This window comes from Ovis canadensis, chromosome 18, assembly GCF_042477335.2.
Source record: "Ovis canadensis isolate MfBH-ARS-UI-01 breed Bighorn chromosome 18, ARS-UI_OviCan_v2, whole genome shotgun sequence".
In the NCBI taxonomy this organism is placed as follows: Eukaryota; Metazoa; Chordata; class Mammalia; order Artiodactyla; family Bovidae; genus Ovis; species Ovis canadensis.
In genome coordinates, this window is record NC_091262.1 from 71,436,762 (window position 1) to 71,712,805 (window position 276,044).

General features: G+C 40.7%; 6 protein-coding genes and 1 pseudogene across 11 annotated transcripts; 4 read left to right on the forward strand and 3 right to left on the reverse strand.

The window, feature by feature from the left end:
- Window positions 1-12,111: 12,111 nt before the first annotated feature.
- MOAP1 (modulator of apoptosis 1) lies at window positions 12,112-13,293 on the reverse strand (the record flags this gene model as incomplete). Its single annotated transcript, XM_069559307.1, is given in 7 exon segments — window positions 12,112-12,356; window positions 12,359-12,417; window positions 12,419-12,466; window positions 12,468-12,677; window positions 12,679-12,787; window positions 12,790-13,059; window positions 13,062-13,293. Coding segments are annotated over 7 exon segments (1,083 nt in total), but the record flags the coding sequence as incomplete, so codon positions are not given.
- A 535-nt stretch (window positions 13,294-13,828) lies between these two features.
- Window positions 13,829-15,623, forward strand: LYSET (lysosomal enzyme trafficking factor). Of its 2 annotated transcripts, none has more exons than XM_069559519.1 (2): window positions 13,829-13,915; window positions 14,806-15,623. In XM_069559519.1, exon 2 carries the CDS (start codon window positions 14,822-14,824, stop codon window positions 15,215-15,217), a length of 396 nt encoding a protein of 131 aa, XP_069415620.1. In that variant the 5' UTR covers window positions 13,829-13,915; window positions 14,806-14,821; the 3' UTR covers window positions 15,218-15,623. The 2 variants fall into 2 exon arrangements, with proteins under 2 accessions (XP_069415620.1, XP_069415619.1); XM_069559518.1 differs by lacking the exon at window positions 13,829-13,915 and adding an exon at window positions 14,217-14,384.
- An 8,393-nt stretch (window positions 15,624-24,016) lies between these two features.
- GON7 (GON7 subunit of KEOPS complex) lies at window positions 24,017-32,550 on the reverse strand. The gene is made up of 2 exons (XM_069559520.1): window positions 32,280-32,550; window positions 24,017-25,959 (listed from the first exon to the last, which is right to left on the reverse strand). The coding sequence occupies exons 1-2, from the start codon at window positions 32,485-32,487 to the stop codon at window positions 25,868-25,870; spliced, it is 300 nt and encodes a 99-aa protein (XP_069415621.1). The 5' UTR covers window positions 32,488-32,550; the 3' UTR covers window positions 24,017-25,867.
- UBR7 (ubiquitin protein ligase E3 component n-recognin 7) lies at window positions 32,162-50,181 on the forward strand. Its single transcript, XM_069559517.1, has 11 exons — window positions 32,162-32,891; window positions 34,782-34,915; window positions 35,509-35,569; window positions 36,648-36,743; window positions 37,919-37,972; window positions 38,346-38,451; window positions 40,592-40,800; window positions 40,971-41,120; window positions 41,636-41,798; window positions 43,375-43,436; window positions 47,936-50,181. The coding sequence occupies exons 1-11, from the start codon at window positions 32,742-32,744 to the stop codon at window positions 48,026-48,028; spliced, it is 1,278 nt and encodes a 425-aa protein (XP_069415618.1). The 5' UTR covers window positions 32,162-32,741; the 3' UTR covers window positions 48,029-50,181.
- A 9,472-nt stretch (window positions 50,182-59,653) lies between these two features.
- Window positions 59,654-143,144, reverse strand: BTBD7 (BTB domain containing 7). 5 transcript variants are annotated; one of them, XM_069559951.1, is made up of 12 exons: window positions 142,841-143,144; window positions 120,541-120,616; window positions 113,135-113,322; window positions 111,568-112,647; window positions 85,493-85,701; window positions 80,669-80,744; window positions 77,501-77,661; window positions 73,361-73,504; window positions 71,412-71,601; window positions 68,460-68,638; window positions 66,388-66,828; window positions 59,654-64,948 (listed from the first exon to the last, which is right to left on the reverse strand). In XM_069559951.1, exons 3-12 carry the CDS (start codon window positions 113,214-113,216, stop codon window positions 64,136-64,138), a joined length of 3,375 nt encoding a protein of 1,124 aa, XP_069416052.1. In that variant the 5' UTR covers window positions 113,217-113,322; window positions 120,541-120,616; window positions 142,841-143,144; the 3' UTR covers window positions 59,654-64,135. The 5 variants fall into 5 exon arrangements, with proteins under 5 accessions (XP_069416052.1, XP_069416053.1, XP_069416048.1 ...); XM_069559952.1 differs by having other exon boundaries at window positions 113,135-113,377; window positions 142,841-143,065; XM_069559947.1 differs by lacking the exon at window positions 120,541-120,616.
- Window positions 143,145-152,907: 9,763 nt separating this feature from the next.
- LOC138424026 (small nucleolar RNA SNORA42/SNORA80 family) lies at window positions 152,908-153,049 on the forward strand (annotated as a pseudogene).
- Window positions 153,050-168,083: 15,034 nt separating this feature from the next.
- COX8C (cytochrome c oxidase subunit 8C) lies at window positions 168,084-168,997 on the forward strand. The gene is made up of 2 exons (XM_069559308.1): window positions 168,084-168,203; window positions 168,816-168,997. The coding sequence occupies exons 1-2, from the start codon at window positions 168,084-168,086 to the stop codon at window positions 168,906-168,908; spliced, it is 213 nt and encodes a 70-aa protein (XP_069415409.1). The 3' UTR covers window positions 168,909-168,997.
- The last annotated feature ends 107,047 nt before the right edge of the window (window positions 168,998-276,044 follow it).

Genomic DNA, 276,044 nt, shown 5'->3' on the forward strand with positions numbered 1-276,044 from the left:
GTTTCAAGCCACTAAATTTTGACGTGATTAATTAGGCAGGAATAGATCATGGTAGTAAAAGTAATACAGCCATGGAATAAGAACAGAAAATGAATAAAAGTGGAAAAATCACAAAATACGGGTGAGTGAGAAGAAAGTAATGCAATATAACTGAATTTAAAATTCAACAGGCACAGCATTGTAAATTGACTGTCTGTTGTTGTTTTACTTGCTCAGTGTCCGATTCTTCTGTAACCGCATGGACTGCAGCCCGCCAGGCTCCTCTGTCCATTGGATTTCCTAGGCAAGAATGCTGGAGTGGGTAGCCATTCATTCCCTTCTCCAGGGGATCTTCCCAACCCAGGGTTTGAACTTGCATTGGCAAGTGAGTTCTTGGCCACTGAGCCGACGGCTGTGTGCTGTGCTTAGTTACTCAGTCGCGTCTTTGCGCCCCCATGGACTGTAGTCCACCAGGTTCCTCTGTCCATGGCGATTTTCCAGGCGTGCCATGCCTTCCTCCAGGGGATCTGCCCAACCCAGGAATCAAACTGGGATCTCCTGCATTGGAGGCGGATTCTTTACCAACTGAGCTACCAGGGAAGACCCGCCACCAACTATATGTCAATTTAATATTTTAATTTTTAAAATAAAGAAAAATTCAACAGAAAGGCCGGCAGAGGGCGCCGAGGAGCTGGAGTTCATCTTTCCGCTGCTTCTCTCGGGTCACGTGCTCACCTTGCAAGAATGTGACTCGCTGGTTAGCTCAAGTCTGGGTCACGCATCCACCCCTAGGCTATGGCTAAGCTGTGGCGGAGAGAATCCCCAAGCAAAACCCGGGCTATGGCTGGAAGAAGAGAGAGCAAACGCGGTACAGAAGTCCTGGGGGACATGCACACTTCTGTCTCTCTGCTTTCCCCAACTGGGAGCAGTCACTTAGAGAAGAAGCCTGTCCTTGGAGCATCCGAGGCTCGGCCATCCCTGCACGGGAACACTCGGCTCCTGCCGACTGGGCCTGGCACATCCGCTCTTTGCGGAAAAGCTGTTTAGCTTCTGCTGTGCTTAATGCATTACCCATTACTATGAAAAATAAGAATGTAGGGTTTGGCCTCTTGGAGTTTAGCATCTTATGCTTTTTTGAGGTTCTAGTTTACTCATTTACAAATCTGTAAACATTACACCAGTAGGAAGTACTGATTGGAAAAAAGCAGAAACTTCATTTTTGGAACAAGGATAATTAATTCTGCCACCCAAAGACAACTACTGTTAACATTTTGATGTGTGCTTTACCGGATTTTTTCTTTACAAATATATTTGTGTGTGTTTGTCAACACAAAAATGAGATCGTTCCATAAATACTGTGGTACTCAACTTTTTTTCACTCAGTAGGCTGTAAATCTATTTGTATATCAAAAAATATTCTTCTATTTGGCTAAACCATATGAATTACCAAAATTTAACCAGTTTTGAACTACAAAAACAACTGCATATGGCTTCACCCAGTATAATTGTGTTTTAATCACTGCAGATTCTATAGCCCTTGGCATATGGCTTAATGTACTCAACTTGGTGCAAACAGTAAAGAACCCACCTGCCAATGCAGGAGACATAAGAGGCATGGGTTCGATCCCTGGGTCTGGAAGATCCCCTGGAGGAGGGCATGGCAACCCACTCCGGTATTCTTGCCTGGAGAATCCCCGTGGACAGAGGAGCCTGGCAGGCTACAGTCCATGGGGTTGCAAGGAATCAGACACGACTGAAGCATCTGAGCTCACACACATGCACATCACTTTTTATTGATGCATTTGTTTTCCAATTTTATTCACAATGATTAAAAATTATTGCAATGGGGGCTTCCCTGGTGGTCCAGGGGCTAAGGACTCTGAGCTCCCAATGCAGGGGGCCCTGGTTTGATCCCTGGTCAGGGAACTAGATCCCGCATGCTGCAACTAAGACCTACTGCAGTAAAAAAAAAAAAAAAATTATTGCAATGGAAAACCATTCTTTGTGGCCATTCTTAGTATCTTAGGATACATTTCTATAAACAGAATACATTAGATTAAAGGAATGCACATTTTACTATTTTTTTAATTAGCGTTTATTGGAGCAAAGTTGATTTACAACATTGTGTTAGTTTCAGGTGTCCAAAAAAGTGAATCAGTGATACATATGCACAGATCCCCTCTTTTTTATTTTATTTTTTATAAAATAGTATTACTTCTCTCTCTCTCTCTCTCTTTTTTTTTTTTGGCCACAACCCTGGGCATGTTACTTGATCTTAGTTCCCTGACCAGGGATCAACCTGTGCCTCCTCCAACGTAAGCGTGGAGTCTTAACCACTGGGCGGCCAAGAAAGTCCTCCACTCCTTTTTAGATTCTTATCCCATAATCATCATCACACAGTACTGAGTATAGTTCCCTGTGCTATACAGTAGGTTGTTATTAGTTATCTATTTTATATATGGTAGTGTGTATATGTCAATCCCAACCTACCAATTTATCCCTAACCACAAAAGAATGCACATTTTAAAAGCTTTTTTTAGACTTTCCTGGTGGTCCAGTGGTTAAGACTCTGAGCTTCCGTTGCAAAGGGGTGTGGGTTACATCCCTGGTTGAGGAACCAAGATCCCACCTGTTGCTTGTGACAAAAAAGAAAAGTGCTTTCGCTGCATACTGAAAGAATAGTTTCTGGGAAGCCAGAGCTGGCGGGGCAAAGTCTCCTCTCCACTCCCAGGAGGATGGGAGTGTTAGGGGCCCTGGAGGATATTGCTTCTCCCTAAAGGGAAGAAGGTGAGAACAGAAGGAAATCAGAGACAGGGAAGCAGCTGGGTATTTACTGCTTGGAGTAGAAAGAGACTGAGGAGGCAATTATGCTTGTAGCTCTAAAATGCTGAACATACGCTGGTTGTAAAACCTAAGAGGACCCATGGCAGCGTTTAGAAGGGACAAAGAACAAATCTGTTTATTACTCTGATACATGAAAGAGTTAAATTGGAGACAAGCACTGTCATGGAGGATCTTTTTTTTTTGAAACCTGGATCTAATAGAGGAATTGTATCATTTAAAGGGAAAGTACAAAGGAGAAGTAACAAAAGTGTAGACTCTTTAAAACAAGCACAAAAACCAACCAGGAGCTGTCATCGCCTCCGCAATGGCCCCCAGTGGTCTCACCTCTTAGAAGTCACACCTTTGTGCCATCTCGTCTCCTTGAAAATAGGCTAGAGTTACTACCTTGCTTCTAATGAGTAGAATTTGACAGAAGTGATAGGGTGCCACTTTGGAGATAAAAAAAGACTATGGCTTCCGTCTTGGGTGCTGTCTCTTTTGAATCGCCTGCTTCTGTGGAAATGGTGGACGTCAGCTGCTGTGTCACAGGCAGCTATGTGATAAGGCCCGCAGGGGTGAGCCTGGAAGATTTCCCAGGCTACGACCGCAGCCCTGACCAACACCTCTGCCAGGCAGCCCGAGCCTCCCAGTTGCTCCCAGATTCTTCATCCACCGATCAACTGTTTTCAGCCTCTAAATCTGGGGGCAATTAGTTGTGCAACAAAGGAGAACAAATACAATAGCTGCTTGCTGAGCCCTTACTATGCATTAGGTACAGTTCCCTGCACGGAACATTATGAGTCTTGACGCTGACTCAGTGAGTGCCATAATTATTCCCATTTTCAGTCGAAGAACCTGAAGTCCAGGAAAGCGTTAGTAAACTTGCCCAAACCCATCGAGTTAGAAAATGGTGAAGCTGGAATCTGAATTGAAGTACTCAGGGGCCAGAGTCACACTTACATAAATGAAGATTTAAAAACTGCAGCTCAAATTTCTCTGGATAGAATTGCATTACTTGCCCATGCCTAAAAAGAGCAGTTTGGTAAAGAGGACTGAATCATCTTAAACTAAATCAAGGGTTACCACCTCCGCTGCCTGCAGGGGCTAGGGAAAAGCTAGGTTTCCCCTGAAGTTCACAGTTCTGTAAAGTGGGAGAACAAATTTGGATTTAGGTACAGAGGAGGAAGGGCTAATGGTTGCTGGCTGGTAGCTAACTATTGTCTCTGCTGCAGCCTAAGCTGGGTTGCGTTATTACCACTTATTTTAGAGGGAGGGAGCAGGGAGTGGTGATGGATAGGGCCTCAGGGTATGTGGTCAGAACCTGCTTTACCAGTAATTATATTCATGTTCTCATATCCACTCTTGAAGTAGTGCTAGTTCCATTCAGAGCCAAGATGCTCTGAGGCCCTCTGGCACAGGGGTTAAGATCCTGGCTCTAGAACAGACAGATCTTGGTAGCTTCCAGTTGTCTGACTCCAGGCAAGTCATTTTTCCTATCCAAAGGTCTGCTTCCTTCTTTGAAATTAAGCATAGAAATATACCAATAACGGTTGTGGTCAGAATTAAATGAGGTAACAAATGTCAAGCATTTAGCACAAAGCCTGACACACTGATGTTACTCTTGCTGTTAGTTGCTAAGTCACGTCTGACTCTGCGACCCCATGCAATGTAGCCCGCCAGGCTCCTCTGTCCGTGGGATTTCCCAGACAAGAATTCTGGAGTGGGTTGCCATTTCCTTTTCCAGGAGATCTCCCTGACCCAGGGATTGAACCGGCGTCTCCTGCATTGGCCATCGGATTCTTTACTACTGAGCCCCCAAGGAAGCCCTGTGACTGGTACATAGGAAGAGTTTAACAAATGATATTATATATGCCATCATATTAATTATTATACAGCATTATATATATCATTATATATATTACAATTTATCATTATGTATTATTACATCAGAGCACTATGATTAATTAAGAAATTAATTATAACCTTCAAAGTATGAAACACCATGTTGGGCCTATATGAGACTACAATGCACCTTGATATCAGGGAAAACATAGAATCTAGTTAGCGAGTTAGCACACTCATCAAGATACCCTGATAATATTTGAGAACATATGTTAAGTGACAAATATTAGGCATTTCAAGTCTAAATTAAGTCTAAATTAAGACTTTAGAGTTACTTTTTACATTAAGGATATTCAAAGAAAGATAATTAGAATGTCTTTTGAGTCACACAGTTTTTTAGAGTTATAAGGGATCATATAACTGGAGAAGGAAATGGCAACCCACTCCAGTATTCTTGCCAGGGAAAGCCCATGGATAGAGGACCCTGGTGGGCTTTGGTCCATGGGGTTGGAAGAGTCAGATACCATTTAGCAACTAAACCAAGGGATCACAGCTTCTGTAGGAAAGTAAACTGAAGTTCAGGAGGAATTAAGTGCTTTTACTGCAGGCCATAGAACAAACGAGAAGTAGGTGCAGATTTGGGCTCAGGTTTGGGCTCTGACACCAACTAGTGTGTGTTCTTGAGCAAACCAGTCACCTTCTCTGAGCTGCCCTTGCCTCACTGGCAATATTCTATTTTAGACCCCAGCCTTCCAACTCCCAAACCACCTCTCTGGGCAGTGACTAAGAGCCTGACTACCCTATTTTACACTGAATTATTTAACATACTAGGCTTCCCCAGTGGCTCAGAGGTAAAGAATCTGCCTGTAACGCAGGCGACATGGGTTCGATCCCTGAGTCAGGAAGGTATCCTGGAGGAGGGCAAGCGACCCAATCCAGTCTTCTTGCCTGGAGAATTCCCACGGACAGAGGAGGCTGGCAGGCCACAGTCCATGGGGTTGCAAAGAGTCAGACACAACTGAGCAACTAACACATACCATGAACATAAGACAACCAAGACCTCTGAGAGCAGGGTGCGGCTTGCAGGTAGCAGAGGCAGGGAAGTGTGTGGGGAGCCTATGACAGCTAAACATTAGTACTGCTGGCCTAAGTGTCATTCTCTAAGAGACTTTCAGAAGTTGATCTCTGAAACCAGCTACTTTCCAATCTGTGAAATGCTCTGACTGGGAATGAAGAGGAATCGTTAAGAATGTTTTTCTTTTTTTAATATTTATTTATTTGTCTTGTGCCAGCTCTTAGTTGCAGCATGCAGGATTTTTTATTTTCCTTGTAGCATGCTGTATCTTTAGTTGTAGCTTGTGGGATCTAGTTCCCTGACCTGGGCTCCCTGCATTGGGAGTTCAGAGTCATAGCCACTGCCCCACCAGGAAGTCCCACTGAAGATGTTTTTCACTTGTGCAGATGGATCGTTCCATTTGTCATGGCCGGGCCTCTTTGCCTACGTAGGAGATTCTATAAACAACAAGGTCTTACTGTATGGCACAGGGAACTGTATTCAGTGAGCTGTGACAGAGAATTCCCTGGCGGTCCAGTGGTCAGGAGACTTGGCCCTTTCACCAAGGTGGCCCTGGCCAGGTTCAGTTCCTGGTCAGTTTAGCCACTTAGTCATGTCTGACTCTTTGTGACCCCATGGACTGTAGCACACCAGGCTTCCCTGTGTGCTTCACTACCTCCTGAAGCTTGCTCAAACTCACGTCCATCAAGTCAGTATTGCCATCCAACCATCTAATCCTCTGTTATCCCCTTCTCCTCCTGCCCAGCATCAGGGTCTTTTCCAAGGAGTCTGTTCTTTGCATCAGGTGGCCAAAGGATTGGAGTTTCAGCTTCAACATCAGTCCTTCCAATGAATATTCAGGACTGATTTCCTTTAGGACTAAGTGGTTGGATCTCCTTGCAGTCCAAGGGACTCTCACGAGTCTTCTCCAACACCACAGTTCAAAAGCAGCAATTCTTCGACGCTCAGCTTTCTTCATAGTACAACTCTCACATCCATACATGACTACTGGAAGAAACATAGATTTGATTGGACGGACCTTTGTCAGCAAAGCAATGTCTCTGCTTTTTAATATGCTAAGTTGATCATAGCTTTTCTTCCAAAGAGTGATTCCACAAGCCGAATGATGTGGCCAAAAGGAAAAGAATTCTGTGATAACCATATGGAAAAGAATATACAAAAAGAATGTATATAAGTATAGATCACTGGATCATTGTGCTGTACAGCAGAAATTAACATTGTAAGTCAACTATGCTGTTGTTGCTTGGTTGCTAAGTCCTGTCCATCTCTTTCTGCAACTGCATGGACTGGAGCCCATTAGGCTCCTCTGACCATGGAATTCTCCAGGCAAGAGCACTGGAGTGGGTTGCCATTTCCTTCTCCAGGGGATCTTCCCAACCCAGGAATAGAACTCGCCTCTCCTGCATTGCAGGCAGATTCTTTGCTGCTGAGCCACCAGGGAAGCCCCAGTATTATACTTCAATTTTTAAAAAAATATTTCTAGAAGGGTCATGGACCTAGAGAGGAAGTCACAGTTCCAGATTGAGCATTTGCATATTTTTCCACATAAAGCCTTGAGAAATTTTCCAGTCTTTGAAGGAGGCAGGCATGATGCCACTTACCTAAGAAATAATCCCATTCCCTCCTTTGGTCTGGCCAAGGCCTAACCTAAGTCCTTACCGCCACCTGGTGGTTTGTAGATGAACAACCATTTTGGGGAAGGACCCGCACTCTAGTTACTCACTCCCTAGTGACTTAATTCCCAGGTCATCTGTTATCTATTTGAGTATATATGTAAGTACCTATGTATATATTTCAACAAATAACTTATTTCAAAATAGTTTGATACTTTCAGAAAAGTTACAAAGATAGTAAAGAGAATTTTTGTTTCTTATTTAGACATTCATCATTTTTATTTACGTTTCTTTGATTTCTAGAGCAGCCGAACAGCAGCTGATGTCTTTTAGATATAGATATTTTTTTTCCTCTTGTGTTATTCAGTAGGTTCTTGTTGGCTATTCATTTTATATATAGCAGTGTGTTTATGTCAAAGCCAAACTCCCGAACTATCCCTCCCCGCCACCCTACCCCTCTGGTAACCATAATATTCGTTCTCTAAGTCTGGAGTCTGTTTCTGTTTTGTAAATAAGTTCACTTGTATCTTTTTAAGATTCTGCATATAAGCAATATCAGAATATTTGTCCTTCTCCGTTCAGAGACTCTGTATACGCACGTAGTTTCTCCTTTTAACGGCTTTCATTACCCTGGTAATTTGTCACCTCCAAGAAACCAACCTTGATATGTTACTAGTCACTACACTCTAGAGCATATTCAGATTTCACTCTTCCACTGAGATCCTCTGTCTGTTCCAAACGCCTGTCGAGAATACCACACTACCTTTAGTTGCCAGGCCTCCTTACTCTCCTCTGGTCTTTGACAGTTTTCCAGTCTTTTCTTGTTTTTCCTGATGTTGATAGTTCTGAGGAGTGTTGGTCAGGTCTTTTGTAGAACATCCCTCAGTGTGAATTAACCTAGTGTTTTGCTCAGACTAGACTGGATTATGGGTTCTGAGGACGTGAAGCCCCCTTGTCGTTACATCGTATCAGAGACACACGCCATCAACGTGACTGATCCCTGATACTAACATTGACCGAGCAAGATAGTCCTGGTGGGCTGCAGTCCATGGGGTCGCTAAGAGTCGGACACAACTGAGCGACTTCGCTTTCACTTTTCACTTTCATGCCTTGGAGAAGGAAATGGCAACCCACTCCAGTGTTCTTGCCTGGAGAATCCCAGGGACGGGGGAGCCTGGTGGGCTGCCGTCTATGGGGTCGCACAGAGTCGGACACGACTGAAGCGACTTAGCAGCAGCAGCAGCAGCAATGTTTATGTCAGAACGCCTTAAGGAAAGCTCTCTGGAGTCAGACTTTGTACCTCCCCCATCCTCTGGTCACTGAATCTTTGAGTCTCAATCCTCTCATCCAGAAAAGAGAGGAAGTGATGAAATGTTTTTCACAAAACTTAACAAAGCAGCACACAGTTGATTAAGATCAAGGACTTGAAATAGTATAAATCCTGACACTGCCACTTATTAGTTAGGAAACCCTGGGCAAGTTACTTGACTTCTCTTTGCCTCTCCTTCATCTGTAAATTGGGAAAACAAAAGGCTTTGCTTTCAGTATTGCTGGAGGACCAAATGCATTCAGTGGTGTTTAGTTCTTAGTCCACACAAGTGTTCAAAGTCAGTTATTATTATTGACTGGGTAGATCTCCGCGGCTGGGCTTATAACCTCAATTTAATTATACGATCACTCCCCTCCATCTCAATGCCTCACATACAGGAGGGGTGCAACATTTATTAACACCTATGTGTGCACACATTCACAATGTCTGTCAGCAAAACACAGCTAATACCACTTCCTAAGGTGGCGAACAAACGACTATACGCATATAAACAAGATCAGGGTTACATCTCTGATTTTATCCAGAGTCTATGTGTCATCTCCTGTTTAGCTTCTTTCTCCTCACTTTTGGGCTTCCTTGGTGGCTCGGATAGTAAAGAATCGGGTTGGATACCTGGACTGGGAAGATATTTTGAAGAAGGGAATGGCTACCCTCTTCAGTGTTTTTGACTGGAGAATTCCATGGACAAAGGAGTCTGGCTGGCTACAGTCCATGGGGTCAACTAAGTGACAAACACACTTGTATTTGACACGTTAAAATTACATACATTTAAGGAAGTACAACAAGATGGTTTGATATGTGTTTAACCTTCTGTAGGGGGAACACATGTGAATTTATGAAGAATGAACACATGATATTTATTCATAACAGAAACATGGCTTTGTATCTAAACCCAAAAGTATATATCCCCAAACTGGTTCTTTGGGGGTATTTTTATTAAAGACTTTCAGTATGATCTTTCAGCAATTTTCAACTTTCATTCTTCCTTATTTTGAGACCAAATCACTAGCCCATGTCCACCCTCCCCGCTGCCCACTGTTTTCCAGGTTCTTACTCCTCATTACAGCATCCAGTTGGCAGTAGTGTTTAAGAAAGATGTTGTCTAGGGACTTTCCTGGTGGTCAACGGTTTGGACTCTGTGCTCTCGCTGCTGAGGGCCTGGGTTCAACGCCTAGTCAGGGAACTAGATCCCACATGCCACAACTAAAAACAAGATCCTGAGTGCCACAACCAGAGATTTTGCATGCTGCCTGCATGCTGAACTAAGACCAGTCACAGCCAAATAAATATGTTTGTTCAGTTTGTTTGTTTTAAAAAAAGAAAGATGTAGTCCATCAGTTCAGTTCAGTTCAGTTCAGTCACTCAGTCGTGTCCGACTGTTTGCGACCCCATGAATCGCAGCACACCAGGCCTCCCTGTCCATCACCAACTCCCGGAGTTCACTCAGACTCACATCCATGAGTCAGTGATGCCATCCAGCCATCTCATCCTCGGTCGTCCCCTTCTCCTCCTGCCCCCAATCCCTCCCAGCATCAGAGTCTTTTCCACTGAGTCAACTCTTCGCATGAGGTGGCCAAAGTACTGGAGTTTCAGCTTTAGCATCATTCCTTCCAAAGAAATCCCAGGGCTGATCTTCAGAATGGACTGGTTGGATCTCCTTGCAGTCCAAGGGACTCTCAAGAGTCTTCTCCAACACCACAGTTCAAAAGCATCAATTCTTCGGCGCTCAGCTTTCTTCACAGTCCAACTCTCACATCCATACATGACCACAGGAAAAACCATAGCCTTGACTAGATGGACCTTAGTCGGCAAAGTAATGTCTCTGCTTTTGAATATGCTATCTAGGTAGGTCATAACTTTTCTTCCAAGGAGTAAGCGTCTTTTAATTTCACGGCTACAATCACCATCTGCAGTGATTTTGGAGCCCCCCAAAATAAAGTCTGACACTGTTTCCACTGTTTCCCCATCTATTTCCCATGAAGTGATGGGACCGGATGCCATGATCATCGTTTTCTGAATGTTGAGCTTTAAGCCAACTTTTTCGCTCTCCTCTTTCACTTTCATCAAGAGGCTTTTTAGTTCCTCTTCACTTTCTGCCATAGAGGTGGTGTCATCTGCACATACTAATTATTAAATGTTGTTAACAATCTGCCCAACTTCCCTTGTAAGGCTGGGTCCAGACACCCTTAGGACTGCTTCTCTTTCTTGGCAGTGGGAACAATGCAGGTCTTGCAGTAAGGCAGATGACAGAATTCTGAAACTAGTTGTTTCCCCATTTTGCAGGATTTTTACAAGGATTAAGTGAAGAAGTACATGGACCATTTAGTCTAGTCTGCCACCCAGAGGTATGCAACGATCCTGTTTTCCCTTCACCCTCCAGATTCAACACATAGATACCTTGGGACCTGCTACTTGCACTCATTTGTGCAGTCTCATTTCATTCCATTGTGCCTCAGGAGAAGGTCCCACCAGCATTCTCAGTTCGAAAACTACTCCCTACCCCTGGGCACCAGGAGGAAAGTGTCCAAGGGACTAAGTGTCCAAAGGACTGTGCAAATTGAGTGGCTTTCAGATTCATGCTTTTGAAACACTTTGTTCAAGTGAAATTGCTCTTGGAAACTCGGTATAAACAAAATAGGTTAAAAGGTCATTTTATTCACATTTCTTTATTTTCTAAATTCATATCTATAATTGAATTCAACTATAATTGAATGCAACCTATTAATATGACATTCACAACTGGATGCTTTGATGACACACATGAGAAATCTGGGGTTAGAGATGGCAGCTGCGAACTTACCAACCGCAGCGTTGAATTCTCCCTCTTGTTTTGATGGCATAGAATCAATAAAATTCCTATTCACACAGAAAATAAAAACCACCGCTCATGATCTTCATGATTAATATAGGGCCAGACATACCTAACTGGACCTCGTTGGTGGCTCAGATCGTAAAGAATCTGCCTGCAACTCTGGAAACCCGGGTTCGATCCCTAGATCGGAAAGAAGGGAATGTTCTTGCCTGGAGAATTCCATGGACAGAGGAGCCTGGTGGGCTACAGTCCATGGGGTTGCAAGCAGTCAGATGTGACTGAGCGACTGACAGACACACGCACACCTAGAAACTACCTATGACGCGTCGTCACGTGGGACAGCTACACTGGCCCCTGTTATCACATAAGCCGGCATCTGAACGAGGTCTGATCAGCGTGTGCACCTGAGCCATGACCGGACGTCCTCTCAGAGTATCACACGTGCATAGTGATGAAACTTCTGTACACTGTGAGTGATTAAAAAACAAATTCATGGGTGAATATAAATAGATAAATACCAGTGCTGAACTACATCCTTCTAGTCAATGACTAGAGAGACATTTAGGAGACATTACATGGGCACAGAAATGACAAAGGATTGTACTAAGAACTGCACAAACATGAGTAACTTGGCAGGACAAGATAGGTTAATGTCTATCACTGAGCATACACTGTTCTGCCTCCAGGTTCTGCTCGTTGCAGATAGCCCTTTCTGATTTCCCAAGATTCAGGTGAAATGTCCCTCAAGTCCTGCCTGGAGGAGGGCACCCTCCTCCTCCTCTTCAGCTGCCTCTTCATCCTTTATTAGGGTCAGTAACTCTAAGAAGCCTGCCTGCGCTGGTGTTCTGTGGACTGCTTCAGCAAGGGCCTGCTCCGGGCTCACTCCAAGTCTCCTCTCTCTACAAGTTTCTGTAGTAAACGCTCCAGCCTTAGTACCTAAGCAATTTTCTCCCTCCTTCTGGTAAGTGGTCAGGTATTTGACCTGCAACTCCCAGAGCCTGCAGGCATATAGGAGTTGTGATAAAAGGATTGTTTATCTGCAAGAGTCAAATGATACCGGCTGCTGGGTCTCTGAAGCTCTCTAGCAATCGCCTTGTTTTTTCGACATCTTACATCTTTCATATCCTCATCATTTGAGTAGTATGAAGCAGCCAGGATTCAAACACTTCTGGCTCTGGAGGATCACTACCTGAGAAAACTTTGTTTTTTCTATTTCAGGTGTTGCAGAGCAGGCTGAAGAGCCTTATGGACTGCCTGTGCCAACAAAGGGGCCCGTAGTCCTAGAATCACATCCTAATCTAGATCAAACGGTCGTTTCCATACGCAAGAGCTCTGGTAAACTTACCCAATGTCACGCCCTCCCCCTCTAAGAGTTCATTTGCTTTGCTTAAAAATTCACTATCTGGGTCAGGGGACTTAATGAGCACTCTACAGGCACCTCTACCTCCGGGTATCTCCTTAGGGACCAGAGCATGACTTGTCTCCTCAGTAAGTCCTATTAAGGCTACATTCCTGATCTCGTCCCTCCGGGACATCCTCCCGAGGAGTCGGTACTCCCCTAAGGGGGCTACACCAGCTCGCAGATTGCTGCCACATCACAGGTCTGGGCGATGCCGGCAACCAACGGCGCTTTCCGCGAGTTCACATCCATCCCCCTACACCAGTCTCCTAAGAGCCTCAGCGCCAGGGTGCCCCAAACAAGATTTAAATTCCAATTTTTCCCACACCATTGACACCACCGCAATTCACAGTATTCCTCCGCGGTACTAGAGTTAAGTCTGGTTAATGTCCGAGTTTCCGACGGGCTGCGAGGTCGAGGCAGTCAGGTCAGTTTGAAATGTCAATGAATGACCCGAGACTCGAGCCCGGAGAAGGCCCGCGCACCCGCGCCTGCGGCCAGCCCCACTGCGGCAAGCAGTCACCGGAGCCTCTCGGGGCCTCGGATCTAGCTGTCTGTGTGAGTCCATCGCCGGCAGCCGAGGCACCAGGGCCTGCTCGCGACGCTTCCCGGACCGCCAGGCCCGAGGAACGGGAGGGGCGGCCTCTTCTCCACTCGATGCACACCCAAGGGGGATACCAGAGGCGCGCCGGGGGAACAGCTGACTGCCCGACGCTGCGGGGCTTTCCGCAGGGCGGAACAGCTGGGGACCAGAGCCACGAGAGAAGCACCAGGGCGAAGCTTCGAGGAGGGCTGAAGCGGCCAGGCTCGGACGGCAGCCCACCAGAAGAGGGTCTTTGCCACCACCCGCACCTCCTCAACTTAAGCCAGCCAGACAGCTGGAGCCGATTGGAGAGCGCTGGAGGAGGCGGCGCCGCGGCCTGACGTCAGGGGGAGGGCCGGGTCTTTCGGGGGCGGGGCATGCGCGCTTCCGGCCCGAGCCGGAAGCCCCGAGTGTGGCAGCATCCGGGACGGCGGGCAGGCGGGCCAGCCCGGACAGGAGGTGAGACCCGGGACCTGCCCAGCTCTGCAGCCTCGCCCGGTAGCCGCTGCCCGGCACTGGGCTCTCGGTGCTGCAAGGCGGAGAGGCCCGGGTCTGGCGCCGCCTGCGCAGCCCTGGTCGCGTCGCGGCCGGCGGTGCCTGCTGCGCGACAGGGGGCGGGGCCGGCTGCAGGGAAGGCCCAGGTGTCGGGGGAAGCCTCCCGGCTGGGCCGACCGCCACAGCCACAGGCTGGGGCTCGGGCAGCAACAACGGGGGCCAGCCCGCCGCGTGACCGGCTGCAGTCACGCTGTGCTTAATCACACTTAGTCTTTGCTCCAGGCTGGCCGTGCTCACCATTCTCCCAGCCGGTGACCCCGGGGGATTTCTTTTATGGTGGCTTTTTCTCTGAAATGCCAAAGCCACCCGATTATTCAGAACTGAGTGACTCTTTAACGCTTGCCGTGGGAACAGGAAGATTTTCGGGACCACTGTAAGTGTTAAGAGTTACTGTCTTAACTTGGGGGCTCCGACATAGGTTAAACTTGAAGAACCAAGCGTTCATGTCTGCAGCAATACTGTTAAATCAGGAAGTATTTGAACTGTTAACAGTGAAATGTTCCGTAGGAAATGAATTTAATTATAGTTTAAGGGGGGTTGTACTGGACCTGTTTAAGTCAGATATAGTGATTTATATGTGGGCTTCAATAAAAAGCCTGCTCAATATATAATTAAACTTTATCATATCTATTACATAAAACGACCTGTAAGTTGTTTACATTTCTTAATAGATGTAAATTTAGTTATTTAAAACCTCAAATGGGGTATTTTAGAGCTCATTGGGGGAAAAAAAGTACATTTGGAATACTTACCATGACAGCGTTACTAGACCCTAACTTGTTTCTAACTGGCAGGCACAGAGCATGGAGAATGATGAATTTCCGTCAGCGGATGGGATGGATCGGAGTGGGACTCTATCTATTAGCAAGTGCAGCAGCATTTTACTACGTTTTTGAAATCAATGAGACTTACAACAGGCTGGCCTTGGAACACATTCAACAGCACCCAGAGGAGCCCCTTGAAGGAACCTCGTGGACACACTCCTTGAAAACTCGGTTGCTCTCCCTGCCTTTTTGGTTCTGGACAATTGTTTTTCTCATACCTTACTTACAGATGTTTTTATTCCTTTACTCTTGTACAAGAGCTGACCCCAAAACGGTGGGCTACTGTATTATCCCCATATGCTTGGCAGTTCTATGCAATCGCCACCAAGCATTTGTCAAGGCTTCTAATCAGATCAGCAGACTACAACTGATTGACACATAAAATCTGACATCATTTTTTCCTTACAAGTACAAAACTGCCAGTATGATATGGAACCTGATCACAAGACTGCAGTTTCTTCACAGATCTCAGGAAGTTGTGGTGGGGCAGAAGCTTTTTAAAGAATGTGGCTAGGGGGCTAACTTTATCTGAATAATGACTTTTTAGGTAAAGACTGAGAATCAGTACAAAATCATGTGGATGACTTCAGATTTTGGAAGTAAAATTTTATCTGTTATTTGCATTCCTTAGAAACTTGAATAAGTACCTGGACTCATACTTTTATTTTACTGTGCAACATAGTGATAAGTCAGGAAATTTTCCTTTGGGGAAAAATGAATATGAACATTTCCATTGTGCTTAATGTAAGAAGGTCCAAACATGGTCATAAAATTTAAATTTTATACAATTATTTGGCTTGCTTTAAAATTCTTCAAACTACAACACCAGTTCATCCCATTGTAGCTAAGGCACTATGCTCGTTTGCTATCAGCTTGTGAGAAATTGGTATGAAGTTATTGAGGCGATGGGTGTCTTGAGAAGCAAAATGTCTTCCTTTTGGTAATGCTGCGGGCGCTATTAGCTAGAATTATTAATGCAATTGAAAAAAAAACTACTTGGGAAAAGACTAAATGTTTGAAAGCTGAGCAATCTAACACACAGAAAATGGAAACAAGGTGTTCAATGAAAACATTCCAATCCCTGTCAGATGTGTGCTAAGCGATGCTCTCAAGTCACCATCCCTCTGATTTTCTTTTCTGCCTAAAGTCTAGTCTTCAGGCAATAGGTTAACTGCATGAAGATGTGACCCCTGTACTGCCTCTTTTGCGTCTGTACTCACTACCTCATGTCTGGCAACAATACAAATAACTGAAAAATGGAAAACTAGATTTTAGGATTTTTTTTTCTTTTTTTTCTGGGTGCGATCAAGATATATTTTTATAGTTACATCATCAATACCAGAGAAATGTTTTACACTGATTTTTAATAAGAATCATAACATTTTTTGGTGCTTCTCTTGGGCTCTATTTTAAGAGCTTTAATGTGAGTCAACTCATGTAGTCCTCCAACAGCCCTATAAGATAAGTTATTATCATCCAGATTTTACAGATAAGGACAGTGAGCTGAAGTTCTGTAACTTGCTGAAGGTCACATAGCCAAGAAGCAAAGCCAGCGCCTAACCCGGCATCTGATGCCTTTATTCCTAATCCCTGAGCTGTAGGGCTTCTCACAGATGACATGTTTCAGCACTGGGTACTGTCTGCCTAACCATGCTAATAAATGGAAAAGAACTGAAGAAAGGTTTTTCTCAATTTGTATGAGCTACTGAAAATCAAAGTCTTCAAGCAGCTTTAAGTAAAGTGTGACCAGAATGGAAGGCTGGGCATTCCATAGGAAGCTTTTACTTGAAAGATAAAGCAGGTGTCCTTGTAACTCAGGAGAGGCACAATCAGAGTCTTCTCCAGTAATCTCATTTCTCTCCTTTACTACTTCCAAAGGTCTAGTTACTGAAATGTTTTTTGCTACAAGACACTGAAACACTGAGTCTTCAAATTAAGTAACAGTTTGAAATACCTGTTTTTGCAAGGGACAGGTAACCAAATCACTTGCATCTTTTGAGTACTTACTGAAAGTATGCATGGCTGCAGGCAGATTCCGGAGATATACGATTCATGCTGCATGAGAGTTCTATGATGCAAGTATGTGTTGGTACTAATACCACTTTACAGAAGAGGAAAACGAGGATGCCTGAGGCACACAGAATTAATAACTTGCTGTTGGTCATACCACTAGTGGAAGAGCCAGGATTTGAACCCAGGATATCTGGCTTCAGATCTCCAGCTATATCATTCTACTATGCTGCTTTATAAAGGACATAATTTAAGAAAAGTCATTGCACAGTTTCTTGCTTTATTTGATTTGTCCTGAGGCAGTGCGAGTTTGGAAATCGTTTAAGAACATTATTTCCATCACTTTTTGTCTTACAAATGATGTAATGAAAGGTTTGTGAGTTTGCTATTGTCTTGTAAAGTAGTAATTCCTTATTTTATGGAGGGAGACTTTCTTAGACTTCAAATTCTAGTAAACTCTCCCACATACTGCAACTAGAGAGTAGCCCGTTTGCCGCAACTAGAGAAAAGCCCATGCAGCAACTGAAGACCCTGCACAGCCAAAAATAAATACAGTCATTAAAAACAAAACAAAACACTAGTTTTAAAGGGAAAAATGTGATTCCCTTAGAATTTGATTCTACTTCAAACAAAGCTTTCATAATTAAAAAGCTTTTCTTTGGGGAAGTGGAATCATCAGATAAAGTGCTCTGAAGTGACAGCACCCAGAAAATAATCAAACCTGTATGTTTGTTCACCATGTTAAACAGGTGTGGCGAGGCCCAGCGCCAGGCAGGAGGACACAGGAAGCAGGAGGTGAGCCCAGTGGCAACATCCCCAGTCCTGAGCTGCTCCTGTAGTAGTTTAGAATGGATCTGGGCACTAAGCACTGGGAGCAGCAGGCCGGGCATGTCAGGTCCCTCAGTGGCAGGGATGTCAGTGTAGACAGGGCCACGCCAGGTAGACTGCAGACAGCTGCCAGCCCAAGCTCACGGTGGGGAACGAGATGTCTGTATTTTCTGACTCCTATTGTCCAGTCTATCCTGAATGTACTTCTGTCAGGCTTCTGTCTCTGACTATCAAAGTCGCTCTCTTGTCAACAGCGTGCCCGTCATTCACATGTAACTAAACCCAGCGATCAAGTCTCAGTCTTCACATTTTTTTGGCCTTGCCACTCCTTGGGGGAATCTTGGTTCCCTAACCAGAGACTGAACCTACACCCTTGGCACTGAAAGCATGGAATCCTAACCACTGGACCACCAGGGAACTCCCCCTCAAATTACTTTTGGACACACCCCCTTGTCCTTGAAGTATTTTCTTCTGTTGGCTTCTGGAACGGTACTGCTCAATAGAATTTTAGTGATCATGGAAACGTCCTCTATCTGTCCTGTCCCTGTCAACAGCCAGAAGCCACGTGAAACGAGCCCTTGAGATGCGGCCAGGGTGACTGAGGAACTGAATTTTACATTTTAACTCAGCAGCCGCATGTGGCTAAATAGCCCAATTCTAGATACTTTCCTATTAGTTTTTTGCCTCACCTGCTTTTCCTATGCCTTTTGCTGGTTCCTTTTTAGGGCATCTACTCAATTTCTAAGAGATGGCGCCACGTTCTTTTCTGCTCCCTTGTCATCTCATCCAGGCTCATGGCTTTAAAACCCAAATTTCTTTCCTGAGCTCCAGTCTTGAATAGCTAACCACCTACCTGATACCTACTAAGGTATCTTACCAGGCACCTGCAATTTAACCTATTGAAAGATAAGCTGCTGATCTCTCCAACCACCAAAATCTGCTCAAGTCCCCTAGAAGTCTACTATTAAACACGTGGTGAGGGATCATTTAAAAATGTTACTCTTCTCAAAAATCCTTCTATAGTTTCCCTTCTCAGAATAAAAGTCAAAGTCCTTAACATGGCACACAAAGTTCTAAGTAGCCCCCGACTTCATCTCCTACTACCCCTCCATCCCTTGCTCCACGCCACCCATACTGGTCTTCTTGATTCTAGAACAAGCCAGAAATACATGTTTCAGGGCCTCTGGGCTCAGTGTACTTTCTGCTTGAATGCTCAGCTCTGACCAGCTCCAGCATGTTCTTTAGACCTCTGTTCAACTGTCAGCTTAGTGAGGCTGCCTCTGACCACTCTGTTTAAAATCAACCATCCGCCTCCCCCGCTTTTCTCCAGAGCACTTCCCATCATATGACATGTTACACATTTTGTCAGAATCTAAATTCCATAAGGGCAGGCACTTGTCTGTTCATGTCATGTAGCCTATGCCCAGAACAGTGCCCGGCACATAGTAGGTGCTTAGTAATTACTACATGGATGATTTTTACTGCCACTCGACAACTCTCTCACTAGGCTACAAAACAATCTACTTCACTCTCCGGAGAGAAAAAAGATTAAGGTTATTGAGTGCATGGGTTTCCCTGGTGGCTCAGATGGTAAAGAACCTGCCTGCAATGCAGGAGACCGGGGTTCGATCCCTGGCTCGGGAAGATCCCCTGGAGAAAGGAATGGCTTCCCATGCCAGTATTCTTGCTTGGAGAATTCCATGGACAGAGGAGCCTGGCAGGCTACAGTCTACGGTGTCGCAAAGAGTTGGACACTACTGAGGGACTACCACTTTCCAAACCAAAACAAAGTGCAGAGCATAATGTGTCACATGTTCTAGGTAAGTGTGGTTATTAAGCTCTTTCAGGTTTCAGCACATGGGGATAATTTCTTTTCAAGGCCAAAATTTAAACTCTGGTATCAGGGGGCAATATCTTGGCCCTAAATTAAAGCACTCACTTAAACTAGTAATGGTGCCTCGAGAAGTTACTTCTATTCCCAGCAGAATTTTGGCATGAAAGTAAATTTCTATTTAAAACTGTACCTAATAGCCTTGTGCTGCTCCAATGTGAGCTGCTACTTTTTAAAAGATATAAATAGAGGCTTACTGTCTAGCATTCACTGTTTCCTGGGCCATGTCTTTAAATAGAGCAATTCTGATCCCAAAGGTCACCTGAGAACTGGAATAGTTACAGTAACGCTGGGAAATTCTTTTTATACTTTGAGAATAATGCACTCGCTAGAGGGTTACAGCTTTTTATATAGTTGTAATGGACTGTATAAATGCACCAATGCAATGGACATGAACTCTGGCAAACTCCAGGAGATGGTGAGGGACAGGGAGGCCTGGAGTGCTACAGTCCATGGGGTTGCAAAGAGTCAGACATGACTGAACAATAGAGGGTTACAGCTAGGCCCATCAGTTTTAGAAATACTTCCTCTTTTATTAAAGTTACCCTATCTCATATTTAGCCCAGCTCTGCTAACCTCTTTAGAAACTGCATTCTACTCCCCTTCTGACATAACAGTAGTCAGATGGGAAATGTGGACATTCTTAAGCTTGGATTGCTTAATTTCTGGCCTGAATTATTTACACGACAATGTTTTAACTGTTAACATGGCTGAACTGCCCTTATTTTAAAAGCACGGGGTCATACGACCCAGCAATCCCACTGTCTGGCATACACACCAAGGAAACCAGAATTGAAAGAGACACATGTACCCCAATGTTCATCACAGCACTGTTTACATGGAAGCAACCTAGATGTCCATCGGCAGATGAAATGAATAAGTAAGCTGTGATACATAAACACAATGGAATATTACTCAGCTATTAAAAAGAATGCATTCGAATCAGTTCTAATGAAACTGGAGTTTATTATACAGAGTGAAGTCAGAAAGAAAAATACCAATACAGTATATTAACACATATATATGGATTTTAGGAAGATGGTAACAATGACCCTATATTCGAGACAGCAAGAGACACAGATGTAAAGAACAGACTTTTGGACTCTGTGGGAGAAGGTGAGGGTGGGATGATTTGAGAGAATAGCGTTGAAACATGTATATTACCATACGTGAAACAGATCTCCAGTCTAGGTTCGATGCCTGAGACAGGGCACTCAGGGCTGGTGTATTGGGATGACCCTGAGGGATGGAATGGGAAGGGAAGTGGGAGGGGGGTTCAGGATGGGGGACATATGTACACCCATGGCTGATTCATGTCAATGTATGGCAAAAATCATTACACTGTTGTAAAGTAATTAGCCTCCAATTAAAGAAAAAAACACGGAGGGCTTCGCTGGTGGCTCAGTGGTAAAGAATCTGTCTGCCGATGCAGGAGACACAGGTTTGATTCCTGATCTGGGAAGAGCCCACATGCTGTGAAGCAACAAAGACTGGGAGCCACAACTGCTGAACCCCGCCTAGCCTAGAGCCCACGCTCTGCAACGAGAGAAACCACCACAATGAGAAGCCTGTGTGCCACCACTAGACAGTACTCCCTCCCCCATCACTGCAACTACAGAAACCCCACGCGGCAGTGAAGATCCAGCACAGCCAAAAAAATTATAATAAAAAAACTGGATTTTTTTAAAAGCGTGATTTTTCCCCTGCTTTTGTAGAAAAATATGTAGCACATGCTTTCTTTCTGTAAAATATCTGGCTGCACTGGGTCTTCACTGCTGCACAGGCTTTTCTCTGGTTGCCGCAAGCAGGGGCTCCTCTTTGGTTTCGGTGCTCAGGCTTCTTACTGCAGTGGCTTCTCTTTTGCAAAGCAGGGGCTCTAGGGTGCATGGGCGTCAGTAGTTGCGGTTCTCGGGCTCTAGAGCACAGGTTCGATACTTGTGGCACATGGGATTAATTGCTCCGAGGTATGGGGGATCCTCCCGGACCAGGGATCGAACTCATGTCTCCTGCACTGGCAGGCACATTCTTTAGCACTGAGCCATCCAGGAAGCCCAGCACATGCTTTTAAAAAAATGCAAAGAGAACAAGAGGATACAATGAAAAATCTCCCTCTCACTCACAACCCCAACTCTCTCTTCCCAGATGCAGTCTGACTCTCCTTTCAGAGATACTGTATGTATATCTAGCCAGAAGCATTCTACACACTGTCTGTTATCTTGCTAGTTTTCATTTAGCATCATATTCTGGAGATGGATCCTTAACACCACATGGTCTTTTTTTAATGGCTGCACAGAATTATTGTACTGAAATGCTTCTAGTTTAACTAGGGTCTTCTGCTGATAAACATTTAGATTGTTTATAATCTGCTGTTCTGGAGAAGAAAATGGCAACCCACTCCAGTATTCTTGTCTGGGAAAATCCCATGGACAGAGGAGCCTGGCGGGTTACAGTCCATGACATTGCGAGAGATGGACATGACTTACTGACTAAACCACCACCACCAATCCTGTTACCAAGAATAATGCTGCAATCAATAATCTTGTAAATATACCTGTGTATATGTATGCTACTACCCACAGGATAAATTCTATCAGTGAAATTGCTGATAGGGCCCAAGAGCATGCATCTTTACATTCTGACAGAGTCAACTTGACTTATAAGGAGCTTATACCAATTAACACTCTCACCACCAGCATCTTATAGATTTCACACCATTTTCAGCTCAATATTGCATCAAAACTTTTGACCTTTCGGTCTGAAAAGCAAAAAAATGATACTGCGTTGTGGTTTTAATTTTCATTTATTTGAAGTGAAATTTCTATGTCTTTCTGACTGGTACATGTGAGAGCTATAAAAGGCATATTAGTTCTTGGTCATTTCTGTTGAAAACACTAAATACTTTACCCTACCTTTGTCTTTTAACCTCATTTACAGACTGTTCAGAAATGTTTATTACCATATAAATATATTTATTAATCTTTTCTATCACAGTGTTTGGATTTCTTAAAGTCTTGCTTAGGTATCCTTACTCATTCTGATACTATTAAAAAAAAACTCAGTCCATTTTCTTTTAGTACTTTTGTGAGTTTGTTTTTTTTTAAATATTATTTTATACACTAAAAATCTTGAATCTACTTGAAATTATGTTCAAAGTAGTGAGAAAATAACCCAACTCTATCACAAAAACTAACCAACTTGTTTCTCATTTGTTATTTTACAAATATCCTCCAATTTCTATAATAATTTTACATGCTTATCTTACTATATACTTAAGTATGTAAGATGAAATCACAAAATGATCATAATTTCCCCAAACATGTTAATTTATTTGTAACTACCATAGTTACATAATTGCAAACTCTAGTACAGTTTTAACTTGGTGGTGCTCCATTGCCCACCAGGGTAAGTTCAAACTGGAATTTCTTGTAATCATTTTATCATAACATAGTGGTTGAAAGTGAGTTAAAAAGCCTATGTTTTCAGGATGTTTTGTGTATGTGCCTTACTGCAGTATGTTATCATATCTTATACATTATTATATCACTTACTGCAGTATGTTAGTGCATCATAAAAAATGATACACTATGTTTGTAAAATGAATTAATTATATTGAGGAATAGGTGTAACTTTAATAGGCTAAATAGGATCTAGATAAAAGTACTACAAAATAAACTGAGAGCTGCAGATGTCTCCAACCGATTGTCCCATTTGGAAGAAAACATAAATTCTATTTTCTTAAAAATACAAGTCTTCTCAATAAAAGTTTTTAAAAAATTGAGCAGCTTGAAGAAATAATTCTAATAAAGTACACTTCATGACATGAGGGAGTCAATACAGGGGGCTAGGCTCCACAGAAACACATAGTATGAGGCCTAACATCCCAGAAGCCAAGAAAGTTCTGCTGGAGGAAATGTTTGTTCAAACTTCCTAACTAATATTGTAGCCAAGCAACAGCAACCTATTATAAAAGAGTAAAAGTTCTTGTCCTTGGTCACAGAACTTTATTGAAGTATTTCTTAATGTGACACAAAAGCACTGACTTTTAGAACACACATCTATTTGTATATGCCCATGTATTTCACATTTAGAACCCCATGTTTCATATTTTAAAAGATTATCTCAGCCTAGCATCAAGCTTATTTTTAGGTAGGATTGTGGGGTTGACTTTCTTTTATGAAAATAAAGTTGTTTACTTTTACTAAAGCTGTTTCAGACATTAACTGTGTCCTGTATGTCTGTGGCTATTGTTATTACCTTTTAAAGGCAGCAGATTAGAAAATCAGCAAGGCATTTCTCTTATACTGGTTCTTCAAACTAGTCCCTCACACCTTCAAAACCTTTTTTGTCATACATGTGGCTCATTTATGAAGACAGTATTAGAATCAGAAAAAGATCCATCAGACTTATAACCCAGACCTCCAAACGACAGACCACAAGCATGAATATCTTGGTTATTTCTTCTTTATAAACATATTTACTAAACAAAGGAGATAAAATGTTCAGAAGCAAAGTTCAGGTATTACTTTAAAACTATGAACTATTGTAATTTCACAGGTTAAGGTTTTTTTTCTTTTTTAGTTTGGCTGCGCCGGGTCTTAGTTGCAGCACTCGGGATATTTAGTTGCAGCGTGTGCGATCTAGTTCCCTGACCAGGGATTGAAACCAGGCCCCATGCATTGGGAGCTTGGAGTCTTAACCACTGGATCACCAGGGAAGTCCCAAGTTTTTCTAAGGAATGTATAAAGATAAAAGATTATTGTAAATCAGTAACTGACCTGAAGTTCCAATAGCAGAGACATATCACAAACTAAACAAACAAGGTAATTTCTGACCATTTATAACTTCTTCTAGTTGGTATTGTTTTAATTACATAAGAGTACTTGGTAGAAGCCTGATATTTCAACTAAAACAATACTATAAACATATAAAAAGGTGTGTAAATTCAATTTCCTTAATACCATGTACTTTGTAAGCTACAGATTTCAGAATGTGTAGTTGTGAAAGTACTATGGTAATCTTTTAAAGGCTGTGTGTATAACCCAGCTCTGCCAGTAAGTTGTTAACTCAAGGAAAATATCTAAGATTCAATTCATCTCTGAGTAAATCATATAATCTATAAGATTACTTCCAACTCTAAAATTCTGTGACTGTTTGTGTTTCAATAGCTACCTGTTACTTGATTTGATTCCCTGTAGTTTAGCCATCAAAATGAATCAGGAAACATTTATATGTATAGTAAATGAAAAATATCTTAGTGCCTCTGACAAGCAGAAAAGGAATACATACACATACACATTTTAGGAATATATACATATATGTATTTAAAGGATCTGATAGTTCCTTGTTAAGCAAAATCAAAGTCTGACTACAGAATGACATGAAATATCTTAAGTTACAGTCAACACAGGTTGCTTACCTAAAGACTTATACCTGTGTTAACATAAACAGCGTATCACCAGCATAAAAGCACACCCCAATTTGACTCTCTTAAGGTACAAGTTAAACATCTATCTGTTGAGTGGTATCATCTCCAGAAGTCTGTATATTGAGTTCAGGTGTGGATTCAAGATTTTCTTGGGTCTCTCTCAAGGGCTCTCCTTCCCTTCAATATTTCTCACTATTCCCATTTTCCTTCTACGTACATGGAATTGCCGTTCTTAAATTTAAATTAACTAATAAATTTATTTGGCCGCACCAGGTCTTAGTTGTGGCATGTGCAGAATCTTCAGTCTTCATTTCGTCATGCTGGGTCTTTAGTTGTGGCATGCAAACTCTAGCTGCAGCGTGCAGGATCTAGTTCCCCGACCAGGGAAGGAACCTAGGCCCCCTGCTTTGGGAATGCAGAGTCTTAGCCACTTGACTACCAAGGAAGCACCTGCCATTTTTAAATTTAACACCTCATTTTCATCACTTGCTCATGTCAGTTCCTTGAAATGTTATTGTCCATAAACCTTGACATGTATTTTCATAACAGAAGCAGAAGCTAAAACATGTGGACACCACACAATTTAACCCAATGGGTATTTAAAAAGTATAAAGTAAGAATTCAGTTGCCAACTTACTGGATATCACATTATTAAATGTCTAATTTCCATGATCTGAAACTGACTTCTCACCCAAGAAAAGGGATTCATTTCTATGCATTTATGTCTTTCTTTGATGAACACAGAAAAGCTTCCTCTTTGACAAAACTGTCCCAGGGCAAAAAACAAACGCTTTCCAAATTAGAGCACAAGTTCCTTAAATGTCAGTGTGTGGTACAATAAAATATAGTAGCAGTCTTTTAAATTTCATAAAAGCTAGTTAAGATGGTTTTTGCCGTTTTGCAGATGGTCCATCTGAATTAGTTCTGTTATCAGTGTTATTTTCATCTTCTGAATCATCTTCATCATCACCTTTTAAAACAAATATTTGTTGTATGACAATATGTTCAGTCGTTGAAAGAAATATAGATAGCTAAAATGGTTGATAATTAGACCATTTCACTTCAGGGATTAATAAAACAATGCACATATCAAATCAGCAATATGTACAGTTAAAAAGACTGCAGGAATTATGATGCTTAAAACCTTTCCCATCTATCATTTTTCTTGGGAGATATAATTCATACACCATAAAATTCATTTTCAAAGTGTACAGATTATTGATTTAGATAGTCACTAGGTTATAAAACCATCACCACTAACTCTAAAATACATTTTATCTTCCAAGAAAGAAATCTCATACCAATTAGCAGTCACTTCCCCTTCCTGGGTCGGGAAGATCTGCTGAAGAAGGGTTAGGCTACCCACTCCAGTATTCCTGGGATTTCCTTGTGGCTCTGTTGGTAAAGAATCCACGTGCATTGCGGGAGACCTGGGTTCGATCCCTGGGTTGGGAAGATCCCCTGGAGAAGGGAAAGGGTACCCACTCCAGTATTCTGGCTTGGAGAATCCCATGGACTGTATAGTCCATGTGGTCCCAAAGAGTCAGACACAACTGAGTGACTTTCACTTTCACTTCCCATTCCCCTTAGCCCGTGGCGACCACTAATCTACTTTCCTCATTTAACTTATATGCAGAGTGTATCATGGGAAATGCTGGGCTGGATGAAGCATAAACTGGAATCAAGACTGCCGGGAGAAATATCAATGACCTCAGATATGCAGATGACACCACCCTTATAGCAGAAAGAGAAGAGGAACTAAAGAGCCTCTTGATGAAAGTGAAATAAGAGAGTGAAAAAGCTGGCTTAAAACTCAACATTCAAAAAATGAAGATCATGGCATCCAGTCCCATCACTCCATGACAAATAGATGAGGAAACAATGGAAAGTGAGACTTTAATTTCTTGGGCTCCAAAATCACTGCAGATGGTGACTTCAGCCATGAAATTAAAAGATGCTTGTTCCTTGGAAGGAAAGCTATGACAAACCTAGACAGCATATTAAAAAGCAGAGACATCACTTTGACAACAAAAGTCTATATAGTCAAAGCGATGGTTTTTTCAGTAGTCATGTATGGATATAAGAGTTATAAAGAAGCCTGAGTGTCAAAGAATTGATGCTTTTCAACTGTGGTGTTGGAGAAGACTCTTGAGAGTCCCTTGGCTTGCAAGGATATGAAACCAGTCAATCCTAAAGGAAATCAACCCTGAATATTCACTGGAAGGACTGATGCTAGGCTCCAATACTCTGGCCACCTGATGTGAAGAGCTGACTCACTGGAAAAGACCCTGATGCTGGGAAAGATTGAGTGGAGGAGGAGAAGGGGACAACAGAGGATGAGATGGTTGGATGGCATCATTGACTCAATGGACATGAATTTGACAAAACTCCAGGAGTTGGTGATGGACAGGGAGGCCTGGTGTGCTTTGGTCCAAGGAGTCGCAAAGAGTTGGACATGACTGAGCAACTGAACAACAACAAAAGTCTATTTTCTTACCCCTCAGTTTTGTCTGTTCTGGACATCTCATATAAATGAATCAAAATATATGGCCTTTTGTGTCTGCCTTCCTTCACTTATGCTTTCAAAGTTCATTTACATTGTATAGCATTTATCAGTACTTCATTCCCTTTTGTTGCTGAGGAATATTCTACCATATGGATACACATTTTGCATATCCACTCATAAGATGATGGATATTTGTGTTATTTCTACTTTTTAGCTATTATCAATAATGTGGCTATGAACACATGTGCATTTGTTTTTATGGAAACATGTTTCCAGCTGTCTTGGGAGAACTTGGAGTAGAACTTTAGGACTAGAACTGTTGGGTCGAATGATAATTTTACATTTAACTTTTCTGAGAACTACTGAAGTGTTTTCCAAAGAAGGCACCCCATTTTACGTTTCCAGCAGCAACGTATAAGGGCTCCAATTTCTTCACATCCTAGTCAAAACACATGTTACTGTTCTTTACAATTATAGCCTTCTTGGTGGGTATGACACGCTATGTCATTGTGGCTTTGATTTGCCTTTCTCTAAAAGCCAGTGATGTTCAGCATCTTTTCATGTGCTTACTGGCCATTTGTGTATCTTATTTGGTCAAGTTTTCCACACGCCTGGCAATTGGATTGTCTTTTTTGGTCATTATGATGATTTTTTTTTCAACTGAAGTATAACAGACCAACAACACTGTTAGTACCAGGTTTATAACACCATGACTCAGTATTCCTATACAGAAAAAATGATCACCATTTGTCATTTTAGTATTGCATTCTATCACTTTTGTAATATTTACATTTAAAAATTTTTTTACTTGTTAATTGAGATATGATTCATATAAGATGAAATTCATCATTTTAATTGCTATCATTTTTTTTTTCTGGGCTGCACCACAGGGCACGAGGGATCTTAGTTCCCCAATCAGGGATCAAACCCGTGCTTCCCGCAGTGGAAGCATATAGTCTTATCAGTGGAGCGCCAGGTAAGTCCCTCTACCATTTTCAACAAAGGAAATTCAAACTGAAACTCCTTGGGGACTTGATTAAACATACAAAAGCATGTCCTTATATATGAAGCTATTAATGACCCATTATTAGCAGAAAAAGTAGAAGTTATTTTTCCAGCAAGCCATTTTTTAAATGGCTCCATCTGTACCTGTCCTTATTCCAATGACAGTATTTTCAACGGTTTAGAGAGGATCTTTTGTAGCCAAGAACCAGGACTTCATGCTGATGGAAAACAATCTACTGTCTGAAATTCACATAATATTCTGAGTTGGTTCTATCATATTATCTGGCACTATCAAGATGTAAACAAGATGGAAAGAAAAGGAAAGTACAGTACAGTTTAAGCTCCTCTACAGAGGAGTTACACCTTCATGATCACAGCCTTGTCATGGTGAAGGGGCTTGTGTTATTCAATGAAGCTGCAAGCCATGCTGCGCAGTGCCACCCAAGATGGATGCGTCATAGTGAAGAATTCTGATAAAACATGGTCCACTGGAGAAGGAAATGCCAATCCACTCCAGTATTCCTGCCTAGAGAACCCCATGGACAATATGAAAAGGCAAAAAGATGACGCTAGAAGATGAGCCCCCAGGTTGGAAGGTGTCCAATATGCTACTGGGGAAGAGCAGAGGGCAATTACTAATAACCCCAGAAAAATTAAGCAGCTGGGGTAAAGCGGGAATGATGCTCAGTCATGGATGTGTCTGGTGGTGAAAGTAAAGTCTGATGTTGTAAAGAACAATATTGCATAGAAACCAAGAATGTTTGGAAGGTAAACTGGACACAGTCAAGAAGGAAATGATAGGAGTGAACATCAACATCTTAGGAATCGGTGAACTAAGATGGACAGGAATGGGCGAATTTAATTCAGATAACCATTTTATCTACTACAGTGGTCAAGAATCCTTTGGAAAGAAATGAAGTAGCCCTCATGGTCAACAAAAGAGTCTGAAATACAGTACTTGGGTGCAATCTCAAAAACGAAAGAATGATCTCGGTTCGTTTCCAAGGCAAACCAGTCAACATCACAGTAATCCAAGTCGATGTCTCAACCACTGATGCTGAAGAAACTAAAGTTAACTGGTTGTATGAAGACCTACAACTTCTAGAACTAATACCAAAAATGATGTCCTTTTCATCATAGGGGACTGGAATGCAAAAGCAGGAAGTCAAGAGATACCTGGAGAAACAGGTAAGTTTGGCCTTGGAGTACAAAATGAAGCAGGGCAAAGGTTAAGAGTATTGTCAAGAGAACACGCTGGTCGTAGCAAACACCTTTTTCCAATGACCCAAGAGACGCCTCTACACATGGACATCACTATCTGGTCAATACTGAAATCAGACTGATTATGTTCTTTGCAACTTAAGATGGAGAAGTTCCACATAGTCATGATCTGGAGCTGACTGTGGCTCATATCATGAACTCCTTATTATAAAATTCATGTTTAAATGGAAGAAAGTAGGGGAAAATCACTAGGCCATTCAAGTATGACCTAAATAAAATCCCTTATGATTATACAGTGGAGGTGACAAATAGATTCAGGGAATTAGATTTGCAGACAGAGTGCCTGAAGAACTATGGATGGAGGTTTGTAACACTGTGCAGTAGGCAGTGACCAAAACCAATCCAAAGTAAAAGAAATGCAAGAAGGTAAATTGGTTGTCCAAGGAGGCTTTACAAAGAGCTGAGGAAAGAAGAGAGGTGAAAAGCAAGGGAAAAAGAGAAAGATATACCCTTCTGAATGCAGAGTTCCAAAGAATATTAAGGAGAGATAAGAAGGCCTTCTTAATGAACAATGCAAAGAAACAGAAAATAATAGAATGGGAAAGACAGATCTCTTCAAGAAAATTGGAGACACCAAGGGAACATTTCATGCAAAGACAGGCATGATAAAAGGACAGAAATGGTAAGGACCTAACAGAAGCAGAAGAAATTAAGAGGTGGCAAGACTACACAGAAGAACTATACAAGAAGTCTTAATGACACGGATAACCACAATGGTGTGGTCACTCACCCAGAGCTGGATATCCTGGAGTCTGAAGTCAAGTGGACCTTAGGACTATGAACAAACCTAATGGAGGTGATAGAACTCCAGCTGAGCTATTTAGAATCTTAAAAGATGATGCTGTTTGATATGTCAGCAAATTTGGAAAACTCAGCAGCGGCCAGAGGACTGGAAAAGGTCAGTTTTTATTCCAATCCCCAAACCGTATGCAGGTCAAGAAACAACAGTTAGAACTAGGCAGGAAACAACAAACTTGTTCAAAATTGGGAAAGGAGTACATCAAAGCTGTATATTGTCACTCTGCTTATTCCAAGCTGGATGAAGCACAAGCTGAAATCAAGAGTGCCAGGAGAAGTATCAATAACATCAGATACACAGATAATACCACCTTAATGGCAGAAAGTGAAGAGCAACTAAAGAACCTCTTGATGAAGCGGAAAGAGGAGAGTGAAGAAGCTGGCTTAAAACTCAACATTCAAAGACAAAGAAGATGGCACCCGGTCCCATCACTTCATGACAAATAGAAGGGGAAAAAGTGGAAGCAGTGACAGATTTTATTTTCTTGGGCTCCAAAATCACTGCAGACAGTGACTGTAGCCACGAAATTAAAAGACACTTGATCCTTGGAAGGAAAGCTATGACAAACCTAGACAGTGTATTAAAAGCAGAGACATCACTCTGACGACAAAGGTCTGTATAGTCAAAGCTATGGTTTTTTCAGTAGTCATGTACAGATGTGAGAGTTGGTCCATAAAGAAGGCTGAGTGCTGAAGAATTGATGCTTTTGGACTGTGGTACTGGAGAAGACTCTTGAGGGTCCCTTGGAAGGCAAGGAGATGAAATGTTAATCCTAAAGGAAATCAACCCTGAATATTCATTGGATGGACTGATGCTGAAGCTGAAGCTCCAATAATTTGGCCACCTGAGGCAAAGAGCTGACTCACTGAAAAAGACTGATGCTAGGAAAGATTGAGGGCAGATGGAGAAAGGGGAGACAAAGGATGAGATGGCTGAATGGCACTGCAGTTTAAATGTACCTGAATTTGAGCAAGCTCTGGGAGACAGAGAAGGACAGAGGAGCCTGGTATGCTACAGTCCATGGAGTTGCAGAGTTGGACACAACTGAGCGACTGAACCTCAACAACAACAATAGGGGAAGTAAGCCCTGATTCCAATATTTAGTTCTTAGGTTCTTCAGCTCAGGGTATTCAAGACAAGACTTAAGAATACAGTTAAAATTTCCATTTCTGCTTTCAAACTGCACCTACCACACTGGGAAATGAAAGGAGTCCCTGACAGTGAAGCCTCGTTCATCTGAAATCTATTCCAATCTTCAGAACCTGTTCCTATTCTTTAATAGATGGCGGTCTTCCAAACATATTTGTAAGTTCACGCCTGGGAAAATTCCTTGCCATCCTTCTAAGCCCAGCTTAGAAGTCATGCTCTTTCTGAAGCCTTCTTGGGTTCTCTAGGTTTGCAATAGTTACAGAGAAGCCTAGGGTCATTCCTTCTACTCTTTAATAAGAATGTTTGTCTGTCTAACCTCCCACAGAGTTCCACAAGAACAGGAACTGAGTCGCATTCACGTCATTCTTTCTCCAGAGTTCAGCCCAGTGACTGGCACAGGGCCGTAGGCGTTCAGTACGTTTTTTGTGTGACATAAATGAAAAGAGAATCGTCAAAAGCAGTCCTGCTAAATGAGTCCAGGTACAGCCCAAATTTCTCCGGGCGCCCCTGCCCGCCCTCCTGTCGCTCGCTGAACCGTCTCAAAGCTCACCGTCCAAGGCCTCGTCGGGAGCCGCCGTCCCCCGGTCCTGTGCTTCCGGCTGTACCTGAGAGCCGAAGAGCTCAGTCACCAGCTCCCTCATCTGAGCCACACCGGACAACAAGCTCTGGAAAGGGTCGGTGACGCCCGGCGCCTCACAAGGCACCCGCAGCTGCTGTCGCTGCCCTTCCAGTCCGACGTACTCGCCCAACAGCTCCATAGCGACCGCTACGCTTCAGGAGCGCGCCACAGTGAGTCGCCACCGGAAACGGAAACCAGCCCGCCGCGGGCGCAGGCGCGGAGAAGGGAGAGGCCTGACTTCCGTTTGTCGGAAGTCGCTCCTCCCCCTTCCTTCGCTCCCTGTCTTTGGGATTGGTGTCTGGCACCGAGGCCCCGCCTCCTCCGGCCCCGCCCCTCGCGGACGCTTTTCCCGCCTCCGCCGGGGCCGGTCGGCGGTCCTGGTGACAGTTGAGGATGGCCGGAGCTGAGGAGCCAGCTGGGCGACAGTCGGAGTTGGAGCCCGTGGTATCGTTGGTCGATGTACTTGAGGAGGACGAGGAGCTGGAGAATGAGGCTTGCGCCGTCCTGGGCGGCAGTGACTCGGAGAAGTGCTCCTACTCGCAGGTGGGCGCGCGGCTCGGCCCTCGCCTCCGCTGAACCTCCCTTTCCCCACCGCCTTACCCTCTCTCTTCCCGCCGGCCGCGGCCGGCCCCCTGTGGTGGTCCAGCGCAGCTGTTGGTCGTAGGCTTCCCCATCCCAGGCCCAGGTGCCCTTTTACACTTAGTCTTCTGGGCCCCTTCTAACCTGTGGCCAGCAGGACGCCCCTCCTTTCTCGATTTTCCTCTGTCAGGCCCCCGACGTTTCTACGGTTTTGGCCCCAGAGCAGCTGCTCTTTCCTTCCTTCCTCGCCTCTTCTCTGTGCCCCGGCCGCTTTTCACCAAACCAACCCCGTGACCTTTCACATCCTGAGTATCTTTGTCCATACTTTTCCCATCCTCAGAGTATTTGCTGGGTACTAAACGGAAGAGTCAAATAATTAAAGGAGAGAGCTCTGGGTTTGAAAATCTCTCCGCGTAGGCTGGACTCCTGGACAGCTGGTTCCTCTGCAGTTTAGTTTGACAGGTGCTAGCTGGTTTTTTTTTTTTTTGGCGAGAGGAAGCAAGTACCACGTCTCTCTGCAGTCGGCCCTCCAGGGGCATAGACCGGAACCCGAACAGCTGGTGGCACTGGCAAAGGAAAGGAGGGGAGGAGAGATGGCATTCGGAAGATGGTGGGAACAAGGACTGGAGGGGGTGTGACGTAGTGTTTGGTGACTCATTCTATGTTTCTAGGTTCAAAAATGGAGAAAGGTGGGTAGAAGAAAACTAATGAGAGATGGTACTTGATAGGAAGAAGGTTATCTTCCAGGCAGGTGGAGTGGAACATTGCAGGATGGGGAGAGAGACATGGGGTCTTTACGTGGTGTGGCTTGAGATCACAATACCAGTTGTTATCAATGACCAGTTGAGTTTACACTGCAAAGTGGTTAGATTTTTTTTTTTTTAATACACCTGGCTTCAGAGGTATTTAATGTTGGCTGATATTTTAAAACCTTTGGTCGCCACTGGAACAACTTTTTCTCTGTTTGCCTTTTTTTAAAAAGCCTGTAAGTTATTTTTGAAACGTAGTTAGATTTTTAAAACAGACTTCCTTAAAAAATTTTTTTGTATTGTTGTAAAATATGTGGAAAAGTGCAGAAACCATGTATAAGTCTTGGGAAAGCAAAACTGAAAACACCTGCAGGTACATACCACACAGATCAAGAAATAGAACATTACCAGCATCACAGAAGCTTTCCTGGGACTCCCTTCTTCTCAGAAGATGGCAGCCATTATCAGGATTTGCTTTTCTCTCGACTTTTTATTTTGAAATGTTTAAAGTCTACAGTTAAAATGAAAAAATAATATTATGAACACCTGTGTACCTTCACATATATTCACTTTTTAATATTTTACCACATTTGTTTTATCTTTTACTTCTTCACTGTAATATACTTTGTTTTTGTTTCCTGAACCAGTTGAAAATAAATTTCAGACCATGACACTTCAACTCTAAATATGTCAGCATACATCTTAAAATCAAAGGGATTCATTTAATGCACTGGTTTTCTCTTTGGTGGAATCACAAGCATTTTCCAAAATTAAAGTATGATTATTCCTTACATAAGCTTACACACATTCTCCTGTATTTTCATGTGTTAAAATAGTTAAGCAGACCGGTTTATTCACAGCTGACTAAAAATGTTAACTTCTATCACTTTGAGAAAAAGTTATATGAAACGTGTATGAAACCTGCAACAGTGTTTTGGTATTCTATTGTATATGCTTTTTTATTAGTCTCAGTGGCTTTTACAGGAAGATCTTGACCCCAGATCATCTGATTTCAGTTATTTCTCAGATCATAGTGTGGGCATTAGGTTGCTCTGCCAGTGTTTCATCAGTTTCCGGTCTTTTTCCATTTTGGGGCTGTCTTTAGGGTTCAGTAAAGAGACAAGCACTGTATGCCTGCAGTACCTGCACTCCAGAGGGAGAAGAACCGGCAGGAATTTGCCTGGCTTGCAGTTACGAATGTCATGGAAGTCATAAACTATTTGAGCTGTACACGAAAAGGTAAACTGGTCAGAGATTGATGCTGGATGCTTTTCAAATGTTTAGATTCTTTTCCAGTTGCACTTTTTTTCTTAATCATGTTTTTGCATTCAAAGTAGTTGTGCCCTGGTAAAATTTAATGCAACTGTTTTATATAATGTGATCGGAAAGAACAGTTTTTCCAGGGGACCTTTTAAAATATAATTATGAGGCAAACTCAGACTACTCCTGCTATCCTTCCACTGTTTTATGTGTGTGTGTGAGATACAGATATTTGTCTTTATGCATGTTAATTTCTTGGAGAAGGAAATGGCAATCCACTCCAGTATTCTTATCTGGAGAATTCCATGGACAGGGGAGCCTGGTGGGCTACGGTCCGTGGGATCACAAAGAGTCAGACATGACTGGGCACACAGCACACACATGTTAATTTATAGAATTATTAAATCTTTTATTGTAATATGCTTGGGAAAATTGCGGATTGGATACATGAACAACAACCAAGTCCAATTTTTAGATCCTAGAAGCTAATTGAAAGGGAAGAGGCTATGATATGAATGTAGTCTTTAGACTTAGAAGAAAAATTAAAATTGGCTCTTCCTCCTTTCTTTCAGAAATTTTTGTTGTGATTGTGGAAACAGCAAGTTTAAAAATTTGGAATGCAAATTGTTTCCTGTAAGTAACCACAGTAAACGATAAATGCATAGAAAGTAGCTAAGATTTGTATTTGTCCTAGGGGATAAAACCAAGAATTTTCAAAAAGGAAGTTCTATGCTTCTTTGCCAATGGGCAAATCAATGTTAGACTGTACCCCAGTTTTTTATTTGTTGGAAAGCTAAGTAACCTGTTCAGAGCCTACCTATAGATTGTAATTAATATGAAAGGTTTTGGGGGTAGTGTTCTAAAGTGATTCAGGTTCAGTTGTGTTGATTGTGCTCATGCTCTAAGGCTTTTTAAAGAAAAGGGTATGACTTTTAAAACAATAAATAAAACTGGGCAATAATGAGCATGGGCTTTTGCAAAAGTTTTTCACTGCTTTTTGGATAATAAAGACTATCTTCTACAATAACTTAAGTGAAATACCAAAAATGAAACAGAAAATAAGGGACTTTACAGTGTGTGAAGTCGCTCAGTCGTATCCGACTCTTTGTGACCCCATGGACTATAGGCTTCTCCGTCCATGGGATTTTCCAGGCAAGAATACTGGAGTGGGATGCCATTTCCTTCTCCAGAGGATCTTACCCACACAGGGATTGAACCTGGGTCTCCCGCATTGTAAGCAGATGCTTTACCGTCTGAGCCACCAGGGAGGTCACTTTACAGTATTCAGTCCTAATTGCTAAAGTTGTCATGCTCTTTCCCTCCTTCAAAGATTATTTTTAGATAACTTCTTTGCCTACTTTTCAGCTCCTAGTAATTTGGGGGCTTTGACTATCATAGCTGGGCATTAAGAAATATTTTGAAATTCTAGACCAGTGTCAGCTTCCATAGGTTGATAGTTAATATTTATGATTCATTCTCCCCCGATTGGTACAAAGAAGGTATAGAAAATAAATTTTATTTTTCCCTTGTATCCTGGAGAAAGTATTACTTATAAAGTAATAAATTTTTTCCTTTGTACTTTGAAGACTAGCTTCCAGGGGAGGGAGGGGGTACAGATATTTAGTGCACAAATTTATTGAATGCATAAATTCCATGATGCATGAAATTATAAAGTTAGGCCATGTTTTATATTGAAATTAATATCTTTCAGGACAAAGCAAAAATAAATTCTGGCAATAAGTACAATGACAACTTTTTTGGATTGTACTGCATTTGCAAGAGACCTTACCCTGATCCTGAAGATGAGGTAAGAGATTTGGAGGTCAGCACCAGGACTGTGTCATCTCCAGCCTTCACTTCCCAGCCTCTTGTCATATTTGGCCCTTTAGCTGTTCAGCAGGGATTTGGGGATTGTGAAAGTATTCTAGATTTATCCCTTCTTATGACTCTGACCTGAAGCTACAAGTAGTACAGAGCCCAACTATTTTTCTCTTTCTTACATCATGAGAAATTCTGGACAGGACTTTATCAAGGCCAGAACTTTTTTCCTTCTCCCCTCTCTTTGCCTGTTTGCTCCTTTTCTCTGAATAATTTCCAGAAAATGACCTTCAACTTCTCGCATTCCTGCAGGGAAAGAAAATAGGGTGCACAAACTGGATTCTCTTGAAAACTTCAATTAGAGGTGTATGCAAAATTTTAAAAGAATTGTTGTTCTTCCTCATTCCTGTACCTTCTTACCTCCCAGACATAACCACTGTTAACACTTTTGGTGTATATATTTTTAGACCTTTTTCTGTGCACATATAAGTGAGTGAATGTGTGCTTTAATTTCTAGTTTCCTTTTCTTTTGACAAAGGCAAAATTCTGTAATTCACTGTGCAACTTGCTATGATTCATATTACCTCCCTGGGCCTGGGTTTATGTGTGAAATGAAAATATACTACTTATTCATAAAGTTTTGTGGGAATCAGATAGTAAGTAACTGATATGAAAGTTTTGATAATTACTCACAAAGTGCTTATCTCAGTGTAATCCTTTTATAACCCCAGTTCATGGGGAAAGAACTTCTTTGACCCTTTGAATTGCTGTTTCTCCCTGTCTCCTTGACTTTTTGCATGTGGTTAGTGACCCACTCCAGTGTTCTTGCCTGGAGAATCCCAGGGATGGTGGAGCCTGGTGGGCTGCTGTCTGTGGGGTCGCACAGAGTTGGACACGACTGAAGTGACTTAGCAGCAACAGCAGTGGCCTTACAGAATTGGTAGAGAATTATTTAATATCTGATTCTAATGTGTGCCAGATTTACTTTGAAATTCCAGAGTTCATTGTCAGTCAGTTCAGTCGCTAAGTCATGTCTGACTCTTTGCAACCCCATGGACTTCAGTACAGCGGGCTTCCCTGGAGAAGGGAATGGCTGTGTTCTCGTCTTGAGAACCCCATGAATTCACTGTAACCATTAACAAACAAATTGCTTTTCTATGTTAGATTCCAGATGAGATGATCCAGTGTATAGTCTGTGAAGATTGGTTCCATGGAAGGGTAAGGAGAGCTTTGACCTTTTAAACCCATTGTCTTTACAAAAAAGAAAAGATCTTGTCTTTTTTTTTTTTTTTTTTTTTTATTTATTTGGCTGAGTCTGATCTTAGTTGTGGCATATGGAATCTAGTTTCCTAATCAGGGACTGAACTGAAGCCCTTGGCATTGGAAACACAGAGTCTTAGCCACTGGGTCACCAGGGAAGTCCCAAAAAGATCTTGTCTTTTGGAATTAAATTATATTTCACATTATCACTGCTCTTCTAAAAAATACTACAGATATGATCAATGTACTGTTGCAATATTTTATAAAATAATGAACTTTTTGGACAACTTGGTGATCACAAGGAAAATAACTTGGTTTTCTGTGTTCATAGCATCTTGGCGCCATTCCTCCTGAGAGTGGGGATTTCCAAGAGATGGTGTGCCAGGCTTGTATGAAGCGCTGTTCTTTCTTGTGGGCTTATGCTGCACAGCTGGCAGGTAAGAGTCTCTGTGGAGTTGGCATGCCTCCAACCTGGGCCACAATACAAATCAGTACAATTTGTTCAGTATCTAAGTTTTAGCTACTATGTTTTTCACTGTGTACTTTTACTTTATTTTATGGGGGGAATGGCTAACAAACAATGCTGTGATAGTTTCAGGTAAACAGCAAAGGGACTCAGCCATGCATATACATGTGTCCATTCTTCCCCAAACTCTCCTCCCATCCAGGCTGCCACATAACGTTGGACAGAGTTCCATTTTTAAGAGACTCTGTGGTGTAGAAAAAAGTACAAGATCTGTTCCTTCTCCACAAGGTGCTTATAGATAGATTGGGAGACTGCCAAGAACCAATTTGTACTTAAATGGCATGATGCAGACTATGGATGAGACCAGAACTGGAGAAAATGGAGAAAGCAGTTTTTAAGGGGATTTTGGAAGATAACAGAACCCAAACAAGTTGTTCTTAAATATAAAACATGCTATTGGTCGAGGAGGAGGTGGTGACAGTTTGTCATCTAATGCTTTTACTATACTTAAGAAATTGACCCCAAACCACTAATTAGTAATGAATGTTCTTAAGTATGAAATATTTTCAGTTCAGTTCAGTCGCTCAGTCGTGTCCGACTCTTTGCGACCCCATGAATTGCAGCACGCCAGGCCTCCCTGTCCATCACCAACTCCCGGAGTTCACCCAGACTCAGGTCCATCGAGTCGTGATGCCATCCAGCCATCTCATCCTCGGTTGTCCCCTTCTCCTCCTGCCCCCAATCCCTGCCAGCATCAGAGTCTTTTCCAGTGAGTCAACTCTTCACATGAGGTGGCCAAAGTACTGAAATACTTTATTTTACTCTTAATGTTATATGTGTTCATTTTTTAAATGGTAGTAATTCATAGTATCTGTTCTGGCCTCATAATTTCTTGCCCTTCTCACCTTTAGCGAACACTTCACCATACAAACCTCGAGCAGCATCCTATGTTTTTGTTTTGTCTCCAAGTTCTTATGCTTGGTGTGTCCTCTTTCTGTTCATATGCTTTGTATGTGTGTTTTTTAAAAAAATATATTTATTTTTAATTGAAGGATAATTACTTTATAATTACTGTGTTGGTTTCTACCATACATCAGCACAAATCAACCTGTTCATATCCTTTTTAATTACGTCTCACTTTCGGCTGGACCTGAATCTTTTTCTCATTCACTGGATTTTCTTAACCCTTCCCCTCTGCCCCTTCTTCATTTCCTTCCCTGTCAGCAGATGGCCTCATTTCCTAATAAACTGAAAAGCCATCCTCCAGTGTGAGTTCCCTTGTCATTTCTCTGCTCTCTGTCATTTCTGTCTCTGCAAGCGTCCTTTCTAATTTCCTCCTTGCATAAAGAAACCTGTTGTTTTTGCAAAACTACCCTTCTCCTGTGTTTGCAGCTAAATCTCTTCCTATTGCCTCTTGCTTCTTTGGTGTCCCTGGGTCTTTAACATCTATAGTATTTTCCTTTCTCATTTACATATAAAATGTTTAAGGTAGTGATTGATATATTTTTTTTAGCTCTTTTTTCCAGATGGTTTTTTTTTTTCTGTTCTTGGTTCACATTTTGTTTTTTACTAGAGTGTAATTACTTGACAATGTTGTGTTAATTTCTGCTGTACAGTGAAGTGAATCAGCTCTGAGAGGCTCTACAATGTCTTGCACATGCATGCGTACTCAGTTGCCCAGACATGTCCAACTCTTCGTGACCCCACAGACTATAGCCTGCCAGGCTTTGTTCATGGGCTTTTCCAGGCAAGAATATTGGAGTGGGTTGCCAGTTCCTCCTCCAGGGCATCTTCCTGACCCAGGGATTGAATCTGCATCTCCTGCATCTCGTGCATTGGCAGATTCTCCACCACTGAGCCACATATATCCCTTCCCTCTTGAACCCACCCTTCCCACCAGTGATGGATATTTTTAAATTTTCTGTTATTTGACACTTTAGAATAGGCAGGCACAACCTAAAAAAGTGTTATTTCCTTTCTCATTATTCCAGAGATTAAGGTTAACTCTCTCCTTTTCCAGATTCTGAAGTATTTTTTAATCAAACTAAGTGATTTCATTGTCTCACTGGTGTGGATATGTGTGTGTATGTGTGTTTTCATTGAACCTACAGTAACCAAAGTAACTACTGAAGATGATGGGTTGGTGCTGAATGTTGATGGAGTAGGTGATCAAGAAGTTATCAAAACTGAAAATGGAGCTCATCAAGATAATGCCCTTGAAGAGGATGTTCCAGAACATGGAAAGGCTGTTGTGAAGGAAGTTAAAGCAGAGCAGACAAACGAACCGTGTACCAGTTCTAGTTCTGAATCTGATCTCCAGGTAACAAAATGAAATCTGAGCTGTAAAATAAAACTTAAGCAAAATTAATTCTGTAAGCTATGTAGCTTTGGATTTCAGTTGTACCTTTTGCCTAAAAGAAATCCTTTTACAAAATCTAAACTTTGAAAACGATGATAGTTTAAAATACACACTTCAAAACTTAATTTCAGAAAGCATTTCAGAATCAGCGTCTCAACACAGAATCACAGTCTGGCTGCAAACTTCAGGAGCTTAAAGTTAAGCAGTTTATAAAGAAAGACACTGCCACCTATTGGCCCCTGAACTGGCGTAGCAAGTTGTGTACCTGCAAAGATTGTATGGTAAGTACCAGATCATGTTCAACATTAAGTGTTTTGTGGACAGATGCCTAAAATAAGAACACCTGGAAAGTTTATTTATGAAATTGATATTAGAGTATAGGGAACGTAAGTTTTTTTTTTTTAATGTTAATCAAATTTATGAATTAGTGTTTGCAGTCTGAATGTTTATGGAAGCAATTAAGAACGATGCAATACTTCTTATTTACTTATCTTCATTTCAGTGGAAAATAGCTTTTCTATATCATAGAATTACTTGGAAACACAAATTTCTTGAAAGTTACAGTAAGTTGGTTTTTAAATAAAAATCTCTTAGATTATGCAGTATCCACTGGAAGTTGGGAGATTTCTAAGAGAAATTTGGGCAGAAAGAATAAATCCTTCAAGCAACTCTGCTGAAAGGCTGGGGTTTTTCTGAATATTAGAAAACTTAAACAAATTTTTGGTGATTCTCATGAGATCGACTTTCTGAGAATGACATACAGTTCTAATGGGGAAACTGGTTTTATTTTTTAAAGAAAATGTATGGCGATCTAGATGTCCTGTTCCTGACAGATGAGTATGACACAGTTCTGGCTTATGAAAACAAAGGCAAGGTTGACCAGGCAACTGACAGGAGAGACCCTCTAATGGACACCCTTAATAGCATGAACAGAGTCCAGCAAGTGGAACTTATTTGTGGTAAATATTGTTTGTGAAAATTCATAAAGTTCATGAAGTTTCCTTCACCATTAAAAAATTATATAGAAGGAGAACAACTAAAAATGGTTTAAATTTGGAATTGTATAGTCACCCTCACTTAATACTTGCTTGATTGTAACATTGCTGAGTATTTAGCTACCATTTCCATTGAGTCAGGGTTAAATGCTAGAATAATTGCATGCTTGAGAAACCATAACATGCTGTTTTGATTAAGGGTAGATGTGTAAGTATAGAATAAGAAGAAATCAATTTCTTTTTCCATTCATTGAAACAATTTTCATTGAACATTACATGCCATCTTTTTGACAGTTGTTGAGATGCTTCAGTGGTTCACAGGAAACCCACTAGAGGGGAAAATATTCCCAAACCCTTAATTGTAGGCTTTTACATTTTTTCCCCCAGCATGCCCAACTTATTTTTGTGATTTCTGTCCTGGACAGTTTCTACTCGGATGCCACCACTTTTGTACCCCTTTTTTGACAATGGTTATTTCTGTCTTGCGCATGTAACTATTTGATTAATTTCCTTTTGCTGTTATTAGACTAAAAGCTTTTTGGGGATAGAGTATATAACTTGAGGGATATAACCCTCAAGTTTCCATGTATATAATACAAATTGTTAAGTGAGATGAATTTTAAAACTTAATGTTTGACAAGTCCAAGATACTTTAGCACTAGAATTACAGATGGGAAACCTTTTAAAAAATTCTCAGCTGTAGCAACAGATTTTATTTTCTTGGGCTCCAGAATCACTGCAGACAGTGTCTGTGGCCACAGAATTAAAAGGCGCTTGCTCCTTGGCAGAAAAGCTATGACAGATCTAGACAGCATATTTCAAAGTGGAGGCTTTACTTTGCTGACAAAGGCCCATATAGTCAAAGCTATGGTTTTTCCAGTAGTCATGTATGAATGTGAGAGTTAGACCATAAAGCAGGCTGAGTGCTAAAGAATTGATGCTTTCGAATCATCGTGCTGGAGAAGACTTGAGAATCCCTTGGACTGTGAGGAGATCAACTAGTCAATCCTAAAGGAAATCAACCCTGAATATTCATTGGGAGGACTGATGCTGAAGCTGAAGCTCCAGTACTTTGGCCAGCTGATGCAAAGAGCCAACTCATTGGAAAAGACCCTGATGCTGGGAAAGATTGAGGGCAAGAGGAGAGGGGGCAACAGAGGATGAGATGGTTGAATGGCATCACTGACTCAATGGACATGAGTTTGATCAAGCTTCAGAAGATAGTGAAGGACAGGGAAGCCTGCCATGCTGTAGTTCATGGGGTTGCAAAGGGTTGGATAAGCCATAGTGACTAAACAACAGTCTTTTTGGGAGTGGGAGTATCTGTTCCTCGCGGGTTTATTTAATGAAAAAGGGTTCCCAGATGTCAAAGTGAGGGAATTGGGGAGAAATTGAGAACAAATTTCTATGCAAATTTCACTTGAAAAAAAATAGATAAACTATTAAAATACTCAAATATTAATGGTCAGGGAATCTTTTGTTCCTAAATGCAAATGGATTGTCTGAAGTCTGTGTCCTTTGCTTTGTTGTTTTGATTTAGAATACAATGACTTGAAGACTGAACTTAAAGACTATCTCAAGAGATTTGCTGATGAAGGCACAGTAAGTAGAGTTAACGAATTTTAATCATAGCCCTGTATGTTTTGAATAAAGTTTCTTTTTTTTTTTTGAAGTGCAGTTGATTTACAGTTTTATGTTACTTTCAAGTGTACAGCATAATAATTCAATATTTTTATAGGTTATACTCCTTTTAAAATCATTATAAAATATTAGCTATATTCCCTTGGTGTGTGTGTTTGTGTGTATATACATACAGTATCTTTTTTAGCCGTTCATCTCTTGATGGACACTTAAGTTGCTTCCATATCTTGGTTATTATAAGGAATGCTGCTCTGAACATTGGGGTGCATGTATCTTTTTGAATTAGTGTTTTTGTTTTCTTTGTATATATACCTGTGTGCTGTGCTGTGCTGAGTTGCTCAGTCGTGTCCAACTCTTTGAGACCCCATGGACTGTAGCTGGCCAGGCTCCTCTGTCCCTGGGGATTCTCCAGGCAAGAATACCGGAGAGGGTTGCCATGCCCTCCTCCAGGGCATCTTCCCAACCCAGGTATTAAACCCAGGTCTTCCGCATTGCAGGCAGATTCTTTACTGTCCTGGATATATACCTAGAAGTAATTAACTGGATCATATGGTGGTTCTGTTTCTGTTTTTGAGGGGCCTTCATACTATTTTCCATATTTCATTTTCTCTGATGAAAAAGTTGACTGAGAGTGTAGTACAGGTAGAGGGAAGGGAGATGAATAGTAGCGAAACACCACCAGACTAGCCACGTTAGGAGTCCTGCCCAAGCCTCCAGATGAGGGATGGAATAGTCACCCAGGATCTTGAGAGAGCAGTGGTAGCTTAGGAGGGGCCATTGGATTGGCCATACTGATTCTCCCAGTCCTGATCATCCAGCAGGATTTCTTGGAGGAGGAAGCAAAAATGACCAGTCAGGAAAAAAATTTAAGCCAGACCTCTTTTCTGTGATTTGGGGTTCTATAGTTTAGAATAAAACAACTTGATAATTGGGGGCTAAAATATTTGTCTTGCTGGTTAGGACAGCCTAACAACTTTGAAGAGTGACACTAACTCTATAATGTGTAATCTTTTTTTTTTTAAATTCATTTATTTATTGATTTGGTTCTGTCAGTCTGAGTTGTACTTTTGTCTAGTTTCAGCACATGGGTTTAGATGCCCACCTGGGCATGTGGATCTAGTTCCTTGACCAGGGATCAAACCCACATACCCTGCATTGGAAGGTGAATTCTTAACCACTGGACCAGTAGGGGAGTCCCTACAGTGTCTAATCTTGTAAAATAGTTCTCCAGATGAATTTTCAAATACTTCCTAGCTCTTTACTACTCATATGTGTTTATGATGGAATTTTTTTCTAAAATACTTTTCTGTCTTCAAAAGGGAGATACAAAATAAAACTTAACTTTTCTCTTCATGGCCTATAGCTGTCCTTCTGGACAGTAAATGTTCTGCTCTGCTACCGCCAGACAGACTAACGAAGTCAGACCTGGATCTGGCAGACACTTAGGACATGCCCTGAGACTTGCTTTCTTGGGAGAAGTCTTTGCAGGCCGAGCGCTTTCTCATCACTGTGGGAAGGACTTGTAGCTGCCTGGATAGCTGGCACTGCTGCCTTGTGGCAGAATGAATTGTGGAGTCTGAGGGTAAAGAACCTTCTGAAATGGTTTGCTCATTTTTAGAGAATGTTCCTCGTTGTCACTGTTTATGTCCTTTTGTTTCCCAGCAGCTCTTAACTGTCAGTTATTCTCATTTCTGTTGCAGAGGCTGTCCTCTGCTTAATGCGGCCTCCGCCTTCTCTCATCGGCACTGCAAGCGTCCACGGGTGTAACTGTTTTAAGCTCTGCACTGTTAGTGGCCGTTCCAGGTCTCCCAGCTGTGTCAGTCAGCAGTGTCAGAGCGTGCACTTGTGCTTCTCCTTCTGTGTAGTGTGTGGTTGCTGTGCTCATTATTGATTTTGTTTCACACACACTTAAAATTACACACAAGAAAAAAGTAGGTGTGGTGTCTTTTGCTTTTCACATTTGAAACAACTTTATCCAGAGTATTCACACGTGTCTTCAACATACGGATCTTTGTTATCACTGGAGCCATTCTTAATGAGTCTGAGGTAATTTTTAAATCCTATGTGATGATTTGAAAGACAGAAAAATTCTTTATTGTTTGTTTTCAATATTACTAACTAGATCTTTACAAACACCTTAAGTTGTCATAAAGCTTGTCTGCTTTGGTTGTGTTTGTCCATAATATGGTATATTTTTTGTTTGTTTCCTCTTTTTTCTTTTTCATAATAAGGTCTAGATATTGTCAAATAATGGCCTGCCCTTTATTTAATGTTTGTGTCTGACTTAAAAAAGAAATTTAGAAACTACACATTTTCTGAGACAAACCAATAAAATGATTTTATTATTGGACCCAAGTATTTTTAGGGCTTCGCCAGTGGCTCAGCAGTAAAGAACTGGCCTGCCAATATAGGAGATGTAGGTTCTATCCTTGGGTCAGGAAGATCCTCTGGAGAAGGAAATGGCAACCCACTCTGGTATTCTTGCCTGGAGAATCCCATGGACAGAGGAGCCTGGCAGTACACAGTCCATGGTGTCGCAGAAGAGTTGGACACAACTTAGTGACTTAATTAACATATTCTTTAACATTTCTACTGTTTCTGTTGGCTGTGACCATTTGAGGAGGTCTGGAAACTAAAAATGACACAGTCTATAGTTTGTGGGCTCTTAAGTCTCCTCCTACTGTATGCTTGCCAGAGAAATGGTTTCCTTGCCTTGCCTTTCAGTGTTTAATATCTGTGATCCAAGCGAGGGACAGAGGCTTCACGTTGGAACTCCCTAGCATCCTACCTGTTAGCGTTTGTAAGTGGACATTGCCAAGCCCAGCAGCTCAGCACTCTGAGCCGCGGTGACCTCAGTGTGTGTTGGCCATCTCCATCCTGAGTCTGTGAGGGCTTCTCATTCCCGCTGGTTGACCTCCAGCTTATTCTCAGTGCCTGTGAGGCCGGCGTCAGCTACCAGTCTGGGAGAATACTGACAAAATGTGAACTTCTTTCAAGGATTAGTCAGTATCTTACCCCAGTGAGTTATTCAGGTTGGCTTTGCCTCTTGGGGATGTTTGTACTCTCACTCCTGGGGAGAGGAGAAGGAAGTTTTCACTTTACACACAAGTATTTGTCTTCTCTTTTCCTTCTCTTTCTCCTCCTTGGTCCCTGCATTCCAGTGCTTGCTTTTTCTCTTTCCCTCTCCATACTCCACCTTTATTTCCTCATGATAATAAGAATGTTACAAAATTAAAAATCATGTTGGTAACAGTGTGCTGCCTTTGTAATTACACATCTCATCAGGGCTTCCCTGGCGTCCAGCGGTCTGAAAGCAGGAGACACGGGTCCATCCCTGGTCCATCCCTGGTCAGTCGAGGAACTAGGATCCTGGTCAATAAATAAGTAATAAAAAGCAAGACCCACAGCAACAAACCTGTCAATTGTGGCACAGACTCCCTCTTGGAGTAAGCAGGAACTCCTTCCGGGTCATCCTGGTTTACTTTTTAAATCCATATTCCCCCTTATTTCCTTAGTTTTAATGTTCTATTTTGCTGATAATCATAAACACTTTTGTGTGATGTTCTAATCCTTTTTCCAGTAAAATTCAAGATAAATTTCTCATTGTATAACATGGATATTCCATTGACTTGAAAGTACTGCTTCCATAGTTTTTGCCAATTATTTTTCTGTTTATATAGCAAATGTCTTTAATTTTGGACTCCTCCTTTTTTTTTTTTTTCTTTAGTATAGAGGAGAGAGCACAAGTGTCAAAAAAGCCATCTTTGTTTGCTGGGGTGCTTGTGCAGAACTGAGGGACATTCCCAGGACAGCCGTGTCTCGAGGGAGCACAGTGTCCTCAGGAGACCTCGGGGCCTCAGTGTTCATGCTGGTTCTGTCACTTCTCTTTTCAGCTGACAGTGTTCATAGAGAGCCTACTCTGCCAGGCAGGGCTTTCACAGGCATTACATCTCATCTGCTCTTCAAATGGTCCTGTTAGATGGGTACTGCTTTCATCTCTCCCTTTAAAAAAAAAATTTATGTATTTGGCTGCATTGGATCTCAGTTGCATTATGCAGGATCTTTCCTTGCTGTGCACAAGCTCTCTAGCTGTGGTGTTCGGGCCTAGTGCTGGGCAGTATGTGGAGTCTTAGTTCCTCGGCCAGGGATTGAACCCACTCCCCTGCACTGCAAGACAGATCCCTAACCTACTGGACCACATGGAAGTCCCCCTTTTGTCTCATTTCAATGAGGAACCCAAAGGTGGTGGTGGACCGCACACTCGGCACCAGTGTGCTGTGTGCCTACTATGAGACCCTGACCCAGCCAGTCTGAGCCTGGGTGAGCGCGTCTGTGCAGCAGAGCTAGGATAACTAGGCACTGAAATAACCCTCGTCACCGATGTTGCTGGACTTGGCTGTGACTGTTACAGCCGTTCTGTGATGTGGCTGCCTTTCCTGATCTTTGCTTTCTACCCACAGGTGGTTAAGAGAGAGGACATCCAGCAGTTCTTTGAAGAATTTCAGTCAAAAAAGAGAAGAAGAGTGGACGGGATGCAGTATTATTGCAGCTAGAGAGGAGTGCGGCGCCTTCTATCCAGGCGGGCGAAGACCCACTTCCTGTTCCAGGAATAAAAGAGGCCGCCTCCTCCAGCCTTGAGCTTCCTTCACTCTTTTTAACGACAGTAGCCACAATGTTTATGCTGATTTCACAACCAGCATTCTTCTTTCTGACTCAGCTAAATGCAACTCATTCCACAGACTTGAGCTCCCCTACCCCACCCCAGTCTAGCCAGGGTTATTTGTTCAGAACTTTCAAGAAGTTTGATTTGGTTTTGAAAAAGTAAACTTGTCTTTTTTTACCCCCCCTAATGATTTGTTCTTTTAACTCCCAAGTGTGTCTACTCTGCCACAGCCTCTGTCTTCCAGGACTTGCTTTGAGGAGCATTGCAGAAGCCCTCCTGTCAGCTCCACAGGCCCCCTCACCCCTCGGATCGTGGTGCCTTGGGTCAAAGCTTCCTCAAGCCTGGTCTGCTCCCCTCCCTTGTCCCTGTTTCCTGAGGTTTGGTCATGGCCTAGAAGGGACCTCAGAGCTTGCTTCATCTAGGCTGACCCTCCGGAGTTAGCCAGGACTGCAGCTTTTTGGTCTAGATGTGTGTCACAGACAAGAAGGTTGGCTGATGGCAGGATTGAGGAAGCCTACCTTTGTTACAAATTTTACTAATAAATTTAAAGTGGAAATGTCATTCACAAATCTACTGACACTAGAATATTAGAATTTCAGTACTGTAGTGCTCACAGGGCTTCCTGGAGAAAATCTGCCATTATATCAAGACTAGTCCCTCTCTGCTGCCTAGAAAATAGACCGGGTACTACCCTGTGAAATCTTGGTGGTTTACAAAGTCCTCCGAGTTTCTTTATATTATCAGGGATATTCATAAGCATATATTAAGAATAGACCTATTTTGATATTGTTCTGTTAAGAAAATGTTACTAGAAGCCCAGTAAATTATTTCCCCCTTAAATCTGTGCTGAAGAAAAAACATACTGGCTTAGCCTACTTGTAAGGAGCTGGGCCAGTGAGTGCCCTGTTTTGGGAGAGGCAGACTGGAGGAGATCCCAGACAAGGCCCCAGGCCGCGCAGATAATGAGCTTTAAGTAAAGAATAGTCCCTAATGTCAGTCCGCAGCTGAGTCCCTAATAAGTGTGAGGTCTTTTGAAGAACCTCATGGGGTATTGTACAAAAGCCCATATTTGAGGGGATGTCCTTTCAGTTGGTTTGAAGTGTCTTTAAAGCCCCTCAGTCTGTGTGGAAAACACCTTTCAAAAAACAAGAGCCCTCAGCTGCTCTCTCCCTCTGGAGGAGCATGGTCTTTCCTGATGGTAGACAACACACTTCGAGGTGTGTGACTATAAGCATTTGAGGCTTTGGGGCCACAAGTGTATATTAATATTTTTCGTGTGTCCAGCAGTCATAAGTACCCACCGATCCCTCAGTATGGTGAACTCGGCCTACAGAAGGCAAAGGCCTTCAAGAAATAGTACAGTTCATGTTTTTCTGCCTCAGACCTCCTTATTCCAGATCCCCAGGAAGAGTGATGTGTGGAGCGGGAAGATCTTGCGGCCACAGGAGAGGCGTGTGTGCTCTGAGCTGGCCTTGTGGAAGGCTGAAGTGGCCAGGGCCAGAGCTCCGGGCATCTCCAAGAGGGCCGCCACCCCCAGCTTGGGAGCTCTCTGTTCCAAGCCTGAGGATTTTTGAACCCCTCTCTGCAAGGTGATACTAGTTGTATACCATTATGGCCTGAAAGGCTCTATCATCTCAGGCATATGATTTAACCACCAGAAAGTTCCTTCCTTCTTATGACTGGTCAGGACCAAGTCTCAGCATCCCTGTGCAGCACAAGCAAACCCCCAGTGCTGAAGGGCTTGTTTTAGGAAAGGTACTGTTCCTCTCACGTTAACCAGAAAACCTCTTTTTTTTTTAAACTTGTTGTTCACAACTAGTTTTCTTATTGACTGTATTGGACCGTCTCTTCTTGTAGAGACTGATTTTGGCCAACATGTGGCAGTTGATATTAATGCATGTTTTATGCAAAATGAGAATACGATATTACTTTCAAGGAGTTCTGGCATTGTATGTGCGTTTTTGTAGAATTGTTACTGGACTTATAATTACATACTTAACTCTAATCAGGTTTCTGTAAAAATTTAAATAAATCAATTCAAAATAGTGGCTTTTCAGATGGTTTCTCGTCACATTTAAATGTATACGGCCTCCATTTGCAGATGCAGGAACCATGTGAGTCCACTGCGGCAGCTCCATCCGCCCTGGGGCCTGCTCCAGCAGAGGGGCTGGCTCCAGTCTCCCCAGTACGATGTGGCCTGATCCCAGGACACCCCCCCCCCCCCCCCCAGATCTCAGGTCTTGCCAGCAGAGCTCCTTCACACACGGGTGCACACGCATATACACACCCTGCTTTACAACACCTCTGAGGAGTGTGCACACACATGCACAGCTTTGCAACACCTCCGAGGAACACACACACACAAACTTGGCTTTACAACACCTCTGAGGAACACACATACACACACCCCACTTTATAACACCTCCGAGGAGAGAGGGTCCATAATTTCCTAGGTGAACAGAGAACAAAGAGATGGGTGAGGGTTGTGAATCGCAGTGTGCTCAGGTCTTGCCCTATACAGGGGAGAGAGCCAGGAGCCCACAGGCCGGGGGAGAGGTGTGGTCCACCTCCATGGTAGCCATTACTTCAAAAGTAAATGTGAGGACAAACCGAGAAGCCCGTGAAGAGGCCCGTCTGTGGCCTTCCCCCAGCTCTTGCTTCCTTGGAAATGATTCACAGTTGCAGTCATCACCTGTGATAAGCGCAGGTGAATAAAGTGCTCTCCATAGCGTTGGAACTGCTCTCATCGGTGAACACTCAGGGTTATAGAACCATCCATGCCAGGAAAACAGCCCATCTCCCAGCTCCCTGAAAGGACCCTAGTGCAGTAGAAGAAAATTGAAAGAGCAACAATCCAAGTGATAACCGGACCTTGGCAGGGAGCTAGTTCAGCTCCCATAGAAGGCGAGTGTGTGCTGCGAACGTGGGAAGCACTGGGAACATGGAAATCAACCCAGCAGAGCCCCCAGGAGCCAGTGAGGCTACCTCCAAGTCTGTCCACCTTGAAGCAGCTACCAGACGCAAGCCTTGGCCTAAGCGGGCATCCAGGATACAGCCAGACTGGTGTCTCACTTGTGTCTTGGACCACTGGGCACTAGGTGAGTGCTCCTAGGCGAGTGATCCATACTTAGGGTCACAGGACCCTTCAGATGAAGGGACCCGAGAAGCCACCCAGCCTCACGTCTTGGGACAGGGTCCCGTCTCACAGGTGATCCTCACAGAGTCCCGTACTGGTCTCAGCCCCCGGGCCTCCGGGCCTCCAAGCTCTTGGGGCAGCGCCAGGTGACATGAGGGCACTCAGCCCTTCTTCTCTCTTGGCCGCCGGCATAAATCCTATGAGCACCGGGGGGCCAGACTCAGGAGGAAGCCAATACCCTGGAAGGCAGAGGAGACAGAATCCAGGCCTTTGGTGTGATTCAGGCACTTCAGCCACTGTCTGAAGCTTGCAGTGTGCAGCTTATGGGCTCCGCTGCAGCAAAGAACACCTCTGCGGTTCTCTAGCATCTTCTCCTGAGCACTGCCCATGACAAAGCGCTCCCTACCACACATGGCACCTGTCCCTTACTCTCCGAGGGCTGGTGCCTTTTCCTGTGGAAAAAGTCTGGACACTTCTGGAATTTTCCATCAGCCTCCCATCCAACGTTTTGTTCTGGTCTTCTCCCAGGGATTCCTAGGTTGTTCCTGGTGGTCTCCAGCCCCTGCTCAGCTTTGTCTCAACTCCCCCCACCTGGAGACTCCCACCTGGGTTTCTCTTCAGCCATTCTTCCTCCTGTGTGGGGCCGATGCCTTATGCTACTTGCTTTTTCTCACTCACATCCCCACCTTCTGGCTTCCCTCTCTTGCCTCTCTGCCTCAGGCTTCTGGATGTGGCTGAGCTGTAACGGCCAAAGTGAAACGTTCTACAACTATTGAGTTTCCCCTGGTGGTTCAGCTGCTAATGAATCCACCTGCAGTGCGAGAGACCTGGGTTCGATCCCTGGCTTGGGAAGTTCCCCTGGAGAAGGGAATGGCAGCCCATTCCAGTATTCTGGCCTGGAGAATTCCGTGGACAGAGGAGTCTGGTGGGCTACAGTCCATGGGGCGTCAGAGAGACAGGACTGAGTGCCTAACACACACACCAACACAACTGTATTAGGTTTTCCAGAGAAACAGAACCAACAGGAGATATTCACACCTACCTCTGTCTATCTCGGTCTATAAAATAAGGAATTGACTCATGTGATTGTGATCTGCAAGCTGCGTCTGTAAGCTGGAGACCCAGGAAAAGCCAGTGGGGGTGGTTCCAGTCCAAGCCTGAAGGTCTGAGAAGCTGGGGAGCTGATGATGTAAGTGTCCCAGTCCTGGAGGAGGCCAGTGTCTGACTTCAAACAGGCAGAGAGTAAATCCTCTCTCCACATTTTTGTTCTATTCAGGCCTTCAACGGATTGAATGATGCCACCACTCTGGGAGGGGCATCCACATCAGGGGCATCAGTCTACAGGTACAGATGCTAAATGCTCCCCTGGATGCACCAGAATAATGTTTAGCCAGACATCTGGGCACCCCACAGCCCAGTCAAGCTGACACAGAAAATCAGCAGTCACAACAACTGACCCGCCTCTTTGTCTCCTTCCACCCCGAGCAGCGCTTGTGGAGTAAGGAAGGCGGCTGGGGTCTGGAGGGATGAGCCTGTGTGCCGGCTGTCCTTACATCCTCGGGGTTGCAGGTGCCACTCAGGCTGTTCCAGGGGCAAGAGGCCTGCGGAGGAGCACACAGCCGGGGGTGACCACGTTGGGATCTCAGCACCCCACTCGCAGGGGAATGGGGCGCTCCACCCCATCAGGAAAGCCCACCCCAGCTGGCAGGCCTGGAGCTGTGAATAAAACGGGGTGGCAGCTGAGGACAGAGACCCTGATGAGAATGACAGACGCACCTTCCCCACCAGTTTCTTCGCAAAGCTGCAGAGTCAGCCACGGATTTCATCCCCTGGGTTCTGTTCTTGGTACATCAGCAGGTCACCTAGCTGCCATGACGGAGGCCCCAGGCTCTCTCTTTCCTGCCCGGCCTTCCCTCCCTTCTGTGACCTCTTTATTATAAATGGAGAGACCCCGCAGTGTGGCTAATATTCACATCGTTGTTTAATTTGTAACAGCACGCACCCCAGTCAGTAATGATATATTTGTGGGTTTATTTGCTTGGTATCTGTTCTCCCCACTAAACGGTAAATTTTTCGAGGTCAGGGTCTGTCCTTCTGACTTATGGTTAAAGGGCTGGAACGTGGGGCCGCCTGCTCCGCTGTTGGGGCACAGCCGCCGGCTGCATGCGCTTGTGCACGTGATCTCCTTCTCCTACCCGCAGTGGCCCACAGAGTAGGATTGCCTGTCCCCATATTACAGATGTGGAAACTGAGGCGATGAGAAGATGGGGATCCGCATCTCATCAGTGGCGACTCCCGGCTCATTTCACTCCACGGTCCAGCCTCCTTCACTTGGGGGCACTGGAAACAGTTAAGAATCTCGGGGCAGAAATGGTGGAAGATGCTGACAGCTTTTACCTAAATCGTGGTATATTGTGGTTGGCCCTGGGGTAGGAAGGACCCTGACTCTTCTTCTGGGTTTTCTTTTGGTAAATTCACTACACGACAGGACTGGATTGTCCTCCAGTGTCTAAACCACTCCAGAGAGGGGTTCCTACGCCTTCCAAGAAACACAACCCCAGTGCAGCATGCCCAAGCAAGAGGCTAGGGACGGATGGTGACCCTAGAGGGAGAAAGAGGTGCCTCCGTTCACTGGAAGTGTCACAGAGGAGAGAGAATGAGGGACCTGGGGGCAGCCTATTTTGCCCCTGAGGTTGAGCAGCAAGCCGGAGGGCAGCCCCCGTGAGAGGAGGCAAGGGTGGAAAGTGGCTGGGAGCCTGGGGACAGTGAGGACCGTGGCTGTAAGACTGTCTTCTGCTGTCCCCCAGAGCTGGCTCCAGATCCAGGAGATGGACATGTCTATTTAAGGGTTGAATCTGGCCAGAAAATTGGTGGCAAGGTGAGCAGGTCGAGGAGGCCGACGCCTAGGGAGGCTGGGCTGTTCAGGGGAGAGGGGAGTAAAGAGGTCAGAGGTCCAGAGGAAGCGGGAGGTGGGGGGGCGGGCATCTGGGACGCGGTGGCATGAGAGCAGGAAGTGAGTTAGGGTTTCGAAGGTGGAGCCTTTTTGGGGACAAGGGCAGCGTGGTGGAGCAGGCGGCTGGGGCTAGTCCTGGCTGCTCCCCAGGCTGATGGCCCAGCCTGCGTGGAGAGGCCAACAGTGAGGCTGAGCTGAGGCCCCACGGTGTGGCAGGAGGGGTGGGGTGACAGTCACAAGGCTGAGGGTGGGACAGGCAGACAGGGGAGCTGCAGGGAAGCCAGGGTGCCCTATAGGAGGGCGGCCACACGCCGCTCACCCTGACCCTTAGGTGTGGGAAGTGTTCCCAGGAGAGGCCCGCAGGGCTGGTGGGAGGAGGGCTGGGCCTCAGCTGAGGAAAAGGCCGGTGAGGAGGAGATGGCAGGAGTGAGGAGGCCGTTGCAGAGGAAGGGCAGGGGACGAGGTTAGGGGATGGCCTTGGGAATCCAGGGGTGGATCATGGGAGGAGTCCAGGGGTCTGGGCAAGTGACTCGGAAGAGGGGAAACAGCAGGTCCAGGGGGACAGCTGACCCCAGCGCTACAAAGAGCACAGTACTGACAAACCCCTGGGCAGTGGGGGGAAGTCAGGGCACTTGGGCCTCTCGGGGTGCCCCACACCTGGACTGACCAGAAGGTGGGTGGGACCTGTCCAGATGTGGAGAAATAAGAACAAATGGTTGCAGTTCAGTCACAGAGGGTGGCGAGGTATTTGGTTCATCTGATGGAAGGTTCCAGAAATGGAGGATGTTTAAGGTGAGGGATATCAGCAGGAGAGTGCAAAAGGCAAGAGCTGCCCACAGACCCTCAGAGCAGGCCTGCCAGGGGTATTGAGGAGCTTCTTCACCCCAGAACAGGAAGACAATGCAGCGTGACTCAAGGATTAAGAGGCAAAATGTGAGAAGCCCACACAGAGCTCAGACAGTGAACTACTGTCGCCCCATTTAAGGATGAGGACACAGGCCTGCAGGGCGGTGGTGGATGGGGTTCAAGCCCTGGTCAGGGAACTAATCCCACAGGGATTAGTAGCAAAAAAACCCAAACAAACAAACAAAAAAAAACCTCACAGGCTGAGGTGGATGAGGTGGCACCCTGGTGATGGTCCCCACCAGACAACCCCCCCTCTGGAACACGAGCCCTTCCTCCCTCGGGATTTCTGGCCTTGGCTTCCTCACTCTCCCACCAGCCAGCGGTGGTCACAAGCATGCTTGGATTAGCACACTTTGTGGCTGCAGATGTCCACCCAAGGTTACAGACAAGTGATGCCCCCAAATCCGAGGCTCTGCAAGACGTGAGGCTCACCCCGGGGCAGACCTCAGAGGAGGATGTCTTCACCCTGCTGCCGACACAAAGCCTCAGGGCCGCCTCTGGGCTGTTCAGCATGGTGAGCTCCAGGGGTTTTAGAGGCCAAATAAAAAGGGGCCAGAGTGGTGCAGATGAGGGACACATCAATGAGTCATCGAGGCGAAGACCGAGGTGAGGCCCATGACGCCAGTGTTGTTCTCCCTGTCAAGTGTAAGCTGCATTTGGAGCTGGGACATTTCATGCAGGCTTAGTGGGGGATGGAGAGCAGACCCACAAAGTCACTGCCATCCTTTCTTTGCAGGGAGCATCCCTCAAACCCGGACAGGTGAGCAAACGTGGAGACAAGGGTCTGGGAGGGTCTAGGGAGCAGGACGGTGCCTTCTGGGGAATTCTCATGTTCCTGGTATTAGGAAAGATGACCAATACTTGTTGTTCAGTCGTTAAGTCGTGTCTGACGCTTTGCAACCCCATTGACTACAGCACGCTAGGCCTCCCTGTCCCTCACTATCTCCCGGAGTTTGCCCAAGTTCATGTCCAGTGAGTTGGTGAAGCTATCCAACCATCTCATCCTCTGCCGCCCTCTTCTCTTGACCTCAATCTTTCCCAGCATTACGGTCTTTTCCAATGAGCTGGCTGTTCGAATCAGGTAGCCAAAGTATTGGAGCTTAAGCTTCAGCATCAGTACTAGACCAGTACTAGAAATAACCAAAGGTCTCAACTCATCTGCTTTGGTCCTGTTACGTGGGGGATGGCAGGTTCTGGTAACTAAGGACAGGGACTTTCACAGGGTTCTCTAGGGGATCCGAAAATGAACTTTTGCTACTTCTGAATGATTGCTGATACTTGGAGAAGGCAGCTTTGATTAGAAACTAAGAGGTCTTTTTTTTTGGCTATGCAGCTTGTGGGATTAGTTCCCTGACCAGAGCTTGAACCCCAGCCTTTGGCAGTGAGACTGCAGAATCCTAACCACTGGACCACCAGGAAAGTCCCAGAACTAAGAGTCTTTTAAGAACACACACGATGCTGAGCTGGCCTCCTCCTCTTCCATGAGGGATAGACCCTCGTTGGGCTGCATCTGAGTGTGACTGCCTCTCATGACGGACACGTGTGGGTTGGCTGTGGCCCCTGACACCTCACCACTGCCACAGCCTCTGTCCTCTCTGCACCCATCTCTGCCTCAGCTCCTCCCCAAGGCCATCTCCACGTATCCCACGTGGACTCCCACCCACCCCACCTGGCTTCTCTATCCTGCCACCAAACTGTTCTTGCCAAGTTCACTCACCTTCTCCACGGTGCTGACCCCAATCATCTTTTGAGCCTGATTTTCCAAACATCTCTGAGCAGCAGCCACTGAGTTAACTTTGGGAGAGGGGTGGAATTGATCCTTTATCTCTTAACTTTTAACTTGAAAAAACACAGGCAGGCAATTTAAAAATTCAACCAGTACAGAAAGTATACAATTAAGTTCCCCCCACTTATTACAGTGCATCTCTCCAGAGGCTAGCTCTTGCAAATGTTCTCATAGGTTTTTGCAGACGTTTCTATGAATATAAAATTTATCATGTAGCTCCTTTTTCTCATCTTCTCCACAACTAGGGGTGTCCATATGCCCTGTTTTGTATTTGGCTTTTCACTTCATTCATTCCGAAGATCATGTTTCACCCGTTGTGAACAGTCCCTCATGCCCTTCTGAGAACCACACTGGTTTTTTCTCTACCTGATAGGCAGCCCTTGGTCAGCAACTTCCTCAAGCTGACCTGTAAAGGTGGGAGTTCTTCAAAGTTCATTCTTGGTCTTCTTCTCATTTAAGCCGTCTCCCTACATCACCCCATCTACTCCCGAGGCTTTCACTGCCACCCAATATGTGACTATGGTCTATAGGGTCACAGAGACTGAAGCGACTTGGCACACGTGCATACGTGCATGTATGTGGACAGCTCCCACTGGCACCTCCAGCTTGGCCCTTGCTTCTGAGTTCCTGGCTCACATGGAATCACCAAGTGAACACGATCAACATTAAACTCATGGTTTTCCCCCTCAACCTGACTCCTCCCACTCTCTCCCCATGCCTAAGCAACTCCCAAGTCCTGGAGATACTACTCCCTAACCAAACTCTTCTCTGCTCTGTTGGCTATCCAAGTTCTCCCCTGGAGGCCGTGCCAGCCTCCTGCCTCGTTTCCTGATCCACACCTGCTCCTCAGTCCTGTGATGTGCTGTGTAAATCCACTTACATTTATGTCCCTGTTGAAAACTCTGCAGCACTTTCTGTTGCTTTGAGGATCAATTTCAAAATCCTCAGCCTGTCCTGGAAGGGCTGGCAAGATGGGCCAACCCATCTCTCTGCCAACCCTAGCTTCCCCAGTGCTCAGCCCTGGAAACTGCTGGAAACCGGCTCCTCCTCGCCCCAGGACTCTTCCTTCACCTGCACTTTGATTCCACCTGGAAGGCTTCCCAGTCCTGGCACCAGTCAGAACTCCAGCCTTACCTCTGTAATCCTGCGTCTTTTTTCCCCTTGAGACCCTAGCATTCTCATGGCTGGGACTGGGGCTGTCCTCAGGGCCTAGCAGAGCCTGGCAGGTAGAAGATGCTCACTGGGTGAATGTTTGAAGACACAAATGCCACGCACTGCCTATCTCCACCTACTGCACACTGTGGCCCTTTTACCTGGGCACCATGCTTTCTGGTATGCAGTACACCGCAGTGGTTGAGAACTTGGGCTCTGGAGCCAGAATGCCTGGGGTTTGAACTCAGGCTCTGTCAACTAACTAGCTGTGTGACCTGGGATAAACCATTCAGTATCTCTGTGCTTTGGTTTTCTCATTTGTGTTGTTCAGTCGCCAAGTCGTGTCCGCCTCTCTGCGACCCCATGGACTGCAGCACACCAGGCTTCCCTGTCCTTCACTACCTCCTAGAGTTTGCTCATATTCATGTCCATTGAGTCGGTGATGCTATTCAACCATCTCATCCTCTCTTGCCCTCTTCTCCTAGGCACTAACAATAGTATGTGATTCACAGAGGATTAAATAAATCATAATCAATACCTAAATCATTGATTACAGGAAAAAAATAGTCAAGTGCTTTGCACTGAATCCAGTGTTTCTCCTCCCTTTCATTCCTGGCCTGTGGTAAGCCAGCTTTCCCCTCAGTCACTATGTACTGCTCTGGCTGTCTCTCTAGCTACTTGAAGGCTTCTGAGATTAGGTATCCTGTCTGCTGTCCGCTGCTCCACAGTCCCCCGGGAAAAGTGGACTCAACACTTACTGCACTGAACAGAGGTTAAGGCTAAAAGTGGCTAGGGAAGCTGGCCTGGACTCACTTTTCCAGGGGAATCACAAGAACAGAAGTGAAAGCTGACTTATTTCCTGTTTTAGAATTTGAAGCAGCTCACCTCCAGAAACTTTAGGCTTTATCTTGATACCCCACAGTTAAACCTAAGATGGTAATAAAACATTGTGAGAATTGCCATAGTGAGGAACAAAGGGTGAAATGCTAGGATGGAACTTATTAGTGAGATGAATTAAAGTTTTAAGTAGTGATTTAAGAAAATGCAAATTGGAAAGCTATTTTACATGTTTTTTTTTTTTTCTCCAGAAAACTAGGCTCTAGATCATGACATCATTTCCCTTTCAAACTGAAAAATACTAATTAATGCTCAGAGTTTGAATCTAAGCCAGGTGTCTGACACTTGGAGGGCCTGTGAATCTTGGGGTATATCTGTGTCTCTCACCACAGCCTTTCCAGGTGCTGACTCATTCCAGGTGTTGGGTTCATGTGTTTTGAATGCTGAAATTCCTCTGGAGGCCCCTGTGCAAGTTACTTTTGTTCAAAATGTAAAATGAAATCTCTCAGGAATGCTCCCAATGACATCACAGGAAGTTTTGAACTTGAGTCAAATGAGAAGGTGGTTATTTCCAAGAAATCCGTTAATACTTAACAAGTCTCTGAATACCTGAAGGCCAAGAGACAGAGAAGAAGTCCGTCTAGAAAACCTCCCACTTTCTACCCCTAGTGGTGGGGACAAAATCACTTCTGTAACTGAGGACTGTGTGCTACCTGCTAAAACAGACTGTATCCAACTCAGCGGGTTCTATCCAAGCCATTTATTTGAAACGCCAACTATATGTAGGATAAAGTCAGTGTTACATGCTTGTCAGTAACAGTAGAAAAATAGAACCAGTGAAAACCCCTGTACAACCGCAACGGTACTCAAAAGGGAAATGGGTCGATCGTTTTACAATGCTTCCCACAGACGAGTTCAAGTTCGGAGGTACCTAAATAAAAATACTATGTATTTCTTTAAAAAACACTATGTACAGTCGAAGCGTAAACAAGTTTTACAAAGTACTGGTTATGCAGGTTGTAGAAAACACTTGCATAGGACATGAAATCAGTTTTAAGAAAAATTTCTGAGCCTTTAGCATTGAAGGCACTTGACTTTATACCAGTAACAGCACAACCACAAGAAACGCAGTGTTGTAGAAGACACCACCTCTCTCAAGTGCAGACGTGGTGCAGAAACAGCAAGCGGAGTTCCGGACTCTCTCGGCCGCCCCACCTAAGAGCAAGGTTCCGTCCCACCTGCCCGTGGGACCCACCCACACAGTCACGTGCAGGTACACCATGAAGCTCCCAGAGCTCCTCTCAGCTCTTAAGACAGAACCCACGTAAACACGCAAACACAAGAGGTTATTTTCAAGATACACACTTGCGAGTCATCTTTCTACAGAAATGGCCACAGCATTATAATATTCAGAATATGGAAGATTGATTCATGGTCTGAGGGTTTTCTAGAGGAAAAAAAAATCAAAAGACTTGCCAATACAATTACATAATAGCTATTGCAATCAATAGGACAAAAAGACAACTTAACATTTCATAGAACATTGTTTATACAATAGTGTTAATGGAAAAATAGCACGATACCCTTTAGTGTGTGACGGTCACTCTTTTAGTAAGGTTATCTGTAATGAGGTTTGAAAGTAAACTCCTTAGTAGACAAAGTAAACCATTGCAGAACGGGGAGTAGCACCCATCATTGCTGCTTTAATAGTAACTTTCAACAGTAAGTTAAAGGTCAACCAAGTAATTAAAAATAAAAAGTCAAACATTTCCCTTTGAGTTCAGTCCTAAGATAAAAACATAAATGCTTTAGAATTGCAAACAAGTATCTTACAAGTGTGTCATGAAACTTATTTTCCCTAAAAGGCAAGATTTAAACATGAAAATACATATTTTGCCAAGTCGTTACTGAGACTTCTAGAGACCGACACACAGGGAGGGGTCAGCTCTGTGGCCCCTGCGGAGGTTGCATGGGCTGTTTTCCCTCCATCAATGGACAAGCACTGTCCACTGCGACTCAAGTTTGAAGAACAAATCCAAAGAAAACCCAGTGAAGAACAGATTTTTTTTTTTAAGGAAGCATAAACAAGAATTAGGTTAAGTTTCACAGAGAGTTCAACAATAACAAAAAAAAAAACTCAAATAAAAAGAAGTCATTTAAAATCCTTAAAATCTACCTGGTTACCGAAATGTCAGGAGAGCTTAGGTCTAGGGATTTGCCTAGAAAAAGCTACAGGGGCACTGAGAAAGGTTATGCATGGTATGTGGACAATTCAAATGATTGTTTTTTCAGGAGTAAGTTTTGCCTTTCTTGCTATCTTTTCCCCTTAGGAGTCATACCTATGACTTGGAACTGAAATCATTAATCAAGATCACAGAATTAAAACAAAAATATAAGAACAAGACCAACAGCATCTTGAAGTAACGTGGATCCTCTGCTTCCGCTCCAGGATCTAACCAGCATTCGCCAACCTCAACATGGCGGGCACCAAAAGTGGCGATTGTCTAACGGCCTGATTGTCCACGGCCTCAAGAGGAGATCTGGTGTGTTGAGATTTGGTTCTCAGGAAGTTTCTACACTGAGTAAAACACTAGGTCGTACAGCCTAAGTTTCATATTATACACGTTAATTTCTCAGAGCAATCTTACTCAGACTTCACATTTATCTTAGTACAGCACTGAAAGGTTTTAATGCTTACGAAGCATTAAAAAAGATTGAAGAGATGGGGTTAAAAGCCAGAGGCACATAGCTATTCAACCTACCCTACTGACCACACTTCACGAGACACATTAAAAGTCCATTAACCCTACCCTCACACAAAACCCACGTCTGTTCACCTTCCGCAAGTCACAGCAGTCCACAGTCCCACAGCACGTTTCTCTCTATACACAGTTCAGCCAGGTATGCTGCCAAATTATTAAAGACAAACTTCATAAGTTAAACAAAACTACAGACAGTGGGTCACTTCTTTTATATTTTGGGGACATGAAAGAATACTTAGTAAATTTTCAGAAATATGCCATGTGGGGCATCAATAGCTCTTATGTCTTAAAAAACAAACAAAATAAAACCCACAAAAAAACAGGTCAGAGATCAGAAAGACTTCCCCACCAACTATATCTATTCACTCTTAATTGCAGTACCAGCACAGCACAGTCTGAATTCAAAGAGAAATTTAAAACTGTATCAAAAGAATTCATGTCAACACATGTACACAAATACACCTTAAGGAATGTGATGGAATGAATATTTTTTGTTTCTGAGGAGAGACAGACCGAGATTAGTTTCAAAAGACACTGTCATCTTATTACAAAAGGTGAAACTTCCTAAAAATGAGAACAGAGTCCTTAAGTTTTTCATCTTAAAAAAAAAAAAAAAGGAGCCTTAGAGGCGATGATATGCAGCCAACCTCGTAGGAGCCTGGTGCTGACTCTGGGAGACCCAGGGCTTGGTGTGCAGCGTGGCCGACATCAACGGATGCATGGGCAGCAGCTAACTAGCCAGGCAGCAGAGCGAGCGGCAGCGGTTTGCCGGTGTAGACAGATCAACTGACATGTTCCCATCTTTGAGACTATTTGCTGTTAGGATTTTTTAAAATGTCAGATTATTCCTGAGTGTATATCCACAGGGTAAAGTAGGAAGAGATTGTAAGAGAAACTACAGTTTCGGGAAAAATCAGAGCTGTTGACATCCAATAGAAACCTATTTACTTAAAAGTGCATGTAATTCATTTATATGGTAGCTTGTAAAGGCTCCCTAGCCCTGCATAGTTTTAGAGTGAGTGTGAGTGATTCAGAGTTGTATATATGTATATATACATACACAGAGAGGAGGCTCCCAAACATCCTTCAAGTGAGGGAGTGCTCAGAAAGTCTCTTTTAATCTAAGTGCTACGGCTGTGTGTATGTTATGTGTAAAAATATAAAGTGAATGCTCAAATAATGTTGAAGTGATTTAAAATGCTAATATATTTACATTGGAGAGTAAGAAAAAAAAACAGTCCTTAGCTCACACATTGCCCTTCTAAGGGAAAGGATCTTAAAAGATCCCATGTGCTCAGTGGTTCAGTAAAATCCCAAACCAGCGTCCCCAGTGGAGTTCAAGTAGGACATGTAGTGTTTCACTGGAAAAAAAAAAAGGTTTTTCTTTTTTGGTGACAAAGCATTATGCATTATACAATAACTTTTTAAAGGACACCAAAATTCTGACACACTTTGAAAAACACTTAAAACAACTACTTACAAACACCAAATGACATCTGTAAGACTGAAGCCCTTTTGTTTTTTTTTCCCCCCACAAGAGAGCAGGACAACTGAAGGCAGCAAGCAGTCACTCCCCCCTCAGCTGCTGAGTCAATGCTCAGAAGCAGCGATCCCGTAGTGCAAGCTGAAGTTCCTAATTCCACTGCTTTAGGATTCCAAGAAAGCTGATCTCTTTCAAACCTCATCTAGTGAAACTCTAATCCACATGACCAGAACCTGCAGTGATTCTAACAGAGTCTGCCCTGTGGATAAAACAACAAGCTTTTGCCTGGACGCAGAAGGCTTTTCTCCTTCTTGTTCTTTCCTGAACCAGGAAAACTTCAGGATTCCTGACTGGACTCCTGCTGGAGGAATGAAGACCAGCTCCCAGGACTTATTTAAACAGGATGACGTAAGATTTATGAAGACTGAGCAGGAAGGTTTCTGAACTGAAACAACTACGGAAAAGAGAGGAGCATTTTGATGTGCTGTTCTTTGGAATTTCTATAATTAAAAAATAAACACAGAACTATTTCATAAGAAAATACATCTTAGTGTGCAATCCAATGCACGTGGAAATAGGTAGATGAAAGGTAAAATGCAAAAAAGTATGAAAATACAGTCCTTTAAATGTGGCAATAAAGTTTAACATACTGATATAAAACCAATACAGATAAAACAAAGGTACAAGTGCAAAAAAATTCCATTGTTTGTAAAGAGGGGGGAAAAAAAAAAGTGCCAGCTTGTTTGTTCTTAAAAATGCTTCCCCACACAACTGTTCAAACACAAAACAGACAGCAGATGCAGCATTCAAAATAACCCTCTTAGCATGCCATGTCTAATAAACGTGTATATACAAAAACTAGAATAAAATAACGTGAAACTGAGTTATCAGCTGGCATCAATAAACTGGTCTCTAAGTTGTTGGGTTACATCATAAAATGGGATGTTTCACATCTCAGGCACGGACGACTTGGAGGTTACTCTCAAAGGGCAGACTTTTTGTAGAGGAAGTCTGGCTTGCTCGGGGACCTCCTTCCTCTGCTGACTGAATCTTCCCTTTCCAAATCTGTATTTCGCTGAGCTCCATGGCCCAGGGACTCATCTGCCAGTCTTCTGCCGGATCTCTCTTCTGGAGCTTCAGAGCTACATGCAGAATGTGAAGGTCTGTTAGGAGTCAGCCCAAAAGTCAAGTCAGTTTCCCCTGCTGCTCGCCCCCTGACATGGGCTGAACCACTGCCGGCATTTTCTGGGGCTGCCAAGGGAAAATCTGGCCGCTGGGGGGGCTGCTCAACAACGTCGAGGTGTATTGGCTCACTCTTCTGTCTGTGCGGATGCCCATCGGGGGGAAGTGGATACTCTTTCCTGGTTTCTTCCTGCTTTTTAGGCGAGGTCTGGCCTGGTAGGTAGGCTGACTTTAAGCCACTTGGTGATGCCTTATTGTGGCTATACAAATCGGGACCAAAATATCCACCTTGTGAAGGGGAGGGGGTACGTCTGCCCGGGGCAGGAGTGGATGGTCTGCAAGCAGCATTTGAGAAGTCATAGAAATCCGGATATTCCTGCTGATTTTCTCGAGCATCTGTTTTTTGCTCTAGTGTGTGTTTCTTTCGAGATGTATGTGTATGCCTCTGTGGAATACACGATAGATGTTGGGGAGGCCCTGGTCCTACTTCAGAAACTGCCTGGCTTAATTCTGTGTCCACAGCAAGTTCTGGAAGCCTCCTGTCCTTGAGTGACAGCGTGGATACACCCATGGCAATATCTGGCATTAGATCGTTTAGCACAGGTTGTGTGCACTGCAAACAGAAATGAAACACAGGGAAGGTTAAAAAGAAAAAGGCCTGTGACTCCCTCTTTTTCAAATGATGTTCACTGATTTTGTTTCCGCATTATAAAAATATATGCTTAATTTTAAGAATAATAAAAGTATAGAAAACAATAAGGCAAAACCCCCCCACAAAACCCCAAACCTTCCCTACTGAGATAACCACTGTTATTAACATTGTGAAGCAGTTCTCTCACCTTTTTTCTTTTGCACATATATTAATTTTCATAAAATTTAGTGCATATATAATACTGTCACTAAATTTTGAGATTTCTATTTAAATTACTGGACACTATTCCACTGTATTGATGAGGCATGACTGCTTAGCTATTCTTCCACTGTGAGACCTTAAGGCAGTTTCCAATTTTTTATTATTATAATCAGGCCTGCAAGGAACATACAGATAAATTACCTTCAAAGGGAGTTTTATTTAATTATAAAGTAGAACTTTCGTAACTGTGGCACTGAGGGCCAGGCCGATAAGATGGAAATTGGGTTTATCCCACACTATTAACCTTTGTTATTTCTTGTTTTTTGAGGGGTTGGAGTGGATAGCAGGGAGAACAGGCAGAAGGATAAAAGGTGAGGAAGGACCATAACTTGACTCAAGCTGTACACTAGTCCAGTCATCTTTCAATGGAGACTCCCTGAACTAATACATGTATCTTTTGTTTATCTCTTATGTTGAATGCTACTGACAATGTGTGACTAAGCAGGAAGACTTAAAATCAATATTGTTTTTCAACTGTATTATATACAACAGAAATTCAACCTTCAATGCAATGCAAGATCAAGCAAGGACGTCTTGCTTAATCTTCTAGTGGCTAGCGCTGGCAACTGTGATTTCCGATTAAATGAATGCTCTGATCAAACAGCTCGCTAGAGGCAGACATACTCATGAGGGTTAATTTTCTGCCCATTTTATGAATGGGGAGTCTCCTGCCACACTGTCCCTGATGGCATGCTCGGCTACAAGCAGCTTCCCCTTCCGGCCCCACCCAAGCCTTTGGGAGAACAGCAGACTCTACAGAATAGAGGCCAAGAACAGACTCTAGACATGTGCTTGAAGAGTACTCTATGAAACCAGTAACATCACCACTATGAAACCAGGAACAACATTACCTGTGTTGCCCAGTAACTCCACCCCATCCAGACACCTGCACATGAATATAAGGGAAGGCTCTCGCTTCTTCCCACCATACACATCTTGTCTCTTTTCTCTGGACTTTCTCATCCACCTACACTCTCTTTTTCTCTCCAATTTCCACACTCCTTAAGTCTATGCTTCCAGCTTGTCGCTTACACTCTGTGCACTGCTGAGTCCCAGGTAGGGCTCCTGGGGCCTGGGAAATTGCTTTTAACATTTCAGAAACTTTGAACTTTAGCTAAGTCACTGAAGTGCGAACTTACCACTTGTTTCTCAGATGCTGTTGTTGCTGAGGCGGCGGCGGCGGCAGCCACCGTCTGTCTCCCCAGCCCTGTGGTGTTGGTACAATCAGGGGCCGCTGCTTTCACACCTGGCAAGTAGACTGGAGGGGGGCCAGCTTTAGGGGCTGTTCTGGAGTGAAACAGTGAGTGATTACAGGGATAAGAAAACGAACGTGAAGGATGCTGATTGGGAGGTCTTTGCTTCCAGCCTGCTTTGAGCTGGTTGTGGATTGGAGTCGCTGGTGGGTGGTAGGGAGGCGGTGGAGGGGGTAAGGGTGGATGGAAGGCCACGAAAGATTCCAGATCTGTAAACATGGTTTCTGCAGTGGGGGTGCTGTTAACTCGACATCTCCCAGACTGTCTCATTGTCAAGAGTGGACTTTCATCTCCAAAACGTTCATCAGGAAAGAATTTGTGAGGATTCTAAGAAAGAATGGAGGGGGAAAAAGTTAAGATATTTGTTAGCAGATTTCCTGGACAGAAATTTACAGGCTGAGAGAGTTAAGTGAGTATCTAAGAAAACCACATTCAGTAAAAGGCACAACGTATTTTTCTAGGCTTGAAGCTCAAGGAAAAATTACCTTAAAAACAGTGTAAAACAGTAGAGTGCAGCCTCCATAGCTTAAAGTACAGCTATCAAGGAGAGCTGCTTAACTGAATGCCCCAGAAAGCAGGCCAGTAATCTCTTGCAAGATTATGTAATGATAAAAAACAGGAAATAAAACCTAATTCAAATAGGTCTTTCCTATGAAAATAAGATTACCATTAAAAACCAAAGGAAGAAAAGGCATACAAGTGAAGATCCTCCTAGAACTTTCTGATAAAACATCTGTACGCATTCAGTCTGAAATAAAAACTACAAAATACTATTATATAAGAATAAGTTTGATTAATATTTTGAAAAACATATGGGGATACTTAAATTATACAACTTACACATTTAAGAGACCAAATTAAGATACAATTTAGAATGGCACAGAGAACAGAAATGAACAGAAAACAAGACTATTTTAGGGATGGAAACTACAATAAAAATTGAAAATCAAGAACCTACAAATGGTCTGCTCCTTGCCTAGGGCTACCATACCATGTTCCCCTTTGAAAACTCAGGCTAAAGTGGTTTGCAGTCAGTGGCATGAAAACAATGCAATCACTTGACCAGATGAAATTAAATTTTATTTTAGTCTCTGCTTTAGTTGCTGTGAAGGTTACACATTTTATACAAAAATACTACTGTTTTTTTGTACTAAATAATTACTAGAAATGGGTTTCTTCCTGCTAGTAAAAAAAAAAAAAGGCACTCTACTCATTCCTTGATTCTCATGCTTATATGGTTTGAACTATTATGCGAAATTGTAAAAGGGAGGAGAGAGGAGGAAAGGAGGGCATCTGGAAGATCTGTTAAGGATGTAGTAGGTCACACCTGAAATCTAGTGACCAAACCAGGGAGAGAAAAGCAGCAGAGGGTCAGAATGTTCTGCTTTCTCTTCCACCTCTGTTGGGTGTACACACCATGAGCTTTTAGGGGTCACCATTTATGTGCTTATTATGTGCAAGAGACACAGCTGCTTTACATACAGCCACTCTTATCTTCACAATTCATTTTACAGGTAAAGAAACTGATGCTCAGAGAGGTTATATAACTTGCTCTAAGTTAACTAACTGGTAAGCAGCACTGCAGGATATAAAACCAGTTCTCACTCCAGAGCCTGTGCCCCATCCACTCTACCACACTGCCTCTCACGGGGGGCTTTTAGGTCATCCAAGACACCAGGGACAGTTGAAAAAGCACATACAAAAGAAAAGGACATGCTATGAGGGCTTCTTGGGATGCCTGAGAATACTGTCTGAGTTACAGTCAAGGCTTCTTTTTTTTTTTTTTTCAGGTACAAAGCTGCTATCTAGACTTAGAAATCACAAATTGCAAATTTCAAAATATGACAACACAAACATCACGAAATCCAAAAGAATACCACAACATTTTCATTATTAATAACAGCTGACACTCTTAACACAAGGTTCCCTGTTCTAAGTAGTGGAGGACTGCTTCCCACCTGCAAGAGTTCTGCTGCAGCATCGGCAAGCCCGAACTCTCTCAACACGCGAATCTGAATTTCATAGCTGACTGTGGCGCCTTCCCCACAGTTGAGCGCGTAGGCCCTCTGCACCTGCTCAGTGTGCCGTAGCTCCTGCAGACGTCTGACCATGTCCTTCATAATGAGGAGACAAGGAACTGGAAGAAGAGAAACAGTCTGTAGGCACAATGCCTGAGCTACACAAAAGAGCACCTGCTGTGCGCAAGGGAAAAAAAAAAAAGCATGTGTTTTGCATCAGTATCATCTCAAATTTTTGATAGTATTTTAATTCCCAGGGAAGATAGTAATTTATATGCATCTAATTATTTTTTAGGGTTTTAAAATTTCACAGTGCCCCAAAGGCTGTTAGTCATACCAAAGAGCCCCTGAACTGCATTATGAGTTCACAGCCTAAATAAAATTTTACTTGCATGTATTCTCTGCTGAATCTCTGGATATTTCAAAAGTCTTTTAAATATATTCACTCTTTTATTCACATCATTTTTTGAGTCCTGACTATGCACCAGGGCTTCCACTCAGGTATTAGGGTGCACAGAACAAAAGACGTGATCCCTGTCCTTACAGAGCTCTGGTTTTAATGAAGTAAACAAAGTAAACCAGCACAGCAGAGCGCCGTCAATGATCGTAGAGAAAGATGTGCAAAGGACACTGAAGGAATTGGAGGAAGGGGCCCCCAATCCAGACTGGAAGCACGCAGCGAAGGCTTCCCGGACAAGGTGAGCTCTGAATGGAGTCTTGAAGAATGAGAGAAAACCAGGCTGGCAAATAAAGTGGAGCCAAGGTTTTCTGGTCCTCTTCTGCAGAAGGACCAGGCATGTGTAAAACCTGCAAGTGAGAGACAGCAAGGTACAATCGGATGGCACAGCCAGTAGACGGTACAAGCAGGAAGGTAACAGGAGAGAAGGCTAGAAAGGAGGGTGGGGGCAGACCGTAAATGACCCTGTATGTCATGATAAGGAATTTAATTTGTATCTGGGGAACAATAGGCAGTTGCTTGGGTGGGGGGAATGAGAGGATCTGAGTTGTGACGTGTAAGTGCATTCTGAGAGAAGTGGAAAGCAGGGGTTGGCAAACTATCGCCTGTAGGCTAAAACCACTCTGCCACCTGTTTTTGTAAATACAGTTTTATTGGCTCACGGCCACACTCATCTGTTTAGGTATTGCGTATGGCTGCCTTTGGCCTATGACTGCAGAGCTGAGCATAGTGCAATAGAGACTGCATATCCCACAAAGCCCAAAATATTGACTACCTAGCCCTTCACAGAAGATGTCTGCCATGCTCTGGTATAAAGGCCAGAGTGGGAGTAAGGTTAGAGACAGGTTCACAGGTTAGGAACCTGGACGAAGGATCCAGCAGAGGGCTGGGGAAGAGGGGACCATCTGTAAGTATCTATGAGACAAACTGACTTGAGTGGTCACTGATTATTAATTCTGGGAAAAGGGAGCTACTGTTTATTGAGTGCTTGCTTTGTGCCATGCAAACTCCATATTACTCACAGAGCTTCCTTAAATCTTCACAAGAACCCTAGAAAGGAGATATCCTCATTTCACAGATGAGGAAATTAATGCTCAGGGAAGTAAATGTCTTGTCCAAAGTCACACAAAGTGGCAGAGCCAGAACATGTGCCCAGGAGTCTTCTCCAAAAGCTAGATACCTTACATTAGCATGGTAAACGAGGGAGGGAGAATTTTGATGGTACAAGCATAGGGCCGTGTCTCATTAAACAACAGAAAGACAAGTCCTATTTTTCTGAGCATACTTAATTGTAGATCTCTTTGGGCTTTTGAGAGTGAGTTCTAAAGTTAAATTATACTGCTACTTAATCGTATTAACTGAAGTTGATAAAGTCCATGATAATTACCAAAAGCTGCACAAACCAGCTACAGAAATACTTCTCTTCATACTGTTTATCCAATGCACGCTTTATTAAATAAATACACAGTGGTCAAATCTGATAAGGCAACAGCCGATCAGAGATTAGTTCTGGAATAAAACAAATGTGTTCAATTAAAAGTTCCATCGTTGTGTCTTTTATTTTTCCTTAATTGAAACGGAGACGTCTCAGCAAAAAATGCATAGTATCATTTCCAGTAATGCTATAGTTTGCTGATTTTTTGGACTCTTGCAACGGTAACTGGCAAGAGCTATCCATTTCTGACCCGCTATCTATTTTCTTGTTTTAGAAACTGACATGACAGCCTTTTGGTTAACATCAGCACTGACTGATGCTCAGATGTTTTTGGACATGACAATTATACCTCGATCAATAGACAATAAGATGGAAGCCTGAATTACAATGCATATAACATTCACAAAGCAGATCTTGGGAAACTGGATCTCCCAGAAACCAATGGCAATCACATTTTGAGAGGACATATATAGACTCGAAGATCTAAGTTGACAGTACTCTCCCCAAAGAGTCTTATAATGTGAGAAACACCCTATGGCGATGAAAAATCTGAATTCCTCTAAGCCAGTGGTTCTCAACAGGTGGTTATATTGCCCCACAGGCACACGTGGCCATGTGCAGAAACATAAAAATGCTTTCATGAGGCTGTCACAAGGTGTGTGTGTGGGTGCACGCACATGTAAACACACGTGCAACTGGCATGCAGTGAGTACAGGCCAGGGGTGCTGCTGAGCACCCTACAATGCAAGGACAGCCTCCACAGCAGACAACTATCCGACCCCGACGGGCAAGAGGGCCAAGGCTGAGAAACCCTGAGCTAAACTGAAAAACTGCATACAATTGTTACTGTAAAATAAAATACAAAACAAAAAACTTAGCTTGTAAGAATTTCTTCTTTAATGAGAACAATGCATAAAGGGTGTTGGAAAGTGGAAAGAATCAGCATGTATAGAGGGGTCACAAAATACGATCAGACTATTCACAAGGTTAGCCGCCTTACCTGGGATTTCGTTTGCTACCACCGAAGGAGGGCTTGACTGGCTGCTGCTGATCTGCTGGTGGCTGATCATGTGGCAGCACTGAGGCACGGCGTTGCTGACCATGTACAGTGTGTCTGGCACGTTGGACATTCTGACCATTCGCAGACGCACAAGGTCTGTTTGTTCCACCATCATCTCATCTAGCACAGACTGAAGACAATTCCGTATTAACAGAATCAGTCAACCTTACACCTTTGTTAAATCACATTTAGAGAAAGATTACTGCCATCATCACGTAAAAAGGGAATTATTTACTGCTTCCAGTGTATAAAGCCTAAAATTAGTGGTAAAAGGAGATAGTACTCGAACCTCTTCAATTTTTTTCCTACCTCTTCAATGTTTAAAGGAGCTTTCTGGAGCATCTTTGAAAAGAAATAATCATTTTCTGAAAAGTCTGCTTTTAACAGAAGTATTTGAAATTTGAAGAAGGGATATAAAATTAATCAGAAGTAAAATTATACATAAAGTCATTATAAAGAAAACAATGTATGTATGGACTAAATATCCTAGCTAATAAGAAATGCTCAAAATATAAAATATTAAAGGCTGATATTAAATTCAACAGACCTATACATTAAAAATTGTTAAATAAGCTTCAGATGAATCCACTTCAGCAAACTGCAGAATGGTCAAAATGGCATAAAGTAAAACCATTCTCCACATTTACTGTGGACATGTATCTGCGTATGCACGGGTACAGGAGGGCTGTCTGATCAGCTTGCGGCTGCTCTACTTTGAGACAGCAGAAAGGAAGGTAGGTCTAGTTTATTATGGACCTTTCAGCACTAGACTCAACCTTCCACAGAGGCCTCAGCTGCTTGAGTGACTTTAGGCACTGGACTTACTTCAGAAAGACCTGACCCAACCATTCTGCCTCCCCTGCCCACCTCACCGTTTTACAACTATTTAAAGTGTCAACTGCTTCCCAGGTGGTAAAGAATCTGCCTGCAATGCAGGAGACCCCGGCTGATTCCTGGGTCAGGAAGATCCTCATCACCCACTCCAGTATTCCTGTCTGGAGAATTTCATGGACAGAGAAGTCAGGCAGGCTACCGTTCATGGGGTCGCAAAGAGTGGGACACGAATGAACAACTTTCACTTTCAAAGTGTCAATTACTCAATAAGGGGTAGATTATCAACCTCATCAATAAATCTCTCATAAATCCTTTCATATATGTATTTTAAACTAGGGATCCTCCAACAAATAAAAGGGAGAAAAATTTTAAGGTAACTATGTTTCTTTATCAAAACACATTATTTTGCCTGTTAATTCATTTCATTAAGCAAGACTGTCAGTTCCTCAGAAGGTCACCCCGAAGCGCCTCAGCTGAGCACAGCTAATAAAACTGCAGTATTTCAATCTGCAGTATTTATCATATTTCTCGGAGAGTTATGTTATAACATAAACGGCAATACAATATAATGCCAACTTTTTATTTAACAGGCCTGAAATTTTCTTTTAGTTTGTACACTTTTTTGAGCGCTAAATACAATTTCCAAGTCAGCTACTACAGAAATATGTTATAGGAAGTCATGGCATTTCTTTAGTTTACAAAAGGAAGAAAATATGTTTGCAGTCTTCTTTCAAACATTTCTCCCACCCTGAAGATAACAACACACTGATGACCATTTCAGTAAAATGAGTAAGTTTTTTCCAAGCTAACAGTTTGCAAGAAAAACTAAGATGAGAAAAATGTACAACTTAATATGATTTAAGTTATAAATATAAAAACATGCTTGATAATTAAACATTAAACATAATTAAACTACTCTGGTGAGAAGTCAAAGCAAAATTTACTTTCACTTTTCTTATTAGGCTATTTCCAAACATTTAAGTGATACTACAATAGGTATCTTTGTGTTTATAGTTCGTAATAAAGTAGTTTAATATCTCAAAGTGGTTTATTACCTTCGCTTCTTCTACGTAGGGAGAGAACAGCCGAGGACGAACATAGATTCCAGCATTTTTTTGCCGTAACCAGGCATTTGACTTTCCACCTTCTGTTGTAGGAAGCATATCTGATGGAGGAGTACTAATCAAGCCTCTTTTCATCTTGAAAAATAAATTATTTTTTAGAGAAACAGACATTTGTGTAGCACAATATTACTAAGATAAAAATAATTATACCTATAAGTCAGCATGTTCAAACTTTACTATTAAACATGAACTTAGGAATGCACATGAAACTTAAACACACTTTGAATGTTTAAAAGTATTTAAAGGATTCAGAAAGCCATAAAAAGGTACAACTTTCCATTTTTCTTTAAATAGAGGAATGATATTTTAAAAACAAGAGTTATATTAATTAAAAATACGAGTCAGACTAACTTTCAGAACTCTAAAACAGAACTGATTCTTTTCCTTACTCATCTAGGAATTGATTCCTCCCCCAATCTATACTCCACAAGACAAAACAAGCACATTCTTGGGCCTGTATCTACAGTACGAAGATAGCCAGTCTGCATAGTGATAGGGGCAGGGGCTCTAAGAGAAGGACTTGGCTCAAACCTTAACTCTCCATTGGACAGCCATGTGGCCATGGACATCTCCTCTTACCTGGGCCTCACCTTAAGGACCCTGAATTAGCCCTGGAAATGGGACACTGCAGGACTAACTAAATGTGGTAGTCTTGTTGTTTCCACATCTATGCCAGGAGAATATGAATCAAGTACTTTAGCCCATGAGGTGGCTGTGAGGGGGAAATGAAGGTAAGGAAGATAAAAGGCACTTGGCACAGTACTTAACACACTATACGAGCACTATGACTAATGATCAATATTAGTAAACTTTTACTGGGGACTTATTATGCGTTGGGATTCCCTGATAACTCAGTTGGTAAAGAATCTGCCAGCAATGCAGGAGACCCCAGTTTGATTCCTGGATTGGGAAGATCCCCTGGATAAGGGATAGGTTACCCACACCAGTATTCTTGGGCTTCCCTTTGGCTCAGCTGGTAAAGAATCTGCCTGCAATGTGGGAGACCTGGCTTCAATTCCTGAGTTGGGAAGATCCCCTGGAGAAGGGAAAGGCTACCCACTCCAGTATTCTTGCCTGGAGAATTTCATGGACTGTACAGTCCATGGGGTTGCAAAGAGTTGGACATGACTGAGCAACTTTCACTTTACTTATTATGTGTTAAGCATGGGATATTAACAACAGAGCTATATATTTTCTAAATCTATTAAACAAAAGTTCTAAAGTATTTTTCTAAACCAAATTGAACCTGGTTTTAGTCCCAGATTTTAAATGAAACCAAATATTGTTTCTAATATTATTCTTGTTAAATATAATAAACATCTCATTGCTGCATTAAAATTATGTTTAACTAATAAAATATAGCATTAGACAGTTTGAAAATAGGCAAAAAAATCCTATAACTCTAATCTGTTATAAGTGTAGTACTGTTGATATATTTCCTTCCAATCTTTTTTAGATAAATTTTTACCTAACTAAATTTTAGAATATATAAAAGTACATTATTTTTTTAGGACAGCAAAATACTCTGTCAAGTGGTTATGCTATAACTTACTTCCTCTGTTATTAGACATTTAGGTTATTTCCAAATATACTTAATGATGATGCTACCAATGTACCAGCTACACTTCCCTATCAGACAGTAATATTATTTCAAAAATTAGTGACCTAATAGGTAAAGAAGTGATAACTTAATGTCTTATTTTGCTTTCTTTACTGTATGTGTGCTTACTAGCAAGACTGAACATCCTTTTAATCAGAGGTTCCATAAACATTTGTTTCCTTCTAGTTTTTCCATATTTCGACTTAACATTTAATTCTTTGATCTAATAGGGATTAATTTTGTGTGCAAGTGAAATGAGGATTTAACTTAAAGTACATTTCTTCCCTCCCCGACTGATGGGTTACTGTAGCAAGGTTTGTGATAGCTTGCTTATTATATGTTTAATTCTTATATTAATTAGGATCTTCTTCTGGGCTGTTTTGTCTTCTCTATTATGCTAGCATCACAGACTGACTCTTAAGAGTTTTAAAATATATTTTGTATTATGGAAGAGTTGTTGTTTGGTTACCCAATCATGTCTGACGTTTTTGTGACCCCCATGGACTGCAGCACGCCAGGCTTCCCTGTTCCTCACCATCTCCTGAAGTTTGCCCAAGTTCATTTTCGTTGCATTGGTGATGCTATCCAGCCATCTCATCCTCTGACACCCTCTTCTTCTTCTCCCCACAATCTTTCCCAGCATCAGGGACTTTTCCAATGAGTCAGCTGTTCACATCAGACGACCAAAATACTGGAGCTTCAGCTTCAGCATCAGTCCTTCGCATGAGTCTTCAGGGTTGATTTCCCTTAAGATTGATTGGTTTGATTTGCTTGCTACCCAAGGGACTCTCAGGAGTCTTCTCCAGCACCACAGTTCAAAGGCATCAATTCTTTGGCGCTCAGCCTTCTTTACTGTCCAGCTTTCACAAGTGTCTGTGACCACTGGGAAGATCATAGCCTTGACTATACAGACCTTTCTCAGCACAATAACGTCTCTGCTTTTCAACACACTGTCTAGTTTTTCATAGTTTTACTGCCAAGAACCAACTATCTTCTGATTTCATGGCTGCAGTCACCATATGCAGTGATTTTGGAGCCCAAGAAGAGGAAATCTGTCACTACTTCCACCTTTTCCCCTTCTATTTGCCATGAAGTAATGGGGGTGGACGCCACGATCTTAGTTTTTTTAATATTTAGTTTTAAGCTCTAGTTTTATCCCTTTTTTTTCTTTTAGAACTTAAAAAATTCTTATCAGTTTTTTTCCAGATGACTTTTTACAATGTTTCTGTGCAGTTGGAAAAAACTATTACATTTACAGTATTTTATTAAAATTATAAACCAATCTGTGAAGAGTATTTTTGCCAACCATATTAGTAGTAAGTCGCGCAGTCGTGTTTGACTCTTCGAGACCCCATGGACTGTAGCCCACCAGGCTTCACCATCCATGGAATTCTCCAAGCAAGAATACTGGAGTGGTCTGCCATTTCCTCCTCCAGGCTGTCAACCATTCAGTTCAGTTCAGTGTAGTTCAGTCACTGAGTTGTGTCCGACTCTTTGTGACCCAATGAATTGCAGCACATCAGGCCTCCCTGTCCATCACCAACTCCTGGAGTTCACTTAAACTCATGTCCATCGAGTCGGTGATGCCATCCAGCCATCTCATCCTCTGTCGTCCCCTTCTCCTCCTGTCCCCAATTCCTCCCAACCTCAGGGTCTTTTCCAATGAGTCAACTCTTCGCATGAGGTGGCCAAAGTACTGGAGTTTCAGCTTTAGCATCATTCCTTCCAAAGAACACCCAGGGCTGATCTCCTTTAGGATGGACTGGTTGGATCTCCTGGCAGTCCAAGGGACTCTCAATAGTTTTCTCCAACACCACAGTTCAAAAGCATCAATTCTTCGGCTCTCAGCTTTCTTCAGAGTCCAACTCTCACATCCATACATGACCACTGGAAAAACCATAGCCTTGACTAGATGGACCTTTGTTGGCCAAGTAATGTCTCTGCTTTTCAATATGCTATCTAGGTTGGTCAACCATTAATTGGAGCAATTCTTATAGTCTAAAAAAATTCACATAAAAATTGTGAATGTAACATGATCAGTCAGCTCCATTAATTTTTACCTGAAACACAATTACAGGATTCATTTACCCCTTTTACACTGAGCCAATCTCTTCCTCTCTTGCTCTCTGATTTACTGCTATTCTTAAGAGAGTCTCCAAAGGTAACTTCTACTCTTTCCATTTAAAATGAGGACTACTTGATCTATACAGATAAACTGCTGGATTAACTCCACTTAGAGACTATGTTTCTGCAAAAGTAAGACTGATACATCCCACTCAAGTCTCATCCACCAAACATGTATTTGTGCCATGTGCCAGGTACTGAGGACATAACACAGTACCAAACAGACATCCGTCTCTGTCTTCGTGGAGTTTAGTCTCACGATACTCCACTAGGAGAAGTTATTTACAATGATTAAAAAAAAAGACATATTATTTTCATGAAAGGGATAAATGAAGAAAGATACTTACTGCATCACTTAGGACTTCACTGTTTATAGGCAAGATGTGTTCAATTCGTACAAAAGGTAAGAGAGAGGAAAGGATCTCTCTAAGCTCTTCGATGTCCAGGTCCCGTCTTTTCACACCTCTCTTGTTCACACTATGAGCAGTGCCACTCAGTAAGTTTGGCTCTATGACAGAAATGGAAAGTGAGAAGTCTCCACCCAAATTCAAATTTCCAGAGAAAGGCTCTCTTTCTTCTCTAAGTATACTTTCAGTAATCCTCTATATTAAATGTACCTGCTTTAAAAAGTGCTATAAATAAATTACTTTTATGGCTTAAGAAGTTTCCTTAATAGAGATATTCTTGGACAAAGAAAAAGCATGGTGTCAATAGTACGGTAACATTCTTTATAATTTTCTGCATTAAAGAAGACAGAATTCTTTTCTGCAATACTAACTCATAGGAGAAAAAACAACAATCTATTAAAATCTAGTTTAATCAAGGGCTTTTTCTTGATGTTCCTCACTTTTGGGGCCAGTTTTTTTTTTTTTTTAATACAACTTATAATAAGGGTAATACAGGACAAACGTTATTTCTGGTAACTGTAAGTTATGAGTATGCTCATTAGGCTATTACACAGATTTAATAGGAATTTAATGAGTATCTAAAATTATATTACCTGATACCTTAAAGGAGCAAAACCTAATGTACACTCTATTTAAGAATTTTATGAGTCTCCTAAATTTCCACAGAAATGTTAATGCATAAAAGTTCATGTGTAATATATTCCACTGTCCAGAGCAGAGAATAAATGTTTTTTTCATGGGGTGTTAGTGAAATAGGAAGATCTGAAGTATATATATGGTTTTTGATAGTGAGGTGGGAAGGAAAACAACATATTTGAGGAATTTTTAATCATATCTTTAAACTCGGAGCTATATTATTATTATTATTATTTTTTGCTTAAAAATAAGATCTTTATCATTCACGATATAAAGGCTGGATTTTTTTCCACAAACACTACAGGTAAACTGATATTTTCCTTTAAACACTGTGATAAAGAGATATTGGTTTTTGAGAGGCTTATTAAAACTGTTGCCAGTGTGTGGAAAAGGGTTTTTGTTCTTGCCTTGTTATGCTTTGGATTCAATATGTATATAAGGCACTGCTTTTCAAAAGAAATTTTTTCTCAAAGTAGTGGTGTTCTGTTTTCAAACGAAATATTCCATGAAATCCCCAGATATGCACCAGGTAAGGGCAGAACCTTATACGTGAAAGTGACTGAGGCAAAGGTGCAGTCTGGTTCGTGCAGCGTCCTTCTCCTCTCTGGAAGAGCCTCCCATTCTAACCCAGCCAGAAAACCATTAAACAATGGAAATTTTATCAAGGATGTTCATTATCTGCCCAAAATAAATATGACATACCATTACCAGCTTTACATCAATAAATAAGCCTTTGATGATTATGGAGCACTATATATAATCGGTTCTTGTTACTTGGGGTGTACTGTTCTATAAAGCCACCACAACAATTAGTGAATACTGAACCATTGCTCCTAAGGGAAACACACAGTTAGGTTCCTTTGAGCCTCTGGTCACAATATTTTTGTCAGCCCATGAAGACAAAGCCTTGTTTTATGTATGTTTCTGTTTAAGGACACCTTGTTAGTATATATTGTTGATTCATTAACAATGAGCTCACAGCCAAGAGCACTGTAACTCATGCACCTGAAGAATGTTTATTTAACACGTATTTTCTCCATAAGGCACATCATAGCCCTCTTGGACTTAGGAACACTAGACAGTATTGATAGTGTTACACTTGGAGGCTATCTTAGACAGTGGGCTTACCAGAAAATCCTACTAAGATGTAAAAAACCCAGCACTAAAAAGACTATGAAAAGGACACTTGTTTGAGAATTGAAGTTAAGACGGCAGAGTATCACTTTGCTCTACCATAGGCTGGAAACGTATGTCATTCAAATCTTCTGTTATTCCGTGCATTTCTGCAAATGACTAAAAGTGTCATGAGTACTCATTTGGGGATCACAAATAAATTTTAGCAAGTAGGTGAATTTGCAAATTTAGAATCTTTAAAGCAGCAGCATAGACTGTATACTGGCATTTCAAAAAAGTCCCAAATTAACAGCAGTGGTTTTTATATTTGAAAAATTTCAAATCTGAAACTGCGAAAGGCTTCTGCAGGCCACAGATTAAATTAGGAGAATTAAGATAGGAGGACTGCTTTTGTTTCCTAGAGCTTGGTAGCAGTATATTAAAGGAACACTATAAAATGATTTGAAGGCAGGTTCAGCTTTACTTTTTAAAAATATTTTAAAATGTGAGAACAATAACTCTAAGTATACTAAAAAACACTGACTTGAACACTTCAAACATAAACTTTATGGTATGTAAATTTATCTGTATAAAGCTGTCAAAAGTGAAAGGAAAGGGAAACCTGCATTTAATTTTTCAAATTAAAATATTTTTATTTGGGTTCACTATATAGACAAACACAACATTATAGGAAGGAAGTCACATAGGTGGGTGGGCTCATCCTAGATATAGATGTAACACTGCTACATAAGCACAAGCTCCCACAGTTAAGATCATGAGCGACAGGTGGTGCTTGCGTCTCCTCTGCAGTGTCCCCTGGTTGGAGGCCATGCAAAAGTATTATTTCTCCTTTATCTTTCACAAAAACTTCAGATAAACAACAAACATGCTTCCCTTTGGTAGCCATATATATATTTTTTTCCTCGAGCAACATTCACATAATGTAAAACTTACCATTTTAACCATTTGAGAGTGTACAATGTCGTGGCTTCAGTACATTTAGAATGCTATGCACGTATCACTACCATCTAATTCTAAAATATTTTCATCAACAACATGCCTTTGTAACAATTTAGTCATTAACTGAAAAATTACACTCTAATACTTTTATAAATCATTCAACATACATTATTAAACACACAGAAAGAGAATATTAGGAGTTACAGTTTAAAGTGCAAAAGTAAACTTTCTGATGTTTATTTCTAACCAAGCATACCCTTTCCACTAAAGGATTTTACTGACTGTAAATATTTCTATTTTCACCAGGCAACAGCGGTAACTGTCAAGACTAATGTGCAGCACACACTTTAGTAACTTTTGGGAAAAACTTACAGTTGTAAGGTAGTTTTCTGAGCTTACCTCTGTCTGCTATTCTCTTCATTAACTGATGCTCACCCCATTTAATCAGATATTTAAGGATATCTTGTTCACTTGCCTATAATAAAAAAAGTTTATATTTATTTTAGTGCAAACAGATAGACATTAATCTCATTAAAGACTCTTCTTATGTCATAAAGTACATACAATGGGCAACATGCCACGTTTCACTCATTACACTGGCAGTTTCAAATGTCTGACCTAAACCTGTGGTATACCAGGAAGCAAATACACAGACCCAATTATATACATTTGGTCCAGTAACCTCGCTCGGCTCAAATTAAATTTTTACTCTTATTTCCATCTTTGTTTTTTAAACGGTTTTTTTTCCCCTGTTTTAAATTTATCTTACTATATGGTTTCTATACAGCTGCCTTAAATTCTTTTGGGGACAAGATGGAGATAAATACATGAAAGTAAAAGTGTAAAGATACTGTGTGACTGCTGTCTCCTTCAGGAGCAGGAAAAAGCAAGTATGGCAACTTGTCTTGGCAGAAGACACTATGATCTCCATGAAGTATGCTACTGATTGGTGAAGGACCCTTCAGGCACAGTCTGTGAAATGGCAATGTGCTTCTCATTTCTTTGAACTGCATTTAAAATCTTAGGGCATAATCCAGGTTGCTCTCCAAGTTTTTTACATTCCAAGAAGAAATGCAAAGATTCTAAACAATCATCAAGTTCAGTTCAGTCCCTCAGTCGTGTCCGACTCTTTGTGACCCCATGGGCCATCTCATCCTTTGTTGTCCCCTTCTCCCACCTTCAATATTTCCCAGCTTCAGCATCAGTCCTTCCAACAAATATTCAGGACTGATTTCCTTTAGGATGGACTGGCTGGATCTCCTTGCAGTCCAAAGGACTCTCAAGAGTCTACTCCCCACCACCACAGTTGAAAAGCATCAATTCTTTGGCACTAAGCTTTCTTCATAGTCCAACTCTCACATCCATACATGACTACTGGAAAAACCACAGCTTTGACTAGATGGACCTTTGTTGGCAAAGTAATGTCTCTGCTTATTAATATGCTGTCTAGGTTGGTCATAACGTCTCTTCCAAGGAGCAAGCGTCTTTTAATTTCATGGCTGCAGTCACCATCTGCAGTGATTTGGGAGCCCCCTTCCCCCCAAAAAATAAAGTCTCTCACTGTTTCCCGATCTATTTGCCATAAAGTGATGGGCCTGGATGCCATGATCTTAGTTTTCTGAATGTTGAGTTTTAAGCCAGCTTTTTCATTCTTGTCTTTCAGCTTAATCAAAAAGCTCTTTAGTTTTTCTTTGCTTTCTGCCATAAGGGTGGTGTTATCTGCATATCTGAGATTATTGATATTTCTCCCGGCAGTCTTGATTCCAGTTTGTGCTTCATCCAGCCCGGCATTTCTCATGATGTACTCTGCATACAAGTTAAATAAGCAGAATGACAACATACAGCCTTGACGTACTCCTTACCCAATTTGGGATCAGTCCGTTGTTCCATGTCCAGTTGTAACTGTTGCTTCTTGATCTGCATACAGATTTCTCAGGGGAGGCAGGTAAGGTGGTCTGGTATCCCCATCTCTTGAAGAATTTTCCAGTTTGTTGTGATCCACATAGTCAAAAGCTTTGGCATAGTCAATAAAGCAGAAATAGATCTTTTCTGGAACTCTCTTGCTTTTCTGATGATCCAGCAGATGTTGGCAATTTGATCCCTGGTTCCTCTGCCTTTTCTAAATCCAGCTTGAACATCTGGAAGTTCACAATTCACATACTGTTGAAGCCTGGCTTGGAGAATTTTGAGCATTACTTGCTAGCGTGTGAGATCAGTGCAATTGTGTGGTAGTTTGAGCATTCTTTGGCATTGCATTTCTTTGGGATTGGAATAAAACAGACCTTTTCCAGTCCTGTGGCCACTGCTGACTTTTCCAAATTTGCTGGCATATTGAGTGAAGCACTTTCACAGCATCATCTTTTAGGATTTGAAATAGCTCAACTGGAATTCCATCACCTCCACTAGCTTTGTTCATAGTGATGCTTCCTAAGGTCCCCTTGACTTTGCATTCCAGGATGTCTGGCTCAAGGTGAGTGATTACACCATCATGGTTATCTGGGTCATGAAGATCTTTTTTGTGTAGTTCTTCTGTGTATTCTTGCCACCTCTTCTTAGTATCCTCTGCCTCTGTTAGGTCCATACCTTTTCTGTCCTTTATCGAGCCCATCTTTGCATGAAATATTCCCTTGGTATTTCTAATTTTTTTGAAGAGATCTCTGGTCTTTCCCCTCTGTTAGGTCCATACCTTTTCTGTCCTTTATCGAGCCCATCTTTGCATGAAATATTCCCTTGGTATTTCTAATTTTTTTGAAGAGATCTCTGGTCTTTCCCATTCTATTGTTTTCCTCTATTTCTTCGCACTGATCACTGAAGAAGGCTTTCTTGTCTCTCCTTGCTATTCTTTGGAACTCTGCATTCAGATGCTTATATCTCTCCTTTTCTCCTTTGCCTTTTGCATCTTTTTTTTTCTCAGCTATTTGTAAGGCCTCCTCAGACAACCACTTTGCCTTTTTGCATTTCTTGGGGACGGTCTTGATCACTGCCTCCTTGTACAACGTCACAAACCTCCGTCCATACTTCTTCAGGCACTCTATCAGGTCTAATCCCTCGAATCTATTTGTTACTTCCACCATATAATTGTAAGGGATTTGATTTAGGTCATACTGAATTGTCTAGTGGTTTTCCCTACTGTCTTCAATTTAAGTCTGAATTTGGCAATAAGGAGTTCATGATCTGAGCCATAGTCAGCTCCTGGTCTTGTTTTTGCTGACTGTATAGAGCTTCTCCATCTTTGGCTGCAAAGAATATAATCAATCTGATTTTGGTGTTGACCATCTGGTGATGTCCATGTGTACAGTCTTTTCTTGTGTTGCCGGAAGAGGGTGTTTTCTATGACCAGTGTGTTCTCTCAGCAAAACTGTTAGCCTTTGACCTGCTTCGTTTTGTACTCCAAGGCCAAATTTGCCTGTTATTCCAGGTGTTTTTTGACTTCCTGAAAAGGACATCTTTTTTGGGTGTTAGTTCTAGAAGGTCTTGTAGGTCTTCATAGACCCATTCAACTTCAGCTTCTTCAGCATTACTGGTTGGGGCATAGACTTGGATTACTATGATATTGAATGGTTTGCCTTGAAAACGAACAAAGATCATTCTGTCATTTTTGAGACTGCATTGAAACACTGCATTTCAGACTCTTCTGTTGACTATGATGGCTACTCCATTTCTTCTAAGGGATTCTTGCCCACAGTAGTAGATACAATGGTATTCTGAGTTAAGTTCACCCATTCCAGTCCATCTTAGTTCGCTGATTTCTAAAATGTTGATGTTCACTCTTGCCATCTCCTGTTTGACCACTTCCAATTTGCCTTGATTGATGGACGTAACATTCCAGGTTCATATGCAATATTGCTCTTTACAGCATTGGACTTTACTTCTATCGCCTGTCATATCCACAACTGGATGTTGTTTTCTCTTTGGTTCCATCTCTTCATTCTCTCTGGTGTTATTTCTCCACTGATCTCTAGTAGCATATTGGGTACCTACCAAGCAGGAGAGTTCATCTTTCAGTATCCTATCTTTGCCTTTTCATACTGTTCATGGGGTTCTCACGGCAAGAATACTGAAGTGGTTTGCCATTCCCTTCTCTAGGGGGCCATGTTTTGTCAGAACTCTCCACCATGACCTGTCCATCTTGGGTGGCCTTACACGGCATGGATCATAGTTTCACTGAGTTAGACAAGCCTGTGGTCCATGTGATCAGATTGGTTAGTTTTCTGTGACTGTGGTTTTCATTCTGTCTGCCCTCTGATGGATAAGGATAAGAGGCTTATGGAAGCTTCGTGATGGCAGAGGCAGACTGAGGGGGAAACTGAACTGACAAATCCTAACTCCTATAATGTCTGCATCAGGACAGTGAAACAATAAGGTTAATGAAAACAGATCCTAAACAGATCGAAACAGATTATGACAACATATGTACTGCAATCAAAGCAGTGTATGGAGGAAAAATACAGATGCTAAGTGGATTATTTAACTTCACTGCACTGCTGACTGAGATGAAAGCATTTCATAATTTTTCTAGTACAAATATGAAGAAATAGGATATGGCTTAATGAGTTTATAACTTTATAACATTAAAACTGCTGTACAGTTACCAGCATAAAAGTCATACAGCGAATGCAAAAAAGAAAAAAAAAAAACAAAAACCTTGACTAAACTCTACCTCAAAGTATTTTTTTAACTTTTAAAAAAATATACTGTTAGTTTAAATTATTTAATTATAAATGATATATAAGAATACAAGAATTTGTTTAAATGTACTTCTGACTAAAAATAAGTAGTTGAAAACATTATTATACTTCAGCAGGACTCATACACTGAGTTTTAAGAAATGTCCGAATAGGTCTGAAATTGAATGTTATTTTTACTTTGTGCTGCTTAAGTCTAAGTATCTTCTGATACTTTACCAAAAATAAAAGAAGCTGTTATAGTGAATCTACTCTTAACAGAAGCCAAGAGAATCACCACTGGGATATGCTTCCAACCTTGCCTACTGCCAGAACCCCTTTGGGGAATCGCTGGTTAGGACCTGGGCTGCTTCACACTGCTCAGTGATGGTGGCAGTGAGCACAAAGGGCCAGAGACCTAGAAACCTTCGGCTGCACTAACATGAAGAGGGCATTCCTGGGTGGGCTGATCTCCCGGGTGGGAGAATAACCGAGTACAGATGGGCTTCCTGGTGCACAGATGAATGACAATGAATTTGAGAAGTGTATAAATGATTACCTGTAGGTAGTCAGACTGGACAGCAGTAAGGAGATGGTCTTTGCTGAGTTCATAAAAAACATCCGAAGTCATGACCTGGGAAAATTCCTCACAGAGGAAATGTAAAGCTTGTCGGTGCACCCACTTAGAGCCATATGGATGAGAGCTCCACTTGAGGATGGCAATTAAGGTATCTAATGAGATGCTTTCAGCAATGATATCCTCACAGCCTAAAAGAGAAGGCAAACACTTCTTGAGATTAATCATAAATATCATTGAACATCAGTGTGTTAGACACCAATCGTAAAAGTAGCAATAGGAAAAAAGAACACAGAGATAATAATATCTCATGGAAGTCACCAAGACTTGATGGGATGGGGTAGCAACTGGTAACCATAATAGATTTTGACAACTACAGGGAATCTGCTGTTCCACAAAGATCTACAGAAAAAGGCGGGAATTCTCATAATTGTTTAAGAAAATAAACATCTACGTGCAACTCAAAATCTGTACAAGACAGGGCAGAGAGCACTAGACCAACGGGGAAAGAAGGAAGAACAGGTAGGCATGACACAGCTGTGGGAACTGGCAAGTTGAGGTTTCGATGACACCTGACGGATAAGTGAACCCAAACTGAGGGATATGGGTGGGCTATCTTCTAGGAACTACGAGGATATCTGTTTTTGGTATTATTCTAGTAAAAAACCAACACTTTCCATTGTTGATAGTTTCATCCCTTAGAGTACTGCAGTTTTTTTGTTCATTGGTTGAACTAAAAAAAATACAAGGTTTAAGTGAAAAGGACCAGGATCCTGGAGAAAGTGACTATGACACTTTAAGTGCTTTAAGAAGAGAAGAAAAACATCTGAGGATAGTCAGCTATTTTCCTTAGGAAAAATAATTTCAAAATACAAAGATAAAACACAAACAGAATTGGAGTGACAAAGACTGTGTAAGGGAAAATGGCTAAAGTTGGACAGACATTCTTCACAACTAAGTTTACCATAAAATACAAAAAGAATCCCAATAATGGGGGGTTAGATGCCACTGCCACCGCCACAAATGTAGCTAAACAGGCTGCTCTCTAATGAGCTTGGAGGTTTAAAAGATACAATAAAAGATAGAAAGGTCAGGAATAAACTCTGGAGACTTTCCAAGCTCAAAGTTCTTGTGAACCCATGAAAAGAGAATGATAACGATTCCCATTTTCAGGTGATATATGATCATTAGGAGCCAATATAGAGTTTGTAAAAAGTAATACATTCTCCCCTTTTGATATGACAACAGAGAAACCGAGTATCACAGAGAACTGTGTAACCTAATTTCTGTAAAGCATTTAACAGAACACTTCATGATGTCTCTAGATTGTTAGCTGAGAAGATGGGGACCGCTGTCTTCACTGTATCACTGTATCTTCTTCCACATGGTAGGCACTGAATAAAAATTTGCTGAATGTACAAATGAGATCTTTGAAGGTAAGACAAAAAGATGTGGAGGGGTGACAGAACACTGGCTAACAGAATCATGTGTAAGAAGCACTGGTCAACTCCTCAGATGGAGTGGAGAGTCTCTACTTTTCTGATGTTCATCAAGTTGGAAAGTAGGCGTCAAAGTCTTGAGATAACCTCAAGCTGGGAAGCACAGTTAAAAATACACTGGATAAAATGGTCAAAATTAGCTAAAAAGATGGATCAAAATGAAGGTGAAATCTAACTTAAAAAATCTTAAGTTCTGTATTTAAAGAGAGTCAACTGCAGAGTAGATGACAAGAAGAGCTAGCTTAACTACAACCATTATGTAAAGATAGTATCTGGATATAGTAACTGAATGAATGCCAAATGTGAAATGATTATTATAAAGCTAAAACAATCACAGGCTTTTAAGACACAAGCATAGAGTCATAATCAAAGGAATAATGTTGCATTGCTGTCCTATTGGATGCTGTGTTCTGTTCTAAGCCCTGTGGTTTTGGACCAGCAACGACAAAACCCTAGAATTCTCACAGGAGGGCAAAAGTACAGTGAAGAGTTTGAGGCCTGTTAATGAAAAAAGCTCTGAACAAACAATATTATTATTGATTTATGTAAGAGAAACCCAAGGAGAGACGTAAGAGCTATCTTTCAATGTCTGATGGAACCTCATGAGTCAGAAAGAAAAAAAAAGACCAATTATCTATGGTTCCAAGGGCAAGTCCTGGGAAACAAATGGATGGTAAAAGAGATTCTGACTCATTATTAAAAAGAAATTTCTAACAATCAGAGGAGAAGGCAATGGCGACCCACTCCAGTACTCTTGCCTAGAAAATCCCGTGGACAGAGGAGCCTGGTAGGCTGTAGTCCATGGGATCTTAAAGAGGCGGACACGACTGAGCGACTTCACTTTCACTTTTCACTTTTCTGCTTTGGAGAAGGAAATGGCAACCCACTCCAGTGTTCTTGCCTGGAGAATCCCAGGGATTGGGGAGCCTGGTGGGCTGCCGTCTATGGGGTTGCACAGAGTCGGACACGACTGAAGTGACGTAGTAGTAGTAGCTAACAATCAGGACTGTTCTCCTTACCTCTCCTCAAAAAAAAGGATCCCTCTAGAAGAAAGATCCCTCCAGAAAAACGTAGGAGCAGAGCTTAGCTCCTCACATTATGGGTAGAGTACCAAGAACCCTTGGACTTCCCTGGTGGCTCAGCAGTAAAGACTCCACCTGCCAATGCAGGAGACACGGGTTTGATCCCTGGGTCAGGAAGATCCCCTGGAGAAGGAAATGGCAACCTATTCCAGTGTTCTTGCCTGGGAAATCTTATGGACAGAGGAGCCTGGTGGGCAACAGTTCATGGGGTCACAAAAGAGTCAGACATGACTTAGCAGCTAAACAACAGCAATAACCAAGAACCGTTATGCTGGGTATGGAACTAAAGGAGGATGACATCCAAGCTCTTTTGGTCATAATGATAAAATCATTTTTAGAAATAACAGAGTAAGTATGTGTGTGCTCGCATGAGCACTCAGTTGTAAGAGAGTAATTAAGTCTAAAGACTGAAGATTAATTTATTTAATCTAAACCTTAAAATGGCATCCTTATAAAGTGATATCCGCATGTAAATGACACCAGAGGCATGAATATGTGCTCATGAAAAGTGGGAAATATGGAAGTCCTGGACAGTCCTCATGATTTTACAGTAAGTCTTGAATGCCAAGCTGAGGAGGACAGGCCTCGCCCAGCAGCCAGTGGAGGACTTCTGTCGTTTTAAAGCAGGCAGCGGAGTAGAGTTGAGCAGTATGAATCACCATGACGGCGAAGGCAATCTGGTAGATGTGCTTGGGGGCAAAACAAGGCAAATTAAAAGAAAAAAAGTGGTTATTTAACAGAATGTGTCACAGTCCTACTAAAACCAGGATATTGGCAGAGGAAAGAAAGAGAAAGATAACATCATGTGTTTAAACTTTTCAGGTTTACAAAGAAGTAAGACATGATATGAAAAACGGACTTTGAAATCAGATTGGTTTGAAACCCCAACTTGGGCATTAAGCAGAAAAGTCACTTTGGGCAAACCACTCAACCACCCTGAGTCTCTTAATTTTTCCTTCATAACTCCTCCACATTCTTTTAGAGCCAGCTGAGATATTGCCTCTTTCAAAAGCCTACCTTGAGCCCATTCCCCAAAGCCTAAGTCAAAAGTTAGGTGTTCCTCCTACCTAAAATCTTCCACAATGTCCTGTGTTTCTCTCTGTAATAGCATTAAATTCTCATACTAGTTTAGTTTACATTTCTGACATATTTGTCTGACTCCTCTGTCAGACTGAGCGCTCTTCTGGGGTAGTGACCCCCCTTTATCTCTGATGCTATAGCACCTGACACCTGGTAGATAATTAAAAACAAAACATAACGCTAACATTTCCATGCTTAATTTTGATAATATTCTTGAAGAAGGTAATATTATAATTCCCATTTTACAGATGAGAAAACTAAGACTCACAAAGACGAATTAACTTGCCCAAGGTCATACAGCCAGGAAGAAAGTCATACTTAATGAAACATCCTTTCCTTCCATCCTAAAAATCTCTTTCCTTGTCATGCTTCTTAACTTGGGTCTTCTAATAATCAATGCTCAACATAACTTCTTCACTTAGAACTGCCTCTCTCATGAACAGAAAAGCACCTTATAAATTCACCAAACATGGTGATATTAACTCAGAAATGTAAAAGAAAACTGGGCTAAAATTTAAAAAAAGGTGGAAGGGACATTTTAAAGAGATTTATCTAGTATTGTCAAAATTAGTATTTTCATGTTATAGTAAACAATTTCAGTTAGTGGTAACTTACCTTTCACCAAGTTTGTCAATAATGGAATGAAAATGTAAATACTACAGCAGCAAGGTCAAATGGATGCTGGCAGGGAAAGGCTAGGAAATGAGATACAAAGAGGCTTCATACAAAGAAATTTCCTTGGAAAAATCCGGACCAGTCTTGTAAAACACTACTGCACACTCAAAGATGGTCAGATTCTTGGTGATGAAGTGTTGATAACCCAAATCCCAAAGACTAATGGATAAATCAGAAGGTCCATTTATGTGCAGTGGAAGTATTCATTTCTAGTCAGTGGAAAGTCTATCTGAGCTCTTCTCAAACTATCTTGCATCAAGGAACAGATTTTTAAGTTTGGTTCTTTTTAAGTTTCCAATCTAACATGAACCAATATGTTAGTAAAATTCAGTAGAAACACTGCTTGAATACTGCGGCAATGTCAAATTGCTATAAAAGTTTTAAAATGCATACTCTCACCAATCTGCTCTCATTGTAGATCCACTTTGAATCAGTTCAGTTGCTTAGTTGTGTCTGACTCTTTGCAACCCCATGGACTGCAGCACGCCAGGTTTGCCTGTCCATCGTCAACTCCAGGAGCTTGCTCAAACTCAAGTCCATAGAGTCGGTGATGCCATCCAAACATCTCATCCTCTGCCATCCCCTTCTCCTCCCGCGTTCAATCTTTCCCAGCATTGGGGTCTTTTCCAATGAGTCAGTTCTTCACATTAGGTGGCCAAAGTATTGGAGTTTCAGCTTTAGCATCTGTTCTTCCAATGAATATTCAGGACTGATTTCCTTCAGGATAGACTGGTTGGATCTCCTTGCAGAACAAGGGACACTCAAGACTATTCTCCAGCACCACAGTTTAAAAGCATCAATTTTTCGACGCTCAGCTTTCTTTACAGTCCAACTCTCACATCCATACATGATTACTGGAAAAACCACAGCTTTGACTGCTGCTGCTGCTAAGTCACTTCAGTCGTGTCCGACTCTGTGTGACCCCACAGACGGCAGCCCACCAGGCTCCTCTGTCCCTGGGATTCTCCAGGCAAGAACACTGGAGTGGGTTGCCATTTCCTTCTCCAATGAATGAAAGTGAAAAGTGAAAGTGAAGTTCCTCAGTCATGTCTGACTCTTCACAACCCCATGAACTGTAGCCTGCCAGGCTCCTCTGTCCATGGGATTTTCCAGGCAAGAGTACTGGAGTGGGGTGCCATTGCCTTCTCCGAGCTTTGACTAGATGGACCTTTGTTGGCAAAGCAGTGTCTCTGCTTTTCAATATGCTGTCTAGGTTGGTCATAGTTTTTCTTCCAAGGAGGAAGCGTCTTTGAACTGCAGTCACCATCTGCAGTGATTCTGGAGCCCCCTTTCCCCCACCAAAAAAAGTCTCTCACTGTTTCCCCATCTATTTCCCATGAAGTGATGGGATTGAATGCCATGATCTTAGTTTTCTGAATATTGAGTTTTAAGCCAGCTTTTTCACTCTCCTCTTTCACCTTCATCAAGAGGCTCTTTAGTTCTTGGTGTCATCTTCATATCTGAGGTTACTGATACTTCTCCCAGCAATCCTGATTCCAGCTTGTGCTTCATACAGTCTGGCATTTCATATGATGTATTCTTTATATAAGTTAAATAACTTATACAGCCTTGACATGCTCCTTTCCCAATTTGGAACCAGTCCATGGTTCCATGTCCGGTTCTAACTGTTGCTTCTTGACCTGCATACAGATTTCTCAGGAGGCAGGTCAGGTAGTCTAGTATTCCCATCTCTTTAAGAATTTTCCAGTTTGTTGTGAGCCACACACCACTTAGAACAGTGCTGAACAGTGAGTAGCACCATTCTATCTAAAATCCTTTCCCCTCTGTCAGTTTCAGGATATATGGAAGTCAGACTGTTTCTTCCCATTTGGTCCTAATTAACTTCCAGAGGGCATGCTCGCTCTTCTTCCCTATAGAACTCACCGACTACATTTCCTCACTACAGACAAAATATTACATATATTTCTTTAAATAAAACTAAATAACACAGAATGACTACTTCATGTTTTTAAACTAGAAGTTTAGAGCTTATGAGACTATTGTCCACATATGCTAGACTACTGTTTAGACATAGTCCCCACTACTAGCCTTCTGATCCCCACCACCCCTCAATGGGCAGTGTTACTTCCCTGCAACAAGACTTTGGAATTGGCTGTGAGATCCGCTTTGACCAATTAAATATTTAGAATTCTCCAGGCCAGAATACTGGGGTGGGTAGCCTTTCATTTCTCCAGGGAAATCTTCCCAACCCAGGGATCAAACCCTGGTCTCCCACATTGCAGGCGGATTCTTTACCAGTTGAGCCACAAGGGAAGCCCAAGAATACTGGAGTACTCCAGTATAGCCTATCCCTTCCCCAGCGGATCTTTCTGACCCAGGAATTGAACCAGGGTCTCCTGCGTTGCAGGCAGATTCTTTACCAACTGAGCTATCATGGAAGCCCAATTAAATGTTAGTGAATGTGATATAACCACAGGCTTTGAAAGTACTTCTGGGAACTGGGCTTGCCCACTTGCCTCTGCCACTGCCATGGTAAGAACACACAGAGCTAGTCTGTTGGTCCCAGGAGGAAAGTGAGCAGCAGCGGGAACAGAACTGCCAGTCCTACTCAACCACGGGGGCCGTCAGAGTGGCCCCAGCTGCTGCAAACCTAAAGCTCGGGTTTAAGCTCACCTGGAAATTTGTGAGAAACATGTTTTTTGTTAAATGCCACTGAAATTCTCTGGTGGTTGTTATATAGCAATGGCTGACTAATAAACCAGAGAACTTTTTGGATGAATCAAAAGCTTTCAACAATTTCCTCATAACGGAAAAACTCATCTGGAGCCTAGACATTTAACATCTCAACGATGCCCATGTATTCTGCTCAGGTAGGAGATGGTCAATGATGTTGTTGTGAGGTTGGCAGAGTATGAAGTAAACACTTTACAGTTCTTTCGTGCTTCTGTGATAACTCCATTTTACAGATCCATCTCCTACTTTTTAAATCCTTTTCTTCTACTCTCTTTCACCAGAATATTTTCTTTCTAATCCTTAATGATGACAGAAATGCTTCTTTTCAAAAATTTGAGCTACATAACATGAATGATCAAGGCAGAAATACAAAGAAGTAAAACAAATTAGACATTTAGTGATACCAATGAGTGTTACTCTGAACATTAAATAGGGCCATTTTCTGTTTTTATCATGAAAATTTTTGTTTTTCTCCTCTCCATGTACCTCTGATAACCAAAATATACTTCGACGTTGACAGATTTTCGGAATACGCTGTCAGGATCTGTCTCTACTGCTGCTCTCATACTCTTCATTACTCCCAGGTACATCGTCATTTATGCTTCTCCAGTATCAGTGGGAAGCCTTTTCATTGGCTTATAGCCATCAGAAAATATACAAGTGGCTTCCAGATTTAGAATTTCATATTGGATTTGAGCTGGAAAGAGGAAGAAAGAAATAGACAAGGGGGAAGAAAGAAGAGGAATTATGGAGGAGATTATGGCTTGCCCCACAGCATAAAGCAATATGGTAAGGTTAGAGGAAGGCTGGCCTTAGAGCAGGCACTTCAGTGGTGACTCTTCAGTGGCAGCTGAGTTAGAATTAAGACTTCAAGAGCAAATAGGCTCAAGAAAAAAGCTGCTTCAATTCTTTCCTGCTAAACTGTATGGGACTGATTCCAAATCCTAAGGGAAGGAATTATGAAACAAGTGGGAAGTGACAGAAGCATGAAGTAGTAGATAGAGCACTGAAGGTTCTGAATTCAAGTAGTTATATCACTAACTCCTGGCTCTCACTTATCATCCAGTGATAAGTCCTGGATCAAAGCACCCCACGCTCTGTTAGTCTCACTTCCTTACACCCAGGATGAAATAATGCCATCAGAGTTCTGAGGATCACGTTAAAAGTACTCAGGAGCCCATTTGTTCATGTGGCTTCCCTGTGGCTCAGTCAATAAAGAATCTGCCTGCAATGCAGGAGACCTGGGTTCAATCCTTGGGTTGGGAAGATCCCCTGGAGTAGGAAATGGCAACCCACTCCAGCATTCTTTCCTGGAGAATTTCATGGACAGAGAAGCCTAGTGGGCTACAGTCTGTGGGGTTGCAAACAGCCTGGCATGACTCTGAGCAACCAACACTTTCACTTTCAACCTGTCCATGAGCACTCTGCTTCTCCTAGGCAAGAAATCTTCAATCCGCTGGGCCAATTCACCCTCCTTTCTCTCTCTCCCTCATATACACACATGAAACGAACTAGTTAACGTTTCTGATTCTTCCTTCAAAAACACAACTTGATTCGTTTTGTTTTCTATCGACACCACCTTGGTTCAAATACTCTGTACTTCACACCTTAATTATAGAAAAGCTTCCGACTGTCTCCATGCCTTCAGTATTCTAATCCACAATGATCACACCGTGGAAAGGTTTGCTTTCTAAGACACCACTATCAACACATCATCCCTGTACATCTGTTTTAAAAAGGCAACCAGAATTCCAGATCCAAGGCAGAAATGAGCATCAGACATGTGGGTGAGAAGACAAGTCGATCTATGCCTTAGTGCTTGTCACTGCTAGTCCCAGGACTCTGCAACACCTGACAGCTGGTTAGATAAATGCTCCTCTATGCCATCTTTCAGGAGGACCATTCTAAAGAAGACTGTACAAAATTCCTCAAGGCTCCTGGCAGGCTTGAAGCCCCATAACCTCCACTGGCCCCTCTTCTGCTGCTTTTCCTCCTCCCTGGTTTCATTCCCCCCAGTTCTCCCCTGTTCACGGGATTCCTTACCAAATTAACTTCCTGCAAGCAAGCCTTTGTTTTAGGCCGTTTCAGCACAGGCTATGGGGGAATGGGAGGGGACACCCACATTATGATAGTAAGACAAGTGGCTCCAGGAAATAAGATTCTTGAGAACGATTCTGGAAGTAGATCATTCCCTGGTAAGATGGCACAGAGGACCCCACTCCTAATGGCAAGTGGGATGGTGGCAACCCCTGCCTGTTGCAGTGTGACAATACTAAGATTTTTCACTAAGGGAAGTATTAGTTTAGTAGTAGTGGTTGTGGCTGCACCTGAATGGAAACATGAGTGATTCTAAGGACCTGGTGCTGGCTGGCTGGCTTAGAAGTCATGAAAAAAGAAAATGACAGTCACTCTTTAAGCCTAAGAATTCTGTCAAAACAAGGGAACTTCTAGATTGGTGTTCAAAGATACCCTTATTTTCTAGAGCTGCAGAAAAGACTGCTAAAACTTAGGCTCAAGATTTAATTGGATCAGATCTATGAAGAAGATCTGAACAAAATCCTGACAAATCTATGACAAAATGTGGATCCTGAGAGGAAGAGCTGGACACAGAAACCTTGAAAGGGGCTATTTGGTGGATGAGGAATGCTAAGCCCCAAGATTCACTTGAACTTTCCAGGCTGGGAGAAGCAGCACCCTGCTCCCAACTCCCTGCTAGAGGACAGCACCCTTCTCTTGCCAGAAGACCCTGAAGGTGCCTGAAAAGACAATGCTGCCCTCTTCAGTATCTGCCCTGGCCTCCTCTCACTAGCTCCAAACCAATAATCAGGATCTGTTCGCACATAATCACAGTTTGAGGGAGAAAGTACAGTCCCTGTTCTGGGAAGAAAGAGCATATACAGCCAAAGAACTGCATGACCTGGATGTAAATACTGTGGGAGTGGTTACTGAGAGTCCTGGGCCAGGGTGCGAGGTGTGGGACAGGACAACAGGAGCAGGAAGGTGCTCTTCCAGAATCCAAGGGACTCAACTGCAGCACCTTTTGGTGCTTCTCTGCTCAGTGATAACGGAACCTGGGCAATTGCAGATACTTCTGGGATGAAGGTCTGGGTCCTCTCACCTGGTAGGCTATCTAGACCTGCTGAAATGCTGGCAAAGCAGGAAGAAAATCTAGGTGCAGTGATGAAAGACGGAGACTGTGCTGATCTGTACTGTTTAAACTTCTCTAAGCTAAAACTCTTTTCCACAATCATCCCCAAAGTTGGCCAAAACAGAAATGCATGATGTGAAAGGAAGCAGCAGCAGCCATCACTCTCTAAAAATCCCTGAAGCTAGATGTGGTGAAGGGCAGACCTGGAGACGGCCCTGGATCCTAGCTGTTCCCTGCTCTCTGCACTCCGCATCCAGCTCTCCCTCCCAGCTGCAGCAGCTCTGGTGACACCACTGGCCCCAGGCCCCCACCAGATGCTTGGCTGCACCCACAGACAGGCCACTCTCCCCTGTGCAGCCCCACCCAACTGCCTCGACATCCTTGGCTTCCCAGGTTGACTGGTTGTTAACTCCTTTGGGTTCAACCCCCTCCACCACAGCAGACCTTCACTTCCCCAGCTTCTCCCACAACTGTATCAGGACCAATTCCTAAAATGATTCTCTTACCCCGAAAGTCAGTGTTGCTCAGCTTCCCTGGCTGAAACCCAAGTGATACAGTTATGATGAGAATTATCAATTAAAGCCTCCACCCAACTGCAGCAGCTGGGGTTGTGGCTAATTGTATCATCTTTCCTGAACTGAGTCTTTTATAGAAGTGCTGCTGGTTAGCACCTTGAAGACTCTGTGGTAAATTGGATTTAAATTACTGCTCTCCTCTAATTAAGTTAAATCACATGAAATTGTTGATATTAAACCATTCTACCCTATGAAAGTCAGAAGATTAAATAATGTATTTGTTTTCTGTTGCTATACAACAAATGATCACAAACATAGTGGGTTAAGTCAAATCTCATATTTTCTGTGGGTCAGGAGTCTGGGCTCAGGTCACCTGGGTCCTCAGGGTTTCCTAAGGCTGCAGTCAAGGTGTCAACTAGGTTCACATTCTCAATTAGGGAAGAATTTGCTTCCAAGTTCATTCAGGTTGCTGGCAAAAATCATTTCCTTGCCGCTGTATAACTAAAGGCCCAGCTTCTTGCTGGCTATTAGTTGAGGGTTCACAATCTCCTCCAAGAGGCTGCCTGCAGTTCTTTCCATGCAGTCCTCTCAACAGGCCATCATATAACACAAAAGCTGACTTCTTCAAAGCTGGCAGGGTAAAAAGTCTCTAGTCTCTGGGGAACAGAAAGTTGAGAGGGCAGGAGACCTTCTGATGAGTCCCCTTTTGAATTCTGCTCCATTTGAATGTATTATCTATTCAAAAAAAAACAAAAAACAAAAAAAACACCAGGCTAGGGAAGGTGCCAGGAGTTCCTTCCCTCAGTGCTCAACATAAGATCAATCACTGTCCACAAAATGCAAGCAGATAGTGGGAGGGAAATCAGAAGGTTCTCTGCTCTGAGAACATGACTCCCTTTTGATATCGAAGACACAAATCACTGAGATTCACGTTGCTTATGTGTGAAAATATACAAATAGTGCTGGTACTCTTCACTCTTACAGCTCTGCCAAGCCATGCGAGAGGGAAAAACAGACAAAGATGTGAAAGAAGCTGAAAATATCTACACAACAACTTTGGTAACTAGAGGAGGAGGCTAAAGCACACAGACAACAAGTGATAAAAGACTGAAGGGTTCTCTTTTTACCAAGAAAGGAAACAAACAAAATCTCTAAGATATGTAGTTAAATACAGATTGGTATTTCTCTAATGTTTATACTATTAATTCTAATATGACATTTTAAATTATTTATTCTTTAGTATTTTAGGGGGTGAAAATAGCATATTGAAAGGGAAAAGCAGTCATGGGGATGTCCATTCTCTGGACACAGATACTTTATATAAGCCTCTGCTAAATTAAAATGCAAGGAGATCTAATTCTGGGATCTACAGGATGCCTGAATTCCTCGAAATTGACACATGTTCTTTTGTTCAGGCATCTATCTGGAAGAGAGATGTCAAGATACACCACTAGAGTCAGACTGATCCGAGACCCAACACCATGATCTGAGACCCAATCCCAACTCCCTAGAGCTGTGTGATGTGTGAAATTCTGCCTGTTCCCTCATCTGAAAAAATGTTTCCTAATCCTACCTCATCGGGTTATTTTGAGGATTAAATAATATACACAGAGCACTTAGCGCATTAACTTATGATAAACATTAAATAAGTAGCAGCTATTACTATAACTGGTGTGTTGCAGTCCATGGTTTGCAAAGAGTTGGACACGACTTAACGACTGACCAACAGTTACTGTAATTAGGTTTTCTTGAAGAGGGCATTCACTGTACTGGGGTATTCTAATTCAAAAGCAAGTACAGAGATCTGCAGGGGTAGGGGTGAGAGAGGGTAGGAAATGAGCACAATCTTAAGAGAGCAGAGCAAAGATCATAAAGGGAACAGAAATGGCCAGTGACAACCTAAATGTATTGGGGTCCCTTACAGATCACTTGTTAAAATCATAGTATGTGAAAAACTCGGAGGTTCATGCCTTTTTATCTAAAAACAAAAATTACCCCTTTATACCTATACCTTGTTTATTACCCATCATTTAACAGCAAATGGATGAGGAAACGATGGAAATAGCGGTCTCCAAAATCACTGCAGATGGTGGCTGCAGCCATGAAATTAAAAGATGCTTACTCCTTGGGAGAAAAGCTATGACCAACATAGACAGCATATTAAAAAGCAGAGACATTATCTTGCCAACAAAGGTCCATCTAGCCAAAGCTACGGTTTTTCCAGTAGTTATGTACGGATGTGAGAGTTGGGACTATGAAGAAAGCTGAGCACTGAAGAACTAGTATTGGAGAAGACTCTTGAGAGTCCCTTGGACTGCAAGGAGATCCAGCCAGTCCATCCTAAAGGAAATCAGTCCTGAATATTCATTGGAAGGACTCATGCCGAAGCTGAAACTCCCATACTTTAGCCACTTGATGCGAAGAACTGACTCCTTGGAAAAGATCCTGATGCAGGGAAAGACTGAAGGCAGGAGAAGGGGACGACAGAGGATGAGATGTTTGGATGGCATCACCGACTCGATGGATATGAGTTTGAGTAAGGTCTGGGAGTTGGTAATGAACAGGGAAGCCTGGCGTGCTGCAGTCCATGGGGTTGCAAAGAATCGGACAGGGCTGAGGGAATGAACTGAACTTGTTTATTATTCTTAGACCATTTTCCCACTAGTAACAAAATATTAAGTTAGTATCCTTACTTCCATCATCATAGTAAGGGAAAAATCCAAAGCATTTGAGGGAGAGCCATGTAATAAACAATTTTCAGAAAAGTTTTTGATATCTACTGGTTTAGTTACCTCCTCAGTATAATCGTATGCTCCATTTGCAACAATGCACCTCACAGATGACTTCCACTTACAGAAATCTTATTCCCTTTCCCCTTCAAATAGAAAAGAGTAGATCTAGAGTTGAAAACCCAGGAAATCAAACCTTGGCCTTAACACTTTCTAGTTGTAACCTCCAGTGACAGTATTTTCAAGCCTCAGTTTATCTGTAAAATAGAGATAATACCTACCACAGAGGACATCGTGAACTGAAAGCATACACAATACCTGGCAAAAAAAATAGGTGTTCAAAAAAATTCTGCTGAATAAACACATAAATACAGTACGGAACTTTTAAAAAGAATAGTAATTTTTGATGTGTAATTTACACAGATTTTATCTGCTTAAAGAAAGTATACATTTAAAATAAAAACACTATTTCTGGAACAGTTCTTATGGTCTCCACCTGCATGCTGCAACCGAAGACATCTTTCAGAAAATGTAAATTTAATCAGGTCACATGCTCAGGATAAAACCAAACGCCTTAGCGTGGTATACCAAGTTCTTTATTACCTAGCTGTGCTGGTTGCTACAGCCTCATTTCTTGCTACATCATACCTCTCTCTCATCTCTGCAACCCCTACAAACTCCCCCACAAAACCAGAAGTGCCCTGCTCTCACTTATCTCTAGACCTTGCCACCTGAAGTTCCTTCTGCCTGATATGGGCTTCTTTATTTACTTAACTCCTATTCATTCTCCAGGTCACAGCTTCTCTGTAAAGTTCTTCTAGATACCGTCCCTCCTTCCCTAACTCCATATATTGAAGTTAGGGCTTCTCTCTTCCTATGTGCTCCCTACTGTTCAGGGCTTTACTCTGTTAGGGCATTTACACACTGGAACTGCCTACTGGCACCCCCCACTAGACTATCTAATTCATTACTTTTACTCTCAGAGTCTGGCACACAGTAAGAGCTCAGTGTTTGCTAAATGGATAAGTCTAGGAATCACAGTGCTAATTCTATAGGAAGATCCACTGGAATCTAAAGGTTATATTCCTCTCTCCCTCCACAATGTTCCATTTTTACCTCTGAAAACTCAGGCTGCTATTATTCTCTCAGGTTTACAGACCTATTGTAATGACCAGGTTTACAACATTCTATCTACTTCTGTTTCACTTAGCACTTCTAAAAATTTGATAATTAAAACGTAGGTTAGGAGGGGGTTCTCACCACTGAAGACTTCAGATATTTAATACTTTTACTTACACTTACAAACAAAAACTATCAATCCAGAATTTGAGATGAGGCATAAAAAAAAGCAATTAATCATACATTTCTGAACCTTTTACAATTAGATACAAGCTCATTATATATAAGCTCAGAAAGATATCAAGGTTTAGAAAACCAGTATGAGGCCCACATATTTTCTACAATAGTTCAGTGAATCAGGTTCCAAAATTCAGTACCATCTTTTTTTGGGGGCTGAGCCATGTGGCATGTGGGATCTTGATCAGGGAAAGAACCAGCTCCGCCATGCAGTGGAATCACAGAGTCTTAACCACTGGACTGCCGTGGAAGTACCAGCATTGTTCTTCAATGGAAACTTTAATAGGACGTAACTCTGACAGTGAAAACAGTATTAAAATAAACCCACTTCAGGGGCCTATTATGGTTGAAGAGGAACTTGGTTAAAAACAAAGACATGTAAGTGTGCAAACAGTGTTTTCAGTTTTCTGGCACAACTTTCAGATGTGTGGATGTTTCACCTTCAAGTGCCTTGACATGTAAAAACATTTACTGGAAGTCTTATGGACATGTCCACGCTAAGCATGGAACAAAAATGTTTTAGTGATGAGAACAAAAACAGAGCTCAAAGCCTTGTAATATATCAAAGCTACCCCCTTCGTGGAGACATATTTAGTGAGGCCAGCTCATGTTAACTTATAATAGAAATTGATACTCCTTTTCATCTAAATATGAGAAAAAATAGTTTTGAGGCAAGAACTTTCTAGTCAGTTTATATTCACTGAATATTTTAGCAGGTCCATAAATTAACACTCTAAGATTCAGTCTTCATGAGATATTTATAAAAAGGTACTATTCGTCAACAGTGTTTTTCACTGGGGAGTGAGACTAAAGAGTTTTTAAAACAACTTTTTTATTATTTGAATTATCTGAATATCCAATCAGGGCATCCTTTTTATTTTTAGAAACAAAAATACAGTTATTAAAATAAAGTGTTAGTCACTCAATCGTGTCCAACTCTTTGCGACCCCATAGACGACAGCCCACCAGGCTCCTCTCTCCATGCAAGAGTACTGGAGTGGATTGCCATTCCCTTCTCCAAGGCATCTTCCCAACTCAGGGATTGAACCTGGGTCTCCCACACTGCAGGCAGATTCTTTACCCCCTAAGCCACTAGGGAAGCCCAGGTAGCTATTCTTTACTGACATCATTTTCCCAAAGTTTATTAAGTATGTAAAAAGTAAGACACAGGATAACGTGTATTCAGTTCAGTTCAGTCGCTCAGTCGTGTCTGACTCTGCGACCCCATGAACTGCAGCACGCCAGGCCTCCCTGTCCATCACCAACTCCTGGAGTTCACTCAGACTCACGTCCATTGAGTTGGTGATGCCATCCAGCCATCTCACCCTCTGTCATCCCCCTTTCCTCCTGTCCCCAATCCCTCCCAGCATCAGGGTCTTTTGCAATGAGTCAACTCTTCACATGAGGTGGCCAAAGTACTGGAGTTTCAGCTTTAGCATCATTCCTTCCAAAGAAATCCCAGGATTGATCTCCTTCAGAATGGACTGGTTGCAACAGAACAAGAGATGCACTGAAATATACACACACATTCAAACATCAGAGGTTTGTAAGAACACTCAAAACTGTTCAAAGTCTGTCATCAATACGCATTTGGGGAAAGGAGTGGTAGTAGATGAAAATACAGTTTATCGATGAGTTATTGAACACACTGTCTAAAGTTTCTAAAAGTGTAAAGTAAAGGGACTTCCCCAGCGCTCCAGTGGTTAGGACTCTGTCTTTCCACTGCAGGCAGCACAGATCTGATCCCTGGTTGTGGAACTAAGATCCCGTCCTCCACGCCCCCCACCAAAAAATATATATATATAATAGAAGCTTCACTACTTCACACAGAGTTGGTGCTCAGTAAATGTTTGTTTTGCAGTCCATTTTTTGATCAGTAGACGTGGCCTTCGAGAAGTAGCAAGTTACTTTCCTCATCTCTAAAACAAGCAGGATGATAGCAGTTACCACACAAGCTACTGTAAAGCTTAAGGGAGGTCTTACACATAACAAGTTTAGCCCAATGTTTTGCACAAAGTAACAGCTAAATATGCTAATCTATCTGAATTTCTAGAACAGTTTTCTCCAGCCACTTCCAAAACCAGAACTGGGCAGAATGGTTGTATCTGGTCAGAGTTCTTCTACTTGGGATTTTTTAGGAGTTAAGTGCAATATTTGGTTTTAAGGCAGAAATGGCAACTCTGTATTTCAAAACTGAGTTTGAAAAGGCAGGAGACTTGTTCAATACAGAGGTTTTTCCTTCTGTCATTTTCCTTCCTCACTCACTAATACCCTCTCCAAATCCTGTTTTCCATGTATCAGTCTAAGATGCATCTTAGACTGCATTAGTTTCTGCACTTCTTGGCAACAGAAGGCATAAGAGGAGTAGTCAAAATCTGACAATGGCAGAGTTAGAAAAATAAAAATAACTTGGGGCTTTAGGAAATGGCCCATTCAGGCCATTTTCTCAGTGTTTCTAAGAGAAAAAGGGACTATGACTGAATCAGAGCAAAATGGGAGTTTACGCCAAAAAGCCCACCACCACAGGGAACACCGTATGTACCATTTTTTTTAATGGCTCTGTTTTGCCATCTAACATTGGATATTTCTTGCAACTGTATCACTGTTTTTTTAAAAGTCTTAATTAATCTGGTAAACTTTTTAGACTTTGGAAACTTGAAACTGTGCTGTCAAATGATGTGTGAGGAAAATAACTCAATGCTTATCTTCAGAAATTGTCTACTAAGAGTTAATGTAAATAAATTTAAAAACCGTATGTTAAAGCCCAACTGTGAGCCAGGCATAGTGTTTGGTGCCTGCACTTCTATTAAGAGGAATAAACGAGCTCAGGCTGAGGAACCTAGACAGAATTTATATGGTTAGTATGTGGCAGAGGCAGTATGAGAACACAGATCTAACTCCAGACTTCATATTTATAAAATATTAATAACATTAAATTTGGGCATTGTTATGCATCTCTGAATCTCTCCGGGCAAATGGAAGACCCATTCTGCAAGCTTCATGGGGCTGCTGTAAAAATGACATTAAACAGCATATGCTTGCAGTTCAAGATGGTGGAGCTCAAGGACCTATGCTTATCTCCTCTTGCAAGAGCACCAAAATTGCAACTAGCTGTTGGACAACCATCCACAGGAGGACGCTGGAACCCACTAATAAAGATACCCCACATCCAAAGACAAAGAAGGAGCTGCAGTGAGATGGTAGGAGGGGGGCAATCATGATAAAATCAAATCCCATACCCACCAGGTGGGTGACCTACAGACTAGAGAACAATAATACCAAGGAAGTTGTCACACTATTGCTGAAGGTTACATTCTGAACCCCAAGTTAGGATTCCCACCCTGAGGATCCAACAAAGGGATTGGGAATCCCAAAGGAATCTGGCCTTCAGAGCCAGAGGGATTTGATTAAAGGCTTTCCAGGGACTGACTGAACTGAATGTGAAATAAGTACAGTTGTGTGGTAGTTCTAATGTTCTTCGGCATTGACCTTTGGGATTGCTCTTCAGTCCCTGGAAAGCTCGCACAGGGTCGGACACGACTGCTGCGACTTAGCAGCAGCAGCAGCAGCAGCATGGACCATGAAAGTAAAGAGCTGATGAGACAATTTTATTAGAAATTTAACTTAAAATTGAGTTTAACAGTATAGAATTATACATCACTTAGACCACATCTAAATTTATTTTTATAATAATACTTCATATTTATCCCCTTGATTTAGGCTCACTGTTCTCTTTTTTTTTTTACAACTAGGGGTAAACATTGATTACACTCTCCCCTTTTTTAAAAGAAAAAGTTATGCAGTCTGCATGGGTACTAAAGATAATTCAAAATATATAACTGAGAGTCTATCAAAAGCAAAGGCCTGTGTTAGGTTCTTTGGGTGATTCAAAAATGACTCAGATTTGGAACTTGTCTTTAGAGAATATAGTTGATACAAGTTGGTAGAGCAAAGTTACACAGGTTAATTTCAAAACAAGTCAGAAGATGTAAAAACCTAAAAGAATGATAAAAGATGTGTTTTTGAAGTTTGCAAGAAGCAGGAACACTTAATTTGAAATGCCTAAGACAAAACACGGGAAGTCGCATATGAGTTTGGTCTTAAAGGCAAGGGTAGAATTTGGACATTTAGTGAACAAAGTCAAAGATACTACAAAACCAAAGAACAGTGTGCGCAGAGGGTCAGAGGTAAAGAGTTTACAGTCTATATGAAAAAGTTTAAGTTATAAAATAAAATGTGGAATTAAATATTTTAAATATTACACACTGGAATCTTATTCACAATTTTGAGTTAAGTGCTAAATTTCATTATGATGAAAGATGTATAACTTGAGTCATTTGAACTGCCATTCCTGAAACAGATTAATTCTTCAACCATCAGTTCAGTTCAGTTCAGTTGCTCAGTGGTGTCCAACTCTTCAACCATACCCCATGTTTAACTGAAACCTGTATTTACTACTTTGATTTACTGATGATGGTATTTAACTTAGCTCCACTGTTCTCTAGCAAGTATATCCAGACTAAGCTGCCGAAGAGCAAACAATTAGAGGGAGAAGCAAAATGAACTATCAGAGCAACCAAACGGAGACAGAAGGGAGCGTGTTAACATGGGGACAATGGAGAGGATGGGAAGAGGGAGGAATGGATTAGAGTGGGGGCAGTTTTTGTTATTCTGTATTTGTTTCGAGTCACATACTCCTGGAATCTGACCAAGTTGCTAAGAGAAAAAATTAGGTCATTGCTTTCAGTTGTTTCTCTGTTAAGAGTTTTAATTCAATAAAGTATAATCACATGCATTACAACTAAAAACAGGGGCAATGTATTTCAGAAGCTATTTTGGAACTAAAGCTATAAATAAATTTCATATTCCAAAGATTGAAAAATACATTTTTGATCAATATGAAAAAAACAAATCTGTATTTTAGAGCACACAACTGTAAGATGTCCCTGACTGGAATATGCATGCAGATGCTGGTGCTAACTCAACAGTATTTATGAAAAGGAAACAGAAGTTCTATCGGCCTGTGGGTTGTTAAAAGTTCATAAGAAAATCTATAGTTCCTCTGAAGAGTCGGTATTTACTAAAAGAATTACAAATCAATAAATAATATATTCTCACTGTTCTCACGTTTTCAGAGCTGTTTATGCAGTGTATTCTAAGGTCATTGTATAAAGTCAGTGATTAAACACCTGGTCCTTCATCTGAAGCTCTTCCAATCTAGTCATTTATTTTGGAATTTTATACACTGGTCTTTCAATATAGTTACTGTTATGAACTAGGCTTCTAAGCTGCAACCACAGAAAACAACTTCAGTTGGCTTAAACAGAAAAGGAATTTATCTGAAAGGAGACTGTGAGCCCAGAGTTGCTGGGAAAGTTGGAGAGCAGGCTCAGAGCACAATCAACAAAGGAAGACTGCGAGTTGAGTACTGCAGCACAGAGCAGCCCAGTGAGGACCTAGTGTGGCCTCGGGACCCGGGCCAAAGCTGCTCCCGGACAGTGAATGCCATCACTGGCACCACTGACACTGATTTCTCTGCTTTTCCACTAGGTGTTGCTGTTCCCACCGTGCTTCCAGAAGGAATTCTCCACAGTCCCCAAATTTCGGTGCCATCAACGCTCTAGATTCAGAAAGTCTAGGTCACGTGGGGGAGCCCTGACCACAGAGAAGACTGAGAAAACACTGGGAGGTGGGCTCGGTCTTCTATCAAGACCTACGTGGCAAGAATTGCCCAACGCAAAGGAGGAGTTCCTCACTCAGGGCTGCTGAAAAAGTCAAATAACTGACCTGGGAATACTCGTCTATCCAGGAAAGAATGGCCTGCTCAGCACAAAGCCCTCTGTTCTCTGGCTAAGTGCTCGGAAGCTGAGTGGTGACCTACCCAGCTAGCCCACAATGCCCCACGTACGTGCTTACCCCACCCCCAAGCGGTTCAGTCCCAACATGCTCACAGCTGAGATGGCTCTGAGTTGTTCCTACACCAGTTTGGTTGGCTCCTACAACTAGGCCACAGTGGCCTCTCACCATCATTAGAAATTGTTTTTCACACTGCTCCCCTGTCTCACCATGCCCAGATTCCTGGGCTTCAGGTTGGAAGAGCTGGTGTGACTCACAGCTTCATCACTTACAAGACTGGGAAAATGCTAGTTATTAATTTCTGAGCCATACCATACTCATAGGTTGTCAAGATAACCAAATGAGAGGAAAGTAAAGGCTCCATGTAGACCAAAATTGTAAGCATGATCTCATTAGTTAACAGCCCTGATAGGTATGATAAATTCCCTAGTTCTTTAGGACCATGGCCAATCCAGATCTTGCTGGTTCTTCTGGGTACTGATGTCACATCTCTATTATAAAAAATTAAATTTGTAATCAAAGCAATATAGGCTCATAATTTAGAAAGTCTTACACTTAGTAGCAATAAAAAGTGTACCCTAAAAGCAAAACCTTCTGCCCTTATCTCTCCTTCACTCAGTCTTGCTTCCCAGAGGCAACTATGCTCTTTAGTATCTATCTTCTGATATTCTCTCTTTATAATTTTATAAATTTTATTAAACCAACACTCAGTGTTCAAATCATAGTGACTACTTAAATACTATTTACTGCTGAACCAAGCTGTGTACTAGAATTATATTTTCTTCCATACTTAACTTTAAATTTTTCTTGGAAATTATTAATTTCCTCTTTTCTCACTTGCTTCACTTTTAATAAATTAGCAACTGCTAATTTTTCACAAGTGTACCAAAAGATCTGTAATACTTCTTTCAATGTCACTTGTCACTTAATTTTCAAACATTCAGGCAATTGGTCTCTTCCAAGATATCTACTTCTTGGAGACTCTCCTCCTCCTCAACCAGTCTAGACTAGATACCCACTACATCTAATGCACAGCTAGTATCTAGGATTTCCTTTTCTTCTTTCTGGTGTTAGACCCCGTTTTTTGGATCCCATACTTTCTGGTTCTTCGTTTACTTCATCATTTACTGGAATACATCCTTAGTAGCTTCCTGAGTAGGGTTAAAATTTTTTGAGGCATGACTGGAAAATGCATTTATTTAGCCTGACATTTGATTGACTGTTTGGCTTTGTGTTTAAAACAATTTTCCATCATCTTTTTAAAGGTACATTCAGTTGCTGCTACTGGAAAGTTCACTATCATTGTTTCCTATTTCTTGTATGGAACTCACCCTTTCACCTCCCAGTGAGTTTAGAATCTTCTCTTTTTCTCTGGTATCTTGTAGTGACAGGGATGAAATTTTTGAAATATAGAAACCCCTTTAGCTTTGGCAATATTTATTACATTACTCCTTAGATACTGTCTTCTCTTCCCTTTTCCCTAGTATATATTCTACAGCCGTTATTTATGATGCTACAGTTTCTGGATGAACACTCGTTTCTTACTATTGTCCAGCTCTTTGCTAATCTGTTCTACTTTCCAGATTCCTTAAACTTTCCCTTCCAATCCTCCTATAATTTTCATTTCTAAAAGCTCCTCTTTTCACTTTTATAGCATCTTACGTATGTCTCGTTATTCAATAATCTATTATTTTATGTAAGGATATTTTGATTCTATTGACATGTTCTTCTCTCCCTTCATTGTGTGTTTCCTCTAGCATGTGTCCTTGTTTCTGTCTCAATCTGCAAGCTTTTCTCAAACATCCAGTACACCCTGGATGGGTTTTTATATGGAAGACTAAAGGCAGTTTAACAGCTATTTGGAAGGTCTGTTGCACAAGCAGGCTTGCTGACTGTCTTCCCTGTAGGACATCTGGAAGGCAAACCGGCTTTTTCATTGTATAACTACTGAGCATCATTTCATCGTGAAACCCCAAAGCAGGTCTATATGCTCTTCATATAGATCACTTCTGGAGCACCAGTTTATTGTCTGGTATCTGTCCAGTTTGGAGCAGAGCAGGGAAAGGTAGAGTGTGTAGGCTTTCACATAATTCCAGATCTCAATCCTGTGTCTTATCCCCACCCTTCTTTATAGCTATTTCCAGATGCAAAATCTATTTTCCTTTCTTTGAAAATAAACCTCAGGACTCTTGTGTTTAGAAGGGAATTGAGGAGGCAGGTCAGGATTTGCCACCTAACTGCAAACGACGTCAATGCAAGAACAGACAGGTGGATCACTGAAGCAGAATGAAAAAGTGCTAAACCATGTATTCGTGGGAGCTTAATAAAGGGTAGCACACATGAGTAAGCTGAAGCCTCATTACCTGTTAATTCACCTCCCTAACAGTGATTGCCTACTTCTCTGAATAAAACACATTCTCAATGTAAGCCAAGAATCCTCCCTTTTATCCACTTGCCAAATTACTCTGGCTGGCTGCCTATACTGCCTCTTTTTATGATGTTCTTAAAACTATTAAATCACCTCTCCACCTTGAAGAGCATATGTTGTCTTGAGGTCCTAGCTTCCCTTGATAGAATTTGCCTCCTTTTAAAACTGGGCTTTAATTTTTAAAGTCAAACCTAATTTGGAATAAGAAGGTTAACAGTCATTAGTTCATAAACATTTACTCAGTGCCTATTACGCCCCAGGCACTGGGGATACAAGGATGAGAACAATATGATCCTATACTCAAGCTGCCAGGCTAGTCTCACAGGCTTTCTTAACCAGGAGTCTTCAAATGAATCATAGAAGACAGAAAATTATTTTGGGGACTATTTTCTTAATTCTTTCTCCACAATGGTATGTAACTAGTACCACATTAAATGCAGTGGAGAGATGCTAATTCCCTATACATAACAGATGCCTCAGAGCATTATAGGTTCAGCATGCTTGCAGAACTCTAGCTGAAACCTGAGTGACAAATGGCCAGATACAACAGTCTGATAAATGGTATGCACCAGTTTGCTAGGGATAAAATTACAGTCAAGTCTTAAAAACAATGATTACTTTAAAAAATTTTGCAAACTAGTCTCAATACGGGGTTTAGTCAATATAATTTAAAAAGTTATTTTTTAAAACTTAAAAAGTTAGTTTTAGAAGAGACTGTGGTAGTGAATAATACATGCTGTGATGATTTTCATTTAGCGGTTAACATTTATTGAATGCTTACTGTGTCCTGAGCACTGTTCAGATTGCCTGATATGTATTACTTCCTTTAATCCTCATAATCCTACCTCATAGTGTTACTATTCTTATTTCACAAATGGGAAAACAGGGGCTTAGAGATGACTTACTTTAAGGTTAAACAAGTTAAAACATGATAGTAAAGAATTCAAATCCAGTTTGTCTGGTTTCAGAGCCTGAGATCTTAAGCTTTATGGTATAAAATCCCTCTTCAAGTGACTAAATAGTCTCCTTCCCATGGGAATGGGGTAAAACTGTGCTGGTTATGACTGGCTATATATAAATCCTAGTACGAACAGTCTAATGAGTATGGGAGAAAGGTAATGCCTACACAGTGTGCAAAAAACCAAAACATCAAGCAACTCAAACTCTGTAGTTTGAATAATGAAAAATCTGAATTTGAATAATAGGGAGTCATGTATACTCAAATTTAAGGGAATATTTGCTTGCTTGTTTTAAGTAACCAAAATTAAAGTTCTGCAAGGAGTGGTTTTATAGCTCTAAATGTGCTCCAAAAAATAAAATTTCTAGCTACTGATAAATTATACATATAAAAATTTAACTCAACATAAAAAAGAAAAAACCACTCTAGATCAAATATTATCCAAGATCCCAAGAGCCAGTTCACCATTTTATTTTCTGTTAAAAACTTAACAACAAAACAAAAAAACTATACCAAGGGATGCTTTCCCAGTTTTAAAGACAGTATACACAATACACTTTGGTTTCTTATTATTTCAATGTTTCAAAAAGAAAACCATTTTGAGAAAAGAGAGATTACTACACCTTTATGGTAGTGCTGCAAACTGTTTTTCTGTAGAGGCATTTTCTGACAAATTTGGTTTTACAGAATGAAAGAATGGTAGGGCAAGCTGCTAGGTTATTTTTGATAACATATTTTCCTATAGTCTGATATCTAATGGTCTACTGTTACTCACAGCAAGAAAATATTTTAATGACATTCTGATTTGGCAATAAAACAAAATCAGTACTACTACTACACAGGAAATGGTAAAATAAGATTTTTTAAAAGATTCTTTATGTAATAGAAATCTCAACTTTTTTCACTTGTGCTTATCAATGTCTTTCAATAATCTCTCCCATTTTATTACTGACACTGTTACTTAACTGGGGCTTTTATTTTTTTCAAAGTTCTACTGACTTGTTGATTTAGCCACACAATACAGATTTTTTTCCAAACTAAAAAATGTGCTTAGTTTTCCTTATTTAAATATTTATCTTTTACCCAAATCATTAACATTCTCTGCTAATTTGCAACTTCTAGTGTTTTTTCAGCAAACATGCATCAGCTACATTTCTGAAGTACCTTCATGTCATATAGCTTGTTTACTTTTAACATATAATCAAAGAAAGCTAAGAGTACATTCTGTCAAGACAGCAAATTCCCTTTCTCTCCCACGGAAGGTCTCTTTCCAGCTCTGAAATGTTATGATTCTAATGTTTACCACAGATATACACTAAAAGATGTATTCTTCTAGTGTAGCTGTAGTGCAATTATTTGCCTATAACACAAAAAATGTGTCATTCCAACTTAAGTAAATTTACTTTAAATTAAATGAAGAAGGCACATGAGTTTAAGAACAAACTGCTTTATACTCCACAAGCTGTTGCTTGATGCATAGCTGAACTTGAAAAGATAGAGAATATTTAAAAAATATAAGTCAGAAACCTTGCCCAACTTTTTGATTCAAATACATCTGTATCTAAATGAGACTATCTTCATTTTTGTAATGAACTTTCATTCTTATTCTAAATATTTAAGTATCAATAAGGCACTGAGTATATATACGAGAATCTAAATTACCCAAGGAGTCTCAGACCAAGAATAACCTTGAAATCTGGGAAACAGGACTAGCTCAAAGCTCAAGAGCAGACAGGGCAGTAGCTGGGTAATTACATATTTTCACACCTATCATCTTACATTAGGGAAGAAAGAGCCTCAAGTCTCATCTATTCTTAATCAATAGTTTTGAATGCTTGGTTTTAATACCAAATGAAGAGCCACATTAACACTAACCCTCACTCTGTCTCAGATGTCATAACTATAGATTTGAAAAAACTGACTCTGTCACATCCCAAACACTGAAATCATGGAACATGATAGCTGTGCTTTCAATCTGGCAGACAAATGTGCAATTCCAGAGATCAAGATTAAAACTAAAAATCAGAATTTCGTTACCTTGTGCAAGCATGTTAAATTCCAAGAACAGTGCTATGTGGTAAAGCTCCATGGCTTCTTCCGCCCTGGTCATGTTTGGCTTCCCTGCGACGAGAGCCTGAACTTCACTGAGACTCCCCACAGAGGGGCTGCAGTGCAAAACGGCCAGGTCCACCATGTCAGTATACATACAGTGTAATATCACTTTTGCATATTTTTTTGGTATAATGGACTCATCTAATATAATTCTTGTGGGAGTCCTCAAAGTTCGGTCTGTGATTTCTTCACCAGTCCGTATCCTTCTTTGTAACAAATTTCGAAAAAATGGGGACCGTGCTGAAATAATAGCCTTGTGAGCTTTGAGCTCTTCATCTAAACAGTTCTGATTTCCACCAAAAGCTTCAACCAGTTCAGAGTCTGAAGAAAAACTAAGGACGACATCATAATAGCACATGTAATCAAAGAGTCCACGCATATCTACATCAAGGGAATTTGGTGTTCCAAATTCTTCCCTAAGCTGAACGAGGATATCAACATTTTGAAACCTTGAGTCCTCCATTCCAAACTCTCCCGTGTAAAGGTAGTGGAGCAAAGCAGAAAACATGGGCATATCTATACCAGCTGTATTGATGTCCATGATGATCTCTGCCCCATACTCAGGTGAGGAAGAAAGTAGTGTTTTAAAAAATGGACATCTTGCCGCCAAAATGGCACGATGAACAGGAAAGCAAGTTTCTTGAAATATTAAGTCTACATCAGTACAATACTTGTACTCATAAAGATCGGCCATATCTTTCTGCAATGTCCGGGCTTCTGGTCGAGCCACACTGGCTTGTAAAGAAAGCTCCTTTAAGGCTGAAGTTCCCTCATATTCCTCCACTAACGCATTGACATCTCGAACATCCCAACCAGAGAGGAGTTCTCGCATCTGCTTGGCGTGATCAGCAGACCGATTAGATTTCCGACGCTTGATGAACTTCTTTTTGAGGGTGGCAAGGCCAGAGGTTCTCTTTTTTTTATCTTGTGGTTTCTCATGGCCATGGTCAAGACTATATAATTTTGATTCACAACCATAGCCTTGCTGAGAATAGGATGATGTCCCTAAGAAGGAAATTAAACAAGTGAAAATTTAGTTCTTTTTTCTTAACAGTCATTTTCAACATTCAGTTTAACATATTGTGCTAAAATTTTTACAGACATTTCTGAACCATTCAAGTAAAGCTGATTTTTGTTTTTATAAAGGAACATTAAAAAGTTCAAATAACTCATTTTTATATTAAATAAGGAATAGGGAAAAACAGAGCAGATTATTCATTATAAAAAAATGCTAAATTTCTATGGGCACAACAAATGAAACAAGACACAAGAAACAATCAAAGATCAACTGTGCTACAGCAGCTTGGTTAGGATAAGAATCATATAAGCCAGATTTACACCTGGTAGGAAAAAAACATGGATGCTGCAGAATTATTATATATATTAACTTTTTCCACAGCTCAACCCTCTTTTCATCCAAAAAGACCACTGAAAACACAATCCTATTTATATCCACAAAAGAAAATGAGGTTAGAAAAACTGAAATGGTTACCTATAAAAGTCTGCTGGGCTTGAGAATTTCCCCCTACCCTCGGGGAACATGAATGAGGATAGCTAGATGCATTAGCACCCATTTTCTTCAGTCACTCAGGCATTCCATCTGCTGGTTCTTCAGAGTATGATCCCAGAGGCCTTTACGAACTTTCAACCCTGGATCCAGTAGCCTCTTTTCATCCATTTCTTGATATGAAACAAAAATAATTTTATTGTTTCAAATGTATCTCAAATTGCACAGCTAAAAAAGAAAAAGTTATTGAAAATGACTTTTATTTGCAAGTAATAACATACTGTCAAATTCACATGCAAAAATTTCAGAAAATGTAATTAAACAGCTAAATTCGACTTATGAATCCTTGCTACCTGCAATTTTGCGCCAGAAAATGTACCAATTATATACATTCTAAGAAAGCAAAAAGTACCATATCAGATTTATTCAGGCATTTTGCTGAAAGAGGGGGAAGGAAAGATAGTTCAAACTAAATTATCTTTAGGCTACTTGTTCTGTAACAATTTTGAGGAAATTATAATACATACAGTGAGGAGACACAAGGAAAAACAAAAACTTTCATCTTTCCTCCCCATAAAGTCCTGAAATAAAAACACTACTTTCTTTTACCTGATATTATGGCTTAGGAAGGACAGGGCAGTACCAGTAAGAGATAATTTTAACAGTTATGGAATGAATTCCACATTACAGAACCTTAACTCTCAGAGCTGCAAGCTGAAGATACAAGCACAAAGAGAAGAAATTCTGAGAGAAGAGTGTTAATAGGATACTTCTAAATCTTTATACCATCCAGATATATAAAATTTATTTGACCAAAAGCAATAATGGTTTAAGAGAAAACACAATTTAAAATCTATTATTGGAACTGTTAGGAAACCAGTCAGTAGGCAGTTAATATGGCCTCATAATGAAGGATGAAATTTTTTAACAGTTAAGAGTTAAAACACACACATCACAAAAACCCTGCTGGAAAACAGAATTATGTCAAGATTCTCGGCATTTATTTTCATTTCTGCTACACAGTGTAGGGGCTTCCCTGGTGGCTCAGACGGTAAAGCGTCTGCCAGCAATGCGGGAGACCCGGGTTTGATCCCTAGGTCGGGAAGATCTCCTGAAGGCAATGGCAATCCACTCGAGCACTCTTGCCTGGAAAATCCCACGGACGGAGAAGCCTGATAGGCTACAGTTCATGGGGTCACAAAGAGTCGGACACGACTGAGTGACTTCACTCACTCACTCACTCACTCACTCACATAGTGTAACCTTATGAAATCAAATTTAAGAAAATCACTTAACATCTGTGCTTTCCTTCAATCTTTTCCCACTATGATCATATGGAAGTTTGTTTATCTAGTAAGCATAGAATTACCTGCCTACAGTGTTCAAGAGGAGATTGGGAAACTCTGCTAACTAGATACTATGCAAAGTAGCAGTAACTTCAATCAAATCATATGCTCATAAGTAAATTTAATTTCCTATTTGAAATTTACCTACCACAGAACACAGCACATTAGACTTTTTGTATATATACATTTTATATATATATGAAATATATGTATATATGTAATATATATATCATATATATGAAATATATATATCATATATATGAAATATATATGTATATATGAAATATATATTACATATATACTGTAGAAAAGGCAATTTTTTGTGATTCATTTTGAATGCTGTCAATTATTATAAAATAGAAACTAAATCTGCTTGTGTTAATTTCAGTTCAAACTTCAAAAAACAGTAAGTTTAAATAACGGGCTTCCCTCGTGGCTCAGTCAGTAAAGAATCCATCTGCAATGCAGGAGATCACCTGTAATGCAGAAGACCGGGCTTCAACTGCTGGGTCAGGAACATCCCTTGGGGAAGGAAATGGCAAGTCACTCCAGTATTTCTGCCTGGGAAATACCATGGAGAAAGGAGCCCTGTGGGCTACAGTCCATGTGGTCGCAAGAGTCAGAAACGACTTAGCAACTAAACTACCACCACTACCAAAGCCTAATTAATAAATCTTAGTTTTTGAATTCCTTAAAAGCTTCAAGATTCTATTGCATTTTTACTGGTTCTTTAAGAGAAAACAGGCTTTCTTAAAAAAAATACAAATCAACTTATTTACAAAACAAAGATTCACAGACATAGAAAACAAATTATGGTTATCAAAGGGGAAGGGGAGGGATAAAGGATTAACAGATACACACTACTATATACAAAATAGATAAACAACAAGGATTTATTCTATAGCGCAGGGAACTATATTCAGTATCTTGTAGTAACCTATAATGGAAAGGAATCTGAAGGTGTACACCTGGAACTAGCACAATGCTGTCAATCAACTATAAATATTACAACAAAAAAGAAAGAAAAAACAGATTCTGGAAGCCAAGTTTGTGGTCTTATTTTCAAGTCAAGTCCTATTCTCAGTCACTAAAAATTTGTATTTAAAACATAGAAACAGCATAAGCAATCCTATGCGAACAAAGAAGTCTGAAATATACTAAGAAAAAAGTCCAGAGTAAAAATATGCAAAATAAAAGCCTTTATCAAAATGAGAAAAAAAAGATTAAAAAGACGAGCTCTGAACATGGACGTAATGGTGGACAATGGAAAGTGCTGGTAGAGTGTCACTCCTATGGTAGCCTTCTTCTCACTTCCTTCTTTACTCATTCTTGAAGTTTCATGTTGCTTCATTCTGTAGTTTTGCTTTTTGATTTCTAATGACTGCAGAGTAAGTTCACTAACACAGCACAAAGTATGCTGAGGAAGCAAACCGAGAACGGAGACTTGCGTCCAGACGAAGAAAAGCCAGAGTGTCTACAGAAATGGACAAAGTTAACCTGTTCTCATTCCATCACATAAATAAGATGAAGTTAGCTATCCTCTCATCTGTGCGTGCATGTGCACGCGCACACGTGTGCACACACACGAGAACTGTCTTCATCAGAGAATTCTGCAAAGTCTGCAGGGACAGAAAACATTTTTACACTGGTCTGTTTAAGATTTAAACCAGGCCAAAAATGATTTTTAAAAAAAAGCTCAATTTTATGATTAGCACAATTAGATACTCTATAAGGTATCCACAGAAAGGTTAGAAAACCTCACCAGCCCCAATGAAGACACAAGAACACCCAGCAAACACTAGAGAAGTCACAGCTGAGATACTGATGCTTGGCCATTTGCCACTATAATTAGCACCACAAGGACAGCTGGGGTCTCTGATGAAGTGATTTGAGACAAAAAAGTCTAAAGGACTTAGGGACAGTGTCTCTTCCTGGCAGCTCCTAGTCAATGGAAATCCCCTTGAAGATGAACTGCTTTGGGTGACATTCATATCTCCTATTAGAGCTCTGAAACTAAAGTACATAGGCCTTGGAAAGACTTGATGGGAGAGACTTTCTGGATCAGATATAATCCTTAAATCCCTCCTGCGTCCCCAATCCCAAATCCTAGGAGTCACTAAAGTTACTAAAGCCGTATTTCTTGAAATTCTCAGGAAACAATTTATTTCTTAGGTAACCAAAAACTCATGCCAAACGGAACACAGAATCTTGTTATTTATTTCTTAATTGAATCTGCTGCCTTTAGACACTAGAAGTGAGAGTTAATCACAGTCTTAAAACTCTTCAGGGATATTTTCATTCTGGGCCAGCTTTGACTGTCTCCTACATAAAACAGGATGAAATGTAACCTTTGGATGATAGACAGGAAAGGGAAAGGGAGGGCCTCAGGGACTGGGAGAGGCCCACAGGATGCAAATGGTCCTAGAAAGCTGATAAATCATTTTTCCAGAATCACCTTTCTGGGAGAGCTCCTGCTAATAGTTGACATGACCAATCTCAATCAGAGGATCCAACTGGCTTAAAATAAGCTTCAGTGATTGTAGCATATCCAACTATGGGAGAAAAAAGTCATGCTGAATGCAACAGAGAAAATTTACAACCCAATGAAAAAGAATTGAGAACGAAAATCAACCTCTCCCCTAAACGCCACCACCCCCCCAACCCCCGCCAAAATCCCTGGAGAGGGCCAGCATTTCCAAAAAGTTTTCCCAATGTTTTAGAAAATGCAGAATTAAACAAAGCTATACTTTTCCTTACTTCAGAACTTTTTTTAGCACCTTTCGTGCTAAGGTGGACTGTGAACCTCCAAAAGGAAGTATTCAGTTTAATCTAAAGGAGCCCTTTTGCCCCCACAGAGCAGTAAAACAGACTTGCATAACACACCTGGAAAACTCTGACCTTTGCCATAAAAATATGTTTTTACCTTTTAGGCTGCAGACAGAACAATGAGTGTCAGGTACAGTAAGTCAGTCCCATGCATGAAAGCCTTCAAGTTTGTGAACTTTCAAAGATGCGAATGTGTGTTCCATCACCACTAGGCATGAGTGAAACTGCGCGTGCCTTCCATTTCCTATTGCCATCTATCCTTCAGCTCTACCATCTCCCGCCTCCTGTCCCTCCACCAGTCAGGACTCTTCTCGCCTGTTCACTTGATGCCAGCCTCTGTATGCCAGCTGTTGTACTGTACCATTGTGCTTTTCAAGGTACTGTACTTTAAGATTTAAAATGCTTTATTTTTGTGTTTGTTTTCTGTGTAGTATCTGTGTGAAAAGTATTATAAACCTATTCCATATTCCAGTACAGTACTATATAGCTGACTGTGTTAGTTGGGTACCTAGGTTAACTTTGTTGGACTTAACGAACAAACTGGACTTACAAACGCGCTTTTACTGCATCTGAGATAGTTCTTTCTCATAACTAATTTTATCACTCACACGGGATAAGTACATTTAACTTCTATGAATCTCAGTTTTTATAAACCAAAGTTGAGATGTATGGGCCACATGTATAAAATAAGTCAAAACAGGGTTCCTAAAATTCACTGAAGTGTAAGACTTATTGATTTGTAAAATGAGGATGGGGAAGGGAGTTATTTCTATAATAAATGTTATTGTTTCAATGAAAAAAATGGGCAACTGAATTTTGAATTTTAAGTATGTTTTCCACTTAGTCCGATTATTAGGTATAATTATAGAAGAACAGGAACGTGGGACACATGTGACTATGAAAAACAATTCATAATTAAAAAGAAATGCAAAACTATAGTAATATTTCACCTCTGTCAAATCTAAGAGGACTACATCATTCAAATCAGGATACGTGAGAGTGAAAAAGGGTACCACCCAGGCCTAATGAGGCAAAGCAGGATGAATGATAGCTTCTATAGTCAAATCTCACATTTGTAGAGCTAGAAAAAAAGTTTTAAAAGATAAAAACAAACCTAAAAGTTAAAACAATATGATTCCCTATGTCCATTTTCATTCCCAAGCATGTTTTACCCAAAATAATAGCTATCATTTATATACCAAACTCTGCTTAGGGCCTTTATATGTGTTAAACCCACTTGATTCTCCAAATACCTCTCAGATAGAACCTTCAGTTCTATCCTCGGACACATAAGAACAACAAAGCAAAAAGACTGTGAATAGTAAGTCAGAAGCAGTCAGCAAGACCTTTGCCTTTTGAAGGCATCTTTAAATAGATAAGATCAAAGTGGAAGGGGGTTTAGACCCTTGTCTGGGTCTCTAGCAGAGGTTAAGTGACACCCAGTGGGGCAAGCTGGATCAGAGCAGCTTGGCTCAGCTATCCCCAGCACCAAAGCTTCTGTTGTCTTCTTAGCAATAAACTGTACTCCCCCTAACTAAGGCAGCTCTAGAAGCAGCAGGATAAATTTTCTCTAGCAGGTAGTACTAAGGGCGTACAAACAGAGGGTGGAAAATGATTATGAAGCCTTCCAAGCTCAATCAACTTTTATGGTGAATGGTGCTGTTTGGAACTTTTGTGTTCACAGTAGGAAGACTAGTTTTGAGCCAGGCACACATTATTTGAGTGAATAAATGAAATCACTTTTCTAACTGGGGACAACCGTTTTCACTGCTGGTTTAGTGGGCTTTCCTGGTGGCTCAGATGGTAAAGAATCTGCCTGCAAGGCAGGAGATCTGAGTTTGATCCCTGGATTGGGAAGATCCCCTGGAGAAGGAAATGGCAACCCACTCCAGTATTCTTGCCTGGAGAAACCCATGGACAGAGGAGCCTGGTGGCTCCAGTCCATGGGGTCGCACGAATCGGACACGACTGAGCAACTAACACTTAGTGCTGTATAGAAAAGCAGCTCTGGATGATATGGAGAAGGCAATGACAAATCTGAGTCTAGATAGGAACCTACAGAGGATCAGTAGAGAGAACTATAGCTGAAATCAGAAAACATGTTCAAAGCAACTGAATTTGAAGGAAAAACATGGAATTTCTCATAAACTTAACTCAAAGACAAAGTTTAGATTTTCTGACACCAACTCAGTGAATGTTAAAAAACAAAATACAAGGGCATATTTCTTGTTGATGAGTTTCTGTGGGCTCCCCTAGAAAACCTGGAGAAGAAAGGAAACGTCCTGGTGAAGCTGACAGTGAGCCTGACACTACGGCTGCAGACGGAGAAGGAAAGAACAAGAGCAAAACAGAAACAGGAACGCAGCCTTCAAAGGCCCCTCATCCGGGGCAGTCTCCATAAGGACAACCGTAACTTCTGATCATCAGGAGAATCAGCATGTGAATGGTCCTAGGAATTATTCAAGTTCTCATAAATAGGAAGATAATAATGGTTTAGGGGCTGGAGTTAACTTTGTACTAAAATTTTATTTTTCCTCCCATCGCCCAGAGTAAGAGAGTCTGAACAGATATGAGGGAAAACCCACTAGTTTATATTTTCAGCCAAGCATAAGACATACAATATGGCCCTCACCTTAATAATGGTCACTCATTTCATTCTGACAGGCTTCTGCCCATCAGAATACCTCTGATACTCACAGACTCTTTGTTAGGATATCAAATGAAGAGATATTTCTCTTCCTAAAAGTCTCCTGAAGTTCACAGTTAGAAAGAATCTTGCAGACATAAGTCCTAGTAAAGAAGTAGGAACTTCTCACACTGTAGGTCTGAGAATGAACAAATTTTAAGAAACCTCCACTATGAAAGACCCCTCTTACAGAGACAACACCACCTCTTAGGTAAAGTGAGAAGCACAAAGTCAGACAAAACTCTTCCCCTCCTAAGGATTTTATGAGGCCTTTCTTGGATAATGATAAAATATTTTCTCCTTTCTTTCCTCAACCCCACTGCTTATCCTGTGCCACTTACTCGTAGCTGAAATGCTGGACGAGAATATTACAGTCCAAACAAATCAGACCAGAACACAAATTCTAGGTCCTGTTTATGTAATACAAGTCTACATCTTAAAACACTATTTTGCATTTGTTTAGGGCATCTATAACAAAACACTAAGATGACCCAGATGAAGTCTTTATCACAGAACACATAGTAAACGCTTACCTAATTGGTGAGGGAGGCGGTGGAAAGGAAGAAGTGGGAAGATGATAAAGTCGACTTTGCAATGTGGTTGGCAATGCTGTGAACCAAGAAAAAACACAGGACAAGCAATTTGTGGGTGAAGTGGGAGTAATAAGGATAATGGGCTTGAGGTCCCAGAAAGACACACCAAGGAAGACATAATGCAAACAGAGAATACATTAAAGGAGAAATCTACAAACAAGAGTTTCCTAACATAGTTGACCTTCTGTATCCACAGTTTCTGCATCTGCAGACTGACCCAACTGTAGACACAAACTGTTCAGAAAAAAATTCCAAAAAGTTCCAAAACGCAAAACTTGAATTGTACACGTTCTCAACTATTTACATGGCATTTATACTGTATTAGTTATTATAAGTAATCCAGAGATGATCTCAAGTATATGGGGGATATGTGCATGTTATATCCAAGTCCTATGCTACTTTACGTACGGGACTTGAGCATCCACAGATTTTTATATGTGTGAGGATCCTGTAATCCACCCCCCTTGGATACTGAGGGATGACTATATTTTCACTGCTCTAGAGGCTTAACACTTGAACATATAATACAGCATTATCTCAATATGGTAATTCATCTACTTCTGATGGAAGGTATCATTTATGAATGTCCTGTCAATGTTTGCAACAGATAACAAAGAGTCTCAGAATGACAGAAGGACTAATATTATGTGATGCTACTTATATGAGGCACGTAGAGTAGTTAAAGTCACAGAGACAGAAAGAATAATGGGGGTTGCCAGGGGCTGGGGTGCCACTGGCGAAAACGAAAAGGTCTGGAGATGGATGGTGGCGGTGGCTACACAGCAGTGTGAATGTACACTCATAACTGGTTCAATCGGTAAATGCCATGTTACCTGTATCTTTAATCATAATTTTTGAAAAGTAAATGGAAAAAAGACCCACTAAGACAGGAAAGCAATGACATGAGTTCCCCCTTTTTACATTCTTCTAATGACTGTAGCAGAAGTATCTTCTAATAGGGATAAATAGTTTACAAAACACTTTTCCACACATGAAGTCATTTTATTCTCATATCAAGTCTTCAATGTAGAGAGGACAGGTTTCATCCTCTCATCTCTGAATGAGGCAGTTAAGGTAGAAACACAAAGTGACTTATCTAAAGTAAAATATTGGGTTGGCCCCAAAATTTTATCCATATAGTAAAATGGCAAGGCCAAAACTAGATACCAGTCATTCTGATCCCTAATCTAGTGTCTTTCCCCTCAACAAGGAAGCATCTCAAAAGTCCTCAGTCCTGTATCAACCTTTCTGATGGGAATAGCCATGTCTTCCTTATGCTTCTTTACATCTAACTGCACTGTTGATTTTGATACGGTTCTTAAACTGTTTAACTTCCTACTTTATCACCAAACTACGGTTAAAGGACAGATCTTAAATTAATCTCTAGTGCTTCGCATTGTGGGTGAACAATAAAAAAGTTTCCTGATTGTAGATTCCACTCCATAAATATCAAACCCCTTACCATGCAAACACCAAAGACCATTACAACTATGGCTTTCTATTTTCACTTCTTCCTATCACTTGTTTTTTCCTCCTGCGCAGCAGTTACTTTTGTAGTTTCTGTAATAAAGGAAAGAAAAACATAACAAAAGTAGAGGGACTAGGAAGACAAAGCTCAACAATTACCAATTTGTAGCAGTCTTGGAGAAGGCAATGGCAACCTACTCCAGTACTCTTGCGAAATCAGGTTATCTGGTTGTTTCCCAGTCTGAATTTGCCAAATGTATCACTATGGTGTACCTTAACATGTTTTTCTGATCCTTGTAATTACAGTAATTGACAGATCTAGTGACTTAATCAGATTTAGGGTCATTTTGGTACTTTTAAAGTTTGTCAAGATTGCTTCACAGGTGGTGATGTATATTTCCAACACAGGTATTAAATGTCTAGTTCTCATTCTCAGTAATCACCAACTAGAACTATTAATTCACTAGGGGTTGCAACATGGTAATATTCTATCATTCCTTCTTTATTCTTTGGCTAAAACACTTTTGTAAGAGAAACTCATCTATCAACAATTCCGTTGTTTGCACAGAAAGGTCAGAATAAATGATTCTTTACCTTTATTTATTAATTTTCTTTAGCCTCAAAATCACTACAGACAGTGACTGCAACCATGAAATAAAAAGACTCTTGCTTCTTTCAAGGAAAAGCTATGACAAACCTAAACAGCAAATTAAAAAGCAAAGATACCACTTTTCCAACAAAGGTCTGGATAGTCAAAGTTATAGTTTTTCCAATGAAAGTGAAGTCGCTCAGTCGTGTCCGACTCTTTGCGACCCCATGGACTATAGCCTAGCAGGATCCTCTGTCCATGGGATTTTCCAGGCAACAGTATTCGAGTGGATTGCCATTTTCGTCTCCAGAGGATCTTCCCAACCCAGGGATTGAACCCGGGTTTCCCAATCGCAGACAGACGCTTTACCATCTGAGCCACCAGGGAAGTCTTGTAGTCATGTACAGATGTAAGAGTCAGACCATAAAGAAGGTTGAGCGCTAAAGAATTGATGCTTTTGAAATGTGGTGCTGGAGAAGACTCTGCAGAGTCCCTTGGACAGCAAGGAGATCAAACCAGTCAATCCTAAAGGAAATCAACCCTGAATATTCATTGGAAGGACCATTGTTGAAGCATACCTCGGCCACCTGACACGAAGTGTCAACTCACTGGAAAAGATCTTGATGCTGGGGAAGACTGAAGGCAAAAGAAAAAGAGGGCAGCAGAGGTGGTTAGACAGCATCACCAACTCGACAGACATGAATTTGAGCAAACTCTGGGAGATAGTGAAGGAGATGGGAGCCTAGGAGTGCTGCAGTCCATGGGGTGGCAAAGTATCAGACATGACTTAGCAACTGAACAACTAATTTTCAAAACAATTAACATCCCAGCATTTCTCTAAAGATGATCAGCAAGTTAAAAACAATTGTGTTCACAGATTTAGACATATTTGATGGGTTTCAATTATTTGTAGTTATCCCTACTGACACTCAAATTGTACCATATTTGGACAGTGGAAGCTTATTCAAATTAGCTCCCAAGACTTTGTAACCATTGCTAGTTGTCTCAGAGAGCTTCTTTGCTTTCTAGGGTTATACCTCAGTCTAGGCATATCTTATCTTTTTCTTGTCTTAGACCTGTAATCAGCCATCTATTTAAAGGAGCCCTAATTCCTTTCCTTTCAGTGGGAAATGGTATTTAGAAACCACAATCTGGGTGCTAAGGGGTGCTGACTGCCTTTTTAGTACACAGAGCTAGAAAATGTCACATACATGTGTATATACATACACACACATACATGAGTATATACTGATAATTCTAATCCAAACTCAGGTTTAGAGAGTTTTAACTTACATCTCATTAGTTGTACATCTGTTTCTCCTTTCTCGCATGCCAAAACCCTATTTTCAAAGCTGCCTTCATAACTGTTCTTTTATTTTATCTCACAATATATACACAATAGCCAAGATTTAAAATGTCAACACTATCATCAACAATATAATAAACAAAAATCTTTCTGAGGGGCAATTCTATTTTACCCTCAGAATTACCCAAGTCAAGATACCTATACATCACGGTGTACGTAAGTCACTTGGAACAGTCTGCTTTGGGTGATTACATCACTAACTGGAAGTACACTTTTATTTCACTTTTGACTTTTAGGCACTATATTTTTAATTAATGTTGTTATATATGTCTGCAAAATGTTTAGATGAATCTAAAGCAAAACCATAAAAAAAGATATACTCAAAGATATACTCTTCCTGTCTACTTTAACCTAGTTTCTCCTTATCCCACAGGTAACTTTAATACTATTTTTATATAATACCCTAAATTCCCTCTTTTTTGGCTACTATCCACTGGCTCCCTACTATAAGCAATACTGAAATTGCTAGTATCTTCTTCCTCCTATCTCAATCCTCCAGTATCTAATTTAAGTAACATATTTATTTATAGTTGGTATCTACAAAGTAATCAGTGAGCTCTTCTACTTTTCACATAGTCTTCCCACATATTTGGTAATTAAGCTCTATCTATAGAATTTAACAATAAAGTACTACATACTATATTGTCTCTCAATTTTAGTTTTACCAATAAAATTTTAATGTTCACCACCAATTCAAAATACTAGTTTAAGAGTGTTATTCAGAACACAAGTCCATAATCCTTTATCAGACAGAAACCTTTGGAGCTAAATATATTCTAAAATTCAGACTCCTTTCCTTCTCTTTCTCTCTCTTTTAAAATAAAATAATATGGTATATGAAATATTTACTGTATACTATGGAAACACCCCAGAGAGGTTTGTCATATTATCCCATATTTTGCAAAATTATCATCCCCTATTTTGCAATAACACACATTAAATATTTAGACTAACCTATGTTACTTCAGGTTAGGTTTTGTTGTCAAATCAATTCAGGTCATATTATTAGTGTCTGCCATTAAATGAGTCACCCTTAAAAAAAAAAAAAGTCTTTCAGTACTTTTAGAATTTCAAATTATAAATAAGACATTGTGGACCTGTAGTTAGTAGCTTAAGATCATGTCTAAAAATAGTACTTTCCTTACCTACCTACCACCAATAAAAGGACAAGTCAGAAAACATTTTTACTCATTTTAAGTAAAGATATCTGTTAAATTGCATTTTATTATAAAATTAAATCGTGTTACTAAAAATAGAGATTATTTGTTCGAGTTTGGCTTAGGAGCATCTTACTAAGCCCATGCGGCCTTTTTCTAATATAACCTATTATAATTTAAAACAGATAACCTATTATAATTTAAAACAGCTTGTTAATCTCCTGCTGCTACTTTTTTTTCTATTAAAAATGAATTCTTAAAAAGGATATTTTAAAAAGTACATCCCATTCCACCAGTCTATGCAACATTCTTTTAAGGATAACAATTAGAATTTTTAAAACTAGAAAATGAGGTGAAAAATGCTGATAAACGAGGTGAGCCTGGTTCTTAGACCTCTCACTATAGTGCAGATTCATACTATATATTCTTGGTATTCTTAATATTTCTCATTATAAATAATTTCTTGAATAAAATGTCTGCTTTTTAATGCATATTCAGCATTGTCTGAAATATGTCAAGCCTTAGTTTTTCAAATAATTTTAAAAAGAAAATCTTCGAGGAATCATGAACATAGGAGTAATCACAAGGGAAACTACTGATCCTCATTTTAAATAGGTTAAGAAAACCAAAACCAGTGAAAGAATGATGAAATGAGATACTAAATTATTAGAAATAATGTTAAATGTAGCAATTTTCTCATTTATGAAAATTAAATGTACATTTAATCTCCAAAATTATTATGCATTCAGATGTGCATTAAAATGTAAAATTAATATCAATATTTAAGTAGGTTAGACAAGAATAGAAATGGCATTTGGTGAAAATAGTCAATAAAAAACAAAAAGCTGAAGTGAACCATCTTACAAATATTTTACCCCTAGACATCAAGCATGTGAATTATTCTGAATTTAAGCACAATATTTTAGGGGGCTCTTTCCAAATTTGACAATTAGCTACAGGACTTCCATATTATTAACGTAATTATTTTTCTCTATACCCACACATTTCCTTTGCATAAAGAAAATTAGTTTTGTTGAATTTTAAATCCCTAAATATTTATTCAGTGCTTATGTTTAACTGTTGCAGGAAGGGGGATCCATTCCAGGGCTTGCAGTCTTGGGGTTTTATGGTGATGGGATTAATTCCAGGTTGTCTTTGGCTAATCATTCTGACTTAAGAGTCCTTCCTGCTGACCAACCTGGACAGCATATTAAAAAGCAGAGACATTACTTTGTCGACAAAGGTCCGTCTAGTCAAAGCTATGGTTTTTCCAGTAGTCATGTATGGATGTGAGAGTTGGACTATAAAGAAAGCTGAGCGCTGAAGAATTGATGTTTCTGAACTGTGGTGTTGGAGAAGACTCTTGAAAGTCCCTCGGACTGCAAGGAGATCAGCCCTGAATATTCACTGGAAGGACTGATGCTGAAGCTCCAATACTTTGGCCACCTATTGCGAAGATCTGAGTCATTTGAAAAGATCCTGATGCTGGGAAAGACTGAAGGCAGAACGGGATGCAGAGGACGAGATGGTTGGATGGCATCACCAACTCACTGGATATGAGTTTGAGCAAGCTGCGGGAGATGGTGAAGGACAGGGAATCCTGGCGTGCTGCAGCCCACGGGGCTGCAAAGAGTCGGTCATAACTGAGCAACTAAACAACAATCTAATCTGAATAGAAAACTAATCATGCTATTTGGTGGCAGCACATATGCACTGCCATCAAACAGTGTACACCCACTGCCCTCTTCAGTTCAGTTCAGTCACTCAGCTGTGTCTGACTCTTTGTGACCCCATGAATCACAGCACGCCAGGCCTCCCTGTTCATCACCAACTCCCGGAGTTCACTCAGACTCACATCCACTGAGTCCATGATGCCATCTAGCCATCTCATCCTCGGTCGTCCCTTTCTCCTCCTGCCCCCAATCCCTCCCAGCATCAGAGTCTTTTCCAATGAGTCAACTCTTCGCATGAGGTGGCCAAAGTACTGGAGTTTTAGCTTTAGCATCATTCCTTCCAAAGGAATCCCAGAGTTGATCTCCTTGCAGTCCAAGGGACTCTCAAGAGTCTTCTCCAACACCACAGTTCAAAAGCATCAATTCTTCAGCACTCAGCTTTCTTCACAGTCCAACTCTCTCATCCATACATGACCACTGGAAAAACCACAGTCTTGACTAGACGGACCTTTGTTGGCCCAAAAGTAATGTCTCTGCTTATCAATATGCTATCTAGGTTGGTCATTACTTTCCTTTCAAGGAGTAAGCGTCTTTTAATTTCATGGCTGCAATCACCATCTGCAGTGATTTTGGAGGCCCCCAAAATAAGTCTGACACCATTTCCACTGTTTTCCCATCTATTTCCGATGAAGTGATGGGACCAGATGCCATGATCTTCGTTTTCTGAATGTTGAGCTTTAAGCCAACTTTTTCACTCTCCTCTTTCACTTTCATCAAGAGGCTTTTTAGTTCCTCTTCACTTTCTACCATGATGTGGAGATTGGTCAGAAAAGTTGCAAATTTACATTCCTACCAACTCTGCATGAGAACATCAAAACTCTGGTCATCATTAATGTTTGTCAATCTGATGGGGGAAAATGATCTCATTATTTTAATCTTCATATTAAAAATTATAAGAGAAACTGAATCTCAATATATTTACTAGCCTCTTTACAATCTTTGGCTATTTTATAATCTTTGGCTATTATTCTATGTAGCTGTTCTTTTTATTAATTTGTGATACTTTTTAATGTTAAAATATCAAGGCAGAATATTTATATTAGTCTTTTAAAACTATGTGGCTTTTGTCATAAGTGTTTAAATTTTTTATATAGTCACTTTTTTCAAACTTTTCTTTTTGTAACACCTGGGTTTCACATTCCCTGCTGTAAACGTTTTTACATCAGATACAAAAAGTTCTAATTTTTGTCTTCTCCAAATTAGATTATGTAGGTAAACACACTCAACCACAGCAGAAAGCTGACATCAGATACAGAGTTTTACAGCACAGCTATTATTAAGTAATTCAGTCTGCTAATTTTAAGAAATTTATTAATTCCTAATATGAAGATAATTAAATTAACTGGCGTTGCCTGGAAACAAAATGGATATTTTTTCAGATTATCAGAAGGATGCTTTTGGGGAGAAGAAACCCAATTAGTCCTATCTATTCATATGTTGTTTGCTGAAGACATCTGGACATCCAGTGTCAAAACTGTAGGCATCTTTCCCTCATCTTTCTCCACTGTAACAAAGTGGTTCACCAATCCCACTGCAAACCACTTAGACTAAGTTACAATTTATTATCTTCCTTGAACTGTCACAAATCAATCTTGGTCTCTCCTTCCAGTCTCATTAATCCAGCACACCAACACTGAATTAATCTAACAGAGGTTCAATCAAACATATACAATAAGTACAAACTCCTGGCCACAAAACTATGTATTTTACACTTAAAAGTGCCAACTATGCGCCCTGTGCTAAGTGTTGATGGTTATAGTTATGAACAAAGTATCTTGGTTCTCATATTGCTTACAATCAAGTGAGAAATATGGACATTTAAACAATCTGTTGTTGCTGTTTAGTCAATAAGCGATGTCCAACTCTTGGCCACCCCATGGACTGTAGCATGTTAGGCTTCCCTGTTCTTTCACTATCTCCCACAGTTTGCTCAAACTCATGTTTACTGAGTTGGTGATGCCATCCACCCCTCTCATTCTCTGGAGGCCCCCTTCTCCTCCTATCCTCAATCTTTCCCAGCATCAGGGTCTTTTCAAATGAGTAGACTCTTTGCACCAGGTAGCCAAAGTATTGAAGCTTCAGCATCAGTACTTCCAATGAACATTCAGGGCTGATTTTCTTTAGGATTGACTGGTTTAATCTCCTTGCAGTCCAAGGGACTCTCAAGAGTCTTCTCCAGCGCAATCTGAAAGCATCTTTTCTTCAGCACTCAGCCTTCTTTATGGTCCAACTCTCACATCCGTACATGACTACTGGAAAAGCCATACCTTTGGCTATACAGACCTTTGTTAGCAAAATGATGTCTCTGCTTTTTAATATGCTGTCTAGGTCTGTCGTAACTTTCCTTCCAAGGAGCAAACGTCTTTTAATTTCATGGCTGTAGTAACTATTGGCTGTGATTTTTGAGCCCAATAAAATAAAATCTGTCACTGTTGCCACTTTTTCCCCTTCTATTTGCCATGAAGTGATGGGACTGGATGACATGATCTTAGATTTTTGAATGCTGAGTTTTAAGCCAGTTTTTTACTTTCCTCTTACAGTGTCATGAAGAGGCTCTTTTTTTCTGCCATTAGGGTGACAGCATCTGTATATCTGAGGTTGTTGATATTCCTTTTTTTTTTCTTATTTAAAAAAATTAATTTATTTAATTGGAGGCTAATTGCTTTACAATATTGTAGTGGTTTTTGCCAAACATCAACATGAATCAGCCACGGGTGCACGTGTGTTCCCCATCCAGAACCCGTCTCCCACTTCCTTCCCCATCCCATCCCCCAGGGTCATCCCAGTGCACCAGCCCTGAGTGCCCTGTCTCATGCATCGAATCTGGACGGGCGATCTGCTTCACATATGATAATATACACGTTTCAATGCTACCCTCTGAAATCATCCCACCCCTGCCTTCTCCCACAGAGTCCGAAAGACTGCTCTTTACACCTGTGTCTCTTTTGCTGTCTCGCATATAGGGTCATTGTTACCATATTTCTAAATGGTTGTTGATATTTCTCCCAGCAACCCTGACTCCAGCTTGTGCTTCATCCAGCCAAGCACGTTGCATAATGTACTCTGCATGTAAGTTAAATAAGCAGAATGACAATATACAGCCTTGTCATACTCCTTTCCCAATTTTGAACTAGCCTGTTCCATGTAAGGTCCTAACTGTTGCTTCTTGACCTGCATACAGTTTCTCAGGAGATAAGGTCATCCGGTATTCCCACCTCTTTAAGAATTTTCCAGTTTGTTGTGTTCCACATAGTCAAAAGCTTTAGCAAAGTCAATGAAACGGAAGTAGGTGTTTTTCTGAAATTCCCTTGCTTTCCCTATGATCCAACAAATGTTGGCAATTTGATCTCTGGTTCCTCTGCCTTTTCTAAATCCAGTCTGTACATCTGGATGTTCTTGGTTCACATACTGCCGGAGCCCAGCTTGAAGAATTTTCAGCATTACCTTGCTAGTACGAGTGAAAGTCACTCAGTTGTGTCTGACTCTTTGCAACCCCATGCTGGAATACTGGAGTGGGTAGCCTTTCCCTTCTCCAGGGGATATTCCTAACCCAGGGATCGAAACCAGGTCTCCCACATTGCAGGCAGATTCTTTACCAGCCTAGCCACAAGGGAAGCCCTGCTGGCATGTGAAGTGAGCTCAACTGTGTGGTAGTTTGAATATTCTTTGGCATTGCCCTTCTTTGGGGCTGGAATGAAAACTGACCTTTTCCAGTCCTGTGGCCACTGCTGAGTTTTCCAAGTTTGGAAATAATTACAAAAATAAAATTATACCCTGGGATAAATGCCATGAAAGGCATGGCTGCTATGAGAAAGAATAAGTTGATTTATTGATATGAATAAGCCCATAAGACATAAAAAGAACACATACAGCATACAGAAGAGAGATCTTAAACACATCAATATAAATAATATAGAAACACAAATAACACTCGACATTATTTATTGAAAGAGGCAGTAGTGATGTGATGCTGGATAGGTAAGGCAGAGTCAACAGTTTAGCAAATTCCAGGAAGAGCAAGAAGGTCAAGGTAGCTGATGCAGGGGAAGTGGGGAAGCACGATACGGGAAGACGGGTAGGAGGAGGCCAGGCCACACCCATCACTCGAAAAGGCCGAGCGCCCTGTGGAAGTTATCTGTTTAACTGCTTGATTCAGTCTTCCTGAACCTTAATCAATCATGAAAACCTTTCTAAGAAAAACCAGTACCAGGCCATGCACAGTGTTCCACGGAACATACTTTCAATCATACGACAGCAGGGGAGTATGAAGTAAAGGCTTGCGCTCTGCTAGTGCAGGTACATCTTAAGAGAAAATGATACAATATGAAAACTCAGTTTTTATTTATTTAAATTTTGAATTAAAAAGTATCAGGCAGAAAAAAGCACAACAGGCTTAAAAACTGCTTGAAAGGCTGGCCCTGGCTGGTCTTCAAGACCTTGGACTTCGTGTTTCTACCATTCCTTAACAGATAAGGGCAGCTGTGTGTACTTATACTGTGTGCACAAACAGTATGGTTTATGCTCAATATCTGCTTTCCTTCTGGGAGCCTCGAATTTTGATACCCGTTAGACAGTGGATGCCTTCCTGACCAGCCGTCAATAAAAACCCTAGGCACTCCACTGAGACTCTAATGAGCTTCCCTAGTAGACAGTATTTCACTTCTGCTGTCATAAGCCGATCCTGGAAGTACTAAGTGTGACCTCTGTCACTCCAGCACAAGAGGGCTCCTGGAAACTTGGGCCTGCTACCGTCTGGACTTCGCCTCATGGGCCTTTTTTCTTTGCTGACTTTGTTTTGTACCCTGTGCTGCCATAAATGATGTCCATGAGTATCACTATACACTCAGCCTTCCTAGTGAACCCAGGGATGTTCTTAGGGATTTCAATGCAAGAACAAAATGGAATACAGCGAGATGCCTCCCTCCACCACTGTCTTCCAGTCTTTCAAAATGAAACTATATTGTTTTGGAAAAAATATATAGTTAGTATTCAGGTACAGAGAATCTTTTCCTTTTTTTTTTTTAAATAGAAGCCATTACCATAAAAAGCAGAATGGCAGCTAACTTTAAAGTGATTATGATTGAGACAAGGCATCGAGTGAGGCTTTGCTCGTGTTTGCTGTGCTTAGGTGATCAGTTGTGTCTACTCTTTGCGAACACATGGACTGTAACCCGCCAGGCTCCTCTGTCCATGAGGATTCTCCAGGCAAGAGTACTGGAGTGCGTTGCCATGCGCTCCTCCAGGGTATCTTTCCAACCCAGGTCTCCTGCACTACAGATGGATTCTTTACCAGTTGAGCCACAGGGGAAGCCCAAGAATACTTGGAGTGGGTAGCCATTCCCTTCTCCAGGGGATCTTCCCCACCCTGGGTAGAGCCCAGGTCTGCCACACTGCAGGCGATTCTTCACCAGGTGCGCCGCCAAGGGAAGCTTGCTCACGCTTACACTGTTCTATTTCATGACTATGGCGGGGTCAGATTTAGAATAATTTAATAAAAAGGTAAGTTAAAATTGTTTATACACTTGTCTATTATTTCACAACAGAAAATGTTCTGTTGTAGCTGGTATGGATTTGGAAGTTGTCAGCTGAAGTCTTGAAGCCATCAATATATTCATTTCCTGAAGAAAAGGATATAAAAGAATGAACGGAAGGCTAAGTACTGAGGCACAGGAAATGCCTATGATTGGGGAGCTGGGAAAGAACACAGTTAAGAAAACCACGGAAAACACTAATCAGCTGGGCAGTGACCAGAATAGGCTGCGTGTTAAGAAGTGGTCTATGAATGAGGTTTACTTTGAAATGAGAAGTCGCCCCTTTCCTCTGTGTGACCGGAAAGTTTTGGATACACTTCAGTTTCAGTACTTACCACTCTGTAGGGGCAAATAATTGCTAAGATTTCTACATCCTCAAAGAGATTAAGTTCCTACAGTACTGACACTGTGTCCTTTTCAAATAACTGTATTCCAATTACCTTGAAGACAGCCTGGCTCATAACAGGTCCTTAATAAATCAGGTGCTTAGAATGGAGAATGAAATCAGGCCCATATCACAGAAACCATGAAAGGAGAGAATGATGATCAGTTTTAAATTTTCTTCATTTTTCTTCTTTTTCTCCTACTTTTGGCCACCTTTCAGGTCATTACCGTTTTTTTACTAAATCCTTTCCACTCTACTGCTACCTCCTCAGTGTTGCTTTAACAACTGTCTGAGCACCGACTATGTGCAAGGCACTCAGCCAGGTCAGAGATACCTGTCAGAGACAGGTCAGAGATACAAAAATGAGCTTACTGTCGAGTGCAGGACACATTCCAGTACATGAATAACACAAAGCTGTAAGTGGAATACAGAGAGAAAGAATAGGATCATGGCGTGGAAGTTAGAGGAGGGTGATTAGAAACAGCTTTCATGGGAAGATGACATCTGCTTTGGTTCTTGAAGAATGTTAGAATTTAAACAGAAAGAAGAACAGGTAAGGGTGTTTCAACAGAGGGAACAGCTTAAGAATTAACAGGTTTATGAGAGACAACATACAAAGAGACGAAGCAAGAAAGGCAAGAGTAGGCTAGATCAGAAAAAGTAAGAAAGAAGCAAAAAGTATGTCATTGCCCAAGTGAGTAGAGCTGATAAAGGAGACCAAAATGGAGCTGCCAGAGATGTGAAGGAAAACCAGAAAAATGTGGCTGCATACAACTGAAGAGACGAAACTGAAGCGGAAGCAAAAACCTGGAGTGAGCAGATGTTTTACAACTCTTTTCAAAGAAAGACTGTAAAAAGGTGCCAAGAAGTGAGGTAGTGGTAGAGAGGATGTGTAAGTCTGGAAAGGTGTGTGTATGAAAAAGAGGGAGATATCATAACAAATGAGGAGGGAAGATGCAGTAAAGCATCCGTTTTCAACTGGGTGACTTTGCTCCCCCAGAGACATCTGGCATGCCTGGAGACGTTTTCGGTTGTCACAGCTAGGGATGAGAAGGGGCACTACTGCAACCTAGTGGGTAGAGGCTGAGGATGCTGCTAAACATTTTGCAACACACACGACCGTGCCCCACAATAAAGAATTATCTGATGCAACATGTCAGTAGTGCCAAAGTTGAGAAACCTTGTACTAAACCATAGCGGATACAAAAGAGAGAATGATTAACCAAAGAAGCAAAGTCTTCCGTACAGTGAGAACATTCAGGGAGAAAGAAAACTTTTCTGGTTCTCCATTTTAATGACCCTGATTACAGCATGAAGCTGGACAGCTTCAAGACATTACTTATTTGAAAAAGTATACTGAAATACAACATTCCAATTTTTCCCCATATACATGAATGACAATGTGCATGCCTTAAATCATTATTTACCCCGTGAACAGATAAACCATTTATCTTTTGGGCTACCACCAAGGTTTAAAATGTGGGTACTTCTATTTTTTCCTAAGTTTCAAATATGTACAGCAATCACACCCATTAAAAGGTTAATAGATATAAATGATTAGAGTCCATGTACTAGTTATAAAATTTATAATTTATAAAAAAATCTCCTATGTACCATTTAGAAAGCAGGTATAAATAATCTATATTTTAATAGTTCATTGGAATACCATGTGAAATGGAGGCCTACAAAAGAGAGCACCAGTTTAAGAAGTCAAGTAACACTGCTATAAAAGGACGGGAGGAATTAACAGTGACTGTAAAAAGGGAGCTTGAACTACCTTTGGCACAAAGTGCAAAATATTTCAAAAACACAACGAACTTGATCATATACTTTTCACTTTGTATCATAAGCATGAAAAGACTATTTACTGACATGCATTACGTGAAAAGTACTAAGAGAAATTTAATAAAAAATTCTGCTCTCAAGAGAATTTTCATTCACTTATATGTTTCCCAAGCATGAACTATGTGCTAATAATAGGCTTACAAGGATATAACAATGAAAAAGATAGATGTAATTTCTGCTTCAAAATTCTTTAGGGATAGGACTTCCCTGGTGGCCCAGTGGCAAAGACCCCACACTCCCAATACAGGGGGCCCAGTTTGATCACTGGTCAGGGAACTAGATCCCGCAGGCTGCAACTAAGACTGGGTGCAGTCCAATTTTTTTTTTAATTATATAGAGACAAGCTGGTAAATGACCCCAGGTGGCGCTAGTGGTAAAGAATCTGCCTGCCAAAGTAGGAGATGATGTTAAGAGATGCTGGTTTGATCCCTGGGTTGGGAAGATCCCCTGGAGAAGGAAATGGCAACCCTCTCGTCTTCCTGCCTGGAGAAACCCATGGACAGAGGAGCCTGGCAGGCTACAGTCCATGGGGTCGCACAAAGTCAGACATCACTGAAGCAACTTAGCACATACACACACAAGCTGGTAAATAGGTAATTACAATGTAGAGGAAGTACAAATTAGTGAGGATGAACTCTAGAGCTGAACTATCTAGGTTTGGATCCAGATCCATTTATAAAGTTTGTGATTTTGGGCAAACTGTTTATCTTCTCTGTGTCTAATGATGAAGTATTCACTTTATGGGGTTGTTGAGAAAGTAACATCTGAGATAAGACCTAAGACTGTAAGTGTGAACTTTTTTCTTGGTGAAGGTAATGAGGAAAGGGGTTGGGATACCAAAATAAAGCTCTAAACAGCAAAGGAAATTGACTATGTGAAGGCCCAAGGAAAGAACAAAACTTGGTTCACTAAGGAACTTAGAGCAATTCTACACGCAGAGTGCGAATGGGAAGGGGTTTGGCAGTAGGAAAGATATGAGCCCAGAGAGGTGGCAGAGGCTGGATAACAAAAAGCCATTTGACCCATGAAAGGGAGTTTGAACTTTATTTTAGAGAGTTTTGCTAAACATATACACAAATGGAGAATGAAATCAGGCCCACATTCAAGAGTTAACGAGCCCACACGATAGAAAGAATGCCCACATAAAGAAGAGAGTTCTTGGCTGCAGTTCTCAAAAGCTGAGATCCAAACAGCATTAAAAACATTCACTTAATGTGGAAAAGTTGATAGAGAAAAAACGAGATGCCTGAACATCTCTGTTCAGAACACTATATTGTGTTTTCATATAGGCTGTTTTAATTAATCAAAAAAGAACTCTAAGGAAGGTGATACTATTCACTTTACAGATGCAGAAACTAAGGTACAGAGGGAACAAGCAACTAGACACCAAAACATGAAGGCTGCTCACAAACCTGCCTACCCCAACGCATGACACTACAATTTCTAATGTATACTGGATTCTCCTTTACCTCATTTCAAAAGCAACTACAAACCACCAAGTCAAAGTTTTATCTGACTGGAGCCAACAGATGGAGAAATATACCAAGTTGGGAATTTTAACTCTGCTTCCCCATCCTTCCTCCTTTCTCAGACTTTACTGTTGAAGCAGGTGACAGAGCTATGACTCTGTAATCAAGGCTATAATGAGATCTCTCTGCAATAAGCTATCACTAACATTCACTACCAACTCACCTAGTTCTGCCACAAAGCTTTTTTGCTAACCAGAAAATTCTCATGTCTTGTCTCAAGCAAGCAAGAAATAGTTTGGGAAAAGTCTGAAGACAAGAATAATTAAGTCTTAAGAAGAATATTATAGAATTTTTCTCTAAAGTAAACTCCAGATAAAACACAAAGTAACTATAATTTCAGAATGGGCTTCTCTGGTGGCTCAGAGGTAAAGAATCCGCCTGCAATGCAGGAGGCTTGGGTTCGATCCCTGGGTTGGGAAGATCCGCTGGAAAAGGGCATGGCAACCCACTCTAGTGTTCTTGCCTGGAGAATCCCATGGACAGAGGAGCCTGGCAGGCTACAATCCATGGGATGGCGAAGAGTCGGACACGACTGCAAAGACTTAGCACACAGCACAATTTCAGAATTCATGGGGAAAATACACTGTACTTGAGGTTGTTTTGGCATTCAGTCTCCCCCTAAAGAAGAAAGGAAATTACACACTAACAACACAATTCATTATTGCTCATTCCATGATTTCTGCTTTAGTAGGTAAGATTTTCATAAAATTTAAGGAATTGTAGCCAGAGGAGATCGTCAAACTTTTAACCTTCGTCAATATTTTTAGAAAACAAGGGCAAGCAAAGAACACCTTGCATGCCTGGCCTAATTGATTTTTCCATCTCACTTTAGTTTTAAATACAATAATATGCCTCAAATTTACTAAAAGATTGTTTACAAAGCACTTTCTTATGCTATTATTTCATCCCAACAACTCACTCTCTACAATTTACCAGACACTATGCCACATCCTGTAGGCTTTTGCTCCAAGTACAGAGAGTTATGTGGAGGAGTCAAACGTACAAGCAACTGGTGATAATACAGTACAATAAGAACCGGAAGAAAGGTCCAAAGTACTAAGGGATTGAGTATATGATTACTGGTAAAATAACTTTTGAACTGGGTCTTAAAGAATAAAGATGGCTCTAAGAATCAGGAGACTTTTAATTGCAAATAACCCCAAATTGGCTTACACAACAGGGATTTATTAATGAACAGAAATCTCACCATAGGGAAAGTCCCAGGCCCAGCACAATAGGCATCTAAAATGATATTATCGTGGACCTACATTCATTCTACCTCTCTGTTCTGCCATCCTCTGGGCTTGCTTCATCATTCCCTGTGGTCACAAAACAGCTGCCAGTGGCCACTGGGGAAAAAAAACCTTCTTCCCCAAAAATAGACTCTCTCTTTCCTTGTCCAGTTTAACTTGGACAAATAATAATTTACAGGGGAATGCCTTGAGCTGATTGGCTTGGTGTAATCAAAATCTACCGCTGAAATGGGTGATGAGTCATCTTCTCAGAGTCTCCTGGATGGCAATGAAAAAGAACTTCAAACACTGGGATAAACACACTAAAACAGTACAAGGAACAAGAGAAACAGTTTAGCAAGGCTGGAGTGACGGGAAATCTAAGGTTGGACACAGTTTATGAAACTTCTATGAGTTGGGACTTTATCCAGTAGACAATGGGAACTCAACACAAGTTTTTTAGGTGGAAAAGAAACATCCTTCAATTGGGTTGTTGTTTTTTTTAAAGTGTGGTAGCAATATAGAGAATTGCAGAGAAGGAGAGGGAACGTGGGAGAACAAACAGCAGCGATTCAGCTGGTAGGCCATTCGATGAACAGTCCAGAGTCGTAAAGAAGTGGTAATAGGGAGGGAAAGAATGGAATAAAGAATACAAGGCGGCAAAGCTGCTGTGTAAACACTGCGTGTGTCTGTACTGCTTTCTCCTTACAGATGAGGAAATTAGGCCTCAGACAGGTAAAATGGATGACTTATGACTGCAAAACTTTCACCAGGCAGAAACTCAGCGCCTGAAACTGAATTTTCTTTTCTTAAAACATACCTGTGAACACACTCAACAAACCAGGAATATAAGGAAACTAACTCAACATAAGAAAAGTTATACATGAAAAACCCACAGCTAACATCATACTTAATGGTCAAAGATGAAAGCTTTCTCGCTAAGATGAGGAACAAGACAAAGATATTCATTTTCATCATTTCTACTCAGTATAATACTAGAACTCCTAGCCAGAGCAATTAGGCAAGAAAAGCAAAGAAAACGTATTCAAATTGGAAAGAAGTAGAATTATCATTGTTTTATGATAACATCATCTTATATATTAAAAACTCTAAAGATCTCTCTCTCACACACACACACACACAACCTGTTAGGATAAATGAATTCAGAAAGGTTGCAGGATACAAAATCAACACATAAAAATGAGTTGTGTTCTGTAACAATGAACAATCCAAAAAAGAAATCACATTTACAATCACCAAAAAGAATATTTAGGAGCAAACCTAACCAAAGAGATGAAAGACTTTTATACTGAAAACTACGAAATGTTGTGGGAAGAAATTAAACACAAATAAATGAAAGACATCTGTTGTTCACAGATTGGAAGACAAGAAAAGATGTCAACACTATTCCAAAGAACCTATAGATGCACTCCAATCCCCATCAAAAAAATCCCAATGACATTTTTTCTTGCAGAAACAGAAAAATCTATCTTAAAATTTATATGGAACAATCTTAAGGGACCCTAAATAGCCAAAACAATTTCAAAAAAGAATAATGTTGGTGGCCTCATACTTCTGATTTCAAACCTTACTATAAAGCTAGAGTAATCAAAAGAGCTTGGTACCACCATAAAGACAGACTTACAGACAAATGGAATAGAAGATTTCAAAAATAAAGCCCTGAATGTATGATCAAGGGATTTTTGACAAAGATGCCAAGACTATTCACTGGAGAAAAGATAGTCTTTTCAGCAAATGGTATTGGAAAAACTGGATATTCACATGTAAAGACCTAACTATAAGAGTTTTTTTGAGGGCAAAACTATTAGAAGGGTTTTAAAAGGGGAAAGCTTCATGTCACTGGACTTGGCAGTAATTTCTCAGATGTAACACCAAAAGTATAAACAAAATAAAAGAAAAAACTAGATCAGCTGGACTTCATTAAAATTAAAACATTTTGTGCATCAAAATACACACCACAGAGTGAAAAGGTAATGCATGGAATGGCAAAAATATTTGAAAATCATATATCTGATAAGGGACTGGCATCCAGAATATACAAAGAGCTCCTACAACTCAACAGAAAAACAACTTAATTTAAAAAATAGGCTGTTGCTGCTGCTGCTAAGTCACTTCAGTCGTGTCTGACTCTGTGTGACCCCATAGATGGCAGCCCACCAGGCTCCCCCGTCCCTGAGATTCTCCAGGCAAGAACACTGGAGTGGGTTGCCATTTCCTTTTCCAATGCATGAAAGTGAAAAGTGAAAGTGAAGTCACTGAGTCGGAACTTAAAATAGATTATTTCTCCAATTCAAAAGGCTGATAAGTACAAGAGATACAAATACCATAGAGAAACTCAAGTGAAAACCACAATGAGATATCACTTCATACCCATTAGGATGGATGTTATCAAAATAATGAAATGAACAAGTACTGGTGAGGATGTGAAGAAACTGAACTCTGACACATGCTGGTGGAAATGTAAAGTTTTCTGGATATATACCCAAATGAAATGAAAGCAAGGACTCAGATACCTGTACATCTATGTACATGGTAACAATTAGTCCAATAGCCAAAAAGTGGACGCATACAAAGTATCAACTAACAGATTATATACAATGGAATATTATTCAGCCTTAAATAGGAAGGAAATTTTAACAAATGCTACAACTTGGATGAACATTATGGTAACTAAGTGAAATAAGCCAGGAAAAATATTGTATGAGTCTACTTACATTAAATACATACAGTAATCATAGAGAAGGAAAGCAGAAAAGTGGCTGTCATGGGCTGGGCATAAAAGGAAGTGGGAGTTAGTGTTTACTGGGAACAGAGTTTCAGTTGAGAAAGATGAATAGAGCTCTGGAAATGGGTGGTGGTAGTGGTTGCAATACAAAGTGGATGTACTTAATGCCACAGAACTGTACAATTAAAACTGGTAAAGATGGCAAACTTTATGTTATGTGTATTTTACCATGATAAAAACAACAACAAAATTATACTTGCTGTGCATCTTTTCTAGGGACTCCTATCTTAGTGTTAGGATCTAATCTCTTCCTACCCAAGTACTGCAGCAGCTATTTTCCCTGGTTCATTCCACTCAACCTTATTCTAACTCAATCAACGGATCACTGACAGGTGCATCTTGGCAGTTTTATCAAACTAATGTTTGGCCTCCGAAGTTTCAAAGACTTCCCATACCTTGCACAAGAGGATAAAAATCCAAATCTCCTCAATCTGGCACTCAAACCCTTTTACAAACAGATACCCTTTCAATAGTCTAATGTCTTCCCAAGGAAGTTCAGTGGTCATCTAAGTTTTCCTCTTTTCCCCTCCCTTAAAACTAATCTCCACCTTATACTCTTGCTTTTCCCTCACAACGTAACTGCTCCAATCTCTCTGTAAATCTAAACCCTCACAGAAGCTAGCTCAAGTCTCAAGTGTTCCAGGAAGTTATTTAGACTCCTGAGGCCTTACTCATCTCCCTTTAACCAGAAAACGTACAGCATTATTTGTCCTGAGAGAACTTTAACTAGATTGTTTTCTAGGCTCAGAGGGGTACAGCTTATATTTTCTGAGGGCAAAGTCTATATACTACACTTGCTTCTTTCTTCTGCAGCACCTAATACTGCAAAATACAAAACAGATCTTCAATAATCACCTGTGTAACTGAACACAAGTCACAACTTTGGTGTGTGAGTTTCAATGACTAGAATATGAAATCAGAATCATGTGACATGACTATCTCTGAAGGTTAATCTGTGACACACAACACAGAAATTGCTGCGATTATGAGGAAACCAGGTGGTATAACACAGGTATTTTAAAGGCTAAAATGAGAGTCTGATACAAAGAACCTGTTTAAAACCTGGTATTGCTGAATCGAACAAGATAGTAGTTAGGTTTTGCGGGACATAATATGAACCTATGGTTTTACAGAATGCATGCAAACACGAGCAATGCTATAATTGGACAGAAATACAGTCACAGGCCTATGAAAACTCTAAATGAAATGTCAGTTGGTTTTTATTAAATTCAGGTCAGGAAAAAAATCTTCATCAGTTACTTGGGGTAACTGACAGCAACTGTCAAGAATCAGCATGAGGCGCACTCTCTGACTTCTCCTTTCAACTCTATTGCACAAAGACCCAGGGAGGATGGTGGTGAAGAATGCAATCAGTGAAGAACAGGGGGTTCAGCAGTGAGTGAAAAATGCTCTCTAAATGGGGAGGAGAGAGGCCTAGATCCCCGTTTTGGTCCAATCCCTGGCCAGCTGCAGGACCCACAGCGAGTAGCTCATTTCCCTGAGCCTAGTTTCCCGGCTCTAAAACAAGTCACACCAGATCGCTCAAGGTTTTTCTGACTTCAAAATTCTAGGACAAGTTTCGTCACAGCTGCCATTAAAGCGTATGATTCTTGCAATTTCAAATCTTTCTTCCACGTCTCCGGGAAGAAAGTAATAGATTTCAGCAATCTAAAAGAAATGGATGCCACTGAGAGACAAAAGATTGTAAAAATGTCTCTTTCTTTATCACGGTAAGATATTTTAGCAGAGGGAACAGATTTCTGGTAAAAACCAAGACTGCTTCTGCAAATTAGGCCTAATCCAGAGTACTTATTATCTGTGCTGGTATATGAAGAGGTGCTATTGTATTTCAAAAGAGGAGCAGCACTGCTCAGAGCTTTCCCCCCCAACCCCCGCAAACTGTGAGAGAAAGTTCTCATCTTCGGGGCAAGGCTAGTAAATAAACATCTGTGCAAATGACGAGATGCTGAATGCACGCTTTTAGCCTTTCAAGTACTCCAAGCACAGACTTCTTTATCAAACACTCTGTATTGTCTCGTCTCTCTCTCAACCTACCAAAGAGCCAGTTCCAGTTCGATCCCGAAACAGTAACTTACCCGGACAATCCAACTTCTCCCCGGGAGCAGCGGTCCCCAGGCCTGCTCTCCCCGACCCCCGAAGCCGGCCGGCCGCTCTCACGCCCACCCTCGGGCGGTCGCAGCCCGGCAGCCCGGGTAAACGCGCGCCCGGGTCTCGGGAGCGGTTTCCCGGCGTCCGGGGAGCGGCGGGTCCCGCCCCTCGGAGCCCTGAGTCGGGAGCCGGCCCGGCCGCTATCCCAGCTCGGGAGCGCCACACCTCGCGGCTCCAGCCCCGGGGACGACGGCGCACAGCCCAGCCCGCCCCTCGGAGCGCACCAGGACCGGTCAGTCTGCCGCCGCCGCCGCCGCCTTAGCCCCAGACGGACCGCTGCCTCCCTCCGGCCCGCGGCCCCGCGCGGCGGCCCGGCCCCAGCCCTGCGCCCCCGCCGCTCACGCACCAGCCCCTTCCCCGCCGGGACGCCCAGCGCCGCGCCGGGCACAGCCTCGCCTCACAGCCTCGTAGACATCGAGGGGGACACTCACCCCGGAGGCTCCTCCCGCCGCTGCTGCTGCTGCTGTCGCCGCTGGGACCGCGGCCGTCGCCCCCGCCGCCGCCACCACCAGCACCGCCGTCCGCACCGGCGCCAGCGCCCCGGGCCATCCTCCTCCTGCCGTTGCCGCCGCCGCCCCCCTCTCCGCTCCTGTCAGTGGCTCAGGCTCCGAGGCTTCTCCAGGTTCCCCTCGCCGCCATTTTGACGCCTGGAGCGGGCAGGAGGGGCTCGGCTCAGCGCGGACCTGGCGCGCCTGCGCGGCGCTGCGGAGCCGGCCCGAGTCCCCGCCCGTCCTCGCCGTCGCCGCGCCCGGGGTCACGTGGACCACCGGCAGCGCGCGCGCCGGGGCTGGCCCGGGAGGCGCGCTCACGGGACCCGGGAGCGGTCCGAGCCGAGTGCGCGCGCATTATTCCGGCTCTCTGCTCGGAGTTGGATGCTCGTATCCTGCTTATTGCAGGGAACTGTGGCAAATCGTTTAAATCTGTCAGAATGGAACTATAATAACAACGTTACCGGACGACCGATTTTACCAATTTTTGTTTGCATTCGGCAGCCGGCATCCTGATCTAGAACTCACAGTGCATCTTTCTCAAAACGAAGGCTACGTCCGCGGAAATATCTTTTTTTTTTTTTTTTTTTAGTCTTGGCGTTTGGGTGACTTCTTGACAGTTTATCTTAAGCCCTGTCTGTATGATACTTTTACAAACACCATCTTGCTCATTGTATAGAGGATTTAAGTCAGACACTGAAAAGTTTTCCTTAGCGAGATACTCCCATAAACCTGGGATAAGAACTGGTGAAAGCTCACAGTCGCCACGTGGGAGAGCCAAATCACTCTCCCCAGATACCCCTCGTCTGGGAGTTTCAGCGATGCATTAACAAAAACACATATTTATGGAACACCTTACAGTTTGCAAAAACACTGTTAAATGCATGGCTTCCTTTGAACACCAAAACCCCACCCTTTGAGGTAGTGGGGACAAGTATTACAAGTATCCTTTACAACCTTACTTTTACAAGAAAAAGGACAAGTATCCTTTTACAACTAAGGAAATAGACTCGAAAATACTAAGTCGTTTGCCCCCCGGGCGTACATTCTGCATTAGTAAGTGGACAAGCCAAGACTAGAACCCAGACAGTCTCACCCTGGTCATCAGACAAATCACCCCTCACAGTTCTCTGACAGGCTTTTCAATACGTCGTGTATTTGTCCTCTGGGAATTTATTTAAATCCCTCTTGAAAGTACTTGCTTTGTCAATCTCTACCCATCCTTTGAGAAACAAGTTTTCTAAGTCATGCCTCCAAGTCTTGTTCTCAAACCATCTCTAAGCTTAAAAGACTAAGAGGACTTTCAAATTTTGTGATGTGTTTTTAACCGTTTCTTGGTCCTGTATTATTTTATACACTTCACGTTTGGTTGGAAGATTTAGGTTTCTTTTTCTTTTTTTCTTTTTTATCAGGAAAGGACTTTATGAATGTGATCATTGGTTTTCTCTGGACTTTCTTCAGATTAGATGTATCTTTCTTGTGCTCACTCATCACCTCCTTACTTCCTTGCAAAGATATTTCTTTCCAATTGATATTATTTCATTTCCCCGCCCCTAACCTTTCAACCCATGCATCTTTCCTCAACCCCAGTCCTCAAAGGTTTAGAGATTGTAGCATTCCATTGTCAGGAAAAAAATATCGCTCCTAACTGGTAGGGGTTTCTTCAACTGAGCATGTGTATGTGTGTATGTGTGTGTTTGAGGTAGGGGTGTGTGTGTGTGTGTGTGTGTGTGTGTGCGTGTGGTGACAGGAGATAAATACATGGAAAAGTGAGAAAATACAAGGGAAATAGGCCCATCTAGTTGGAGAAAAGGTTTGGCTCTGGGTGCCCACATCCTGTTCCCCTGTACTGTTATCAGTTCAGTTCTGTCACTCAGTCGTGTCCGACTCTTTGCAACCCCATGAACCGCAGCACACCAGGCCTCCCTGTCCATCATTGACTCCTGAAGTCCACCCAAACCCTTGTCCATTGAGTCGGTGATGCCATCCAACCATCTGATCTTCTATTGTCCCCTTCTCCTCCCGCCCTCAATCTTTCCCAGCATCAGGGTCTACTTCCCGTAAATGCCTTAATGAATCTTGTCTAAGTTCAAGACACCTACCATTATTTTCTATTATTTGACCTTTGTCTTTAGCTAAATATTACACAAACTGAAAGACCTATTATATGCAAACTAAAAATTTCCTTGTCCTAACCACCTTTTGATAATTTACAAAACATTACATAAGATTGGTCCCCACTATTACACTTTCGGGCTTCCCAGGTGGCTCTAGTGTTAAAGAATCCACCTGCCAGTGCAGGAGATGTAAGAGTTCAGTCCCTGGGTGTGAAAGATCCCCCGGAGGAGGCCATGACAACCCACTCTAGTATACTTGCCTGGAAAATTCCATGAACAGAGGAGCCTGGCAGGCTGCAGTCCGTAGGGTTGCACGGAGTTGGACATGACTGAAGCACCTAGCGTGCACATACTTACAGTTTCTCATTTATTCCAAATCTTCATTGCTTGACTTAGATTCTGCTTTCTAGGCACACTTTAACAAACAAAAGTAAAATAATACCAACAATAGCAGAGACATTACTTCGCCAACAAAGGTCTGTATAGTCAAAGCTATGGTTTTTCCAATAGTCACGTATGGATGTGAGAGTTGGACCATAAAGAAGGCTCAGCACTGAAGAAGTGTTGCTTTTGAACTGTGGTGCTGGAGAAGACTCCTGAGAGTCCTTTGGACTGCAAGGAGATCAGTCAATCCTATAGAAAATCAGCCCTGAATATTCATTGGAAGGACTGATGCTGAAACTGAAGCTCCAATACTTTGGCAACTCATTAGAAAAGAGCCAACTTATTAGAAAAGATCCCGATGCTGGGAAAGATTGAAGGCAGGGGAGAATGGGACGATAGAGGATGAGATGGTTAGATGGCATCATCAACTCAGTGAAAATGAGTTTGAGCAAACTCCAGGAGATGGTGAAGGACAAGGAAGCCTGGTATGCTGCAGTCCATGGGATGGCAAAGAGTTGGACATGACTGAGCAACTGAACAACAACAGCATTCTAAAATCTGAGGGTGGCACCATTTTTCTAAAAGCCTTTGTCGTGGAAATGTATCAAAAGGCTTTTTGAAAAGCCAAATAAGGTCTGCTGGTTTCACTTTGTCCTTTTCTCTATCTGCATATTTGAAGAACTCTAGTAGACTAGCGTTCTTCTAGTTGGAGAAGGCAATGGCACCCCACTCCAGTACTCTTGCCTGGAAAATCCCATAGGCAGAGGAGCCTGGTAGGCTGCAGTCTATGGGGTCGCGAAGAGTTGGACACGACTGAGCGACTTCACTTTCACTTCTCCCTTTCATGCACTGGAGAAGGAAATGGCAACCCACTCCAGTGTTCTTGCCTAGAGAATCCCAGGGACGGGGGAGCCTGGTGGGCTGCTGTCTATGGGGTCACACAGAGTTGGACATGACTGAAGCGACTTAGCAGCAGCAGCAGCAGTAGACTAATTGGGTGTGATTTACCTTTATAGAAACCATGTGTAAGTGGTCCATGATTTTTTTCCACCCTTTAATTCATCTATCTTGTGTTTTCTTATTATACTATTTAGTTGCACTTACAAGATACTGAATATACTTGCTTTACACATCATCTGTTAGAGTTTAGATTTATCTATTTCAGTTCACTCTTACACATATTTTTCTTTTTTAAAATGCGTCCAATGCCATATGCCAAGCACAGCAATAGATGCACCAGGTAAAAAATAAATGATTCTTTGTCTTTGAGGAGCTTAGACTCTAATAAGAAGGCAGACTAAAAAAAAATATGTATATATATATATATACATATTTTTTTTAAGTGCTAAGATAGTATTCAGTGGTGGTGAAGAGTATGCACTCTAGAGTCAAACAGACCTAGTGGGCCTGTGACACAAGTCAGCGAATCAGCATCTATTCTGGACATTTCTATGAAGTTATCCTAGGAGATTTTTTAAAAAATCTATTTCTCTGGAATTTTGACCTTAAAGGACAACGTAAATTATCTTCCTTAGCTACGAGGAGAAAGACATGAGCAATAGGAGAGAATGGAGACCGCAAGCAGAAACAAGCAGAGAAACTGAGAAAGGGAAGTCCTGACATCATTTGAACTCCTGGGCATAGCTTGCCCTAAACCAATCCATTCCTAGTCTTTCAGTTTTTATGAGTTGCTAAGTTGCACTAACTCTCCTTTTTTCATCTTAAACTGATTGGAGGTGGATTAAAACAGTACATTTCTGTCTCTTGCAATTGAATGTTCTGTTCTTCCTCTCCGTGCTCCCTCCATCAATGTGTCACCCCATCCACCTGGTCACCTATGGCTAAAACCCAGATCCTTCCTTTTCTAACTGTGTATACCATATTCTGTTACTCCGATCTGAAACTTCATTTTTCCACCAAATGTAAGCATCCACCACAGCCCCTCCCTTGGCTCATCTTTCTAGAAATAGAATATAGAAGGTGAGTTTTATAATCGTGAAGAAAAGGAAAATTCTGTTTCCTCCTATGTTTTGCAATAATGATACTGTTCCCCGTTTCCAAGCATTGTTCTGAATCTTCTGGAGTCTGAAAAATGAAGAGGAATGAAACATATGTGTCAAAGTGCCCCTGACAGTGATCTTGAACGATGTGAAAGATATCTTGCCTATACCAGGAGGAAAAAAATATTCTCATCACCAGAGACAGTAATCAAGAATGAGGGAAATTTATACAAGCATATCTTGCTAACCTTTATCTTCCTATTCATTCTCCACTGTTAACTGCTCTGGGCCAAGCCCTTTTGTCTTGTCAGTTTCAACAATTTATTACTCTTTGTACAACACAGAGCTTAGTGTATAAATATTCAGCTCTAACTGCTTCTTTGGGTCTTAGCTTTCCTGTAGATCAGTCACCTAGAGCCAGACATCCTGGAATGTGAAGTCAAGTGGGCCTTAGGAAGCATCACTATGAACAAAGCTAGTGGAGGTGATGGAATTCCAGTTGAGCTATTTCAAATCCTGAAAGATGATGTTGTGAAAGTGCTGCACTCAATATACCAGCAAATTTGGAAAACTCTGCAGTGGCCACAGGACTGGAAAAGGTCAGTTTTCATTCCAATCCCAAAGAAAGGCAATGCCAAAGAATGCTCAAGTGAAGTGAAATCACTCAGTCGTGTCCGACTTTTTGTGACCCCATGGACTGTAGACTACCAGGCTTCTCTGTCCATGGAATTTTCCAGGCAGGAATACAGGAGTGGGTTGCCATTGCCTTCTCCAAAGAATGCTCAAACTACCACACAATTGCACTCATCTCACCCGCTAGTAAAGTAATGCTCAAAATTCTTCAAGCCAGACTTCAAAGGTATGTGAACCATAAACTTCCAGATGTTCAATCTGGTTTTAGAAAAGGCAGAGGAACCAGAAATCAAATTGCCAACATCCACTGGATCATGGAAAAAGCAAGAGAGTTCCAGAAAAACATCTATTTCTGCTTTATTGACTATGCCAAAGCCTTTGACTGTGTGGATCACAATAAACTGTGGAAAATTCTGAAAGAGATGGGAATACCAGACCACCCGACCTGCCTCTTGAGAAATTTGTATGCAGGTCAGGAAGCAACAGTTAGACCTGGACATGGAACAACAGACTGGTTCCAAATAGGAAAAGGAGTATGTCAAGGCTGTATATTGTCACCCTGCTTATTTAACTTATTATATGCAGAGTACATCATGAGAAACACTGGGCTGGATGAAGCACAAGCTGGAATCAAGATTGCTGCGAGAAATATCAATAACCTCAGATGTGCGGACGACACCACCCTTATGGCAGAAAGCAAAGAAGAACTAAGGAGCCTCTTGGCAAAAGTGAAAGAGAAGAATGAAAAAGTTGGCTTAAAACTCAACATTCAGACAACTAAGATCATGGCATCTGGTCCCATCACTTCATGGTAAATAGATGGGGAAACAGTGGAAACAGTGTCAGACTTAATTTTTTTGGGCTGCAAAATCACTGCAGATGGTGACTGCAGCAATGAAATTAAAAGATGCTTATTCCTTGGAAATTCCCTGGAAAGTTATGACCAACCTAGACAGCATATTCAAAAGCAGAGACATTACTTTGCCAAGAAAGGTCCGTCTAGTCAAGCCTATGGTTTTTCCAGTGGTCATGTATGGATGTGAAGGTTGGACTATAAAGAAAGCTGAGCACTGAAGAATTGATGCTTTTGAACTGTGGTGTTGGAGAAGACTCTTGAGAGTTCCTTGGACTGCAAAGAGATCCAACCAGTCCATCCTCAAGGAAATCAGTCCTGAATATTCATTGGAAGGACTGATGTTGAAGCTGAAACACCAATACTTTGGCCACCTGATGCAAAGAGCTGACTCATTTGAAAAGACCCTGATGCTGGGAAAGATTGAAGGCTGGAGGAGAAGGGGACAACAGAGGATGAGATGGTTGGATGGCATCACCGACTCAATGGGCATGAGTTTGAGTAAACTCCGGGAGTTGGTAATGGACAGGGAGGCCTGGCGTGCTGCAGTCCATGGGGTCGCAAAGAGTCAGACACGACTGAGTGACTAAACTGAACTGAACTGAGAGGATCCCATGCACATGTAAGAATCTGTATGCCTTTCCTTGTTAATCTGTGTGTGTCAACTTACTTCTCAGTCCCTGTCAGAGACCTTAAGAGGGTAGAAGTAAAGTTTTGCCTCCCCTACACATAGATTCAGCTACATTTAAAACAGGAGCTTCAGTTAATCAGAACACACAGTAAGGAGAGTGAAAAGACAAATAACACATTGGTAAAAAATAATTGTGAAGTAATTTTCAAAAAACCTAAACATGAAGAAATCAAAATAAAACAAATGAAAAGGTGCTTAACTGGGTTAATATAATGGAAGTACAAATTATAGAGCTGCAATAAGATAATAATACTGGCTCATCACATTGGTTAAAAATTTTTTAAAAAAGGGACAAGTCCAAGTGTTGATGAAGATGTGGGTGATTAGGAATTCACTATACTACTGGTGGTGCTTCCCTGGTGACTCAGTGGCATATACCTGTCTGCCAATGCAGGAGACACAGATTTCATCCCTGGTTGGGAAGATTCCCCTGAAGAAGGAAATTTGGCAACCCACTCCAGTATTCTTGCCTGGGAAATTCTATGGACAGAAGGAGCCTGGTGACAGTCCATGGAGTCACAAGTTGACTCAGAAACTAAAGAACAACAACACATACTATTGGTGAGAGTAGAAATAGGAAGAACCATTTGGGAAAGCAGTTTGATATTACCTAGGAAAGAAGAAAATTGGCTTGTCCTGCATCCAGCAAAAATCCACTATTGGTTATATAGAGAAACTTATGCCCATGTGCGCCAGGAGATAGGAACAAAAAGGTTCATAGCAGCATTGTTTATATCAGCCAACTGATAACAACCCAAATATCAATAATATAATGGATAAAAGCTGTGGTATATTCATGCTTTCACTGAATTTGAGCTATGAAAAACATTGATCTTAAAAACACAAAAGTAACATACAAGATAATTCCATGTATTGTATTTTTTCCTTTCTAAGACACAGATTTTTTTTTTTTTTACATTTTTAAAGGAATGCTGAAATTTGTTGTGTTACAGTTGGTGACCTCTTAATACTGGGTCATGATTTATAGATTTTTTTTTCTTTCTTAGTGAGACATCAAATAATAACATCTTAAATTCTATAAAATACAAAAACATGCAAAGCTAAACCATTTGCTTTACAGATATATGAACCCTAAACTATATAGAAAAGTAAGTATAAAATATCATTTAAAGTGTTTAAGATACTAAGGATGGTGATATCATCTTAAGTATTTAAGATGCTATGGAATGTTCTAGAGGTCTAATTGGCAAGGGTACCAGCCAATCCTTGATCTTTTGGAAGGGTCTGTTTTCTCCGCAAATCCTAGAGATGGAATTCAACCCAATTTACTCAGCATCCTTCTTCAAAACACATTCTTACACACTGTCATGGTTCCTCAACCATTTTGCTCCTTTCTTTTTTTCTCATAATATCTCACTTTCCCAATCAAGGAGTTTGGGTGGGATTGATCCAACATTTTACACCTGGTTGCCTGATTTGATTAAGATTTTCAGCAGATTCCCCCATGCCACTCCCTTGACTTAAGAGATCCATTCAGGGGAAAATATGTAACCCCTCAAGAGCCAGGATGTGACTAAGACTTCTGGAAAAGAAAATATCTCTTGCAGAAGATGCTGGAAGACTCTCCTCTTCTATTAAACACGATTGAACCTGGATGTAGCCCCAGAAGCTCTTGGCAACCATCCTGCTACCAGAGGGGAGCCTGACTTAAGGTACAGCTAACTTGTGCCCTAAGGAAAAACGAGTCCCTGGTGACACCATTAGAGATGTTTAAATAAGCTTCCTCTGAAATCAACTACTTCTGGCCTTTCCACTTATGTGACCCAATCAATTTGATTTATTATTATGTTTTCTATAACACTGAATGAGGAACATTTATCCAGGTGGTTCAGTGGTAAAGAATCCAACTGCCAATGCAGGAGATGTAGGTTCTATCTCTGGGTCGGGAAGACCCCCTGGAGAAGAAAATGCCATCCTACTCTAGTATTTTTGCCTGGGAAGTCCCATGAACAGAGGAGCTTGGTGGGCTACAGTCCAGGGGGTCACAAAAGAGTAGGACATGACTTAGCTCCTAAACAACAATCTTAACCTGTATGTGTGTGTATATATATATATATATATATATATATATATACACACACATATATACATACAGGTTAATACATATGTATATATATATACACACATATATACATACAGGTTAATACATATATACACACTACCTCATTTAAGCTCTACATCAGCATTCTAAGAGAAGTATTATTATACTTATTATTATACTCACTTTATTTGAATAAAGCTCCACAGCTAGTAAAGGATAGTACTGAGGTCTGATCTTTGATCTATTGGCTCCAACTGCCCATCTCTCTTCACTCCAGTATAAAAGAAATCCACTGAAGAATATCTGGATACAGATATATCTGCAAATATCTTGCAGTTTAGGAGAGGGAAAGGAATTTCAGATTTAAAAATGAAAAAGTGATATAAGAAAACTAAAACTGTTTTCATCACCTACAATTTTTTTGAAGAAACACTCTATTAAAAAAAAAAAGTACAAATCTGAAAGAGTAAACTTGGACCATCAAGATTATCTTGTGAACTGCAGAAGGGCAATTCTTTCTCAGGATGCTTTGTAATAATGGATGGCTGCTTTTACTGGATCTCATATTAGCAATGTGTGTTCAATTCAGGAGTGTGATACTGATGGTACCAGTTGCATAACTCTGAATGTTTTCTCAACCTTTGCAACTCTCTGCTGTTGCTGCCTTCTTGAATTTCTTTCTTTGAGGTCCTGCAACTGTAAAGATAGACATAAATAGACCCAGAGAGAGTCACTGCATTCCTCAAAGAACTTTGGTCCTTGAACAGAAATTAAAAGTGTTTTCTAGAGAGGAGAGAATTGAAGATGTTTGAGCCTGAGGTTCCACAGTCTTAATACATTATACAATTTTCTAGAACTCTAATACCAGTTTATTTAGAGCACGAACACTTTTAAAAATCACATTAAAAAGAAGCAAGTGGGTGAGTGTGCCTTTCATTTTCATTGTATATACAGAGCTCAAAAAACCTGAACTCTAGGCTATAGCTCTAATTATGCCCTTTATATAACTGTAGCAGGAAGGTTCTGCATTATAGGTCACTGAGAATATATTGAATCTGGGGCCCATTAAGCCCTTTATTGAAAATTGGAGAGGTTTGAGTTAACAGTGCTAGTCTTCTGTAACTTGGAAATATTAAAGGAGCTACTGCTATTTGTACCTGCAATTTGAGAAGCTGAAAGTGCCACCTGCAGGGGTACAGGTGGGCGGCAGGAGCTTAATTGTGTTGTGGCTGAATTTAGAGTCAGATTTACTGACACTGTCAAAAGTAATTTATGGGTTTTTATCACAGAGAAAGACCTAAAATGCGTCCCCCTGGGCCTCTCATAGTGTCCCATGCCAGAGCAAACCCGGCCCCGAACCATTGCCTGGCCTCTGCCAGTAGGCTGCAGGCACTGAAGTGGGTTGCACAGTGGAAAAAAAAAAAAGAAAAAAAAAAAAAAAAAAAGAAAGACCTAAAATGCTTGATTCTCACATCAGTGGCACACCAGTCTAAACTTCTCATGATCTGGATTAGTTCAACCAAGCTTGTCTCTCACAGAGCTCTTAGTTTACTTCAGCATTTTTTATATCTTTTTTAAATTTAAGGGCAGGGAAAACTTGAGGGAAAAAAGACTTGACTAACAGAGTCTTTGTTAAGACCCTTTGGGTTGCAAGCGATAGAAATCCAGTTTTGACTCATTGAAGTCAAAAGCAGGATCTGTCATTAAGAAAATAAAAAGTGGCCCAGAATTCAAGGACAGAAAGTACCAGAGCTTCAGAACAGTGAGAAGCAGGGATCTGAACGTGGTCAGGATGTTCCTTCCATCGCTTATCTCTGCTTCGTTCAACAGCTTGGCTTCATTATTGACTCACCATGGAAGGGCTTTCTCTGTGGGTAGAAAAAAACATGGCTGCCAAGTTAGACCACTCATGTATAAAAGAAACAGAGTTTCAGACTGCTGATCCCAAGTGTAACATCCCTGGAGTGGGATGATTTGGCCCGTTTAGTTTAGCTCAGTTCAGTCGCTCAGTTATGTCCAACTCTTTGCTACCCCATGGACTGTAGCATGCCAGGCTTCCCTGTCCATCACCAACTCCTGGAGCTTGCTCAAACTCATGTCCATCGAGGCGGTGATGCCATCCAACCATCTCATCCTCTGTCGTCCCCTTCTCCTCCTGCCCCCAATCTATCCCAGCATCAGGGTCTTTTCCAAAGTGCCAGTTCTTCGATCAGGTGGCCAAAGTATGGGAGTTTCAGCTTCCGCATCAGTCCTGTCAATGAATATTCAGGACTGATTTCCTTTAGGATTGTCTGATTGGATCTTCTTGCTGTCCTAGGGACTCTCAAGAGTCTTCTCCAGCACCACAGTCCAAAAGCATCAATTCTTCAGAACTCAGCTTTCTTTATGGTCCAACTCTCACATCCATACATGACTGCTGGAAAAACCATAGTCTTGACTAGACGGACCTTTGTCAGCAAAGTAACATCTCTGATTTTTAACATGCTGTCTAGGTTGGTCATAGCTTTTCTTCCAAGGAGTAAGTGTCTTTTAATTTCATGGCTGTAGTCACCATCTGCAGTGATTTTGGAGCCCCCCAAAATAAAGTCTGTCACTATTTCCATTGTTTCCCCATCTGTTTGCCATGAAGTGATGGGTCCAGATGCCATGATCTTAGTTTTCTGAATGTTGAGTTTTAAGCCCACTTTTTCACTCTCCTCTTTCAGTTTCATCAAGAGGTTCTTTGGTTCCTCTTCACTTTCTTCCATAAGGGTGGTGTTGTCTGTATATCTGAGGTTATTTAATATTTTTCCTGGCAATCTTGATTCTAGTTTGTATTTCATCCAGCCAAGCATCGCACAAGATGTATTCTACATGTAAGTTAAATAAGCAGGGTGACAATATACAGCCTTGACATACTCCTTTCCCAATTAGGAACCAGTTCATTGTTCTATGTCCAGTTCTAACTGTTGCTTCTTGACCTGCATACAGATTTCTCAGTAGGCAGGTCAGGTGGTCTGGTATTCCCATCTCTTGAAGAATTTTCCACAGTTTGTTGTGATCCATATAATCAAACGCTTCAGTCTAGTCAATGAAGCAGAAGTAAATGTTTTTCTGGAATTCTCTTGCTTTTTCTATAATCCAGTGGATGTTGGCAATTTGATCTTTGGTTACTCTGCCTTTTCTCAATCCAACTTGAACATATGGAAGTTCTTGGTTCATGTACCATTGAAGACTAGCTTGGAGGATTTTGAGTATGACCTTGCTAGCATGTGAAATGAGTGAATTCTGCAGTAGTTTGAACATTGTTTGGCATTACCCTTCTTTGGGATTGGAATGAAAACCGACCTTTTCCAGTGCTTTGGCCACTGCTGAGTTTTCCAGATTTGCTGGTATATTGAGTGCAGCACTTTCAAAGCATCCTCTTTTAGGATTTGAAATAGCTCAACTGGAATTCCATCTCCTCTAGTAGCTTTGTTCATAGTGATGCTTCCTAAGGTCCACTTGACTTTGCACTCCAGGATGTCTGGCTCTAGGTGAGTGATCACACCATCATGGTTATCCAGGTCATTAAGATCTTTTTTGTGTAGTTCTTCTGTGTATTCTTGTCCCCTCTTCTTAATATCTTCTGCTTCTATTAGGTCCATACTGTTTCTATCCTATATTGTGCTTATCTTTGCATGAAATATTTCCTTGGTATCTTTAATATTCTTGATGGGATCTCTAGTCTTTCCCATTCTATTTTTTCCTTCTATTTCTTTGCATTGTTCACTTAGGAAGGCTTTCTTATTTCTTCTTGCTATTCTCTGCATTCAGATGGGTATATCTTTCCTTTTCTTTTTTGTATTTTGGTTCTCTTCTTTACCCAGCTATTTGTAAGGCCTCCTCTGACAACTATTTTGCCTTTTTGCATTTCTTTTTCTTGTGGATGGTTTTGATCACCACCTCTTGTACAATATTATGAATCATCTTCCATGGTTCTTTTGGGACTCTATCAGATCTAATCCCTTGAATCTATTTGTCACTTCCATTGTATAATCATGAGGGATTTTATTTATGTCATACCTGAATGGTCTAGTGGTTTTCCCTACTTTCTTCAATTTAAGTCTGAATTTTTCAATAAGGAATTCATGATCCTAGCCACAATCAGCCCCTGGTCTTGTTTTTGCTGATTGTATAGAGCTTCTCCATCTTCTGCTGCAAAGAATATAATCAATCTGATTTCAATATTGATCATCTGGTGATGTCCATGTGTAGTTGTCTCTTGTGTTGTTAGAAGAGGGTGTTTTGCTATGACGAGTACGTTCTCTCGGCAAAACTCTGTTAGCCTTTGCCCTGCTTCACTTTGTACTCCAAGGCCAAATTGCTGGTTACTCCCACTATCTCTTGACTTCCTTCTTTTGCATTCCAATCCCTTATGATGAAAAGGATATCTTTTTTGAGAGGTGTTAGTTCTAGAAGATCTTGTATGTCTTTACAGAACGGTTCAACTTCAGCTTCTTCAGCATTACTGGTTGGGGCGTATACTTGGATTACTGTGATACTGAATGGTTTGCCTTGGAAATAAACAGAGATCATTCTGTTGTTTTGAGATTGCACCCAAGTACTGCAGTTTGGACTCTTTTGATGACTATGATGGCAACTCCATTTCTTCTGTGGGATTCTTGCCCACAGTACTATTCATAATGGTCATCTAAATTAAATTCTTCCTTTTAAATTCCCATCCATTTTAGTTCACTGATTCTTAAAATGTCGATGTTCACTCTTACCATCTCCTGTTTGACCACTTCCAATTTACCTTGATTCATGGACCTAGCATTCCACGTTCCTATGCAGTATTGTTCTACCTAGCACTGGACTCTAATTTCACCACCAGACACAGCCACAACTGGGTGTTGTTTCTTCTTTGGCTTAGCCTTTTCATTCCTTCAGAGATATTTATCTGCTCTTCTCCAGTAGCATATTGGGTACCTACTGACCTGGGGAGTTCGACTTTCAGTGTCATATCTTTTCCCTTTTTATACTGTTCCTGGGGTTCTCAAGGCAAGAATGCTGAAGTGGCAAAGTGAGATTTGTCATTCCCTTCTCCAATGGACCACGTTTTGTCAGAACTCTCCAACATGACCCATTAGACTTAGGTGGCCCTACAGGGTATGGCTCATAGTTTCGTTGAGTTAGACAAGTCTGTGATCCATGAGATCAGTATGGTTAATCTTCTGGGATTGTGGTTTTCATTCTGTCTCCCCTCTGATGGGTGAGGATGAGGCTTGTGGAAGCTTCCTGGTGGGAGGGGCTGGCTGTGGGTAAAACTGGGTCTTGCTCTGGTGAACAAGACCATGCTCAGTAAATCTTTAATCCAATTTTCTGCTGATGGGTGGGGCTGTGTTCCCTTCCTGTAGTTTGAAAGTGAAAGTGAAGTCAGAGTCTTTGTGACCCATGCATGGACTGTAGCCTACCAGGCTTCTCCATCCCAGGCAAGAGTACTGGAATGGGTTGCCATTTCCTTCTCCAGGAGATCTTCCCGACCCAGGGATGGAGCACGGGTCTCCCGCATTGTAGGCAGCCGCTTTACTGTCTGAGCCACCAGGGAAGTCCTGAGGCCAAACTATGGTAGGGGTAATGATCCTCTTCCAAAAGGACTTATACCAGCATGCTGCAGCTCCTAGGACAGTTGTAGCCAGTGCCCCTGGCCCCACGGCAGGTCACCGTCAACCTGTGCCTCTGCTGGAGATTGCAGGGCACTCACAGGCAAGTCTGGCTCAGTCTTTTATGGGGTCACTGTTCCTTTCTCCTGGGTCCTGACGCTCACAAGCTTTTGTTTGTGCCTTTCAAGAGTCTCGTTTCCCCAGTCCTGTGGAAGTTCTGTAATCAAATCATACTAGCTTTCAAAGTCAAATTCCCTGGGGGTTTGCGGTCTCTTTGCTGGATCCCCAGGTTGGGAAATCTGTTGTTCGCCCTAGAACTTTCACAACAGTGTGAGAACTTCTTTGGTATAATTGTTCTCCAGTTTGTGAGTTGCCTGCTCAGCAGTTTTATTGTGGGGCTTCCTGGGTGGTGCTAGTGGTAAAGAACCTGCCTGGCAATGCTCAGCTCAGTTCAGTCACTCAGTCGTGTCTGACTCTTTGTGACCTCATGGACTGCAGTACGCCAGGCCTCCCTGTCCAACACCAGCTCCTGGAGTTTACTCAAACTTATGTCCATTTAATCAAACTCCTGCCTGCCAATGCAGGAGACATTAAGTGACACATGTTCAACCTCTGCATCAGGAAGATCCCCTGGAGAAGGGAATGGCAACCCACTCCAGTATTCTTGCCTGGAGAATCCCATGGATAGAGGAGCCTGTCTGGCTGCAGTCCATGGAATCACAAAGAGAAGGACACGACTGAAGTGACTTAGCAGGCACGCACATGGTGGGGCTAATTACGACCTCCTCCAAGAGGACTTATGCCAAATGCTGTGCCTCCCTGTTCTGCTGTTGCCAGAGCCTCTGTGCCCATGGCAGGCCACTACTGACTCATTCTTCCACAGGAGACATTCAAACACTCAAAGGCATGTTTGGCTCAGTCTCTTGTGGAGGAATCATTGGTCCTTTCCCTGGGTTTGGTTTGTGCACGAGGTTTTGTTTGCACCTTCGAGTTTCTCTGACGGGTATGAGGTTTGATTTTAACCACGATTGTGCCCCTCCTACCATCCTGTTGCCGCTTCTCCTTTGCCCTCGGAGGTGGGGTATCTTTTTTTGGTGGGATCCAGCAGCCTCCTGTTGATGGTTATTCAGCAGCTAGTTACGACTTTCGTGTTCTCGCTCAGGAGATGAGCACATGTCCTTCTACTGTGCCATCTTGAGAATGGCCAGTACAGCCAAATAAATATTAATTTTTAAAAAATGAGTTCTTACAGGATTCATGTAGCCCATGAATTTAGGAGTTTCCTAGACCCTTCTTGAGGCCCCACAATGTCACAGTTATTTTCATTAAAAAAAAAAACACAATTAAACAAAAATTCTTTTCCTAATAACACTAAGATATTTGACTTTTTTACTCATTCGCAGAAGAATGTATGGTGGAATTTTCCAGAGACTGTATAACATGGGACATCACAATAGGTTGAGCATAAAAGCAGATGTGAATCTGGGTAGTTTATTTCTAATTTTCTTTTTTCAGGTAGTCTAATCTTCTATTATGAGCTTCCCACATGGTACAATGGTAAAGAATCTTCCTGCCAATGCAGGAAATGCAGGAGACTCAGGTTTGATCCCAAGGCAATGGCTCCCCACTCCAGTACTCTTGCCTGGAAAATCCCATGGACAGGGGAGCCTATTGGGCTGCCGTCCATGGGGTCGCTAAGAGTCGGACACGACTGAGCAACTTCACTTTCACTTTTCACTTTCATGCATTGGAGAAAGAAATGGCAACCCACTCCAGTGATCTTGCCTGGAGAATCCCAGGGACGGGGGAGCCTGGTGGGCTGCCGTCTATGGGGTTGCGCGGAGCTGGACACGACTTAAGTGACTTGGCAGCAGCAGCAGCAGCAGCAGCAGGTTTGATCCCTCAGTCAGGAAGATCCCCCGAGTAAGAATGGCAACCTGTTCCAATATACTTGACTGGAAAATTCTGTTAGGTAGTTAGAATAGGGAAAAGGAGTCCAAAATGGCGGTAGCTAAAAGACAAGGAAGGGAAAAGCCCACAAAAGTAGAACAGAGAAAGGTCAAAGGAAGGTCCAAGGACTGGACTGAGGACTTCAGGTAGAACAGCACTCCTGACTAAGCCCAAGTTGCATAGGGCAGGCCCAGGAGGAAGAAAAAAACATATAAAAAGAGGAGCCAAAGGGCTCTCTCTCTTTCTCTCTCTCTCTCCTGCGCGCTGGGGCACCCTTCTCTTCACGTCTTTGAATCAACGTGCCCTCACACCTCGAAGATGGATTTTTCTGCTAACTTCTAAATAAAATAGAGCTGTAACACTGATTTGTCTAAGGGCTATAACAGGGTCTGTTCAAGATCTGAGAGCTATAACACTGTCTGTCCAAGACCCGAGAGCTGTGACATGCAGCGGGGGCTTTAATGTCCATCACTCCAAATTTTTGTTGTGACAAGACAAAGAACCGAGGAGCATACACTCGCCTGACAATTCCATGCACCAAGGAATCTGACAGGCTACAGTCATGGGGTTGCAAAGAGTCGGCAACGACTGCGTAACTGAACATACACACAGCACAATTTTTTATTAAATCTGGCAGTAAAGAGATACAAAAATGTAAAACAATACCACTCAGCTCACTGTTTAAAAATTCATATATTTATATTTCATTTAAATGTTACTTATGTGACTATGTGATGGGTTTGTTACTTCTATTTTTTAGTGAATTAATTAATAAATATTTTAAGTATTTAAGTGTTTCTAGTGTCAGACTTTAATTTTTTGGGCTCCAAAATCACTGCAGATGGTGACTGCAGCCATGAAATTAAAAAACGCTTACTCCTTGGAAGGAAAGTTATGACCAACCTAGATAGCATAGTCAAAAGCATATTGCCAACAAAGGTTCATCTAGTCAAGGCTATGGCTTTTCCAGTGGTCATGTGTGGATGTGAGAGTTGGACTGTGAAGAAAGCTGAGTGCCGAAGAACTGATGCTTTTGAACTGTGGTGTTGGAGAAGACTCTTGAGAGTCCCTTGGACTGCAAAGAGATCCAACCAGTCCACCCTAAAGGAGATCAGTCCTGGGTGTTCATTGGAGGGACTGATGCTGAAGCTGAAACTCCAATACTTTGGCCACCTGATGTGAAGAGTTGACTCACTGGAAAAGACCCTGAGGCTGGGAGGGATTGGGGGCAGGAGGAGAAGCGGACAACAGAGGATGAGATGGCTGGATGGCATCACAGACTCGATGGACATGAGCTTGAGTGAACTCCGGGAGTTGGTGATGGATAAGGAGGCCTGGCCTGCTGTGATTCATGGGGTCGCAGAGTTGGACACGACTGAGTGACTGAACTGAACAGAACATAGTATAACCTACATAAACAAAAGCTCTTTGGAGCTTAATCTCTAAGGAGTTCCTGAGATTAAAAAGCTTTCTGAACCACTAGTATACCTATGAGCAATTTGCTTAAATTTTCCTTGCCTCAGTTTCTTCATCTGTAAATGAGTATAATAACAATGCCTACCTTATAGGGGTATAGGAAGATTAAGAGAGTTAATACTTTGTGTAGTGTTTAGAGGAAGTTCCAGTCACATAATAGGTGCTTTATAAAGGTTAAATAGTATGACTGCTAGTAATTATAATATCGATAATAACAACTACTACCATCATCACTTTATGAGGGAGAGGCAGTTCCCAGAAAAGAAAGGTTTACAGACTACACCAGATGTCAACAATATTGGAACCCCAAAATAAAAAATATCGGAGAAAATTGCATGAAAATGTCTAGGATTTTATGCTAAGGCAAGTACTACAGAAGAAGGCTCCCCTAGTGGCTCAGAGGGGAAAGAATCTGCCTGCAGTGCTGGAGACCTGGGATTGCTTCTTGGGTCAGGAAGTAGGGCATGGCAACCCACTCCAGTATTCTTGCCTGGGAAATCCCATGGAGAGAAGAGTCTGGCTCTTCATAAAATTTGATGCATCGTGTTTTATTTTTAATTCAGTTGAAAATCTTTTCTAATTTCCCTTGTGGTTTCTTCTTTGACTAATGGGTCACTTGGAAGTGTATTGTTCAATTTCTAAATATTCTAGGAGTTTTTTCAGATACCCTTTTGGTTTTGATTTCTAATTTAATCCCACTGTTGTTAAAGGATATACCATGCCATGTATGAGTTCAATCCTTTCAAACTATTGTGACTTATTTTATAATACAGAATATATTATATCTTGGTAAATATTTCATGTATACTTAAAAAAACGTGTGTTTGGGTATCATTAAATGGAGTGTTCTATAAATGTCAATTACTTCAATATTGATGGTGTTAAGACTTCCATATTCTTACTGATATTCTGTCTACTTGTTTTATTGAAAACAAGCATTATTGAAAGACAAGTTTTAAATTCTCAAACTATAATTTTAGATTTGTCTATTTTTTCTTCAAATATGTTGAAGCTTTGTTATTAAGTGCATAAACATTTAGGAATTTAATATCCTGTAATGAGTTGACCCCTTAATGATTATCCCTTAGTCTTCATGTATGTGAAAATTCCTTGCAAGGACATTTACTTTGAGAATACAGCAACTTCAGCTTTCTGTAATTTACATTTGCATGGTTTATCTTTTCCCACCTTTTCAGTTTTGTCTGTCTATACCTTCAAGTGGGTTTCCTTTAGGCAACATATAGCTGGATCTTTAAAAAAAAAATCTAATATGACAACCTTTGCCTTTTATTACTCATTCATTTACATTTTTAATGTAAATCGCCTAAACATATAGTCTTATTGATATGAAAAGTTTATGAATATGAATAATAAAAGATGACCTAGGGTTTAGATATGTCAATTGAAATATATACTTTGTCATCCCAAAACAGTTTCAAATTTTCAAGTTTTTAATTTCAATTTTCCAGATATTCTAAAGGGGACACCAGTGCTGTGCTGTGCTAAGTCTCTTCAGCATATCCAACTCTGTGCCATCCTATGGACTGTAGCCCGCCAGGCTCCTCTGTCCATGGGATTTTCCAGGTGAGAATACTGGAGTAGGTTGTTGTGCCCTCCTCCAGGGGATCTTCTCGACCCAGGGACTGAATGTGTGTCTCTAAGCCTGCACTGGCAGGCAGGCTGTTTACCACTGGGATACATAGACTACCGCAATCCTTCTAAAAATTCCCTTTCATTTTTCTTTCTACTTTATTCACATAGTACAAATTTTTTTTTCAGCTCTTCAGAAAATTGCATCCAGTGGTATCTTGAGCTTCCTGTCTTTTGCCCCTTCTGTTTCCTCCTGATTCTGCATTAGAAGAATTTAAAGGGATCGTTCTGACACCCCCTCTTCCCCCATCTTGAAGGGTGAGGGAGAGAAAAAAAAAAAACTGAGTAGGCAAAACTCAAGTCCTCTTTGGTCCATAGAGGGAGAGAAATGTCTGGGAACAATTATATATTAGTACCCCTCCTCCAGCTATGCTCTCCCATAATCTCATGGCTACAAATGGGTGACCAATATTTACAGGTGCCATCGCGCATTCATTCCCCTTCTTCACAATCTAGTGCCTCCCTAGTTGTCCGTTTCTACTGTATTGCAGAGGGTGTTCTCTCCAGAGAGTGTCTTTAGGTGGGAAGGAAAAGAGAGCAGGGAGACATGAGCATTCATTATTCGTGCATTCAACAAATATTTATTGGGTACCTACTGTGTGTGAGGTGCTTCTTGGGGTGCTTTGGGGTGAGCAAGTCAGACAAGCTTACTCTTGCAATGCTCACCTCCTAGTGAATGAGACACACAATTACCATGTTCAGATGGTCCTTATGGGCCATACGTAAAGCAGAGAAGGGGAAAAAGAGCCATGGGAAATGGGTAAGTGGCCAGCTCAGTCACCAAGAAGAATGAAATTTTGTCATTTGCAGCAACATAGATGGATATTATATTGTAAAACAATTGTAATGCTCATTGTAATGCATTAGCATGCTAAATGACACACCCACAAGCACCATGACAGTTCTGAGGCAGGTTCTAAAAGACCAAAAAGTGAATGGTGGCTCACCTAGTTCCTGGAAATCCCTGCCCCTTCTTTGAAATAGTTGGAATAATCCTCCTATTCACTAGTTTATGAAGTTACCCAGTTCATAAAAAGTAACTACAAGGTCCACTCTCACCTTCAGAGATAGATCTTATTCTGCCTATGGAATGTGTATCTCTGCTTTCACTTTACTATGACTTGTTCTTGAATGCTTTCCTGCCAGAAGCCAAGGACCTGCATTTGGTGGCCCATCCTAGGAACTAGCCCAAGACCTGGGACATGACCATCCTTTCATGTCTCATGCTCCTGCAACTTCTTTACAAATATTATTAATAAATTTACGTCTTATAACTTTGCCTCTTGCAGAATTCCTTCTGTGCTGAGACGTAAAAAACCTCAGCTTTATTAAGTCCTGAGATGAGTTGTATGGTTTCTGTTGGAGGATTATGGGTTTGAGTCCCATCTGAGATATGTGGTTATATATTCAGAAAGGATTCCTACAATAAATACAATGAACATATTTTACCATCAGTTCAGTTCAGTTCAGTTCAGTTCAGTCACTCAGTCGTGTCCCACTCTTTGCGACCCCATGAATCGCAGCACACCAGGCCTCCCTGTCCATTACCAACTCCTGGAGTTCACTCAGATTCACATCCATCGAGTCAGTGATGCCATCCAGCCATCTCATCCTCTGTTGTCCCCTTCTCCTCCTGCCCCCAATCCCTCCCAGCATCAGGTCAACTCTTCGCATGAGGTGGCCAAAGTACTGGAGTTTCAGCTTTAGCATCATTCCTTCCAAAGAAATCCCAGGGTTGATCTCCTTCAGAATGGACTGGTTGGATCTCCTTGCAGTCCAAGGGACTCTCAAGAGTCTTCTCCAACACCACAGTTCAAAAGCATCAATTCTTCAGCACTCAGCCTCCTTCATAGTCCAACTCTCACATCCATACATGACCACTGGAAAAACCATAGCCTTGACTAGATGGACCTTAGTCAGCAAAGTAATATCTCTGCTTTTGAATATGCTATCTAGGTTGGTCATAACTTTCTTCCAAGGAGTAAGCGTCTTTTAATTTCATGGCTGCAGTCACCATCTGCAGTGATTTTGGAGACCAAAAAAATAAAGTCTGACACTGTTTCCACTGTTTTCCCATCTATTTCCCACACAGTTACAAAATTTTTTCTTGTGATAATTTTTAAGAACTAAAAATTTTTAATGAGATGTTTTTGCACTCTTGTTTTCTTACTAAATGCGATGGACTGAATGTTTACATTCCCTCCACATTCATCTGTTGAAGTCCTAATTTCCAAAGTGATGGTATTAAGAGGTGTAGCCTCTGGGAGAAGATTAGGTTAAGAGTAGACCCTAGTGATGGAGAAGGCAATGGCACCCCACTCCAGTACTCTTGCCTGGAAAATCCCATGGACAGAGGAGACTGGAAGGCTGCAGTCCATGGGGTCGCTGAGGGTCAGACATGACTGAGTGACTTCAGTTTCACTTGTCACTTTCATGAATTGGAGAAGGAAATGGCAGCCCACTCCAGTGTTCTTGCCTGGAGAATCCCAGGGACGGGGGAGCCTGGTGGGCTGCTATCTATGGGGTTGCAGAGAGTCGGACACGACTGAAGCGATTTAGCAGTGGCAGTAGCAGTTGACCCTAGTGAATGGGATTACTGTCTTACATAATAAAAGAGACCACAGACTGCTCTCTTGATCCTTTACCTCTTGTGAAGAGAAGACAGACTAGAGAAAATAGAGGGAAGGACATAAATAATACACAGGAGTAGATCTCCCAGAGGTTAAGAAAGATCCAAGTCTTCAAGTTGAAAAGTCTCACCCACTGCTGATTTGTATGAATGAAGAAAGAACCTTATCTAGCCATATCTTAGAGAAACTTAACAAGTCCAAACACAAAAAGATTCCAAGAAAAAAAAAAGGGTACGTCAGAGGAATAAGAATTATATTGGATCACACGTAGCAATTACACTAGCTGCTAGAAAACAAGGGAATAATGCCTTTAAAATTCCTTTAAAATGCTAGAAAACAAGGAAATAGTTTTGAGTCTAGCATTGTATACCCAGTCAAATTAGCAATTAAGTGTGGAGCAAGATATTTCTTTGACTTTTATGGATCCACAGACCCTTCCTGGAAGAATTGCTTAAGGAATTGAAATAAGAATGAAGCAAAAAAAATGGGAAGCAAAATGAAATAGGAACCCAAAAAGAGGAAGAAATCAGGTAGTAGAAACGAGCAAATCAAAAGAAACCCTAGAATGCTAGTTTGACAATAAGCCTAAAAATGAAATACTGTGAAGAAACTACATCATCTTAGGGAGTAGGCAAAGGCTTCTTATATTATTAAATTTGAAAATCACAATATACCACTTTTTCTTCAAGAATTTCCAGTTACATCACCTTCTTTACTGGATCCAAACACTCAATTTGATCCTGCCATGAATATTTTTAGATACTCGTTCTTGATTTTAATTTGGGGAATTAAATTATCAACAATGCATAGAAAATGTCATTAACATTAGGGAACAGAGTATAAACGTTATAAATTCCAACGAGAGAAGTGATGGCATGTAGAGAGATACAGGTAAGGAGGAATGAAAGATAAAGGTAAGTTAAGTCTGGCGGTGTTCACTATGCTTTATTTTGTATGCATAGTGGCTCAGTTGTGTTCGACTCTTTGTGACCCCATGGACTGTAGACCACCAGGCTCCTCTGTCCATGGGGATTTCTGCAGGCAAGAATATGGGAGTGGGTTGCCATGCCCTCCTCCAGGGGATCTTCCCAACCTAGGGATCGAACCCAGGTATCCTGCATTGGGATAATCACGATGGTGTGATCACTCACCTAGACATCCTGGAATGTGAGTCAAGTGGGCCTTAAAAAGCATCACTATGAATAAAGCTAGTGGAGGTGATGGAATTCCAGTTGAGCTATTTCAAATCCTGAAAGATGATGCTGTGAAAGTGCTGCACTCAATATGCCAGCAAATATGGAAAACTCAGCAGTGGCCACAGGACTGGAAAAGGTCAGTTTTCATTCCAATCCCAAAGAAAGGCAATGCCAAAGAATGCTCAAACTACCGCATAATTGCACTCATCTCACATGCTAGTAAAGCAATGCTCAAAATTCTGCAAGCCAGGCTTCAGCAGTATGTGAACCATGAACTTCCAGATGTTCAAGCTGGTTTTAGAAAAGGCAGAAGAACCAGAGATCAAATTGCCAACATCTGCTGGATCATCAAAAAAGCAAGGGAGTTTCAGAAAAACATCTGTTTCTGCTTTATTGACTATGCCAAAGCCTCTGACTGTGTGGACCACAATAAACTGTGGAAAATTCTGAATGAGATGGGAATACCAGACTAGCTGATCTGCCTCTTGAGAAACCTGTATGCAGGTCAGGAAGCAACAGTTAGAACTGGACATGGAACAACAGACTGGTTCCAAATAGTAAAAGGAGTACATCAAGGCTGTATATTGTCACCCTGCTTATTTAACTTCTATGCAGAGTACATCATGAGAAACGCTGGGCTGGAGGAAGCACAAGCTGGAATCAAGATGGCCGGGAGAAATATCAATAACCTCAGATATGCAGATGACACCACCCTTATGGCAGAAAGTGTAGAGGAACTAAAGAGCTTCTTGATGAAAGTGAAAGAGGAGAGTGAAAAGTTGGCTTAAAGCTCAACATTCAGAAAACAAAGATCATGGCATCTGGTCCCATCACTTCCTGGCAGACAGAAGGGGAAACAGTGGAAACAATGTCAGACTTTATTTTTGAGGGGCTCCAAAATCACTGCGAATGATGAATGCAGCCATGAAATTAAAAGACGCTTACTCCTTGGAAGGAAAGTTATAACCAACCTAGATAGCATATTCAAAAGCAGAGATATTACTTTGCCAACAAAGGTCCGTCTAGTCAAGGCTATGGTTTCTCCAGTGGTCATGTATGGACATGAGAGTTGGACTGTGAAGAAAGCTGAGTGCCGAAGAACTGATGCTTTTGAACTGTGGTGTTGGAGAAGACTCTTGAGAGTCCCTTGGACTGCAAGGAGATCCAACCAGTCCATCCTAAAGGAGATCAGTCCTGGGTGTTCTTTGGAAGGAATGATGCTAAAGCTGAAACTCCAGTACTTTGGCCACCTCATGCGAAGAGTTGACTCATTGGAAAAGACTGTGATGCTGAGAGGGATTGGGGGCAGGAGGAGAAGGAGACAACAGAGGATGAGATGGCTGGATGGCATCACCGGCTCGATGGATGTGAGTCTGAATGAACTCCGGGAGTTGGTGATGGACAGGGAGGCCTGGCGTGTGTCGATTCATGCGGTCGCAAAGAGTGGGACACGACTGAGAGACTGAACTGATCCCGCATTGGAGGCGGATTCTTTACCGTTTGATCCCCAACCAACAGAAATCGAGATTCTGTGTGCCGTGGGGTTAGGAAGTTAGGCAGGGCGGGTAGGGGAGAGGGCGGTGTGGCATGGGTAGGAAGGCGGTGGGGCATGGGTAGGAAGCAGGGCCTAGAAGCATAGGGATGGTGCTACGCAAGGAGCGTAGGAGGACTGAGGCAGCGGGGACGTGCGGAAGGTCTGGGCTCAGCAGGGTGCCGAGCGGAAGGGGCGTGTCAGGGGCGGGGCTTATCTGGGAGAGGGGAGTAGTGCCCCCCCACCTTCTGTGTCCCCAGAACATGCGCAGACGATACTCCTGCCGTGTTGTGAGGCTCGCGAGGTCCGACCTCGCGTCGCCTCGCTTCACCTCACGTCTCCTCACCGCGCTTCGCGTGTACGCCTGGCTTCGCCGCACCGGACGAATCATGCCGCGCATGCCCTTGCTCTGCGTGTTTCCCCGCCGCCGTGTGACCCTGCTGCTCCTGCTGCCTGGCCTGCGCATGGCCCACTCGGAGCCTCCGCGCCAGCGCCCGGTGTCGACCATCGTGAGTTGGGGCCCATTCTCCCGGGCGGCGAAGGCGGGACGCGGCGGGCGGAAGCGCGTGGCTTAGGTGGGAGCGCCCCGACGGGTGGAGGCAAGGAGGACGCGGCCGCTGCTCGGGTGGGAGGCTCGGGTGGTCCGGAGGGCTCGGAGGCCGCTGGGGAGCTGAGGCGCCGTCGCGGTGAGGGCGCTGGGGTTGGGCCTGAGGCGCCGGGAAGCGGGGACCTCGAGGAGCGCGAGGGCCTCAGAGAACCGGACCTTCGTCGTCGGTACCGTTTTGGGCGCGAAGTCCGAGGGGTAGAGCCGTCGTTGCACCTCAGAACATCTCCCACTTTGATAGCGCCCTAAATTGCCGAGACCTAGCATTTTTTCCCTATAACGTAGGAAATCGCGGGCAGTGTCTAGCTTCCAGATTTCAAAGGTCAGGCGGCACCATGCGGAGGAAAATGAATTTTCCTCAGAAATCTCTCCTGGGTCACCTAGGAAGGGAGTTCTGCTTTTTAGGTGTCAGCGGGCCCCCAGGTCGAGGACCACAGCCAAACTCCTCAAAACGTTTGAAGCGGTTTTCCACTTAGGAAGCCGCCCTCCTAACAGCGCTGTTGATCTCCTGTTCCAGGAGGTGGCTATTGCCCTCGTGGTGTTCTTCACCGCCTTCTTAACCCCACGTGGGTACGTGCTGAGCAACCTGGACCAGTTCAGAAGAGAGTAGTGCAAGAAGATGTGGAGCAGCTGTTAACGTCCAGCAACTTTCAGAAAACGCTGTGGCCTCTTTAAATGAGTAAAAGTGCTTAGTTGAGTTCATGGTGCAACCATTGTGGGTGTTCACTTTCCTGACCATATGCTTATGGTAAATATTTTGCACTTTTTCAGTATGGTGCATTAGAGAAAGAGTGTGCCGTCATTTAAAAATGTTAAATAAAACTGAAACACTTGTTTATGCTTGCTATTATGTGTGATTGCAGGTTATTTTCTAAACATCGTGAAAGCTGATGAAATCTACTGAATTAAATACGGTTGACCTTTGAAAGGTGGGAAGGGAAGGGTTGGGGAGAGGCAGGAGTGGACGGGAGCAGGGGAATTAGAATGCAGATCCTTTATGCAGTCGGAATTTCAAAGGTAACCTTACAGTCTGCCCTCCAGTATCAGAGGTTCCGTATTCAAGGAGTCGACCAACGTCGGATCCTGTAGTACAGAGGATCCTGTATGTAGTACATATTTACTGGGAAAAAAAAAAGCTTCATATGTTGCACTTTCCATGGTGGTCCAGTGATTAAGGTTCCTGGAATTCCAATGCAGGGATGCAGTTTCACCCCTGGTCTCTGAACTAAAATCCCACATGAGGCTAAAAAAAAAAAAAAAATCCCCATGTAAGTGGACCTGTATTGTTCAGGGGCTAATTGTACAATAATGAGAGCTTTAATGAATGATCAGTCTTACTGAACTTTTTTCTTCTCTGACTTGAGGTTTATGAGCTTTAGCTTCTAATGTATGCCTCCACATACTCCAAATAATAGCAAAGGACTGGCCTACATTTGTGCTAGCTGGGAAAGAATATTAAACATAGGAGTCTTTAACATAAAACTGGAGCACTTAATTTTATGAACCACTTACTTCACATGTATTTATTGAGTATTCTCATGGAATAATGCTGCAGGAAAATGGTAGCTCCTTTGGTGAACAGACTGAAATGGTAGCTCATTTTGGTGAACGGACTGTTGCCCTGTCTTGTTAGTTAATTTTACATGCATAAGGTGTCACATTCAAAGTATAGTTGATTCTTGTTACTCGGGTAATTTTATTCTGTAGTCACCGTGAATGCTGAATTAGCAAATACTGAACCACTGCTCCTAGGGGAAATACAGGGTTAGGTTCTTGTGAGCCTCTGGTCGCAATATATTAATATTTCACCACCTATCAATATATATTGTGCTTCCCAGGTGGTGCTAGGGCTAAAGAACCTGCCTCCCTTGCAAGAGGTGCAAGAGATGTGAGTTCTATCCCTGGGTAGGACAGATTCCCTAGAGTAGGGAATGGCAACTCATTCTAGTGTTCTTGCCTGGAAAATTACATAGAGGATCCTGGCTGGCTTTGGTCCATGGGGCCGCAAAGAGTGGGGTACAACTGAGCGACTGAACACTTTGTCAGCATATAACCTTATATGTCTTTCTGTTTAAGGATACCTTAGTTTTAATCTAATTTTTTTAAATTAATTTTTTTCAAATATAGTTAATTTATAGTGTGTTCATTGCTGTACAGCAAAGTGCTTCAGTTATATATATATATATATATACATTCTTTTTCATGTTCGTTTTCATTGTGGTTTATCACAGTATATTAGTTCTCTGTACTATACAGTGTTGCTGCTCCTGCTAAGTCGCTTCAGTCGTGTCCGACTCTGTGTGACCCCATAAACAGTAGCCCACCAGGCTTCCCTGTCCCTGGGATTCTCCAAGAACACTGGAGTGGGTTGCCATTTCCTTCTCCAGTGCATGAAAATGACAAGTGAAAGTGAAGTGCCTCAGTCGTATCGGACTCTTAGCGACCCCATGGACTGTAGCCTACCAGGCTCCTCTGACCTCAGGATTTTCCAGACCAGAGTACTGGAGTGTGTTGCCATTGCCTTCTCCCACTATACAGTATAAAACCTTGTTTATCCAATCTATATATAATAGTTTGCTTGGGGGTCATTTTAAACCGTGAAATTGTCAACAAAAATATAAAAAATGTGATGCTAGGTAGATCATGGCAAGGATGCTTGTTTACAATGAGTCAAAACAGGAAGGCAGAACTTAGTCTTGTTTGACCTTCGCCTTGAGCAATTCAAATTTTTCACCACTCCTGCATGTCTGTGAATGTTGTGAAAGTGTGAGTATTGATTTGGGGATTGCAAATCAATTTTAGAAAGTAGGGTTTGCAAATACGGACTCTACAAAAAATGTGAATCAAGTGGAATTTCTTGGAGGAAGTCCTGCTTCTATTTGTGATATGTTTGAGGAATTTTTATTTTGAAATTTTAAGAATTTGCAGTATGTTCTTTTGGGAAGGATTAGTTTGTAGAATGGGCTTCCCAGGTGGCGCTAGTGATAGAAGAACCTTCCTGCCCATGTGGGAGACTTAAGAGATGTGGGTTCAATATCTGGGTTGGGAAGATCCCTTGGAGAGGGAAATGGCAACCCACTCCACAATTCTTGCCTGGAGAATCCCATGGACAGAGGAGCCTGGCAGGCTATGGTCCATAGGGTTGAAAATAGGCACAACTGAAGTGACTTCGCGTGCACGCACAAAGTGTGTAGAAACTTTTCATTTCTTCAGATTAAATTTTTGTGGAATAGTTTAAAATGTGAGTTTGGGGAATAAGTGACATAGTTCAACTTGATTTAAAAGTGAAATTTGCCAATAAACTAATGATTTTCTTGGTGAGACAGCCAGTTATAACATTTGGCAGTGAAATCGTTGAACTTTATCAATAGAATTTTATCTGTATCAATAGAATTTTCACTGTTTCTTAGATGAGTACTTTATTGGCTAACATCTAGTAGGTATGAAGTTCTGGTATTTGATAAAATAGCTAATCATCAGCATATAGATACAGTGCCTATCTATTTCATCTCCATAGCCAGATTTAAAATTTCTCGAAGTGTGAGGTATGACAATTTTTTAATCCTTAGATGTGGCATAGTGGATAAATAAAAATATTTACTCTTTGATCAGAAGACTTAAATTGGTCCTTCAATACGCAAGCATTTGGTGAGCATGTGGTCTGTAGATAGGAAAGCAGTTCTTACTGTTTTTCTAACATTTAGCTCAATGCCTGGCACATGTTCTAAGCTCTTATTTTGTTTTAAATATATCTGTTGAATGGTTAAACTGCTGATAAGACAAATAGGGTTCATCTCATCAAATTCAGTCTTTTCTAGTAGTGGCTGTGTGTAATTCTGTGTTGAGGAAGACTATAGAAGAAATAGAATAATTTTAGTCAACAGTATAAGTAAAATGTAGCATTTATATTGACTAAGCTTGTCAGCTTTTCCTTGATAGGTTTTGGCAAATTTATAGAAATTATAAGTTCAGGTCTTTAGACAGGGACTTATAAATCATTTGTAATGTTTATAAGCATGATGAACACAATATTTGTAAGCATGATAAATACAATATTTGTGGTAAATATTTGTGTCAAAGATTTTTACAAGAAAGGTTGATAATTATGAAATACTTTTATTCTGAAAGATTGAGGTAAGCCATTTTTCAATACAGAAAAACCATTTTTCTCCAAAGTTCCATTTATTTTTAAAGTTCTGTTGCTATGGCAAGTTGCTGAATTTGGGTAAATCGTTTTACTTCTGGAAGGCTGTTTCCTTTTCTGTAAAATGAACAGGTTGACCTAGACCAGTGATTTTTAACTTTTTGCTTTATTCAAATCAATATGTCATCGTTGAAAGATTCTCTGGCCTACTGTGTAAGCAAGGCATTAAAATTTTTTTTTGAACAGTAACCTAAGATTAGTCAGAATTAAACTTTATAAATCAAGTATTGATTAAAATTTATCCTGTGTATAATTTATGCACATATGCATAAACATGTACATTCAATATGATGTTTGAGTAGGCCCATCATGGGGAAAATCACTTCTATAATGTCATACTCATTTAGTCAGCCTACACTTTTCTCAGCTTTCTTACTTCATTGTTCTCACACTTTTACTTGGCCTCATTTGGACTTCTACTCCATTCTCTTCTGTGAGAAACCTGCTGTTTTCCCTTTTTTACTTATCCAGCCTTTCCACCTTACCCACTCTGATTTAACTGTTCTATTGCCGATACCTTTAACTTTGCCCTTCTATCTTTTTGTTGTTTTGCCCTCCAAAATACAAATCCTGTATCAGTCTTAGTTCCTCGATTTTGGCTTGGGCAAGAGCAGCAAGGGAATCAAAGAATTGCACTATTACTGCTATTAGAAATTCACTGTCTCCAAACTTATAAGCCTACAGTGCTTCTTGAAATTCCTTTCTCTTTTTCTTTACTTTTTATGATAGGGGCCATTTTTAAACTTCAAGTTGGTGAGATGCTTTACCACCTACTTCCCTGGTGGTCTAGTAACTGAGAATCCACACTCCCAGTGCATGGGGCCCAGGTTCCATCCCTGGTCAGGAATGGAAACTAAGATCCCACATGCCAAAACTAAGAGTTTGCATGCCACAACTAAAGATCTCACATGCTGCAGTTGAGACTAGGTACAGCCTAAACAAATGTGTATCCTTTAAAAAAATTAAATCTTATGTTATCTCCATTTAGCACATTAGCCTCCCACTTAATTTCAGTGGACTACCTCATCTCCTGCTTCACAGAGAAAGTTGAAATGAATCCTTAATTTTTGCCTGAAAGTCAAAGTGTAGTTGCTCAGTACTGTCTGACTCTTTGTGATGTCATGAACTGTAGACCACCAGCTCCTCTGTCCATAGAATTCTCTAGGCAAGAATACTGAAGCGGATTGCCATTCCCCTCACCAGGGGATTTTCCCAGTCTAGGAACTGAACCTGGGTCTCCTGCATTGCAGGCAGATTCTTTAGCGTCTGAGTCATCAGGGAAACTCAATTTTTGCCTGCCTTTCTACAAGTGTAATTGAATCCAACCCATCTTTCCTGCAATTGCAGTGGAACAAGTACCATTCTAAGGCTGATCCCCTATCCTCTGCTCTGGGTCCTACATTTTTCCTACCCTATATTAGGCTCTAGCAAGTTGTCTAACTTAGATTTCTCTTTACTGATTCTATGTCATGGTAATTTAAATATCCCCAACTTTCATTCTTTAAGAAAGGGGAAAAAGCCCTTCTACCTTCTTTAACATAAGCATCCAAGTTTTTGGTAGCTTTCTCAACTTCTGCTCCACTGATTGAGTTATCAATTAACTGAACATTTATTTCTACTCATTCCATTGATATTTCTACCGAAGGTCATCAGTAGCTTTGGCACTAAATCTAGTAGGTAGATTTTAGTCCTTTCCTTTTTGAATATTTGGCATTTATTTACTCTGTTTTTGAAATAATCTCGTCAATGGTATTACACTTATCACAGACTTATTTTTCTCCCATCAATTTGTTTTTTCTTAGTCTTAGCCTCCTTCCCCTTCTGCTTAGAATTCCTTCTCTTGTGTGTTCTGACCTTTGGATGGCTTCAGGTACTTGTTGATTATTCCCAAATATGTCTTTTTGTCCTAGGTCTTTCTTCTAAAATCCAAGTAGCTGTTTTTGTCTGCCTAGTATTTCCTCTTTGATAATGTGTAGACACTTCAGATTAAAAATACCCAATCCTAAAATCTTTCTCCCTTCAAATCTGCTATTCATCCTGTGTGCATTTATTCATTCAGTATTTGAGCACCTCCTGTATATCACAGTACACTGTGCTAGGTACTGGATATATACAAGAGAAATAAAGTCACTGTCCTAACAGACTAGAGGAGGAAATACATAATCACAAATAAGATATGAAGGGAGGGAGATATGAACCAGGAAACCAAACTTAAGTTGGGGGGAGGGGAGTCACTGAAGGTATGTTTGCTAGAATGATATTTAAGTTGAGACCTAAAGACAAAAAGGTGAAGTGAAGGGTGGGGAAGAGGCTGAAAATATCAGAAGAAACATAAGAGTATGAGACCCTCAGGAGACCAAGATCTTAATATTTTATAGAACTGAGGAAAGCTACGTAGCTTAAAAAGCTGTGAGTGAGACAAAGTGTGAGAAGATGATGAGAGAGTAGGTGGGAACCAAATCATAGATGGCATATAGTCCATATTTGAATTAAATTTTTTTATTATACATACATGTGTGCATACTAAGGCCCCCTCAGTCATGTGCAACTTTGTGCAACCCTATGGAGCCCACCAGGCTCTAATGTCCATGGGATTCTCCAGGCAAGAATACTGCAGTGGGTTGCCATGCCCTCCTCTAGGTGACCTTCCTGACCCAGGGATCGAACCTGCATCTCTTTTGTCTCCTGCATTGGCAGACGGGTTCTTTACTTCTAGCACCTCCTGGGAAGTCCATTATATGTACAGGAAAGCTATTAAAGGATTTTGGACAGGAAAGTGATAGACTCTGGTTTTAGGAAGATAATGCAAGTAATTTAGGCTTATGAAAGTAAGTGTAACAAGTGAATCATGTTTGCCTTGAATCTGAAAAGTACGATACCATGGTCTATCAGCTGCCTATACCAGAAATAACCATAGGAACCCCCCTTAACAGTCTTTTTCTTTACTGTAGTTCTAATCTTAAAAAGTCTTACTAATTGTACATTTTAAACTTTTCTTACATTTGACTTTCATCCAGCTGCAGCTTCACCTCTTAACTATCTTAGCTGTGCTCTAGTTATATTCAACCGCTCATATTTTCATATCCCTATCACATGAATATATGAATCTTCAGAATGCCTCCAGCCTTTGCATGGGCTCTCTAGAATGCTTTCCCTCTTCTTCTATTCTTTGCTTCTCCAGTTTCCATTTTGGCTTGGAAAATTTTTACTCACTTCTATTTCTTTCTCAAGTCTCAGATTTAATGTTCCTTTGGGAAACCTGTGTAGCCTTCATGTTCTTATGACATCCTCAGCTTACTCTTAAAATAGATATGGTCTGTTTATAAACCTATCTACTTCTGGTTCAGTTTTACTTCTAGATTGCAGTCTTTTGAGGTCCCAAACCAAGTCAAGGGAGGTTCACCCACTTGTCTGATTGCTTTCCTCCCTCTGCATTCCCTACCTTAGTTGACTCTGCACTTCAGCCCCTATCCCCCTGCCTCTGAGAGGCTGTCAAAATCACTTCTCAACCACTTCTTCCAGAATTGGAAAATGCAGGACTTACTTCTCTTAATCTCTATATTTATCAGTTTCTGGCCTGGCAATTCTTCAATGTCTGTTTATACCTTAAAAGTTTTTTTTTTTTTTAATTTTGTTCTACTGGTCTAGTTGCCTGTCAGAAATACTAGTCTGACTTACCTGTTCTGCTGGTTCTAGAGGTGGAAGTCCCTAGAGTATACTTTGCAGTATATAAATATATAATTTTCCAGATTTTGACATATTAATCTGTTTTTTAAATTATATAAAATAGAAAGGTACCTCTATATAGGAAGAATAGAGAATTCAAAATAATCTCCAGTTGTTTAAAAAAAACTTTAAAAATTATTTATTTAGTTAGTTATTTTTGGCTGTGCTGGGTCTTTGTTGCTATGTGCAGGCTTTCTCTAGTTGTGGGGAGTTGGGGCTACTCTAGTTGCAGTGTGTGAGCTTCTCATTGTTGTGACTTCTGTTGTGGAGCATGGGTTGTAGGTACTCAGGCTTCAGTAGTTGTGGCTTGGGGGCTCTAGAGCATAGGTTCAGTACTTGTGGCACATAGGCTTAGTTGCTGTGTAGCATGTGGGATCTTCCTGAAGCAGGGATTGAACCAGTGTCCCTGCATTGCAAGATGGTCTCTTTAACTCTTAACCACTAGGGAAGCCCCTTAAAAAACTTTTGATTGACGTACAACATACATAAAGGTGTGTAAGTTAATACAAAATAATTTCACAAAGTTAATACAAACAAATTTAATACAACTATGTAACCGGCACCCAGACCAAGAAACAGAATATTACCAAGATCCAAGAAGCCCTTGTGCCTGCTTCCAGTCATTAGCCCCTAAAGATAACCCCTATTCTGACTTCTAACAGCATAGATTAGTTTTGTCTGTTGAAACTTTACACAAATAGAATAGTACAGAATGTATTATTATGTCTGTCTTAATGATGTTATGTGTGTGAGTTATATCCATATTGTAACTTAGGATTTATCTTAATAGGTTTATTGTGTGTGGGATGACATTAGATAAAGAAGATGGGCTAGCACACTTTAAAGTAAATCTAGAGAAAAACTCAGACTAAATAAATAAATAACAGAATAAATTATAGAAGGCCTATACCTACATACATTGTGGTGAAATCTGAGAAGACAAAGGATAATGAGAAATTTCTAAAAAGCTTTCATACAGGAAAAAAAAATGTTATCTACAAAGAAATAATCAGACCTTTCACTGTAATACAATTTTGAAGGCAGTGAAGCAACACTTTCAAAGATAGGAGGGACAATGATTTTCTTTAACTGATTAGAATACTATACCCAGCCAAAAGAGCATTTCAGTGAAAGTGAAAAAAATAATTTTTAGATGAGCAAGGCCTCAAAGTTTACCATTTGGGGTATTTCAGGTGGTTTGTGGGCAATAATCCTTGTTTTTCTTTGTTGTTCTGTACTAAGTCATGTCCAACTCTTTGCAATCCTATGGATTGCAGTGTGCCAGGCTTCCCTGTCCTCACTATCTCCTGGAGTTTGCTCAGACTCATGTCCATTGAGCCTGTGATGCCATCTAACCATCTTATCCTCTATTGCCTCCTTCTCCTCTTGTCCCCAATCTTTCCCTGCATCAGGGTCTTCCCAGTGAGTCAGCTCTTTGCATCAGGTGACCAAAGTATTGCACCTTCAGCTTCAGCATCAGTCCTCCCAGTGAATATTCAGGGTTGGTTTCCTTTAGGATTGACTGGCTTGATCTCCTCACTGTCCAAGGGACTCTCAAGAGTCTTCTCCAGCACTACAGTTTGAAAGCATCAAATCATTGGCACTCAGCCTTCCTTATGGTTCAAGTCTCACATATATACATCTCTATTGGAAAAACCATAGCTTTGACTAGACAGACATTTGTCGGCAAGGTAATGTCTCTGCTTTTTAATACACTGTCGAGGTTTGTCATGGGCTTTCCAAGTGGTGCTAGTGGTATAGGAACCACCTGCCAATGGAGGAGACATAAGAAATATGGTTTTGATCCCTGGGTCGGAAAGATACCCTGGAGAAGAGCATGGCAACTCACATCTGTATTCTTGACTAGAGAATCCCATGGGCAGAGGGGCCTGGAGGGCCACAGTCTACAGGATGGCAAAGAGTCGGACACGACTGAAGTGACTTAGCAAGTTTGTCTTAGTTTTTCTTCCAAGGAGCAAGTATCTTTTAATTTTATGGCTTCGGTCACTGTCCACTGGATTTTGGAGCCCCCGAAAATAAATCTGTCACTGTTTGCATTTCCCCCCCATCTATTTGACATGAAGTGATGGGACTGGATGCCATGATCTTAGTTGAATGTTGAATTTTAAGGCAGCTTTTTCAGTCTGTGCTTTCACCTTCATCAGGAGGCTCTTTAGGTCCTCTTCACTTTCTGCCATTAGAGTAGTGAAATCTGCGTATCTGAAGTTGTTGATATTTCTCCTGGCAGTCTTGATTCATCCAGCTTGTGAGTCATCCAGCCAGGCACTTTGCATGATGTACTCTGCATATAAGTTAAATAAACAGGGTGACAACATACAGCTTTGACGTACTCCTTTCCCAGTCTTGAAATAGTCCGTTGTTCCATGTCCTGTTCTAACTGTTGCTTTCTTGACCTGTGTGCAGATTCCTCAGGAGACAGGTAAGGTGGTCTGGTATTCCCATCTCTTGAAGAATTTTCCAGTTTGTTGTAATCCACACAGTCAAAGGCTTTAGCAGAGTCAAGCAGGTGTTTTTCTGGAATTCCCTTGTTTTCTCTATGATCCAGAAGATGTTGGCAATTTGATTTCTGGTTCTTCTGCCTTTTCTAAGTCCATCTTGTATATCTGGAAGTTCTAGGTTCACATACTACTGAAACACAGCTTGAAGGATTTTGAACATCACTTTGCTAGTATGTGAAATGAGTGCAATTCTGTGGTAGTTTGAACATTCTTTGGCATTTCCTTTCTTTGAGATTGGAATTAAAACTGATCTTTTCCAGTCCTGTGGCCACTGCTGATTTCCACAGCAAATTTTCCAAATTTGCTGGTGTATTGAGTGCAGCACTTTTACAGCATCGTCTTTCAGGATTTGAAATAGCTCAGCTGGAATTCCGTCACCTCCACTAGCTTTGTTTGTAGTAAAGCCATGTCTGGCTTTAGGTAAGTAACCACACCATAATGGTTATCCAGGTCATAAAGATCTTTTTTGTATAGTTCTTCTGTGTATTTTTTCCATCTCTTCTTATATATTTTTAAAATTGATTAATTAATTTGGCTGCACCAGGATCTTTAGTTGCAGCATGTCGGATCTAGTTCCTGGACCAGGGATCAAACCTAGTCTTTCTGGATTTGGAGCAAAAGTGTTAGCCCCTGGAGTACCAGGGAAGTCCCACCACCTCTTCTTAATCGCTTCTGTTTCTCTTAGGTCCTTATCATTTCTGGCCTTTTTCTTACCCATCCTTGCATGAAATGTTCCCTTTATATCTCCAGTCTTTTTGAAGAGATCTGTAGTCTTTCCTGTTTTACTGTTCATTTCTTTCCATTGTTCTTTTAAGAAGACCTTCTTGTCTCTCTTTGCTGATCTCTGGAACTCTGCATTCAGTTCGGTATATCTTTCCCTTTCTCCCTTGCCTTTTGCTTCTCTTCTTTCCTCAGCTATTTGCAAAGCCTCCGCAGACAACCACTTTGCCTTCTTGCATTTCTTTTTCTTTGAGATGGTTTTGGTCACTGCCTCCTGTACAATGTTGTGAATCTCCATCCAAAGTTCTTCAGGTACTCTGTCTACCAGATCTAATCCCTTGAATCTATTTGTCACTTCCACTGTATAATCACAAGTGATTTGATTTAGGTCATACCTGAATGACCTAGTGGTTTTCCCTACTTTTTTCCATTTAAGCCTGAATTTTACAATAAGGAGCTCATAATATGAGCCATAGTCAGCTCCAGGTCGTGTTTTTGCTGACTGTATAGAGATGTTCCATCTTTGGCTGCAAAGAACATAATGAGTCTGATTTGGATAATGACCATCAGGTGATGTCCATGTGTAGAGTTGTCTCTTGGTGTTGGAAAAGGGTGTGTGCTATGACCAGTGTGTCTCTTGAGAAAACTCTGTTAACCTTTGCCCTGGTTCATTTTGTACTTCAAGGCAAAACTTTCCTGTTATTCCAGGTATCTCTTGACTTCGTATTTTGCATTCCAATCCTCTATGAAGAAAAGGACATCTTTTTTTTTTTGGTGTTAGTTCTAGAAGTTGTTGTAGGTCTTCATAGAACTGGTCAACTTCAGCTTCTTTGACATCAGTAGTAAGGGCATAAACTTGGATTACTGTGATGTTGAGTGACTTGCCTTGGAAACGAACAGATCATTCTGTCATTTTTTATATTGTACTTGGGTACTGTATTTCAGACTCTTTTTGAGTTTGAGGGTTACTCCATTTCTTCCAAGGGATTCTTGCCCACAGTAGTAGATATAATGTTCATCTGAATTAAATTCACCTATTCCTATCCATTTTAGTTCACCAATTCCTAAAATTTCGATGTTCTCTCTTGCCATCTCATGCTTGACCATGTCCAATTTACCTTGATTCATGGACCTAACATTCTATGCAATGTTGTTCTTTACAGCATTGGACTTTACTTTCCCCACCAGATGTATCCACAGCTGAGCATTGTTTCTGCTTTGGCCTATCCATTTCATTCTTTCTTGAGCTATTAGTAATTATCCTCTGCCTCTCCCCAGTAGCATATTGGACACCTTCCAACCTAGGGGGCTCATCTTCTGATGTCGTATCTTTTTTTGCCTTTTCATACTGTCCATGGGGTTCTCCAGGTAAGAGTAGTGGAGTGGGTTGCCATTTGCTTCTCCAGTGAACCACGTTTTGTCAGAACTCTTCACCCATCTGTTTTGAGTGGCCCTCCGCAGCATGGCTTATAGCTTCATTGAGGTACACAAGCCCCTTCACCACAAGGCTGTGCTCCATGAAGGGGAAATGAAGTGGTGGCATAGAGCAAATCAGATGCAACATATGGTCCTCAGATTCTTAATGGAATGTGTAGCTGATGGAGATGATGTCCAGGAAGAAAAAAGGTACTCTTTGATCTGGGAAAACCCAAATCTTGCTTTTGCTTATGTCCATTTATACTTGGGACTGAGATCACCAGATACAACTTATGTATGTGCTTCCAATAGGGGAAACAAATACTCATCTCTTTTCATTCTTACATAAAAGACAGCATTACCAAGGATGCATCTTCGTCTGTGAAGAGAAAGTAACTTTTGTTTTTGTTTTTGAGTGATCAGAGGTTTATTTGGAGGAGGAGGAATACCCAAGCTGAATGTCTTCCTCCCTCCCCGACCTCTGGTACCTGTCCCTCCAACGCCCCGGCCCCCGTAGTCCCCATAGGCCCTTGGAAGAGAGGACAGTGACAGGAAGGCTGATTCCCATCTTGCTGCTCCTGGTTTGGGCTTCTCTCCAGCTGGTGTCCAGAATTCCTGAGCCTCTTGTTTCATAGAAATCTACTTTTTTCTGATCGCCCTCATCCCTGATTCTTAACTATGTGACTTTCATACTGATTTTGGTTCGAACACTATCTTAAATCCATTTCTCCACCTTTCTCCTGGTGATGGTTTAGTCACTAAGTCATATCTGACTCTTGCGAGCCAACGGACTGTAACCTGCCAGGCTCTGCTGTCTGTGGGATTCTCCAGGCAAGAATACTGGAGTGGGTTGCCATTTCCTTCACCTTTCTCCTATTAAATAGTTATTAGAAGCTTTATTCCAGGGAAGAGAAAGAGATGGGTCAATGAAATAGGGAAAAGGCCACACAAAATAGTTAAGTCTAAGTAATTTTTAATGGGTAAAATAAAACAATTTAATAATCTGGAACTGGACCCTCAGATGACTGCCTTAGGTGCTAGAGTATCTTAGGTGGATGGTGACCAACAGGGAAGGCCCAGGATACTGAAACTGATGGAGAATTTTATTGGCCATGGTGGTAATATTTAAATGAAAGTTTATTCTTTCAAAATTTAAGGGTAATTGTAAGAAGAATAGAAATAGGTTATGTATTTTCCAAACTTCTCAAGGATAAAATGGAAAAGCAAATGCATCTGAATTCCCTGATAGCTCAGCTGGTAAAGAATCTGCTTGCAATGTAGGAAACTCCAGTTCAATTCCTGGGTTGGGAAGTTCCCCTGGAGAAGGGATAGGCTATCCACTCCAGTATTCATGGGTTTCCCTGGTGGCTCAGATGGTAAAGACTCCGTTTGCAGTGCAGGAGACCTGGGTTCAGTCCCTGGGTTGGGAAGATCCCCTGGAGGAGGGCATGGCAACCCACTCCAATATTCTTGCCTGGAGAATCCCCATGGACAGAGGAGCCTGGCAGGACTACAGTCCATGGGGTCGCAAAGAATCGGACATGACTGAGCGACTAAGCACATCACAGCAAAGGTAGGAAAGAGAAAACAACAATTAAGAATGACAAATTGGAAACATGACATAAGAGGGCACAAATAAGTTTAAAAATACTATTAATTACAGTAAATGTGTTGACTCCCTGTGTTAGTCCCTTGTCTGGGTAAACTCGGCTGTCCTGGGCGATGGGAAAGGTAGGCAGACCAATCTAAGTAACAGGCTGCACAATTTGCCCTGGTCAGCTCTCACTCGGGGCAGCAGAAGTGTGACCATTTGCCTTTTTTCTTGTCCATGATTTCTCCTACAGATGGGAATAACTAAAGAACTTAATACGAACACAGTAGCTCCATGATTACTATGCCCTGAGTGGAGTCAATGTGAACAGCAATAGACACACAGCATTCCTGTGACAGGTTTGGATTTCTGTTTTTGTGCAAAATCTGAACTGCTTCCTTTGTTTTTGTTTAATATGTTCTCAGAGTGACTGTACTGTACCACCCACCCTGGAACTACTTTAGGCCCCTTCATCTAGTTTTGCTCATTTTGAAATCATAAAATGGGTTAGATATTACCTTTCATTGTATCTATATATCTCTTTATTTATAATTTACATCTGCATTTTGCTCAAGGATATATGTTTCTGATACACTGAGACATTTATATTTTATTTTACTCATCAATTCAGAGTTTTAATGAATCAAATTATTCTGTTAGAGTATTCAGGTTTTTAAATTAACCTATATTCCTAGAGATACAGTCCTCCCTAAATTGAAAACAAATGATGGGTCTCATACAGAAAATGATGGGAAAAAAAAAATCTCTCTTCTTTGCAACTCACTGAAAATTATAAACATGAAAATGTAGAGAAAAAGTGCCATTTTAAATAAATTATAAAATCCATAAGCTTAAGACAAAACTATACAGTAGCATACCTTACTGAATATTGTAAACAAGGGATTCTGTAACAAAGACTGAACAGAGCTGTCTATTCTCTAAGCAGAATTAAGATCTCATTGAAAGTTTTGAAAGGTATATGCATCAATTCTTTGTTTAGAGGTGCTTAGATGGAGCCACAAGAGAAGTAGGAAATATCCATTTAGAGAACTGCTTACTATAGCACTGTTAGTGTACTTGATATTTCTATGATCTCACCTCCTAGAAAAGAGGAGATTGCTAGAGGTGAAGTGGAGGAAGGAGAAGTGATTAGTAAATCACAGCGCAAGATGCCTTAATCCAAAGGATGTTGCTGTGATCCTCTGCAAAAAAGGCAGCAAAGAAAATAAATTACATGAAGAATGCTGCAGACACCAAATATGTGTGATATTCTCCAGCTTATTTCCCATTACCCCACTTATACTTTTCTTCAACATTTACCTAGCCTGTTTGAAAAGCTAGACTGCATGAAGACTTTTTTTTAAAATTCAAATATATTGGAGGATGTATAGTTAAGAATTTAACTTTACCTTTGTTCTCAGCTTAGAAAGATCTCAGTCTTTAGAAAGTTGTGTCTAATAGGAATGTCTTTTCACATGGTGCCCTTGGATCCCATTAGATAGTTAATGTGATTAGGGTGGGGCTGGCCACACACTAGCTAATGTGTGATTTATGGTAGGAGCTTTGGCTCATATAGTATGCTCACTTCTCAGAGAGGCTGGGGACTGGAGACTGAGATGTGAGCAATCAATTATACCTATGTTATAGGGCCTTAATAAAAACTATGAACATGGAGGCTTGTGTGAACTTTCCTGATGGGCAGTCTTCTGTGTATATTGTTACATATCGGTGCCAGGAGAGTAATGCTGTCCCAACTCTGTGGGGTAAAGGTCAACTGGAAGGTCTGTTTGGAGCCTTCCTGGCATCTGTTCCATGCACTTTTTCCCTTGACTGATTTTAATCTGTATCCTTTAGCTGTTATGAAAAAGTGAAAAGTGTTAGTCCTTCAGTCCCGTCCGACTCTTTGTGACCCCATGGACTGTAACCTGTCAGGTTCCTCTGTCCATGGAATTCTCCAGACAATAATACTGGAGTGGGTAGCCATTCCCTTCTCCAAGGGATCTTCCTGACCCAGGGATTGAACCCAGGTCTCCTGCATTGCAGGCAGATTCTTTACTGTCTGAACCACTAGGGAAGTCCTTAGCTGTAGTAAATCACAACAATGAGTATAGTAGCTTTTGGTGAGTTCTGTGAACCTTCTTCATGAATCATTGGGGCTGTAAGTGGTTTTGGGAGGCCTCTGAACTTGCAAATATGTCAGAAGTGAGGACAGTCTTGTATAGGCTTTTTTCCCATGAAGAAACAGGTTTTCTGTAATTTTTTTTTCTGTTTATTTATTTTTTTTGAAGGATGATTGCTTTACAGAATTTTGTTGTTTTCTGTCAAACCCAACATGAATCAGCCATAGGTATACACATATCCCCTCCCTTTTGAATCTTCCTCCCATCTCCCTCCCCATCCCACCCTTCTAGGGTGATACAGAACCCCTGATTGAGTTTCCTGGGCCATACAACAAATTCCTGTTGGCTATCTATTTTACACATGGTAGTGTAAGTTTCCAGATTACTCTTTCCATACATCTCACCCTCTGCTCCCCTCTCCCCATGTCCATAAGTCTATTCTCTATGTCTGTTTCTCCATTGTTGCCCTGTAAATAAGTTCTTAAGTACGTACCATTCTTCTAGATTCCGTATATATGTGTTCAGTTCAGTTCAGTTCAGTTCAGTCGCTCAGTTGTGTCCGATTCTTTGCAACCCCGTGAATCGCAGCACACGAGGCCTCCCTGTCCATCACCAACTCCCGGAGTTCACTCAGACCCACGTCCATCGAGTCCATGATGCTATCCAGCCATCTCATCCTCTGTCGTCCCCTTCTCCTCCTGCCCCCAATCCCTCCCAGCATCAGAGTCTTTTCCAATGAGTCAAACTCTTCGCATGAGGTGGCCAAAGTATTGGAATTTCAGCTTTAGCATCAGTCCTTCCAACAATATTTATCTTTCTCTTTCTGACTCAGTTCATTCTATAATGTGTTCTAGGTTCATCCACCTTATCAGGACTGACTCAGATACACTCATTTTTATGGCTGAGCAATATTTCATTGTGTATGTATACCACAGCTTCTTTATCCATTCATCTATTGATAGACATCTAGGTTGCTTCCATGTTCCAGCTATTATAAATAGTGCTGCAATGAACATTGGGATATATGTGCCTTTTTCAATTTTGGTTTTCTCAGGGTATATGCCTAGGAGTGGGATTGCTGGGTCATATAGTGGTTTTATTCCTAGTTTTTAAAGGAATCTCCATACTGTCTTCCCACAGTGGCTGTATCAATTTACGTTCCCACCAACAGTGCACGAGCATTCCCTTTTCTCCATACCCTCTCCAGCATTTATTTTTTGTAGACTTTTTGATGATGGCCATTCTGATGATATCTCATTGTAGTTTTGATTTGCATTTCTCTAATAATGAGTGATGCTAAGCATCTTTTCGTGTATTTGTTAGCCACCTGTATGTCTTTTTTGGGAAAATGTCTGTTTAGGTCTTTTCCCCACTTTTTGATTGGGTTGTTTGTTTTTCTGATATTGACTTATATGAACTGCTTGTATATTTTGAAAATTAATCCTTTGTCAGTTGTTTCATTTGCTATTATTTTCTCCAATTCTGAGGGTTGTCTTTTCACCTTCCTTCTAGTTTCCTTTGCCATGCAAAAGCTTTTAAGTTTAATCAGATCCCACTTTTGTTTTTATTTCCATTACTCTAGGGGGTGGGTCATAGAGGATCTTATTTTGATTAATGGTTAAGTGTTCTGCCTGTGTTTTCCTAAATTTAGGTCTTTAATCCATTTTGAGTTTATCTTTGTGTATGGTGTTAGGAAGTGTTCTAATTTCATTCTTTTACGGGTAGCTGTCCAGTTTTCGCAGCACCATTTATTAAAGAGGCTGTCCTTGCCCCATTGTATATTCTTGCCTCCTTTGTCAAAAATAAGGTACCCATAGGTGCGTGGGTTTATTTCTGAGCTTTCTGTCTTGTTTCATTGGTCTATATTTCTGTTTTTGTGCCAGTACCATACTGTCTTGATGACTGTAGCTTTGAGGTATAATCTGGAGTCAGGAAGGTTGATTCCTCCAGCTCCATCCTTCTTTCTCAAGACTTCTTTGGCTATTAGGGGTCTTTTGTGTTTCCATATGAATTGTGAATTTTTTTGTTCTAGGTCTGTGAAAAATGCAGTTGGTAATTTGGTAGGGATTGCATCGAATCTGTAGATTGCATTTGCTATTACAGTCATTTTCACAATATTGATTGTTCCTACCCAGGAACATGGAATATCTCTCCAATCTGTTTACATAATCTTTGATTTCTTTCATTAGTGTCTTAGAATTTTCTGTGTACAGTTCTTTTGTCTCCTTAGGTGAATTTATTCCTAGATATTTAATTCTTTTTGTTGCAATGGTGAATGGGATTGATTCCTTAATTTCTCTTTCTGACTTCATTGTTAGTATATAGAAATGCAAGTGATTTCTGAGTATTAGTTTTGTATCCTGCAACTTTGCTAAATTCACTGATTAGCTCTAGTAATTTTCTGATACTATCTTTAGGGTTTCTATGTAGAGTATCATGTCATCTGCAAATAGTGAGAGCTTTACTTCTTTTCTGATCTGGATTCCTTTTATTTATTTTTCTTCTCTGAGTGCTGTAGCTAGCACTTCCAAACTATGTTTAATAATAGTGGTGAAAGTGGACACCCTTGTCTTGTTCCTGATCTTATGGGGAATACTTTCAATTTTTCACCATTGAGAATAATGTTTGCTGTAGGCTTATCATATATGGCCTTTACTATGTTGAGGTAGGTTTTTTCTATGCCCGTTTCTTGAAGAGTTGTAATCATAAAAGAGTGCTGAATTTTGTCAAAGGCTTTCTCTGCATCTACTGAGATTATCATTTGACTTTTGTCTTTCAATTTGTTAATATGGTGTATCACATTGATTTGCATATATTGAAGAATCCTTGCATGTCTGGAATAAACTCAACTTGATCATGGTGTATGAGCTTTTTGATGTGTTGCTGAATTCTGTTTGCTAAAAGTTTGTTGAGGATTTTTGCATCTATGTTTATCAGTGATATTGGCCTGTAGTTTTCATTTTTTTATGTTGTCTTTGTCTGGTTTTTGTCTCAGGGTGGTGTTGGCCTCACAGAATGAGTTTGGAAGTGTTCCTTCCTTTGCAATTTTTTGAAAGTTTTAGAAGGATAGGTATTAGCTCTTCTCTAAATGTTTGATAGAATTCTTCTTTGAAGCCATCTGGTCCTGGACTTTTGTTTTTTGAGAGATTTTTTTTTTTTTATCACAGCTTCAATTTCAGTGCTTGTAATTGGATTGTTCATAATTGCTTTTCCTTCCCAGTTCAGTCTTGGAAGATTGAACTTTTCTAAGAATCTGTCCATTTCTTACAGGCTATCCATTTTATTGCCATATAGTTTTTCATAATAGTCTCTTACAATCCTTTGTATTTCTGCATTGTCTGTTGTGACCTCTTCTTTTTCATTTCTAACTTTGGTAAATTGATTCTTCTTTATTTTCTCCCGATGAGTCTGGATAAAGGTTTGTCAACTTTGTTTATCTTCTCAAAGAACCAGCTTTTAGTTTTATTAATCTGTGCTATTGTTTCTTTAATTTATTTCTGCTCAGATCTTTATGATTTCATTCCTTCTACTAATTTTGGGGTTTTCTTGTTCTTCTTTTTCCAGTTGTTTTAGGTGTAAAGTTAGGTTGTCTATTCAGTGTTTTTCTTGTTTCTTGAGGTAGGATTGTATTGCTATAACCTTCCCTCTTAGAACTGCTTTTGCTGCATCCCATAGGTTTTGAGTTGTTGGTTTTCATTGTCATTTGTTCCTAGAAATTTTTTGATTTCCCTTTTGATTTCTTCAGTAACCTGTTGGTTATTTAGAAATGTATTGTTTAATCTCCATGTGTTTGTGTTTCTTATGGTTTTTTTCTTGTAATTAATACCTAGTCTGATGGCATTGTGGTTGGAGAAGATGCTTGATATGATTTCAGTTTTCTTAAATTGATTGAGGTTTGATTTGTGACCCAAGATGTGGTCTGTCCTGAAGAATATTCTATGTGTACTTGAGAAGAAGTTGTATTCTTCTGCATTTGGATGGAATGTTCTGAAGATATCAGTGAGATCCATCTTATCTAATGTATCATTTAAGACTTATGTTTCCTTATAAATTTTCTGTTTTGATGATCTGTCCATTGATGTGAGTGGGATGTTAAAGTTTTCTACTATTATTGTGTTACTGTCAATTTCTCCTTTTACGTCTGTTAGTGTTTGTCTTATGTGTTGAGGTGCTCCTATATGTTGGGTGCATAGATATTTACAGTTGTTATGTCTTCCTCTTGGATTGATCCCTTGATCATTATGTAGTGCCCTTCCTTATCTCTTGTCATCTTCTTTATTTTAAGGTCTATTTTGTCTGATATGAAGATTGCTACTCCAGCTCTCTTTTGCTTCCCATTTGAATGGAATATATTTTTCCATCTTCTCACTTCCAGTCTATATGTATCTTTAGGTCTGAAGTGGGTTTCTTGTAGACAGCATATATATGGGTCTTGCTTTTGTATCCATTCAGTCAGTCTGTGTCTTTTGGTTGGAGCATTTAATCCATTTACATTTTAAGTAATTATTGATATATATGTTCCTATTGCCATTTTCTTAATTGTTTGGTGTTGTTTCGTAGATCTTTTTTCTTCTCTTGTATTTCTTGACTATATAAGTCCCTTTAACATTTGTTGTAAAGCTGGTTTGGTGGTACTGAATTCTCTTTGTCTGAAAAGCTTTTTATTTCTCCATCAATTTTGAATGAGATCCTTGCCAGGTACAGTAATCTTGGTTGTAGATTTTTCCCTTTTGGTACTTTAAATATATCCTGCCATTCCCTTCTAGGCTGCAGAGTTTCTGCTGAAAGATCAGCTGTTAAGCGTATGGGGTTTCCCATGTATGTTACTTGTTGCTTCTCCCTTGCTTCTTTTAGTTATATTTCTTTGTGTTTAGTCTTTGTTAGTTCGATTAGTATATTTTTTAGTGTGTTTCTCCTTGGGTTTATCCTGTATGGGACTCTTTGTGCCTCTTGAACTTGATTGATTATTTCCTTTTCCATGTTGGGAAAATTTTCAACTATAATTCCTTCAAAAATTTTCTCATACCCTTTCTTTTTCTCTTCTTCTTCTGGGACCCCTATAATTCAAATGTTGGTGCATTTGATATTGTCCCAGAAGTCTCTCAGACTGTCCTCAGTTCTTTTCATTCTTTTTACTTTATTCTGCTCTTCAGAAGTTATTTCCACTATTTTATCTTCTAGCTCACTGATTCATTCTTCTGCTTCAGATATTCTGCTATTGATTCCTTCTAGAGTATTCTTAGTTTCAGTAATTGTGTTGTTTGTCTCTGTATGTTTATTCTTTAATTCTTCTAGGTCTTGTTAATTGATTCTTGTACTTTTTCCCATTTTGTTTTTAAGGTTTTTGCTCATCTTCAGTATAATTATTCTGAATTTTTTTCAGGTAATTTGCCTATTTTCTCTTCATTTATTTGGACTTCTCTGTTTTTAGTTGGCTTCTTCATTTGTGTAGCATTTCTCTGCCTTTTCATTAATTTTTTAAAAACTTATTGTGTTTGAGGTCTCCTTTTCCCAGGCTTCAGGGTTGAATTCGTTCTTCCTTTTGGTTTCTGCCCTGCTGAGGTTGGTCCAGTGGTTTGTGTAAACTTCATATAGGGTGAGATTTGTGCTGAGTTTTTGTTTGTTTTTCCTCTGATGGGCAAGGCTGAGTGAGGTGGTAATCCTGTCTGTTGATGATTGGATTTGTATTTTTGTTTTGTTTGTTGTTTAGATGTTTAGTTGTCCTGCATAGGGTGCTACTGGTGGTTGGGTGATGCTGGGTCTTGTATTCAAGTAATTTCCTTAGTGTGAGTTCTCACTATTTGTACTCCCTAGAGTGAGTTCTCTGGTAGTCTAGGGTCTTGGAGTCAGTGCTCCCACTCCAAAAGCTCAGGGCCTGGTCTCTGGTTAGGAGCAAAGATTCCACAAGTGATTTCTTATGGCATTAAGAGAGATTAAAACAACTATCCAAAAATGAGAAACCAAAGATGAACCCCAGGAAAGTGGCAGTTACAAAATCAGGCAAATAATAATTAAAATAATGGAATATACACATATACATATACACCCATGAGCAAAGTCAAAACAGTCCAACAAAAATAAAGTACAGTAAATTGACCTGGTGAACAAAGGAAATAAAAAATTATATTTACCAGTTAAGAATGAGGCTAACTAAAGCACAAACTGTAAAAAAAAACCTAAAGCAAGGTGCCAGTGGGGAATAAAACAATGAAAATGAAACTAACAAATATGTTAAGAGGAAAGGAAAGAAATGAAAGAATAGATATGCAAAGTTAAATAGAGATAGATAAAGAAGGTTTATATATATTAAAGATTAACTGCAAGGAGGAAAGAACAGTAGGAAAAGCAAACAAAGGCATAAATGTAGAAAAAGTAGTAATAGGTTTAAAAAATTAAAAAGAGAAAAGAGGAAGAAAGGAAAACTCTACAGAACTGCAAAAGTCCAACATAGAGGCAGAAGTTCATAACAATAAAAAATGACACTGAGAAAAAAAAGCTCAAAAGTTTAATTAGATTTCATAGTGCCAGTAAAATTGACAACTACAACAGAGGGGGTGAAAAAAAAAGAAAAAAATCCAAAATAATCTACAGAACAAGTCAAAACATAAGAATATATAAATTTTTTTTGAGTCACTGCTGTCAGAATCCTTTCCCTCACTAGGAGTCCCAGTCTACCTCACCTCCCTAGGATGCCCTCCAACACTCTGGACCTGTTGTGGGGGCAGCTCAAATTCTAATCTGGTCCTACTCCTGTGTGTTCTTGCCTCAAGTGTCCACAGCTATCAGAACTAGTGCGTTTTCTTTTGTGGGAGCTCTCAATGAACTTTTATATAGTGCATAGACACAGAGTCTGCCTAGTTGAGTGTGTGGATTTAATCTGCAGCTTGTACAGCTGGTGGGAAGGTTTTGGGTCTTCTTCCTTAGCAACACTGCCCCTGGGTTTCAACTGTGGTTTCATTTCCACCTCTGCATATGGGTCATCCACTGGGGTTTGCTCCTGAGGCTGCCCTGGAGGACTTGGGTTTACCCCTGAGAGGGCAAGGTGTGGAGGTGGTGCAGCTGCTTGGGTTACAGGAGTTCTGGCAGTACCAGGTACCCAGGGGAGTTGACGGCTAAGGCAGAAGGAAATACAGTGCTCTAGAAGGGTATGGCAACCAGTATGCTCCAGTATTCTTGACTAGAGAACCCACCTCCTTGACAGAAAAACCTGGCAGGCCACAGTCTGCAGGGTCACAAAGAGTCACACTACTGAAGTGACCCTGCACGCATAGATGCAAGACTATTTTTCCCTTGTGGCAGCTCTGCCCCAGTGAGAGTTGAGTGTGAAGATGGCACTGCTGCTTGGCTTGTGGGGACCCTGGCGGTGCCAGGTGTGCAGGGACACAGACTGTCTCCCCTGCAGGAGTTATAGCCCTATCAGAGTCTTTTTTCGAGCCTTTGGTAACAGGCAGTCAAAAGGCCTCTTTGGCCAGTCTTTCTCCGTAGTCCCACCCATTCAGGCACTTAGAGGGCTCCCTTGCCTGGGGTCCTTCTCTGTTGTTTGCCTCAGCCACATAGAGGGGCCCTCCCTGCCTGGTGTCCTACTCAGGAGATCGGTGCATCAGGCACTTAAAGGGGCACCCTGGGTGGGGTCCTACTCTGTAGTTCAGTGTGTCAGGCGTTTGATGGGCCAGCCTCTCTATTGTTCAGCTGCTGATGCTAGCGTGTGTGGGGGGGGAGAGGCTATGGTGATGGTTCCACCCCCTTTGCGTGACTCAGCGGTATCACCTTGCTTCCGTGGCTGCCTGGCTTTTTTCCACAGCCATATCCCACCACAGTCTTCTCCTTCCCATCCCCTCAATCCGTCTCTCTGCAGTCAACAGCAGCCCTCTCCCTGGGATTGCTCCACAATCCCTAAACTCCAGCTCCCACCCGCTGCACCCTCCAGGGGACCTGCGTCCCTGTCCAGGGTACGTATGGCTGCGGCAAGGACTGTTTGATTCTCATTCCATTTAGGCTGCCACAGATCAGCTGTTTCCCTCTCAGCCTTAAATGTTTCTCCTCTGACTCAGACAATTGCCTGTATGTGGGGATTGGACCCCGCTCCCCCGCCCCCGCCCTGCTTCAGTTCTCCCACTGACCGAGGGCAGATCCAGCCCTACTAACACTCCTGTTTTCCCCCCTAGTTCCTTTATCCTACTGAGTTTTGCCTGGTTCTAGATTTTCTTTTCCTCTGGTCAGGTACTCCTGTCCTCTCTCAGCTGGTGTTCTGCATGCACTTCTGTGTCTGAAGGTGTATTTCTGATGTATCCGTGGAGAGAGATGTACTCCATGTCCACCTACTCCTCTGCCATCTTGTTCTCCCTCTGTAATTTTTTTGAGAATATGTAGAACAGTTGTCCAAACTCTTGAGCCTGTGAGTTGCAACTACCCAGCCCATGTGCCCTAGAGCTCATGTTCCACAAAAACCAAGAGAAGCCACCACAATGAAAACCCCTCACCCCACTACTAGAGTAGATCTTCCTTGCCACAATTAGAAAAAGCCTGCATGCAGCAACGAAGACCTAGGCAGCCTGAAATAAATATAGATAAAAGAAACATTAAACAGTTTAAAAATTAGAATGTAAAATAGTGAAAAGATGAAAACCATATGAGAAGCAACAAAAAAATAGCTACTGTTGAAAATATTGAATATGTTCAGGCATATTGTGGGTAAGATGGTTGAGAAGTTTCTGAACTTCAAGGATAAAGGCAGAAAAAAAACAGGACATATAAACAAAGTATTTTACATTATTATATATATAGTATTATGAGTATATTTATTATAATTATTTAAATTTGGGAATTTAAATACAATTTCAATCATAATCTCTCCACTTCAGTTCTCTGTTTACAGAAATAGTCTTTATGTTGGATGAATTTACAGTGAAGAAAGTACTTTTGTTTGTTATTTACTTTTCAAATAACATGTTTAAAATTGACTTTTTGGGGAGGTGTGTACAGTTTTCAGCTTTAACACATGTATAAATCTGTGTAATCACCTCCCCAATCAGAATATGGAACTTTTCTTTTACTTCAAAACACTCCCTGTGCTGCCCCTTTGTAGGTACATTCTCCCCCGACTCTTAACTCTTGTCAACTACTGTTGACAAATCTGTTCTCTGAACAGACAACTCTGTTCTCTGTCCCTATAGTTTTGTCTTTTTCAAAATTTCATATAAATAGACTCATACCAGTAAACAACCTTTTGAGACTAGCTTCTTTTACTGAGCATAATACCTCTGACTGTGTGGATCACAATAAACTGTGGAAAATTCTTCAAGAGGTGGGAATACCAGACCACCTGACCTGCCTCTTGAGAAACCTGTATGCAGGTCAGGAAGCAACAGTTAGAACTGGACATGGAACAACAGACTGGTTCCAAATAGGAAAAGGAGTATATCAAGGCTGTATATTGTCACCCTGCTTATTTAACTTCTATGCAGAGTACATCATGAGAAACGCTGGGCTGGAGGAAGCACAAACTGGAATCAAGATTGCTGGGAGAAATATCAATAATCTCAGATATGCAGATGACACAACCCTTATGGCAGAAAGCGAAGAAGAGCTAAAGAGTCTCTTGATGAAAGTGAAAGAGGAGAGTGGAAAAGTTGGCTTAAAGCTCAATATTCAGAAAACTAAGATCATGGCATCTGGTCCCATTACTTCATAGATGGGGAAACAGTGGAAACAGTGTCAGGATTTATTTTTTGGGGCTTCAAAGTCACTGCAGATGGTGACTGCAGCCATGAAATTAAAAGACGCTTACTCCTTGGAAGAAAAGTTATGACCAACTTAGATAGCATATTCAAAAGCAGAGACGTTACTTTGCTGACTAAGGTCCATCTAGTCAAGGCTACGGTTTTTCCAGTGGTCATGTATGGATGTGAGAATTGGACTGTGAAGAAGGCTGAGCGCCAAAGAATTGATGCTTTTGAACTGTGGTGTTGGAGAAGACTCTTGAGAGTCCCTTGGACTGCAACGAGATCCAACCAGTCCATTCTGAAGGAGCTCAGTCCTGGGTGTTCATTGAAGGACTGATACTGAAGCTGAAAGGTGGGGGGCTCTTTGTGATGGCAGCCTTCAACACTCTGTGTTGGACCACAGTGCTCTGGCCTGGTTGCCCTGGATGCTTGATGTATAGTTGGGTCTTTCCAGGAGAAAGGATGAATGGGAAATAAATTTTTTGAGACTGTGAATTGGAAGGACTGAAGCTGAAGCTGAAACTCCAATACTTTGGCCCCCTGATGTGAAGAACTGACTCTGGAAAAGACCTGATGCTGGGAAAGATTGAAGGCAGGAGGAGAAAGGGACGACAGAGGATGAGTGGTTGGATGGCATCACCTACTCAATGTACATGGGTTTGGGTAGACTCTGGGATTTGGTTATGGATAGGGAGGCTGGCGTGCTGTGGTTCATGAAGTCACAAAGAGTCGGACACGACTGAGCGACTGAACTGAACTGAATACCTCTGAGGTTCATCCATTTTTCTTGTATGTATCAATAGTTCACTTTAATTGTCAAGTAGATTTTCGTTTCGTGGATATAACACAGTTTATGCATTAATCTATTGATGGATATTTGGATTATTTTCAGTTTTGTCAATTATGAAAAGACCGGCTGTAAACCTCTGTGCAGGTTTTTGTGCAAACATATTTTAATTTCTGTAGGCAGAAATTAAACAGCTCACTGCCTGTTTTTGTAAATAGAGTGTTATTGAAACACAGCCATGCTCATTCATTTACAAATTGTCTGGTGACTTTCATGCTGTAATGACAAAATTGAGTGGTTGCAAAAGAGACTTTGTCCTATAAAGCCTACAGTATTTCCTACCTTACCTTTATAGAAATAGTTTGCCAACTTCTGCTCTAGAAGAGTTTGCTGGTGTTTGTTTAACTTTTTAAGAAGTTTATCAACAGTTTTTCAGACTGGCTGTACCATTTGTGTCCCCACCAGTAATGTATGAATGTTCTGATTGCTCTGTATCTTTGTCAGTACTTGTTATTAAAAGTTTTTTCTTTGCCATTTTAATAGATGTTTATATACTCTTTGAAAGGAAAATTGGCACACTGAGTACCTTTTGATTTGTCATCTTAACTCTTGTATTTGGGGTTAAAGAAAAAAACTACCTTAATTTATTAGTGCTGATATACAAAATGTTTTCAAAGTGAACTCATACTCTAACTTGAATAAAAGCATGAGATAACTCCCACAAGTCAATGATAATACCATTTTTAATCAGTTTCCAGGGGATGAAAGCAAAACAGTTGCTTTCACACAACAAAATATCTCTATAGCTTAATAATTATCTATGCATCTGACATTTGGCCTACATTGTGGACTAGCTGTTTGAAGTTAGGGACTTTTAATTTTCTCATTCATTAGAAAAATAAGTTTGAAATGTGTATTAAGTGCTTCGTGTGACAGATTAAGGACAGCATTAGATTCTTTGACACTCCCCATTGAGAGACATAGACTCTATGCCATTTCCTGTTGAATCTGGGCAGATTCTGTGACTATTCTGGTGATTAGAATATGGCAGAAGTGATACTATGCTAGCTAGCTTCTTGGCACAGGTCTTAAGAGATTGGCAGTTTCCACTTCCTATTTTTGGAACATGCTAGGATGCCTCAGTAAAAGGATCCCATGTAAAAAGTCCAGCCATTTGGAGGTTACCCTGGTGGAGAGGCTATGTGTAGGGTGTGCTGTGCTGTGCATAGTCATGTCTGACTCTGCAACCCCATGGACTGTAGCTCGCCAGGCTCCTCTGTCCATACAGTTATCCAAGCAAGAATACTGGAGCTGGTTACCATTTCCTTCTCCAGGGGATCTTCCCAACCCAGGTATCGAACCCAGGTCTCCCACATTGCAGGTGGATGCTTCATTGTCTGAGCCACCAGGGAAGCCATATGTGTAAACACATGGGTTTAAAAACAAAGCTGTGCCCAGCCTTCTAGTCATTCCTGTCAAGGTATCAAACATGTTTGGGACATCATCGTGGGCACTCTAGACCATTCCATCTGCTTGCTGAGAGACCTAGTGACCTCAATTAATGACATGTGGAACATAAAAATAACCCAGCTGAGTTCTGCCCATATTCCTGACCAACAAAACTGTGGGCTGTAATAATTGATCATTTAGGGTAGTTTGCTTTTCAGTAATGATAACCAGAGCACATAACAGTACTGGGAGAAGAGAGTGTTGATGCTGTTAGAGAGATTTTGGAGGAAGAACAGAATAATCTTATAGAGATTAAGCTTTTTTGCATGCTGTGTAATGATGTAAAATCTTTTCCTCATCTTTGCTCACAAACTTCAAGGAAATTGTTATTATTCACTAACACATTAGAGTAAATAGAGTTGGTTTCCTGAAGGAAAAAAAATTCTCACAATGCCAAATATCTACATATCTGCCTGCCTATTAATATCTAATTTTGTATGTACATATATAGTTATATATATGTTATATATACATATATGTGTGTGCATGCATGCTAAGTTACTTCAATCATGTCCAACTCTTTGCAACCCTATGGACTGTTGCCCACCAGACTCTCTGTCCATGGAATTCTCCAGGCGAGAATACTGGAGTGGGTTGCCATACTCTGCTCCAGGGGATCTTCCCGACACAGGGATTCAACCCGTGTTTCCTGCATTGCAGGCATATTGTTTACTGCTGAGCCACTGGGAAAGCCCCACATGATTATGTGGACATATCTTTAAGTGAACTATTTTAGGTTTATGAAATAGTTGTAAAAATAATGCAGAGAGTTTCCATATGCTCTTACCCAATTTTCCCTCATGTTAACACCTTATATAGGGCTTCCTAGTTGGCTCAGTGGTGAAGAATCCGCCTGCAATGCAAGAGATGCAGGTTTGATCCGTGGGTCAAGAAGATCTCCTGGAGAAGGAAATGGCAACTCACTCCAGTATTCTTGCCTGGGAAATCCCATGGACAGAGGGGCCTGTTGGACTACAGTCCAGGGGTTTGCAAGAGTTGGTCACAACATAGCGACTAAAGCATAACAACAAACATATAACCATGAGACACTTGTCAAAAATAACAGATGAAAATTGGTACATTACTATTAACTGAATGCTAAACTTTTTTGAATCTTGATAGTTTTTATTTTTTTACTGATGTTTTGCCAGCCTAGGATCCAATCTAGAGTACCACGTTACATTTAGATGTATCTGTGTTAGAGTATTTAGAATAAAACCTCAGGTCCAGCAGCCTTGGATGGTGAAGACAATTTGAACTTAAAATCTCCCTCTCTCTCTTTCTCTATTCTCCCCCCACCCCCATTCCTTTTTTGGTTCCCTCTCATTTTCTCTACCTTTCTCTCTTGCAGTCACATACATACGCATGAGCATACAAATGATGAGAACTTCCCGTTTCTGTTTGTGGGATCCATAGAGCACTGAGACTCCAATCACAATTGCTACAGCTGAGGCAGTGGAGTGTGCAAGATCCAAAAAAGGAGTGGGATGAATCATAGTTGTTTCACGAAGGAGATGGTAGGTATACTGAAGGATGAGGACTTAAAAAGCACAGACGCAAGGGGTCGAGGGAAAGTGTAGAGAAGATAGGAGTTGGAGAATGGGCATGATTACATGGGACTCATTCTGAAGACTCAACCACTGAGGTCTTGCTCATATTGTGTGATATATAATTGCCTTCTATGCTTAGCATTCACCATCATATACTTTGCTTCTGAAATGTAATTCCATTTTCCTTTCTTCTGTGAGAGGATTGGGAAAGGTGGGAGTTGGGGTTGCTGAGGGAAACAGTTGTGAGTGGGTAGGAAGTAGGGTAGAAAATGTCTAACATATTTGATTTTTCACTCAAGGTAGAAAGAGCAGAAATCAGAGTTCTGATCACTGAGTCTCAATTATCTTTTTCTCAAGTCAATACTGCTTTGCATGGATTCTCTTTTTGCCTTCCCCAGTTCTGAGTTCTTCTGCCACACATCAGAAGAATCTGAATTTTAGAAAATTTATGAGGAGTTTTAGAATGTTGAGGAGGAGAAAGCAGAAGATCTTTGGGCGTATGTATATGTGATGACTGGAGACGGTGGGGAGGAAGCTCTGCCTTTAGGCAGAGTTCATATTTTGGTATTTATTTTAAAGTAAAAAAAACCAATTTATTAATTTACAGTGAGAAATATGGCTCTCAAAGGGATTGAATATTGGCCTCCTTTGGCCACCGCACTTACAGGCAAGTTATAAAAAGAAGCTTTTTGTTAACCATGTAAATAAAAAGCAAGGGACATAATTATGTAATTGGAATGCTTGCTGGCATCAAGTTGAGATAATCTGATATAATTGCTTCCATGAAAGTGTTCACTAAGACCAGGAAGTTTGAGTCCCTAGACTAGGGTACTGCTAAGTGACATGGTACTGCTTTTTCTATTCTTCCATATCAACTTACCATTTCTCTAGATCAATATGTATGGATATGACTCATTCTTTTTTTCTTTTCTTTTAATGTTAAAAATCACGTAATGCAAAATTTACCACATTAACCATTTTAAGTGGTTCAGTTGTTTAGTTGCTAAGTTGTGTCGGACTCTTTTGTCACCTCAGGCTCCTCTGTCCCTGGGATTTCCTAGGCAAGAATACTGGAGTGGGTTTCCATTTCCTTATCCTGGGGATCTTCTTGATCCAGAGATCAAACCCACGTCTCCTACAACTCAGGCGAATTCTTTACCACTGAGCCACCTGCGAAGCCCATAGTTCAGTAGTGTTGACTTATTCTTTTTAAAAACTACTGTTCTATAGCGTGAGTAAGCCACAATATAGTCAATCATTCTCCTTTTGATAGACATGCAAGTCCTCCCTCTCTCCCTTCTTGCCTTTTTCCTTTCTTCTAATTTGCTACTTCTGAGGAAGAGGAAAGAAACATCTTTGTATATGTGTTTTAGATACTGGTGCTTTTATTTCTAAAGGATACGTTTCTCCAACACAGAATATCTGGTGGAGAGGATATGTATTTTTAATCTTAGTAGATATTACCTGATTAGTTTCCAAAAGAGGTTGCATTTATTCATAGTTGAATCAGCAGTGCATGAGAGTGCACCTTACTCTCTACCTTCATCAATAATGGATTGCATTGCTTTAAATTTTTTTTCTTTCTCCCACCACCCCACATTTTCATGAGTGAACACTTTGAGACTACTTCCTAAGTAAAGCAATCTTTTTTTTTCCTTTTCCAGTATTTTATCCTCGGTGCCTGGATGGGGTCACTTCTTTTAAAAGTTACTGAAGAACTCTTAATCTTCTTTCTTATAAGAAAACTGATCTTCCTTTTTCATCCATATCTTTATAGTCGACTATTGCAGGTAACGTATCTTTACATCTTAGATTCAGAAAAGACTTAATTATTTTGTGTTTCAATGTGTCCAGATTGGCTTTTTCTAATAAAATTCACTGGCTAGGAGGCAGTCCTAAGATGGCGGAGGAATAGGACAGGGAGACCACTTTCTCCCCCATAAATTCATCAAAAAAACATTTAAACGCTGAGTAAATTCCACAGAACAACTTCTGAATACCAGCAGAGGACATCAGGCACCCAGAAAAGCAGCCCATTGTCTTCAAAAGGAGGTAGGAAAAAATATAAAAGACAAAAAGAAAGACAAAAGAGGTAGGGACGGAGCTCTGTCTAGGGAAGGCAGTCCTAAAAAGAGAGGTTTCCAAACACGAGGAAACACTCTCACTGCCGAGTCTGTGGCGAGCCTTGGAACCACAGAGGGCAACATAACTGGGAGGAAAAATAAATAAATAATTAAAACCCACAGATTAGAGCCCAACGGTAACTCCCCCGGTAACTCCCCCAGCAGAGAAGAAGCGCAGACGCCTGCACCCGCCACTAGCAAGCGGGGGGCTGAGGAGGGAGGCGGGAGCTGGGGAGGGAGGCGCGGGCTGCATTGCTTAGAGTAAGGACCGGGCCTGAGTGCCCCGAGGGCAATCTGAGGGAACTAACTTGGGCTAGCAAACCAGACTGTGGGATAGGTACCACGTGAAAAGCCCTAACCTAAGACACCATCAGGCCAGCTCACAGAACAAAGGACTGAACAGAGCTAGCCTGCTGCAGACCATCCCCCTCTGGTGACAGGCAGCCAGAGCTGGAAGGGGGCAATTGCAGCCCCAGAGAGGCATTATCTACCAAACTGCAAGCAGGCTTCTTTGCTAACTATGACTTCTTGGGGTTCTGGACAGTCAACATCCACCTGAGAAGGTGTGCTGGTTGTACACCCAGAAAACCGAGCAGCAGGGATGGGGGAGGCGATAAGTTGCAGCGACCACTTGCCAAACACCTCAACACCTGAGCTGCTTGGACCTGGGAAGGGCACAAAACTCAGGCCCAACGGAGTCTGCGCCTCTGAGGACTACCCAAGTGCCTGCACCTGAGTGGCTTAGACCTGGGAGGTGCATGCAGCCCAGGGCCGGCCTTGGACGGTTCCAGTGGAGCAAGCTAGGGCCTGAGCAGTGTGGGCAGGGAGGGCACATGCGCCGTGAGTGGAGTGGGGTTGGGGAGGCAGGCCCAGTGTGGCTGAGACACTGCGAGCACACACCAGGGTTATTTGTTTGCAGGGTCCCTCCCTCCCCACAGCGCGACTGAACAAGTGAGCCTAAAAAAGTGTCCACCACCGCCCCCTTGTGTCAGGGTGGAAATCAGACACTGAAGAGACCAGCAAACAGAAGAAGCTAAAACAGAGGGAACTGCCTTGGAAGTGACAGGTGCAATAGATTAAAACCCTGTAGTTAGTACCGACTACATAGGAAGGGGCCTATAGATCTTGAGAAATATAAGCCGGATCAAGGAACTATCCAAAAATGAACTGACCCCACACTGCCCACAACAACACCAGAGAAAGTCCTAGATATATTTTTACTATCATTCTTTTTTTTTAATTAAAAAAGTTTAAGTTCTCTATTATTCCTTTAATTTTCATTTTTATAACCTACTATGACTTTGCAAAAAAAAAGAGACCCTATTTTTTTAAAGCGAACTTCACATATATATATTTTAATAAGTTTTGTGACTTTTTTCTTTTAATATTGTATTTTTGAAAATCCAACCTCTACTCTAGATTTTTAATCTTTGCTTTTTGGTATTTGTTATCACTTTTGTACCTTTAAGAACCCAATCTTCAGTACTCATTTTCACTTGGGAGCGAGACTACTTGACTGCTTGACTGCTCTCTCCCCCTTTGGACTCTCCTTTTTCTCCACCAGGTTGCCTCTATCTCCTCCCTCCCACTTCTCTTCTCTACCCAACTCTGTGAATCTCTTTGTGTGTTCCAGATGGTGGAGAACACTTAGGGAACTGATTACTGGCTCGATCTGTCTCCCTCCTTTTGATTCCCCCCTTTATCCTCCTGGTCATCTCTGTCTCCTTCCTCCCTCTTCTCTTCTCTGTATAACTCCATGAACATCTCTGAGTGGTCCAGACTGTGGAGCGCACATAAGGAAGTGATTACTGGCTAGCCCTCTCCTTACTTGCCCTCTCCTCTTTTGATTCCACCTCATCTCATTTGGGTCACCTCTAACTCCCTCCTCCCCCTTCTCTTCTCCATGTAACTCTGTGAAACTCTCTGGGTGTCCCTCACTGTGGAGAAACTTTTCATCTTTAACCAAGATGTTTTATCAATGGTGCTGTATAGATGGAGAAGTCTTGAGGCTACTGTAAAGACTGAAAACCAGAAACAGGAAGCTTAAGTCCAAATCCTGAGAACACCAGAGAACTCCTGACTCCAGGGAACATTAATCGATGGGAGCTCATCCAAACCTACACTGACACCAAGCACCACCCAAAGGCCAACAAGTTCCAGAGCAAGACATACCACACAAATTCTCCATCAACACAGGAACACAGCCCTGAGCTTCAATATACAGGCTGCCCAAAGTTACTCCAAACCCATTGACATCTCATAACTCATTACTGGACACTTCATTGCACTCCAGAGAGAAGAAATCCAGCTCCACCCACCAGAACACCGACACAAGTTTCCCTAACCAGGAAACCTTGACAAGCCACCCATACAACCCCACCCACAGCAAGGAAACTCCACAATAAAGAGAACTCCATAAACTGCCAGACTACAGAAAGGCCACCTCAAACTCAGCAATATAAACAAAATGAAGAGAGAGAGGTATACCCAGCAGGTAAAGGAACAGGATAAATGCCCACCAAACCAAACAAAAGAGGGAGAGATAGGGAATCTACCTGATAAAGAATTCCAAATAATGATAGTGAAAATGATCCAAAATCTTGAAATCAAAATGGAATCACAGAGAAATAGCCTGGAGACAAGGACTGAGAAGATGCAAGAAAGGTTTAACAAGGACCTGGAAGAAATAAAAAAGTGTCAATATATAATGAATAATGCAATAAATGAGATCAAAAACACTCTGGAGGGAACAAATAGTAGAATAATGGAGGCAGAAGATAGAATTAGTGAAGTAGAAGATAGAATGGTAGAAATAAATGAATCAGAGAGGAAAAAGGAAAAATGAATTAAAAGAAATGAGGACAATCTCAGAGACCTCCAGGACAATGTTAAATGCCCCAACATTCGAATCATAGGAATCCTAGAAGAAGACAAAAAGAAAGACCATGAGAAAATACTTGAGGAGATAATAGTTGAAAACTTCCCTAAAATAAGGAAGGAAATAATCACCCAAGTCCAAGAAACCCAGAGTCCCAAACAGAATAAACCCAAGGCAAAACACCGTAAGACACATATTAATCAAATTAACAAAGATCAAACACAAAGAACAAATATTAAAAGCAGCAAAGGAAAAAGAACAAATAACACACAAGGGGATTCCCATAAGGATAACAGCTGATCTTTCAATAGAAACTCTTCAGGCCAGGAGGAAATGGCAGGACATACTTAAAGTGATGAAAGAAAATAACCTACAGCTCTGATTACTGTACCCAGCAAGAATCTCATTCAAATATGAAGGAGAAATCAAAAGCTTTACAGACAAGCAAAAGCTGAGAGAATGCAGCACCACCAAACCAGCTCTCCAACAAATGCTAAAGGATCTTCTCTAGACAGGAAACACAAAAAGGGTGTATAAACTTGAACTGAAAACAATAAAGTAAATGGCAATGGGATCAATAATTACCTTAAACGTAAATGGGTTGAATGCCCCAACCAAAAGACAAAGACTGGCTGAATGGATACAAAAACAAGACCACTATATATGTTGTCTACAAGAGACCCACCTCAAGACGGGACACATACAGACTGAAAGTGAAGGGCTGAAAAAAGATATTCCACGCAAATAGAGACCAAAAGAAAGCAGGAGTAGCAATACTCATGTCAGATAAAATAGACTTTAAAACAAAGGCTGTGAAAAGAGACAAAGAAGGACACTACATAATGTACAAAGGATCAATCCAAGAAGAAGATATAACAATTATATATACACCCAACATAGGAGCACCACAGTCTGATCCAGGATAGATCACATCCTGGGCCATAAATCTAGCCTTGGTAAATTCAAAAAAATTGAAATCATTCCAAGCATCTTTTCTGACCACAATACAGTAAGATTAGATCTCAATTACAGGAGAAAAACTATTAAAAATTCCAACATATGGAGGCTGAACAACATGCTGCTGAATAACCAACAAATCCAGAAGAAATAAAAAAAGAAACGAATGAATGAAAATGAAATAGAATGAAATAGAAAATGAATGAGATAGAAACGAATGAAAATGAAAACACAACAACCCAAAACCTGTGGGGCACTGTAAAAACAGTGCTAAGGGGAAGGTTCATAGCAATAGAGGCATACCTCAAGAAACAAGAAAAAAGTCAAATAAATAACCTAACTCTACACCTAAAGCAACTAGAAAAGGAAGAAATGAAGAACTCCAGGGTGAGGGCTTCCCTAGTGGCTCAGACGGTAAAGCGTCTGTCTGCAATGCAGGAGACCCGGGTTTGATCCCTGGGTTGGGAAGATCCCGTGGAGAAGGAAATGGCAGCCCAAGCCAGTATTCTTGCCTGGAAAATCCCATGGACTGCGGAGCCTGGTAGGTTACCATCCGTGGGGTCACAAAGAGCTGGACACGACTGAGCGACTTCACTTCAGGGTTAGTAGAAGGAAAGAAATCTTAAAAATTAGGGCAGGAATAAATGCAAAAGAAACAAAAGAGACCATAGCAAAAATCAACAAACCAAAACCTGGTTCTTTGAAAGGATAAATAAAATTGACAAACCGTTAGCCAGACTCATCAAGAAACAAAGGGAGAAAAATCAAATCAATAAAATCAGAAATGAAAATGGAGAGATCACAACGGACAACACAGAAATACAAAGGATCATAAGAGACTGCTATCAGCAATTATATGCCAATAAAATGGACAACTTGGAAGAAATGGACAAATTCTTAGAAAAGTAACTTTCCAAAACTGAACCAGGAAGAAATAGAAAATCTTAACAGACCCATCACAAGCACAGAAATTGAAACTGTAATCAGAAATCTTCCAGTAAACAAAAGCTCAGGTCTAGACAGCTTCACAGCTGAATTCTACCAAAAATTTAGAGAAGAGCTTACACCTATCCTACTCAAACTCTTCCAGAAAATTGCAGAGGAAGGTACTCCCAAACTCATTCTATGAGTCCACCATCACCCTAATACCAAAACCTGACAAAGATGCCACAAAAAAGGAAAACTACAGGCCAATATCACTGATGAACATAGATGCAAAAATCCTTAACAAAATTCTAGCAATCAGAATCCAACAACACATTAAAAAGATCATACACCATGACCAAGTGGGCTTTATCCCAGGGATGCAAGAGTTCTTCAATATTGTACAGCCACTATGGAGAACAGTGTGGAGATTCCTTAAAAAACTAGAACTAGAACTGCCATATGACCCAGCAATCCCACTGCTGGGCATACACACCGAGGAAACCAGAAGTGAAAGAGACACGTGTACCCCAGTGTTCATTGCAGCACAGTTTAAAATAGCCAGGACGTGGAAGCAACCTAGATGTCCATCAGCAGATGAATGGATAAGAAAGCTGTGGTACATGTACACAATGGAGTATTACTCAGCCATTAAAAATAATACATTAGAATCAGTTCTAATGAGGTGGATGAAACTGGAGCCTATTATTCAGAGTGAAGTAAGCCCAAAAGAAAAACACCAATACAGTATACTAATGCATATGTATGGAATTTAGAAAAATGGTAACGATAACCCTGTATGCAAGACAGCAAAAGAGACACAGATGTATAGAACAGTCTGTTGGACTCTGTGGGAGAGGGAGAGGGTGGGATGATTTGGGAAAATGGCATTGAAACATGTATAATATCATATGTGAAACGAATCATCAGTCCAGGTCTGATGCAGGATACAGGATACTTGGGGCTGGTGCACTGGGATGACCCAGAGGGATGGTATGGGGAGGGAGGTGGAAGGGGGGTTCAGGATGGGGAACATGTGTACACCCATGCCAGATTCATGTTGATGTATGGCAAAACCAACACCATATTGTAATTAACCTCCAATTAAAATAAATTTATATTTAAAAAAATTCACTGGCTAATATTTGTGGTGTGTAAAGACTGTGAATAATCTCTTTAGGATTGGACTGGAATGGGTCAGCTCAAACTTTTTATCTTTATATCACTGAGTTTATGACTTAGATTCTCAGTAGAGAGAGAGTCTGAAAACATTTTGAGTTGTGGCATGGCATGCTGCGACTCATGGGGTCGCAAAGAGTTGGACATGACTAAGTGACTGAACTGAACTGAACTGAATTGAAGACTGCATGAAAAGTTCCCCAAATTAAAATCAGGGTACTATAACCAAAAAACATTGGGAAGGTAAGGGAGGCTAAAACAAGTTACTTAAACCTGAGATGACAGAAGTAAAATTAAAGATAAACTAATACCACTGACCATGAGAAAATAACTTTTGTCTGTGCAGGAACCGACACAAAATGACATGACAAAATAGAGTCTAGAAATAGAGCCATCAGTAGATAGATACTTGATTACACAATGATGTCACTGCATAGCAGAGGATTAAGGATAGTTTTTTCCCCAATAAATTGTATGGACAAGTGGATATCCTAATACAATGTAAATGCTATGTAAATAGTTACCAGTGCATGGCAAATTCAAGTTTTGCTTTCTGGAATTAAAAAAGACCAGTCAGTGGTTGGTTGAATCCTTTGATGTGGAACCTGTGGGTATATACAGGGCTGATGTGATGAATCTTTAGTCCATTGTTTTTTATGGAGATTATAATGACAGTGATCCCATATCAAAAAGCTAAGGGAGTGATTTGTTTCCCTTGTAGCCACAGGAAGTCTCTAACTATTTCATTTTCTGCTTCATTTCCATCACATGTTTCAGCGGTTCTTTAATACACATCTTTCTTGGATCAGGATTGAGTGTTTTATTTGAAACACTCATTGCATGAATAGCCACCCAAATCTCTTGGAATATACTGAGAACTTTGTGTTCATACCACCTATTACTCATATCCTTGAAGAAATGAAGCATTGCATTTTGGCTACTCTTTCATCACCAATGATAGGCTACAAAGGGTTTGGGATAAATTAAACCTCAGGACTGATATATGTTATGGGGACAATTTTTAAGATTAGGAAAGTTATAAAAAATATTGTGACAATTCCTTTAAAAGTTGATTTTGACTTTAGATTCTTACATACATATATATATATATATATATATATATATATATATACTAAGTAAATGTTTGATAGTTTTCCATTCTTTCAAGATCATCTTGTATAAAAAGTAAGAAGGTAATCACCTTAAAGGTAGGTAATTATTGCATCCACTGGGGCTGAGAAGGGCAGCCCTCATTTAGAAATGAGAAGGGCAAGTATGAGGCTTTTATAATGTTGACAATGTTTCTTGACCTAGATGATGATTATACGTGTGTTTGCCTATATAACAGTTCATTAAGCTGCACATTTATGATTTACATACTTTTCTGTATGTGCATTTTTTCACAATATAAATGGCCTTAACATGGGAGAAAATAATTGTAGTTTATGTGTTTTGTATGTTATCTTCTTAAAGACTACAAAATGTTAGAATGGCCCTCTAGACCTTCAGCAAATTTGATTTATTAGAATCAGTTTCATCAAGTGTAAAGAGGTAGAATGGCTAATATTTTTGAAAACAGGTAGATAATAAGTAGCATAGCAGCCTGTGGTTAGATATCTACATAGGGGATAGCAGAGAAAATCTTTGATCGTCCAGAGAATGAGGAGTGGAATCTATTGCGTATAATAGGATTCAGTAAATGTTTCTTAAATTAACCCAGGACTCAGTCATTAAATGTGGCTCTTTTCAGAAGCCGTTCCTTCATTAATATTTTATTGAGAATAACGGTTATAGTTCTTCATAATTAACATAGGAAAAAGGATTCTCTTTATCAAAGTGAGCCAAATGACATAGGCTTATTTTCAAAATTTTTGGCTGATGAGTAATTTAGAGATAAAGACATTAAAGCATTACTTAAGTATCCTTGCTACTTTTCTAAGTGAAATTATATTTCTGGGAGCAGTTACACGAAGTTTATATATATATATGTATACACACACACACACACACACTCTTCTAGGTAGACTGGATAAACCTTTAATTTTTGTATTTTCCTTAAAAATTCTTTTTATAGAAACAGTTTTTGAAAGTCATGTTTTTATTAGAAATTCAAGAATTCTTTCTTTCCTGGTTGTGTGATTGGCTATTTTTACCGTAGAAAATATTTATATTTTGGCTGTCCTTTTCCCAATCTTCTATTTCCTTTAAAAATTTTTTAAAGTTTGTTTGTGTATTTATTCATCTGCATGAGGTCTTTGTAACTTCCCTGGTGGCTCAGCTGGTAAAGCATCTGCCTGCAATGCAAGAGATCCGGATTTGATCCCTGGGTTGGGAAGTTTCCCTGGAGAAGGGGATGGCAACCCACTCCAATATTCTTGCCTGGAGAATTCCATGGACATAGGAACCTGGTGGTCTTTAGTCCATGGGATCACAAAGAGCTGGACACAACTGAGTGACTAACAATCACAGTCACATCGGTCTTAGTTGTGGCTTGAGGGATCTTTGTTGCTGTGTAGGGTATCCTTTTAGCTGCAACATTCAGGATCTTTAGTTGCAGCATGTGGGATGTAGTTTCCTGACCAGGGATTGAACCTGGGCTGCCCGCCTTGGGAGCATGAAGTCTTAGCCACTGGACCACCAAGGAAGTAGTTGTTCTGTTTAAAGTCTCAGTCCTTGGTCCTCTACTATTCTCTATGCATGTTATTCCATTTACGGAGCTACTGTTGTCCCTTTACATCAACCATTACTTTTATGATGATAATTTCCAGGCTTTATGTTCTATTCAAACTCCAGTCTAATTTTGGTAGGTTCCTTTAAGATGTTTGAATGTTTCAACCATTACTTAAAGCTAAACATCTTCTGACAGAATTCTTAGAACCTATGACTAACTTCTCTTAAACTCACAGTTTCTACCAGTAGTTAGTGCTACTGTATTTTAAGGGGGAAATTAGTGTTATTTGACTGTGAAATCTATTATCCCATTGATCGGCTGTGAAGTCTACTATCCCATTTATCATCAGGTTTGTTTTGCCTTACCTGGCTAAATGGTTATCTCCACTGAAGTTTCACACACATTGGAATAATAATAATAATGACACTTCACATAATTAAGTGCTTGGTTACAAAAAAATACATTTTTATTGTCTTTTATATTTACCTATGTAATTGCCTTTTCAATGTTCTTTTGGATTTGAGTCCTTTCATTTCCTTCTCAAGGACTCTCTTTAATATTTCTTTTAGGGATGTCTGCTAGTAATAAATTCTCTAGGTTTTTATTTATCTGTGAGTGCCTTAATTTTACCTTCATTTTGAAGATACCTCTTCTGGATGTAGAGTTCTTGATTGACAGTTGTTTTTTTTTTTTTCTTTCAGCACTTTGAATATATCATCCTACTGTTTCTGATATCCATGGTTTCTGATGAAAAATCAGCTGTTAACCTTGCTGAGTTTCAAATGTAAGAGACAAGTGGCTTCTCTCTTGCTACTTTCTTTTTTTGGGGGGGGGATTTTATTTATTTACTTTTTAAAATTTAAATGTATTTATTCTAATTGAAGGCTAATTACCAATACAGTATACTAATGCTACTTTCTTTATTTTTGGTGTTTAACAGCTCGATTGTGATGTCCCTAGGTGTGGATCTTTTTGAATTTATTCCACTAGCAACTCGTTGAACTTCTTGAATATGTAGATTAATACTTTGCATCCTATATGGGAAGTTTTCAGACATTATTTCTTTTATATTTTTGTACCTTTCTCTCCTCTTCTTTTTTGGACTTCCATTATGCATATGTTGATATGCTTAATGATGTCTCTGAGGCTCTGTTCACTTAAAAAAAAATTTTTTTTGGTTGCTCAGACTGGACACTCAATTAACCTGTCTGCAAGCTCACTGATGTCTTTCTTCTGTCTGCTTGAACCTTCTGTTTAAGATCATCTACTGAATTTTTCATTTCAGTTGTCATTTTCAGCTCTAAATTTCTCTTTGGTTCTTAAATTTAAAAAATCTTTTTATTGCTATTTTCTAAATAGTGAGACATAGCTCTTGTACTTTCCTTTATCCTTTAGATATGGGTTCCTTTAGTTCTTTGAACATATTTAAAATAGCTGATTTGTCTTTCTCCAATAAGGAAGCCTCTCTTACTTTCTTTTTTTCTGGCTTTCTCATAGCCAGTTTCTCTTGGTTGCTTTTCTCCCTGTGTGTGTGTGTTGTGCTTTCTTAGATCACAATTTTTGTTGAAAACTGGACATTTAATTTAATATAATGTGGTAAGTCTGGAAACCAGATGTTTTGTCCTTCACTAGGATTCATTGTTTTCATTTTAATAGTTTGCTTGTTTAGTGAGTTTTTAAAAAATTAATTATATAAAGTCTATTTTTTCTTGTGTGTGGCCACAGAAGTCTGTGCTTGATTAGCTTAGTGGTCAGCTAATTATTGGATGGAGATTTTCTTAACTGTCTAGAAAAAATAAGTCTTTTGTCTTTGCAGAGAATCTGTGTGTGTGTGTCTGTGTGTGTGTCTGTGTGTGTGTCTGTGTGTGTGTTGAGGGTATGTATACAGCTCTCAGCTGAGCAGCAGACAACTCTGTCTTGGCCTTCACTTCCTATAGAATGTCTTAAGATCAGCCAGAGGTGAGAGCTTAGGGCCTCCTTTTTTTTTTCTCTTGAGAATGTGTATACCTCAGGCATGTGCACAGTCCAATGTGTGTGAACGGACTTCTAGGTTACTAGGAATATGTTGGAGCTTTTCAAAGCCCCTGCAATATCCTATTCTTCATCTTTTCCTTTTAAGCTTTTTGGTTAGTTTACTGTTTGTCCCAACTGTTATCCACTTGCTCAGATAGCTGTGATGCCTGCAATTTTTTTTGACCAATGCCTCAGGAAAAGCCTTTGCAAATTTGTACATGGGCAAGCTCCCCATCAGGTCAAATACAGACAGTCTTGTAAGTCGTGTCTTGTAGGAAATCATCTGAGAGATCAAATAATGATAATCCACTGAGAACAAAACTTTGAAGGAGCCCCAGCCTGGTTCTGTCACATTCAGTTGCTGCCAGCTGCTAATTTTCACTGCAAATATAGTCTGTTAGTTTTTAAGGCCGCTTCAGAGAACGAGAGTAGGGGATGGGACCAGGGCAAATTAAAATGCTACAAAGCTCTCTGACCTTATTGAGGGTTTTTTTTTTTTTTCAGTTAATGTTGTTTGGGTGGCTGCAAGGCTTTAGTTAATGTCCAGAGTTTAGAAAAAGTTGATCCTGGTAATTTTTGCCAGTTTTCTCTTGCTTTTATGGAGAAGAATTTTCAGCAGTCCTTACTCTCCCCTTTCATTGCTATCTCAGTAACTGTTAGGAGCTTAGCTTCTTTGTTTTACATAACATGGGTATATAGAAGCATAAAATAGAATTTTTTTTTTTTTGCCACAAGAATCTTGTGATGTGACCCTATCTACAGGATCAGGGTAGGCCAGTCAGATGGGATGTTGTTCTGGGCACAGGACTGAATGTAACCAGAAGGGTTATAAGTAAAGGCAACTTGAGGTAAGGCTTCCAGGGTAGAGGAGCAGCAACATTATTGGGAAGATCCAAAGCTGGAACCTGGGTGATAATATTGCACATAAATTTGAAAGGGCACATAAAATTTGCACATAAACTTGAAATGTGGGTAGAAATAGAATAATGTATAATTTTTTTGTTTGTTTTGGTCTCTAAGTTGTGTCATACTCTTTAGTGACTACATGGACTGTAGCCCACCAGGCTCTTCTGTCCATGGGATTTCCCAGGCAAGAATACTGGAATGGGTTTCCATTTCCTTCTCCAGGGGATCTTTCCCATCCAGGGATCAAACCTGCACCTCCTTCATTGGCAGGCAGATTTTTTTACCATTGAGCCACCAGGGAAACCCATAGAGTAACTAGTAGAGCCAAATCATGGAAGCAGGTCCAAGTGATTAGATTCAAGATTGAGATTATAAGTAGCAGACTGGATCAGAGCTCTATGCATTTAATATCCATTGCTGAGCACTTTATACATTTGTTTCCTTGATTCTTCACATCTGAGATTTTGAGATCGTCATCACTAACCCCATTTTATACAGATAAGATATTTAGCATTTTAGCTGGATCTTTTTGTTTCTATGGAATCAAAATTTACCACATGTAGTAGAGGGTTTATTGTGAGGGCCACCCAAACATTAACTGGAGTCTTTCTTTGCAATAAAGATTTGGTTAAATTGGTCAAATCTCGTTTATACAGCTTTTCTTTGATATCACTAGTTCCTCTGACATATTTTATCATGTTTCTCTTGATCTCTACTCCTGCATCTCTGATATTACCTTGATTTTACCTCATATCACCTTGGGCACAAAGTCCAGACTCTTCTTTCCACAAAATACCACACTTGTACCAAGACTTATCATTTAGATAACTTTATTGAACATGTAAAAGAGATCAGAGAAGAGTCATGTCAAACACTGGAATAACTTCTGTCATTTTCTTGTCTCTATCTTTTTCTTCTCTTTCCCCTCTATTTATCAGGATAATTCTCTTTATCCTTGACAAAATGGGTCACTCTGTATCTAAATTTATAGGACCTTCTTTCCCCAAACACTTGTGGGGAATTTACCAGAGCTATATAAATTACCTCCCAAGAGGAACTCTAGCTCCAGGTTTTGAAATAAAATATAATGACGTATTATGCCCTAATATATTAACAATAGTATAGTGGGTTTTTTTTAATTAACTATATGAATTGTGGTGCTGGACAAGACTCTTGAGAGTCCCTTGGACTGCAAGGAGATCAAACCAGTCAATCCTAAAGGAAATCTACTCTGAATATTCATTGGAAGGGCTGATGCTGAAGCTGAAGCTCCAATAATTTGGTGACCTGATGTGAAGAGCCAACTCATTGGAAAAAAACCCTGATGCTGGGAAAGATTGAAGGCAAGAGGAGAAGGGGATGATAGAGGATGAAATGGTTGGATGACTTCACTGATTCAATGGACATGAGTTTGAGCAAATTCCGGAAGATGGTGAAAGACAGGGAAGCCTGGCATGCTGTAGTCCATGGGGTCACAAAATGTCAGACACGAATTAGCGACTAGTGTATATTAGTGACTAGTGTATATGTTATTACGTAGTGTAATTTAATATTTACACATTTACATATTTGAAGATGTCCAAGATGATTATACAGTGGAAGTGATGAGTAGATTCAAGGGATTATATCTGATAGAATGCCTGAAGAACCATAGATATACATATACTATTGTAGAGGAGGTGATCATCAAAACCATCCCCAAGAAAAGAAATGCAAAAAGACAAAATGGTTGTCTGAGGAGGCCTGACAAATAGCTGAGGAAAGAGGAGAAGTGAAAGGCAAAGAAGAAAACCATAACTTTGACTATACGGACCTTTGTTGGCAAAGCAATGTCTCTGCTTTTAATATGCTGTCTAGGTTGGTCATAGCTTTTCTTCCAAGGAGCAAGCTTCTTTTAATTTCATGTCTGCAGTCACCATCCGCAGTGATTTTGGAGCCAAAAAACATTAAGTCTGTCACTGTTTCCATTGTTTCCCCATCTATTTGCCATGAAGTGATGGGACCGGATGCCATGATCTTAGCTTTTTAAATGCTGAGTTTTAAGCCAGCTTTTTTCACTCTCCTATTTCACCTTCATCAAGAGGTTCTTTAGTTCCTCTTTGCTTTCTGCCATAAGGGTGGTGTCATCTCCATATCTGAGGTTATTGATATTTCTCCCAGAAATCTTGATTCTGGCTTTTGCTTCAAGCAGCCCAGCATTTTGCATGATGTATACTGCATATAAGTTAAATAAGCAGAGTGACTGTAACAGCTTTGACATACTTCTTTCCCAGTTTGGAACCAGTCTGTTGTTCCATGTAAGGTTCTAACTGTTACTTCTTGACTTGCATACAGGTTTCTTAGGAGGCAGGTAAGGTGGTCTGCTATTCTTTAAAAATCTCTAAAATTTTTTCATAGTCTGTTGTGATCCACACAATCAAAGGCTTAAGTGTAGTCAATGAAGCAGTAGTAGATGTTTTTCTGGAATTCTTCCGCTTTTTCTATGATCCAAGGGATGTTGGCAATTTAATCTCTGGTTCCTCTGCCTTTTCTAAATCTGTCTTGAACATCTGGAAGTTCTTGGTTCACATACTTTTAAAGCCTAGCATGGAGAATTTTTAGCATTACTTTGCTAGCATGTGAATTGAGTAAAATTGTGCAGTAGTTTGAGCATTCTATGGCACTATCTGTTTTTGGGATTGGAATAAAAACCAATATTTTCCAGTTCTGTGGCCACTGCTGAGTTTTCCAAATTTGCTGGCATATTGAGTGAAGCACTTCCACAGCATCACCTTTTAGGTTTGGAAAATAACTCAGCTGGAATTCCATCACCTCCACTAGCTTTGTTTGACCTGATGCCTTCTAAGGCCCATTTGACTTCACACTCCAAGATGTCTGGCTCTAGGTGAGTGATGACACCATCGTGGTTATCTAGGTCATTAAGATCTTTTTTTTGTATAGTTCTTCTGTGTATTCTTGCCACCTCTTCTTAATATCTTCTGCTTCTGTTAGGTACATATGTTTCTGTCCTCAGTGTGCCCATCTTTGCATGAAATGTTCCCTTGGTATCTCTAATTTTCTTGACGAGATCACTAGTCTTTCCCATTCTATTGTTTTCCTCTGTTCCTCAGCACTGTTCACTTAGGAAAGTTTTCTTATCTCTCCTTGCTATTCTTTGGAACTTTGCATTCAGATAGGTATATCTTTATACCTATACTCAATGGACAAGAGTTTGAGCAAGCTCCAGGATATGGTGATGGACAGGGAAGCCTGGGATTCTGCAGTCCATGTGGTTGTAAAGAGTTGGACATGACTAAGTGACTGAACAACAATAAACTGTTACATTAAATAAAGCAAATATTGTGTGTGTGTGTGTGTGTGTGTGTGTGTGTGTAGGAAACAGGAACCTTAGTAAAGCAGTTATCTTTAACAGTTATCTTGGAAAAGCTGAATTAGTAGCCCTCAGAATGGAAACCATTCTGACGGGCTGAAATAGAACTTGGAGTGAGAAGGTCCTTCATAGTCCTTGGCAGTTTTAGGAACATTAGAGCCAAATTCTGTGAATAGCTGTGTGGTTGTCTATCACTGATGTAAGTCAGGTAACCCTCCTTTCCTATTTAGGTTTCTTTTCTGTTTTTTATTTTTAAGTGGCTGATTCTTCTACTTTCTTATTTACATTTCTGTGGGGGAGATCTTTTGCTGAGTAACTTCTTGCATTCTTTCAGCGGAGGCTATTTGGGGTCAGTTTACTGGAGAAGAAACTGTGAGGGTATTAGGCACAATGGTTGACAGCTTAAAAACTTAGAGAAATTTAGTATGCCCAAGGTCAAACAGTGGCAGAATCTGGATTTGAATGACAATTTATCTCAAAGTTTATATTCTTTATACGGTTCTTGTGGGCAAGACTTTGTTTTAGGCTTGATATGGCTATGTAAATGACCCCTGTTCACAAAGAGCTGACAGTAAGTAGATAAATGTGGTATAAGTTAGCAGATAAGTGCCATATGAATGGTACAGGCAGAGCATCCTGGGAGTCAGATGAAGGAAAAATTACTCTGAATAAATGCTGAGGATTTATGGCTGAAGTAGCAATTGAGCAGAAGAAAGGTAGATTTTTATAGGAAAGAATGTAGAGAAATGAATTCCAGGCAAAGGAAATGACATAAGTAGAGACTTAATGATGAGGAAGTTAAAAGGATAAGTTTGACTATAGGAGAGGGTACTGGAATCGATGGTACATCCTACTTTAGGATGATTAATATGGCATAGATTAGAATGGAGTGAGATTAATGCTAGGGGAACTACTCAGGGAGGAGTTTTAGTAATTCAGATGTGAGATCAAGAAGAGATAAATTAGTGTTATAGCAAAAAGTGTGGGAAGAAAGAATTGAGTTCAAGGACAGGTCTGAAAGAGAAATGTTAAAATTTGAAACCTATATTAGTTTACTACTGCTATCAGTTCTCAGTGGCTTAAACAACAGGAATTTATTTCTTATAGTTCTAGAGGCTGGTAAGTCTATGATTAAGGTGCTGGCAGATTCATTTCCTCGGTGAGGGCTCCCTTCTTTGGCTGCCTTCTCACCATGTCCTTACATGGGGAAGAGGAAGGGAGTGTGAGAGCAAGACCAAGAGTGAGAGAGAGTATGAGCTCTGGTCTCTCTTCTTGTTCCTATAAGGACACTAATAATGCCATTATGTGAGCCTCAGCCTCGTGGTTTCATTTAATCCCAATTACTTCCCAAAGGCCCCACTTCCCAATACCATTATATAAAAGTTAGGGTTTTCACATATGCATTTAAGGAGGGAGGGGGACACAACACAGTCGCAGCAAAGCTTGATTAGATTATGTGGATGAGAGAATCAGTTCAGTTCAGTTCAGTTCAGTTGCTCAGTCATGTCTGACTCTTTGCGACCCCATGAGTCATAGCATGCCAGGCCTCGCTGTCCATCACCAGCTCCCAGAGTTCACTCAGATTCATGTCCATTGAGTCGGTGATGCCATCCAGCCATCTCATCCTCTGTTGTCCCCTTCTCCTCCTGCCCCCAATCCCTCCCAGCATCAGAGTCTTTTCCAATGAGTCAACTCTTCGCATCAGGTGGCCAAAGTATTGGAGTTTCAGCTTTAGCATCAGTCCTTCCAGTGAACACCCAGGACTGATCTCCTTCAGAATGGACTGGTTGGATCTCCTTGCAGTCCAAGGGACTCTCAAGAGTCTTCTCCAACACCACAGTTCAAAAGCATCAATTCTTCGGTGCTCAGCTTTCTTCACAGTCCAACTCTCACATCCATACATGACCACTGGAAAAACCATAGTCTTGACTAGCTGGACCTTTGTTGGCAAAGTAACATCTCTGCTTTTGAATATGCTGTCTAGGTTGGTCATAACTTTCCTTCCAAGGAGTAAGTGTCTTTTAATTTCATGGCTGCAATCACCATTTGCAGTGATTTTGGAGCCCCCCAAAATAAAGTCTGACACTGTTTCCACTGTTTCCCCATCTATTTGCTATGAAGTGATGGGACCAGATGCCATGATCTTTGTTTTCTGAATGTTGAACTTTAAGCCAACTTTTTCATTCTCCTCTTTCACTTTCATCAAGAAGCTCTTTAGTTCCTCTTCACTTTCTGCCATAAGGGTAGTGTCATCTGCATATCTGAGGTTATTGATATTTCTCCCAGCAATCTTGATTCCAGCCTGTGCTTCTTCCAGCCCAGCATTTCTCATTATGTACTCTGCATATAAGTTAAATAAGCAGGGTGACAATATACAGCCTTGACGTACTCCTTTCCCTATTTGGAGCCAGTTTGTGGATGAGAGAATACTGAAGAGTAAAAACTACTGAGATTTCAAGTCTGGATAACAGTGAGACTAATGACCTCAGAAAGAGGTGTTGATTGGTGTAGGAAAATAATGCATGATTGATGTATATTGAGTTTAAGGTATTAATTGTACAGTCAAAATACTATGTATCAAACAGTTAAAAATAAGAGCTTGAATCTTGGTAGACGAGTTGGGACACAAAATTTAAAGAGTTGAGAATCTTCAACATGTAAGTTGTAGCTGAAGCATGGGAATAGATAGTATATCTAAAGAAGAACGATTTAGAGGGAAGATGAGAATTCCAAGGCTGGAGCTTTGAGAAACAACTCATATTTTGGGGAAGTGATTCAGAAGATGAAAGAAGGGTCAAATGAAATAGACAGATACTACTCATTCAAGATGGTAACATGTACATGCATTCGGCCTAAACTCATAGTAATGATAGATAGGACATGGCTGCATTCAAAACAAGATAAAACTCAATTTGTATTGGCAAGTGAGTAGAAATGTAAATTTGTGAGTAGGGTTGATGTTAGAAACATGCTATACTCCAGGCTGGAAGTAAGTAATGGTATTTTGAATTCAGCTCCTATAGGGTAGTGGGGGTTAAAATGTTCCCTGTAGGACAGGAACTAGAACCACACAGCATACTAAAAAGCAGAGACATCACTTTGCCGACAAACATCCGTATAGTCAAAGCTGTGGTTTCTCCAGTAGTCATGCACGGGTGTGAGAGTTGGACCTTAAAGAAAGCTAGGCATTGATGAATGATGCTTGGATGCTTGTTGTCCAAGAGTCCCCTGGACAGTAAGGAGATCAAACCACTCAATTTTAAAGGAAATCAATCCTGAATATTCATTGGAAGGACTGATGCTAAAGCTGAAGCTCCAATAATTTGGCCACCTGATGCGAAGAGCTGACTCACTGGAAAAGACCCTGATGCTGGGAAAGATTGAGGGCGGAGGAGAGGGGGATGACAGAGGATGAGACGGTTGGATGGCATCACTGATTCAATGGACATGAGTTTGAGCAAACTTTGAGAGACAGTGCAGGACAAGGAAACCTGTGTGCTGCAGTCCATGGGGTCATAAAGAGTTGGACACGACTGAGTGAACAACAACATACACCATATGGAGCTATCCTATCTAAAATTTGCCCTATCCAAAATTCCAACTTTTTTCAACATTTCCTATCTCTTTACCCTGGTTTAGTATTTTTTTCTATCATGTAATTATCAGTACCTAATAAGAATGAAGAGGAACTAAAAAGCCTCTTGATGAAAGTGAAAGTGGAGAGTGAAAAAGTTGGCTTAAAGCTCAACATTCAGAAAACGAAGATCGTGGTCCCATCACTTCATGGGAAATAAATGGGGAAACAGTGGAAACAGTGTCAGACTTTATTTTTTTGGGCTCCAAAATCACTGCAGATGGTGATTGCAGCCATAACATTAAAAGATGCTTACTCCTTGGAAGAAAAGTTATGACCAACCTAGACAGCATATTCAAAAGCAGAGACATTACTTTGCCAACAAAGGTCCATCTAGTCAAGGCTATGGTTTTTCCAGTGGTCATGTATGAATGTGAGAGTTGGACTGTGAAGAAGGCTGAGCACCAAAGAATTGATGCTTTTGAACTGTGGTGTTGGAGAAGACTCTTGAGAGTCCCTTGGACTGCAAGGAGATCCAACCAGTCCATTCTGAAGGAGATCAGCCCTGGGATTTCTTTGGAGGGAATGATGCTGAAGTTGAAGCTCCAGTAAGTTGGCCACCTGATGTGAAGAGTTGACTCATTGGAAAAGACTCTGATGCTGGGAGGGATTGGGGGCAGGAGGAGAAGGGGATGACAGAGGATGAGATGGCTGGATGGCATCACTGACTCGATGGACATGAGTCTGATTGAACTTCGGGAGTTGGTGATGGGCATGGAGGCCTGGCAAGCTGCGATTCATGGGGTCACAAAGAGTCAGACATGACTGTGCGACTGAACTGAACTGAATATACCATTTATTTTGCTTATTTAATTTTGGGGAGGATTGTCTTCCCCACTATGATACTGGCTCCATGAAAGCTGTGATTTGTGTCATACATGTTCATGACATTATCCCCAGTGCCTACAACAGTGTTTGGCATATGATAGGTACTCAGTAAGTATCTGCTGAATCAATAAGTGAACAGTATAAAAATATGAATGTTTGATTGACCACAAATTAGGTTAAGTTTTATGGGGGTTTCTAGTGAATCTAAAAAAATTTTTATTAAAAATAAAATATTAGCATAAATATGACAAATTAAGATTTGATGGCAGTGAAAGTGAAAGTCGCTCAGTCGTGTTCGACTCTGTGACCCCCATAGACTTTACAGTCCATGGAATTCTCCAGGCCAGAATACTGGAGTGGGTCTCCTGCATTTCAGGCAGATTCTTTACTAGCTAAGCCATTGATGGCAGTTGCTGCTGCTGCTGCTAAGTTGCTTCAGTAATGTCCGATCTGTGTGACCCCGTAGACGGCAGCCCACCAGGCTCGCCTGTCCCTGGGATTCTCTAGGCAAGAATACTGGAGTAGGTTGCCATTTCCTTCTCCAATGCATGAAAGTGAAAAGTGAAAATGAAGTTGCTCAGTCGTGTCCAACTCTTAGCGACCCCATAGACTGCAGCCTACTAGGCTCCTCCGTCCATGGGATTTTTCCAGGCAAGAGTACTGGAGTGGGGTGCCGTTGCCTCTCCTTGCTGGCAGTGGGCAGAGGCAGAATTAGTGTTTATGGCACTAATTTTCTTTATATTTCTTTGCTGAGAATACTTCATTAAACAATACCAGCACCAAAAAGCTTGGAGAAGATTTTTCAGAACATTATAGCATTGAAATTAAGGGAAAAAGGAGTTTCAAAAATGAGTAGGGAGATATTTGATATGTGGAATTAGTCACCAAGAGATAAGATACTTTTAATTGACTATTAGGAAATTATTAGTAACTACTGAAAGAACCTGTTTCAGCAAGGAGATTGATAATGGATTGGATGCTGAGAAAATGGAGGCAGTGGGTGGGAAAATGGAGATCAGTTATTCAGTGATGACAAGTACACCATTTCCAGGATGTAAAATTTATTCATGTCTGTGAGCACAATGGAATAATCCATTGAAAAAATATAGACTTAAAATGCTGGAAAGAGAGGATGATTAATGGCAGCATTTATAATTAGAGGTATAGATTAAGAAGAAAAGGGCACTTCAACTGGCAGTGTAGCGGGGCACTACCTCTGAAATAGAAGAACAGAGAGAGAGAAAGGTTAATATTGATCAGTGGAGATAAGGAAATATGAAGGAGTTCATATTTGTTTCTTTGAAGCAGTAAGTCAGGCCATCTGACTAAGGGATATGGTTCAGTTTATTGAATTAGCCCAATGGACATGTTAGAGGCTGAACTTGTAAAAGCCTAGGTTGATAATTAGGGTATCAGTAACATGGGTGATTAACTGAAGCAACAGATACTAAGACAAGGTGATAAGAATACACAGAAGAACTATACAAAAAAAGATCTTAATGATCCAGATAACCATGATGGTGAGATCACTCACCTAGAGCCAGACATCCTGGAGTCTGAAGTCAGGGGGCCTTAGGGAGCACCACTACAAACAAAGCTAGTGGACATCATAGATTCCAGCTGAGCTGTTTTCCAAACCTAAAAGATGATGCTGTGAATGTGCTGCATGCAATATGCCAGCAAATTTGGAAAACTCAGCAGTGGCCACGGGACTGGAAAAGGTCAGTTTTATTCCAATACTAAAGAAAGACAATGCCAAAGAATGTTTAAGCTACCACACAATTGCACTCAACTCACATGCTAGCAAAGTAATGCTCAAAAATTTCCAAGCGAGGCTTCAACAGTACATGAACTGAAAATTTCCAGATGTTCAAGCTGGATTTAGAAAAGTCACAGGAACCAGAGATCAAATTGCCAACATCCTCTGGATCACAGAAAAAGCAAGCGAGTTCCAGAACAAGATCTACTTCTGCTTTATTGACTGTTTTATTGACTATGAGCCTTTGACTTCATGGATCACAACAAACAGTGGAAAATTCTTAAAGAGATGGGAATACCAGACCACCTGACCTGCTTCTTGAGAAATCTGTATGCAGGTCAAGAAACAACAGTTAGAACTGGACATGGAACAACAGACTGGTTCCAAATTGGGAAAGGAGTACATCAAGGCTGTATGTTGTCACCGTGCTTATTTAACTTATATGCAGAGTACACCATGAGAAATGCTGGGCTGGATGAAGCACAAGCTGGAATCAAGATTGTTGGGAGAAATATCAAGAACCTCAGATATGCAGATGACACCACCCTTATGGCAAAACGTGAAGAAGAGCTAAAGAACCTCTTGATGAAAGTGAAAGAGGAGAGTGAGAAAGTTGGCTGAAAACTCAACATTCAGAAAGCTAAGATCATGGCATCCGGTCCCATGTCTTCGTGGCAAATAGATGGGGAAACAATGGAAACAGTGACAAACTTTATTTTTTTGGGCTCCCAAATCAGTGTAGATGGTGACTGCAGCCATGAAATTAAAAGACACTTGCTCCTTGGAAGAAAAGTTATGACCAACCTAGATAGCATATTGAAAATCAGAGACATTGCTTTGCTGACAAAGGTCCATCTAGTCAAGGCTGTGGTCTTTCCAGTGGTCATGTATAGATGTGAGAGTTGGACCATAAAGAAGGCTGAGCATGGAACAATTGATGCTTTTGAACTGTGGTGTCAAAGAAGAGTCTTTAGAGTCCCTTGGACTGCAAGGGGATCCAACTAGTCCATCCTAAAGGAAATCAGTCCTGAATATTCTTTGGCCATCTGATATGGAGCAGACTCATTGGAAAATACCCTGACTCTGGGAAAGACTGAAGGCAGGAGGAGAAGGGGACGACAGAGGATGAGATGGTTGGATGACATCACCGACTTGATGGACATGAGTTTGAGCAAGCTCCAGGAGTTGGTTATGGACAACGAAGCCTGGCATGCTGCAGTCCATGGGGTTGCAGAGAGTTGGACATGACTGAGTGACTGAACTGACTAAACATGGATGATTTAAGGCTTTGAGGGGTCTGAAACAGTTGAAACTAACTTTAACAAAATGATACACTTGAGTGGCTTGGACAGTAATGCAAAAAAAAAAAAAAAAGCAAACACTCATATGTGCCAGTGACTCTTCTAGATTATCCTATATCATTTTTTTAATCCTATATCATTTAACAACAGGGATTGTTGTAGATCCTTTGTTTCAAAAATTCTATTGAAGTGTGGGTGATTTACAGTGTTGTGTTTAATTTCTGCTATATAGTAAAGTGATTCAGTTATATATTCTTTTCCATTATGGTTTATCACAGGATATTGAATAGAATTCCCTGCGCTATACAATAGTAGGACCTTATGGTTTATTCATCCTACATATAACAGTTTGCATCTGTTAATCCCAAACTCCCAGTCCTTCCTTCTCCCACCCTCTTCCCCTTAGCGATCACAAGTCTATTCTCTATATCTAAATCTGCTTTTGTTTTGTAGATATGTTCATCTGTGTCATATAGTCAATTCCACACATAAGTGATATCATATGAAATTGTCTCTTTCTGACTTACTTCACTTAGTGTGACAATCTCTAGGTGCGTCTGTGTTGCTGCAAATGGCATTGTTTCATCCTTTCTTGTGACTGAGTAATATTCCATTTTGTATGTATATATATTGCATCTTCTTTATCAATTCATTTGTGAGTGGACATTTAGGTTGTTTCCATGACTTGATTGTTGTAAATAGTGTTGCTATGAACATAGGGGTGCATATATCTTTTTGAATTATAGTTTTCTCTATTCTGTGCATTCATTTAGTCTAAATGACAACCTTTGATGTAGCTCTGTTATCATGTGCATTTTGCAGGTAAGGAAATTGAGATATGGGGAAGTAACTTGTTCAAGGTCACACCCAGGCAGAGCTGGAATTCAAAATCAGGCTGCCTGACTTAACCTGTTCCCCTTAACAATATTATACTTTCTCAATGGGGCAGTAGAAACTTTAATAAAGAGATGGGGAAACGAGATCACCTTACCTGTCTCTTGAGAAACCTGTTTGTGGGTCAAGAAGCAAGTTAGAACTGGACATGGAACAATGGACTGTTTCCAAATTGGGAAATGAGTACATCAAAGCTGTATATTGTCACCCTGCTTATTTAACTTCTATGCAGAGTTGGACTTCCCTGGTGGCTCAGACGGTAAAGCGTCTGTCTACAATGTGGCAGACCTGGGTTCGATCCCTGGGTTGGGAAGATTCCCTGGAGAAGGAAACGGCAACCCACTCCAGTACTCTTGCCTAGAAAAACCCATGGACAGAGGAGCCTGATGTCCATGGGGTTGCAAAGAGTTGGACACGACTGAGTGACTTCACTCACTCATGCAGAGTACATCATGTGAAATGCTGGGCTGGATGAAGCACAAGCTGGAGTCAAGATTGCAGGGAGAAATATCAATAACCTCAGATATGCAGATGATACCACTCTAATGGCAGAAAGTGAAGAGGAACTAAAGAGCTTCTTGATGCGGGTGAAACAGGAGAGTGAAAAGTTGGCTTAAAACAACATTCGAAAAACTAATATCATGGTCTCCAGTCCTATAACTTCATGGCAAATAGAAGGGGGAAAATTGGAAGCAGTGATAGATTTTATTTTCCTGGGTTCCAAAATCACTGTGGAGAGTGACTGCAGCCATGAAATTAAAATGCTTGCTCCTCAGAAGGAAAGCTATGACCAACCTAGACAGTATATCAGAGAAGGCAATGGCACCCCACTCCAGTACTCTTGCCTCGAGAATCCCATGGACGGAGGAGCCTGGTAGGCTACAGTCCATGGGGTCGCTAAGAGTCGGGCACAACTGAGTGATTTCACTTTCACTTTTCACTTTTATGCATTGGAGAAGGAAATGGCAACCCACTCCAGTATTCTTGCCTGGAGAATCCCAGGGACAGAGGAGTCTGTTGGGCTGCTGTCTATGGGGTCGCACAGATTGGACATGACTGATGGGACTTAACAGCAGCAGCAGCAGACAGTATATTAAAAAGCAGAGACATCACTTTGCCTATAAAGTTTCCCACAGTCAAAGGTATGGGTTTGTTCTCCATTATTAAGACTTTGGCTTTTATTCTGAATGAGATGGGAAGCTGCTGCAGGGTTCTGTGCTGAGAAACAGGATGTTCTGTCTTAGATTTTAATTGGACTACTTAGGAAACTATTGAAAATCATGGATGGGGGACTAGGGAGGATTTTGTACAATGAGCCAGGTGAAAGATTATGTTGGCTTGGGTCAGACCAGGAGTATACTTCAGGCCACTTGTGATTTAAAAAGCTCTAAACACACAGTAGCATATGCTGAGTGGACAGTATTGGACCAAGTGTGGAATTATCTGGGCTGGAGGTAAACATAGGGAACTGTTACCAGGAAGATTGTGTTCAAATCCCAAAATATGTTTACTGAATGACTTAAGGTTGTTGAGGGAAGAGCTTTTTATTGAAAAATAAATGTGAATGGTAAAAAGTTTGAGCTTTTCAAGAAATGGAGAATTCTCAGCCTAGGCAGAGAATGTAGAACCCTTGGAATATCACCCAACCAGGACCCTAGCCTGAAGGTAGATATTGCAGACAGACGTGGCTATGGGATGAATGTTTCTCTGCCCCTGCCCCCCACAAAGTCATATATTGAAATCCTAGTCCCTGAGAAGGACGTGCACTTTTGGGAAATGGATTGGGATTGGCCCACAGAGCTCCCTTGCCCTTTCTGCCATGTGAAGTCACATCAAAAAGGCACGGGTTGTGAACCAGGAAGTGGGTTCCTTACCAGACACCACATCTGCTGGTGCCATGATCTTTAGTTTCTCTTAACTGTCAAGATTTCTTTTGAATATTTTGTCCATATCATACATAATTTAACACTCTTTTACCTAACTAAGAATTTTTGAGGTGGAAAAACATTGATTTAGTCACCATAGTGATCAGTATTAAAAATAATTGGTCAATTCTCTCAGTTCTGTTCTCAAAGCTTTTGCTAAACCAACTCAGCTAACACCAGCTATTGAAATTATTTGAATTAAGAATCGTCATAATGATTGGCACTTGTACAGTACTTTCATTTTAAAGGGACTTGGACATCCATTATATCATTTGACCCACCCACTAACTCTTTCAGTGACTGTAGGTTTTATTGTTCCCATTTTACAGAAGAAGCAACTGAGGCTTAGTGAGATTAGGATTAGTCCTAGAATGAGTAAGTGGTAGGGCTGAGTCTTGAATCTGATTCTTCCTGACTCCAAGTCCAGGCTCAGAGTGTCTTTCTACACTGTACTTAAGTATTTTCCTATTAATATGCTTAATGCATGTTTCCATAGCCTTCTTTTTCTATTGGCTTCGTTTGGTTTCCCAGCAGAGGGTCTTCCTAAGAGGAAGAGGGTGCCTGTCTCCCTCCTGGGTGGTTGCATGGGCGCACAGCTGCTTCCTCCTGTTTCAGATCTTGCATTTCCCTTTTCTGTGGTCCTTTCAGCTTCACTCACCATCGGAGGAAATCTCCTCCTTCCCTAGACTCAACTTCTAAATCTTCTCACAGCCCCCTGGCATTGGGACCTCCCATCTTAATCACCCGCAGGAGAGCCCATCTGAGAGGGGAGACAGAGGGCACGGACCGCAGCACGCCGGGAAGCCATGCTGAGGGTTACTTCTGCATTTCCTTCCTTGCGGTCCTCAGGAGCATCCTCGCCACCCTCCGGCCCCGGCTCTCTCCAGCCCGCCCCGGATCCGCCTCCCTCTCCTTCCTCTAGGAGGCTGAGACCAAGCGTGGGACGCACCTGTGTCCCTCTCCGGTCACCCCATTGAGGCATCGGGGGCTACTCCCGAAGCAGGATTTACAGGCCCGGAAAACGCCAATGGGAGATCCAAATGGTCGGGGACTCCGGCACTTTAAGAGGCTTTTCTCTGGGAAACACCCGTCCCCTCCGTGCGCCTTATGAATGGAAATACTCCTCCCCCGGTCGAGCCCATTTTCCCCATTTCACCAGGAGCCGCAGCTTGCTCTCTTCTTTCGGTCTCCCCGCCCACATCAACGCGGGCAGCTCCAGGAGGGGACGGACAGGAAGCCTTTGGCCGCCTATTAAATCCCACCCATTTCTCCGGGGGCGATTTCCTAACCTTCCGGGACCGAATTCTGCAATTTGATGTGCGTTTTGTCCGAATGGTAGCGACACGGGCCTAAGGGAGGGGGAAAGCGAGGGGGTGGGGGGTGGGGGGTATGCGCTCTTTTCCTCGCAACATCGCTGGCGGAGCGAGGGAGCTCACACGACACAGATTTTGGGGCAAAGCCTTTCCATCTGGACAGCACCATGTCCACCAAAGCGGAGCAGTGTAAGTAGCAGCCGGCCCGGCGTTCCGGCCCGGCCTCCGGCTGGGAGCTATTGCAGTTGCGGCGTTTGCGGCTGCTGGGAGACCTTGGCATCGTGCTGGTGCGGGGGTGGGGGCTGAGGTTGGGGCGGGTGGGGGGGGTGGGGGGTGCAAGAGAAGGTGGGGGAGGGCGGACGTTAATAGGGACGCGGCGCTGTCCCCGGTGCTGAAAAATTATGCGGGCTTCCTCGGCTGGTGGTGGGGTTTCGCGAGACTGAAAGACCCTGCGAAATGAAATTAAAATGGGGTCATTCTTGAGGAAAAGAGGCCTCGTATCTTTCAGATAAACATTTCAGTATCTGTTGTTGGAGTGGGGGAAGGGGGGCAGCGGCAAATCAGGGGCGGGGAACTGTCAGTGCAACCAAAGCCTGCCTGGCCTTCTGAGCATGCCCAGTTCTCGATGCTGGAGCCATAGGGGAGTTTGAGTCTGCAGTTTCCACTTTGGGTTGGAGAGGCTAAAAGGCAGAGAAGGGGGAGGGAAACAAAAGCCAGGCAGAATTCTGGATTCAGTGTGAGGAAAAAATCAACAATATCAGCACTAATGCTGCAACTAACTCCAACCGTAGGTTAAAGCAAGAGTCAGTGCTGGCAAGAAAGTGAAAGGGGCTCTGGGAAAATGATCAAATTATTTTTCCAAAGAGGTTTCTTTTGTAGGGCAGCTCACACAAACTATAACAAATAGCAGGGAGATTTTAGTTGTCCCAGTCATGACTGGCTGTGTGTTTGTTGGAAACAACCTGCTAACTCCTCGTGGACAGAGGAAGTTTCTAATCTGTTTCCTATAGCCTTTCTTATTGCAGTGCACGTTAGTAGGCCTTTGGTATGTACTTGGTAGGTTGATTATCATGTAACCTTCTCCTGAGTGCACTTGAAGGATTCAGGAACTTAAACTTCTATAAATAAAAGGTGTTTTTACTAACCAATGCTTTTGAATTTATAACAAATATACCGAAACCTGTTCATGGAATTGACTCTTGTTTCTTTCAAAGCAGTACACAGTTATGTTGCTAATGCTGTTACTGCTTAAAAATCTTTTAAATTCTTCTTTGGAATGACTGTAAAATCATTTTGTGAAATGCTGAGAACAGTAGTCTCAGTATTTTGGGGAAGTATCTTGTGTTTGATAAAATGTAGTGTGTCACTTATTGATCAGGTAGATTAAATTAACTGAAGACTCAAAGAATTCCCAGATCAATGGTTCATTAGAGATCCTTTATGTTCACGTACCACCTAGTGTGTGTACCTTTATATATATTTTTGTTTGTTTATTTTTGGAATCTGGACTACCTGAGTTTGGATCCTCATTCTGCTGTTTACTATTTGACCTTGGGCAAAATAATTGACTTCTTTTAATTTTATTTCCTCATCTGTAAACCTGGGGTAATAATGCCAATGGGATTGTTGTGATTATAAATTCGAGAATATATATAAATGTTGAGTGGTGAGTCAAGCATATAGCAAGTTCTCAATAAATGATAGTTATGATACTGGCAGCTATTCCCCACTTATTAGCCCATTTCTTTTAAATCATTAGGAAGTTCTTTTGTGATTTTTTTGGCCTATTTTAACAAGTTAAATCTAAACGTCAAAGGTAAATTTTGCTTCTACAGAGGTTTTTGAAAAAATTGGATGCATTATGTCTTGAGTAATGGTAACATAGTTGGAATTGGTGCAGAACTTCCCACATGAGAATATCACTCCCTTGAAAATTTTATTTTAGTACCTGTCATTTGCTTTTATAGTTACATATTATATAAGTAATATGAAGTGAAAGCCAGTGAGTATTACTGTCTTCTTTCTTGTTATATTTTGAGATGCACTGGATTCTTTGTCTTGTCTCTTTTCTGGGCAGTTAATACCAAGATGAATATAATCTATATTTGACTTGGTTGTGTAGTGCATATAGTATATAGTTTAGGTAATTTAGAATTTTTATAAAATCAGATTTTTATTTTCATCAGTAGATGATGGTAAGGATGCCATGTTTAAAGTTAGAACATGTGGATTTGAATTTTTCATGCTCTTCTGATTAACTATGAGACACAATTAACTGGGCAATTAATGTAATAGTTTTGTGCCTCAAAGTTTCCATCTGTGAAGTAAGGAGTAGGAGTAGCAGCTATCTTTGTTAGCTGTTAGCATTTTGGAGGGCAAAGGAGGTAACATGACAGCAGGCTGTGAAAAGGATACAGATGCTTTGGGTGTTTTTAGGTATCTTTATTCAGGGTGAAGGGAAGTTAAGAATCTCTGTTGTCTCTCTTTTACATGTACTAACATGGATGAGTTGACACTCTAGTGCACATTATATACCTGAAAATAGAGCAGACACATGAAAGGCTGTGTGGTTGCTGTTTGCAAAGGGTGACTACTTTTTAACAAAGAGAAGTTGCAAATCTGTGATATTTTATTCTTGGACTCAGTAGGAGTATAGCTAGGAGGAAGGGGAAAGAGCAGGGAGGGGGGTTATGAGATTTTTCTCTCTGTTGGATGTGGAGACCACTGGAACGAGAATAAGTTCATTTCTTTTCTGCATTCAGAAGCATGCACATTACCACTTGCCTAAGGACCAAGGGGGAATGGAGGCTTAATGCAGTGTCGAAATATTATTTCTGTTATTTTTCTTCCTGTGGCCTCTTGATGTAGGTAGAGGTTTCTTTGGTACAGGAAGTGGACATAGTTTGGTTGAGCTGTCAAGAGGAAGTACTTGCATTTCAACCAAACAAATTACGTGACTTACCTTTGAAATGTAATGTATCCCAGATGTGTGAAAGATGATTTTATTTTTATGTAGTAGCATTTTCTTTCATAAAATAAATTATCCAAGAAAGGCTAGGTATAGTTAAGACATAGTTTGGGGCCTGTTTGTATACATTTAATCAGTTTCCTATGCTTTGTGCAGATTATCATAACAGAAGGTGAAAGCTGCCTAGCAATTTCCAGGCGATTGCTCAGAGTTACAACTTTTTTACTTCAACTGCTGTGTGTGTTTTTGTTGTTGTTGTTGTTGTTTGTTTGTTTTAAAGTGAAACTTCACTGTAGTGAAAATGTTTATGTGGCTGATATAGAATGATAAAAATAAGAATTTGTAGTTCTTTTATTTGGGATTCTAAAGAGGAGAAAGAAGAATCCACTTCCCTCTCCCACTTTTTTGCTGTTTTGGGTTTAAATCCTAGTTCTGCTTCTTACATTCTCTGTGACCATGGACAAGTTAACTCAACCTCTCTAAACCTCAACTGCATTATTCATAAAATGGGGATAGTCATAGTTGTTGTGAAGATTAAGTGAGGTGATCCATGAAAAGTACAGCACCGAATCTTGACACACAATAAATTAGTAAATATTCGTGTTCATTGTCAGTTGCTCAGTTGTGTCCGACTCTTTGCAACCCATGGACTGTAGCCCGCCAGGTTTCTTTGTCCATGAGACTTTTCAGGCAAGAATACTGGAGTGGTTTGCCATTTCTTCCTCCAGGAGATCTTCCCAACCATAATAAATATTAGCTATTATTATTATTATCATCAAATATAAAACCTTGTGTTTACTGCTAAAATAAGGATAATTATAATGTTTGGCTCTAGCCCCCCAGAGTGCAGCAGAAAAAAAGAATAGCCATTGTTTAAGTGGTATGTAGCCTATTAACGATTTTTTATTCTCCTTTCTTTGTCTCCAAGTCTCTTCTATAGCAATCAACCTAATCCATTTTGTATGGGAGGGAATCTCTGCATGACAATTCCTTAACTTGATATATCTAGCAGAGAACTAACTGATCATCTATACAGAACATTTCTAAGGCATGAATTTCCTATCCATCACCTTTTGTATTATGATGACAGTTGTAGCATCTGGTTTCATAAATCACATACATAAATATCCATCAAAACATTTGTTAAATTTGGAAATTAACCTGCTGATACTTTGTGTATAAACTTACTATAATAATTACAGAAATATGAATGTGTGCCATTTTTACTGTGTTTACCCTATTCAACGTATTTATCCTGATAACTAAAAATCTTTTGATTACATCAAAACAAACATTTTAAGAGTATAGCTAATTAGCACTATGATTTGAAGCTGAACTTGCCCCATCCCTTACATATTTAAGGGTTATGCTTGGAGAAATCAAAGAGAGTTTTATTTATTTTTATTACATTATTTGATAATATGACTAAAATGTTAAAAGCGCTTCTTTGAATAGCACTGCAACCTATAGCCATTTAGAAGTCTTTGCACAATATTGCTAACTTCTTATAGAGGGAACTCTAGTTTTATTCACATGTATAAAAATTAGAGTTTGGCTATTAACCATGTATGTGGTCACAAAAAGAGCACCCAGTTTTCAGCTCTGATTTCTCTTCATGGTTTGACACTAGCTTTTCTATTCCCTATTTAATCTCTCCATTTCTTCTTTCTTTGCTGACTGTTTCTATTCAGATTTTTTTTTCTTACGGCTACCTTTCTTCTCCTTATCTTTTTTTTTAAAAATATTTATTTATTTAGACAAATGGGCTTTCTCTAGTTGTAGTGTGCTGGCTTCTCATTGAAGTGGCTTCTCTTGTTGGGGAACATGGGCTCTAGGCATGCGGCTTTAGTAGTGGTGGCTCACAGGGTCTAGAGCAAGGTCTAGTAGTTGTGGTGTACAGGCTTAGTTGCCTGGCAGCACGTGGGATCTTCTCTGCCAAGGGATCCAGTCTGTGTCCCCTGCACTGGTGGGTGGATTCTTATCCACTGGACCATCAGGGAAGTCCTCTTCTCCCTATCTTTAAAAACAGGGTTCTGTCATTATTCTTGTTTTTCTTTTTCAAATCCCATGGATTCTTTCTCTCCTTTACTCTTGAGGTACCAACTCTCACTTCTATGTGGATGACATTCAAATTCAGTTTTCTAGTCTAAACGTGTTTCTTGGCCTCTATCCATATTCAAGCATCCTACAGGCAACTCAAACCCATATGCATTGTCTTTGGTCCTAAACTTGTAATTCTTTGTTATAGTACTCATTTTGGCGAATGGCACTATGATCTACACATTCACCTAAGTCAAAAAATTGGGAGTCTTCCTAAACTTCCACTGTGTGTGCGTGTGGTCAGTCCGACTGTTTGCAACCCTATGGACTGTAGTCCGCCAGGCTCCTCTGTCCATGGGATTTTCCAGGCAGGATTCCTTCTCCAGGGGATCATCCTGACCCAGGGATCGAACCCAATGTCTCTTGCATCTCCTGCATTGACAGGTGGATTCTTTACCACTAGCACCATGTAGATGGTATTATGTTCATATCTATGTCTTAAGCATGTAAATCATTGTCTAGGGCACAGGGTTGCACAAAAACTGTTTCTTGAATAAGTAAAAATGGTTGAAGGTGAAGTAAGTGTCTTCTACAAAGAAGGAATACAGGGACTTCCCTGGTGGTCCAGTGGCTAAGACTCTGTACTCCCAATGCAGGGGATCTGGATTTGATCCCTGGTCAGGGAACGAGATCCCACATGTAGCAATTAAGAGTTCACATACTGCAGCTAAGACACAGTGCAGCCAAATAAATAAATATATATATTTTTAGAAAAAAGGATTGAATAATTACATTTCTGGATAGCATTCATTTGAAGATTTCATATTTTAATTAATATGAGGTTCTATATTATATACAGTTTTCACATGATTTTCAAACGGATTCATAAGCAATTAAAAATATAGTTATCAAAAGTACTTAAAACATATTTGCTCAATCAAATTTTATAGTATTTCATAACAACTGATCCTTCTGAATGTTCATTGTATTTTTGGTTCTTTCTCCTAGCTAAAGTTTTCTCTTAATATATTTAGCTTAATAATTACAATTCCTAATTGGTAGGCTATCCTATCACACAGCAGCTTTTTTTTAAAGATAAAGTGACAATACATCTGAAGTCAGGGACTCTTCATGTTGTAACTTGGATCCTTTGATAACATATCTGTTCAAGTTTTATGTGTTGATTACTCAATTAATAAAAAGGCTTTAAGTTGGGATTTTCATCTTACAGTATTATTATATTGGAAACTCCTGTGTATTTTTCATATTCTGAAAAGATATTAATAGCTCAGCATAAATGAACACATATGTTGGCTTAGGAATGAAACGTTTATTGCATCCAAAGCTACCTTAAGCAAAAATGTATACTTATCAGTAAGCTCATTTCCTGTAGTATGGAAAGCTCAACCATTTCATTTAGAATATTTAACTTTTTTTTTTCAATCTATACATCCCATTTCTGTCTGGTTTTTCTCTCCTTTCAGACGTATCTTGAAAGGACAACACTTCTAAACAGCATAGAGTTTATCATGTGTGTCTCATTTCCTGTTTAATGTGGGATTAAAATTGGAGGGGAATCAGCCTTTTAGAGTGTATTTCTTCATTGGTCTCAGAAGCTTGATCTGACACGAGGATAAAACCTAAAGGATATGTATACATGTTTGTAGACATAGGTACTTATGTATGTGTGTGTGTGTATACCTACACATTTATATATATAATGCTATTTGCATTTTAAGAAGAAATGAGCTTGACAGGGAGGCCTGGCATGCTGCAGTTCATGGGGTCACAAAGAGTTGGACATGACTGAGTGACTGAACTGAACTGAACTGAGCTTGCCTCAGGAGTGACAACAGGTAACTCCTAATCATATAACCAATTTGTCTTGTCAGAGTTACATGTATTTGAATCTTATGACTCTAGAAAGGAGAGTTTAGATGTCTATTGTTGGTGCCTAGTATGTATTAGCACTTTGACATATATTAGTGTAATTCATTCTCACAGTAGTTTTGAGAGTCAAATATTATTGTATTGGTGCTCTGGTTTTATGTCTTAAATATCCCTCAGATCCCTCACTTCCTGTTAATTCTTACTGTTGCCATCATAATTATGGAATTCATCATTTCTCTATTACTACAGCCTTTTAATTTATCTCCCCTCGTCTGCTTTTGTCCTGATCAAATCTGTCCTCACATAGTTCCCTTAGTAATTCATCTGAAATATGGAAGCTTCCATGTCATTCTCATCATTCTTTCCTCTAAAACCCTTCAGTGGCTTCCTGTCATGTTTTACCCATGTTAGAGCCCCACCTCACTGGGAGTTGGGTGAGCTCTTCCTGGATGTTGGACTGTATACTGTATATGTAGAATTTTGGTTGTTCAGTTGTTAAGTCATGTCTGACTCTTTGCAACCCCATGGACTGCAGCACACTAGGTTCTTCTGTCCTTCTCTGTCTCCTGGAGTTTTCTCAAACTCATGTCCGTTAAGTCAGTGATGTTATCCAGCCATCTCATCCTCTGCCACCTTCTTCTCCTTTTGCCTTCAATCTTTCCCAGCATCAGGGTCTTTTCCAATAAGTTGCCTTTTTGCATCAAGTGGCCAAAGTATATGTAGAATGATTGCTCAATAAGATTGGGTGATAACATGACTTAATTTTGAGGCACTTTTTACATTACATTCCAGATGCTTCTTATTTCCTCCTGTAAACATGACATCTGAAACAGACTCAATACCTTATATATATTCACTAGTGCAGAGCTGTTGTTCAGTTACTCAGTCATGTCAGACTCTTTGCAGCCCTATGGACTGCTGTACCCCAGGCTTCCCTATTCTTCACCATCTCCTGGATTTTGCTCAAACTTATGTCCACTGAGTCAGTGAAGCCATCCAATGATTTATTCTCTGTCATCCCCTTCTCTTCCTGCCTTCAATCTTTCCCAGCATCAGGGTCTTTTCCAATGAGTCGGTTCTTGGCATCAGGTGGCCAAAGTATTGGAGCTTCAGCTTCAGCATCAGTCTTTCCAGTGAATATTCAGGGTTGATTTCCTTTAAGATTGACTGCTGATCTCCTTGCTGTCCAAGGGACTTTCGAGAGTCTTCTCCGGTACTACAGTTTGAAGGCATCAATTCTTTGGTGGTCAGCCTTTCTTATTGTCCAGCTTTTACATCCATACATGACTACTGAAAAAAATCATAGCTTTGAATGTATGGACCTTTGTTGGCAAAGTAATGTCTCTACTTTTTAATATACTGTCTAGGTTTGTCACTGCTTTTCTTCCAAGGGGCTAGATTTCAAAATGTAAGGATCTCTTTAGCTTTATGTATTATAATGTCGAGCCTCTGGTCTGCTGAAACTTCCAGATCTTTTCCATAAGAATACCTGTTAAGCCTGTTTTCCTTCATTCTCCATCCTGCGGTAGGAAGATACAGAACTTGGCTTAACCCTGTATTAGTTTCCTAGGGCTGCTATAACAAATTACCACACACTGGGTGGATTTAAATAAGGCTAATTTATTCTCTCACAGTTCTGGAGGCAGTTGCTAAATTGTGTCCAACTCTTTGTGACCCCATGGACAGCAGTACTCCAGGCTTCCCTGTCCTTTACAGTTTTCCAGAGTTTGCTCAAACTCAAGTCGGTTGAGTCAGTGATGCCATCCCACCATCTCATCCTCTGTCATCCCCTTCTCCTCCTGTCTTCAATCTTTCCCAGTATCAGGGTCTTTTCCGATGAGTCAGCTCTTCATGTCAGTGGCCAAAGCATTGCAGCTTCAGCACCAGTCCTTCCAATGAATATTCAGAGTTAATCTCCTTGAGGATTGACTGGTTTGAACTCCTTGCTGTCCAAGGGACTCGCCAGAGTCTTCGCCAGTTTGAAAGCATCAATTTGTTGGCACTCAGCCTTCTTTATGGTCCAACTCTCACATCTTTACATGATTACTGGGCTGAAAGTCCAAAGTAAAGGTGCTGGCAAAGCCGTGTTTCCTCTACTGGCCTTCCTTGCCTCTCTTCAACCTTCTGGTGATTGCTGGGGATCCTTGGTATTCCTTGGTTTGTGCTATATCATTCTAATCTCTGCCTCTGTCTTCACGTGGCCCTGTGATCTCTGTGTCTCTGTACCCAGTCTCCTTCTCTTTTCTCTTATATATGCCCCATTCATTGGATTTAGTTCAGTTCGGTTCAGTCACTCAGTCATGTTCAACTCTTTGAGACCCCATGTACTGCAGCACACCAGGCTTCCCTGTCCATCATCAAACCCCGGAACTTGCTCAAACTTATGTACATCGAGTGAGTGATGCCATTCAACCATTGCATCCTCTGTTATTGCCTTCTCCTACTGCCTTCAATCTTTCCCAGCATCAGGGTCTTTTCAAATGAGTCAGTTCTTTGCATCAGGTGGCCAAAGTATTGGAATTTCATCTTCTACATCAGTCCTTCCAATGAATATTCAGGACTGATTTCCTTGAGGATGGACTGGTTGGATCTCCTTGCAGTCCAAGGAACTCTCAAGAGTCTTCTCCAATACCACAATTCAAAAGCATCAATTCTTCAGTGCTCAGCTTTCTTTATGGTCCAACTCTCACATCCATACATGACTACTGAAAAAACCATAGCTTTGAGTAGATAGACCTTTGTTGGCACAGTAATGTCTTTACTTTTTAATATGCTGTCTAGGTTTGTCATAGCTTTTCTTCCAAGGAGCAGGTGTCTTTTAATTTTGTGGCTGCAGTCACCATCTGCAGTGATTTTGGAGCCCCCCCCCCCAAATTAAGTCTGTCACTGTTTCCACTGTTTCCCCATCTGTTTGCCATGAAGTGATGGGACTGGATGCCATGATCTTGCTTTTCTGAATGTTGAGTTTTAAGCCAACTTTTTCACTCTCCTCTTTCACTTTCATCAAGAGGCTCTTTACTTCTTCTTTGCTTTCTGCCATAAGGGTGGTGTCATCTGCATATCTGAGGCTATTGATGTTTCTCCCGGCAGTCTTGATTCCAGCTTGTGCTTTATCCAGCCCGGCCTTTCTCATGATGTTCTTTGCATATAAGTTAAATAAGTAGGGTGACATATACAGCCTTGATGTACTCCTTTCCCGATTTGGAACCAGTCTGTTGTTCCATGTACGGTTCTAACTGTTGCTTCCTGACCTGCATACAGATTTCTCAAGAGGCAGGTCAGGTGGTCTGGTATTCCCATCTCTTGAAGAAATTTCCACAGTTCATTGTGATCCACACAGTCAAAGGCTTTATGTGGTCTATGAATCAGAAGTAAATGTTGTTCTGGAACTCTCTTGCTTTTTTGATGGTCCAGTGGATGTTGGCAATTTGATCTCTGATTTCTCTGACTTTTCTAAATCCAGCTTGAACATCTGAAAGTTCTAACTTCACATATGTACTGTTGAAGCCTTGCTTGGAGAATTTTGAGCATTACTTTGCTAGCGTGTGGGCTTCCCTTGTAGCTCAGATGGTAAAGAGTCTGCCCGCAGTGTGGGAGACCTGGGTTCGATCCCTGGGTGGTAAGATCCCTTGGAGAAGAAAACGGCCACCCACTGCAGTATTTTTGCCAGGAAAATCCATGGATAGAGGAGCCTGTCAGGCTACAGTCCATGGGATTGCAGAGAGTCAGACATGACTGAGCGACTTCACTTGCTAGTGTGTGAGATGAGTCCAACTGTGTGGTAGTTTGAACATTCTTTGGCATTGCCCTTTTGGGACTGAAATGAAAACTGACCTTTTCCAGTCCTGTGGCCACTACTGAGTTTTCCAAATTTGCTGGCATGTTGAGTGCAGCACTTTAACAGCATCGTCTTTTAGGATTTCAAATAGCTCAACTGGAATTTCATCACCTCCACTAGCTTTGTTTGTAGTGATGCTTCCTAAGGCTCACTTGACTTCGCATTCCAGGATGTCTGGCTGTAGGTGAGTGATCAAACAGTTGTGGTTATCTGGATCATGAAGATCTTTTTCGTATAGTTCTTCTGTGTATTCTTACCACTTCTTCTTTATATCTTCTGTTCTTTTAGGTCCATACCATTTCTGTCCTTTATTGTGCCCATCTTTGTGTGAAATGCTCCCTTGGTATCTCTAATTTTCTTGAAGAGATATCTAGTCTTTCCCATTCTATTATTTCCCTCTATTTCTTTGCTTTGATTGCTGAAGAAGGCTTTCTTATCTCTCCCTGCTATTCTTTTGAACTCTACATTCAGACGGGTATCTTTCCATTTCTCCTTTGCCTTTAGCTCCTCTTCTTTTCTCAGCTATTTGTAAGGCCTCCTCAGACAATCATTTTGCTGCTTTGGATTTCTTTTTCTTTGCAATGGTCTTGATCACTGCCTCCTGTACAATGTCACAGTTTGGTTAGTTTTCTGTGATTGTGGTTTTTATTCTTTCTTCCCACTCATGGATAAGATGATTGGATTTAGGGCCCAGCTTAAACCAGTTTGACCTCATTTTAATCTGTTTACATCTACAAAGACCTTATTTTCAAATAAGTTTACAGTTATGGGTATCAGGGTTTAAGACTTGAACATAGTACTTTTGGGGACACAGTTCAACCCACTATTGAATTTTATCTTTTTAGTATCATCTCATTGGTGTGCCTGATTTTATCATTCAACACAATAACCATTCCTTCATTAGTTTTGCATCAGTTACCAAAGTGACATGCTTCCCTATATAAAATACCTCCCCCCCAATGTTGGTTGAGAGAAAAGAAGTAAAAAAATCATGTGATATACCATTAAATAGCTTATTTTGAATTATATTTGCACCCATAATCAATATATCTTAAATAAGACAGTTTCATCAACTACAAATGCATTCTATTGTGGTACTACCCGATCATATGTCTTCAAGTTGTCCGTTTTCTCTCTCTTTCTCTCTTTTTTGGCAAGGCCTAGAGATGTGAAGGATTTTAGTTCCATCCAGGGATAGAACCAGTACCCCTTGCACTGGGCACTTGGAGTTTTATCCACTGGACCACCAGGGAGGTCCCAGCTTGTCTATTCTCCTATTCAAAAAGTATTTTTTGAGTGTCTGCAATGTGTCAGGCTCTGTACCAGGCTCTAGAGGAGCTTACAGTTTGAGTTCACTTTCAGTTCAATTCAATAGCTCAGACATATCTGACTCTTTGTGACCCTGCAGCACGCCAGGCTCCTCTGTCCATCACCAACTCCTGGAGCTTGCTCAAACTCATGTTCATTGAGTCGGTGATGCCATCCAGCCATCTCATCCTCTGTCATCCCCTTCTCCTCCTGCCTTCAATCTTTCCCAGCATCAGGGTCTTTTCAAATGAGTCCATTCTTCACATCAGGTGGCCAAAGTATTGAAGTTTCAACTTGAGCAATCAGTCCTTCCAATGAATATTCAGGACTGATTTTTTTTTTTTTTAGGGTTAATTGGCTTGATCTCCTTGCAGTCCAGGGAACTCTCAAGAGTCTTCTTCAATACCATATTTCAAAAGCATCGATTCTTCAGTGTTCAGCTTTCTTTATAGTCCAACTCTCACATGCATATATGACTACTGGACAAACCATAGCTTTGACTAGATGGACCTTTATGGGCAAAGTGATGTCTCTGCTTTTTAATATGCTGTCTAGGTTGCTATAGCTTTTCTTCCAAGGAGCAAACATCTTTTAATTTCATAGCTGCAGTCACCATCTGCAGTGATTTTGGACCCCCCCAAAATTAAGTCTGTCACTGTTTCCCCATCTATTTGCCATGAGTGATGGGACTGGATGCCATGATCTTAGTTTTCTGAATGTTGAGTTTAAAGCCAACTTTTTCACTTTCTTCTTTCACTCTCATCAAGAGGCTCTTTAGTTCTTTGCTTTCTGCCATAAGGGTGGTGTCATCTGCATATCTGAAGTTATTGATATTTCTTCCAGCAATCTTGATTCCAGCCCAATCGTATGCTTCCTCCATTCCAGAATTTCTGCATAGAAGCTAAATAAGCAGGGTGATAATATACAGGCTTGACATACTCGTTTCCTAATTTGGAGCCAGTCTGTTGTTCCATGTCCAGTTCTAACAGTTGCTTCTTGACCTGCATACAGATTTCTCAGGAGGCAGATAGGTGGTCTGGTATTTCTATCTCTTGAAGTATTTTCCACACTTTGTTGTGAACCACACAGTCAAAGGCTTTGGCATAGTCAGTGAAGTTGAAGTAGATGTTTTTCTGGAACTATCTTGTTTTTCTATGATCCAGGAGATGTTGGCAATTTGATCCCTGGTTCCCCTGCCTTTTCTAAATCCAGCTTTACGTACTGTTGAAGCCTGGCTTGGAGAGTTTTGAGCATTACTTTGCTAGCATGTGAGGTAAATACAATTGTGCAGTAGTTAGAGTGTTTTTTGGCATTGCCTTTCCAGTCCTTGGCCTCTGCTGACTTTCCAAATTTGCTGGCATATTGAGTGCAGCACTTTTACAGCATCATCTTTTAGGATTTGAAATAAATAGCTCAACTGCTCAACTGGAATTCCATCTCCTCCACTAGCTTTGTTCATAGTGTTGCTTCCTAAGGCCCCTTGACTTCACATTCCAGGATATCTGGCTCTAGGTGATCACACCATTGTGGTTATGTGGGTCATGAAGATGTTTTTTGTATAGTTCTGTGTATTCTTGCCACCTCTTCTTAATATCTTTGGTTTCTCTTAGGTCCATATAATTTCTGTCCTTTATTGTGAGTTCACTTTTCTGAGACGTACGTATTCTACCTTTAGCTTTCCTTTGTTACTCTGTCCAGATTCCCCCAAAGAAATAAGACACTGGAGTGAACTTGGCACGACTTATTCATAGAGAGCCAATCCTTGTCTTTTATTATCCTTGTTGTATTCTCTCTCTTTTTTAGACTGTAGGCTAAATTTTATTTTAGAGTATTGTACTCGAATCTCTTTTCCCTGATTCAACATTGTTTTTATTTTCCAAATTTTTCTGGCTATTATTTTTTATTCTTTCAAACTAATTTGATAATCAAATTGGATAGCTCCAGAAAAGAGCTTGATGGTATTTTTGAGTATCACTTTAAATTTATAAAATCTCTTAGGAAAAACTGACATCTTCAGATTATTGAATTTTACTGTCTAGGAACATGGTATGTCTTCCTATTTGTTTTCAAGTTTTTTTCTTGGCTTTCCTAAAGGTGCTTTTAGAAAGGGTGTTTTTAAATAATTTCTTGTTAAGCTTATGCTTAGCATTTTTTGGTATATATTTTTTCTATCCTAATTGAGGTTTGTCTTCTATATTTTTGTGTTTGTACATGAATGGTATTAATTTTTGTATGCCAATTTTATAACCCTACTTTACCAAATTATTTTAATTTTGTACTTGTTTTTCCATCTATTCTTCAGGTTTTCAAAATATAAATAATTATATAATCTATAAATAGAAAATAATTTTACTCTTTTCTATCCAATTTTTTATCTCTAATTATGTTCTCGTTTATAATTGCATTGGCAAATATTTCCAACACTACTTTAAATATAGCATAGACAGTGAATATTGTGTCATTTTGAATCTTAGTAGGAAAGCCACTAATTTCTCTATTAAAATTTTTGTGGGTGTCAAGGTAACATATTAAGGTATTAAGGAAGTGTCCATCAATTTTTATTTTATTGAGTTAAAAAAAACTTGAGTGGTGTTGCATTTTGTCAAGTTCATTTTCTTTATCTGTGGAGACCATATGACTTCTATTCATTAATATGCTGGATTGGAGTTTATCATGTTTTATTTAATAATTTTTGCATTGATATTTGTAAGTTAGATTGGTCCATTGTTTTTTGGAGGGATAGGGTGGGGAGTGATTCTAGTCAGTTTCTGGGAACAGTGTTATACTCACTATGTGAAATGGGTTTGGAAGATTTCCTTTTTTTCTCCTATGCTCTGGAATAATTAAAGTAACACTGGAAGTTTTCTGATCTTTCAAAGTTTGTTAGGGTTCCCATGTGAAATCATCTGGCCTAGTGTTTTTGTTTAATAGTGAAACTTTTTAACTTCTTTTATTTTCTCTATGATCTTTGTTCTATTTAGACTTTCTGTTTCTACTGGGGTCAATTTTGGTAAGTTTTATTTCTCTAAAATTTTTTCCATTTCATCTAAGTTTTCAAATTTGTTTGCATAGAGGAGGGAGGGGGATTCAGGATGGGGAACACGTGTATACCTGTGGGGGATTCATGTTGATGTATGGCAAAACCAATACAATATTGTAAAGTAAAAGAAAAAAGAAAAATTTTAATTTCCCCTGTTCTGATGTTTTATTTTCTCATTGTTATTTCTGATGTTGTGTACTTCGTGTTGTGCATTTTGTTTTTTCTCTCCCAAATCCCCACCACCTTTTTTCCCCTATATATTTAGTTAGTGGTTTGTCTATTTTGTTAATTTTTTTCTAAGGAACCAGTTTTGGAATTATTTATTATTTCTGCTGCTTTTTTAAAGTTTACAGTCTCATTTTATTAAATCTCTTTTCCACAAACATCTTTTTTTTTTCCTAGCTTTTTGTGTTAGGTGTTCAATTTTTTTCATATAGGCATTTCATGCCATATGTTTTCTTTTACATTTCATTTAGGTGTAGCCTACAGATTCTGATAATACCAGGTTTTTATTATTACTTTCACAAAGTTCTGCAGGTTAATTTTGTATTTTTGCCTTTGACTCAAATGTTGTTTAAAAGTGTGCTTGTAAATTTCCATGTGGAAGGGCATATTTGTTTTTTATTTCGTATGTATGCTTCTGTTTCTTTTTAAAATTGAGGTTATAATTAAAATGTAACATTAGTTTAAGTTGTGCAACATAATTCAGTATTTGTGTATAGAAACTTTCCTGGCAGTCCAGTGATTAGGACCCTATGCTTTCAATGCAGGGGGTGCAGGTTTGATACCTGGTCAAGGAATTGAGATTCTGCATGCTGTGCAGTGTGAAAAAAAAATTAAGAAAATATTTGTGCCTATTGCAAATGATTACTGTAGTAAGTCTAGTTAACATCTTTTTATTTTGGTATTGATTTTGACTTTTATTGCATTATAGTGTCAGGATGGTGTTTGCATTATTTCTATTCTTTGAAAATTATTGAGCTTTTCTTTGTGGCATAAGATTATCAGTTTTTTTGAATGTTCCACGTGTACTTGAAAAGAAATTGTAATCACTATTATTGGGGTTCAAAATTTGATATATATCTTAAAGATCCACCTGACCTATGTTGCCCTCATTAATTTTTAGTCAGCTCAATCTTGGATTTTGAGATGTATGTTAAATCTCCTAACATTAGTATGTTTCTGCCTATTTCTCTTTGAATTTCCTGTAGGTTTCAGCTTAATGAAAGTTATTGCTGTGTTATTGGATGCATAAATATTAATAACTGTAATATCCTCATTGTGAATTGTAGCCTTAAGCATTATGCAGTGGCCTTTTTAATACATTGTAATGGTTTTTGGTCTCACTTCCACCTTGTCAGGTATCAAGATTAAGACCCCTGTTTTCTTTTTATTTGTGTTTGCCGGATACATCTTTCTCCATCCTTTTATTTTTAACTCTTTCGAATCTCTTTGTTTTAGGTGTATCTCTTGTATTCTGCATAGTGCTGGATTTTGATTCATTAGCCTTTTCTTTCAATAGGGGAGTTAAGCCCATTTCCATCTACTGATACGATTAATGTGTTTGACATCAGTTCTATCATATTGTTTTTTTTTTTTTGTCGTTTGTATCTATGCTTTTTCATTATGCAGTCAGTTTTATCTGTTTGTTTGTCCTATTGGTTAACTGTATATTTAATACTAATACCTTTATATAATACCATTAATATATTTCCTTTGGGCTTATTGGTTCCCTGCATTGAACAATATTGAAATTATCTTGTAAGCTCTTCTCCCTTACTCCTTCTATTCCAGTATCTGGTCTAAAGCAATATCCTATTATTTCCAGTTAATGTCTAATGGACAGTCATATCTACATGCACTCCTTATTCTCTTTTCCCCAGTTTTTGATCATTTATACTTGTCTACCAGCTTCCCTGGTGACTCAGATGGTATCTGCCTGCAACGCTGAGACCTGGGTTCAATCTCTGTGTTGTGAAGATCCGCTGGAGAAGGGAATGGCAATCCACTCCAATATTCTTGCTTGGAAAATTCCATGGACAGGGGAGCCTGGCAGGCTATATCCATGGGGTTGCAAAGAGCTGGACATGACTGAGCAACTAACACACACACACACACACACACACTTGTCTATTATATTCTCTCTTTTGTGACCATGGGTTAACTTTGTTCTATACGAATATTTATATTTAGTGCTCACCAATCATTCTTACGTTATTGTCTCTCAGTCTTTGGTTGTCTGAATGTTTTTTTTTTCTACTATTAATACATTCTTTAGTAAGGGTTCACAGGATCAATGTACTTTGAGTTTCAGTAAGTTTATAATTGTTTGCTGCTTTGTACTTGGAGGCCAGTTTGGGTAGATGTAAAATCCATGGTTCATATTTCTCTTCCTTTCGTATCTTAAATTTGTCACATCATGTTCTTTGTTCATCTAACTCAGTGAAACTGTGAGCCGTGACATGTAGGGCCACCGAAGATGGATGGGTCATGGTAGAGAGTTCTGACAAAACGTGGCCCACTGGAGAAGGGAATGGCAAACCACTTCAGTATTCTTGCCTTGAGAACTCCAGGAACAGTATGAAAAGGCAAAAAGATAGAACACTGAAAGATGAACTCCCCAGGTCAGTAGTTGCCCAATATGCTCCTGGAGATCAGTGGAGGAGTAATCCCAGCAAGAATGAAGAGACGGAGCCAAGGCAAAAACAACACCCAGTTGTGGATGTGATGGGTGATGGAAGTAAAGTCCGATGCTATAAAGAGCAATATTGCATAGGAACCTGGAATGTTAGGTCCATGAGTCAAGGCAAATTGGAAGTGGTCAAACAGGAGATGGCAAGAGTGAACATCAACATTTAAGGAATCAGCAAGCTAAAATGGACTGGAATGGGTGAATTTAACTCAGATGACAACTATATCTACTACTGTGGGCAAGAATCCCTTAGAAGAAATGGAGTAGCCATCATAGTCAATGAAAGAGTCTGAAATGCAGTACTTGGATGCAATCTCAAAATGACAGAATGATCTTTGTTTGTTTCCAAGGCAAACCATTCAATATCACAGTAATACAAGTCTATGTGCTCACCATGATGCTGAAGAAGCTGAAGTTGTATGGTTCTATGAAGACCTACAAGACCTTCTAGATCTAACACACAAAAAAGATGTCCTCTTCATTATAGGGGGCTGGAATGCAGAAGTAGGAAGTCAAGAGCTACCTGGAGTAACAGGCAAATGTGGTCTTAGAGTACAAAGTGAGGCAGGCCAAAGGCTAACAGAGTTTTGCCAAAGAACACATTGGTCATAGCAAACACCCTCTTCAAGCAACACAAGAGAAGACTCTACACATGGACATCACCAGATGGTCAATACCAAAATCAGATTGATTACAATTATTGCAGCCAAAAATGGAGAAGCTCTATACAGTCAGCAAAAACAAGACCGAGAGCTGACTATGGCTCAGATCATCAACTCCTTATTGCCAAATTCAGACTTAAACTGAAGAAGTAGTAGAGAACCACTAGACCATTCAGGCATGACTTAGATCAAATCCCTATGCTTATGCAGTGGAAGTGACAAATAGACTCAAGGGATTAGATCTGATAGACAGAATGCCTGAAGAACTATGGACGGAGGTTCACGACATTGTACAGGAGGCAGTGATCAAGACCATCCCCAAGAAAAAGAAATGCAAAAAGGTAAAATGGTTGACCAAGGAGGCCTTACAAAAAAGACTCAAAAGGCAAAGGAGAAAAGGAAAGGTATACCCATTTGGATGCAGAGTTCCAAAGGATAGCAAGGAGAGATAAGAAAGCCTTCCTCAGTGATCAGTGTAAAGAAAGAGAGGAAAACAATAGAATGGGAAAGACTAGAGATCTCTTCAAGAAAATTAGAGATACCAAAGGAACATTTCATGCAAAGATGGGCACAATAAAGGACAGAAACATAATAGACCTTACAGAACAGAAGATATTAAGACGAGGTGGCAAGAATACACAGAACTATACAAAAAACATCTTCATGACCCACATAACCATGATGGTGTGATCACTCACCTAGAGCCAGACATCCTGGAATGTGACATCAAGTGGGCCTTAGGAAGCAACACTAGGAACAAAGCTAGTAAAGGTGATGGGATTCCAGCTGAGCTATTTCAAAGCCTAAAAGATGATGCTGTGAAAGTGCTGCACTCAATATGCCAGCAAATTTGGAAGTCAGCAGTGGCCACAGGACTGGAAGAGGGCAGTTTTCATTCCAATCCCGAAGAAAGGCAATGCCAAAGAATGTTCAAACTATCACACAATTTCATTCAGCTCACATGCTAGCAAAGTAAGTCTCAAAATTCTCCAAGCCAGGATTCAACAATACATGAACTGTGAACTTCCAGATGTTCAAGCTGGATTTAGAGAAGGGAGAAGAACCAGAGATCAAATTGCCAACATCCACTGGATCATCAAAAAAGCAAGAGAGTTCCAGAAAGCATCTACTTTTGCTTTATTGACTACGCCAAAGCCTTTGACTGTGTGGATCACAACAAAGTGTGGAAAATTCTTCAAGAGAAGGGAATACCAGACCACCTTACTTGCCTCTGGAGAAATTTGTATGCAGGTCAGGAAGCAACAGTTACAACTGGACGTGGAACAATGGACTGGTTCCAAATAGGAAAAGGAGTACATCAAGGCTGTATATTGTCACCGTGCTTATTTAACTTATATGCAGAGTACACCATGAGAAACGCTGGGCTGGAGGAAGCACAAGCTGGAATCAAGATCACCGGGAGAAATATCATTAACCTCAGATATGCAAATGATGCCACCCTTATGGCAGAAAGTGAAGAAGAACTAAAGAGCCTCTTGATGAAGGTGAAAGAGGAGAGTGAAAAAGTTGGCTTAAAGCTAAACATTCAGAAAACTAAGATCATGGCATCTGGTCCCATCACTTCATGGTAAATAGATGGGGAAACAGTGGAAACAGTGACAGACTTAATTTTGGGGGGCTCCAAAATCACTGCAGATGGTGACTGCAGCCATGAAAGTAAAAGATGCTTGCTCCTTGGAAGATAAGTTGTGACCTAGACAGCATATTAAATAGCAGACACATCATTTTGCCAACAAATGTCTGTAGCCAAAGCTTTGGTTTTTCCAGTAGTCATGTATGGTTGTGAGAGTTGGACTATAAAGAAAGCTGAGTGCCGAAGAATTGATGCTTTTGAACTGTGGTGTTGGAGAAGACTCTTGAGAATCCCTTGGACTGCACAGAGATCAAACCAGTCCATCCTAAAGGAAATCAGTCCTGAATATTCATTGGAAGGAGTGATGCTGAAGCCAAAAGTGCAGTACTTTGGCCACCTGATGGGAAGAACTGACTCATTGGGAAAGACCCTGATACTGGGAAAGATTGAAGGCAGGAGGAGAAGGGGACAACAGAGGATGAGATAGTTGGATGGCATCATTGACTCACTGGACTTGAGTTTGAGTAAGTTCCAGGAGTTGGTGATGGACAAGGAAGCCTGCCTTGCTGCAGTCCATGTGGTCACAAAGAGAGGGACACAAGTAGTGACTGAACTAATGTTCTTTGGGTATTAGGAATTGGTTGAAAAGTCAGGGGACAATCTTGTTTTCTTTCTCTTATTGGTGTCTTAGCCTTTTTGCATGGTTGTCTAAATGATGTTTTATTTTCTTTTTAAAGTAATTTAAACTATAATATGATTCAGTGTTGGTCATGCTGAAATGATTGTGCTGAAACATGATATATAAATTTGAGATTTTTTTCCTTAATTTTAGGAAAGTGTTCTGAAATTATAGAGTATAATTTAATATTTATTTTGGCTTATCATTTGACATTCTTTGTGATTCTGTCATATGTACACTGAGTCTTTTTTGCTTATCTTCTGTATGGATCACTTTCGATTGGAAGTTTTAAAAATGTCTCTCTGCATTTCTTTTGTGGTTTTAGAGAGTCATCCATGCAGTATATCTTTATTAGTCTTTATATGAACTAACCTATTCATGTTGATCCCACATGCATATATATTCATTTAGCTGTTAAGTTGAAATGTCAAATATGAATAAAATTGACAGTATTTAGTTGAATATTATTACCTTACTTTTCATAAATCCAAGCTTATTCACTATAAGTAAGTATAAGTGGCTACATCATTCTGTCTTCTAATGTAGCATGCCCAAGTATCTCCATATTCTAGTATGTGTTATTTTATCCTCTTTTTGTTTATTTTGGAAATAGTTACATATAACAAAATTTTGTTTTCAGGAAAAAAAAACTGTTTTCAAAGCACAGTTCAATGACTTTTGTTAAGCAGATAGAATTGTGTAAGCATCACCTTAAACAGTATATTGAGTAGTTCTCTTATCTGAAGAATATTCCTTGTGCCCCTTTGCTCTTGATCTCCTTCTACTCCTGACTCCAGGCAGCCATTCATCTGCTTTCCATCACTATAGTTTGCCTTTTTTAGAATTTCATATAAATGGAATCATTCAGTACATAGTCTTTCAATTTGACTACTTTCATTTAGCATAATATTTTTGAGATTCACTAATGCTGTTGTGTGTGTGTATATATATATATATATATATATATATATTTACTCTATAGTGTTCTATGATATGTATATATTATTTGGGTTGTTTTCAGGTTTTGGCCATAATGAAAAATGCTGCTAAAATTTCTGCAGACTCATTTTCAAAGGGACATATGTTTTTATTTGTCTAGGGTGAATACCTAGCAATGGAGTTGCTTGACCATTGTATTTAGTGTTATAAGGTATTGCCATTTTGTTTTGCAAAGTGGTTGTAACATCTTGCATTTCCACCAGCAATGCAGGAGATAGTTCCAGCTGCCACATCTTCTGCTGTCACCAACACTTGGTATTGACAGTGTTTTTTACTTTGGTCATTCTAGTGTGTGTGCAGTTGTACTTCACTGTAGTCTTAATTAGCATTTCTCCAAGGACTAGCAATGTTAAACATATTTCCATGTGCTTATTGGCATTTGTATATCTTTTGGGAAATGTTTGTTCCAATGTTTTGTTCATTTTTATATTAGCCTTTTTTTTGGTTGTCTTATTGAGTTATGAGTTCTTTATGTATTCTGAATAGCAGGTTTTTGTTGTGAAAAATTCTGCCTCTGCTATGTGTATTACCTTTGTGTTTTCTTAGTAATCACTTTTGAGAAGTGAAACTTTTAAACCATGAAGTCCATTTTATTTTTTTTCTCTTTTATTATTTGTGTTTTTGGTCTCCTATTTAAACAATGTTTGCCTAACTCAACAACGTAAAGATTTACTTCTAGAAATGTAACAGTTTTATCTCTAACATTTAGGTCAGTGAACATTAAAAAAATTTTATTTGGCTGTGCCAGGTCTTAGTTGTGACATGTGGATCTTTAGTTTTGGCAAATAAACTCTTAGTTGCAACATGCAGGATCTAGTCCTTGAACAGGGCTTGAACCCAGGCCCCCAGGATTGAGAGTAAGGAGTCTTAGCCTCTGGATCACCAGGGAACACCCTCAAAGAACATGTTTGAGTCACTTTTTATGTATGGTATGAGGAATTCTCCAAGCCAGGCTTCAGCAATACATGAACTATGAACTTCCAGATGTTCAGGATGTTTTAGAAAAGGCAGAGGAACCAGAGATCAAATTGCCAACATCCACTGGACCATCGAAAAAGCAAGAGAGTTTCAGAAAAACATCTATTTCTGCTTTTTTGACTATGCCAAAGCCTTTGACTGTGTGGATCACAATAAACTGGAAAATTCTGAAGGAGATGGGAATACCAGATCACCTGACCTGCCTCTTGAGAAACCTGTATGCAGGTCAGGAAGCAACAGTTAGAACTGGACATGGAACAACAGACTGGTTCCAAATAGGAAAGAAGTACGTCAAGGCTGTATATTGTCACCCTGCTTATTTAACTTCTATGCAGAGTACATCCTGAGAAACGCTGGGCTGGATGAAGCACAAGCTGGAATCAAGATTGCCGGAGAAATATCAATAACCTCAGATATGCAGATGATACCACCCTTATGGCAGAAAGTGAAGAGGAACTAAAGAGCCTCTTGTTGAAAGTGAAAAAGGAGAGAGAAAAGGTTGGCTTAAAGCTCAACATTCAGAAAATGAAGATCATGGCATCCGGTCCCATCACTTCAAGTCAAATAGATGGGGAAACAATGGAAACAGTGACAGACTATATTTTCTCGGGCTCCAAAACCACTGTAGATGGTGACTACAACCATGAAATTAAAAGACGCTTACTCCTTGGAAGGAAAGTTATGACCAACCTAGATAGCATATTCAAAAGCAGAGACATTACTTTGTCAACAAAGGTCCATCTAGTTAAGGCTATGGTTTTTCCAGTGGTCATGTATGAATGTGAGAGTTGGACTGTGAAGAAAGCTGAGCTCCAAAGAATTGATGCTTTTGAACTGTGGTGTTGGAGAAGACTCTTGAGAATCCTTTGGACTGCAAGGAGATCCAACCAGTTCATCCTAAAGGAAATCAGTCCTGAATATTCATTGGAAGGACTGATGCTGAAACTGAAACTCCAATACTTTGGCCACCGGATGGGAAGAACTGACTCATTGGAAAAGACCCTGATGCTGAGAAAGATTGAAGGTGGGAGGAGAAGGGGACAACAGAGGATGAGATGGTTGGATGGCATCACTGACTCAATGGACATGGGTTTGGGTAGACTGTGGCAGTTGGTGATGGATAGGGAGGCCTGGTATGCTGCGGTTCATGGGGTCGCAAAGAGTCGGACATGACTGAGCGACTGAACTGAACTAAACTGAAGGCTTGAAGTTCATTATTTCCATATATAATATCCAGTTGTTTCGTCACATTTCTTACAAAACCTATCTTGTCTCCATTGAATTACTTTGGTACCTTTGTTGAAGATCAATTGACCATGTATATATGTCTAGCTATCTCTGGACTCTATTCTATTTATCCATCTAAATGTCTATATTTATGCCAGTGACATACTCTTTTTATTTTGTAAGTTTATAGTAAGTCTTGAAATCAAGTAGTGTAAGTCTTCCAACTTTGCTCTTATTTTTAAAAATCATTTTAGCTATTTTAGGTTATTTTTTAAATATAAATTTTAAGGTTAACTTGTCACTTTATTCAAAATAGGCTTATATGGATTTTGGTCTATAGATTAATTTGAGGAGGATTACTATCTTAACAACACAGAGTCTTCACTGATTCTTGCAATGATATATGTCTATACTTATTTAGATATTGTTTATTTCCCCTTTGTAATAGCTTGTAGTTGTCACAGCATTCATTAAACTTATTCCTAAACTTATTTCCTCATTCTTTTTTGTGAATGGAGTTGTTTTTCAAATTTCATTTTCCTATTATTTTGTGTTAGTATAGAGAAATTGGCTTCCCTGGTGGCTCAGATGGTAAAGAAAGAATATGCCTGCAATGCAGGAGACACTGGTTTGATCCCTAGGTTGGGAAGATCCCCTGGAATAGGAAATGGTTACCCACTCCAATATTCTTGCCAGGCAAATCTCACGGACAGAGGAGCCTCATAGGCTAGTATTCTTGCCTGGCAAATCTCACAGACAGAGGAGCCTAATGGGCTATGGTCCATAGTATCACAAAGAGTTGAACATGACTTAGCGACACTTTCAGTATAGAGAAATACCATAGATTTTTTGTATGTTGACCCCATATTCTGCACTCTTGCAATGTTCACTTATTAATTTAGTCTAATTCTTAGGGATTATTTAAAGTTTTCAGCACACCATCATGTCATGGTTCTTGGTCTTACATAGAAAGCCTGAGCTTTCAAAATATTAAACCAACCCTGCATCCTTTGAAATAAACTACATGTATATCCTTTTAATATTTTGTTGGATTCTATTTGCTTTTTTTTTTGGCTTGCGGTGCACAGCTTTGGGACTCAGTTTCCTGATCAAAGATTAAACCCAGGCCATGACTATGAAAGCAAAAAATCCTCACCACTAGATCACCAGGAAACTACTTGTTTGCTAATATTTTGTTAAGGATTTTTGTGTCTGTGCTCATGAGAGATGTTGGTCTGCAGTTTTATTTTCTTGTAATATCTTTGTCTGGTTTTTGGATCAGGGTAAAATTGACCTCATAAAATGAGTTAGGAAGTATTCCTTTTTTCTACATCTTCTGAGTTTGTATAGAGTTTATATTCATTTTTCCTTAAATTTTTGATAAAATCGACCTTTGAAGATTTCTTTTTCTTTTTTTAAAAAAAGTTTAAAATTTTAAATTATATTTATCTAATTGATATAGAACTCTGAGGGTTTTTTTTGTTATTGTTATTCCTTTAATTTATTCTTAGTCACTTTTGTTATTTGTAACTTTTGAGAATTTGTCCATTTTGACCACTTGCCAAATTTGTTCAGTTATCCATTTATTGTCTTGTTTGTTTGTAATAATCCCTTATTATCCTTTTTTGTATCTATATAATTTGTTTCTGTGTCTCTCTTTTATTTCTGATATTGATATTTTATGTTCCTCTATTTTTTCCTTGATCTATCTGATAAGAGGTTTATCAGTTTTATTGATCTTCTCAATGACCTAACATTTGATTTTGATTATTTTCTGTTTTCTATTTATTGATTTCTGCCACTGTCTGTACTGTTTCCCTCCTTTGGTTTGCTTTAGATTTATTTGCTCTTCTTTTTCTATCTTCTTAGAGTGAAAGTTTATTGATTTGAGACCTTTCTTGTGTTTGAATATTGGCACAAGGCCATAAATTTCCATGTAAGCCCTATTTTAGCTGCACTCCATAAATTTTGATAGGTTCTATTTTTGTTATAGTTCAGTTCAAAATATTCTCTAATTTATCTTGTTTTTTTTCACTGACCCAAAGTTTCTTTAGAAGTGTGTTATTTCCAAATATTTGGAAATATTTGGATCATCGTATTTATTGTTTTTGATTTCTAACTTAATTCAGCTTTTGTCAGAGAACATTATCTGTATGCTTCAATATTTTGACATTAATTGAGAGTTGTTTTGTGGCCCAGAATATGGCCTTGACTGATAAACTTTCCATGAGCACTTGGAAATGTATATTCTGCAGTTGTTTGATGATGTGTTCAAATTTTCCATGTCCTTGCTGTTTTTTTGTCTCTTTTTTTGTCAGTTGCTGATAAAGGCATTTTATCAGCTGATAAAAGTTGCAGTTTCTAACTGACTATGATTATGGAACTCTCTATTTTTCCCTACAAAATTGTCATATTTTGCTTCTTGTGTTTTGAAATTCTGATACTTGGGTCCTACTCAATTATGATTGTTGTGTTTCACTGTTGAATCATCCATTTTAACATGATGAAGTGTTTTTTTCTATCCTTGTTAATATAGGATAGATTTGTTTTGGAATCTATTTTATCTAATATTAGTGCTATTCCAGCCTGCTTTTGTTTACTGTTTGTGTGGCATATATTTTCTATCCATTTCCTTTTAATCTTTTATAATTTTCTATTGACTTCCTAGCAACTGTAATGTACATCTTTAATTTCCACAGTTAATTTATAGTTAATAACATACTATTTTATTTAAAATACAGAAATCTTGCAACCTTGTACTCTCATATCTTGATTTTATAAAGATGTTGTATGTTACATACAACACAAGACACTGTTATGACTTTTAAAGTTGTATGATTAATAAGGAAATTAAGAGCAAAAAGAAAATATATTTTTTTATATTTACCAGGAGTTGCCATTTCTGATGCTCTTCATTCTTTCCTAAGGATCCAAGTTTCTATCTGATATCTTTTATCTTCAGCCCCAAAACTGCAATTGCAGAGCTGCTTATGGCCAAATTTCTTAGATTTCTTTGATCTGAAAGTGTCTTTGTTTTGCTTTTATTTTTGGGTAATATTTTTTCTGAATATAGAATTCTGATTTGACAGCTTTTCTTTTTCTTTCAGTACCTTAAATTTATTAGTCGATCTGACCTTCATGGTTTCAGAGGGGAATTCAGCCATGGGTTGTATTATGCCCATAATATGTATATAATATATTGTTTTTCTTGCTGCTTTCAAGATACACTGTTTATCTTTGATTCCAATAGTTTGATTATCATATGGGCTTCTATTGGCATAGGCTACTAGATTTTATTTTCCTTGATGTTTGCTTATTTCTCTGTGTTTGGAAATTTCTGTCTTTTATCAAATTTGGATATCTTTGGCCATTATTTCTTTAAATATTTTTTCTGCTCCATTCTTTCCATTCTCTTTTTCTGATATTCCAATTGTTGTTTAGTCACTAAACAAGAAGATGTTTGCTTCTTGGCAGGAGAGCTATAACAGATCTAGACAGTGTGTTGAAAAGCAGTGACATTACTCTATTGACAAAGGTCCATATAGTCAAGGCTATAGTCTTCCCAGTGGTCACGTACTGTGGTGAGAGCTGTACTATAAAGAAGGCGGAGTGCTGAAGAAATGATGCCTGCAAACTGTGGTACTGAAGAAATCTTGAGAGTCCCTTGGATAGCAAGGAGATCAAATCAGTCAATCCTAATGGAAATCAATCCTGAATATTCATTGGAAGGACTGATGCTGAAGCTCCAGGATTTTGTTCATCTGATGTGAACAGTTGACTCATTGGAAAAGTCCCTGCTGCTGGGAGAGATTGAGGGTAGAAGGAGAAGAGGGCATCAGAGGGTGAGATGACTGGATAGCATCACTGATGCAGTGGACATGAACTTGGGCAAGCTTTGAGAGATGGTGAGCGCCAGGGAGGCCTGGCGTGCTGCAGTTCATGGGATTGCAAAGAGTTGGACACAACTGGACAACTGAACAACAAGTTGCTGAATTGTGTCCAACTGTTCTGTGACCCCATGGATTGTAGCCTGCCAGGCTGCTCTGTCCATGGAATTTCCCAGGCAAGTATACTGGAGTCATTTGCCATTTCCTTCTTCAGGGGATTTTTTTGACCCATGGGTTGAACCTTCATCACCTTCTTTGGCAGGCAGACTCTTTGCTACTGAGCTACTAGGGAAGCCCGATATTCCAATTGTTGTTGTTTAGTTGCTAAGTCGTGACCAACTCTTTGTGACCTCAAGGACTATAACCTGCCAGGCTTCTCTATCTATGAGATTTCCCAGGCAAGAATGCTGGAATGGGTTGCCACTTCCTTCTCCAAGGTATCTTCCCAACCAAGGGATCAAATCCACGTCTTCTGCCTTGCCATGAGGATTCTTTACCATTGAGCTACCAGGGAAGCCCATTCCAGTTCAGTTCAGTTGCTCAGTCGTGTCTGACTCTGTGACCACATGAATCGCAGCACACCAGGCCTCCCTGTCCATCACCAACTCCCGGAGTTCACTCAGACTCACGTTCATCGAGTCAGTGATGCCATCCAACCGTCTCATCCTCTATCGTCCCCTTCTCCTCCTGCCCCCAATCCCTCCCAGCATCAGAATCTTTTCCAATGAGTCAACTCTTCTCATGAGGTGGCCATAGTACTGGAGTTTCAGCTTTAGCATCATTCCTTCCAAAGAAATCCCAGGGCTGATCTCCTTCAGAAAGGACTGGTTGGATCTCCTTGCAATCCAAGGGACTCTCAAGAGTCTTCTCCAACACCACAGTTCAAAAGCATCAATTCTTCTGCGCTCAGCCTTCTTCACAGTCCAACTCTCATGTCCATACAAGACCACAGGAAAAACCACAGCCTTGACTAGATGGACCTTAGTTGGCAAAGTAATGTCTCTGCTTTTGAATATGCTGTCTAGGTTGGTCATAACTTTCCTTCCAAGGAGTAAGTGTCTTTTAATTTCACGGCTGCAGTCACCATCTGCAGTGATTTTGGAGCCCCCCAAAATAAAGTCTGACACTGTTTCCACTGTTTCCCCATCTATTTACCATGAAGTGTTGGGACCAGATGCCATGATCTTCGTTTTCTGAATGTTGAGGTTTAAGCCAACTTTTCACTCTCCTCTTTCACTTTCATCAAGAGGCTTTTTAGTTCCTCTTCTTAATTTTATTGTTTGATGTTATCTAACAGGTTTGTTGGAGAAGGCAATGGCACCCCACTCCAGTACTCTTGCCTGGAAAAATCCCATGGACGGAGGAGCCTGCATTCCATGGGGTCGCGAAGAGTCAGACACGACTGAGCAACTTCACTTTTACTTTTCACTTTCACGCTTTGGAGAAGGAAATGGCAACCCACTCCAGTGTTCTTGCCTGGAGAATCCCAGGGACGGGGGAGCCTGGTGGGCTGCCATCTATGGGGTCGCACAGAGTCAGACATGATTGAAGTGACTCAGCAGCAGCAGCAGCAATAGATTTGTAGGCTCAGTTCATTTTGTTTTTACAGTTTTCTCTTTCCTCTGTTCTTTTCCTTCGATACTTTCTATTGCCTGGTGGGCTGCCGTCTATGGGGTCGCAGAGTCGGACACGACTGAAGTGACTTAGCAGCAGCAGCATTATCAAGTTAACGTGCTCTTGATTCTGTCATGTCCATTTGGCTGCTAAGTCCATCAGGTGAATTTCTTTTTTTATTTTTGGCCATGCCACATGGCATACGGGATCTTATTTCCTCGACCAGGGATTGAACCCATGCTGCTTGCAGTGGAAGCGCAGTCTTAACCACTGGACTGCCAAGGAAATCTCTGAGTGAATTTATTTCAGAAATTATATTTTTCAGTTCTAAAATTTCTATCTTTTTCTTTTTACCATTTTAATTTTTCTGTTGCGACTTCTTATTTTTCTGATAAGAGCTTCATGAATTGAAAGTATGTTTTGTTTTACTTTATTAAGGGTAGTTATAGTAGCTGCATGGACCTTGTCTCTTTTTCCAACCTCTGTTTCACTTAGTGATCAAACTAGACTAATTTTCTTTTCCTCTGAGAAATGTGTTTTATTTTCTTGGTTCTTCATGAATGTGAAAGTCACTCAGTTGTGTCCAATTCTTTGTGACCCCATGGACTGACTATACAGTCCATGAAATTCTCCAGGCCAGAATACTGCAGTGGGTAGCCTTTCCCTTCTCCAGGGGATCTTCCCAACCCAGGGATTGAACCCAGGTCTCCCCGCATTGTGGGCAGATTCTTTACCAGCTGAGCCACAAGGGAAGCCCAAGATTACTGGAGTGGGTAGTCTGTCTTTCTCCAGGGGATCTTCCTGACCCAGGAATTGAACCGGGGTCTCCTGCATTGCAGGTGGATTCTTTACCAACGAAGCTATCAGGGAAGCCCTATGGTTCTTCATATGTTGGGTAATTTTTTATTGTATCCTGGACATTATGAATGTTAAGTTGTGAAGACTTTGGATTCTGTTATTTCCCACTGGCAAATAGTTTTTCCTGTGTTTTAGTGAGTCATTTTCTTGGCAGGGCTTGAACTGTAAAACTCTGTTGCTCATGCAGTAACTCCTTTCTCTGTTCAGATATTTTGCCTTTCACAGGATGACTTTGAGTCTGTTTTGTACTCGTGTGGTTCAGGGTTTAGTCAGGGAGGTTCATTCCCCTACTCTCTTTAAACATTCATGGTTTGCCAGCTTTTCTTTTCTGTTTCCCCAGGCCAGAAAGCTTGTGTAGTTTTCTATGTGCGGCTCTCACCACTATGCACATTTCATGGGCAGCAGTTAGCCCCAGGCCCGTGGAGATGGAAACTTGGTGGCATAGCTGTCTGTGTTCCATCTTCCTTAGTAGCTGTAATGTCCCCATTGGAGTCCATCTGCTTCTGTTCACTCTTCTGTAGCTTCAGGTGGTTGCTTTCTCATTATGTCCAATTTTCCTATTTGTTTTCTGTGAGAGGAAGAGGGATTGATGGTAGAGGTTTATTTTATCACAATGCAAAGTCTCTTCATTTCTTTTTAATTTTTAAGAGTTCCCTCTTCCTATGTTTTTTTATTTACTCCTAGGTTTCTACTGATTTAGTCTTCATTAAAAAAATATTTTGTCTTTTACTTCTAATTCTCTCAAGTTCTTTTACCTGGCTCTTCACAATCTCTTTTTTCTCTCATCACCTGATTTTAGTGTGTTAATAACACAGTTTTGATCATTTTCTTTGTTTAAAAAAATTTTTTTTAATTGGAGTATAGTTGATTTACAATGTTGTGTTCCTTTCTGCTGTACAACAAACTGAATCAGTTTCATAAATACATACATCATAATTTTCTTAATTTCTTTTAGCTTGCTTGGAAATATTGGGTTACAGTTTCATCTGCTTAGTGAATGTGCATCTGCTTCTTTGTCTCTTGTGATAAATTCATATAGAATTTTCTGTTGCTCATTTTTAAAGAAAAATAGTTTTTCTATTGATACAGTTTTAAAGATGGGGTGGTTCGGGATAGCTTTAGGGCTCCTCTTCCATTTTTATTTTTTAATTTCTGATCAAAGTGATAAAAAATATACCCGTGTACTTTTTGAGATCTATTTCCTTCGGTTTTCTTTCCCATTTTAATTTGGACTATTTTCCTCCTTTGTGTCTAATATCCTGACATGGTTCAACTGGGATTCTATTCCCAGCAGTTTCTTCTGAGCACAGAGCTTTATCTTGAGGGTAGGCTTGGTGTGTTAGTTTTTAGAATTAAGAGTCTGCTCCATCACTCTCAGATCTTATCCTCTGAAGAACTCCTTCCTTGCTTTACTTCTGTTTTCAGATTGGGACATCACAGTTTTCAGTGAGTGCCTATGGATGGTTCGGGAGTTTTCCAGACCAGAGGACCATCAGAGGCCCAACTGTCTTCCCTGTGTATCTTCCATCATGAATGCTGATACTGTGATGTGTAGCTTCCAGATGATTGTTCACTCATAACTGGTTTACTGGGCTGCCTTGTCACTGATTTTGTTGTAGATTTGTAGATATTGTTAGCCTGTCTTTGGGCTTGTCACCCTCATTGACCTGTCTGTTTTTATTGGAGGGGCTTTGGATGATTTGAAACCTATGCTGTTGCCACTAGCCTCTTTCTGGAATCCTCCTCATTTAGCATATTTAACCTGACTCTTTTAAAAACCCTGTTCTCTGGTATTTAAGATCCATTTCTTGAATAAATGGCTGCTGCCTTTAGAACCAGGCTTGTGATTGCTCACCCACTCTCTACATCTGTGTCAAGGTGAAGTCACAGTAGACAGCAGTCCCTTTAGTCCTTTTCTTCTTTTATTTTTTCTGTTACCATTAAGAGGAGATGACCAAAACAGATACCAAGGGAGCATTTCATGCAAAGATGGGCACAATAAAGGACAGAAATGATATGGATCTAACAGAAGCAGAAGATATTAAGAAGAGGTGGCAAGAATACAAGAAGAACTATGTAAAAATGATCTTCATGACCCAGATAATCACAATGGTATCACTCACCTAGAGCCAGACATCTTGGAATATGAAGTCAAGTGGGCCTTAGGAAACATCACTACAAACCAAGCTAGTGGAGGTGATGGAATTCCAGTTGAGCTATTTCAAATCCTAAAAGATGATGCTGTGAAAGTACTACACTCATGCCAGTAAATTTGGAAAAATGAGCAGTGGCCACAGGACTGGAAAAGGTCAGTTTTCATTCCAATCCCAAAGAAAAGCAATGCCAGAGAATGCTCAAACTACTGTACAATTGCACTCATCTCACACACTAGTAAAGTAATGCTCCAAATTCTCCAAGCCAGGCTTCAACAGTACATGAACCATGAACTTCCAGATGTTCAAGCTGGATTTAGAAAAGGCAGAGAAACCAGAGATTAAATTGCCAACATCTGTTGGATCATCAAAACAGCAAGAGATTTCCAGAAAAACATCTATTTCTGCTTCATTGACTATGCCAAAGCCTTTGACTGTGTGGGTCACAACAAAGTGTGGAAAATTCTTCAAGAGATGGGAATCCCAGACCACCTTACTTGCCTCTTGAGAAATTTGTATGCAGGTCAGGAAGCAACAGTTAGAACTGGACATGGAACAACATATTGGTTCCAAATCGGGAAAGGAGTATGTCAAGGCTGTGTATTGTCACCCTGCTTATTTAACTTCTATGCAGAGTACATCATGAGAAACCCTGGGCTGGAGGAAGCACAAGCTGGAATCAAGATTGCCGGGAGAAATATCATTAACCTCAGATATGCAGATGACACCACCCTTATGGCAGAAAGCAAAGAAGAAGTAAAGAGCCTCTTGATGAAAGTGAAAGAGGAGAGTGAAAAAGTTGGCTTAAAACTCAACATTCAGAAAAGTAAGATCATGGCATCCAGTCCCATCACTTCATGGCAAATAGATGGAGAAACAGTAGAAACAGTGACAGACTTAATTTTTTGGGGGGCTCCAAAATCACTGCAGATGGTGACTGCAGCCATGAAAGTAAAAGATGCTTGCTCCTTGGAAGATAAGTTGTGACCAACCTAGACAGCATATTAAAAAGCAGACATTGCTTTGCCCATAAAGGTCCATCTAGTCAAAGCTATGGTTTTTCCAGTAGTCATGCATGGACGTGAGAGTTGGACCATAAAGAAAGCTGAGCACTGAAGAATTGATGCTTTTGAACTGTGATGTTGGAGAAGACTCTTGAGAGTCCCTTGGATTGTAAGAAGATCCATCCAGTCCATCCTAAAGGAAATCAGTCCTGAATATTCATTGGAAGGAGTTATGCTGAATCTGAAACTCCAATACTTTGGCCACCTGATGTGAAGAACTGACTCATTTGAAAAGACCTGGATGTTGGGAAAGATTGGAGGTGGGAGGAGAAGGGAATGACAGAGTATGAGATGGTTGGATGGCATCACTGACTAGATGGACATGAGTTTGAGTAAGCGCTAGGATTTGGTGATGGACAGGGAAGCCTGGCGTGCTGCAGTCCATGGGGTTGCAAAGAGTTGCACATGACTGAGTGACTGAACCAAGCTGAACTGAACTGACAAAAATCTGTAAATATGGGGGCCTCCTGATCAATGGCAATATTGAACTTTCCTTATCCCACTAGGCTTAGGTTTGCTGTTCAGTGTTGTGAAATGAAAAAAACTATGTTTATATACACTGTACACATGCTCAGGGGATGAAACTATAAAGAAATGCAAAGGAATGATTCAGAAAAGTTAAAAAAGTATTTACCTTCATGGTGAGTGAGAGGGATAAAAATAGAGATAGATAGCTGTAAGATTTAGGAAATGTTCTTTTAATCTGGGTGGTGGGTACATGAGTGTGCATTTATTGTTATTTTAAAATCTGTATATATAAATTTATGTCCACTTTCATAACATCAGGATAAGCTACATAGAATCTCTGGAAAACAGTCTGAATTCAATATCCTTCTACCCCTATTCAGAATTTCTTTTGGGGACATCACTGAGCAAGGTTAGGAGTGAGTCCAGAAAAAGAAGTGTTCACCAGAGTTGGGGATTTTGTTGGATGCAGAAATGTGAACCAGGTACTGGACCTCTGTCAAAAATATGATTGGTGAGGGAGTAACTCTGTATTTTCTGCTTAAATTCAACATGACCAACACCTAGCTCTTAGATGTAGGTCAAAGAACCCTTCTTTGGTAGCATAAACAGTGTTTTTAGCTGTTCTAGGAGATTGTGGAAGAGAGTAGGCTCTTAGCTGGGTCAAAAACAAAGAAGAATCTGGGGGCACAGTCACACAGGCCTTCTGGCTTGGGTTGAAACCAGTACAAAAGGTGAGGGGCTCTTTGTGATGACAGCCTTCAACACTCTGTGTTGGACCACAGTGCTCTGGCCTGGTTGCTCTGGATGCCTGATGTATAGTTGGGTCTTTCCAGGAGAAAGGATGAATGGGAAATGAATCTTTTGAAACTGTGAATTGGAAGAACTGAAGCTGAAGCTGAAACTCCAATACTTTGGCCACCTGATGTGAAGAACTGACTCATTGGAAAAGACCCTGATGCTGGGAAAGATTGAAGGCAGGAGGAGAAAGAGACGACAGTGGATGAGATGGTTGGATGGCATCACCAACTTGATGGACATGAGTTTGAGCAACTCCAGGAGTTGGTGATGGACAGGGAAGCCTGGCATGCTGCAGTCCATGGGGCTGCAGAGAGTTGGACACTACTGAGTGACTGAACTGAACTGAAGCATGTCTTTATTTTTGATTTATAGTCGACCTGAATATTTAATAATTTATTGAGAATAATTTTTTTCTCAGAGTTTTAAAGGCTTTGCTTCATTATTGTCTTGATTCAAATGTTGCTTTTGAGGAGTCCAAAATTCCTGATCTTTTCTAGGTGATATAACTTAAAAAAATCTCTAGAGGCATGTGGAACTTTGTTTGTCCTGTTTCTGACATTTCATAAAAAGACGTGCTTTATTCTATGCCGATTTTTATTCACTTTGATGTATGTTTTTAATCTGGCATTTTCTAAATTTTTAAAAATTAATTCTGTTAATTTTTTAGCCCTTCTGGTTTTGCTATTATTTTTTCAAGTTCCCTTTATTCTCATGTTGGATCTCTGGATTGATCATTTCTCTCTTACTTTGTCTCTTTTTGCTGAACTTTGGGAAATTTCCTCAACTGCATCGTCTAGCCCTCATATTGAGTACTGATTATTTATTTCTGGGATCATGTTTTTAATTTGTAAGAGCTCTTTTCTGTTTTCTTTTTTTTTCTCTGTATATTGCTTTTTTTACAGCACCTCAATATTCATTTGTGGTAGAGTCTCTCATATTCTGATATTAATAACAGGTTTTTAGAAGAGGTTTTCTTCTCTTACATAGATTCTTTTTCTCCAAGTTGACTTTTCTGTTTCTTCAGTTTGTCTTCCATGCCAGAGGCTTTCTTTCTGATGGCTGGCCATCCTTTGCTATCTATTCATTGATTACAGGTTGGGACTGAGGAGCTGATCTGAGCATGTCAGTGGGCCCTTTATTGGGGAAACCCTTTTTGTCACCGTCTGTCTTTAGTTCTTTCCTCTTTGACTGGTCAGAGTCACAGAAGGAAGGAGTGAGAAAGAGGCTTCTAATCTCCAGCTTGAAGAGTAAGAGTCTAGCTGCTAGCTGTGTGTGGGGAGAGGGGGCAGAGGTTAGCTTATTCACTGTTCAGTATTCATACTTCATATAAGCACCAGTTCCTCTTGTTTAAGTGAGTTACCCTGGTCTTCAACTGTGTTTGGTTTCTTCCATTTCTGAGACCCTCTGGTATATGTTTTCTTTAGGCAATAAACTTACAAAGATCTGCTAAGCTGGCGAGAGGTAGGGAGAGAATTTAGGGATCTAATTGTTTTGTAAACAGCTTTCAACCAATTCCTCCTTTTCTTTTTCCTTTTCTTTTGGCTGTGTATGCAGCATGTGGGATCCTAACACCCCAACCAGGTATAAAACCCATGCCCCCTGTATTGGGAACTCAGAGTCTTAACCACTGGACCGTCAGGAAAACCCCTTACTCCCCACCTTTTAAAGTTCCTATTCCTGTACTCCCCCACCCCCTCCACTCCCAGTTCCAGAGCTAACTAGAGCTGACAGTTCCATGACTTTTGAGAATCCTGAAACGCACATTGTTGTTTCTCCGCTTTCCTCACTGCCGGCCTGGGATTTGATTTTTTTCGATCTGCCAAGTCAATGGCTGCTTGTCTATTGGTTTTCAAGCTTCCAAAATTATGTTGCGGTGTGTCTTCTTACCTCTGTCCCTTTCTTCTTGTGTTAAAACAATGCTTCTACTGTAGTTTGGAGGCATTTCAGATGTGCCTGATTTAGGTGTTTGTGTTCGCTTTTGTCGTCTTTTTTTTTTTGTTTGTTTGTTTGAATGCACCACAAGGCATGCAGGATCTTATTTCCTCCACTAGGGGTTGAACATGCCCCAGCACCAGAAATGCAGAGTCTTAACCACTGGACCATCAAGGAAGTGCTTCACTTTTGTAATCTTAGCCTAGAAGCTTTCTCCCACTTTTTCATGTCAGTTGTCTTCTCATTCTTTATGTCTTAAATATAATCTCTTCTGAGAGGTCTTCCGAAACTACTAGGGGGGCATTCCTTACCCTTTTCTTTTTTCTCTGTTTTAGCTCCCATCTCTTTATAGACCTTTAAAGATTTTTTTTTATACTTTCTGTTCATCTTTCACTCTTTACCATAAACAACATCAAGGGCTGTAGCTTTAATTTTTATTTTTTAGCTTTTTCATACACTGTTACATACTCAGTATTTGGCACATAGTTCAGGAAGAGAAGGGGACAACAGAGGATGAGATGGTTACTTGGCATCACCAACTCAATGGACATAGGTTTGGGTAGACTCTGGCAGTTAGAGATGGACAGGGAGGCCTGGCGTGCTGCAGTTCATGGGGGTCACAAAGAGTCGGACACGACTGAGAGACTGAACTGAACTGAAATATCTGCTGAATGAGTGAAAGGACAAGGTATACATAGGCAAGAATTTTAAAACTTGATAGCAATGCTCTCAGTTTTTACATATGCAGGAAAAGAGCAGGGAAATAAAATAGCTCATACCTCATTGGATTGTTGTGAGGCTTACAAATATTGAGAGGGGAAAGTGCTTAGAACAGTGCCTTGCACATAGAAAATACTACAGAAATGTTATATTTTTAAGAGTCTTAAAAAAAAAGAGTCTCTAAAGATTTATCAGTTTATATTTAAATATTATTTTATGATGGATTGAATTATTCTTTTCTTTAAGGTATTTTAAACGTTTATTTTAATCGGAGGGTAATTGCTTCACCGTGGTGGTGTTGGTTTCTGCCATACAACAATGTGAATCAGCCATAAATAATACATGTGTTCCCTCCCTATTGATGAATTATTCTTGAATATTGTATAGTGTGTTCTGAGTCATAGCATATCTGAATTTTAACTCCAGGTTGATCATGAATCTCAGTTTGGACTGTAACACTATCATGGAAGAGAACGGACTTTGCCAGGAAGGTAGGAGCCCAGGCGTTTTCAAGTTTGTCCATGTAGCCAGACACTTGAAGGGGAGGACACTGCTGTCTATACTTCAGGTTCTTGTTTAGGCACTTCTGGGATATCTGCGTCTTCTAAAGGAGTGTAATATATTTTTGATACAATCACTTTTTAAAAAATAGAGCCACATTGATTAGATAGGTGGTTGATAATTCACTTTGATTTAAAAACTTAAAGAATGATTCGTTGTCATCAACTGCAGCATATCTCTGAAATTATTTAATTTCTACCCAATAACTCCTTAGTTCCAGAAAAATTTGTAATTATAAAGAGCTCAGTACAATTTAGCAACGAGAGTTAAAATATTCTTTGGTTTTCTTCTGCTAAATCCGTATGTCTAGATTTATACTTCCTTGAAAAAAATCAGTAATACTCTTGTTCCCCTCTGTCCTTGCAGTTTCAAGTACAGTACTCAGATGTCTCATCACATCAGAAAGAAATTACAGGCTTATGAGTCACTCTGTGGTTTGGGTGGGAAGTGCTTAAAATTTGGCCTCTTGATTCTTCAGTTTCAAAATCTTAATCTGAGGAAGTTACCCAGTAAACTTCTAAAAAACAAGTTTCTGTCACCTAACCTGATTGTATTAAAATAAAATAGAGATTCATATTCCATTTCACATGTTACTAATATCCAGCAAGCACTCAACTTCAAGAAGATCTGCCACCTTTGTCACTTTTTCCATCACAATGTGAAATAAATGACTTCCACTGTTCCTAGCACAAGCTCTCCTGATCAACAGTGCGATAGGAACCAAACAGCAATCAATCTTCTTTTTCCACTTGAATAAATTATTTCCCCCCTTTTCTTTATTTCCAGTGCCCCATTTCTGACAAATGAATTGTTTCCATGTTAAGGTGTTTTCCAGTTGGCAAGTGGTCAGGTCCTACTAATTCATGCCCAAAAACCTTGGATGATTTTATGTACCTATGTGGGTTTTTAAAAATATGCTAAACAATGTATGGTGGGCTGCACTTTTTCAACTGTTTCTCTTTGTAGGTGACATGTAAATGCTCTATTGTTTACCTCCTCTGTGACCTTGGGCAAATTATTTAACCTCTCTAAGCCTTGGTTTTCTCACTGGTAGTATGGGAATAATAATGATAACAAAAGAACTATTATTTTCATATTTACTGGCACAAAGTAAACAATCAGAATTTAGAATTATTATTGTGACTGTGACCCAGAGGATGAAGATTACATCTTTTTTAATCACTGATTTACCCACATCACAAGGTGCCTGGCACACAGTGTGTGTTCAGTCAACAATATCTGCTGCTGCTGCTAAGTCGCTTCAGTCGTGTCTGACTCTGTGTGACCCCATAGACGGCAGCTCACCAGGCTCACCTGTGCGTGGGATTTTCCAGGCAAGAGTACTGGAGCTGGGTGCCATTGCCTTCTCCGAACAATATCTGATAAATGACTAAAAACACTAGTATCTTTCCCTTCATCTTTGCTGCTTAATGTCTAAAATTCCTTAGAACACCTTTTCACAAGTTAACTGCTCAAAAAAATGTAACAAATAATGCATGTGGAAATGCTTTGCAAAATGTAAATGGCTAAGCAAATGTGATTGATGATGATGATGATGATGATAGGATGATGATGGTGGTGGTGCTGGTGGTGCTGGAATCACCTGCCTGAGAATGGGAGTGTTTGCTGACCTCTCCTGTCTGCTGAAAGTGCCAGATAAAGTTTGCCTCCTGGAACTAAAACTGACTGAAGATTATACATGTAAGTATAAGAATATCTGGAAGAATTAACAATGAGATTTGTGATATGTGACATCCTTTTGCTTTTGAGGAGAGAGTTGACTGTTTCGGCTCTCAAAATATGTGTGTCCTTTCCTGTCACCCTTTATTTGTTTCTTTTATGAAGTTTTGGTTTCAGTTCAAGAGGATGACCTTCCTCAAAGAAGGAGGATCATTCTTTGACCATGGATTTGCAAAGAACTCTGGTTCCTCGTTAGAACTCCCAAGCCAAGTGCATTGTTCTCCCCACATCTCTATTTCTGAAAATGTTTCTTATTAGCTGTATATATTCTTTAAAAAGGATGAGTTTCTGGATATAGAACCTGATTTCAGTACCAACTGCAGATACTATATTGTCTGTGTATGTGGATGTGTGTGGATGTGTATAGGGGATTATGCTTGATTTTGATGAAAGATCACTGCTGTATTTTCCTTACTCTATAGATCATTCTGTTTTGAGAGACAGAGTATTGGCTTGGGAAGGGGGATGCAGAAGGATCTCACATGTAACTGCTAATTTTAGTAGCAATTTACTATCTTCTATGTGCTAGTCATTGTGCTAAGTAGTTCATATATGTAATATTTAAAAATCTTATATCAACCCTGTGAGAGCGATCATTATCCCCATTTTATAGGTTACAAAATTGAGGCTCAGAGTCTTAGAGGAGGCAGTGAGTTAGTAATTATAGCATTTAGTAATGAGTGCTATCACAGAAGGAAGCCCTGTGTGCTGTGAAAGTGCTGATAAGATCATTTAAGGCAGCTTAAAAGGTTACCCTCCCTACCACAAGCTGGGAGGTGGTCAGTCAGGGAAGCATGGGTTGCATTTCTGTAGAGAGAATAGCATGTGAAAACCCAAGACAGAGTGAGAGCATCGTGAGTTGGAGTTTTTGCACATCAGTATGGCTGAAGTATGGTACATAGGGAAGAGACGGGAGATGAAGCTTGACAGATGAGTAGGAATCGATTCACTCTGGACTCTGTGCTAAGGATTTCGACTAGCAGGAAATGAGGAAGATTTTGCATGTTGGAAATCACTCTGTCATGTTAAAAAGGATCAGAAAAGAATCAGTCTAGATATGATGGCAATAATCTAAGAAAGAAATATTCAGGCTTGAATTCAGGTGATGTAAGTGTAGATGGAGAAAAGAGTTGATTTTAGAGATTATTTCTAGATAGAACCAATTGGGTCAAGCAGTTGAATCTATTGGACCCAAGAAACACCTTGAGAGGCACAAAAATAGTAAGTTAAGACAGATCTGTAGAGTGATTAACGAGAGTGTCTGATTCCTTACTGATCCTCTAATCATGAGAAGAAATGAAAAAGGAACCAGGCATAATTTTTACTTTAACCATTGAGGTGTGTATTTATAGCAATCCAAATTTGTGAAGTATGTCCAAATACTTCGTATTTATATCTGTCATTTTTCAATGAAAGGTGAAACTGAAAAGAAGATGAAAAGTTTCAAAGGAAGCAATGACATCAAATCCATAAAGTCTTAGACTTTATGTAGTGGAAGAGAAAATCAGTGAAAAATAAGATGAAATTAGAATATATGCTTTCAGATGTACAACATAAATAATCAACTTTTGCAAAGAATGTGGATATATTATTTTAATTTCTCATTTGACAAAAACAGAACAAGACAAAAAAGCAAACAAGAACCCCTGAAGCTTAGAGATATTAAATGGTTGATTGAGGTCACACCTAGCTGTAGGTGAGAATTCACTGCATCCTAGAGCTTTCTGCAGGACACTGTGATGATTCCACCTCATGTACCCAGCATGTTTAGGGTCCAAGTCATGAGGAATAAAATAAGAGGCCTCTTTGAAGAAAAGAAATGAGTAAATACTGCCAAAACCGTAAAGAACCTATGAAAATCTTTGGAATATATAAAGTGAAATGATTATTTGGAGTTTTATGAAATGAAAAACGAGGGGAAATTAAATCAGGAAGAAGTGTTCTTTATTATTTACATGTTGTACAAATTTTTTCCTGAAACTTGCTTATTTGTGTGTGGGAGACATGGGTTTGATCTTTGGGTTGGGAAGATCCCCTGGAGGAGGGCATGACAACCTATCCAGTATTCTTGCCTGGAGAATCCCTGTGGACTGGGGAGCTTGGCAGGCTAAAGTCCATGGGGTTGCAAAGAGTTGGACATGACTGAGCAACTAAGCACAGCACATAAATGATACTAGAATTTTAAGGAATTTATTTAGAGGATATTGATATAATATAGCTGACATTTAAAGTTTTAACTCCTTTCAACCCTGTGTTAAGGTGACCATCTTTTTGACCCAGAGTTGTGATAAGTTCTAAGGGCATTACAAATGATATGTATGTTCTGTCCTCAACAATCTCAAGAGAAACTAGATGTGCAAACATGAAACTAATTTAGAACCATCCAGAACAGTTTATTACCAGTGATAAATTAACATAATAAAGTTGCAAAATTTTTGAGGCAGATGATGAGTGCTTTGAGTCGACAGGAAAGGAAGGAAGTGATGTGTCTGGAGTCAGTTAGAAGGCTTCTTAAATGGAATGATTCTTAAGATGGATCTTCAAGAATTAAAGGGATTTAGTTTTTCAAGGAGAAAAGTCTGGGACTAGTGAAGTAAGCAAGTTTCATTTTATGTTTCCTAAAAAAACCCAGATATACTCTAACATTTCATCTCTTTAATATAACTTAATGGAATACTGGAAACAACTTAAATGTCAAACAATAAAATAGGGGAAGTGTCAAAATTTCATGTCCTGTCATATTTAATAAACATCATTAAACTAGTAAAAATAATAAAGGAACAATGCGACATGGTGGGGAAGCCTGACTTGCAACCAGTTAAACTGTTCTATTGCTTACTGGCCCAGTGGTAAAGAACCCACCTGCCAGTGCAGGAAATGCAGGAGACACAGGTTTGATCCCTAGGAATGGAAGATCATCTGGAGGAGGAAATGGCAACACTCCAGTATTCCTGCCTGGGAAATTTCATGGACCGAGGAGCCTGGCAGCCTATAATCCACAGGGTCACAAAAGAGTCAAACATAACTTAGCAACTAAACAACAAGATACACATATACTTCCGTTCAGTTGCTCAGTCGTGTACGACTCTTTGCCACCCCATGGAGTGCAGCATGCCAGGCTTCCCTGTCCATCACCAACTCAGAGAGCTTGCTCAAACTCAAGTTCATCAAGTCGGTGATGCCAGCCAACCATCTCATCCTCTGTCGTCCGCTTCTTCTGCTTTCAATCTTTCCCAGCATCAGGGTCTTTTCCAATGAGTCAGTTCTTCACATCAGGTGGCCAAAGTATTGGAGTTTCAGCTTCAGCATCAGTCCTTCCAATGAATATTCAGGATTGATTTCCTTTAGGATTGACTGGTTGGATCTCCTTGCAGTCCAAGGGACTCTCAAGTTTTCTCCAACACCACAATTCAAAAGCATCAACACATATACTATTGGTATGTAAAGAGATACTGTCTTTCTGAAGGGAAATGTGTCAATTCTTACATAAAGCGTTAAAATGAGTATTTCCTATTTGACGCAGCAATTCCAGTTAAAAACTTATTCTAAGGAAAAAAGATGTGTGTGCATATTTAAAAAGATATTCTTTGCAGTATTGAATAGAATAGTAAAAATAACCCCATATTTCACAAATAGATTATTGGTAAAATGAATTATGGTTCACTTACATAAAGGACAATTATAAAGCTATTAAAATGCTGATGTAGAAATGTATTTCTGATATAGAAAGTAAGGAAAGAAGATTCTAAAACTATATTCAGTATAACTTCATTTTTGTAAGTGTATGTTTATGCAGAGAAAATTTTCTGGAAGGATAATATACCCAAACTGTTATCTATGGTTGTCTCTGAATAGTGGGCCATTAGGTGATTTTTATCTTCTTCATTGTACTTACCCAAATCTTTTACTTTTATGGTAATAAGCATAGATAATTAAAAATTTTAAAGTATGAACGGATCATTACTTAAAATACTTAGAGACATAGAAAAATGATTAAGATTTAAAGAAAAACATGTTATTTATTTTCGTTAAGGTATTTTTATATCTATCCCTGAAATGGATGACTGAATTTTGCTTCTGTGGCTTTTTCTTTCAAAATGTAGCACTTTTCAAGATGTTAGAGACAGGTTGAATAGTGAAGAAGCAGAGAGCAGAGATTAGATTCGTGTTTGCCTGGATGAAAATCATCACTTTTTGGGCTCCCCTTTCTTGTTTTCTTCATTTTCATCACTGTTTTAACTGTTGGCTTCCTTGGCTATTTTCATAAAGAAACACAGTTTAACTCAGTTAGCCTCTGCAAACAGCCACTTTGTGCCCCCTTCTTGCTCTTCCTTTCATTCTTTCTAGCACTCAGCAAATTCAGCACTCACTAGTTACTAGTCACTGGGCATATACAATAGTGAACACAACATAGTTCTTGGAGTCTACTGTCCACTTGGGAGAGATATTCAAGATAGTCGACAGTCACCCAAATAATTAAATATTTAAGAATTGTGCTAACTACTGTGAAAAAAAAATAAGGTGTTGTGAGAGAGGAAAATGGGGGGTGGAGTAGAGGGAATCAATTTCTACACAAGATCTTCATGGGTAAGTGACATTTAAAGTCAGCCTTGGCTTCCCTGGTGGCTCAGACGGTAAAGCGTCTGCCTTCAATGTGGGAGACCTGGGTTCGATTCCTGGGTTGGGAAGATCCCCTGGAGAAGGAAATGGCAATCCACTCCAGCACCCTTGCCTGGAAAATCCCATGGATGGAGGAGCCTGATAGGCTACAGTCCATGGGGTCGCAAAGAGTCCGACACGACTTCACGACTTCACGACTTCATTTGAGGCATAAGAAGATGTTAGACAAAATGTGGAAGGAAAACCATGGTAGGTAGAGGGTTAGGGTTAGATTGTAAAGGTTTTCAGGCAAAAAATAGCTTTGTGTGTTAAAAAAAACTGGGGCAAAAGTCAGTATGCCTGGCCTTTGTGGTATGACAGGCTGGAAGATAAACAAGGGCCTGGTTAAGGGTTTTGGATTTTATTCTGAGGGCAATGGACAGCCACTGAGAGATTTGCATGAAGCACTTAATAGTTTTTAAAATAACTCTTTGGCTCCTCAGAGGAAAAAGAACTGGAGAGAGGCAAGAAACAGAAAGGTGAATAAGGAGGCTTTGAGAACTGATCAGTAGATGATGGTGCCCAGTGATGACAGTGAAGATAAGGAACAGAAGACAGATGGAGGTATATTATAGTAGTAACATTGATAGGACTTAGTGACAGATTGATTAGGAGTAGGGAATAGGGAATAGGAGCTGTTGATTACACTTTGCTGGGGTTACCTGGTGGATTACATGGATGGTGGTGAGGAAGAGATAAGGGTTCAGTGTTGGATGTTTTTACTGTGCAGTATCTGTAAGAGAAATTGAATAGATAAGATCTATTACTCAGAAGAATGACCTATCTAGGATGGAGATATGCTTTTAAGAGTCATTGGTGCAGACAGTGCTTTAAGACCTTTGGATGGAGGAAATTGTGGAGAGAATATTAAGAGAGGAACAGAGAATCTGAGTCCTAAGGAATTCCAACATTTCAACATCAAGTAGTAGGGCAGGTGGCAGGGATACATCAGGGTGGCAGGAGGAAGACTAACAGAATGTGGTTGTCAGGGAAACCAATGGGAGATTTTCAAAGAAGGAGGGATTGGCTGAATGTGCTGAAAGGCCTAGTTAAAGGATGACTGGAAAAGGAGGGAGATGGGAGGGAGGTTCAAGAGGGAGGGGGCGTACGTATACCTATGGCTGATTCATGATGATGTTTGGCAGAAACCAACAAAATTCTGTAAAGCAGTTATCCTTCAACGAAAAAATAAATAAATTTAAAAAAAGAAAGTGCCCGTTGGATTTGGCAACGTGGAGGCTCTAGTGACGGTGGGAAAAGCAGATTCAGTGCAGTGGCACAGGTGGAAGCCAGACTGGAATGAGTAGAAGTAAGACTAAAAAGTGCCGGAGAGATGAGAGAGTGTACACAACTCTTTATCATCTTGGTTCTGAAGCGAGGCCATCAGCTGGAAGGGATTCTCAAGTCAAGGGAGAGTTTTTTGGTTTCCCTTTGACAAGGGAGATTTTAAAGTTTATTTGAATGGTTATGGAAATGATTCAGAGGGAGGGAGAAATTAATGGGAGACAACTGATGAGTGGAGGACACTCGTGGTGGGATTGATGTTTGACATACTGTATGTTGAATGTGTACTGGAGTTACTATGCTAAGTAATCGACATAGTAAGTGACTTATTATTTACAATAGCCCCATGAAGTTGGTATGATTATTCCCATTTTACAGATGAGGAAACTGGGATTGAGTAGAGAGAGAACCAAATTCTTAGTCCAGAACTGTTTGATTTCAGAGCTCAGACTCTTAGCATTTGGCTCTGCTCTAGAGGTCCACAACCTCCAGGATCTAATGCCTGATGATCTGAGGTGGAGCTGATGTAATCATTACAGAAATAAAGTGCACAATAAATGTAACTCACTTGAATTATCCCAAAACCATCCCCCCACCCCTGGTCCACAGAAAAATTGTCTTGCATGAAACCAGTCCCTGGTGCTAAAAAGGTTGGGGACCACTGCTCTTAGAGGACTTCCTCTAACATGGTATTTTAGTCAACTTGCCAGGGCTGTCATAACAAAGCATCACAGACAGGATGGTGTGCATGACAGAAATTAATTTACTTGCCTCCTGGAGGCCAGAAGTCCAAGACCAAGGTGTTGGCAGGTTTGGTTTCTCCTGAGGACTGTCTCCTTGGCTTGTAAATGGCTGTCTTTTTGCTGTGTCCTCATATGGCCTTTTCTCTGTGCACACACATATCTGGTGTCTCTCCTGGGCTCTCATCTCTTCTTCGTATAAAGACACCAGTCAGCCTGGATGAGAGCCCACATTAAGAGCCTCATTTTAATTTAATTACCTCTTTAAAGGCCTTATTTCCAAGTACAGTGACATTTTCAGATTAGGACTTCAACATGTGAATTCTGGGAGACAAAATTCTATCCAAAGCAGATAGCTTCTGTTTTCATAAAGTGTAAGGAAAAGAGTGGGCCTGGGGGGTAGTTTTGAAAAGTGTGGAAAGGAATGAAATAGTGATTGAAGAGGGTGGAAGGGGGAGCTTTCTAGAGAAATGTAACCCCAGGGTCAGGTGAGACTAAAGATGATTTGTTAACATCCAACCAACCCAATTATCTAAGATTCTGCAGCAATATTCAGGCACACAGGTGGAATAAAGTATATGAAATCTGAACTGCCAAATGGCTGTTGTGATTTCAGCCAAACGGCCATCTTTTGTGTGCACAAGTTGAACGTAAATGAGTTTCACTTACATTCTGAGCACAATTACAAATTGCTGTATGTCAGGGACCTTTCTGGCTGTTCTCAAATAGTAAAAAACGTAAAAGTTAAATAATCTATGATTGTTAGGATTTTGTTGCATTCACCAATGAGCAAATTAGCTTGAACATTTTTCCAACTGGTTCTGTTAAAAAAATTGTCTTTAATGATTAGTCATCATTATTTTTGTTCTTTCTCTCCCCCTTCCTTTTTTTCCCCATTTTCACTCATCAATTTATTGAATACCTACTAGTTGTCTGGCTCTAGGGGTAAAAAGAGTCCATAATCTAGTGAATCTAGTGTGAGAGACAGGTATATATGCAATAGAACCCCAAGTGAGAGTGCTATTATTAAAGTAATAATTCATTTGTTCATTTAACCTGCAAATATATTGAGTGTCTGTTAAGTGCCAAGCAGTGTGTTAGGCTTGGGATAGAGACATGAATAAGATATAATTTTTACCATCAAGAAATTTACAACCTGGTATAGAAAAATAAACAGGTAAGTAAACAAAAGCAATACAATGGAACGCTTGTAAAATGTTAAAAGATCTCAAAGAAGGGAGTGACTGTCTATGCATTCCTTTGCATGTTTGGTTACCCATTGAAAAGAGTCATTGCTGCATTTTAATGAAAGGAACTGTAAAAAGCACATTCATTCACTTCACATTTTTGAATGCTGGCTGTCATTGTGTAGTGAAAGTTTTGTAGTTCCTGAATAACAAGCAAGCTTTGAGTTGGGAGGTCTATAACTTTTCTCCTCATTTAGCTTATTGTCCCAAACCTGCACTATCAACACCTTTTTAAGGTGATAGAATGATTAATGGTATTCCTGAAATGCTTGACAGAAACCTGCTGAATGTTAAGACTTGATAAAAGTCAGAGTAGCAAAGCGTTACTGTGATGGTGGGTGTGGAGAAAGCATCTGCTGGCCTAGCAAATGTCTGATTCTTGAAACTCAGAACTGTGTATTAATGTAGGTGTTCCCTGTAATTTTTTAAAAAAAAGATGATGAAAAGATGATGATCAAAAACACTGAGAAGAAAATAGATTTTTGTAAATTATGTAGTTGAAACCTTTCCACTATCATCTATTTTTACTGTATCTCAGGAAAAAAAAAACTTACAACCAAACATTTATTGGGGTTAATTGAGACAATGGATATAAACTTGTTGTTTTTTTCAGAGGTGATATGTTATATAAACTCAAGGTGCTATTTGCAATGTAGACAATTTTGTGGAAAATTGTTAACCATATTATGGAAATAGTGCAGATAGGAGAAGGAAGAAAAGGCAAATCTGATAAATGGTATATATGCGATTTAGAATGAATGATTGATCTAACAGCAGCTGAAGATTGCTTTGATGTCATGCAATGAACACGTACAATCTGCATATCGACTTCATTCCAGATGGTGTTCTAGAGTATGTCATAGTGGAAAGAGCCTTGAATGGGAGTCAGGGTCTATAAGTTCTAGTCTAGCTCAGCTGCTGACTACCAATGTGCCTTGTTTCCCTCACCTTTAACATTACATGGTTATGGGAAAAGATCTCTAAGATCCTATTAGTTCTATTTCATCATTCTGTGATTCTACCTCCCATGCCTGTCAAAAGCATTTTGACTTTCTTCAAGTTGCTTAAGCCAGCATTTCAGTTAGAATGCATCCAGGAGCTTCTTTCCATGGGCTGTTGGGAACAGCAAGGCCTTGCTTCTCCAGCACTTGATATGTCTTCTGTTAACTGCTGACAGTGAGCCATACCACCTAAAAGGCTCCTTGGGTAGCCTTAAAGATTGAGAGGACAAATGGACAGTGTTGAGAGCTCTGTGGAAGAGGAGACCTGAGAGACGTTGATCATCATGGCCCCTTGGGATTTGCAAAGAGGAATGACTAGAACTGGGCCATTCACTGCAGCCAGGTCAAAGGTCAGGTCAGGAATGTGGACAATGCTGATGACTCCAGGTAGGTCTAGGAGGGTAAATAAGCCTATTTAGTCCCTCCTGAGTCTTGAGAAGATCTGGGCTGCCAAGCTCAGAAAGCTATTAGGAAGTCTCCTGATTCATGAAATACCTTGGAAGAAAAATGTGACATTCCTTTTTTGTAATGTATTATCATCCAATTATTGTATTCTTACTAGTACT

What these genes read in the sequence shown, in the direction of transcription:
- LYSET (XM_069559518.1), top strand. Translation starts at nt 14,305, where the DNA reads ATGCCAAAGCCACCCGATTATTCAGAACTGAGTGACTCTTTAACGCTT. An exon ending in GGAAGATTTTCGGGACCACT is followed by an intron (nt 14,385 to 14,805) that starts GTAAGTGTTAAG and finishes TCTAACTGGCAG; the next exon opens with GCACAGAGCATGGAGAATGA.
- GON7 (XM_069559520.1), bottom strand. Translation starts at nt 32,487, where the DNA reads ATGGAGCTGTTGGGCGAGTACGTCGGACTGGAAGGGCAGCGACAGCAG. An exon ending in TCCCGACGAGGCCTTGGACG is followed by an intron (nt 25,960 to 32,279) that starts GTGAGCTTTGAG and finishes TTGTTTTAAAAG; the next exon opens with GTGATGATGAAGATGATTCA.
- UBR7 (XM_069559517.1), top strand. Translation starts at nt 32,742, where the DNA reads ATGGCCGGAGCTGAGGAGCCAGCTGGGCGACAGTCGGAGTTGGAGCCC. An exon ending in ACCCTGATCCTGAAGATGAG is followed by an intron (nt 36,744 to 37,918) that starts GTAAGAGATTTG and finishes TTTCTATGTTAG; the next exon opens with ATTCCAGATGAGATGATCCA. An exon ending in GATTTGCTGATGAAGGCACA is followed by an intron (nt 43,437 to 47,935) that starts GTAAGTAGAGTT and finishes TTCTACCCACAG; the next exon opens with GTGGTTAAGAGAGAGGACAT.
- BTBD7 (XM_069559947.1), bottom strand. Translation starts at nt 113,216, where the DNA reads ATGGGTGCTAATGCATCTAGCTATCCTCATTCATGTTCCCCGAGGGTA. An exon ending in AGCCCAGCAGACTTTTATAG is followed by an intron (nt 112,648 to 113,134) that starts GTAACCATTTCA and finishes TTTCCTTCTTAG; the next exon opens with GGACATCATCCTATTCTCAG. An exon ending in CCTACGTAGAAGAAGCGAAG is followed by an intron (nt 71,602 to 73,360) that starts GTAATAAACCAC and finishes AATTGTCTTCAG; the next exon opens with TCTGTGCTAGATGAGATGAT.
- COX8C (XM_069559308.1), top strand. Translation starts at nt 168,084, where the DNA reads ATGCCGCGCATGCCCTTGCTCTGCGTGTTTCCCCGCCGCCGTGTGACC. An exon ending in AGCGCCCGGTGTCGACCATC is followed by an intron (nt 168,204 to 168,815) that starts GTGAGTTGGGGC and finishes CTCCTGTTCCAG; the next exon opens with GAGGTGGCTATTGCCCTCGT.